Source organism: Muscardinus avellanarius (genome assembly GCF_963383645.1).
Source record: "Muscardinus avellanarius genome assembly, chromosome: X".
In the NCBI taxonomy this organism is placed as follows: domain Eukaryota; kingdom Metazoa; phylum Chordata; class Mammalia; order Rodentia; family Gliridae; genus Muscardinus; species Muscardinus avellanarius.
The window spans coordinates 99,835,936-100,124,293 of record NC_137792.1 but is presented as its reverse complement, the minus strand read 5'-3'; the positions used below and the strand labels follow the sequence as shown (position 1 = coordinate 100,124,293).

The 288,358-nt window shown below is 35.3% G+C and overlaps 2 protein-coding genes across 2 annotated transcripts in view; both read left to right on the top strand.

Annotated features, from left to right (window-relative positions):
- Positions 1–98,807, top strand: part of IL1RAPL2 (interleukin 1 receptor accessory protein like 2) — a gene marked incomplete at both ends in the record, with an annotated part of 1,085,952 nt that extends 987,145 nt beyond the window's left edge. Inside the window, 5 exons of the mRNA XM_080718785.1 lie at positions 47,728–47,857; positions 64,879–65,024; positions 77,440–77,583; positions 84,793–84,963; positions 98,110–98,807. Coding sequence (XP_080574911.1) covers positions 47,728–47,857; positions 64,879–65,024; positions 77,440–77,583; positions 84,793–84,963; positions 98,110–98,807 — 1,289 coding nt within the window. The remainder of the gene's footprint in view (positions 1–47,727; positions 47,858–64,878; positions 65,025–77,439; positions 77,584–84,792; positions 84,964–98,109) is intronic.
- A 46,014-nt stretch (positions 98,808–144,821) lies between these two features.
- Positions 144,822–274,599, top strand: NRK (Nik related kinase; the record flags this gene model as incomplete). Its single annotated transcript, XM_080718970.1, has 29 exons — positions 144,822–144,878; positions 152,330–152,395; positions 199,201–199,257; positions 200,494–200,565; positions 208,069–208,194; positions 211,396–211,506; positions 212,955–213,045; positions 216,273–216,403; positions 218,165–218,219; positions 225,667–225,745; positions 226,793–226,968; positions 228,000–228,063; positions 228,465–229,647; positions 233,667–233,774; positions 237,371–237,438; positions 240,114–240,208; positions 242,168–242,265; positions 243,265–243,614; positions 245,250–245,559; positions 248,956–249,130; positions 249,880–250,035; positions 252,741–252,884; positions 255,469–255,627; positions 260,710–260,814; positions 262,600–262,742; positions 263,034–263,183; positions 265,942–266,101; positions 270,072–270,211; positions 274,504–274,599. 29 exons carry the CDS (start codon positions 144,822–144,824, stop codon positions 274,597–274,599), a joined length of 4,725 nt encoding a protein of 1,574 aa, XP_080575096.1.
- Positions 274,600–288,358: the final 13,759 nt, after the last annotated feature.

Genomic DNA, 288,358 nt, shown 5'->3' with positions numbered 1-288,358 from the left:
AAAAGGAACTTACATGTTCTATACTTTCATTGAGAGAAACAGTATAGCCCTGATGACCACAAATATCATAATTACCTTTCAGCTAATTTCTACCACCTTATTCATAGAGCATCTAACTACTTCTAAAATAGGAAAACATAGAAAGATATTCTTCATTATTTTGTTTCTAAGTTAAAACTAAAGGTGCTATAGAGGGTTCCCTCTAAATTTAGTTAAAATAATCCATAAGCATCAATGACTCTTATTTTTTGTTCTTTTCTTGAGTGAAGATATGGATCTTCAAATTATGTTTTTTAACAAATTTTTATTGAATGTAAATAGTATACATTTAAACTATATTTGGTGCCCTCTCCCCCCGCCCCCGTTTTCCCTTCCCCCCTCCCACCAATGGTTGTCTATGTTAACCATGTCTTATTCATAATTTTACACATGTTTAGATGTAGACCCTCATTAATCAAGATCAGCCTTCCTCCTCTCCTATCTTTCCATTCAAACTTTGCTGGTATTTCCCCTCCATTATCTGGAGTCCCACTGGTATCCTTTGTGTTTCCTAGTTTGGGCATATTAGAGGAAATATATGTACCTTCTCCTTCTGTGCTTGGCTGATCTCACTTAACATAATGTTCTCCAGGGCTTTCCATCTTCTTACAAATGATATAATTTTGTTCTTCTTTTTTACTGCAGAGTGTCATTCAACAATTCTGAATTAGATTTATTCCATTATAAACTTCAGATAAATAGGCAGCAGTAAAAGTATGATTGAATCACCAGCCAATTGTCTATACTATGAAATCTAAAACATGCCTCTTTTGTTGTCACTGACAGAAACCTTCCCTATCTTAGCAAAATCCTCAATATTTTGAACAATGTGTACTTCTCATTCCTTTATTGTTTTTTTCTGTTTTTTCTTTCTTTTCTTATATTTGTTTTTTTTTATAAGTGGAACATATTGAAAATGGTGTACATTTAGATTGCGCTTCATTGCCCTTTCCCTCCCCCCAATTTCCCTTCGCCCTCCCAATAAAGAGTGTCCAGGTTAACCATGTTATATTTATACTATTACACATATTCGTATGTAGCTCCTCCATTGAACAACCTCAGCTTTCTTCCTCTCTTATCCTTCCATTCAAGCTTTGCTGAGATTTCCCCTCCATCATCTGGAATCCCTCTGGTATTACCACTGCTCCCTAGCTTGGACATATTAGAGAAAACATATGTCCCTTCTCTTCCTGTGCTTGACTAATCTCCCTTAACATAATGTTCTCCAGTTCCTTCCATCTTCTTGCAAATGCTATTGTTTTATTCTTCTTTATAGCTGAAGAGAATTCCATTGTGTGTATTTCCCATAATTTTTCAATCCATCATCTGTTGATGGGGATCTAGGTTGGTTCCATATTTTGGCTATTACAAACTATGCTGCTATGAACATGGGTATGCATATGTTAACGTAGTTGTCTGATTTCAACCCCTTTGGAAAGATACCCAGGAGTGGTATAGCCAAGTCAAATGGTGGATCTATTCCCAGTTTTCTAAGGAATCTCCATACTGATATCCATAGTGGCTGAACTACTCTGCACTCCCACCAACAGTGTAAGAGTTCCTCTTTCCCCACATCCTCACCAGCAATTGTTGTTTGATTTCTTTATGCTTGCCATTCTGATTGGGGTTAGATGGAATCTCAGCGTAGTTTTGATTTGCATCTCCCTGATGGCTACTGATGTTGAACATCTTTTCATGTATTTAGTTTCATGTATCTATTGTTTTTATGTTGTACCCTTTATCTTACACCAAAGCTAGTGACAGAAGTTTCATTGCCCCATGCATTTTTTAGCGTGTACAGAAAAAGCTCTTTCAAGGATGCTTATGAAACTTGTTGAGTGGGTGAGTGGTGATACTATGTGGGAAGCCTCTGGCAGCATAACATCTCTTTGCAGGGTAATCCCACATCTTAGAACTTTCAGAAGCTTCAATTGTAAGATTCCAGATTTTTGTCATCATGGTTTCCATTCTTTCGCCTGACACAGCTTTTTGCTACATGATTTGCATTTTATGTCACTGATAACTCTAGGAAAGTGAATTGCTGTTTTGTGAGCACATTCAGGTAGCATGTGGAGGGTTTACTATAGTGAGGAGCTAAGGCCTCCTGCTAACAGCCACGCAAGTGAATCATCTTGAAGTGAATCCTGAAGCCTCTGTTAGGATACCAGTTGACTCCAACTTCAGTCAACATCTTAACTTAAACCTCCTGAGAGATACTAAGCCAGAACAATCCAGCTAAGCCAGTTACAAATTTCTGACCAATAGAAACAAATGATAAATATCTGTTACTTTAAATTGATGTCTTAAGGTAAGTTTTACATAAAATATATAATTTATAATATAATAATAGGTATAAATGTTGTGAGTAGCTCACCTCTCAAAAACAGCTAAAGGTGTTTTTCTCTATGATACAGAGATGATAGATTTAAAAAAAACAACCCAACCATCAAGGGTAAAGGATTTTCATACTTAGACACTTTTCTTAAATAGTTATAACCTAGAACCTGAGTCCTACATAAAGGAAAGTCAATAAGTCTGTATGTATGTGTGTATGCGCGCGTGCGTGTGTGTGTGTGTGTGTGTATGTATATAAATTTAGACAACTTAGTAGATCAGCATGTTGTACTTTTTTGCCTCCTATCATTTAGGAGAATTAAGTCAAACTGAGAAAAATTGTATTTTTATGGAAGCATTCTAAAACACTTGACCTTTTAAAAAAACTATATCCACTTTAATACTATTTAACATTACTTGTTTTTTATGAAAAGGACAAATAACAAGATGTTTTCTTTCATTCTGACAGATTAGAAGAGATTAAATTTCACTGTAAATTGTTTACTGACTGGCTGAAGTAAAATATTGATTCAGTAGCTGGGTATATGTTTATTGAAATGGATTTATTTTTATCTCCTTTTTATAGTTTTCTCAAAATGAGTTTTTGCTTCTTTGTGCAAACATGGAGTATGAAATATAGAAATGGTTACTAACTTGCCCCAACTACACAGTTGAAAAAAATAAAATGATTTTATTTTATAATCTAATTCAAAGAGTGTTAAAATTATATAACACTCTTTGAATAAGATATAGCTCACAAAGAGTTAATTTCTTATGATTTTCTAATGTTTTAACATTAATGTCTAAATAAAAATGTATTTTGTTACTTCTTTTTAATTTTTATTGATGCATTGTAATCATACCTCTTAATGGAGTACAAGATGATAGAAGCATACATGCACACATCACTCATTTAGCCCTTCCCCAATTCTAACCCCATTCCCTACCCCTCCCTCCTTCTCATGTTTGGCTTGGTAATGGGTTCCAAAAATACCTTAAAATAAGAAAAGGAAGGGAGGTTCCTAAAGTTATACAAACAAGCCAAAAAAGATTTCTCATGTTGGTAAATTTTTACTCAATATTTCTGGATTCCATTGGTTCAAGTTTTCTCAGTGTTTGGAATATATACTCATTATCCTCAAAGGACAAGAAAGAGACAAACATATCAATTATATATAAAAAAGACTTTGGTAGCTTTGTCCTACCAAAAAGTTTACCATGGTCCTCTATATCCAAATGCTTGAGGAGATTTCACTTCTTGAAAGATGAAGACACGTATAATATTCTCCTAACATTGCTCATTTCTTTTCATTTTATCCATGCAAAACATTTTTCAATTTCGAGAGCATTGTATTTTCACATGGCATATAAAATAATACAGAAAGATATAATGAACTCTTTCACCTTTACCATAGTAATAACTTCTTCTAGAATTGCAGCACAATGTTTTAAACAGGATACTAACATTGATAGACTATCATGGCATGGAAGAGTTTATCCTGATAAAGATCTTACTTGTTGCCCTTTTATATAAACCACGAATTATCTTTACCCTATCCTTTCCTTAACTCCTGGCAATCATTTAACTACTCTCTATTTGTATGATTTTATAATTTTTGTACTCTTATATAAATGGGGTAGTACCATATATAGACTTTTAGCACTGGATATTTCCATTCCCTGAAGGTACACTCAGGTTGTATTTTAATCTGTTTATTTGTTTATTGTTGAGTAATAGACTATAATATGTATATATCAAAGTTTATTTCATCAGTGTTATTTGAAAGATATCTACAATTGTCTCCAGGTTTTGGTCATTAGGAATGAAGCTGACATAAACATACATGTACAAGTTTTTGTATGGGTGTGTAAGTATTTTTCAGATAAATGACCAAGAATGCAATTGCTGAGTGCTATGGTTGTTGCATGTTTAGTTTTAAAAGAAGCTGTCAGTTTTTTCCAAAGTGGCTGTACATTTTACATCTCTATCAGTGATGCATTGAATGTCCCAGTTTCTTTTCAATCTCTATTATATTTGGTATTGTCACTTTTTTAAATCTTAAAATTTCAGATAGTTCTAATAGTATGAATAGTATCTCATTATAGATTAGTTTGTGCTTCTCTGTCTGGTGATACTGAACATGTGTTCATATGCTTATTTTTCATCTTTGATAAAATGTCTCTCCATGACTTTTGCTTATATTCTTATTTGTTCTTTGATTTTCTTTCTTTTGAAATGGTATCTCTTCATACCATTTTAATTACTAAATAATAACCTATAACTCACTTCATAATTTTGATATAATTCCTTTGTCTCTTATGTGGTTTCAAATATTTTCTTCCACCTTGGTGATTTTTTTTACCCTTTATAATGGAGTATTTCACAAAGCAAAAGTTCTTAACTTTGATGAGGCCCATTTTATCCCTTTTTACTTTTATGGATTTTGCTTTTGGTATTAGGCCTCACAACTCTACCTAGTAGTAAATCCCCAAAACTTTTCTTTTTTCTTTTGTTTTTTTGCTAAAACTTCCACAGTTTTATACATTGCATTTAAATCCTTGATCTGTTGTGACTTAATTTTATTATATATTTTGTGAGACTTAATTCTAGGTTCATTATTATTATACATGGATATCTTCTTCTTCCAGCATCATTTGATAAAAAGTGCAATATTTTCTCGATTGAATTGCTTTCATATTGTTATAAAATCACAAAACAAACAACAGTAAGGCATATTTATGTGCCTCTATTTCTGGGTTTCTGTTTATGTTCTATTGGTCTATATTCACATGCAGATATATCTCTACCAGTACCATAACATTTTGATGCATATAGATATATAAAATCTAGAAATCACATAGACTGATTCTTCCCACCTTGTTTTTCTTTTATAATATTGTTGTAGCTATTCTGAGTCCTTTACCTTTTTATATAAATTTATAATAATCTGTCTATATCTGTAACATTTTTACTTTGTTGAATCTTCTAATCCATAAACACAGAATGTCTATTTATTTTGATTACCTTTGATTAATCTCTTGAGTATTCTATAGTTTTCAGTCCAGTACATGTTTCATTAGCTTTACAACTAAGCACTTCCCTTGAAATTATTGTTAAGGATATTGTATTTAATTTTTCATTTGTATATTTTTTAATTTTGGCATTTTTGCTAGTATACAAATGCAATAGATTCCTATATATGATATAATATTCTGTAAATTTGCAGAACTCATTTTTAAATAAGTTCTGAGATTATTATTATTATTATTATTTATATATTCCTTAAGATTTTCAACATAGATATCATAGTATCTGCAAATTGGGGGGTTTTATTTCTTTCTCTATCTGCATTCCTTTCCTTTTCTCATCTTTTTGCATTGGCTAGAAGTTCTAGTAATGTATTCAATAGAGTGATGTTGTGACCTATAGGTAAGCTGTCATTGTGTTCTGTCTGATTTCAATATTTTATCTTTATATTTAACTTCTAGAAGTTAAAATGTCCTGGTATAGATTTCTTTTTATTTATCCTATTTGTAGTTCCCTGAATATTTTAAATCTGTATGCTCGTTTTTGAAGTCATCTGTGGATGATTTTTAGGCAGCATTTATTGAGTATCTTTTAAATTCCACCATTTATTGAGTACATTTTAAATTCCAACATTATTTTTGTCTCCTTGGATTCTAATGACATGAATGTTGAAACTTTTGTTATAGTCCCACAGGTCCTACAGTCTCTTTTCAATTTTACTTCCTCCTATTATATTTTATTCTGTGTTTTTCAGAATGGGTAATTTCTATTAATTCATTTTCAGTCCATTGATTTTTTTTATCTTTACCCTCCATTCTCCTGTTGAGCCAGTTTACTCACTGAGCTTTGCATTTCAGTTGTTTTATGTTTCAAGTTCAATAGTTCTATTTGGTTCTTCTTTCTATTTTTTAGTTGAGAAAGTATAAGACTTTGTTATTTAATTGAGGCTTTTTTACATTTTAAATTGATTCATATTGTCCATAATTTAATTGAATCATTTTACAATGACTTTATATAATTATAACATATCTACCATTTTTAGATTGATATGTATTGGTTATTATTTCTATTTAGTTTGATATATTTTTAACATTTTTTTAACTGGTAGTTTCCAACTTTAACCTGGACATTTTTGTATTATGTTGATATTTAACTTCTTTGTTTTGGTTGGCTTTCTCTGACACTGCCCTGTCAAATGAAGGGGGCAATCAATTAATTGTGTCCAGGTTACCCACTTAGCTTCCACTGAAACTCAAATTGAGGATTTCCTAACTACTGTTGGATAGGTAGAGTTTCCAGGTTCTTCCAATATCTACTAATATCATGATGAGAGTGGTCTCATTATCAATTGGCAGTAGTAAAAGGCATCTCCTTATGGAATACAGGTAGACAATTATAGGGATATCTTAGTACAACTAGTTCAGTGTATAAGTCCAGACTCTCCATATGGTTTCTACTGACATTGTAGAGGAATGGGAGGAGTGTGGTTCTCATCAATAACTTGTAGTTCTTGTCCTCCACTTTGTCTTAATACCACTTCAGTGAGGTGTTGAGGTTGCTTGTTACAGTGCCCTAGAAATGGATTTCTAGGCTCCTTAATCAGCCTATGGCATGGTCAGGGTCGAATCACAGTTTGGTTCCATGATACTTGACAGGAATAGAATCATTATCTAAAAGTTTTTCTTCCTTTCTTTTTTCCTTCATTTCTTCCTCCTTTCATTCCACTAGAAAGAACAAGTCTTTGTTGGGATTTCTTTTGTTTATGCCTATTAGCATTTCTGGGTTTCTTGTTCAACAGGAAGTCTAGGATAAAAGACATATAAAGAAGACCCAGGCTGGGCGTGGTGGCGCATGCTTGTAATCCCCGCGCTTGGGAGGCTGAGACAGGAGGATCACGCAGGTTCAAAGCCTGCCTCAGTTACTTAGTGAGGCTCTCAGCAACTTAGTGAGACCCTGTTTCCAAATAAATTATAACATAGGGCTGGGAGTATAGCTCGGAGGTAGAAAAGCCCCTGGGTTCCACCTTCAGTACAATAAAAACTAAAGAAGATCTAGGGAATTCATTACCCTGTTATACCATGCTATTTTTTGATCCTGTGTTCCTGTGTTCCATAGTCTATCTGCTTTGTTTTCTCCACTTTTCAGTCTGCTTCTGCTTATTGTTTATTTTATGCTCATTATTCATAGACCTTAGTTGTACTTGCTGGAAGAAATATGGAAAATTACATCGATCTTCTTTGAATAATAAATCTTCAAAAAGAACTTTTAAAAAGAAAAAGTACTTCTACTTGAATACTTCCCTTACTGGCAAAAGGTAAAGAGTTCTTTTACGTTCACAGAAACCTCACAGACCAAACTAGAACTCATTTGTAATAGCTTTCATATCATGAGAGTTGGATATAGGTTGTTGATAGTGGTAAATATTCTGTTTCTCACACAATTTGTCTTTTATTACTTGTAAGGCAGATATTTTCAGACTTTCTCTAGGTGGTGAGAGTTGATTAGAAAGAGACCACAAAAATTGCCTTTTATGGATGGCATTAGACCTATTAGATCCTGCTTAAGAACTTCTCTGAGGTCAGCAAGGTGGGGTGGCAAAAAGGTAAATCCTTGTACCTTTTTGCCAAAAGGAAATTCTATTACTTGGCCATCTATATTCCTAAAGTGACCTGCCAAATATTATTACTATAAATCTTGGGAGATTTGTTTCACCATTAGTTTCTTCTTGGTGGCGTACTGCAGAGGAAACTGCCAAAATACAGGAAATGTTAGATGAATAGCCTTCTCAATAATTACATAGCAACAACTGAATGGGTAACTACTCAGTACCTTGTCAAAACTGGATAATAATTATATTTTTCTTTTTTAACTTGTGCTGTTATATAAGAGAAATAACAATATATTGAGTAATAATGCTTTAGTAAGTATATCTTTATTTACTAAATAACCAGGTGGGACACATAATTCTTTACTTAAATAATATTTAATAAGACACATGGCAATTTCATTATTTTCTGCTGTGTGCCTCATAAAGCAAACTTCCCATTTTTTTAAATTTCAGGTGTCTCAGGGTTGTTATTTTTGTTTTGGTTATCATAGATTTTATTAACACTTGTATTGCACTAAAAATATATTTTTTTCTAAAATTGAATAATTTAGCATAGTTTTTGTCCCAGTTTCTCTATTCATATGTTGAAGATTTTAAAAGTTGATCATTTAGATTATAAGAAAAAAATGTTACAGAACAGTGCCAGATGAAAGAAACTGTCACTAGTTGTTAATAAATTGTCTCTTTGTATGAAATCTAAATATTGAATCCCATAGGCTAAATAAAACTTGCTTAACTTTTGTGTTTGTCAGTTTTCCATCATTATGACAAATAACATTATGACAAATACATGAGACAATCACCTTATAAAAAGAGAAGCTGCCAGGCATGGTGGTGCATGCTTTTAATCCCAGCATTTGGGAGGCTGAGACAGGAGGATGGCGGTTTGTAGACAGCCTCAGCTACTGAGTAAAGCCCACCACAATTTAGTGAGACTCTGTTTCAAAATAAATAATAAAAAAGGGGCTGAAGATGTAGCTCAGAGATAGAATGCCCCTGGCTTCCATCCAAGTACAAGAAAGAAAGAAAGAAAGAAAGAAAGAAAGAAAGAAAGAAAGAGAAAGATTATTCTATCTTATAATTTTGAAGATTCCAGTCCATGATCTGATAGACCTATGGCTTTTAGGCCTCTGAAGTATGTATGGGAGGTGAATAGCATATCATGGTAAAGCAAATCCAGGATACAAAGGAAAGAGGAATAGACAGGTCCCACGCTACTCTTCTAAGGCATGCCCTAGTGACCTAAAATCACCCACTAGGCCCCATCTCTTAACGTTTCCACTCTCTTCCAATAGTACCAAACTGAAACCAAGTTTTTAACCCATAGACTGTTGGGGGACATCTCTAATCCAAACTATCACAACTTTATAGGATGATTGCGTTTACTGTGTATGTACAGCACATTCTAAAACTAAAACTTCTGTTTTTCAATTCCGTATTATTTATTTATTTATTTATTTTTTGCAGTACTAGGGATAGAACCCAGGGACATTCTACCTTGCAGCTACACTCCTAGCCCTATTTTTAATTCTTTATTTTGAAATAGTGTCTCACTGAGCTTCATAGGACCTCACTAAGTATTAACTGAGGCTGTTCTCAAACCTCGATCCTCCTGTTTCAGCCTCCCAAATGCTGTGATTTTAAGTGTGTGTCACCACACTTAAAATTCAGTTCTGTATTATTTAAGCAAAGAGATACAGTCTTGCCATGGGAAGAGGGAGCAGGAGCAAGAAGCTAACCTCTACCTGTCATTTGCTCTATAATTACTCAGTCAAATTGGCAGAAAATATCATTTTTAGTTCTAAAAGAAGATAGAAGAAACTTTTATGTCTCAAAACACCATCTCCAGAGGCTCAGGGTCATAGACAACTATTATGAGAAAAAGAGGCAAAATGGACAAAAGGCACAAAATATACATATGCAAATTTAGGTAGCTAGAGAACCTGTCAGTCTCAGTTTCATTGGCATCTCTCAGGCTCAGGAGGAAGGCAGCCCTTCAGCCTTTACTTTCAGTATGAGGAAATACAGCAAAAGAAGTTACCAACAGTTAAAATAATTTAGAACTTTAATTCTTAGTATAAGGAATTCATCTCTAATTTCAGAGGGAATCTACTTCAATACTTACGTTAAGTTACAGACAATGTAAACACTTTGATTCTAAGAAAGTAATTAAAAGTGTTTTTATAGACAGTTCTTATTTAAGATGAAGTTGTTTAGCTGAGTGTGGTGGTATATGTCTATAATCCCTGTACTTGGGTTCAAGATCAGCCTCAGTAACTTAAGAAGACTCTAAGTATTCAAGTAAAATTTTCTGCTGAGAGAGACCCAGGGACCCAGCAAGATTCTATTTCAAAACAAAATTAAAATAATATGCTGTATGCAAGTATGTCATCATCACCATGAACTATATTATGATAGGAGACTGCATTATACTAATAAAATATTTAAAATTTCAAAAATAAAAGTAAAAATCTGGGGTTATAGCTTAGAGGTAGAAAGCCCCTGGGTTTAATACCAGTACCAAAAGGAAAATTATGAAGTAGTTCAATATCAGGCAGATAGCATTGTTGGCAAACTATTCCAGGATTCTTAATCTCAACAATAGTGACATTTAGGACCTGATAGATTCTTTGTAGGAAGAAGGAGCTGTCTTGTACTGTTTAGCCGCACCTCCTAAACTTTAAAGCTAAATGTCAGTAGTGCTCCCTACCAGGCTCCTGACATTGCCAAATATCCCCTGACAGACAAAGTTGCCAGGCACTGAGGTCAAATATATATATATATATATATATATATATATATATATATGGAAAGTTTAAATAAAATTTAAAAATATAAAATAGGTCTGGGAGTGTAGTCTGGAGAAGGACCTTGGGTTCTACCCCTAATACCACCAAAAACACAAAAAGAAAGAAAAAGAAAAGAAAATAATCTTAATAGAAATAAGATAGAGTATATCAATTTTATATAAAGACCTAGAGTTAAGATCAAGGGTCTTTTGACACTAGAAATCAATTCCCCCCCAATCTTTGTGCAGGGCCCTATGGAGATACTAAACTCTTAATAGAGAACAACAAATTTTCAGTCTTTGACTAATTACAAGGTAACAAAAGGTAGCTTATACCATATATAACTAAAATATTGAAGAGTTTTCTCTAACAGACATTCATTTTAAAATATGTATATACAGCAAAAATGGAAATGGAAGTCACATATACCAACACTTGGAAGGCTGAGACAGAAGCATCACAGGTTTGAGACCAACCTCAACATCTTAACAATACCCTCAGCAACTTGGTGAGACCCGGTTTAAAAAAAATTAAAAGCAAGCTGGAGGTGCAGCTTGGAGATAAAATGTCCCTGAGTTAAATCCCCAGTACCACAAAAAAAGGTAAGGTAACAGAGTAAAAAAATAAATAAATAAAAGCAGAATGTAATTTGTTTATAGAATGAAATATATCCTCCAAATGTGTCAAGGGATTGTTTCCAGAAAAGGTCCTCCTCTTTTTTACAGCACATGATAGACAAAGTAATTTCATAATCATTCTTCATAGATTCTTATCCCCCAGACATTTCTGCTATGCAGAATCACAGTGAAAGAAGGATGAACAACAGACTATAATATGAATATGACAGTGAGGCTTCAATTAAGTTATCATCCAGGTCATATGTCATGGCAAGTCAAGCATTTCGTTTTGTGAATCTTTTTTGTTAAATCATAAAGTTCCAAAAGAGAGGGATTACCATCAACTCTATGACTTGAACTAAAAATATTATTAAGAATTTAGTATAATGTTAAAAGACCATTTTCCAAATGTAGAAGAATAAAAAAATGGCTTCCATTTACCCTTCTAGATTTTTTGGCTTGGCTCTAAATTAAATGCACATAATATAAGTTAACAGGAGAAAAATATTTTAATTAGATTTGTTCACATGGAGTACCACAAAATATGGAACCCAAAGAAGGGACAGATGAGTATCCTCTGCTATAGAAAAGACTATAAATTTGAGGCTTTGGGGGAAGGTGATGACAAGTTATGAGAGGGTGAAGGGAGTAAATGTATGGTGAAAAACATTGTATTGTTATGCATTCAAAATTCTCTCAGGTTATAAAAGTTATCTAGGAGCAACCTTTAGGGGAAAAAAGTTGATACTCTATTTAGGCATGGTGTCAAACTTATCTCCTTTCCCATGCTCTGAGTTAATCTTCCCTGGTTGAAACCATTCCCAGAAAGAAAATTCATAACAAATGAGTTACTTTTGGTGGATCCCTGTTTAGGCAAATGACGGAAGATCAGATAAAACATATGCATGCACACTCTTTTGCCCAAGTACCCCTCGATCCAAAGTCATCGGATATTAAAGCATCATGTTTTTGGGGTACTGTTTTATAAACTCCTAAAAGTTAAAATCATGACTTATGCAGATATAAAAATTGGTTAAAATTTTTTACTTGTCTGATATGAGGAAACCAGGCAGATATGATAAAACTGGTTCGAAAAATAAAAAATGTAAATATGCTTATGGAGTAAGGAAGTTTGAAATGAATTATAAGTAGAAACTGATTAGAGTTCTCCAGAAAGAACCTAGAGAGGATATTTATATACATATATAAGTGGGGATTTATTACAGGAATTATCTTACACAGTTATGTCAGCTAAGAAGTCCCATGATAGGTAGTGTGCAATTTGGAGACCTTGGGATGCCAATAGCATGGTCCACTCTAAGTCAGAGGGCCTCAGAATTAAGGAGCTGATAAGGCAACTTAGCTGGAAGTGGAAGGCCTGAAAACCCAGGGAATTACCAGCATGAGACCTGGAGTCCAAAGGCCAGAGAAAATGGAGTTCTGAAGTTTAAAGTAACAGAAGAGTCTATTTCAGTTTAGAGAGAAATAGACCAATTTTGCGCTGTATTTGTTCTTCCAGGGCCTTCCAGCTGTTAGAATGGTGCCTACTCACACTGAGGGCAGATCTTCACTGCTTTCTTCACTCAAGATTCGCTTTCCAATCTCTTCTGGAAATATTCCCTCTAGGTATCCCTTAAACCAATCAAACTAGCTTCTAAAACCATCACAGTCACAAAATTGGTTTTTCTAAGATGAGGTGAAGGAGTCAAATCTCTCTCAGTCAAGATACAGAATTTACATTTCAGTGACCTATAGTTTAAAAGGAGTTGCAAAGTAGTTCAGACAGTGAATATCACTAGATCATTTAGACTCGAAGGATGAAATTTATGCTATAGATGATGTGTCATTTTCCACTCAAGCCTAAAGCATTTTTAGCAAATCACCCTCCCTTTTGAAGAATATGGTACAAAAAAAAACAATCTCAAAAGGAGATTACCTTGATCACAAAATAAGATTTGTCTCCTTAGATTTGACCTAATTATTCATATAAATCTAATAAGTGTATTAATTTCTCATATAAGCATTCTTAAATTTGCTTTGATGAAACTTCCATGAAGCATTTCTAATGTACATGACATACATTCACAAACATATCAAAATAAATCCCTAGGCCAAACATGAGAAGGAGGGAGGGGGAGGGAATGGGATGGGAATTGGGAAGAGCTAAATGAGGGATGTGCACATGTATGCCTCTATCATCTTCTACCCCATTAGGATGACTATAATGTGCCAATAATAAAAAATAGAAGTTTTTTAATTTGTATATTTTAATTATACAGAATTATGACTTTCATTCTGGCATATTTATATATTCAAATAACATAATTTGATCATACCCAACTCATTTTCTCTCTTTCCCCTCCCACTGACACCCTTCCATTTATGTAAGTCTCTTGTTACTTTCACATTGTCTTTTTCAGATGACACTTTTAAAAAGTGGTCCTGATGTTAGGAAAAGGGGTTATTCCTAGAGTACCTATAAATTTGGGTAAATTCTTTTGTTCCTTTCTTCTTGAGATTGTCAGAATATTTCTAATTTTCTGGCCCAATAGGTAGTGACCTTCCTTACTCATCAGCCATGTTGAGAATACTGGGAGCCAGATATCATGTCAGTTTTCCCATTTTGTAAGCATTGGCTTCATGCAGTTAGATTTAGTACCTTAAAGTATCTTGTCTCATCTAAATGAATGAGAATAATTTTTGGGTTTAAAATACTTGTTCTTATAACCAATGTTTCTAATTGTCTCATAGTAAAAGGAGATCAAATTCTTATTTGAACCTATTCAAATAACTACATTGCTATGAAATTAAGAATATTATGAATTCCGAAGGGGTCAGACAGGAAGAACAAAATATCATTTATAAATGTTTTATTTCAGTTTGTAAAATCAACATCTATTAAGTTATTATGAGTTATAGATAGTAAAGGGGCAGAAAGATTGATACCTTTTCTAACTCGTCATAAGTGTCATACCAACACTCCAATAACAAAAGACAAGTTAACAAGAGAAAAACATAACAAATTTATTTGATCCTAGTTTTATGTGACACAGGATACTTGAAAACTGAAAATCCAAAGACCCAGGGTGAACTGTCCATTATCTTGCTTAAATTTCATGAAGCATAGACAGAGGTGTAGAAATATAATTGAACAAAAAGGATATGATCTGATGTCAGTAGACTGAGAGGGAACCCAGCAAGGCCTGTCTAATCAAATTCTTCTTTGAATAGATGTTGCTAATTTGTTATTGATATTTTCAAATATGAAAGATATAATGAGCATTCCTTACAAGAATAATAGAACTGACAAGGAAATTTGGTTGTTTCTTTTACATGGAAACTAAGATAGTAAAGTCAGTCCAAATACTGTTTTAGACAAAATAATTATAGGCATAGTTGTTTACCCTGTTTTCAAAGAAAACTATGAGTATTATACTTCATTTATATCAAATGAATAAATATAACCTTTAAGGAGGAAAAACTATCAAAATAAAACATATGAGTTTAACATAATGCCAAGCATATAGTAAGACTATACCAAGAGTATACCAAATAAAGAAGTTTAGTAAGTCTGGGATGTATTCTTAACATCTGAATATTAAATAAATTCCATAGTTAACAGCGAATCCCTGTTTGAAATCCATTGGCAGAAAATCTAGTAAATTAAAATTAATGGAACAAAATTTGACCACGTTAACATTTAAAAAATAACTAAAATTATGAACAAGAACACTATAATTCCGTTATTTAATATCCGATAAAGCACCACCAGGGCTCTGGCAATAGAAACATGAACAGTAAGGGCTTTGAGAAATCCCTTGTAACATCCTACACAATATATACAATTACAGAAAGCATGATACTAATTTGAGCTACACCCCTAGCCCTATTTTTTATTTTTTATTTTGAAACAGGGTCTCACAGAGTTGCAAAGAGCCTAAGTATCTGAGGCTGTCTGCAAACCCCAATCCTCCTGTGTCAGCCTCCCAAATATTGGGATTACAAGCATGCACCACCATGCCCGGCTGATACAATTAATATTTTACTCAGAGAAATTTAACTTAGAGAAGAGAGCATCTCTTCTGATTGAAAACCTTCCCTCAAACAACTCATCAATAGTAACATATCAAATAAACCTAATTTTAATCACTTCCCTTTTTACAAGTTGAGCAAATGTTTGTATCTTTCAATAGAACCTAAAAAGATAATTTTAGAAAACCTGAACAATAAGTTAGAAATGGGCAGAGGTGAGATTAGGAAAGACCTCAAATACCAAACCAACTTTGACTTTATCTTATAGACCAATTGGAATTCCTATATGTTTCTAAGCAAGGGAGTGATATAATCAGGATTGGATTTTAGAAAGATCACTTTAGTAACAGTATGGAAATAAAACTGAACAGGTAGTATAACTGGATCTAGGGAGGCCATTTTATCACTTTTCAATAATAATATAAATATTAAAAACTTTCAAAATATATTAGACTATTTATTTTTCAAGATTCTGTGAACTAGCCAGGCATGATGGCACATACCTGTAATCCCAGTACTTGGGTAACTGAGAGAAAAGGACCTCAGGTTTAAAGTTTTTCTCATCAATTTAGTAAGACCCTCAACATCTTAGTGAGTCCCTATTTCAAAATAGAAATTCAAAAGGACTTGGGTATGGTTAGGTGACAGAATGCCCCTGTGTTCAATCCATAGTACCAAAACAAAAAACAAACAACAAAAAAAAATAAAGGATGGACCATGGTTGTTTACATGGTACAAAAGGTAGAATAATGGATCCCTATAGGTGTCTATACTAAAATCTCCAGAATTTGGAACATATTACCTTACAGGGTAAAATTGGTATTATAGATATGATTAAGTTAAGGATCTTGAGATGGAGAGGTTATCCTGTACTATACATGTGGGTACAATCTAATATACATGACATACATTCATAAACATATCAAAATCAATCAGTAAGCCAAACATGTGAAGGAGGGAGGTAGGGAATGGGGTGGGCATTGGAGAAGGGCTAAATAAGTGATGTGTGGATGTATGCTTCTACCATCTTATACTCCATTAAGATTTATGACTATGATGTACCAATAAAATTTTTTAATTGGGTTTTGTTTTGGTTAGCATTATCACTGCTATATCCAAAAATATAACTGACCACCACAATTTAAGAGGAAGAATGGATTGTTTTCATAGTTCTGGAGATTTCAGGGGTTCAGTCTATATTTGGCCTGGTTGCATTGGAAGAGTTCAGGGCATGGCAGCAGGAGACACAGATAAGAAGAGAGCAAGTACTCTGATCTCACATAATTGGGGCTGGAAGTAAGAGAGAGAGAGAGAGAGAGAGAGAGAGAGAGAGAGAGAGAGAGAGAGAGCGAGCAGAGGGAGGAGGGACCACATATAATCTCTAATGCCACACCCCCACCAATCCCCCTCAGCAACCAAACCCCACTTCCAACATGGCTGCCTAGTTGGAAAATCTTAATCACAACCAATCCTCCCCTGGACCCCAAGACTACATGGTCATGTCATAATGCAAAATGCATTCTGTCCATTTTCTAAAGTTCCCCTAGTCCTAAGAGTTCCAGCATTGCTTAAAGCCCCAAAGTTTCCTCTGAGACTCAAGGTAAATTCTTGGCTGTGAGCCCATGTAAAATAAAATAAAAATAAAAAGCAAGTTACATGTAGCCAATGTGCAATGGCACAGAATGAAAATTTTCATTTCAAAAGGGAGAAACAGGGTCAAAGAGAAGGAATGGGACCCCAAAGGCAAGCATTTAATCCTACAGCTCTATTTCTGGCATCTGGGGTAAATTGTGGTGATATGAGATCTCCAAGGGGCCTGAACAGCCACACTTCTATGTACTAATTGATTGCAATCAGCTGGGTACTTAGTCTTCTAGCCTGGCTCCATAGCTCCCAGCATGGAACCTTCCCCTGGAGTCATTCCACATATCTGGCATTTCTCAAACTCTGGGTTTTCCTTGTAACCTTGGATTCACCCTCACAGCTTCTGAAATTTCCCCTTTTGGGCTTGTTTGTAGAGATTCTGCCCCTGCCACATGGTGCCTGGTTTCCCAGGCCTTTCTTTAAAATCTGGGGGTGGGGGCGATTCTAAGTCCCCTTTAATCCAGCATTACATGAGCGCTGAGATAGACCACCAGCAGACAAGATAGTTAGTTATACACTGTTTAGTCAAGACCTCCAGGCCTATCTCAATCATAGCTACCACTGGGCCCACCTCAGTCACGGCCATCAGAAAAGAATCGGAGTGCCTTTCTTCAAAATGGCCACCTGTGTTTCCATGGTTATGAACTGCCTTGACCATATTCTTTGTTTTTGTTTTTGTTTTTTTTTTACAAACATTGAATTGTCCTGATCAAATTTTTGTTTCTATGCAAAGCAATTGATCTTCATTCAGCCATCTTACTTGCTTTCACAATACCATCTCTCTGGGTCCCAACTGCTGCAAACCTATGAAGTTTATTTGCCTTGCATTCTGCTTGTGAAATTCACAGTACAACTTATTGTATTAAAGATATTATCATCCATAATGCAGTCTGGATTCTTTGCTGTTTTGAGATTTCTTCTGCTACCTTAATCATTCCATCATCTTTAATTCCAGCTCACACTAAGTTTGAAGACATGGACAAAATGCTGTTAAATTATTTGCCAGCAACATCAACACATTCCATGCTTAATAATATGGAAAACTGAGAGAGAAGGTACTAATGAAAATGCAGATACAAATGAATTTAATCACACCAATAGGACACTGAGCATTAGACATAAGATGCTGCCTCAGCTAAGAATCCACTTAGGGGGCTCTGGATTATAAAGGAAGAAATGGTCTTTAAGGCTTCCTTCTCTGAAAATGAGGTCTTTTTCTCTCTTTCTCCTTGGGAACCATTAGTGAGCTGAGGAAGCAAAAAACAAAAACAAAAACAAAAACAAAAAAAAAAAGAAAACACCCAATACTGAGGAAGATTAGGTTAATTTCTTAGCTGCTCTTTTATCATGTAGCTATTTTCCTTAGCAATATTTTGCTCATCTCCCATATACTATCTTAAAAAGTATAAAACCAAATATGGTATGTGTTGTGTTTTTAACATTATAAAATGCTTCTAAGTATTTCTTCTTTGAGTTTCCTTGCAAAATACAATACTCAAGCTTTTGGCCCCAAACCCAATGGATAATTATGTAGCATTGTTTTCTTAAGGGAGGTAGTCAAGCAACAAAAAATGTACCATATTTTCAATATGGTACATATTGAATTAGAAATACTCATTCTGACAAATATAGAGTATCACCTATTATGCAGCACAAACATTACTTGGATCACACAACAAAATAATTAGCCTATGGCTGTGCGTGGTGGCGCACGCTTGTAATCCAAGTACTTGAGAGGCTGAGACAGAAGGATCACACAGGTTCAAAGCCAGCCTCTGCTACTGAGTGAGGCTCTCAAAAACTTAGTGAGACCCTGTTTCCAAACAAAATATAAAATAGGTCTGGGAGTGTGGCCAAGAGGTAGAAGGCCCCTGGGTTCCATCCCCAGTACCACGCAAAAAAATTTGCGTGGACCTTTGCTTGTGATAGGAAATCCAGCAACGATAGGATAAATGTTTAGTAAAGGCTAGTTGCTCTTATATTTATCATTAAGATTTTTAAATTGACGGATAAATCTGTATGCATTTGTCATATGAAACATGTATATAGAGAGACATATATACATACATATACAAATATAAATAGAATAATCTAAGAACACTTAACATTCACCGTTATTTCTTATCAAGGATAAAATTTACAGGCATTAACTATAATTACCAGGCTATATACCTCTCATAAACTTCTTTATATCTAGATTTAATTTCCTAACTAATAATTCTATTACTAGGTAGTATAAAAATATATAAAAAAAAATTGAGTTGCCTCTTTGGTACATATTCTCCATGTATTAAAAAAACATAGTGTGTTTAGGACTCAGGTTATAAAGTAGCTCTAGTAACAATCTATATGCCCTTACTGAGTCTTACTATGTATCAGGCATTATGTTAGGCACTTTATTATACCATCTCATTTTTCATTACAAAAGCATTGTACAGTAGGAATTATTGCCTTCACAATTTTGTAATGAAGATATTAAAGTGGAGAGAATAAGGAAAGTGTTAATGTTAGAAAATGAATCCAGGATTTAATTTTTTTTTCTAATTCCAGAGCCACATTTAGGGTGTGTGTGTGTGTGTGTGTGTATGTGTGTGTGTGTGGTACTGGGAATTGAACCCAGGGGTGTTATACCTCTGACCCTATACTCCTAGCCCTATTTTTAAATTTTGAAACAGGGCCTCACTATGTTGCTGAGGGCCTCGATACGTTGCTGACACTGGCCCTGAAACTGTAATCCTCCTGTATCAGCTTCCCAAGGCCTAGGATTGCAGGCATACACCATGATGCCCCACCACACCATAAATAAGTTGCTCTTCTGCATATACTATAGTATCTACATACAATTTCTTTAGTGGTATTCCATCTAAATTCTGGAAGAAAGTTTGAGGACTAAAATATGCATAGCCATTAAATTGCTACTTCCCTCCCAATACAATTTACCTCTCCAGCTCACATATCCTGACTCTTAATTTTCAAAAACGTAAACTCAGTCATCTGTTATTATTCATCATGTATCCAGGACTATTGAGAGATATAAGCATAAGGCATGACCTCTTTTCTCAAGGAATTTATAATCTAGTCAAAGAGATAAGGCTGGTATATTAAAGAATTACAGATTCATAGATGATTGAATAAAAGCTAATGTCTGAATACATGGTGTTTATTTTGAGCCACAAGGAGCTTCAGCTATATAAATCAGTGATTAAGGAAGAATAGGCCAGCACAGATCAGGGTAGAGGGATTGACATAACTGGAGGGCACAATTCCAAGTGGCTAACTATTGTCCAAGTGCATCATATATAAGATATAAAACTATCTGAATGGAAATGGTTTGTTGGGATGATAGTAAATAGGCAGGAGGCCTCCGTTTGCTGGTTAGGGCCAGTAATTTCAAAGAAGATGAAGTGCTTACAATGTGGTTGTTGACGATGAATGAGTATGGAGCACCATACCCAACCGCAAGGAAAAATAGCTGAGGAACTGCCCAAAAGTAGGCATAATATCATGGTCATAGCCAAATGAACTGGAGTTTGAGTCCATCTCATCAGGTGAAATAAAAATTGTATGAACATGGCAGGGAGAAGACTGTGACTTGTGACACATATTAATACCTAGGCTTCCATAAGGATACCATAGATTAAACCTATTATCCACTTCCTCTCATGGGTCCAGAGAAAACCTGGCCATAGTACTCCAGGATAGGAGTTTCTAGGAATCAAGTATAGCCGAAAAAAAGGATATGTGCTTTGGATAGCCTAAGGAAACATAGCCAGAAAAGAATGAAATCTTAGTCAAAAAGTCAAGGAAGGTCTTCGCTGGCCTCGATCCTCCTGTCTCAGCCTCCCAAGCGCTAGGATTACAGGCGTGCACCACCATTGGTGGGAGGGGGGAGGGAAAACGGGGGCATAGGGGGAGAGGGCACCAAATATAGTTTAAATGTAAACTATTTATGTTCAATAAAAATTGTTTAAAAAAAGTCAAGGATGGAAAACCATGGCCTAAATAAAAACATAATGCCAAATATCAAGCCTAAAGTTTGAAGCAGTGCCACAAATTGGAGAAAAATATTGAAGTTGGTTAAGCAGTGATCTGAATAGGTAGGAAGGAGAAAGCCATTTAATGCTACAGTTGTGCACAGTGAGAGATTAAGCTTATGTTAATATGCAGCCAGCTGAATGGCTGGGAGTTACAGTGGACGTGGTAGCTTACAAAATATTATCACAGGAAGATGAATTCTAAATCCCACCCATGTATGGAAAAGACCATCCTAAAACAATCTTGTACTAGATCAGAATTAGTTTAGAAATTTCAAGGGCTTATGAAACCATGTGAACAAAAATACACCTGAGTAATTTACTGGCATTATATCTTGCTCATATATAAACCACTAATATTTTTGAGTTGTGTTCAAATGAAATTACTGAGTTAGTAGCGATTTATTGTCATATATATTTTCTAAATCATCACGTGGTAGCCAGGCATTGTGGCACATCTTGTAATCCAAGTACTTGAGAGGATGAGATAGGAGGATCCGGGTTCATGGACAGCCTCGGAGACTTAGTGAGACCCACTAAAACTTAGTGAGACCCTGTTTCAAAAATAAAGAATAAAAAACCAGGCTGAGAGTGTAGCTTGGAGGTAAAATATCCCTGGGCTCAATCCCTAGCAGTACAAAAAAATAAAAATAAAAAAGTAAATCATCACATGCTTAAAATAAGTTATAATCCAGGGAATCCTTTATATTGTTTGAATTAGCTTGTGGAGGCCATTTTTTATAGAATCACTGTGTGAGTGACCATTATACAGGTCAATAATTTCCCCTCCTGCTTCTTGAGATTCAGGTCCGATTATCAGAATTGGGTTCCTACCACAGATATTCAAAGGAGGATAGTACACAGGGCATTGAATTGACTCCTAGATGGCTTAGTTTGGCTTTTTCCATAACTTATATTCTAAAAAGATTACTGGGTTACTTTTTATGTAAAATAATAATAATCATCAATATTTGTATGAAAATTTTTATTCTAGAGTACACTTATTTCTTATGTTGATCGCTATTTTCCAGGCCTTCTCCAAACTTACAGGAGTAGCCTTAGCAATATTTTTTAAATATGTAGAAGACACTTCAAATGAATTAAGCTTGATGCATGTTTCGTCTTATCTGGTTGTATTGCAGTGAACACAGGCATTTAAGGAGAAGTTAAGCTGGCAAAATAATTTGTTTTAGTAGTATATATTCATAAAATCCATAGTCACTTCTGTATATAAATAAACTATGTTAACCACCCCAATATTGAATGACTTTAAAGAAATCATCCAAGCCGGGCGTGGTGGCACATGCTTGTAATCACTGTGCTTGGGAGGTGGAGACAGCAGGATCGCACAGGTTCAAAACCAGCCGCGCTGGCTTAAGAGACTCTATTTCCAAAAATAAAATAGGTCTGGGAGTGTAGACCAGAGGTAGAAGGGCTTCCAGGAACCCCAGTACCACCAAAAAAATAATAAAAAATAGGGCAGGGGGTATAGCTCGGAGGTCAAATGCCCCTCGGTTCCATCCCCAGATTCGCAAAAAAATAAATAAATAAATAAATAAAATAAAATTAAGAAAGAAAAAGAAAAAAAAGAAATCATCCTACCACCCCTGAGCTGAATATACCAAGGACCAGAGGTTAAATCATCAGAAGTCATATCATCATAATCTTTGGTAACTGAAGTAGATGTGAATATTAGAGAAATAAGCTTTGAAATATGGAGAGTTTGAACCAACTTTGAAAAATTATTCTATATCTAAAGGAAAATTGATATTTCCTCAAATTTGACATCAGTTATAAAATTTCACACATTAATAATAACAAATTATACAGATGAAGTAAACTCCCACACTTATCAATAGTAAAAATAAATTTAATCAACAATGCTACAGCAAAGATTGATTTTTCTTTCTTTCCTGTCTATAGAAAATATTATAAAGTCATCATATAAAGAAGAAAAATAGGTACAACAAAAATGTCATTAATTCCTGAAAATATTACATGTTTATGTCTTAGAGTCTATGATGTTTACGCCATTCCTTAGCCCTGAAAAATGTGTAATATAATATGGGGAAGGTAACAGACCAAATGATGTACATACCAAATCAAAAAAATGGGCAGGTGAACTAAATAAATACTTCACAAAAGAAAAAATTCAGATGGCCAGTAAATGTATGAAAAATGCTCAATATCATTGGCAATCAGAGAGATGCAAATCAAAACTACCCTGAAATTTCACCTACCTCCAATTATAATGGCAATCATTTAAAACACAAACAACAACAAATGCTGTTGAGGATGTGGAAAAGTGAGAACTCTAATACATTGTTGGAATTGCAAATTAGTGCAACCACTTTGGAAAACAGTATGGAGAATCCTAAGAAGAATGATAATGAATTTACCATATGATCCAGCAATACCACTTTTGGGTATCTACCCAAAAGAATGGAAACCAAACTACCAAACTAATGCATGTATACTTATGTTCATAGCTGAAAAATTTACCATTGCCGAAGTATAGAACCAGCCAAAATGCCCATCAACAGATGAATGGATTACAAAATTATGGGATATATACACAATGGAATTTTTCTCAGCCATAAAGAAGAACAAAATTACATCATTCACAGGGAAATGAATGGAACTGGAGAATATTATGCTAAATGAGCTTAGTCACAAAAAATAAGAAGTTGGATACTATCCCTAATATGCAGAAGCTAGGGAAAAAATGGGTCATAGGAGGAACTCTAAACAAAAAAAGAGAAACTATAGATGAGCAAATAAGGTGACCTTACTGAGGGGGATGGGAGGGGAAAGAGGGAATTTTCCTAATGTACATGTTGTACATTAACAAACATATCAAAGTCAATCACTAAGCCATATATAAAAAAGAGGGAAAGGGAAGGAATGGGGTGGTAATTGGGTAAGGGCTAATTGGATGATGTGTGCATGTATGCCTCTACCATTTTATATTGCATTAAGATGTACTACTACAAAATGTACTAATGAAAAATTAAAATAAACATGGGTTCAGTTTGGCTCCATAAAATAAAGTAGTTCTTATCCTTAAAACATTCATTTTCATATTTAATTTTGTATTTATAATTTTGTCACTCCCACTCAAATTGTATAATCTTTAGAGCTAGAAAACTTGCATTGGTTTCAAACCATGCATTCTTTTACATAGCCGTTATAATATTCATAAAACATATTATGCTTTATAGTTTACTATGATGCATCTCATTCATTTGGTGACAGCAAGTAATATGAGGACTTATCATGTACCAATTACATTTCTAGGCTCCCAAGATGCAGCATTAATGTCCCAGACAAAAATTCCTCCCCTTGTTGATCATACATTCTGGTAATATGATAGAAATTTATATAGATAAGTTGTTATTTATCCTGTGTGTCCTAGTCTTAAAAGTGAATAAATGATCTTGGGCTCAATTCCAGGTATTTTCTTGGAGTTAATTTTTCTTTGATTAGCTTTACTTACCATTGCTCTTGATTGATTTCACCATCCTCCTGTATGTGATGGCATTTTGAATCTGCTCTACTAGGCTTAGACAAATCTCTGCATTTTTGTGACCTTTTCAAGGGTCCTAGTATAAAGTTAGATGCAATTCTTAGGCTTACCTATTTTTAACATGGTATCATGGTCTTATTTTAACTCTTTTGGATGAAACACACTGTGAACATAAACTAACTGGTTCTTTCTGTCCTTTTCTCTAGGTCAGTGCTTGGTGGTTTTTTTTTTTTTTTTTTTTTTTTTTAGTTTTCCAAATTGCACTAAGTTCATGTTGCAGAAAATAGAGTCTTAGCTATCAATTTTTACTTTCTAGGTAAAAGAGAATGCGTTATTCCTTTAAAATGTCTTCTAGTAGCCACTAGATTTCTCTCAGCCATATCTTTTTAAGAATATGTATGTATGTACGTGTGTGTGTGTGTGTGTGTGTGTGTGTGTGTGTGTGTGTGTTTTAGGCTTTATTTGCTAAGAGATTTTTTTCTCTCTGGCAATGTGTCACACTTTTCATTCATTGCAGAAGTGGTTGATGTTAATAAGAATGGGTAAATGCTCCCAAAGTTAGAGAGTACAATAGTAGCAGCAGTATGAATTGGAATGGTCTGAGTTGTTCAGTAAAGGTCACTTTTCTATCAATGCTTCTGGCTCCATCACTACATTCAGAGAAAAGTGGGTGTTAAAGTTAATTTCCTGTAGTAATTTTGCAGACAGCTAAATCTGAAACTGAGGCAAAAGAGAGCTATTTTAGAATTGAATTATTGAAGATAATTGAGTCATATAACCACTTTATTCCCTATGTTTAGCAGAATTTTAGACAGCTGATTTTCATCAAAGGTATACATTGTAAAAAGAATTTCCCTATATGACTCACCTACTCTTCTGGACTCAAATCCTGTAATTTGATTTGTTTCATTTCAGCATAGCTGCCTATCATTCTCCCAGACAATAGCAGTTGAAGATCTTGAAAAGTGCTTAAATCTCAGTTGGGCTTTATGGTGACATTTTGCTAATGTGCTTTGGTAAACAAAACACTCAAACTTGTGAAACCCAAGCCTATTTATATGGCTTTATTTTTGTTTTAAGCATGTCATTAAAAAGGAGAACATGTCAAAAAGATGAAATTTACTGCTTCAGTCTTCCTTTGATTTATTACAGCTCTACAACTTGTTTCTTTGTGTCTGTTTAATAGTATTATTTGTCATTTTACCCCTTTGATTCATAAAGAAATGAAAAAGATCTCTGTGATTGTGTTTATTTGATTTCTAGATGAAAGGCAGACATTTTAAACCTCTGTCCTACTAAAAGATTTACAACATTTGAAAACTGTATTATCCCACTGTCCTTTTCAACACTCCTCTCCTTCCTCAAGTACTACCTAGTGGTGCTCTCATTTACAGACTGTCTCTAACCCTCCGAAGCCCATCACTGTTTCTTATTGGATCACATGTCCTGTCTGTCTCCTTTAAGGCCTTCCAGTCAAGTGTCCTAATGAGGGCATAACTTAAAAATGAATAAAAGTTTGAATGATAGGAATAACATTATCTGTTAATGCCTCTTCTCCCAGGAGATTTTAATTTAATAAGGGACATGTGATAGTAAAATACTAACTTTAGGATGGACAGTCACATTATACAGGCCAATTAGGTTTGCAAGATAAATATATGGAGAATAGAGTTTTAATCTTTGCATCATAAAACATATAGGCAGTGGTATATTTTGCATGGACATGTGGCAAGCGCTGAAGAAAACTCATAGGGTTGTTCTAAATTCATTCATTTGGACATTTGACATTTTCCTAAGAAATAAATTTTCACAATAAAAACTACTGTTCCTGAAGTACCTATTCAAAAAGGGTATTTATTTTTTCACTATATTGTTGCATTGGATTCCTACAGTTCCTCTTACAAATATTCAGCTGGTTTAAAATGTATATGTCATTTCATTCATCTACTTAGATCTATATCAAGCTGATCACTTGAATACAACTTTGGGTTGATGTCTCTGGGCTTGTAAGAATTGGCTGCTTACCTTTCTGCCAGGTAGAGCAAGTGCTGTTTATTAGCTCTTTCACGCACTTAATAACTATCTATCACATCACCAATTCATTCAATTATTCTAAGAGCATCTTCACAGATTTCAAAAGAAAAAGTACATCTTTAATTTTTATATTGATGTCATGCGTGTGTTGTGTTATTGTTGTTGATGGTTATTTTCTTTTTGTTTTGTTTTGCTCTGTTTTCTTATTTTCAGAATTTTGTTCTTAGATTGCAAGAGTGACCTCTAGTGTGAAACATCTGTATAGTTATAATCTCAAATTCCAAGGCCTCTTATCCAGCCTTAATTTCCATAGGTAGAAGTGTTTTTAAAAGTATAACTAGCAAAACCTCTACAAATATGAGAAGTTCTCGTTTAGAAATGATTTTGGGTTTCTTCTTATTAGTCCTCATCTACTTTATTCCCAAACTTTGGATATGAAAGGTCAGATGCATTCTGGGGATTCTGAGATGGCAAGGACAATATTTCCGCAAATGTCCTTGTAGGGAACTGGAAGTAAGTTATGACATTTTTTATGAGCTGAACGTATTTGACTGCAGAAAAATTGTTTTGCAAGTCTCTTATTGCCCCTGGCATTCCTGTTGTGAATAATTGGCTAGTGCACTCACCTCATTTCTTTCTTCTCCAGAGAAAGGAATTGTTTTACTCCCTATCATGCTGAGTAGATGCAAGGTATAAAGAACACACTGTATTCTTCATGAGCAAAAGTACACTTAACTATATGCCCTGCTCTCACACAAGGTCAACCAGAAAATTGTCAGTATGGTCAACGGCATTACTTATTCCCTACATGAGGTTAAACGGAAAGTTTTACCTGACTTTAAACTGCTAGCTCCCCTTGCAGTAAAAATAACAATACTTCACATTAGCATAATGTTTTAAAACCTACAAAACACATTAATTCAGATAATTTCCCTTCCTTTACTGACTACCTTTAGGAAGTAGGCATTATCCTATTTCAATGATGAAAATATAAGGCCAAGTGAGGTAGAATGTCATGTCCAAGCTGAAGCATATTTAATAAATGACAATGGTGTTAGTTGGTGGCCTCCAAACCTAGTGTATACTTTCACACAGCTGCTTTTGAGTCCAGAGTCTAACAGTTGAATTCTGCCAAAATAATATATAAAACTTTAAAGCAGCCTACATATAAATTTCTATGAGAAAGATGAGGTTATAAGGATCAAGGATCTGGTTTTAAGAATCAAGGAAGATTTTTATGATGGTAATCACATTAAGTTCAGTCTTTAACAAATAATAATATGGATAGATGAGATAAACCATTCCAAGTTAAACAAAATAATGGCAGTAAGAAAGTGTGAAGTATATATAAGAACTAGATACTGTGCTTTTTCGAAGTGTAGAAAGTTTAGGAAATAAGATACTAAAAGCCAATTGAGAGTAGGTTGTGAGCCCTGTAATTCAAAAATGGAGTTTCTCAATCTCCACCATATTTATATTTGAAGCTGGATTGATCATTCTTTGTTGTATGATCCTATGCACTATAGGATGTTTAGCAGCATCTGTAGGCTTTTCTCAGTGGACAACATCCCCTTCCTCAGTTGTGACTACCAAAACTGTTTCTACATATTGCCAAATGCTCCCTCAAGCACAAAATTTCCTCTGTTGAAAACTACAATTTTGTAGATTATGGAAGCCATCTCAGTTTTTTAAATTTTTTATTGGTGCATTATAGTCATACATCATAGTGGAGTACAAGATGCTTTAGACATACATGTACACATCACCCAATTAGCCCTTACCCAATTCCCACCCCATTCCCTCCCCTCTTCCTCCTTCTCATGTTTGGCTTAGTGATTGGCTTTGATATGTTTGTTAATGTGCATAATGTACATTAGGAAATTTTTGTCTTCCTCCTCCTAGACCCTTCAGTTAGGTCGCCTTATTTGCTCATCTATAGTATGTCCTTCTTTATTTAGAGCTCCTGCTATGACCCATTTTCTCCCCCAGCTTCACCATATTAGGTAGAGCATCCAATTTCTTATTTTTTGTGAATAATATCACTAATTCATATCATGAATATGTCTATGCTCACAGAAGTTGAACATGGCCAAATTCTATACAATAAGTTTGTATAAAGAAAAAATAGAACATTCTTCTTGAGAATATGGCAGTGGTCTCATATTTAGGAACAGAGATAGATGCTAAATTAGAAAGAGAATTAAACTTAGAAGCAGGACACTTGGGCTACATTCCAAACCCTGTCAAAAGTTACTAAGTATTGTTGGAAGAGTCATTTGAGACTCTATGTCCCCCATTTCTCATTTTTAGTGAGAGTGAGATGTGATGATATCAAAATTCCTTTTTAGCTCCATTAGAAACAGATATGCAAATGTTGTCACTAATTTAAACCACATAATTCTTTTCCATATGTCACTTAAAAGAATCTCAGTGAGTATCAAATGTATCTGACTTTTCTGTGTAAAGATAAACAACATGACCTCACTCTCTCAGATTCAGTTTTGTTCAAAGACAAGTAAGAAATAGTGAAAAATATGAATTATGAAAACATTTTATGACATGTAGTTATATTGTTTTCAAGTACATGAAGTGTTTAGACCACAGATGTTGAAGTATTGCCTAGGCGAGGACTCTTGGCAAATACTTTATTTCATTAACTTAAAGCATACTAAGTACATGACTCTGTTAAACTTTGCACAGGTTACTAAGATGAATTAGTTATGAGGTCTGACAAGGAACTTACAAGGAAGTTATAGTAGGGAGGTAAGAAATATGCACAATTATAATACAAAGCAGAATGTAGTATATTTCAAGCAAGTTGTATATGCAAGTCACATACACAACAAGCTAATTTTAAAATTCTTTAATTATGTATAATGTAGCTTAAATCCAGATTAAAAAAAAATAAATCTATTCTTAAAACCCATACAACTGTTTCACTAAGTTGCTAAAAATGTGTAAGAAAAATACGTTCAATCAATTACCCCAAACTCAATTAAAATGTATAATACATAACTTAATTGTAATTCTTTCACACATAAGCTGAACTCATTCATCAGTGGAGCCTTAATAAGTATACAAAAATGGTTAGCAGCTAGCACATTGACTATATGTAAATGGTTGCTTTAAAGAACTTAAAATCAATCTCCTTTTTAAAGTACTTAAAACATTAAATGTCATTTTTAAATTATATATTGTTTCTTGATTTTTCTAACTTTGTTATAAACTTGCAGTATTTTAAGATAAAGGTATTCCTAGATGGAATATAAATGAGTAAAAATTATCTAAGATTGTTTTCTGCTGAACAATTTACTATTTTTATTATTATTATTATTATTATTATTATTATCCTATATTCAGGTTACCAGCAAAACTATGTACATAGCACGTATACCACTTTGAGCAATGGGTAATTAATTGAGATAATTACTGAGGTCCAAGCATACACATATGAAGGGGATGTGGCAAAGGCAGATATAATTAATTCAGGGATAAAGTTCCATGCATTCCAATGAGAGAGAGAGAGAAAGAGAGAAGAAGAAAAAGAAGGAGGAGGAGGAGGAGGAGGAGGAGGAGGAGGAGGAGGAGGAGGAAAGAGATAGATGATAGAGGGGTAGGTAGAGAGGCTGGTAGGTTGGTGGCAGCTATCTAGATTATAATTATGAATTAGTTGTAGAATTCAGGAGTCTATTTTTTTTATTTTTACCTGCTAAGTTACTGTACTACTTTTCTTATTTAGTGAACAGACAGAGAATGGAATTAATATCCAAGTCAGTTTGACTCCTTTGACTGTTTTTGAAGAAAAGAAAGCTATGAAGAGAAGTGCAAACTAGTACTCAAAATATAGTTTTATATTATTTATGGGTTTCAATAAACTTTGCTTTCCCTTCAAACTTTGCACATAGCCATGGATAAGTTTGTTCAGTTAATCGCGAAATTGAAAAGATAACATGGAATGATCATGTATTTCTTAATATATATAAAGTGTGGACAAACAAGGAAATCTGAAATATAAAGTACAAAAAGAGGAAACTAGAGTGTTCCAAGGAAATACTCATGGAGGAAAAGAAGCCACTAAGGACAACAGGCTAGTGTAGTTGAAGCCAAACTGCTATCTATAAATACATTTAAGGCAACAATATAAGCCCAGGACACAAATTCACAGAACTTTAGAGGCCCAAGAATATCCATCTATAGATAAGAAAGGAAAGGGTTAGGGAAAATAGTAAGAATAGGTAAATTATAAGAAGTGCAATTGAAAATAAACTGCTAAAGCGAGGCTTAGGAATTATGGTTGCTTTAGATCTCTAAAGTGACAATAATGAAATAAAAAAAACTATGCCTCAATGTTCTATCTTCTTTAAGAGAAAAAGGAAGTAAAACAGGATTTAATTAAAGCAAACATAACTTCATTTTCTGTATGCAATCACATCCGTAGTTAAAACTGGGAGTATTCTAGCCAGCAAATCGAACCTTTTGTGTGTCTAACGGTACTAGCTACCAATTATAGAAGACCCAGATTTTTACTCTCATTGAGTTCCCCAGCTTAGTGTCTGATTTTCTTGAGAAAATCATATGCAGAAAACAGAAGTCTTAGGTTGTTTAGGTGTTCAGTACAAGGAATGGAGATAACACGAGTTCTGGGGCTTTTGCATCACCACCTGCACTCCTAGTTGCAGAAGCTATTGAGCATTGTCAACTTAAATTTTCTTTCAAAAGATGTGCTTTTTTCCCTCTGTGTAAAGCTTGTCTCCTAGCCCACATCTAGCTATAGACTAAACATTTTTCTATCATGCAGCTATGAATATATGGCAGAGGGCCAGTCTAGGCACATAAAATATAATTCATGTTGGCTGGTTTCCAGATCAAATGCACCAGGAAAGAAGACTTTCTTCAATTTATGAGTTGAATGGTTAAAGAAACTTACCTTTGAGTGTCTATTTAACTTGAGTACTATTAGGTAAAAGAGAATGTTTCAACCAGACTCTGACTACAGAGAGTAAATGACAATGAGGGAGATGGGCTAGGGTGGGTGAATGTTGGGTCCCTCTTGGATCCAGGCAAATAGAGAAGAGATTGAAGCAGAAATATTGGGCTTTACAACATTTTTCCAAAATAGGTCTCTCCTGATTGCTACTTGTAAATTAGTCACACTGTGCAAAATAGGAAACAATATAAGGGATGGTTCTTTTTTATGATTTATTTTTTATTTTTTATTTATTTTTTATTTTTTATTGAACATAAATGGTATACATTTAAACTATACTTGATGCCCTATCCCCCCCGCCCCTGTGTTCCCTTCCCCCCCTCCCACCAATGATTGTCCTGGGTAACCATGCCATATTCATAATTTTACACATATTCGAATGTGGACCCTCATTAATCAAGTTCATTCTTCCTCCTCCTCTATCTTTCCATTCAAGCTTCTGGCCCTAGAAAGTTTGTGAAGGTTCCAAAGATTAAAACCAAATAGTTAGAAACTACCAATCTTATAAATGTCATGAAACTATCTTTGATAAAGAGTTCTTAACGTCACTAAAATTATTAAAGGCAGATATGGCTATGTATTATTTGATATTATATCCACTCAACACCTAGGAAAGGAACTAACCCTAGGTAGGTACTTATTATATGTTTGTTGAAAATGAAATGTTGTATTTATGGAACAAAACAGCTTATGGAAATGAGGATAGAGGGAGATTGCTGTTTCTAGAAGCCTACTTATAAGATACTTACAAAACAATTAACAAACCGGGCATTGTAGTACATGCTTGTAATCCCAGTACTTGGGAGACTGATGCAGGAGTATCACAGTTTCACAGCCAGGCTCAGTAACTTAGTGAGGCCCTCCACAGGTTAGTGAGACCCTGATTCAAAATATAAAATAAAATTGGTCTGGGATGTAGATCAGAATGCCCATGGGGTCAATCACCAGTACTGCAATAAACAAATTAATTAATAAAGCAATTAACAGTATAATTGGGAAGTTGCACTATGTAATTAAATTTTATATGCATTAATTTTATACTAAAAAACCTCAGTTTTATAGAGCCTTTATAAGGGAAAGAGCAAACGCAACTCACAGAAGATAGAACTAGATCCAGAAGATAGGAAAAATGAGGATGACTGAGGAGACAGAAATGTTCCCTGTGGATTTAGGAGGGAATTTTGGATGAGAGTGAGAAAAGATTATTGAGCAGCTGCTTTGAAGACTTTGAGTCAATAGATTAGTAGAGAAGAGTTTTAGAAAGTCTGCTGTGTTAAGCAATCCTTATTGCTTAACAACTCTCCTGTTCTTTGAGAAACCTCACTAAAGATGCACATTAATTTTCAAATAAAAATACACAGTGCATGGGAAGGTATGGAAGTTCCCTCTTCGAATTCTATTTTACCAAATAATTGGGCATTATTTTATTAAGGTAGCCAATTGTTTTATCATAGGAGGTACAAAGAGTGAATAGGAGAAGATTACAATGTAGGGAAGGCATATAAGCTAGAAAGGCTAAGTGACTTTGGGCAGTGGACATTAGCAGAGCAGGCAAGAACAATGGTGGAGTGTAAATCCATTCCAGGTGTGATAGTCAGCTCAATGTTATAGGAGGAACATAGTGAAGATCTAGAACTGAGGATTTCCTAGCTTGAGCAACAGGGAGAAAGCACTGGATGATATAAGAGAATCTCAAAGCATACTTCAACAGTCTGAATTTGGTTTCAGCCTATTCCTGGCTGAATAGGAAGAATATTACTGACTAAGACTCACAACTTAGCTTCTGACTTCTTTAAAAAAAACAGTAAAAAAGAGTGAAATGTATCGCTCTGTTTTTATGAAGCCATTGGACTCACTTCCTTTTTCTCTTCTGGAACTTACAAATATCAGGACAAAAAGACTCTGTACCCTGGATGATTCAAGATAAAGTCCAAAACTCAAGCAAAAAAGAGATGGTGACCATGTCTGAATGTTACTGCCTGAACCTAATAGCATTCTTGCTGATTCACACAGGTGTATAAACATTGAAGTTCTTTCTTCACATTTCATGATTGACTCTTCTTTGAGGTAACTTTTGAGAAAGGAACCCAGATAATGTTTGCTACTCTTCCTTTTCCTTTCCTGCTTTTCCACTCCTTAAAAGAGTGAGTAGATGGAGGGGGAAAGTTGAACTGTGGGTTATTTATTAATTGTACCCTGGTTTATTCCAAAATAGATTTGTGTGACTTACAAAGATAAATTTATTGCCACAAAAATGCCAGTATAAAAATAAGAACAATTAGAGAAATCAAGCTAAGTTTCTAAGAATCAAGCAAACACTATTGTGCACAAATACATCCTTTATACCACTCTAGTCCCACTAAAGAAGTGGAAATGAAATATAAGATATGGTTTTTATCCTTAAAGAGCATAATATTTGGTTGGGAAGAGGAGAGAAACATCTGCAAAAGGCAGTATGGAAGAATAGTTAAAATCTTTGGCTCTGGAGTCTGTCTGGTTTTAAATCTCTGATGCTTACAATATTTGTGGCTTTGGACAAGTTGTTTAACCTCTCTCTGCTTCTGTTTGCTCATTTGTAAACTGAGAATAATAATACTTTAATCATTGGGTTTCTTTGAGGATTAACTTGGACAGAACATATTAAGCACTTCACTTATTTTTGTTACAATAATCATATGAAGCAGAACTCAACTAAAAAATTAACTCCCTATGACCATATGCAAATGGGTGTAGATAAAAATCAGTGTGTACTAGGGTACTCAAGGCTGGCTTTATGGTATGTGTGACATTTGAGTTGGACCTTAGTGGGTAAGATTTTGAGTGGGTATATATGGAAGGTAAAGGCATGCCAATTAACTAGAGTATAAGGAATAGCAGAACTAGTTGGTAGAGGGAATAGTCTAAAATAACCCTTATAGTGTTTCATAAAATCAGTAGAGTGACATGAATCTGATCAGTAATCTGTGGATAGCTTTGGATTTTATTTTCTCAACTAGGCATTAGACCTTGATATTTTCATTTTCTAAAGGATTAAAGGATCCTTGTGGGATTATTTTGAATACATTGTGTTTAGAGTCACAGACTACAGTCAGCCAAAAAGACTTATAAAAGTGAATGGTACCTACATTAAAACCACATCCACATTTTATTTTTGGTTTTAGTTTTGAAGATTTTTAAGGTGTCTCCAGGCCATGTTTTAAATCACACTATTATCTCCAGAAAACACATCTGTATTTTCTTCAGCTGCCATATAATACCTGGATCAATTTTCAGATATACAATAAGAATTGACATGGTTGTATTGATGCATTTCTCCTCTGAACTTGTAGAGCAGGATTTGACTAGCAAGTTATTCCTAGTACCAGAAGTTGTAATCTTATCAGTAATGTATTCATAAGTACTGTTCATGATGCAGAAGGTGAAAAAGTGAAAAAAGGATTGTTTTCAGTTAGATATTTTGAAATAATAAAAGTAACTCTTTTAGAGAAAATAATGGTTACCCCATATTCTACTTTTACTACACTCTTGTTTGGCTGCTAGAAAAGACCTAATTTTATAAGCCACAACACTTAATTCCATACAGTGTGAAAGCAAGTAAATAATATTTGAATAAATTAAAATATATTTAAATATGAGTCTAATATGGATTCAAATCACTTTTTAATTGACATGATTATTCAGGTTGGCTACTTTATAAACCTAAGTTTCTTAATCAATATGAAAATTTTTTTAAATAAAGTCATTTAATCTCAAAGTTTTCATAGAAATGTTCTGTGTTTTGTCTCCAATTAACACAATACAGAGAATCATGTGCATTTGATTTTGAACCATTAATTCAATCCAAATGAATTCTTTTGTAACTATATGCACATTTGAGTGCATACACACAGATAGTGTATTTGATTAATTCAACTCTCCTGACATCTCATTTTGCTGAGTATGAATTGGACTTGCTTGTAAAGTGAGTTAATATCCAAGGACTTCGTCTTTTCCCCTAGGGAGCTTTTTAAATCCCTTTCTCAAGCTGAGATATGGAGAGCACTGGGTCAAGGAAACAAGGGCCATAAGCCAAGATCAGCAGAGCCAACGTAAGCAGCCAGGGGCCAGTGGAATAGAAAGGAACTGTGGTTCAAGGCAAGGTAGGGTTCATAGGCAGGAAGCCCACTCTGAAATAAACAGTCAGAGGTTAGAGAATACAGAGGAACTGAGAGCAGGCACAGGAGGCAGGCTGACTCAGACACATAACACACAGGCAAAGGACCTTGGAGCTAAAGTGAAAACCTGCCAGACACACAGAGACTTACATCCTCTTTCTTTTGCTCAAATAACCAATGATTGGTACTTGATGAGTTGGGCTCACAGTGAAGCAATTTATCCTACCTGAAAAATCCTAACACTCACTCTTCCAGGCTAGCCATTTAATATATAAGAATATCATACTTAGAAGAGCACTTAAGAGATTTTTCTCAGTTGACCCTAGCACTTTTTAGAAGAAACTGATTCTCATTAGGAGAATGGACTTGTCAAAAAATTCCAGCGACTTAGTTTAGGGACTGGGGTTTAACTTTTGTATCTTTACAATGGTACACTTTCCATGATATATTTCTGCCTCACCTACACATAGAACAGTTGAATAAGAGATGAGTGAGAAAACTAGGATCATCTGATACTGAGGTGATCAATCATTATCCTAAAGAAAGAAAAAAAAATGCAAGCAAAGTTTATGGGCATGATGTATAGTCACATGGGTGTCCTGTTCATTTGCTCTAGATCAAATTGAGTAAAAGAAACTTTTATTCAGTTAGGGGCTAGTGACAAAACAGCCAACTAAGTTCTCTTAAATCTAAACAATTTCTCTTCCAGTAGATGTTGCACCACTTATCCCTTTGAGCCAACTGTGGACTAAAAAATATCATCATGTACAGTTTTAATTATAAAACAGTTTTCTTTCTCATATTTGAAGCCTGATTCTGGAAAATCTCCTTCTAATTAAATCAAAAAACTATGGAAATATTCCCTACAGTACTCAAAGGGATACTCTGTATGAGAGGATCAAGGTGGCAGAATAGAAGCAGGTTGCAGATCCCCATCTCTACATATTTCAGAAACAAAGTGAGAGAACAACTATTCAGTGAGGTGGACGGTGGAGGGAATGCATTGAGTCATATATTAGACTGCCAAAGGATTGGAGAGACTCAAAAATTCTGATTACTGGAACAGAAACCAATGAGGAATTCATTGGCCCTGAACATGCCCCCTCAGCATCAGGGCATGTCTAGAGGGAGGGGTGACAAATAGAGAAAGAAAGAGAGGCAAAGATGTTAAGTTTTCTTTGGAGACAATGGTAAAAGAATAAAGCAAGGCTGAATTAAGCTGGAGCTGAAACTACAAAGCAGAATGAATGAGAAGTGATCCATTTCTCTCCATTTTTTGGTAGAGATGTGTTATGGGCAGCTATTTTACGAAGACCACCCCTACCCATGAAACTCTGGAAAGCATTGAATTCCTAGAGCTTCCTTCCACTGAGAGATGGTACCAATTATTTTCCCAGGAGGTGCTTTTGAATCTGGCAATCTAAGCAACTTATTTTGGGATTTCTGGAATCCAAAAGCCCCATGAAGCCCCATCACTGAAGGCAACTGTAACCGAAATGGATTAGAGCCAGTGGGGCATTGATATAGCCCAGCACCTTTACCATACACTGAGAACTACACACAATACTACCATACACTGAGAACTAGCACAATTTAATCTCTCTGAATATCAGGATATCATTTATTGGATTTATTAAGAAACTTTAAGAGTCACCTTGGCTAAACCAGACAAGGATAGGACAAGGTTTATGCTGATAGACCCAGGTGCAATATTTCACAACAGGCACACAAAGCCATTGTGCAATCCACAGAGAGATCTATCTACTGAGAATCAGGCAATTCAAGGCCAGTACTTTTGAATGTCCAGAGAGGTCTGAGGGGCCCACACATGCCACAGAACCACTGGAGCCACTCAGGTTTAGCCTGAAGAGGGCAAAATGAGAGCTGTATGGATAGGTGCCACAGCTTGAGTTCTGCTCAGTTTTTGAAGCAGAATCCTGAGCTAGATGGGAGGAAAACTAAATATGCAGTCCCACAAACCAATGTCATAATGACTTGGTGGGGGGATGGTATGTGTGCTATATTACTATCTTGGCTGACACTCAAAGGACTCCCAGATGAAGCTTGGGCACTTTCTAACACCTCCCAATATCTAACCCAGTATTGGGAGGAACCTATAAAATTAACAGAAGGCATTATCAGTGAAATAAAAATTAAACATTAGAATAAAATTACTGCCTCCTGAGATATTTCAGATGGAGAGATTTCTTACTGGGCTTTCCAGACCCAACTGTATGTGGGGTCTGAAAAAATCACAACTCACAGGCAAAGAAATTCAAAGACACAAAGTAAAAAGAAAGAAAATTATATTCTATGCAAATGGAATCTGAAAGCAGGCAAAAGTATCTACTTTTCTATCAGACAAAATAGACTTTAAGCCAAAGTTAGTCCGAAGGGACAAGAGAACTCATTACACAATAGTGAAGAGAATCCAACAAGAAGATGTGATTGTAAATATTCATACCTCCAATGTCAGTGCACCCAATCATATAAAACAAACTTTACTCAACAGAAAATGACTGATAGGCCCCAATAAAATAATACTGGGGGAAGTAAGATGATGTGGTGCACACCTGTAATCCCAATACTTGGGATGGTGAGACAGTAGGATCCAGGTTCTTGGCCAGCCTCAACTACTTAGTGAGACCCTCTGCAATTTAGTGAGATTCTGTTTCATAAATAAAGAATAAAATAGGGCTGGGGATGTAGTGAGACCCTCTGCAATTTAATAAGATTCTGTTTCAAAAATAAAGAATAAAATAGAGCTGGGGATGTAGCTCAGAGGTAGAATGGCCATGGGTTAAATCTGTAGTGCCACAAAATAATAATAATAATAATAATAATAATAATAATAATAATAATAGACATCAATGTACTACTCTCACTAACAAATGGTCACCCAGACAGAAAGTCAACAAAGAAGCATAAGGTATAAACTATACTCTACATCAAGTGAACTTAACAGACATGTACAGACTCATTTAACAGCTAAATATGCTTTCTTTTCAGATGCTTGTGAAACTTTATGCAAAATTGCTCAGATATTAGGCCATAAAGCAAGTATTAACAAAATAACTTTTGTATTTTTTCATTTGCAAGATGAAGTTCTTTTTCTTTCGTTGTGGTGCTGGGGATGGAACCCTGGGGCATTCTACCTCTGATCGACACCCCAGTCCAATTTTTAATTATTTATTTTGAAACAAGATCTCACTAAATTGCAGAGGGCCTAAGTAGCTTAGTCTATCCTTTAACCTGCGATCCTCCTATCTCAGCCGCCCAGATGCTTGGATTACAGGCGTGTGCCACCACGCCCACCTACAAAATGGAGTTCTATCTTCAGATCACAGGGGAATGAGATTAGAAATCACCATTATGAAAAATTACATAAACTATGCAAGTACATTGAGATTAAACAATATACTTTGAATGATGAGCAGGTCATTGAAGAAATCAGGGGGAAAATAAAAATAACTTAGAATAAAATTAAAATGGAAATTCTGCATACCCAAACCTTGGGATAGAGTAATGGTAGTCCTAAAATAGAAGTTTATAGCTATGAATGTGCACATCAAAAACAGATCTCAAACATCCTAATGCTTCATTTCAAAATATTAGAAAAACAATACCAAAACTAGTAGAAAGAAAGAAATAGTGAATTTCAGGGACTAAGTTAATGAAATATAAAGGAATAATCCAAAGAATCAATATAACAGGATTCATGGCATGAACAACTTGGTGGCTGGACTCTGGTATGGTAGAGGAGGAAAAGTCAGCCTTAGCTAATGACAGCCATGAAGCAGAGAGAGCCAGAGAGGAAGGGATAGAAAGAGACACAGCCTCAAGGCCAAATACCCAGTGACTATGGTCCTCCAGACATTTCTCCACCTCTGAACCTGGGTACATTGGCAATGCATGGGATTTGAGGGAACATTTTAAATATAAACGACAATATTCAAGAATAAAACAAGGATGTCAGCTCTCACCACTGTTAGTCAATATAGTATTTGAAATTTTAGCCAGACCATTTATACAAGAGTAGGAAATAAAATAGAATTAGGGAAGGAAGAAGTGAGGTTATCCCTACATGATGTGATTTTTTATTTAGAAGATCCTAAAGGTCCCACCAGAAGATTTCTAGAGCTGATAAATTCAGTAAAGTATAAGGATAAAAAATTAATATAGAAAAATCCAAAGCTTTTTTATACACCAATAATGAATCTACTGAGAAAAAAAGCAGGAAAACAATTCCACTCACAATTATCCCCCCCCCAAAAAAATACCTTGGAGCTGGGCATGGTGGTGTGTGCTTGTCATCCCCATACTTGGGAGGCTGACACAGGTAATCACAGTTCGTGGTCAGCCTCAGCTACTTAATGAGGCCTTTTGCAACTCAGTGAAACCCTGTTTAAAAAAATAAAAAATAAAACATAGTGCTGGATGTGTTTCTCAGAGGTAAAATGCCCCTGGATTCCATCCCCAGTACCACAAAAAAATAAAATAAAAAGTACCTAGGAATAAATCAAACCAAGAAGGTGAATGAAGTCTACAAGGAAAATTATAGAATTCTGAAAAAAGAGATATAAGAAGACATTAAAAGATGGAAAGAGCTATACTAATGGATAGGCAGAATTAATCTTGTTTAAATGGCCAGATTCCCAAAGGTAATCTAGATTAAATTTCCAGCTGTCTCCAGGAGCATTCCTCATACTCAGATTATGATTCTACTTTTCGTCCTATTCAACAAAAGCATATTAGATTGTATATATTTAAGAATAATGTTAATATGATGACATAAGCACCTCAGCTTTGTAAGAAATTTTAAAACTGTAATTCATTGATAGCAAAGAATTTCTCAATATATATCTTGTAGCTGAAAGTCACACACCCCTGTGCTCCATGTGTCCTGACACTGACCTAGTGGACTGAAGTATGCAGCTCAGATCACTCTAGCAAGTACAAAAAATGAATCACCTAATTGTGGAGTCTTTTCTGAAGAAAGAAATAAACCACTTAAAAGGTGAAACTACAGATTTAAGTACTTAAAGCACAGCAGGAAGGTGACTGGCTTTCACATTGGCATCACAATTATACACTCCCCTTTTCATCTCATTTAGGAAAGGCCAAATCCACATGCAAGCCAGGGGAAAAAAAGAGAATCTCTGTTTATATTAGCTACAACAGAAAAACAATCTTTGTTCAACTTCTTGGTGAAAATGGAGAGGTGAAATTAACTGATCATACAGGATAAAGACATATTATTTATAGATTTATGTGGTGGAAATCTATAAATATACCCAATGAAGTAGACTAAAATTATAAGTTAAAGACTCATCTCTTGTTCAAACCACAAAGAAATGCTGATCAAATAGAACAAAATGGGCTTGAGATTATCTTGGTGGTGTAGTACTTGCCTAGCATGTCTGAGACCCTGGGTTCAATCCCTAGCACTGCAAACAAACAAAAAATAGAACCAAAATCTTACATACTTAGCCAGTTGGAAAAAAAATTAAGAGATATCTGTAGGCTTTGTGAATGAAAAGGGAACTCAGAGCCAGAGAAAGAAGTATAAAATGAAGCTGAATACGTCTTGGGGATACCAGAACCAGATGTGGACCTCAGGGGTCTAAGGGCTTCTGCTCAGGATATTTTATAGAACTAGAACTAAGATTCCAGAAAAAAATCTAGATGTTCAAATAAACTACACTGCCTATATATCTATGAACTACAGACTATAAAACTTGGATGATCAGTCTAGAAAAGTGGCCATGGCATTCATATTTAATCCACATCCATGGTCACAAACAGGAAGAAAAATTTAAGAGAAATTGGAATATATGTGTGTGTGTGTGTGTGTGTGTGTGTGTGTGTGTGTGTGTGTGTGTCCTGCTGGAAATTCAACCCAGGGACATTCTACCTCTGAGCTATACGCAAGCTTTATTTTTTATTCTTTATTTTGAAACAGGGTCTCACTAAGTTGCAAAGGGCTTCACTAAGTTGCTGAGGCTGGCCATGAACCCAAATCCTCCTATCTCAGCCTCCCAAGTACTGAGATTACAAGCGTGTGCCACCACACCGAGCTGGAAAATTGGAACTTTAAACCTGTACACCTGTATGAATCATAGATATGGGCTTACAATTCACACACCTCACAGGCAGCTCAAATCCCCATGCTAAGAAATTAACAGAAAAACTGGTTCCAAATCAGTGAAACTTGTAGAGCCTTGGACCAGACAAAATTGGAACTACCTTGAGGGAATTTCTCTACTGCATTAAACATCCAGAACTCCAACAATCCCAGCTTGACATGAGAAAGTGCTAAGGAAATTAGAAACTTCACAAAATATGAACCATCATAGAGGTGCTTTCTCTGATACAAATGGAAAAATTTGCAACCCATGAAATAGAGACAATAGGACAATTTAAAAGTGACCGAAGCCTGGCGTGGTGGTGCACGCTTGTAATCCCAGTATTCGGAAGGCTGAGACCGAAGGATCGCAGTTCACAGACAGACTCAGCTACTAAATGAGTCCCTCTGCAACCCAGTGAGACCTTGTTTCAAAATAAAGAATAAAATATCGGGCAGAGGGTGTAGCTTGGAGGTCAAATGCCTCTGGGTTCCATCCTCAGACCCACAAAAAATAAAAAAAACATAAAAAATAAATAAAACAATAAAAGTGACCAAAACTTGCTTAAAGAAAAAGTAAAAAATGGGAGGAAAACTGTGGCAAGAAAGGAGTATTGATGGTTACTATGGCCTTTATGAAATTCCTACCACATAGAGAACAGAGCTAGATTTAAAAAATCAAATTTCTATTATTGAGATTTTTTTGTGTGTGTGGTACTGGGGTTCCTGGAAGCCCTTCTACCTCCAGGCTACACTCACAGACCTATTTTTATATAGTTTTCTTATTTGGAAACAGGGTGTCTTAAGCCAGCGTGGCTGGCTTCGAACCAGCGTGATCCTCCTGTCTCCACCTCCCAAGCTTGGGGATTACAAGCGTGTGCCACCATGCCCGGCTGTTATTGAGATTTTACCTCATGGTGCTGGGGACTGAACCCAAGGGCATTCTACCCTAAGCCCACTGTCAGACATATTTTATTTTTTTATTTGGAAATAGGACTTCACTGTTCCTTGAAACAGCGATCCTCCTATTTCAGCCTCTCAAGTTTTGGGATTACTATTTCAGTCTCTCAAGTATTGGGATTACAGGTGTGTGTACCACCACATATGGCTTCCCTTGAGAAATTTTTAGAATGTCATAATAGAGACATAACGTATGTTCAACATCTAGTCAATTTTATCTTTTCATCTTTACCTATAATTCATTGACCTCAGATTTCTCAATTTCTCAATTTCTTTTAAAATTCTTCTAAGAGCAATTCAGTAAATTTGAAATACAAAACTAAATCTGTTATTCATCAAAAACAAAAATTGTGAAATTCATCTGTTGTATTTTGACACTTCTTACAAACGTCAATCCAATATACATATTGGACTACACTGCTTTTTCATTTATAAAACATATGATCTATAAAAGTAAATAAAATAACAGAATCAACTGAGTACATGGTACTTAAAATATTATATTTTATTTGTAAATTGTACTATATACATTTTATATCAATACATATATTATTTATATCAGTACATTTGTTATATGCAGACTTACTTCTACAAAATAGTTGTTAATTATTTACCAGAACACCACTTATATATATCTCAGTTATTTAGAAATTGTGGAAATTTTAAAATGGGGATCCCACCCCTTTTCAACTCCCACTCTAATCTTAACACCACCTACATCCACATCTACACCCACACACAGACTACACTATCATTAACACCATCATGACTTTCATTATTCTTTATCTTACCTCATGATCTGATTTTTAAAATTCCAGGCTCTAACATCCAAGAAAATTCAGTGGGACATAGGTGCTTGAGCTTTCTCCCTAGAGATTCTTCTCTTGAACATACTAATAATGAAGTTTATCTGTTTTAAGACAGATGTCCAGCAAATTAAAAGCTATAAAAATCAAGCCTATTGGGATTGTAGATTTTCTAGATAACTTTCTCACAATGAAAATAATCAGAGAGCACACTGAGAAAAGAAATTGGGGAACTCTAGGGTACTGGAGAGCTAATCCACTCCCTGTATGTCACGTTCCAGCAAGCCTCATTTATCTCATTACCTAATACCAATGCACCAATTCCAAAATTTGTTATTATTTTGAAAGTCTTCAATCTACTTAAATGCAAGTTGTAAATTGGCTGTCTCTACTAATAGGGCATACAGTTATAGACTGACTTTAAACATTTCTGGAGGCAAAAAATACAGTAGCTAACAGATGCCAGTGGTAGATAGGAGTTGGCATACAGATCCAATTTCAAAAATGCCCAGAGATTCCATTTCTGGTTATTTGCTCAATCAATGCAGAGATCCTTTTTAAGTCTTGAAGGGACTTAAAGGGGGAAGATGCCCACTCCCTGGTGCACATTGGATATTACTACCTGAAATAAGAGCTGGTTATTTTTGGATTCTCTTCAGTGTTGAATATGAGAGGTGCAGCTTTTTTTCTGCTTTTGGTCATTCACAAAAAGCTTTAGGATATTTTGTCAGCATTTGTGGAAACTAGACTGCTGAAATATCTGTCTGTTCTGTTTATTTAAGAAGAAGCTATCTGATGTGAGAGTAAAAACATTTATCTCAGGAGAAATTGCTGCAATAGTACCTTATTTCAGTGCCAAGAAAAGGCACACTGTCATTTTTGATGGACCTCAAGGAGGCCCCTTCTTGTACATTGCTATTAATGTCTTTCTCCATTAAAATCAAACCAGGCCTGAAAATCCACATGTTAGAAGTCACTAAAAGGTATTTTATTTGAAATATTCTTTCAACATAATCCAAAAAAATGACAACCAAAATTTATATGTATAAATGTATACATTGGTAGTTTTAACAACTGGGATCCCTTATAATAATGTTTATCATAATCTCTGAATTTTCTTCCATCTGGTTTGATGTTTCTCAATATCCCCAATTTCATGGGAATGAAGGGCAGAAAATCATAGAAAAAAAAACCTGTTTTCAAGCCTAGGGAACTCACGGCCTGCTAGTATGAACATGTACTCTAAAATCCAGAGAAATTTTACAGATTGTTGTTATAAGAATAATACGGTCACATAGGTGCTTCTAAGTAAAAGAACCACATGAGATTGACAGGGTTAAAGTGAACATGTACCTAGCTCAGTATCTACATCTAATTATTCCTGGAGTTGACTTCTACTTGGATAAACAAGCCTCAGAAGTAAAACCACATTATGCTACATTTCAATGAGACTTACGAGTTCAACAAGCACTTTTGCATACATTATCTTATCTGAACCTGGAAAGTATTATTACTATCCTCATTACCTCTATGAGAAATCAGATTAGGCTGGGCATGGTGGCATATGCTTGTAATCCTAGCATTTGAGAGACAGAGACCAGAGGATGGGGGTTCGCAAACAGCCTCAGCTACTTAGTGAGGCTCTTTGAAACTCAGTGAGATTCTGCTTCAAGAAATAAAAAAGACTAAAAAATAGGACCGGGAGTATAGCTCAGAGGTAAAAATGTCCCTGGGTTCCATCCCCAGTACCGAAAAAAAAAAAAAAAAAAGAAATCAGTGTACATAAAGTTAGGTAAGCTGTCCAGGGCCATTATATTTATTCATTATAGAGTCAAAGCTAAAATCCAGTTTCCTAAATCTTAGTCCTTTGTACTTTCCACTCTGAAAGACAATATCACTTTTGCACAACTGCATGTGAAAGCACTTCTTTATAATCTTATTTCAGACTTGTGTCAGAGATATAGGACAGACTCTTGACATGAAAAGATTTGACAACTATGGAATGATCAAAAGGTCCAGGACATGTTATTTTGCTGAGGGATAAATTTTAACTATCATAACATTAATATCTGGCAACAATTCACATGTTATGAGTAAGCCCTGCCTATCACCCAGCATCGATGTAACTGTGAAGTTTTCATAATCTCCACTTTATCTTAATGTAGACTAACTCCCATTAAATTTTTTTCTTATAAAAATGGTCCTCAAAATCATCTGCTAGTTCTAGTGATTAAAGAGATTTGGTTTTAGAAAACAGTCATTCCGCCGGGCCGTGGTGGCACTCGCTTGTAATCCCCGCACTTGGGAGGCAGAGACAGGAGGATCGGATCGCGCAGGTTCGAAGTTAGCCACGCGAGACCCTGTTTCCAAATAAAAAGTATAACATAGGTCTGGGAGTATAGCCCGGAGGTAGAAGGGCTTCCAGGAACCCCAGTAACACACACACACACACACACACACACACACACACACACACACACACACAAACAGAAAAAGAAAACAGTCATTCCTAGAATGTGCAAGGATTGGATGAATTTAAATGTACAGTAGATAATTTGTCCTTGATTGGGAATGGTGATGCTACCAAATCTACTATGAATTCCATAAGAAAAAAGTGGCTTTGAAATTGCTTTACATAATGTTCTAACCAAGATAAAAATGAATATTTTGGAGAATATAATACACTATAATGTGATTTATAAATTGGACTATTCCTATGTCAGAAATATCAGGATCCAGCTCTCTATTCCATTTTTCCCTTACTGTTCTACAACTGTAATTCAATTTCTTATATATTTGATGAGAAATTTACAACCAAAACAAAGCTTAATCATAATCACCAATATTGATCATAAAAAGTGTTGGAATACTACTTACAATTGATTAGCAACGTGAGTGAGACAAAGAATATAGAAGATATGTTAAGACCGAATTTTTCCTGCATGTATTTTTATAGATCTATTTGTAATTCAAAATATTTCCTTTGCTTAGTCAGGATTCTCCAGAAAGATAGAACCAATATAATGATAGACACAGAGATAGATAATTTAGTACAGGAATTAGATCATTCGATTATGGAAACAGAAACTCCACAATAGGCCATAGCAAGCTAGCAAGCTAGGGAAGTAGCATGGCTCAGCCAAAGTTCTAAGGCCTCAGAACCAGAAAGATGAAAGTCCAAAAATTCTAGGGAATTTCCAGTGAAATTCTCCAAGTCTAAAGAAAGAGAACAAAAGATTTCTTTTTAAATGCAGATGAAAACGGGTGTCCCAGATCCAGGAAAGAAGGAGTGTGATTTTTTTTCCTCTACATTTTTATTCTCCCTAGCACCCTAGTTGATTAGATGGTGCTCACTTAGTCTGCCAAATCAACATCAATCTCTTCTGGAAACACCCTCAGAGACACACGTAGAAAGAATGTTTTACCAGCTATTTAGGTATCCATGAATCCATTCAAGTTGACAAACATAGATACATATGTTCATATTATATAATTATTCTTAAAATAGATAATAAACAAATTTTCTCTATGAAATCTTAATAATAGTAGATCATCTTTTTTGGCATGTCTTCCCACTAATCTGGAATTAATATGTGATTTTAATTAGTGTTAGCTTCAACGGCAAGTTCAAGTAAGCAGTATTTAGTACTCTCAAAAATAATAAGGGATTTTTTTCACTTGATTATTTTACATTAATTTATGGGAGGGAGGCAGTAAAAAGTTCTAAAAATGAGTAACATTCTTTACCTTTTCTTTTTTAGTAGCACTGGGGATTGAACCCAGTGCTTTTTTGTTTTCATTTTTTAAATAGCTTAAATTTTTACATCTCCAAGAATTATTTAAATTTAAATTACTACTTAAATTTCTTCTCATGTACAATGATAAAGTCATTGCAAGAAGATTTAAAATATTAGTCACCTTTAAGTTTTCTTTTGGATGTTAAATGCTTTACCCTTGTCTCCTAGTGATAAACAGGGGTCATTTGAAGATTTCCTTTTCTTTCATTCTCAGGTAAGCCTCTGAACATACCTTGCAAAGCATTCTTTGGATTCAGTGGAGAGTCTGGACCAATGATCTACTGGATGAAGGGGGAGAAGTTTATTGAAGAACTGGCAGGTCACATTAGAGAAGGTGAAATAAGGTATGGAACTTGACTTGCTTATTTTTCTTTGCTGTCTTGGCAGTTAAGCAATAAAATCATCCGAGAAGGGATTCTCCCTAGGATTGTAGTTGCAACTTCACATCATTCTGTTCTCTGAAAGCTGATCTAGTAGAGAGACCAAGGTGCAGAATTGTAAGCTTTAGATATAAGGAAGTTTTTCTCAAGTTCTAAGAATATACCTTCAAAGTAGGATGATCCTCTCAAAGCTCACTGAAAAAATTTCTTTAAGTTTACAAAGCTTAGGCTACTGTCACTGCATACAGTCACAGCAAAGGTCCAAACTTTTAATGTGACTCCTCAGTCCACAGGGCAAATATTCATTTATTCCCTAGGGAAAAGACAACTTTTATATGTCACAAGTGTAAACTGCAATGACAGCAGTACATTGGTACTCTGCCAAAATAACTCTGTCTCTTGTTTAATACTGTTTCTTTTTCCCAGAATCCACTACTCATCATAAAAGTGACTTATCCTCAAGTTTAGTGCCTTTCTGGACCTTTTTCTTAGATACTTGCCTGGAATATACATACCAACTTAATTCAATTATTTTTTCATTCAAATTACTATTTTTTTATTTAAAAAGTGGTATTTCCCACTGATTTCAGAGATGGTGATGTGGATAATATGTTCTTCTTCCTATTAGGAATTTGAACATTCCCCATTCATGTAGTAAAAATCAATTTAGTATTTTAGTGCAACAAATGTTAGTCTTTCAGTTCTATCATTGAATATATAACAGTCTAAATGAAACAAGTATAATACTTGTGATTAAATATGATTTTAATTACTCCCATAACACTCTTATACCATGTGTCTACCCAATAACTCTAATCTAGGGGTTATTAACTTTAAGAGTGCATTAACCATTAGACCCTATGCAAAATATTGAATATATAAACATTTTCTTGAATAAAATAGGCATGAAAATATGCTTAATATTATTAGTCATCAGGAAAATGCAAGTCAAACCACATGCTGCCACTTTGTGTTCACTGGAATGACTATAAAAAAAAGGTTATAATAAGTATTGGTAAGGATGTAGGGAAACTGAAAACCTCATACACTGCTGGTAAAAATGGAAAATGGTGCGACAACTTTGGTTAACAATCTGACAAGTTCTCAGTTAAGCACAGAGTTATATTCTGCAACAGTGTACCTACTAGTTATATAACCAAGGAAAAGACAAACATTTGTACATGCATGTCCACAGTGGCATGATTCATAATAGATGAAAGGTGGAAACAACCTAAATGTCTATAATCTGATTAATGGATAAATAGTATATTCTTACCATGAAATATCATTTGCCATCAAAAGTTTTGAAGTATTGATATACAGTATAATATAGATGAGCCTTAAAAACTAAGAAAAGAAACCAGTGAAAAAAAAATGTTATATGATTTAATTTATGTAAAATGTCTAGAATAGGTAAACTTCTATAGTTAGAAAGAATACTTGTTGCTAGTCAGGTGTGGTGGAGCATTCTTGTAATCCCAGTACTTGGGAGGCTGAAATGGGAGGATCTGTCTCAGATTTGTGGTCAGCCTCGGCCATCTAGTGAGGCCCTCTGCAACTCAAGAATAAAAAATAGGGATGGGGGTGTAGCTTAGAGGTAGAAGCCCTCTGCAAAAAATTACTGGTTGCTAAGGGCTGGCTAGGAAGGAGGGGGATAATAGCTCATCTCATTCAATAGTCTCACTGCTATAATCCAAAACACCTGAACACTGCAACTTAAATGAAGGAAGATATTTTTGTTCATGCTTCTATAGATTTCAGAAGTTTCGGTCCATGTTAGGCTGGATTAAGTCTGTGGAGCTCAGATCCTGGGGATAGGAAGTAGAGTGAGCATGAGTGGAGGATCTCTACTCTCACAACATGGAGGTGGGAAGTAGAGAGAGGAAGAGGAAGAAGGGGCCATGAATATATGTATGTGTGTGTGTATATATATGCATATATAACACATCTATATAAGATATATACATATATGATATATTTAAAGTTAGCCTGTATGAATTGTTTTTTGGGGGCTTAGACTGTCATAAGATATGACCATAAAATATATCATTTTAAATTATACAATTCATTGGCGTTTACTATGTTAACAGTCTTCTGCAGTCACCACCACCATCTGCTTCCAGAATATTTTAATCACCACAAAAGAAAATCCTATACCCAATTAAGCATACTGGGGCTTCCTTTTGAGATGATAAAAATGTTATAAAATGGACTTTTTTGATTATTGTACATATCTGTGATCATTCTAAAAATAATGAATTATATACGTTCAATAGGTAAACTTCATGGTATATGAACTTTATCTCAATTATTGGTGCATTTTAATTATAAGCCAAAGTGTTATTCAAAGTGATAAAAGCATTGATGTGCACATCACTCATTATATTTCCCTGTGGATCCTATCCAACTCTTTCTCTCCTCTCCCTGTACATATTAGTGAGATTGGTAGTGACACATTCATATATGGGTATAAAAAATAAAGGGGCTTTTAAAAAATATTTATAATTGGCCGGGCGTGGTGGCGCACGCTTGTAAGGTGCTTGGGAGTCGGAGACAGAATCGCAAAGGTTCGAAGCCAGCCTCACTGGCTTAAGAGAGCCTGTTTCCAAATAAAAAATATAAAAAATAGGTGTCTGGGAGTGTAGCCCGGTGGTAGAAGGATTTCCAGGAACCCCAGTACCACCAATATACATATTCGATTTTCAGAAAAACTAGATATACTGAAAATATTTCTTAATGATTCCCATTTGAACTTTTAAGTTTCTGAATTAGTATCACTTTATTAGGAAATTTCAAGTTAAAACCTTTTTGGAGATTAAGCAACTAAATTCCTTTTTAATAGCTTTAGAAAATACATTTTTAGGATTATTATTCATTTATCTAACTTCATAAGACCTTAAGTGTCAATCTTCACTTTTTTGGAGAAGGAACCTGGTCACCAAAAGTCCATGTGATAAATACACTGATATACAGTTAGTTGGTAGCTACATTTCCACTACCAAAGTCTCAGAGCTATATTTTTTGATCAAGGATAGTAATTATATGAGCATAAAGTAATTGTGTTCCTTTTCTTGCACATGATTAAATAAATTTAAAACAGCTTTATTGAAGTATAACTGATATATAATACAAGAAGACAAAATTTAAAATGCACAATCTATGAACTGATATGACTATTGCTATGTATATACCTGTGAAACCACTGCTATAATGAAAATATCACTCATAAATTTCCTAGTATCTTTTGAAAGTACCCACAACACTAATATTTCTGTCACTCTAAAGTCTGAATTTTATCAGGTTCTATATAACAAAATCATAATAGAACCTTGTTTTATCTATATTATTCCACTTAACACAATTAATTTGAGGTTTATATAACTTGCTATATGCATTTCCTTTTAACTGATGAATACTGTTATGTATATATGCAGCAGTGTATCTATTCACCTATTGATGGACATTTGAATTGTGTCCAGTCTGCAACTATTTTAAATAAAGATTCCATAAACATCCATAGCTGCATGCTATTACTGGTTCATTAATTATACCAAATGCACCATGTTAATTTAAGAAGTTAATTGTAGTGGACTTGGATATGGGCACATGTAGTAACTTTGTATTATTTTCTCAATTTTTCTGTTCATCTAGAACTACTCATAAAGTCTACAATACCCCCAAATATGAAAGAACATATTTATATCTTTCTATGCATATATATTTCCTTTTTTCTTGGCTAAAAACCTAGACATGGAGTGGTTGAATTATATAGTAAGTGTTTAACTTTTATAATTTACATTTGGCCCTTTTTAAAAAAATAAATAGTTTTAATGTAAATTAAGGCCATATATTATTTTATATTTGTTATTTTGATCATAACACTTTCATACTTTGATTTTCAGTAAGGTGTTACTTTTATTTGTACTTAATATTTGTACTTATTTATGAAGTACACTATGACAATCTGATGCATGTACAAAATGTAAAATGATTAAGTCGGGGTAATAAGCATTTCCATGTCCTTAAGCATTTATTGTTTTTTTTGTGCTGGGAACCCTTAGACTCTTCTAGGAAGAAAACTTTATAGAAAACCAACTTAATTTTTTAGAATAATTTTTAACTTACAGCAAAATTGTGAAGATACTCTTGAGAGTTCCGATACATGAAGTCTTCACACTCAGCTTCTATTATCAGTCTCACTTGCTATTCTACATTTATTATAGCTAACTAGTAATTTAGTTAGTTATTACTAACTAAAGCCAGTTTTAGAAGTTAGATATCCTTAGTTTTGCCTACTTCCTTTTTCTTCTTCAGAATTATTTAACTTTTTAAGGAAATGCTCAACTATATTCCAAAATGGTTTTACTATTTTATAAAAGGCAAGTGAGGTACTGCTGCTGCTTTCTAATAGCAAATAATAAGAGTTGGGAGAAAACAAAAACACATGAAAATTAAATAAATCCAGAAGAAGTCACTATGCTAGTTGACAAATGAGCCAACCAAATAGTGAATTCTATTGAAGTCACTCTTTCAGGACATGAAAAATTATATTGTATATTTGATTTTGTTAGAGCCTCTTCCTCTACCCTTCCCTACTTCCTACCCTCAGTTAAAAAATGTAATACATAATATAACTGCAATAAAGTTACAGAGAATTTCATTTTTTAATTTCTCCAAGGTCACTAGCTAACTAGGGACACCTTCAGAGAAGTGCAAATGAAGAGGCAAGAATTTCTGGCCAACATAAACACAGTCGTCCATTTTGTAATATTAATTGTGTGATCTGTGATTTATTTAGGAGCTTGTGTGGGTTCCAGCATTCCTTTAGGATATGGCCATTTATGCTAACTTAGGAGTTAATTACTAGACTCTTCTTCGTATCCTCCAAAGCCAGTGTCCTTGAAATGAAACATACCAGATTTTTATACAATGTGGCAGATTGGAACAAATCAAGCAGTTTAATAATAGAAATTGCTAATTGCACTATTACCAGAACCAAGAGAAGATCTACATTCTTCCATTGCCCACACATTCTCTGAAGGAAACAGCTCTGAATGTAGAACACTGAAGATTTTAATTAGGAGATTCCTCTCAGAGGCATTTCTTTAAACAAAACATACCTTTGGTTTCATGGCTTTCTTTCAGAATTGCATTTGTCTGTCCAGGTTACTGGACCAAAATCTCATATAGTGGATAACTTATAAATAACATAATTTATTGTTCATAGTTTTGGAGGTTGGGAAGTCCAAGATTAAGAAGCCAGCAGACTTGGTGTCTGGGGAGGAACTGTTCTTTATAGATGAGACTTCTAGAGGTTCTGACATAGCAGAAGTATGGAGCCCCTTCTATAAAATCAGTAATCCCATTCATGAGAATGAGTGTGGTAGTGGGGATTGGATCCAGAGGCATTCATGACTTAACTACCAAAGGCTTTACCTCTTAATACTATTATATTGAGCATTTGGTTTCAACATATGAATTTGGTAAGAAAGAGAACACCCTCATTCAGTCAATAGGAAGGGTATTAGAATCCTTTAATTGTATCATAGCTTTTATATCATATATACATGTCAAAAATCCATTGCCTGCAAATAAAAGAGTGATTACTCGAGATTGAAAAAGGGTATGCAGAGGAATTTGAAAAGGATGTTGGATTTGATATGGGTGTACTGTATGCATGTATAAAAATCAAAAGGAGCCTGGTGCAGTGTTGCACACCTGTAATCCCAACACTTCAGATACTGAGACAGGAGGATCACAGTTTCTAAGCCAGTGCACAGTAATTTAGTGAAACACTGTTTCAAAATAAAGAGGGCTGATGGTATAATTTAATGATGCCATGCTCCTGGATCCAATCCCCACTACCACATACAAAACAAATCCTAATGAATACCTTTAATATATCTAATTAATACATGCTAATCGTTTGTTAAAATATATTGTCAAGTAGATCAAAAAGTAGGGATGGAAATAGAAGCTTCCCCAGAGGCACTGGATCTAGCAGAAGAACTGATCACTCTGCCTAGGTTCTCAATTTCCTGAGAAACAGCTTGATCCTACAAGTATGTGTTACAACTTTTAATCACTTAATATTGCTCCAGAGAAATAAAGGGCTTTAAAAATCACCTAGGAAAAAGGATTGGATATTTACTGAGGGCTTGATGATATAATGTCACTCCAGTTTCAGGAAGTGGAAAGTGTATTGAGCAGATTTCCTGAAGCTTTACTAGCATCTGAGATCAAATCCTGGCCAGGGTTTTAGAGTTATTTGTTTGCTCTCTCGATCACTTTAACCAGTGATGTCTCTTATATTTCCGGACATGTTCACTTTTATCTGCCTGTAAGCAAAGGTTGACATAGTCCTTCTATCTCTCTGATGTTGCTAAGAGATTGAGCCCAAGCAAATCTGAACTTAAATGTGAATATATATATATATATATATATTCACAACTGCCACCCTACTCCCCACAACTACATCAGACTCCTCTACTTACTCCAAAAGAAGGAATTTGTAAAAACAATCAGCATGCTTCATATGTGCCATTGAATAAGCTGCAATTTTGCAAGTTTGGTTATTTTTCTATAATTTTAAAGTCATTCAAACAAATTCCCCCTGAAAACTTCACAGTCTATTCAGAGAAGTCAAATAACCATGTGAGGGAGATCTGAGAGGAGGGCATCATTAGAAGACTTTGTAATGTCTATACTTCTACTAAATCATAATAGAAATTTCTTGCAAAGTAGGACCACAGAGTTTATAGCCTTTGGAGGTGAGCATCCTAGAGAGGCCACCCTGGTTACAGTCCTCTACACAATTCCCCTTTAATTAATCTTACAAGAAGATAATACTTTAAAATAAGAATTGCTAGTAGGGTTTATATTCCACAATGCTGATAAAAACTGCCAGATAAATTGAACCAATCCTATTAAACAAGAAATAATAGTCTTTATGATTGCCTTCAGGGATGTGAATTGTATCTGATTGTCGAAAATACTGCATGAATTTTGAGACAATTGTCTTGTCCCAATGGAGAGTTAATTTTAATTGTAAATCTTACTTTACAGATTACCCTATCGATAACTAATATTTTCTTCCTCAGGCAATAGTATAAGATGGTCAACCAAATTCTTTATAATTTTTTACCTAAAATATATTTAGTTTAACATTTTTTCAAAATAAGCTTCTTAAAATGAACATATTTTATTTATATTCACTTACCTACAAGCTAAAAATTGAATATAGGCTTTGTTTTTAGTTTTGATTTCTTAATTCTTGCTTTCACCACTTTCTGTTCTTCTGTCTCATCCTTTTCCCTTAGCATACTCTCAATGAGTGAGTAAAATGCTCTTAAAAAGGAAGAAATGTGATATAGATATAAAATTATTGAAATAAGATAAGTATCATAAAGACCCAGAACAAACAACTAATTGCCCACCCTTTTGCAAAAATAATATGGAGCTTTGAATATATAGTTGATCCCCAGCATTGAGTCACGTACCACTTACTGAAGGTAACACATTCTGAGAAATGTGATGTTAGGCTATTTCATCATTTTACAGACATATCCCATAGAGTATACTTACACAACTGATTTAGCCATGACATCACTGGTAAATAATCTCATGGGACCATCATTCTATGTGTAACCTACAATTGACCTAAATACCTTTTTATGACACTCGTAACTGTCATAGGAAATAACTAGAGTCCCAGGCAACTTACGACAAAATGGTAGGCCTACTTTTGCCATGTTACACACACTTTTTCATTGCCTTTAAGCATTTACATGCCCCTGTTCTTCCCAGAATTGAGCTTCAAAAATAATCTCTTTATTTCTCCCAATCTCAGGTCATCCACTGGAAAAAGTAAGACTGATCAGTCACTTTGCCTTTGATTTAAATGAATTTCTAAGCTCATCATACCTATATGTGAATGTAGGTTTAATAAGACATGAGGAGTCATCAGTTAATAAACTTCATAAGTAGCATGGCTTTACTTAGGGTGGGTTTTAATTGCCATCTATGTGAAGGATCATTTCTGGAAAAGTGTAATCTACTATTAATGGTTCCAAGTTGAATTTTAGCCTGGACCTATGCATAAAATACTTAAAACTGACCTAAGATAGAGCTGTATTTCTCTTCATTTACTGAATGGGCTCTATTTTCCCAGTTTCAATTATACTGTATTAGATTTTAAGTTTCTCCAATTAAGTGCCTGCAATTAGTAAAAATAACAATATTAATACTAATTCAGTTTCATATTTTATAATACAAAGCAGGTTTAAAAGGCCTTTTGATATCCTAAATCACATTGGATTATCATGATAAACATCTGAGATAAAAGGTATTATCTTTATTTTGCAGATAATGAAACTGACATTTATAGACTGAGAAAGGGCTACCCCTTGAACAGGTTTCAATTACTGTGGGGCTAGATTGAATTCATCAAAACACAACTAGCAAGAATCTTCAATTGTCCAGAATGTTGTGCTTCACATTTAAAGTATAAGGAGTCAAACTCTGTCTGGAACTGAAAGAGTAAAATTCAGTACAGACTGAGAAAAAGCAGTCCTGTCATTAATCAGGTGGGGAGGACAGACAGATAAAGCCAGCTGCAAAGTTAACAGAAAACACTGTTTCTCCCAGGGTCATGTAGCAGTTGTAAAATGCCATAAGGACCTCCTCATTCCTTGAGTGATTACTGCTTTCCTACCACTGATGCCCAGACCTGTTTCACTATTGACATTTATTACTGGGGATACCAATTGGCTAAGCCATCCTGGCCTCATGACAGAATCCAATCCCTAGTTATTTCCTCTTTCCTCAGATCCCACTTCACAAACTAAAACCAACCAAGAATTTGACACTGTTCCCCTAGTTCCTTTGTAGAATCTTCCAGTTTAAACCTAAATGTTGCTAGAGATAATTTATTCCTTTTTTTCAATTGAGGATCCATGGATAGACCCATAGTTCCTGGAGTGCCCCTCCCTCAATGAAATGAGTCAATAAGTCTGATGTCAGACTAAAGACTTAACTAATAAGGCTTTAGTAGGAAAAAAGCAAATATGTTACATCAAAAGAGATATTTTGTTTAAAGTATTTTTGAAAATATACTTCCTATCCTCAGTCATAATTTCTGAATGATGATTTCTCATCATTCAGGAATAATGACCCAGAGACTCTGCTTGATTCTTAGACATCAAAGAAGGACTCAAATCTGGCTTAAGGAACCATTTAAATGAATGAAAATTGGACTTAGACATTTTAGAATTATTCATCTAAATTAAGAAACCAATATAATTTTCTATTTACATCTCAGGTGAAGAGAAAATTTAACTAGCTAGAATACCCAACCCTAAACAATTCCATTAGCCAATATTTCACTAATCATTCATTATATCTATGTTTCTTATCTCAATACTGTGTTTCCATTCCATCCTACAGTGCTGCTTTTAGATTTTGACCTTTAGAAAACCAGGGAAAAGCAATAAACAAATAGTTGTATGGTGCCTAGCAGAGAATATTGTCACTTACTATTAAATACAGTTACTAACTTACTATGGTCCAACTTACTATTTTTCAATTTTATAATGGTGCACAACCAATACACATTCAGCAGAAACTAATGTGAATTTTGAGCAATGATCTTTTTCTAAACTAGTGGTAAATGATATGACACTCTCTTGCTGTGCAGGGCAGTAGCACTGAGCTACAGCTCCAAGTCAGTCACAGGATCACAAAGGGAAGCAATTGATACTACATAGTGTACCGTGTTGCTCAGCTAGGATGTTCCAGAAGTTACATATGTTCCATACATATTCAACTTATAGCCTTTTCAATTTACTATAGGGTTTCTGGAACATAGTCCCATTATAAGTCAAGGTACACATGTACTTTTGTGTGTGTGTGTGTGTGTGTGTGTGTGTGTGTGTGTGTGTGTAACTGAGAATTGAACCCAAGGTTATTCTACCTCTGAGCTACATCCCCAACCCTTTTGAATTTTTTTTGTTTGGAAACAGGGTATTTCTAGGTTTCTGAGAGTACTTCTAAGTTGCTGAGGCTGCCCTTGAACCTGTTATCTTCCTGTCTCAATCTCCCAAGTACTGGGATTACAGGATTGTGCCACTATGCCTGGCTACATCTGTACTTTTTGATGATAACTGCAATAGTGGCAGTAATGGAGGTAGTTGGTGATATGGGGAGGCACTGAAGAACATGAAGTATAAGCTCTGGTTGCAGTTCAGCACCTTTATAAATAAAAGTGTTACTACTCCTGGAAGAAATGAGAAAGTACTTTGGAATTTTCCTGCTAAAGAAGTAGAGTAGCCGGGCGTGGTGGTGCATGCTTGTAATCCCAGCATTTGGGAGGCTGAGACCAGAGGATCATGGTTGCAGACAGCCTCAGCTACTTAGTGAGGCCCTCTGCAACTCAGTGAGACCCGGTTTCAAAATAAAGACTAAAAAATAGGGCAGGGGATGTAGCTCGGAGTTCAAATGTCCCTGGGTTCCATCCCCAGACCCACAAAAAAAAAAAAAAAAAGAAGGGACTCCCTTCAAGATTTCCCTGAAGATACCAAAAGCCATAGATACTCAAGGCCATTATGTAAAATGGCATAGTTCTTTTTTACATAACCTACACCTACACACATTTCCCAGATACTTTATTTTGATTTATAAATAAAAATAAAATGTTTATTTATTTGTTTTTATGTTTAAATTTAGATACAGAAAAACATAAAAAACTACATATTAATGGGGCAACATGATGTTTCAATACATGCATACATTGTGCAGTGTTTAGATTAGGCTAAAAACATCTGTCTCCTCATAATATTTTTATGATGAAAACTTCCAAAATTTATTTCTTCTAGATTTTTGAAATATACAGTATATAATTTATTTCCATAGTCACTGTACTCTATAATAGCATACCAGTTCTTCTTTCTCCCATATAATTGTAATTTAGTACCCATTGATTACCCTTTCCCCATTCCTACCTCCCCCTACATTCCCTAGCCTCTGGCAACCACTATTCTACCCTTAACTTCTATGACATCAACTTTTTTAGATTTCACATAAGTGAGGTCAAGTAGTATTTGTCTTTCTCATACTTTTAATCATCTCAAAATTACTTATAATACCCAGTATGGTACAAATGCTATATAAATAGTAGTCATACCAGATTGTATAGGGAATAAGGACAAGAAAAAAACATCTGTACATATTTAGTACAGATACCATTTTAAAATATTTTTACTCCTCAGTTGTTTGAATTCATTGTAATGGAACCCACAGAAAGAGAACTGACTTCTTCCGTTTGCCTTTCTTTCTCTGCCATAGTTAAATCTTATGGGCAAAAGTCAGTAATAAGAGACAATGCAAAATAGAGACAGTATTGATTTTAATATATGCCAGGTTACCCAATGCTAGGCACACAAAGCTCTTAAAATGTCTGTTTAATGACACTGAATTGTACTAAATTGCACTAAAATAGTGTCTTTGTAGTGTTACACACATTGAATTTTCAGAGAGGAGTTTAGAATCACAAGTTTCAAGAAAAAATACACATATCCCTGTCCACTCACAATCAATGAACCTATATTGATACATCCTTATCACCTAAAGTGCATAGTTTACATTAAAGTTCATTCCATGGGGTTGTTTATTCTTTGAGATTTGGCAAATGTAATATGATATGTTATCTACCATTATGGTATCATATAGAATATTGTTACTGGCTTAAAATATTCTGTACCCCACCTATTCATCTCTTTTCATTGTATCAAAAATTGTGTCTTTCCAGAATTCCATGAAGGCAGAATCATACATTATATTTCATATTGGCTTCATTCTTTAATAACATGTATTTGCATGTCCTCCACATCGTTTTATAACACATTACTTTAACATTTTTTCATTCTTTTATTTATTGTGCTTTCATTGGGTCCCTGTGATGTCACCGGACCAGATTAGTTGCTGATGATGCAAAAATTAAGGCTCAATCATGTGCTGAAAAGTAGCTTTTTCTGTAATACTTTTCAAAAAGGCAAAGGGGAATGAGTTATCATTTCTTTATTGGGTATGATCATAATTTCTAGCATTTCCTTATATTTTTTTCTTGGAATTTCCATCTCTCTGGTTAAATTATTCATCTGTTGATGCACATCACTTCAAACCGTGGGGGTATTTGTTATTGTTTTATTTTATTGCTTTTTAGCATTCCTTATAATTTTGTGTTGTCATCGAAAGCCAGATGTAATGTATTGAGTAAAAGAAAAGGAAATAGGCTTTTAATGTGAGATTTTCTCTTTATCTGGCTATGGGTTAGGCTCTATCAATTGTTATAACTGTAGGTATCAGAGACTAACATTTTCCCTAGGAATTTTTTTTCTCCACAGTTTTTGTTGGGTTTAGATAGAGATTGCTTCTTAAATGGGAGCTGAGCTTTGCTTTTATTTCAGGTAAATTCTTTGTTAACATATAGGAACCTGATTGATTTGATAGAAATAATTTTATAATGAGATTTCAGACTCATAGGGAATTTATGTTCCTGGACTCTTATCTTCATAAGTGTTTCTTAGATTTACCTCCCTTTGGGAAAGACAGGAAAACTAGAGTGTTCCGGAGTTGGTATTTCCCTTATCCCAAGTAGGCTAAGCCTTGGTAGAATCTAAGTGGTTTAGGCTCTAATAAACTACTTTCCCTTGAGGGCAGGTTTTTAAAAGAAGAATAGAGTGTTCTGGGCTAATCTTAAAATGATTACTTACCCTTTTTACCTGCCAGAAGCATAAGGGGACCTTTATGTGATTTTCTCCCTGAGAACTGATAATGCTTCTGTAGGTAAAACTCATGAAAGTATAAGATCGTCCTAAGATTATATCCCATGAAGTTTACAATTCTTAAATTCATACATAACAGGCCTCCAGAAATTCAATAACTATAATTTTAAATTTTCTTTTTAACTTATGCATAAAACACGAAAATTGTACATATTAATGGAGTACCATATAATGTGTTCATACATGTACAAATTGCATTTAATTAGAGCTTAAGTGTTCCTACTGGTACTGGCTTAAGCTCTGGGATTCTGATCCCAGTCCACTGTAATTGTCAATATTTGGGGTCAGAGTTTGTCCTATGAATTTGATTATCTAATGGATCTAAAAGTTGGTAATCTATGTATTCAGCTTTATTTGTATGTATGTGGACAAGAGCAACAGTTTCTAAGCTCATTTTCATATTACTTTTCAATCATAAGTCATAACTAAATGAAAAATCAAAGCTAAAGATTTCTGTCAATTATTTTTACTTCGTTTTTTCAGTGTTGACCTCAACAGTAACTTGCCTTAGTACTTAATCTTGAACTCCTTATTATCACACCATGGGTGTATGCATATGTTCAAACTCATCAATTTTTATTAATTGCATATATGCAGTATTTGTCTCAATTATGCCCAATGAGTCTGTTAAAAATATATTAAAAATGTACGTGGTCCTTACCTGTTCCCCAGTGTTAATCCTTGGAATTAGATACTTCTAAGGACATTTGAAATACATCCTAGATTCTCTTCACCTTTGGTCTCCATTGTGACAACACTCTTCAGTGTCTCCTTTTCACACATTCTGCAAAAATCTACTTTTCTCTTCTGCAAAAAACTCTTTTTCCCTTTGTCTAGACAGTTTTGCAAACCTTTTCTAGGTGATTTAGATAGTTTCTTCTGTAAAATTCTATTGTATGCATTACTATACCATTTTGTTTTACCTTGTTCTTTCTATATTTTTCCACTGTGTAAGTTTTATCTTCTTATTTAAATGTTAAAGCTTAATGGAAGCAGGAAGCATACCTTCTAATGTTTACATTGCTCTTACATCAAATATCTAGGCACTTATTATGGAGTGACAAAGAATTATTGATGGATTGTTACATATCAATATTTGGTAGGAAATTACGACTGCCCTGCAGAGTGATTTGTAGGCATAAACACCAACCTGTTCTTTAATTCCAGAAAAGCAAGTCACCTCTAGATTTTAAGAGCTGATAATTAAGACACCTCATATATATTAATAGATGGGCCATGGATCATTTTTCAAATCCTCTCTCCAAATTCTTTTTGCAGACTGTGAAGAGCTGTTTTTGGAAACTGCATTAGAAATGTAGAGGGAAAGGCTTGGTCAGGAGGAACAGGATCAGCTTTCTGCCTCATGCCCGGCAGAAGTTGTGGCTGCCTTCCATGTGAAGCTTTAAATCAAACTGAATTTAAAATCAATCTTTGTGGTACCTAAGCAGCTTCTGGAACTACAGGGGGTTTGTTCATAGCAATTACACAGAACTAAAATAATTTAATGCAGTAAGATTTATCAATATCAGGGGGAAATGGAGAGAGCAAAAGTCAATGGAAACAATGAAGGTACTAAATTCTCAACTTTTTTGGTTAAGTGTTTGTTGGGAATAGGAGCAAGAACTATACCTTTTATTCAGAAAGAAAAACTATTAATAAAATGACTAGTAGTAAGATGTAGTATTCAAAAAATTAGTTATAAAAATCCTTATACTTGTATGGTTCAGTGATGATACATAAATGTAAAGGGCAAAAGAAGACTTACTCAAGTTATAAATGCCAGTATTGTCAACTCTCAGGTATGCATTGTCGAAAGGGAACAGAAATAGCATTGATTTTAAAAGCATGTCTATTTGGAATATAATTTGTACTTGAGATTTTAGAAGAGGAGACTCTCATGTTCTAGAGACTCTCTTTTATGAACCCAACTTTAAACACTTACTTCTCTCAAAAAATAGCCAGTGGAGAATAAGCCAAGTCAATCCTAAAAGTCAGTAAATATAAATAAAATATTTTTTCAGAAGCCAAATTCTAAATAATCTACCTTCTGAGAATGAAGGATTTATGCATAACAGCTTTATTTTATATGTACAAACGGTTATTTACTTTTCAAATCAGTTTAAACCACTTCACCGTCACAATAAAGTTAAGGTAAATATGGTACTTATTTTTTCCAACTCTTTTTTTCCTGAGATAAATCTTTTAATTTCAATACACAGAAATTTGGAGGCTGTTTCAACACTGCTATGTTCTAATAGCATGAAAGAAGACCTATTATTTTCTTTTAAAATTGTTTTATTGGTGCATTGCAATTATGCATTGTGTGTAGTGAGGTTAAGTGGAGTAAAAACACACACATACACACAGCTCTTGGTGTACTTCCCTCTACAATACACCACTCTCTCTCTTTTTCTCCCCTCAACAAATTAGTAACATTGGTGGTAATACTTTCACATAATGCACTTAAACAAAAATATAAAAGTCAATCACAAAGAACAAAATCATGTCACTTGCAGGAAAATGGATGTAACTAGATAATATTATGCTACATGAGATTAGTCAGTCCAGAAGTACAATGGGCTGAAGAAGGAAACAATCCAACTCTTTTTATATTTTTTGGTACTGTTGATCAAACCCTGAGCTATACCTCCAGCCCTGTTTTTTGTTGTTTTGTTTCGTTGTATTTTGGTTTTTGAAATAGAGCCTCACTAAGTTGCTGAGGCTAGCCTCTAACTTGTGATCCTCCTCTCTCAACCTACCAAGTACTAGGATTACAGGCTTGCACCACCAAGCCTGGCTTTTCCCCCATACTTAAAGATGATAAACTAAAACACTATGGAGTTCATGGGCCCAAGCTTGAATCTGTCAGTGAGAGGCCTATAATTAGAACCCAATTTTGTTCTTACCACCATTGTCTTTTCCAACTTTATGATCAGTGCTAGTATATATCAATGGGATTCTCTCTGTATTGATACTCACAGGTCCAAAAAGAAGGTAGGAATTGTTTATAATTCCCCAATTTTCTATATAAGATCTTTTATTCTTACAAATATATGTATTTGAAAACCTTCACTACAACTTGACTGCAGGTTTATCACCACTTTGACTCATGGTTGACTCCTTTGGCCAAAGGCAAGAAGATACAGAAAAAGTCTTTCACCTCACTCAGGAGGTAACTGATCACTGGTGAAAATATAACTTCTAAGAGATGGGGTTGTACCCTTTAAGAAAGAATCAGCAACTCAGTTTCTCTGCAAAGAACATCTGTTCCTGGCTATTCAAAGCCCTTTGCAACTTCACTTGAGAAAGCATAAAGCAGAATATCACAGAAGGTGGGGGGAAGCAGAAGGGAAAATGCATAGCATATCTTTACAAATCAGTGCCAAGGGGGGTGGAATCCATGGGAAATTAGGGAGTAGTGCACATTACTGTATTGGACAACAAGCAAGAAAAGAGAATGGGCTTCTCATGGATATTTGAGGATAGAAGGCTACTAACCACCTTTGGTTGACTTTTCATACAGCAGCTATTTTAAGGCCCCCTTTATTATCCTTTTACCTCAATGCTATGAAAATTCTAACCAGGGGCATTATATCCCCAAACTATACCCCCAGCCCTATTTTTTATTCTTTATTTTGAAACAGTCTCATTGAGTTGCAAAGTGTCTCACTAAGTAGCTGAGGCTGTCCCCACGAAACGCAATCCTCCTGTCTTAGCCTTCCACATGCTGGGATTACAAGCATGCACCACCACACCTCACTAATTCTAACCTCTTATACAAAATCTATGCTACAGATTTTTTTCCTTCAAGACATGGTGCCATAACCCACATGATATTCATAAACTCAATTTAGCGTATGGAAACCAGTGTTTCTTTTTGCCACACAAATCATGTTGGATTCATTTATCAAAGCTTAGTGATATATTTCTTGTTGCTGAATGAATTATAATTTCTTTTATTTCCTGACTGTTCATCAGGTCAGGTGCCACATTTTGCATTTTTTTTAATTCTCGCATATACATATATCTAGCCAGAACTTTCTGTGCCTACTAGAGACCTGGGTGGGGGAACCGTCTGTATAGTTCACATGATTGCTCTCTATCCAAATCAAACCAATTCAGCAAAGAATATTGTCTTTATTTCAGGCTCCTCAAAGAACACCTTGGAGAAAAAGAAGTTGAGTTGGCACTCATCTTTGATTCAGTGGTGGAGGCTGACCTGGCTAATTATACCTGCCATGTAGAAAACCGAAATGGACGGAAACATGCCAGTGTTTTGCTGCGTAAAAAGGGTATTCATCTTTATAGCTATAACTATGGTTTGTTTAACCACAAATAGCTATTAAAGTTATATATGTTTCCTGGCCTTATTTTGTCATTAACTGTAAATTTATGCTAATCTTCTCTTGCTGTGCATATTAGCAAAAAATGCCTGATGTTCAACACCACTAGAAAATGAAAAAATGAGATGAAATAGTGTTATACACTAAATCATTTTAGATAAACTATACCTTGGTTATAATTATAAGTAACACATGAAAAATATATATACAAATATAATCAGAACTTTCTCATCTTATTTCTTACATTACTTAAATGAAACACTAGAGATTATATTATGGAATAAGGAGCAAAGTTGCTTTTTTATTCCATGACTAAAAATTAATAAAACAAGAGCTGGGCGTGGTGGTGCACGTTTGTAATCCCCACGCTTGGGAGGCAGAGACAGGAGGATCGCGCAGGTTCGAAGCCAGCCGCGTGCGCTGGCTTAGGAGACCCTGTTTCCAAATAAAAATGTAAAAATAGGTCTGGGAGTGTAGCCCGGAGGTAGAAGGGCTTCCAGGAACCCCAGTACCACCAAAAAAATAAAAATAAATAAAATAATTAATAGTACCATATGATGTTACCATTATTAGCATAAGATTATTAAGTATATTTTGTGATACACTACTATTAAGAGGCTATATAAGAGAAATGTGCATGTAATTTTGAATTTATAGGGATCCTTCTCTAGAGTCTGTTCTAGATTAGGGAAATTGTACACAATCAGCAAAGAAAAAACTAAATTTATAGAGATAAAGGCAATAATGTCAGCATAGGAACAACACTATGATCTTAGAGGCTAGAGCAGCTTTTTAAAAAATCAGCAAATTTTAAATTAAAACATCTTTGATTCACACACATAATATTTTTCACTAAAAGTAAATTTCTGGAAGTGAAATCTCTCAGTTGAAACTATAGAACTTTTAAGGTATTTGATACATATTTTAAAATAAAACTCTAGTGAATTTGTGCTAGTTAACTTGCCTAACAGAAGTAAAAGATGAAAATGTGTGGAGTGACATTTACATCGTCTGTATTTTTAATGTTTATTTGTATATTTTATTATATTTATTATATCTTCCCCACACTTAAATATTGAGATTTCCCAGCTTTCAGGTCTCCTCACTCATTTGCTGGATGATTTTATTAAGTCTCCTTCACATGGTTTTTCTTAACATTTAAGACAAGATCACAGATCAAATCTTTTTACCAATCCTTATATCCTCCACCCCCCAACTCATCGTGGTGGTCCTCTAAGAGATTTTTAAACCAACAGATTATTTTAGCACTTAATATATTTTATATACTAGGGATACAATAGTAAATAAGGGAGTTAATGAATATTTGTGTGCTGACAAATCTCAAACTTATATTTTTGACCTGGACTTCTCACTTGAACTCCAGACTTATATTCCCATTTGCCTACTCAACAATGCCAGTTAAAGATCTAGTAGGCATGTCATGCTTAGCTTGTCCCAAACAAGATTTCTACTGATTTCTCCCTACAAACTCCATCCTCTGGTCTCCACTTTCATCTCTATCACCATCCTCCTAGTTGCTCATGGCAGTATCCTTGGGGTCATCCTTCACCTTTTCTTTTCTCTACTCACATTCTCTATCTTTTCCACCAGAAAATCCCATGGCTCTACTTTCAAAGCCTATTCAGACTTTGATCACTTCTCCCACCTTCACTGCTCCAAATCCCTTCCCATATTCTGAACCACCAATACTAAGTCCCCAAATCTTATTGCACCTTATAAGGCACTACACAATCTGCCCTCATTTTTTTCTTTTTTTTCTTTTTTTTTTTTTTTGCAGTACTGGGGATGGGACCCAGGAGCATTCAATCTCCGAGATACACCTCTAGCCCTATTTTTTCTTCTTTATTTTGAAACAGGGTCTCACTGAGTTACAAAAGGCCTCACTTAAGTAACTGAGGCTGTCCTTAAACTGTGATCCTCCTGCCTCAGCCTCCCAAATGCTGGGATTACATGCACACACCACCATACCCAGCTCTGCCCTTATTTCTGATCTCACTTTATACTAAACTTTACCTCAAACATCATATACAATAGCTTTGTTTCTATTTCTCATGTTCACCAAACACAGTCCTGCACCAAATCCTTCACACTTGAAATTTCCTTGGCCTGAAACACTTTTCTACCCAGCTGTTCCTATGGCTCCCTTACTTCACACAAGTGTGTGTGTGTATGTATGTATGTATGTATGTATGTATGTATGTATAATGTATATATAAAGAGAGATTGGCAATGGTATAATTTACATATGTACACATAGCCAATGATAGTAATTCCTTTAATAAACCTCACTCTCCTCTCTCCCCTTCCCCTAGAACACCTCTCTGGCTCCACTGAGGTTTCTCCTCCATTATCTGGAATTCCTCTGATATCTCCATTAGCTTCTACATATTAGAGAACACATGTGACCCTTTACTTTCTGTGACTGGCTCATTTCCCTTAACATAATGTTCTCCAGGTCCTTCCATTTTCCTGCAAATGACAATTTATTTCTCTTGAATTGATGGACAGTTCACAAAAGAAAAAATATAAATGACCAATAAATACATGAAAAATGTTCAATGTCATTAACAATCAGGGAGCTAAAAATCAAAACTACAGTGAAATTCCATCTAATCTCAATCAGGATAGCAATCATCAAGAAGTAAAAAAATAATAAATATTGACAAGGGTAGGTCACCCTCAACTATGGAACCAGCCAAGATGTCCATCAACAGATGAATGGATTACAAAACTATGGGATATGTACACAATGGAATTCTACTCCGCTATAAAAACACAATTATGTCATTTAAAGAGAAATAGATGGAACTGGAGAGCATTATGGTAAGTGAGATTAGTCAATCACAAAAACTAAGAAATCAGATGTTTTCCCTAATAAGCAGAAGCTAGGGAGAAAGTTGGTCATAGGAAGATCTTTCGACAAAGGAAGAGATACAATAGATGAGCAAATAAGGTAACCTAACTGAGGGGGCTGGGAGGGAAGAAGAGGGAAATTCCCTAATATACAGGATGTACATTCACAAACATATCAAGTCAATTACTAAGCCAAACATGAGAAAGAGGGAGGAGGAAAGGAATGGGGAGGGAATTGAGTAAAGGCTAATTGTGTGATGTGTGTATATATGCCTCTACCATCCTACCATCATGTACTCCATTAAGATGTATGCCTACAGTGCACAATAACATTTAGAAATAAATAAATATTAAGGATGTAGGGAAACTGGAACTCTTCTACACCTTTGATGGGATTACAAATTACTTTTGCTTTTATAGATATCAGTGTGGAGATTTCTCAGAAAACTGAGAATGGATCAACCATATAATTTGTCTATACCACTCCTGGGTATATTTCCAAAGGGGTTTAAGCCAGAGAACCACAGTAATATATGCATACCCATGTTCATAGCAGCATAATCCACAATAGCCAAATTATAAGACCAATATAGATGCTCATCAACAGATGAATGGATTATAAAATTATGGACTAGCCACACAATGGAATTCTGTTCATCAATCAAGATCAACAAAATAATGTCATTTATAAGAAGTATCTTCTTATATGCTGCCTGTTCAATAAGCTTTCCCTGCCCCCATATAAAATGCAATTATTCTTCATTTTCTTTTTCCTCTAAATTGAATCCATTTATTTTTATTGTTTCTATTACATTGTATATCTGTTTTAATTTTGTCATCTATCCCTCATAGAAAGTAACCTCCATGAAAACAGATACTTTAACTGCCTCATTTAGCATTGTATCCCTATCTCCAGTGCATAAGAAATATCAAGTGCTCAAAATATCTTTTGGGTTATAAATCTCATAGAGGACGAGCATAATGAGGTATGGGGAATGATAAAAGGACTGGTAAAGAGAAGATTTGATCTGTGATCCTGTCTTGGCTAATATCTGTCCTGCATTACCTAAATGCATTTTGCTTCTTCAATTAATTTTTCTTTTCAAGATTGGCATTGAGTACCCTGATGTAGATGATATACATTCTTAAATATAGCAAAGTCAGTTAGCTAGGTATGTAAAGGAGGGAGGGGGATTAAATGGGGGAGATTGAGGAAGGGCTAAATGAGTGATGTATGTGTGTATGCCTCTATCATCTTGTACCCCATTAAGACGTATGACTAAAATGCACCAATGAAAATTTTAAAAAAGTGAAAATGCAAAGGCTGTGGAATCTGGCAGATAGAGAATTTTCATAAGGGCTAGATATTAAAAAAACATAACAGAGTGGAGAAAGTATGCTTTGCTTTAATTAACAAGCCACTACTCTATTCCACAAGAGTTTTGCTATGCTTGTTAGAACGTGGGCCCATTTGTAGGAGAGCTTAAAAATTTCCAGGTGAAGTTGAAAGACTGGATATAAAACTTTGTGATTTTTTAATATTAGTATTCATTTCACTCAAAACAATGTGAAGTCCAATAAAACCATTTTGGTCCATAATATTCCAGGTTATATATTCTATTCCAGGTAGCATTGAACTGTTTTCACATGATTTTAAAAAGGATGCCATTAGTTTTTCCACATTTGGTCTCCTTAGAAGCTCTCTCTCAAGAGTATGCTATTACCCCAAAGAAGATTTCTTACTTTTTGTGACTGACTAATCGCAGTTAGTATAATGTTCTCTAGTTTCAGTCTATTTCTCTGTGAATGATGTAATTGAGTTTTCTTAATGGCTGAGTAAAATTCCATTGTGTACATATCCCACAGTTTCGTAATTCATTCATCTATTGATGGACATCTTGGCTGGTTCCATAGTTTGGCTATGGTGAAATGTGCAGCTATGAACATAGATACACATGCTTTAGTTTGGTACTTTGGTTTCCATTCTATTGAGTAAATACCCAGAAGTGGTATTGCTGGATCAAATGGTAGATTTGTTCCCATTCTTCTTGAGGATTCTCCATACTGTTTTCCAAAGTGGTTGCACTAATTTACATCCCCACCAAAGAAGAGGAAGAATCCCTATTACTTGCCCTAATTTTTTAAGTCAAACCAATTTTGTGTTGTTTTGTGAAACTTCAGACATTTCTTTTGAAGTTTGAGATTTTATACTTGATCACAGCACAGATTGACTTCATTTGCTATAATTGCCCCATCTAGAATAAAAATATGACTTGTTTTATGGACCAGTAACCTCTAACTGAGCTGTAATTCAAATATTTAAAATGTCCTATATGCTTATTATTAAAAATGTGATGAATCCTTTTATAAACTAAAAAGGGCCTCCTGTAAAATGAAAACTCATGTCCAATATATCAAATTAACAAGGTCAGGTTATATAAAAACAAGACATTTTTACCTATACATCAGCTACTGGAACTTACCACTTTTTATTCTCTGGTGAACTACTAGCCAGTAAATAAAACTAATTTTTAGGAAGTGATCCATGCTTTATTTATCCTTTGGTAAACTAAGACTCTGAATTTAGGCTAAAAATTCTAATAAGTATTTCTGTTCCTCTATATATACTCCCTTTCCTACAGCAGCATATTACTTAATCTCTATCTTCATTTCCAATGCTATTGCTACTCTCTTACTCTTCAAACCATATAGGAAGCTTTCTTTTTTTTTTTGCACTGTATTCATACATCATAGTGGGATACAAACTTTTGTAGACATACATGCACACATCGCCCAGTCAGCCCCCACCTGATCCCCATCCCATTCCCTCCCCATCTCTCCTTCTCATGCTTGGCTTAGTGGTTGACATCTAGTATTATAGCAATTTATCCAAAATTAAAAATGATAACCTCACATAACAGTTTCATTTGTCTGATACCAAGCTTTTGATGACTTAAAGATAACATTTCAATATTTCTTTTTACTTTCTTTCTTACCAGAGAATATTTTTTTCTATTTTTTTAGGTGAAACTATCATATATTTATATATTTATTTTTCAGAAAAAAATCTATCCTAATATGGAATATGGATTCTAGACACCCAGAACGATCTCGAAAAAGAACAAAGTTAGGAGATGTATATTTTCTGATTTCAAACCATATAAAGCTACAATAATTGAAACAGTGTAGTACTATTCTAAAGGCAGATATATAAAATATTAGAGCTAAATAAAAGCCTCGAGATAAATTCTTCCCTAAATTATCAAGTTATTTTTGACAAGGTTTCCACGAACATTTGGTGGTGGAAATAATAATCTTTTAACTAAATATTGTTGAAAAATAATAATTACATGGAAAAGAATAAAATTAGACCCTTACCTAATCCCATATACAAGTATTAATTCAAAATAGATAAGAGACCTAAATATAAATCTTAAGACTATAAACTTTTAGAAGAAAATCTGGGTCATAAAACCTCACAACATTGAAATTGGCAGTGATTTCTTGGATATGATTTCAATGGCACAGGCAACAGAAGAGTATACAAACTCCCTAAAAAATAAAAAATATTGTATATCCAAAGACAATGTAAACAGAGTTAACAGTTACTAATAGAATGGGATAAAATATTTCCAAATGCTATATCTGAAGGTATATTAATATTCCAACTAGAAATCCTAAAAATTAACAACAATAAAGGCAAACAATACAATTTAGAGATAGGTAAAAGACTAACATAAATAATGAATCTCCACAGATAACCAATCTTAGTTGTCTGTTGGATGGAAAATCTTGTTTCTCTCGTTCTGGTGTGTGTTACCTATTTCTTTGTAGTTAATCTCTTTGAGTATTTTCTCTAGCGCTGGTTTTGAAGACATAAATTCCTTCAGTTTCTGTTTGTCATGGAAGCTTCTTATTTCTCCATCTAATTTGATAGAAAGTTTTGCTGGGTAGGAAATTTTTGGCTGGAAGTTGTTTTCTTTCAGAGTTTGGAATATGTTACTCCAAGCCCTTCTGGCTCTCATGACTTGGTTTGGGAAGTCTGGAGTGATTCTAATTGGTTTGCCTCTGAATGTCACTTGGCCCTTTGTTTTTGTTGCCTTTAAGATTCTCTGCTTGGCTTCCACATTGGTCATTTTGACAATTATGTGGCATGGGGATCCTCTTCTCCGATCCTGTCTAAAGGGCGTTCTATAAGTTTCCTGGACCTGTGTATCAACCTCTTGCTCTATGTTTGGAAAATTTTCTGCTATTACTTCCTTGAAGAGATTGTTGATCCCTTTGGTTTCACTTTATTTTCCCTCCTCTATTCCAATTATTCTTAGGTTAGCTCTCTTAAAATGGGCCCATATTTCTTCAATATCAGATTCCTGCTGTCGGATATTTTTTTCTAGATTAGAAACTATGAGTTAATTTTTGGATTGATCATCTTCTAAGAGCGAGATTCTGTTCTCCATGTGGTCTAATCGGTTGTTTGTGCTTTGAATTGAGGCCTTTACTTCATTAATTGCATCCTTTATCTCTTTTTGGCTCTCTCTGAGTTCTTTTCGAAGCACCTCTATTATTTCTACAGTTATTTTCCTGATTTGGTCTTCTAGAAATCTCTGATTTTCTGTTTTTTCGGGTTCTGATGTTGTGGGGTTGTGAGCATTCATTGCTCCAGTATTATTCCTCTTTCCCATGATTTCAGAAGTTTGTGCCTTCTCTGGGTTCTTCCCTTGGGTCACTATGACTTCACTTAAGGTGCTCTGGATCTCGAGTCAGTAGTATCTCAGACCCCACTACTCCTTTACTGGGTTTTATCACAGAGTCTCTGACCCAGAGAGTCGATAGAGGCTGCTTTAGACTGTGGGGGGTGCCAGGTTGCATGTTCTCCTATGGTGTGATATCACTGCCACCGCCCCTCTCCCACTGGGTCAAGTCCCAGTGAGTACAGTACTGGGATTTCTCCACTGTGGCCCGCAATTTGACTCACTGTTCTTGAGTACGCAGATGTAGCTGTACTGAATTCGGTGAATTCAGTGCTGCTGCCGCCGGTGGCAATATGGTGCCGCTGCCATGCCCTCGGCCATGAGGCTGGCTTATTTCTTCTTGGTTTTGAGTTCCATTCTGAGTGCCTGCAGCGTGTGCTGAGCTCAGCCACTGGGAGCTTTAGATGTTCCCTGCGCCTGGCTGTTCTGCAGCGGCTCACCTCGGCTTGCTGGAGCTATCCGGTGAACTCACCGCTGCCGCCGGCAGTATGGCGCTGCTGCCGCGTCCTCGGGTGTGAGGCCGGTGTATCCCCTCTGTGGCTCTGAGCTCTGTTCTCAGTCCACTTTCTCTCTGGAGCCTGGTGATTTTTTTGTTTCTCTGGTGATGGTGTTTTCTGGCTATGAAAGGCGCTGATTTTGTGGTAATGGAGATTGGTTGTTAGCGGGGCTCTTAAGCCCAGCTTTTCTCGGTCACCATCTTCCCGGAAGTCGGAAGTTTTCTTATTCTGTCCAGGTTGCCCTAACAAAATGCTTTAGACTGTATAATGTATAAAAATAGAGATATACTTTTCACAGTTCTGGCCTCTGGAAAATCTAAGATCAAGGCACTGCCAGTTTTGTGTGTAGTGAGGAACTGGTCCTCATTTTCATATGAAACCTTATCAGAACAACCTATACCATCCATATTTCTACCTAAATCCTGATGATGACCACTTAGATAATCTCTAAGAATATTAAGGTTTTCCCTACATATCTCATTTTCTTCTGAGCCCTCACCAGAATCTCTCTCAAGGATCTTTTCAGGATGATGGACCTAAAAAATCTTCTAGCCTCTGCTCACTGCCCTGTCCTCCCAGATATTTACGTATATTTAAGTATTTGTTACAGCAAGATCCTGTTTCTTCTTAGTTTCTGAACATAAACCTTTGTTTTCAAAGTAAAGAAATAGCTGGAGTCAAAATAAGAAGGGTAAAAAGAACTATACTCATACTTTGGACACCTAAAAATTTTACAACACCATAAATGTGTGGTGTTCTGCCTACAGATATCCTTATGAAAGTATACAACACAACCCAAATCAAATGACTTTGAGTTCTTGGTCAGGGAATGTCCCCATATGTATAGATCCTGTTGAGATGAGAAACAGCAAATAAAAATAAAAGGCAAAAATCCAGTGTCATTTGGGTGCTGACAATTTTATGCTTGGACTACAGGATAGATGTTTCTCTTTTGATATGACTGAATGGGATTAATCAAAGAATATGGGTTGAGTCCCAGAGCCTAAGTCCACAATTTTCAGCTTAAACAGATATCCTTATGTAATATCTTTCAAAGATGTTTTCTATAAAATAGACCCCCAAAAGAGTGAAGGTACTTTTCACACCATGGTTTTCTTCCATAAATATATGGACAAAAAAACTATCCGCTGCCAGGCATGGTGGTACATGCTTGTAATCCCCGCACTTGGGAGGCGGAGACAGGAGGATTGCACAGGTTCCAAGCCAGCCACGCTGGCTTAAGAGACCCTGTTTCCAAATTTAAAAAAGTATAAAATAGGTCTGAGAGTGTAGTCTGGAGGTAGAAGGGCTTCCAGGAACCCTGGTACTACCAAGAAAAAAAAAGCTGTTTCATGGAGGGACAAATTATTTCTGCTGCTGAAGTTTTTCATCTATGTAATAGATACTCTGTAAATAACAGAAATTGCTGAAAAAGTTTCTATTAAGTGACTTTGAAAACAGTTAAAACCTATTTTGATGGAAGGGAAGAAGAGAGAGAGAGAGAGAGAGAGAGAGAGAGAGAGAGTATAAACGATTATATTTATAGCATAAAATGAACATCTTACAACAGGAAAAGTATTTCAAATCAAGTCAGTCAGTGTCCTAAGGTGAAAGAAAGAAGCTGTTTTTTAGAATAACAAAGAAATTTTTAAATATGAGGCTGGTTATTAATAATGTATAATTTATGTAAAGTTTTGAGATAACAAGCAAAGATTATGCTTGCATCTCCACAGAGTTCACTTAAGTAAGCTTGCTTTATCCCCCACATAGAAGTAGGCAGTGGTTCCTGGGTAGCCACTTTGTATATAGGGGCAGGAAGTGGAACGATTTTGTTGTGAAATTTTATTAACTTAAAATTTGCTTAATTTTCAAGATGAAATCTTGTAGCAGGCAGGACAGAAACAGACTCCAATTTCCTATCCATGCTTATTATGTGTCCCTTCATAATGTTTTTTTTATTGACATGACTTGTCCTTCACAGTATCTCTATTTTCTTCCTCTTTCCATCCTTCACCCTCTTTTCCTACTCAAAAGGGTGACATTTGTTTATATTCCCCGTTTTTCCTGATTAACAGTACTGTCTCTAGCCATCATCATCTCTTCTCTTACCTCATTTTTTACAAGACTAAATTCCATTATACATACAAAATATTATAATATTTTTATGCACTGGACTCTATGGAGCTCATTCTTCCTCCCTGGCTACAGCTATGGTATTTTGCAGTACCCCCCACAATGAGGTGTCTGAGTTCAACCCAGTTATTTCATTCCTGCTGGAAAAATTACAGTTCATCCTTTTCACTTGATACAGAAAAATCAGAATAGCTAAAATCTTGTTGAAAATGTACTATTAACAGTTCTGAAAAACAGGTAGAAGGCTTTCTATTGTCAGTTTACAAGCAATAGAACATAAAACTGTGGTATAATAAAAATAATATTGAATTTAAAGTTAGGAGACCTGGGCTTTTTTCCTATTTTGGCCCCTTCTTAGATAAATGTGCTTGGATAAGCGACTTAAATTACTGAGCCTCAAATTCTTCATCTGTAGATTTGTAGTAATAATATTTGCCACAAGGATTATTTGTGGATTAGGAAATAGACTGGCTGAAGTCTTTATCTATAATATATATATATATATATATATATATATATATATATATATATATATATCATGTTTATCTTTTTGTTAACTGAAGAATGGAAGAATAATAAATGGACCTACATATTGTATTGAGCTGGACTAATTTCTCTTAAGTTATGATCCTATATAGAGAATATGGACATTCACAGAGAAAGGTTGACTCTGTGTTTTTTCAAGAGTGGCATACTAGTCAGGCATGGTAGCACATGCCCATAATCCCAGTATTTGGAAGGCTGAGACAGAAGGAATGCATTTTCGAGGCTAGCCTCAACAACTAAGTGGGACTCTCAGCAACTAAGCAAGAACCTGTTTCAAAATAGAAAATTATTATAAAAAGAGCTGGGGTGATACTTAGAGGCAGAACACCTCTTGGTTCAATCCCCAGTACCAAAAAGAAAACAAGCATGACATACTGTCATAGCATTTTGATTTTGACAGTTGCCCCAGAATTGATTCATCCAGAGAGACTGGCTGATGCTAACGGAACCCAGAAGCCACGGATGTACCCACATTTCTAGTTTTTGTTACATGGCAAGCTGAATTCATAACGGAATCATCACTTGGTAATTATGAAATTAGATTAGAGAAAGGTCAGATAGTGGGCAATTTCATTTAAGTATGATAAGACCACAAAATGTTCTTGTCCTTGAGTGAGAAATATATCTCTGGTCTGCTGTCTCTCAAATTGCATTTTCCTCTAGATAGAGTTGAATTCATTCTAAATTCTCCTCTGACTTTCCATTTACCTAAATTCCATGATATCATCCCCTCTTTTGATGATAGCCCTTTTTGATTTGTTAATATAACCAATTAAGCTACAGGTAATGTTCCATGAGCCTGGGAGACATTATGTTTCCTTCTATTATGTGTTGATTTAATTATCTCAACTTTCAGAGTTCTAAAGATGTCCCACTGGAGCAACCTAAGTTTGGCATAACCTTGTGCTGGCCAAAGAGGCCAAGTGATTAGCCTGGATTTCTCATTCTCTTTTAGTTCCTCAGTGGATATTATATCACATATATATTAGAGTCATTTACTTAAATAAGTAAGGGAAATAAGTAAGCTAATTTCCCATGCTTACCTTGTATTAGATTATGTCCTACTGGGGTTAAGTAAAACGGTTAAATCTTGCAAGCTCATTAGATTTTACTTGATTCTGAAAGTAATTTTATGTTCTCCTATAGAAGAATAGGGCCTATAGCCTGGTAAATATGTACAAGATGGTAATCTTGCCAAGACAAAAAGACAACTTAACAAAAACAAAATATTTACCTTGAAACCAGAACAAATCAACTATAATAGTCCCCTGAAATACAGTTAAATCAAAAGTATATGGGTGAAATAAGATATCTGCAAAATAAGTTGGGAGTGACTGTCCTTTTCAGATAGACATAACGCCTTTAATAATAAATCAGTCAGATATTTAGAAGTTAATTTACAAAAGTTTTATTCATACAAACATATCAGTAGTAAATCTTGAAATAAGACTATTCTTGAAAGAAAAGCAGAAGGGGTAGTGAATTTTACATATTAGAAATCTGGGGGAAATCCCAAGTGTTGCTGACTTAATAACTTTTTCCTATTTATTGTGTTTGTTTCAGATTTAATCTACAAAATTGAGCTTGCAGGGGGCCTGGGAGCAATATTCCTCCTTTTTGTACTGCTAGTGGTCATCTACAAATGCTACAATATTGAACTGATGCTCTTCTATCGACAGCGTTTTGGAGGTGATGAAACTACTGATGGTAAGCTGTCTCTTATTTTTTCAAATTCAATTAAAATATTTATTTATGTTTATATAAGAAATAACCCTACTCTTAGGTAATAGACATTGAAATATTTGAAGGTAAATAACTATGCCACTTGCCCTTAAGTAATTTAGAAAAAAATTACCTGTCAGAATATTAACAAGAAGTGAACCTGAATAAAGAATATATACACGATTTTTTGTAGTACTGGGGATGGAACCCAGGTGCCCTTTATCTCTGGGCTATACTCCCAGACCTATTTTATATTTTATTTGTAAACAGGGTCTCACTAAGTTGCTGAGAGCCTCACTAAGTAGATGAGGCTGGCTTTGAACCTGTGATCCTCCTGTCTCAGCCTCCCAAGTACTGGGATATCGAGCCTGCGCCACCATGCCCGGCTCATGATTTTTTATTTATTTATTTATTTTGCAGTACTGGAGGTAGGGGCATTGTACCTCCAAGCTATTCACTCAGCCCTATTTTTTTTCTTTGTTTTGAAACAAGATCTCACTGAGTTGCAAAGGGCCTCACTACTTAGCTGAGGCTGTCAAGAAACGTGATCTTCCTGTCTCAGCCTCCCAAATGCTGGGATTACAAGTACCGCCACACCCAGCATACACATGATTCTGAAATAGTTTTACTCTGTAATGCTCTTATATTTGAAATTATTTCCAAATAAAAAATGTTTAGTAAAGTATTATTAGCTGATTACAAGATAAAACTGTTGCTAACAAAGTCATTTTCCCTTAGTTGGAACCAAAGTAAGAATCAGTTCCACATTTTAATACTGGCAAAATGGGAGGTTGAGGCAGGAGGGTCACAAATTTGAGATTTAAGGCCAACCTTGGCAATTTAAGAAGACCCTGTCTCAAAATAAAATAAAAATGGTTGGAGACCATCAGTGGTAAAGCACTTGCCTAGCATGTGCAAGGCTATAAATTTAATCCATAGTATGCAAAAAAATATTCCATGTTTTTTTCAGAAAATTAAAATTTAGTTAGAGATCATTTTAGCCACTGCTGCCATCAAAAAACAAGCATGCAAGAAACAGATTAGAAACTAATAAAATTCTCCATTTACAACTCAAAGTACATAAAACTACAGGTTCTGGATGCTTATAGCACTATTCTCAAGGATGACTCAAAAGATAATTCAGAATATAGATTACAATTTTCTTTTTTGTGAGGTACTAGAGATTAGACCCAGGGGCATTATAACGTCTGAACTATACCCTCAATCCTATTTTATTTTATTTCATTTATTAATTATTTTGCGGGTCTTGGGATGGAATCCAGAGGAATTTGACCTCCAAGCTACACCCCCTGCCCTATTTTTTATTCTTTATTTTGAAATAGGGTCTCACTAAGTTGCGAAGGGCTTCACTAAGTAGCTGAGGCTGTCTGCAAACCACGATATTCTGGTCTCAGCCTCCCGAATGCTGATATTACAAGCGCTCACCACCACGCCCGGCTCCTATTTTATTTTATTACAAAACAGGGTCTCACTAAATTGCAGAGAGCATCATTCAGTTGCTGAGGCTGACCTGGAACCAGAGATCCTCCTGAAAGAGCTTCCCAAGTATTGAGATTACAAGCATGTTCCACCATGTCTAGCTTATAATTTTCTTATATTTACTTTTTATGGCTTTTGGAAATCTTTTTTTTAAATAAAGTATCAATAAAGCATTGCACTGAGCCTTATTTTTTTAAACCTTCAAAAAAGTTTGAATTTTTTTGAGAGAACAAATTGCCAAGTTTCCAATCAATATAAATAAGAAATCATGACATTGATTTTTTATAAAGTCCTTACCACAAAGCTATATTGTAAGCCTAGGAAATATGCATACAAAATACCTTCCATAACATTTTTTTACAAGACACATAATTTGTAAATCATTCATGTTATTTTATTTTGTTTCTAGAGATTGAACCCAGGGGCATTCTATCTCTGAGCTATACCTCCAGCCCTTTTTAGTTTTTGTTTTGTTTTGTTTTGAAACAGTGTCACAGTAAGTTGCTAAGAGTCTCACTATAGTGGGAAAGCTAGCCTTGAATCCTTGATCCTCCTGTCTCAACCTCCCAAGTAATGGAATTACAGGAGTGTGTCATCATGCCCAAGGAAAATCATTACTTTTGAGTCACACCCCCAGGCCTATTTTATTTATTTTTTGTGGGTCTGGGGATGGAACCCAGGGGCATTCGATCTCTGAGTTACACCTCTGCCATATTTCATAATTTTATTTTGAAACAGGGTCTCACTGAGTTGCGGAGGGCCTCACTAAGTAACTGAGGCTGTCTGTGAACCGTGATCTCAGCCTCCCAAATGCTGGGATTACAAGCATGTGCCACCATGCCCGGCTCTATTTTATTTTTTATTATGAAACAGGGTCTCACTAAGTTGCAGAGAGCATCATTAAGTTGTTGAGGCATAAAAGGTAGATTTAGAACTTATTTTAATTGTGCTGAAATGAGGAAAGTTAGAGCTTTCACTTCTTTTGTTCAGTTGATCATCTTATCTCAAAGAAGAGTTCATGGTTCTTTTTTATGGTGATAGGTGCAATATCAAAATTTTTGAGGAATTTTTATTTCAGTGTCATTGCTTCTATTATGTAAATGGCTACATTATATGAGTAGGTTTTAGTTGACTTTTATGTTTTCACAGTTAAAATTAAAGAAATGCTCCATGATGAGTACATATACACAATCATTTTCAAGCTGGACCCAACAATTATAGCAGTCTGTTTAAAAATGCTACAGGCTCTAGATTCAAACATATATTTAAAATGAGATATTAGATAATTTTGTTACAACTCTGTCTATAAAAATGTGGTCATTTACCCTCTATTCCTATTTATAACAGTTACTGTGAAAAATCTGACTTCTTGCCGGGCATGGTGGCGCACGCTTGTAATCCCCGCGCTTGGGAGGCGGAGACAGGAGGATCGCGCAGGTTCGAAGCCAGCCACGCTGGCATAAGAGACCCTGTTTCAAAAATATAAAATAGGTCTGGGAGTGTAGCCCGGAGGTAGAAGGGCTTCCAGGAACCCCAGTACCACCAAAAAAAAAATCTGACTTCTTACCTTTGCACATAAAATAACTAGATGAAATATGCTATTGAGGAAAATGTCATTGGTTCCCAGATGCCAACAGGTGGTAACATATTCAATGGAAGGAAAGATATACACTGTCTATATAAAAGAACACAAAATGGATTCAATTGAGTTGTGATTATGAAAAATTTATCTCCTTGGGGATTAACAATTCAGTTAATATGCAATAATTACTTTCATCACCCATACCCAATAACTCAGTAACTGATTAGTTGCAGTATGCACATCTGAGATAAGTTCATGCTAAGAATGTTGGATTTTTCAGGAATCAAATACCATATTTTGCATCTTTATCACTAATGTGGCCCATGTGGTTCAAAAGTGTGCAGTAATTAAGAGATTTTTAATTAGAAAGCTGTATGTATTGTTTCAGAATCCATTGTCTGGGGAGGAATACAAAATGGGAAGAGGGTACTAATTAAAAGTTGTTAATTACGAAGGAGAGTTAATATAGTTTATATTCCTACAAGGAACCTTGAACCTTAAGTATACAACCTCTGTATTAGTTGAATGGAATTCTAAAACATCAGCAGGCATGTGATGAGAATGAATAAATAAATTTTAAATTTATTCTAGAAATATCCATTTGTGTGTTGCCAAATCAACCAGATAGACTATAAGTTATTATTTCTTCATTTAAATATTTTGGCATCTCATAAATACAACTTTACTCATATATTTTTTCTTCATATGTTCTCTTGAACATATAGATAGTGGCATTTCCCGCAAGTTCTTATGAAAATACTTTTTGTTGGGTATGGCAAAGTCCATCCAACAAGCTTTGGCTTCTTAGCCATTTTTATTTTAATCCATTTTATTTCAACATATAAAATAATGATTGCTTAATTTATTTAGCTTTTCAGTTGTTCAGTAATTGAATATTTATTATCTACCATGTGGCAGGCAATATTCATGATGTAGTTACTTATATTCTTCGTCTGGATTGACGCTTCACATGAACATGCGAACTGTAGTAGGCACTGGGTATATCATAAGCAACAAAGATAGTCTTTTTAATTTAGAAGCTAAGGATTCTAGTGCTGTGTTTATCATAGCTCTAGAAGAACTGGGCTGTAATAGGAATGGTTTTCTGATGATGAACAAGATTAAAATTAGATTTAAAAACAGGGAAGGACAGGTGTGACAACAGAAAAATTCTTCCACAAATAGCTTGGTTCTATTCTTCATAACTTCTCTCTTCATTAGGAAGAACATACCTATCATGGCCACTCTGCCAGCCCTCTACCTTCAAATGTTCTATCTGGATTGTGCTCTATTTCTGTTGTTGTTGTTGTTCCTCAGATGAATTTAATCAGCACAATTTAGCACAGAGGAAAGTTCACCAGTGTTGCCTAAAAAAGTGATGTCACCAAACTACCTTTTGGTTTTAAGACAATTTTCGGGCCTTGCTGTTAACCTTATTTACATCATGTTGCTTTTGCTCTATCCATCTTGCTTTTCTTTGTGAGCAACAGCTGCGGCTATTCATGAGCTTTTCTTGGCTGTCTACATAAGGCTGAAGTGCATTTTTTTTAAATCTGTGGCATCTGCGTCATTGCTGGCTCACTAGCTGGCATCCCAGAGTTTCTGGGACATCTGACATGGTGGCTTTGAGAGCTCTCTTCCTGCTCTGGCCAACCACCCTAAGCTCTTCATCTTTAGTTTAACTTAAAGGGACATGGCTAGAACCAGAAGCAAACATTTTCAGTGAGTGATGTGCTTCTGGAATGCTAGATTAAATTTGGTGTCTGGACATGTTAAGTGTTACCATGTCAAAGACCTCCATGGTCTTTGTGATAATTTATTTGGGATATGCATATAGAGAAATAATTAACTAGGAAAAATCTATGCAGCATTGAACTTTAATATCAGTATGTAGGTAAAGAAGAAATATGTGAGTGGATGCATGGTTGTAAGGAAAATAGCCATAGTCAGGACAAGGGATGGGAGACAAGTATGGAAACCTGGTCATGGGTGATGGAATCAGGTAGCCACTGCATATGGCTAGCTTAGAGTAGATTCTCAACAAATCATCATTAAATTATGTAGTTGATTTATGGGGGTTTGTGAGACATATTTCACAAAGCCATCAAAGTCAGAGCAAATTATAGTCTAGTCTGACATGGAGTTTGAGACAGTAACACTATCCACCAAGAACAATGAAATATATTCTGCTCATAGGAATTGAGCTGTTTGTCCTTTGGCCTATTTTATTCTTCCAGCTGTGTATCATCGGCAGCTCTGAGTCCCAGGTGAGTAATTATAGCTGGAGAAAATCAAGGGCCTGCAGGTGCATCCTGCACTTGATTGGAATAGGGGCAGAGGTTCTAGGATTACCAGGAGGTTCTTACATTAACATTGCTTATGAACATTCTCACTTCCAAGTAGAGTTTTACATACAACAATGGAATGTTCCCAATTCATAAGCCAAGTAATCTCCTCAGTTATCCAAGGCAGTCATTCATGTGCATCTGCTTCTAGGCAAACAAGTAACCTATGCAGAGTCTATGAAAATCTTTTTCATACAGAAGACATACAGAATAATATGCCTTCCTCCTGTCTCAGTCACAACCTTAACAGTAATAACCAGATTTCTTTTCATGTGTTGATGATAGGAATTGGAATCTTACTCTACTAAAATAAGAACAGCATAAATCCTGTTTCAGATAGCTCGATGTAGGCAGAGAACCCTATCTGCTCCTACAGTAGGGTATCTATATCTTGTAGACTATAGCTTACACTGCATTCAGTGGGTAGAGCCAAATTATTAATGGTGTAGGTAGAAAAGTGTTTGCTTCATTCTATAAATTACCTTTGGGCCAGGTTTTAATCATATCCTAAATTAGATTTGTTTTCATGGAAAATATTGATGTCTTTTATAAAAAAAATCTTGAAATGCTTGCCAGTCTTTCAAATGGATTATTTGCAAGTAACTGGGTTTCACAAGCATTCACAGTTTAACATGAGCCTATGGTCACTATATTAACTTTTAAAAATAATTTTTCTGTAACCAGGAGATTTTGAAATTATCACTACAACTATTCCAATGTAGCCCTTCTAAAACTTATGGAGACTAAACCTTCAGTAGTTGTGTTCATGAACATTTTGTAGGAAAAAAATGCATGCATGCATGCACATTTTTCTTTTAGAAAGACTGGCTCTAAGCCAATACAGCAAAGAAGGAAAAAATATGCTCGCAAAGCACAGTTAACTCCCTGACTAAATGTGCGAAGGAAAACCCTAATTTGGCAATATTGGAAGGATGTATATTTTGAAACAAAGGCTTCTTTTGGAGCTTGTGTCAAATTAGTTGGCCATGGACTGAACAAGAATAACAGACAGTGTACTTGTATGAAACCCAGCTGCTGTCTCTAATATTTGGTAATGAACTGCTTTTTGTATATGAAAATGACGATACTAACCAACTGCAAGTATGGCATGTACTGTGAGTAGTGTCTCCAGGAGTGAACCTGGATTATTTCAATCTTTCACACTTTAGGGACCAGCCCCTGTTGGATCTCTTGCACATATTTTTGCAAAACAAGGTATAGTCTGTGACCAAGTAACTGAGCCAAGCCAACTGGCACTTAGAGGGTTCAAATCCATGATTTAGTCTGTTTAGTCCTGCATTCAGATGCACTGAGCTAATCATGTACAGACATCACTGAGTATCACAAATGTGTATAATCACACAAAGTTATAAATAATTTTGTGTTTTGTTCTGTCCTTTCTATACATGCTTCATTGCAGAAGAGTTTTAGCTCATTTCACATAACTAAATTACGCTAAAATAGACTGTTTCCTATAACATGGCATTGACTTGGCTTTTACAATTATGAAAGACAACTAATGATAATTCTTATTTCAGATAATTGTAGTTAGACTTTTAAGAAAGAATAGAAGGATGCGTGGATATGATCAATACATGATATAAGCATGTATGGAAATTTTGCAGTGAAACTCATTAACTTGTACAATTAATATGGGTTAGTATAATAAGTATAAAGTACATTTGATCACTTAATGCCTTAATAAATCTTCTCTTCTAAAGCTCAATAAAATCCTGATAGTAATGACCACTATTTTTTTTCTTTAAGACAACAAGGAATATGATGCCTATCTGTCTTATACCAAAGTGGATCAAGATACTTTAGACTGTGACAATCCTGAAGAAGAACAGTTTGCTCTTGAAATATTGCCAGATGTCCTGGAAAAACACTATGGATACAAACTATTTATCCCAGAAAGGGACCTCATTCCAAGTGGAAGTAAGTATTTTCACGTTTCATATTTAAAACACTCAGTTTCTTTTAGGAAGTTATATGAAGGCTTCAAATATCAGAGCCAAGTATTTAGACATTTGTTTCTCACAGGAGATTTTTTAAATTCAAATTTCTCCCTGACGTCTGTATTCTGACTTTAGAACATTTGAACTTTTTAAAGTATTCTCACTTATATTTTAGGTGTGGTTTTTAAATTATGCCTTAATGGTATTTTTTATTATGTTGCCTTAGTGTTCTGAGAAAATTACCATCCTTAAAAAAAAAGTCTGTAAAAGTCAGTGAAATCCATTTCAATTCATTTCAGTTCCAAAGCTGGTTTTCTGTCATTGTGCTTCTACTTATACCTCCAATCATTGTTGCTAATAATTCTGAATCTTTACCTTTCAACCTTGTTATTCATTATGCCTTGTTACTCATTCCCAGATTTATGGGAGAAAATACACTTAAAAAGGTACCTGAGGCCATTGGGTACAGCATTCTCATGGTGTATTTAAATTATTTTTATGAAGTGCTGGACACTGTGGGCTTGAATGCTACTTTTAACTATTGCTACATATTGAAAGCTATATTTGAGCTTCCAAAATAAATTCAGCCTCAAGTCAAAACGTGTACTTTGTTCTTGTTAATGTTCAGAATGCATACATGGTAAAATGAAAGGAGAATACAAAGAAGCCTAAGATACAGTACCTGCCTTCAAAGAATTTTTAAAAATGTCACTGAGGAAAAATAAAAGTACTGTAACTTATTTGTATGTGTATCTGCTAATATCCTCAAGAGGAAAAGACTGAACTGTTGATTACAATTAGAACATGTTATTTTAAACATGTGATAATAACAAATTAAGTCTACATTTCAGTGCTTGAATGTACATAAAATAATTTCACATACATTATTACATTTAATAGTTAAATAAAATAATCCTTTGTTGAGAGAAATCACAGATACTCATATCCTTTTCTTACAGATAAAGAAACAAAAGCTCAAAGAAGTCCAATAACATATAATTAGCAAATGTAGAGCTGGGAGTAGATCTAGATCACTCTAGTTCCCATTCTGCTAAAACACACTGTGCCTCCATAATGTCTGTTCAGTTATCAATGCACCATGATCATTAAGCTGACCGGAGACAAATGGAAAAATGAGTTTGGATTGTTCATCTTATTTTAGGGCACATGTATATTTATATTATGTTTCCTGTACACTTTTTTAGTGTGCACACTTAAATATGCATGGAAAGGACAAAAAAATATTTACTGGTCCACTTGTTTTGGTAATGTAAGAGTTGGAAGCATAAGGATTCCCCAAGCTTTTTTCCATGTTCCTGCACTCATTTCCTTTTGTAATTTCCCCCATTTTCACAAGTTGAAATACAGTTCTATATTGATCAATTACCTGATGCCTCAGAGTCATTTTATGTTCTTCTATGCCTTTCTTCAAAATCCAGTGTCCATTTTTATCTTTTCTAGTCTCACTTCTCCTGCCTTATAGAGGATCTAATTACTCCTGCAATGATGATTATCTCTCTATCTGTCCTCTCATCCATCTGGTCCCATTAATATCATGACACTGTTTTTATAACCTTTAGCTAAGCACTTCTACAACCTGTTTCTGTCCCACATTTATCTCCTAAATTTGTCTCCTTCCATTCCTCTGCATAAAGTTTCCATTCTAGCCAAACTGTGCCTTTGGTGTACATTGTGTATTCCTGCAGTGCTTTTAGTCATATTAACCTTCTGTGTCTTTTGAATCTCATTTATCCTCCTACATATCACTGCTTCTGTGAAAAGACCATAATAATCTCTCCAGCTTTGTAGTTCATGGTGAATAATCACTTAACTATAAATTTCATATATCCTATGATATTTTATAATGGCTTATAAGTTTATGTAGCTTCTATCTCTGCCTTGCCTAGTCAATAAGATAAGTTCCATGATGACAGATGGTTATTCTCATGTATCTTTATAATCTTATTGTCACCTAAAAGTATTTTAGTTCATTAAGTGACTCAGTTGGCTATTGATTTTATTTGAGCAGTGTTGGTTTAAGACAAGAAGCAGTAGTGAGAATTTAATAAGGGCTTACATTTTTGTGTAACAGTATTTGAAAGACATTTCTTTAACAAAATGAATGTAGTAACTAAAAAGAGGCTTTTTGCTGAAAGAAAAAGTTAAGGATAATTAAGAAAAATTAACTTGATGCCTAGAATATATGTATATATTAGTGTTAGAAATTAGAAAAATATCTAGAATATTTATCAATCCCTAATGAAAAATAAAAATATTCTGTTTCTTGATCTAATTCATTATATTTTGTAGTTTTTGTTGTTGTTTTCTTTCTTTCTTTCTTTTTATTTTTTTGGTGCATTATATTCATACATCATATTGGGGTAAAAACTTGTGTGTACATACATGTACACATCACCGATTTAACCCCTACCCAATTCCCACCCCATTCCCTCCCCATCCCTCCTTTCCTTGCTCAGCTTAGTGGTTGACTTCGATATGTTTAAGTACATTGTATGTTTTAGAGATTTTCCTCTTCCCCCCTCCATTCTCCTCATTTAGGTTGTCTTGTTTGCTCCTCTATGTTTTGCCAAAAGTGTCTTGTAAAATGTAGAAATTCTCTAAAATCTGTGTTAAGAGTGATAATTGTATTATAAACTTATTATATTCTCACTATTAAAGTACATTTTATGTCTGCCGGGCGTGGTGACGCACGTTTGTAATCCCTGCGCTTGGGAGGCAAGAGACAGGAGGATCACGCTGGTTTGGAGCCAGCCTCGCTGGCTTAAGAGACGTTGTTTCCAAATAAAATAAATATAAAATAGGTCTGGGAGTGTAGCCTGGAGGTAGAAGGGCTTCCAGGAACCTCAGTACCACCACCAAAAAAATAAAAAGTAGATTTTATGTCAGGTCATTTTCAGTAGGACTCAATGTAGTGCTGACCTTTCTATGTTCTTATAGTCCATAACTGTTGGTACCATAATTGGCATTCTCTATCAAACCCAACAAGTAACTAAAAGAAAAAATCAATCTTCAGGGTAGACTATTTCAACATCAGTGATCTTTATTCTTAACTGAAGAGGAGTGTGTGTGTGGCTTGGGTTGGGGTTGAGAATAATAATAGGAAAGCTTGAGAATAAGAAAGATACAGTGCAAAGTCATATCCTTTTAGAGCACTGTTTGATAATTTGACAGATTAATAGAATCAACTCAGTGTATCAGTTTACCCAAATAGGTTGTAGACTATCTTATACTTCATTGAATAAACTCATTGTCTGGGTAAAAAAAAAATCCATGCATTATTTAGAACTATAGAAAGTTCTCCTTGAGCATAGAATATGAGGTTTGCTAAAACCATTATTTTCTAACTCAAAGCTTCAAGGTTTTTTAAAAGAATTATAACGCACTGCATAGTAGACAATAGGAGGTAGTCACCTACTTTACCAAAAATACAAAATAACATCATCAGGATGGGTATAGATGTTGTAATCTATAGATCATTCTAATATTTTTGAAGTTCTATACAGCCATGAGACTGAGCAGAAACATAGACCTGAGCTCCCCAGTGGTATACAGGAAGACTTCTTTTACAGTGAGCCATTTGGGACAAGTATGCAGTTTTTAGATGCAACCACTGGAGGGTGTTTGATTTTAATCCTTCCTTCCTGAACGAGGAAATTCATGTTCTCTGAATTCCGATTTGCGAGTGTAACCTGCAGAGGTTCTCAAAAAGGCCCTTTGACAATTTTTCTTTTCCATCAACATTTCAGAGCTAGCTGAGCAGTCACCATGTCACGATTAACAAGTTTTACCTTGGCATTTTTAGCACGCATTCAGGAAGTTGATGAAGTATATGAATAATATACTTGATTTACACATGAATGACAGAGTAGAACATTTTGGACTTGGTGTATGTGTGTTATTAAAGAAGCTTCTGTGGTCTGTATTTGCAGCCATTGGTACAGATTTAACAGGTTATGCTATATAAATATAGACGCATTCCTGTGGGGGGAAAAACCTACTTACAATATTATAAGCTGTGTTTGTCCCTCACATCTCATTTAAAACATGTTGACCTAAGACTGCTCCTTTCTCCAAAAACTAGCAATGAGGCCTTTGAGGACTACAAAAGCATATTTCATAACATCATTCTTGATCTACAACAATAACTTTCTATGACTCAAGTGGATGACACAAAACCATTTATATTTAATATCTTCACTTTTCAAGTATCTATAGTTTCTTTGGTAAAACACTCCTAGTACTCAACCTTATCAACACACAAACTTTTCCAATACACACACACACACACACACACACACACACACAATTTCCAAAGTACACGAATCTCAATCTCTCTCTCTCCCTTTCTTCCTCTCCCTCTCTCCTTCTCTCCCTCTCTCCTTCTCTCCCTTTCTCCTTCTCCCTCTTCCTTTTCCATCTCCCCTCTCCTTATTCCTTCTTCCTTCTTTCTTCTCCCCTCTCTTCCCTCTTCCCTCTCCCCTCTCTTCCCTCTCTCTCCCTCTCTTCCTCTCCTCTCCCCTTCTCTCCCTTTCTTCCTCTCCCTCTCCTTTCTCTATCTCCCCTCTCCCTCTTCCTTCTTCCTCCCCTTCTCCCCTCTCTTCCCCCTCCTTCCCTCTCTCTCTCTTCCTCTTTCCTTCCCCCACAAGATTCATCAGAAAGTATAGATAAAAAGATGTCACTTTTCAAGATAATCTAGAGGTCTCTTTACCTTTCTCACATGCCCTATCAGGGAAATACTTTTATTTTCCTATTATGAACCAGCAGAGATTTAATGCAGATATTTTTCCTGAATGCTAATTTTCAGTCCTCAGGTCTGGACATTATATTCCTGGCAGTGATTACCTTTCCTTTCTTGAGCACATGACCAGAATCGTCCTTATGTTTTCTCAGGTTGGGTGCCTAAATGTGGCAAGAATTTCTACTTTCCAGTAAAAGTTTGGTCTGTTTCTTCCCAGACTAGAAACATCTGTCCCTGAGAACAGTAAAAGCAACTTTGTTGCCAACAGGCATATGAATGTCAGAAGTGACAGGCAACCAAAAGAAATCCAGATAGAAAACACCCTACTCAAACTGCCTAGAGACACAAACTTGAGAAGTAGATATTTTCTCACCCCTGCAGCTGCTAGGTTTTGTGGTATAAAGTACTCTACACAGAGCACATTGTGTTCATGGGGCCGAATGGATCCTTGAGGAATGAACAGATGTGCTCTGAATCTGACATGTGACCAACAGAAGCCAGCTGTGCAATTGAGATCCTGAGATTGGGGACATTTTTGGATGAGTACCATTTAGGATCTTGGACCCATCTTATCTCAGTGTTTCTCAGAGTAGATATTAAAAATATAAAAATATAAAAGGCTATTGAATTGGGCTGAGGGCCACTAGTCTGATGGAGAAAATAACATTCTAAGACTAAAAGTAGAAACAGCCCAGTCCTGTCATCTTTGTTTCCTTTTAAGAGAAACAAGTAATGTGCTTGAGAATGAATATACAATATTTATTAACAATTATAATTCAAGCAAGTTCTGGCTAAAGCTTTAGATATAGCCATATGTCTTAATGGAATGGTGGAAACCCCTTCAAAGGCTTTTACCTCAACTTACCCTTCTATTCATAGAAAGACTTTGAGAATCTTCATGTGACTTATTCATGAATGATTGCACCAGAAAAAGATACTAGTGTACTAAAATATTATCATGCATAAGATTGATCAACTTTGTCTATTAAAATTATATCTACCTCAAGTATCAGATTTTCTTCTTATTTGTTTTCAGGCTCAATTTTCCTTGGGTTTTTCTCACTCAAGAATCCCTGTTCTCTTTTAGTAACTTAAGGGGAGAAATGATAATGTCTAATTACATTCTTGCATTTGCTAGACTTTCTGCACTAGTCTAATATTCAGTTCTTTATGCTTAGAACTAGCCATGTGATTGTGCTGTGATTGTGCTGACAATGAAATGACAAATGACTGGAGAATACATCTGGTGTCAGATGATCCCTAGTCACTTCTGAAGTGAGGCATGCAAAAAACATTTTTGTACATGGATCTGTAAGTATTCATTGCCAATATTTTCTCTAATGGCTGAACAGATTGGACACCATTCAAGTAAGTTATCCTTTGGGAGTAATAAAATCCTTTTCCAGACAATCTAATGTCTGTGACCTAAAAAGTGTGAGGCAACGGTGACATGCACAACCATGAAAATTTAACACATTGTGTGAAATTTACTCACATAGAATAGAATTAATATGCCCACCATCCTCCTTTATATTTGAGTGAAGAGAAAGGAAACCATATCTCAGTGTTTTCAGAAGTGTACTAAGATATACAGAGTAGTATTCTCTTCGAATTTGGGATAGAGGTTAGAATCCATTTTGTAGAATTTCAATCAGGAAAACTATATAGGAATTAAAGAACAAGCACTTTTAAAATTAAAAAAGTAGAAAAGTAGGCTAAGATTGTTTTAAGCTCTAAATGAAATAAAAAAGACTTCATACATATCATGTAGCTTTGTTCCATATTTGGCAAAATCACACTGGTGGGGAATAGGCGCATCTCCAAGTTTATAGGGCTTAAGGTTAAGGAAAAAAGAGGACAAAAAGGGCATTTCACAGACTTTTTTTGCTATTGTTCCTTTATCTTTCTTTGAATGTTTTCTGACTGTGTCTCATTGCCTATACCCCTCACTTTGAAGAGGTTTTTAAAAAAGAAAAATATGTGGACAATGTTCCAAAATGGATTTTCTCACTATCATGGTTTCCCAATAAACACAGGTGAAACACAAAAGTTAAAGACTCCTTACTAGAAATATAGCCTCCAAAATCAGAAGTGTAAGTACAGTTCACTGGAAACAATAGGTCTCAGAAAGTCCTTTTTAACCTTTGATCAAACTACTAATCAGAATTAAGTAAGATTCTTTTAGTAGTCAGTAGAAAACTAAGCTTCTGCCTAAGAAATGTAGCCCAGCTAACTATTTGTGAATCATCAAGTCACGGACTCGGGAGGGAAAGTGACAGTAAAAGGTTTTGTAGGGCAAGTTAATAACACACATAGGAAGCACTCTCCCTCATACCCACATGTGCACCTGGCTAAATAAAAACTGTGGAGCCTCAACTTCCATGGCAGATAATAAATAGAATCTTACATCTTCCAGAGGCAGAGTAATGACCACCATGTTTTAGCAATATCAACAATGATAAAACCAACCTGTATAACTCTCCTGATAGGTGCTAGCCTAATTTAGCATTATGATATATAATCCAAATAGTATTTTCAGTGATACTATATTATAAAGTATCTCACTATAAGTCTATAGGCATAGCAAAGAGCTTATAATTTTCCCTAATGTATAGTGGTAGAAAATACATTTTTATATGTAAGAAGCCAATATAAGCTTAATTTTAAGCCAATTTGTATGTGTGTGTGTGTGGTACTGAAGATTGAATCCAGGGAGAATCTACCTATGATCTACACTCCCAGCCCTATTTTATTTTTACTCTTTATTTTGAAATGAGTCTCAATAAGTTGTGGAGGGCCTCACTAAGTAGCTATGGCTGTCCGAACCTGTGATCCTCCTGTCTCAAGCGCCCAAGTATTGGGATTACAAGCGTGTGACACCACACCTGCTTAAGTCAATGGATTAATCTGTATGTTTCATAAATATCAGTGTTTATAGTCAACTAGCTAATGTTCACCAAAAATTGGTGAAGTATTAACTGTATTGATGCATTATGTCTCACCTTAATGATGTGTCATTTTAACTAATAGCTGTGGGTTTAAGTATATCAGACCATTATTTGAATCTGGCAAAGTAATAAATTATGCCTTTGTCTACAGGCATTTGTCTTTTAACTTTTTAGAAACATGATACACTATCCTGATAACCCGACCAGAAGTAGAAGTAGAATTAGCTTTCTTTTATAAAAAGCTGATTGTTAAGAGAAATCAGATGGTCAGTATGCAGTAGCTAGATCACAAAAAATATATAAACATATTTTTCTTCTTTCCTTGTCATTCTAACTACAACTGCAGCAGTCTCAGAACCTGAGAATTAGAAGAATACTATGTTGTTTGAAAAAATATATCCATCTCATTAGAAGCAATTTGATGGGACTGCCATTCCTCTCATTTCTCTTTTGTCTATATTTTCTCCCTAATTTTGCTGTTACTTGGTTAATAAATGGCTTAATTTATTTTCAGGTGACTTTTTTGAGTTCCATCCTATTTCTCCTCGGAATTCACTAGAATTTTTCTTTTATATAACTGTCTCTAAACAAGATTTTATAAACAAACTTACTTTGATTTTTAATAAGGCTTTAGGTAGTCTATCTCCTAGTTTCCCATCAATACTAATTCCACTGTTATGATTTTTCTTCATTTCCATAATAGGCACTCATTCTAAGGAGATTCTATTGATAATGCATTTTCTTTGAGAATATTTTCCTATCAATTCCCAGCATAAAAAAGGAAAAGTTTATTTGCATTTACCCTGGCAATGTGAAAATTTTTATTTATACAAAATTAAGCACCCTATCTAAGGTATATTCAAGAGGTTGCTTTATCTTATTGGAATATCACAAATAGGTTAAATAAAATCCACTTTATTTTATGTCTGATCATCTGCAGTGGTTTCACAGTTTTACCTAGAGAAACAGAAGATTGTGCTACATATCCCCTATTGACCCTTTCTGTTATCAGAAGTTACTTCAAACCAAATTTGCAAAGAAATGACTCAGTGACCCTTAATTTAAGGGATCTCTTACATTTTTATAAAGAAAAAGAAACTTCTAAGGGATTCTTGCTATTTGATTTCTCAATTTACCTGAACAAGTTACAACAAGATTTGGTGTATTAATATGTGCAGCGGATTTAGTTTTTTTAATTTTTTATGATCTCTTTATGCTAACAATCTTTTTAAAACGTTTTCTGAAGGTGTCTAAAATGTGTCCCACAAAACCACAGCCCTACCAGGGCAAACCTCACATCCTGTCAGAGACTACACTATGGACAGGCAATGTCTTAACTTGATACCTGTTTCTCCTTAGTTTGTTTGAAACTTTTCCAAACCTAACCACCCTGCTTGGTCTCTAATTCAGTGGTGGCAAACCTTCTCTGTAAATGCCCAAGCCGGGCGTGGTGGCACACGCTTGTAATCCCTGCGCTTGGGAGGCTGAGACAGGAGGATCTCGTAGGTTCAAAGCCAGCCGCGCTGGCTTAAGAGACCCTGTTTCCAAATAAAAAAATATAAAATAGGTTTGGGAGTGTAGCCCGGAGGTAGAAGGGTTTCCAGGAACCCCAGTACCACCAATATAAAATAAAATAAAATAAAGGTCCAGATAGTAACTATTTTAGGGTTTGTGGGTCACGTATGAACACTGTTGCATCATATTCTTATTCATTACCATCGTCATCGTCATCATCGTTGTCGTCATTATCATCATCATCATCATCATCATCTCTTTTTTTTTTCATTTTTGTGGCACTGATGATCAAACTCAGGGGCATTTTCTAGCACCAAACTACACTCCCAGCCCTTTTTTCATCAAGTTACTGAACTTGCTATTCTTCTGTCGTGGCCTTCCAAATGCTGGGATTATAGACATATACCATCCCTCCTGGCAGCATCTTAAACAACTCTTAAAAAATGTATAATATAATTCTTAGCCCATCTGCCACACAAAACCAAAACATAGTTTTTAGTGGATCAGGATCCAAATCAGTCATTGAATGCACACATGCAGCCTTAGTGATGGTGATGTTATTCAGGATAAGTGCTTCATACAAGCCAGAAACAAATCCCTGGCCAAAGATTCGCAAGTCAAAAATGAACTCTGCGTGTTTCATCTCTTCTTCATGTACTCATAGTTTTCATGATAGCTACGTTCTTATTTTTTCCAAAGAAGAAGAGAGAAAGACTTAAGACAGGAAGGAGGAAAGCAAAGAGGGGTATACAAGAGAAAGGAAGAGAAGTAAAAGAAAAAAAGAAAATTAAGAAAGAAAGAAAATAATGGGTAAAATAAAATAAGGGAAAAGGGACAGAAGAAAAAGAAAGGCAGAAAGAAAGTGCTAGAGGGAGGGAAAGGGGAAAGAAGAGAGAAAAACATAGAAAAACAGAAAATGAGCCAGAATCTGGCAGCAAGGGCACAGTCTCTCCTTCTTTTCCTTAGAGCCAGGCAGCTCTCAGAGGCACCTCCCCAGCTGCTTTCAAATATTGAGGTTGCTGCCCAGCCACTGATCACCATCCCAAGAAGTGAAATGTGGGCTTCACATCTGAAAACTTCCACTTGGTTTTTTACCAAGTGAAATGGAACATGGGATTCAGGGCCCAAGCAAATGCCTTGTGTTTTCTTTGGGACACTTGGGCTGTGTCTACCCAGGGAAAATTTTGATGTACTGGCTGACTGACTTCAGTGCATATGATTAATGTATATATAGGGCAAACCAGGATAATTCAGAACTTTTTTCTCCCGCAGCAGGTTTTCAGCCGGAATTATCTGGATGGTTGCCTTGACTCTCCACTAGGCTTTGCCAGGATAAGCACAGCCAGTGTAGTATGCAGGAGACCAGGACCACTCCCTCTCTCCAAGGTTCCCTTCCACACCACACCCCGTGCAGCTGAGCAGAGTGGGATCTGTCCTGAGAGGCATTCCTTCTGGGGGCAAATATAAATTCTGCATAATGGATCTCAAGGAAGCCCCCCAAGAACCCTAAATGTTGCAAATTTTGCTAAGTTGTCAAATGGCAAAATATAATCATTTTTTAAAGAAGGAGAATTGCATTAGTAGGAAAAATCTATTATGCTGTTCCATTCCCCATCTCAAAAGAGGCTAGCAAATCTAAAGTCCATGATATTTCAATCATTCATTAATATATATGTGCATAATTTCTCTTATGACTGCAGATATTTGAGTTGTAATTTTTCTTTAGAGACATGAATACATAAAGCATTTTAAAGAGTTTTAAAATGTATACTTATACTATATCTCGACATATAAAAATACCTCTGAGAAACCAAAAGTCTTTCCTAGAGGTATACTTTATGTGACTCCTGATGAGGTTTGTACAGAATATTTTTATTTAAATTAGAAGCTGAAAATAATTAGGGAAGGGTACCAGTCAACGTGACCCTTGGAAAATTATTTTGTAGAGAATATTTCTATAAAATTACCAGTTAGCTCATAGTTCATCTGGTAAAAGTATACTCATAGAATCCTACACTGATACTGTGATTTGGGATTTAAGAATTGATTTGTTTTGAAAGAAAGGCGAAAAGAATGATGGGAAAGATGCATGATAGTTTATTTTACTGTATCTTACAGATCCAACTTCTAATGATGAAGCTTCTCACATAACTTCTTTCTTTTGGGGAGCAGAAAAAAAGGAAGAAAATGAAGAGTCAGACCTGTTGATACATTGGGATAATATTTTCCCACTTTATTGACACTTTCTACCTTTCCTTCCATTCTGTTTCACCAGTTCTCTGAGCGACAACTACAGTGATAAACTTCCCCATTGCTACTTGTGTGGTGTTTTTTTGTTTTGTTTTGTTTTGTGTTGTTTTGTTTTCGCAGATTTCACTGCTGAGTTTTTCCCTGAATACGTAATATCTAAAATAAAGCATTCAAAATTCTTAAGAGGTTGCATCCTGATCTAGCAACTGCCTTATCCCCTCAGACTGAGCCACTGTAACTACTGCATGAAAAAGTCCTGAGATGCATTAAGTCAAAACTAAAACAGCCATAGCAACAAACTGTTAAATGGGCAATTCTTGTGTATCTCTTTAAAAACATTTTTTTTGGTTTATCTGTAGGGTTTGTAGAAAATTTGCTCATTTTTACTTGTGAAAGTTTTCCTGCTGCCAAGTGGTAGAAATAAAACCCTGGAAAAGAGAGATCAACTGTAAAATATGCATCTGTAAAATAATGTCTCTTTTCAAATGGCTTGTACTGGGCTGCTTGGTGTCCCCACACTGTGTGTTGAATGTGACTTCTTGAAAGCAGTCTGTAACCTTGGACAGATTTGTAGCAACAAATGTTATACTTCTGTAAGCACTGCTTCTGCTAGAGGGCACTGTACATTAGACAAGGCCTTTTGCTCTACTTAGTAAATACAGCTTTCTGGTGCAGCACCTGTGTCCAAGTCTCCATTTGTTAACACATGTGTGTGTTTCCCTTTTTGGCAGACAAGACCTTGGGAAGCATGATTGCAAAGGGATTATTCCATGGGATAAACAAATCTAGCACTAGTTGAGTATTTTTTTCACCATGAAAAAGCCATAACATATTCACCTCACTTTCAGAATTGCTCCACAATGTAGAATAAAGGCCTGTTTCGCAGTTGATAGATTCTTCCTCCCCTTTAACATTCATTCCATGCTATCCCCCACCCTTCTTTCTTCTTCAGAACAATAAGCAACTGGTTCAAATTAAAGTCATGGGCACACACCACTTCCCTATCTCTGGATTTGAAGGGAGAAATAGAGGACCTAAGTTTACAAATGACAGAAGGTATTCTGAAATCAGCTCTGATTCTAGGAAAGGTTTTCCACCATATCTATGTCACAAATCATCTGTCAAGTATTTAGTATACATACCCTCCTTACTTGTTTAGAAATTGAGAATTAGGAGCCATTTATATAATTATTCATTGTCAATTAAATTAATAAGACAAAAATAAAGTGGGAAGGAAAGCAAAAAATAAACCCAAACATACAGTGACTGTGCACTTATTAGAAGGCTCCAGTTCTCTTTTCATTGACTTCTTGATGACTTTTTCACTTAGAGTATAGCCTGGAAGCTTGCCTTGAATTAAATGATTAAGTAAATAAAATCACTGAAATACTCCTAAGCTCTGAAGAAGCCAGGGCTTGTGATTTCCAACAGAACTCTGCAAGTAATAGTAAGATGAAAAAATGAGTTAATCAGTTGATCTAATTAATTTTTAAATTTTTAACAAAAGGGGCTTTCTGAATAACCAGTGCAAGAAAAGAAAATGTGACGGACTTTAGTGAAAAACTGGATCTTTGCTATACTAACGTGCAAACCTGATGCTTTAAAGACTGGCAATGTCTTTGTTTTACTCTTTTTCTCTTTCTGTGATTTGTAGCATATATTGAAGACCTCACAAGATGTGTTGAGCAAAGCAGAAGACTTATTATCGTGCTAACTTCAGACTATATTCTCAGACGGGGATGGAGTATTTTCGAACTGGAAAGCAGACTCCATAATATGCTAGTCAGTGGAGAAATCAAAGTGATTTTGATTGAGTGTACAGAGTTAAAAGGAAAGGTGAATTGCCAGGAAATGGAATCACTAAAGCAAAGCATCAAACTTCTGTCCTTGATCAAGTGGAAGGGACCCAAAAGCAGCAAATTAAATTCTAAGTTTTGGAAGCACTTGGTGTATGAAATGCCCATCAAGAAAAAAGAAATGCTATCACGGTGTCATGTTCTGGACTCTGCAGAACAAGGACTTTTTGGGGAACTCCAGCCTATACCCTCAATTGCCATGACCAGTACCTCGGCCACTCTGGCATCATCTCAAGCTGACCTCCCTGATTTCCACCATTCAGATTCAATGCAAATGAGGCACTGTTGCAGAGGTTATAAACATGAGATACCAACCAGCACCTTGCCAGTACCTTCCCTAGGCAACCACCACACTTACTGTAACTTGCCTCTGACACTACTTAATGGACAGTTACCTCTTAATAATGCCCTGAAAGATACCGAGGAATTTCCTAGAAATAGTACGCTGCTACCTTTATCATCCAAAGAGCTTAGCTTCACCAGTGATATTTGGTAGTGAAAAACCTGAAGTACTATGGACAGCTATATGAACATACAGAATTTCTACTATACCAACCTTAAGATACACGTAAGAACACCAAGGTGCTGAAAAGTGAAGGAAATGGCACAGAAATCACTTTTGTATTTATATATTTTTGTTTATGTTTCCTGCAGAGTTGGGGGGTAGAAGGACTTGCTTTTATAGTGTGGCACCTTATTCCAATGTATAGTTTTGATTTCTTCCTGAAAAGGAAAATTGAAAAACTTCTGTTGTTTTCAAGTAGGTTTCGTGATAGCACATGAACTGCAACCTTATTAGATATGCTATATTCCCCATCTTGATGTTTTTAGCATTTCCATGGCATTTGAAAAAGGAAAACAAAGACTTTAATTGAACTTGAAAACTCTGACCTAAGTTCAAGAGGAAAAGATAAATTCATTGATTGAAAAGTCATGAATCGTAAAGAAAAAAATGTCGTCTTTCCAATTGAAAGATTGTGGAGGAAGATCAGTTGAAAAAATGTAATTGAAACATTTAGAACTTCTTCAACATAATGGACAACTTCTTTAGACTAAAGCAACAAGTCCTAATAACAGCTTCTAGTTTCATCAGGCAAGCACATCTTCTGTAGGCAAAGTGCTAGGTAGGTAAACAACGTGCATTTCTTAAGCAAATGAATAGACAGTCTGTGAGTTTTTTAAGGATGGTTTTGCACAATCCTAGTGACTTTCTGGCTCAGTTAAAATGTTTTACAACTCTGACAATGCATCTTAAAGTGCACTTTTATTGTTTCTTAAAAAAGTCACATTTGGATTTTTTTCCAAAAAAATCTCTTGACCTATTATAAACTATATATGAAGATGTGGGCATTTTCTAACTTGTTTTTCAGCATCATTGGAGCTTGAATTTAAATACATATTGACTGCAAGTGTCAGCAATTCAAATGAAGTAGTACAAAAATATTCACAGATGAAGTGCTAAATGATTCAAGTTTACTGGTGATAGAGCAGCAGTTGCAGAGATTCTCATCTGCAATGTGGTTGTGAAATAGACTATTCTGTATATACACAGTATCTGATGGACCACATGTGCAAGACTCCTGCAGAAGTATCCCTATTCCCGGTGCTTCAAAAAGTACATTTGATAGACTAAACTTGTCCACCCTCATATAAGTGACTCTTACTGTATCATTTCAGAATAACATCTGTGAATTACCTATTTCCTATTTGCTGTAAGGAATATGCCCCTATTCTAGTATTTATTGTGGATTACTACTTTATATTTTTCCAAGTAATCACATCTGGTATACTCTCCAACTAGATGCCTGTGGGGGTTCAATTTTCTATCAAGGTTGATTGGGGACATTCTGCAAGTGGTTTGTCAATCAAATTCTTGGATAAATATAAACAAGAACAAATGTACACAGTGTGTAAAAATTAAGATTTTGCCCAGGCCTTGTAATTGTAAAACTCAAATGTGTAAGAAAACATTAGATAATATGTTTCGATAATTCCTCTCAACCTGTTTTCATTATTGAGTCCCTGTGATCCATGAATTGTGTTAAATGTAGTTGTTTCTCTCTTGCTTTCCTATATCCAGCTGTTCATAAAATGCATTATGCACCAACCATGTGAAAGCTTAGCAGTGATACATGTTCATTTCACAGTGGGATATTTAGTTGCTTCGATGAAAAGTCTAGTTCAACACATGTAGGTGTTTCATAGACGTAATTTTTCCACTGAGAAAAGAGATTTTGCTTCTGTAAAAACTATAGGTATTTCAAAATGAAAAATTATCAATTCTGAACTGTTTTCCAAGTGTTCTAAAGTTGTATTTACTCGGGTTGTTCTTAAATGCTGTATGTAATTACTAAGTTAATATTCTGCATGAAATGAGTAGTATATGTTTAAGTGGCCAATTGTACTTTTTACTGTTTTATTTTTCACAGAAATCTAGATTAATTCAAATAGAATGTTCAGTGGTATTTTTAAACTAATAGTTCTGTATTGAGCATGCCAGTTCTGAAAATATAACATGGGTCTCTCTGCTTCCTTTATTTACAATGATTAAACGTGGGTAGCAATTTGAGTTGGCTGGCCACAATGTGTCCTTTCACTACTAGTAGGTACTCAAAAACAGAGCATTCACACTTGTGCTGGGGAATTTGACAAGAAACCTTTTCTACCATTTTCAGGAACTAATGTGTACACTATCTATAAAAATTTATTTCTAGATGGCAATTCAAAATTTAATTTTCGTCAGAGATTTTTGAAATATATAGCCTATAAAGATATAATGACTACTTAGTCTAGAACATAATGTATTCTTCCAGTTGCTTTCGTAGTGGGAAATTTGTTTTACATTTCAACTTTTCACTGAAATGAATTTTGGAAATGTAGAACACTGGTACAACTAGTTCTTTTACATTCATAACAAATTTATTGTTATAATATTGTATGTAAGCATACATTTTGAAACTGACTTAAGGTGAAACATTCTGAAAAAAATCAAAAATTATAACACAAGTGAGAAAAGGCCCAAAGGCAATACCTACGTAGTAAATGAAAAAAAAAATGTGTTGAGAACAATTAATGCTCAGAAAGATGGCCCATATATCCATGGGTTGACTTTTGAAAAATAAGAAATCTGGCAGATCTGATCATATATGGGCTCCAATCTGACTATGCTGACTCTGAAATGTAGCTAAATGTTTCCTGAAAAGATTTCTCTTCTTGTTGCCACTAAGCCTTAACTGAATGAGTTCCAAAATCTGTTCTGCCTTAAAATACTCATTGAAAAATAGGAGTACAGAGAAACTTTCAGCCTTCTGGTAAGGTTTGAACCCAAGGTAACATCCTGTGATAGGTAGATATTTTAGTTAAGGATGGGTGGATAACTTTGTGCTGCTTAAAGAAGAAGCAAGGGAGTCTAGCATGATGGCACACCTTTGTAATCCCAGGACTTGGAAGGCTGAGACAGGAGGATCACAGGTTCGGGCTAGCCTCAGCTACTTAAGCCCTCCACAACTTATACCCTGTTTCAAAAAATAAAAAATAGGGCTGGGGATGTATTTCAGAGCTAGAATGCTCCTGAGTTCAATCCTCAGGTTCAATTCCCAGTACTGAAAAAAAAAAAGGAGGAGGAAGGAGGCAGTGGTGGCAATAAGAGATAAAAAGAGAGTTGAAAGAGAAGTTCCAAGAGGAGTTTAAAAAAAAGAGGGACATGATTATTATCAGGCCAGAAAATGGCAAGTGTTGAAGTGTGGGAAAGAACCAAATTCTGGTAAGAAAGGGGAAAAGAGTCCTTGATCCGTGTCATGTTTGAAAGGCTTGTGAGAGTATAGAACCATTGGTTTAAACCTTTTACTATCTTTTGGCATCCTGTTCTTAGATAAATTCATTGTTTTTACTGTGTTTTCTGGAAAATTGATTACCAAAAGAAATATTATGAAAATTTGTACAAATAAACCTTTCTACTCCTTGTATTCATTCCCCAAGGTAAGGTACTATACTGATAAAATCAGATTAAAGTTAAGACAGAAAGTATTTCCTTAGTAATCACTTAAGTTTGAACACATGCAATTGTTGCTGCTCTTTTTTGGGAGATAATTCTATGTTGAAAATTGTCTGGCTCCAGTTTCTGTATTACTCATGCATTTTTATTTTAAGATGTCTGATAGGAGGTCACAGTTTTGAGCACTAAGGTTCTCTGATGAATGTATGGGGCAGTTTGATAAAGAATACTCAGTCACTTCAAACACTTTCATATCAAACTTGTTTTATTCAAACTGAAATCAATGACAAATTTAAGATTATTCATAACTTCATTTAATTACAGTTGGAATCAGAACTTGTAAAATCACCTACACCCATCGAAACATTTTCCCCAGTGCTCACTGCTGTTTTCTTAACCACATTTTCTCCAGATGATACTAAAGTCAATCACACATATTTGTTGTCAACTGTGTACTGGCCAGTGAATAAAATATAATAGAAATTAAAAAATTGAAATCCTCGTTCTCAAATAGTTTTATACATCATATGCATGAAGAAAGGGATGTAAAACACATTCCAGTTTAGGAAAATTAATATTGAATGTGCATAGCAGATAGATAAGCGAGGTGGGGCAATTCAGTGTTGACTTGGTCAAGAGATAAGTTTGGAATAGAGAAAATAGTGGTAAAGAATTGGAATTCTCTAAGTGCAAAGAATAGTCCACATGAACACTAAGGAAAGACTATGTTCTATTTAGCTGACAGCAAACACATTTGGCTGGTAAGAGCAAAAATCCATGTGAGAACATAATAAAAAATAAGGCTAGGAGAAGTGCTGAAGAATTCATCTAAGAACATATTCAGAAAAAAATTAGTTAAGGGGAGAGAACAGAGTCAGGAAGACCAGTTAGGAAGCTGTTGTCAATACTCCAGGTGTGAGATGGTGAGATATGAAGTAGGGTGGCTACCTGGACTCTTTCAGAAAAATAAAAATAAGAGAAGAACGATAAATAGATAGGATATGGTAAAGCAAATTTGGTAAATTTTTTTGAAAGTTTTAAGAGTGGCTTTAGAGGCTTTAAAGTTAATTGTACCAATAATGTTTTTTTTTGGGTGTTTAGATTATCTTCTTAAATGTGTGTCCTGACACTGTCAGAAAAAAAAAACAGAGACAAAGCAATATCATCTATATTTTCTACCAAAGCACCCCAGAAATTATTTGAAGAAGCAAATCCACCAGGAATAGGTAAAGGAAACCTTCTGCAACAATCTGGTTTAAAAACAATTAACACTTACTTTACTTATTATAATTCAAAAATCTCAAAGAAGTAAATGATGACGGTGGTTGGACCTTTGGGTGTTATATTCTGATTCTAATTAAATATCTCACCTCACTTTTCAATAAAGAATCGTGATCTTAAAGTTAAGGAACTGGAGTAAGTGAAAGTCAGAGGGAAACAGGCTTCAAGAGGTATGGATCAGAGTTATTGGTAACTGATTCTGAACTAGAGAACCGAACAAGGTTCCCAAAGCACCACAGGTGTGTGTTGAAGTGTTGGAGCTGAAAGAGAAAATGTGTGAAGAACAAGAAAAGGCACTGAGAAGTTGATGAGGCTTGAACCCAATATTTACTAGAAATGAAAGTGAAGTGATGAGCTAATTACCATATTTAAAATAATGAGGAAGCCGAGCATGGTGGCACATGCTTGTAATCCCAGCATTCGGGAGGCTGAAACCGGAGGATCGCGGTTTGCAGACAGCCTTAGCTACTTAGTGAAGCCCTCTGCAATTCAGTGAGACCCGGTTTCAAAATAAAGAATAAAAAATTGGGCAGGGAGTGTAGCTCAGAATTCAAATGCCCCTGGGTTCCATTCCCAGACCTGCAAAATAAATAAATAAATAAATAAATAAATAAAATGAGGAAATTTTGTAAGGGAGATTGTATTAGCCTGGGTAGGTAACTGTTGTTAATGACAGTCCCCAAATCTTTCCATTTGGCCACAGTAAAAAAATATTACTTACTCAAAACAGTATAATAAAGACTAGATGGGATTATGGGGAGTATCTCTGCTCTGTATTCATTTAGGAACAGGTTTTTTCAGTTATGTTGCTTCGATTTTCTTTAGATCCAAGTTGTTTTCTCTATTTAACTACTTGATGGGTAAATAAAGAGAATGGAGATTGGCATAAAAAACATTCACATTCCAAAGGGAATGAGGTGGGTAAATAGGAAATGTAGTTTGGCAATTTGGACAGAAAAAAAAATGGGGTTTAATGAACATAGGCTCCATTGCTGAGATGCTGAGAAATTGTTTTTCCATAATACTCAAAGATGTACCAGAACATAGGCAGGAAACTTAGAGAAAGGAACAGCCTTTATGTTTTGACAGAAAAAAGAACCCACCAAAATCAAGAGTTTCTGAACATCAGCGACATTGTCTTACTTCTTGCCGTCTTCCAAACACCCAGAGTGGATCAGGTAGGTGCTCACATCAAATTGGTTGATTAAATGGATGAGTGCACTTACTTGAGAGTGTCTGAGAAGTTTGTATATATTTTATTTCATTATAATTGTATAAAAAAGAAAAAAGTATTAGATTATCTCTCTACATCCTGTCTGGGGCTAGAATTTTAGGATTCTAAGTCAATTTGTGGTTAGAGATCAAAGATTCTTAAGCATTCTGCCAGTCACACAAATCATTCTTCCTCAAAGTATTCAGACAATTTAGTTCTATGAGGCCACCCAACATAGTTCATTGCTCCTAACCACATTGTCCTTTTTCCTAAATGCATACTTTTATGGTAATTTATTGCCAACAAAAGCTTGCCTTTCTTTGCAAAGGGTATCCTTATGCCTATAATTATCATATTGGGAAGAAGAATAGGTATTATATTAAACTACTTTATTAGTCACAGTGAGTACCCTCGTAGCATTTCTACCAACGAATTTATTATGCAGAAATATCCAAGTTTCTGTCTTCCTTTGATATATTTTCAAGGCAGCAAATATATTGAGAGTCTCCATCCTTTTAAATAGAAGGAGTATGGGAGAATGTCTAGAAAGATTAAGAACATCACCCATTTTTACCTAAGGAAAATTCCTTAGACTTTCTGTGTTTCCATTTACTCATTTGTAAACTAAAGATAACAAAAACATGCATAAAGTTGTTGTGAACACTGTGAGTTAGTACACTAGTGCTTACAACAGTGCTTAACACAGTATAAGAGCTGTACAAAAGCTAATGTCATTATTTCATACAAAAATGGTACAGCTGACCCACCATCCATAGGAAATGCATTTTTTATGTTACTTTCCAAGTGGTAGAGATTGACTATCCAGTTTTTTCCATGACTGCCTGTATGACCAAGGACACTCATTTTCTAGACAGCTGGCTGAGGCTAGAGGTGCATTCTGTGGTCATGGAATAGATTACAGCTAACTGGCCTGTACAAGGAACAAGCCTACAGTAACTTTGACCTCATTAGTAATGCATTCTGAGCTAGACAAAAAACAGGACTCTCAAAACATGGATTATTCAGATTTGCTGTCCATGTTAATCAAAGTCCCCAGATGATTGCTTGATATTGCTTGATATTCTGCTTCACTTTAACTAGGTTTACATAAGACCAAAACATCTGGATGAGAAGTGAAAAATACAGATGTTTAAGCCTCATGATGGGAAACATCCAGATGTCTCAAACTTGGATTTGTCATTTTGTTCTTTGTTTTAAAAGAAAGAGAAGCCAAAAAAAAACAACAACAAAAAAAAATTGACCGTAGTTTGTCTTTTTTTCTTAACCTGGATAAAATCAAGCTAGATTCTTTTTATAGAAGTTTAATATGGCCAGACCTAATTAGGAAGCTTTTTGATAATAGCACTGATGAGATGTGTTTCAGGAAATTTTTTTTCAGTTAAGCCATTCAATCCATAAGCAGCATTTGTGAGGAAATTGCTTTTGGAGTGAGAGACAATATCTTGGAAAAGTCAAACATAACAATCTGGGAAAGTATGGCTTGGATGATACCAATAGTAAAGTTTGCTAAAGAATCTTCTCAGAAATACTGTTTATTTCCTGAGAAAGTCTTACCTCAACTAAATATGTAAGGAATCAAACTCAAAATTATACATGTAAATATATTGTGTTTATGAAAATGACCATGTTTACAAAATATTTGCTTCCTGGTAACCAACAGAGGGAGTTGACCATAGGCATAAGCAAAATAGGTGGCCATTTGTGGAGTGTGCAAAATTCATGAGGAAGTTTTCAAAAGACTTATCATAAGTGTCCTAAAATAAATTTAGCTAAGTTAAATCATGATGTTCCCAGTGAGTTACCACAATCTAGCCAGTCTGGTAATTCTACCAGTCTTCTCTATCAGGAAAGGAAATACAATAAATAACATTAATTTATATTAATCCCTTTATTTTACTTATGGATAAACTGAGACCCAGAAGTTCCTTACTCAAGTACCTAATGGACTACATAAGTCTACATTTCTGAGGCAGCTAATGTATAAGTTTTTATAAAGATGGAAGGAGATAAAAAGTAGAGGGAATTCAGGAATTCATGGAGGCACTGGCCACATGGAAAATGGTGTGAATATGTTCAAAATAAATATGAGAATTAGGTAGACAATAAGAGAGCCAAGATAAATAAACTATATTTCTGAATTTTTTTGTTAAAATCTACAATCTTACTTAATACAGATAGCAGCCTTCTGTGATTTCCCCATCTTCCACAGTGGTTAAAAATCATTGTGTGCCCGACATGGTGGTGCATGCTTATAATCCAGTACTTAGGAGACTGAGACAGGAGGGTCACGGGTTCAAAGCCAGCTTCAGCTACTTAGGCCCTTTGAAACTTAGTGAGACCCTGTTTTAAAATAAATAATGAAAAATAGAGCTGGGGGTGTAGTTTGGTGGTAGAATGCTCCTGGGTTCAATCCCCAGTATCGCAAAAAATGAAAGAAAGAAAGAAAGAAGAAAGAAAGAAAAAGAAAGAAAAGAAAAGAAAGAAGGAAAGAAAGGGAGGAAGGAAGGAAGAAGAAAGGAAGAAAGAAAATCATTGTGTATCATGTTTGGAAACTGGACCAGCTCATTTGGCAGATGAAGATAAAGGTTTAAGTCTTCCTGCAAGGAATTAAGTAACGCATTCAAGGACTAAGCTCAGGTTTGGGGAATTGGTTTTGATTATCAGCTCATGCTCAATTGCACAAGCACATGGCAAGCAAAACTACCTTCAGATCAAAGTGAGTCTTTCCAGGTCTCTAGCACTTTCTAGGTCTCTAGCACTGTCTTTGGAAATGTGTATAAAGAAAATACAAATCAACTCTACTCAAATGTTTCAAAAGGCAATAATAAAAACAAATTCAGAAAATATTCTGCACACCTGAGTTTCCTCCATTAGAAAAAGTTTTCCTTTCAGACTTGTCTGGAGTTCTCAAAGCAATCTCATATAATTAAGCCTAAAATAGAGCATGTCCTTTTTTGAGAATTTGGACCCCAAACCATATAATTGTTCATTGATTATAATCATTACATAATGTCATTTTTCTAAAACACTGGAAATCTACCTGGAAGTAAAATTGTGTGCATTAAAGAGAAATATAGAATATCACTAGAGTGTTGAGAATTTAACCATTGCACCATACCCAATCATTTATCATTTCAATTTAAAAACAGTAATGCTGCCAGTGGAAACAGAAAACAAGTTGTCAGCATTTTTTCTTGAGCATGATGGAACCACAAAGCCATAGACCAGGCAGTAAAATTTGTTTAAAAAGCTCAATGTTTCAAGGCAAGCCAGATTATTATGAGAGATATACTGTAAACTACTCATCTAATTTATTTTGCACTGATGCCAATTCACATGAAATTAGCTTTATTGGTTTGAAAGATTTCTTTTTCCTTTCCTGTCCTTTAATGTGAGCAAACCCAATTCTGAGCCACATTGTGGAGGATGAGGGTCATTGGGCTTCCTCTTTGCTTTTCAATTCCAGCCACAACCCAATAATGATTAAAAATGGTGAAGCCACGGCTTGACATTATTCTTTCATTCATGGAAGTTCTTTAAACTTTTTCTCTGCTTCTCCACCACTGTTTTTTTAAATCTCTTATAACGTGGAATGTTAGAGTTGGAAGAGGCCCGAGAGATCATCTAATACTCCTTTATTTTAAAAGTGGAGAAACTGCGATTCAGAAATGCTATGGCTTATCCAACAAAGAACTAATTAGTAACAGAGCTAAAACCAGAATCCAAGGTTTCTGGTTGGCTACATGCTTTCCACTATCCTAATCATGCAATATATGAAATTTTAAATCTGTTCTCACAGCTTTATGTGACATTGATCCATCTGTGAGATCCTACATGTTATACTAAATACACTAAATACACAAAGGGACTAGAATCAATTTAGAAACTTCCCTCTGCATAACCATCATCCCAATTTGTAAGAGATAAGACAGTTCATACTGTACAATGATAGCTCATTTCACACTTAATCTTCCTAGATGAAACAATCTTGGGAAATTTTCTAGGAACTAGTAGTACATTATTTGAATTCTACTATTCTTCTTAGGATGAGTATTTGATTATGAGAGGCAATATTAATACCAACTTCAGAGGCAGACTGCCTACATTCAAATTTCATATTAGAATTTACTATTTCAATTTGAACAAATTATTTGTTTTTGGTACCATAGATTGAACCCAGGGGTGTTCTACCTCTGAGTGACCCTGCAGACCTATTTTATGTTTTATTTTGAAGAAGGGTCTTGATAAGTTGCTGGGGCTGGCTTTAAACATGTGAATCTCTTGTCTCAGCCTCTGGAAATTTTATTTAAACTTTCATTGTCTCAGTTACCTTAGTGGGAAAATAGGGATGATGATGATGACAATGATGATAATTTTTATAAGATTTTTGAGAAGATTGAATGAATATATAGTAGGTGCTATAAAAGTATTGGCCCTTTCTGCCGCACAGAGAAAAAGTTAACTCAGCAAATTAATGTCCAACACTGAGCACTACAGTGACTGTGTGAAAGGATTTTAACCATGAAATGTATGCAAGGAAGGGTGCTGCTAATGACTAGTCATGTCCATTCATTAAAGCTAGTCATGCATGTCTTTTCCTTGAAAACATTATCATAATATTTATTCAATTACTACTTTTATATCAAATAGCATTCTTTTCCAAAGTAGAAGGTGATTTTTATTTTTCACTAATTCATCAAATAAATCCTTCAGCCATTTTGAATCAGCAAGTTTTAGCTGTCCCTAAGCATGCACTCACCTCTTCCCCTTCCCACCCTTGGAAAAAAGCAAGCCTAGACATTTTTAAGAAAGCAGTTTTCAACTTGCCAAACACTGAATTTTCCACTCACCAAGATCGCAGCAGGTTTGGAGGGCCAAAATAATAAAGAGGAAGTTCATCAGGTCAATAAGCCATTGCAGAGTTGTGGCTTTTAGGCAATCACAAGTCAAAATGAGTCAATAGTGTGATGTAGCTGCTTAGAAAGCAAATGCAGTGTTAGATTAGAGGAATACAAGTAGAATGCCCAGTCCAAGAGAGGAACTCTGCACTAGTAAGACCACATCTGGTAGGCTTTGTTCACTTTTGGGCACCCACATTTAATAAGAACTTTGTCAGTCTAGAGGATTTCCAAAGAAAGATGATCCAGATGGTCAAGTTTCTGAAATCATGCCATGGAAGGGATGATTGAAGGACATAGAAATGTTTTTTCCTGAAAAAGACGAAATTTAGCCAGTGTAGTCCCAATGGGAGAACCAGGATAATAAGTAAAACTTGAGAGGAGGCAAATTTAGGCTCAGGATCAGAAAGCTCTGTCTAAGGATATAAACTAACCATAAACAGAATGTCCTGTCTTGCAAAACAGTAAACTTTGTCACTGCAAACCCTTAGAGACTGGGAGAGTTCAAGAAGGATTTCTAGTTTAAGTGTGAGAGTGTGAGGTTGAAATAGTTGATATCTAAGAATATTTTCAACTAGGACCTATTATCGAAGCCCCATCACACACACACACACACACACACACACACACACACACACACACACTCAGATTGTTGAAACCCTTGTCTTCTAATTTACCCTCAGCAATACTTTCAAAATAATCTTTCTACTCAACTAAGTGTTTTTTCTTTCTCTTTCTTCTCTTCTTTCTTTCTCTTTCTTCTCTTTTTCTTTCTCTCTTTCTTTCTTTCCTTCTTTCTGTTCTGCCATTGAGCTATGCCCTCAGCCCTATTCTATTTTATTTTGAAACAGGATCTCACTAGGTTGCTGAGAGTCTTGCTGAAACTGCCCTTGAACCTGCAATCCTCCTATCTCAGTTTCCCAAGTACAGGGATTACAGGCATGTGCCACCACACTCAGCTTTCTACTCAACTTTTATTTATCTCTTACTCCCCCTCTCTATAGCCTTTCTTCCCCTCCCTCTTCCTCCATCTGGATCTTCTCTTCTGCCCTCTCTTTCCACCCATCCCATACACACATAAATAGTTAAGACATATGTTGAGTTCATTGCATTCCAGACAACGTTCTAAGCATTAGATGGATATACACACACACTTTTTATATAACTGCCTGTCTTCAAATACCGTTCCTGAATTTTCACCTCTTACTACTTGAATACCTCCTCCTTGTCAATGTTATTTCTCACTTTTCTCCAAAACATATTATATACTGCTAAAGTCATCTTAACCATGTCAAACTCATACTGATCCCATGCCTTTTGTATATTCTGTTCTTCTTTCTATAATTCCTCTCAGTCCTTACATCACAAAGTTAAGTGGTACTCATCCTTCAAGGCTCAGTTTTTTTTTTTACTTTAATTTTTTTTTTATTGGTGCATCGTGGTAGAGGCATACATGCACACATCACTCATTTAGCCTTTTTCCACTTCCCACCCCATTTCCTCCCCCTTTTCTCCTTTTCATGTTGGCTTAGTGATTGACTTTGATATCTTTGTGAATATTCACCACAGGTTTTTGTTTTGTTTTGTTTTGTTTTGATTTTGTGTGTGATACTGGGATTGAACCCAAGGGTATTCTACCTCTGAGGTACATAGTTTTGTCTAACTTTTCCCTGACACTGACTATTATAGCCCACTGTCTCCTGTTTTTCTGCATTTACAACACAGAACTAACATATGTTCAATCTCTAAGTTTATCTGACTCACAGATTCCAAAAGAGGAAATGATAATGTTTCCAAATAAAATGACTAGTCCAAGCAAACACAATGAATTAAGTGTGCTCTCAGTTTGGGTGCTTTTGAATTCAATTGTTTTGAATCTGTTAATTTCATCTTCTTGGTTGTATCCTAAACACATGGATAATAGGAACTGATCCATTTTCAAAATTTGTATCTTCATAAAGTATATTATTTCATAAGGCACACAGCTGCTGTTAAGTAAGCTCTTGATTGTTTCAGTCTACTTGGAAAGTTTTTTTGAGCTCCCTCTCTGGAAATACTGTTTTAGTCACTGGGATACAAAAGTGAACAAAACAAATACAGATAAATGCCCCCATAGAGATCACATTCTAACATATGGTCAATAAACTGGAAAAGAAGGACTTTTTGAAAAAAAATAATTTATATGACTAGCCTTTCTATAAAATGTTCTTGCATACTGCCAAACTGACTTGAACTAAAACAACACTGACCATGTGGGACAATTTTGAAAACTGGATTCTTATCACTGTGTTTTCATGTACCAATCAAAGAATGATATGCCATTCTGGCATGAATGAATGTAGGTCCTGGAAGCTTTGAGCTGTGTCATTCTAACTAGACTTATATTCAAGTTAACTAGATCCAAACGGAATTGAACACCACTAAAAACAGAAGCCACACCTGACCAATGAGCTCTGTTTTTGGCCTTTATACCTCAAAATAAATATCTAACCACCTTCTTTCTTGAAGTTAGAGATATTATTTTAAATCATTAGTGGCCATAAATCACTGGTTTGCATGAATATTGAGATAATTCATGGATATTGAAGACTGTATGCTGGGTGTTGTGTTTGACTCACAGGGAATCCAAAGTGTAAGCTGTGGCCCATGATTCCAAAAATACTACACATGGAATAAAATGTAAGAAAACAGAAATCTGTCATTTCTAGGTGAATGGTGAACAGAAATACAAGGATACCAAGTGTGAAACATAAGCCCTTCATATGCAACCCACCCCCATTAAGCCAAGCCCTGCATATGTATCAGGAGCAATGTCAAGAAAAGGGATGCCTTAAGTATAGAAATGAGAGCTCTGAGTCCATAAAGCCTGAAAACATTCTGATTCTAATGCTGTGCCTCAATGGATAAAACTTAGTTTCTCTGAGAGTAGCCTGAGAAGTTGAAGGAGCTCTTTTTCTCCCCATTCTTCACTTCCCCCACAGACCGATGCAGACTATGGAATGTAAGTCCACAAACCACCACATCTCCACTCTTTACCTTGTGAGGAGGCCAAAAATGTTTAGCTATGTCAGTGGGTCCAATGGCCAAACCTCATATTTTTATGCATAAATAATTGGGAGTATGTGTAACACTCTGTCCTCAGGGTGTTCAGGGACTGGGATGGTGTAAATCATCTTAGAGTGCTGAATAAATGCAGATTGATAAAGAAATGTACACAGGTTTACACATATAAATTCACAGATATTAATATGCTGGAACATTTTCTGCAGCAACCTACAAATAACAACTGGACCTCAAATATTTGAAAAAGATTTATAAGTCCAGCAACAGTTTCTTTGCTGTTTCTCCTTTAGGAGTTACAACTGGTGATTTTTATATGACTTCCAACAGCTCAGCTAGTGGTCTGTAAGTTACAGCAGCCTGACTAAGGAGACTCAATCTCAAGGTGTGAGGGTTCAATTACAAAACAATCCAGAAAATTCTAGTCTCATTTCATGAAAAGTCCCGAAAGAAAACAAGATCTCTTGAGAAGTAATGTCTTTTGGGGTCAGATACCCTTATTTTATTCTCGGAAGATTCCCTCATACTGGATTTGTTTTGGGTACATATAATAATGTTTCTGAACATACTTTAGGATCACTTTGGGAATCTGGTGAAATTTGCAGATCATATAACCCAGAAAAAATATACACACATATAAAACTGCACATAATTTTGCCCCGGTCACAACCTGAAGAGGTTCATGTATTTCCAGAAGCCCAACTATGGATGCAATTAAGGATCAGTGGTCTCCATATTAAGAGTACCTCCTTTAGAAATTGAAAATATAACATAGGTAGAGAGGTGCATAGTAAAAGGGAAGGAAGGCATATTTAATGTTAAAATTTAACATTTTAGGATGCAACAAAATCGAGAATAATGTCAGCGGTCTAAAATTATACCTGTGATAGCCCCTATCCCAGGAACTAAACAAAACCAAAAAAAAAAAAACTAAAAAAGATAATGTGAAGAGTTGTCAAAAGGTTATGAGCATTTTACTCTGCAAAAATAAAAGCAGAATCTGCCTAAAGATATTCTTGCAGAATGTAGAAACTGTGACCCTTGGCTGCTATCATTTTTTTCTATTTTTCTTGCCAAACAAATGTTATGAAAGAATATCTCCAGGCATTCAGTCTACCCTGAGGGTTAAAAACATGTACAGGATGGAAACTGGCAGAGTGCTGAAGTTGGCGTACTCATCTGCCTTGCTAAAGCTTCTAGAGACTTTCAAGGACTCTAGGGATAAGGGTGTTGTCTTTTTTGGAGAAAATCAGGTCACAAAAAAGTGGCCAAGTCGTCAGAACAATTGAGCCATGGCAGCAAATACAAGTAGAAAAAAAGTTTTTCAGTGTAGATCCCATGATCTCAGAATGCTGCATTTTACATTAAGAGCATCTACAGGAAATACTTTTGCCAGCACAAATAATCGGGAACCTTTCTCAAATGGAGAAGCCGGGATCAAAACAGCAGAGACATTACATCTTGGGAGGAGATAAACGATTGAGGCTTTGAGACAGGATTCATTGTGGCTAAAATTCTCAAAAAGAATTCTATGGCAGCTGAAATCACCCTCAGATATCACAGGGCTTCCAGTGGTATTTTCATTATTCTCCTATCTCCAAGAAAACCAGTGTTATACTCTCTTTTACATAATTAAGTGTCTCAATAAACGTTTCTGAGCTGCTCTTTATAGGCTCTGCACTTTTGTAGCCACGAAGAAAACAGTTGAGAGCAAAATGGATATGGATAGTATTCTTGTGGAACTCACAATCTAGGAAAAAAATGAGACACACACGCATATAATTATAAGTGTTCTAAGTACACTGAAAAATGTATGTGCAAATAATCAAGTACAGCAGAGGAAGGAGAAACTAAGTCGGTTTAAGGAGGTGACACTATGACTTAGTTCACGAAATAGAGGCATTTGCTAGGCAGCCAAGTGTAAGAAGGGCATTCTAAGCTTGGAAGAACAGAAAACACAAAGGAGTCAAGAAATAAAACAGCTTGCATATCTGAGGAACTAAAAACAGGATATTGTTAATGGAGCAGAACATGTGACCGGTTAAACAGAAAAAGTTAGTGTTTCAGTTAGAGCCATTGATTTTCAATGGCCATGATCTATGACACCCAAGCGAGTTTTAATAAGGAATTAGGTTGACCTAGATGACCTTTAAGGAAATTTTTAACTTGATATTGGCACTGTTAAATGCCTAAGACTTCTTTCTTTATGTATACTTTTACCTCAGGAAGGTCTTTTTCTATATTTTCTATGCCCTTAACCAAATTCATCTCAGAAACGCAAAATGTAAACTTCACCTATTGAAACGCACATTTCCATGAAAGCAATATGAATGGTGGGTGACTATCTTTTAAACTAGTCAGTACATTTCCCAGCTGAACCAATAAAATAAAATTTATTTGATATTTTGGGTAAAATTCACAAAACAAAAATCATTTTTAAGTATACAACTTAGGGGCATTTAGTACATTTGCAACATTGTCCAGCCAACACTTCCATCTAATTTCAAAATATTTTCTATCACATCAAAAGAAACCTCATATGCATTAAGCACTCATGACTTCTACCTTCTCTCACTACTATCAACCTCCAATCTGCTCTTTGTTTGTATACATTTACCTATTCTGCATAGTTCATGTAAATTACATCATACAATATATGACTTTTTCTATCTGGCTGATTTCATTCAAAATCACATTTTTTTGGTGGTACTCGGGTTCCTGGAAGCCCTTCTACCTCCAGGCTACACTCCCAGACCTTTTTTATACTTTTTATTTGGAAACAGGGTCTCTTAAGCCAGCAAAGCTGGCTTCGAACCTGCGTGATCCTCCTGTTTCCATCTCCCAAGTGCGGGATTACAAGCATGTGCCACCATGCCAGGCTGAGAATCACATTTTTTGCTTTTTTTGTGTGTGGTCCTGTGGTTCCTGGAAGCCCTTCTAACTCTGGGCTACACTCCCAGACCTATTTTTATACTTTTTTTATTTGGAAACAGGGTCCTGTTTCCTCCTGTCTCTGCCTCCCAAGCACGGGGATTATAAGCGTGCGCCACCATTCCCGGCCTGAGAATCACATTTTTGAGGCTCTGAAACATCATAGTATGTATCAATGCTTTGCTTGTTTTGTAACTAAGTGGTATTTAATTGTGTTCATATCCACTTGTTTATCCATTCATCAGATAATAGACATTTACATTGTTTTCAACTTTGGCTATCATAAATAGTACTACTGTGTACATTCATGTACAGGCTTCTGTTTAAATACTTATTTTCATTTCTTGTGAGTATATACCTAGAAGGCAAATTGCTGGGTCATATGGTATTTGAATGTTTAACTTTTTGAGGAACTACCAAATTGTTTTCCACCATATCTGAACCATTATATATTCCTACCAGCAATGTATCAGGGTTAGAAAATCCCAACATCCTCACCAACACTTGTTATTTAATTTTTAAAATATTACGGCCATACTAGTGGATGTAAATAAGATAGAATTACTATAATACTATGAACTACTTTAAGATGTGAGACTATAAGACTATAATGCACCAATAAACGTACATAAAATATTTTAGAAAGGAAAGGATATAGTGATTAAAACGACATGTAGTAATGATGTTAAGAGTTTGGGAAGAAGAAGGAGAAACTATAGATGAGGAAATAAGGCGACCTAACTGAGGGGGATGGGAGGGGGAAGAGGGAAATTCCCTAATGTACATGATGTACATTCATAAGCATAACAAAGTCAATCACTAAGCCAAACATGAGAAGGAAGGAGGGTGAGGGAATTGGAGAAGGGCTAAACGAGTGATGTGTGCATGTATGCCTCTAACATCTTTTACTCCATTAAGATGTATGACTACAATGCATCAATTAAGTTTTTTTAAGCTGGGCGTGGTGGTGCACACTTGTAATGCCAGCATTCAGGAGGCTGAGACCTGAGAATCAAGGTTCAGGTACACCCTCAGGTGCCTAGTAAGGCCCTTCGCAACTTAGCAAGACCCTGTTTCAAAATGAAGAATAAAAAATAGGGCAGGGGGTATAACTCAGGGGTTGAATGCCCCTGGGTTCCATCCTCAGACCCTCAAAAAAAAAAGTTTGGGAATTTAAGTTTTCTCAGGCAAAAAATGAATTAATGCTAAAAAATAGAAATACCACAATCCAAAATATATAGAGAAAATATACTTTGAGGCCACGTCTGTAAACTATCATATCCACTGAGGGAACAATAGCTGAACTCTGTCTAGAGCTTTAAAAATTATGCAAGCAACACTGATTAAAGCCTTGTGGGTGTGGTGTTCACACCTGTAATACCGGTCCTTGGGAGGCTTAGACAGGAGGATCGCAGGTTCAAAGTCTACCTCAGTAACTTATCAAGACCTTGTTTCAAAAGAAAAATAAAATAATGCTGAAGGTATAGCTCAGAGGTGGAATGCCCCAGGTTCAATCCCCAGTAACACCATCCAAAACAAAACAAAACAATGATCATAAATTTTATTTTAAAATATCTATTAAGTTCCTTCTGAACAGATAATGAATTTACTATTCTTATGCCCATGGCAGAATACAATATGTGTGCTTGTGTGCTTATGTGTGTGTGTGTGTGTGTGTGTGTGTGTGTGTGTGTGTGTGTGTGTACATACAAACACATATATTCCCAAATGTTCTAAAGGAAATTACTTGGTGAAAGTGTGCCTCCAGTTCTATCTACACAGCTAGAAAAAGAAAGAAAATCACACTAAAATTTTATGATGACCAGTTAGAACATCTTTCTCCTCTATGAGAAATATATTTTATCATTAACATTAAAGTCTACAGAGATACTGTTTGCTCTGTTGAAAGATCATTTGTACAGAATATCTGAGCCTGCTAAACCCGGAGGCCAGCTCAGGATTTCTTTATCATCAATTGGAGCTACAATGATTTTCCAGTGATTTCAGTTCAGATCACACCCCAGAGGGAACTAAGCTTCTTGGGTGGGGTGACAAGAAAAGAACTTTGTATGAAAATTCTAGCATTGAGCAGTGTCTGGCAAGCCAAAGGAATTGGATGAACATCCTAGGGAAATTCAAACAAACCTGGGAGTAGATTACATGACTAGCCTTGACTTTCAGGAAACCAGGTCAGCAAATATTTACTCCAAATAATTATCACACAAATGAGCTGTGCAGCAATAAGAAACATAAAACCCACGGACTACATGAAATTTTTAATACAGTTTTTTCGTTATACACATCATGTAGCTGGAAACACTACTAGTGTTGTGAAGATGTTTCTATGTATCTAAGTTTCTTCACTAATTTAAATCCAGAAATGAAGAAAGAGCTTTTTGAACAACTGAGAGACGAGACTCCCTGGTAGAAGAATAAAGAAGAATGAGATAGGGTGGAAAGAATTTCACTTGAGACTTCTTGAAGAAAAAGTAACTTTCTGTTGCCATTAGTGGGTCTGCTATATGTATAAGAATAGAAAGTGACTTCCTGTGTGGAAAGGAATGTGAAGGAAGCCTGGGAAGATCTGCTCCTTAACACAAAATATCTGCCCTCTTACTCTGCCTTAGTCCCCCAGAATTTAAACATTAGCCTTGTTCTTTTAAGTTGAGGTTTTGTCCCCAGGGTCTAATTAAGTTGCCAAGGCTATCCTGGAGCCTGTGATCCTCCTGTTTTAGCCTTCCATGAATGGGATTGTAGGCATGCATATGACATAGTAGTCAGCTAGGACTTAATATTGATTTGCACAAAGTGGAGTTCTAGTTCTCCAGTAAGATCAAATTCCTAGATACTTCCCTAAAATAAATAATCCTGAGCCATCTAGACCCTTCAGATCTCCCTGCTCTCTTAAGATTCCTGGTTCCAACCTTTATTTACTCTTGTTACCCAAATTCCACTGTGATACCCTGCACAGGATGCTGATCTTCATGAAGTGTGTACTCTCTTCCTCTTAATTTCATCGACCTTTCCCTTGCTTTAGCTTCCTCTAACTCCTTTTCTCTGCATGGCCATCCTATAACAGAGGGGAACAGATCATTTCTGGCAACAGAAGAAAATAAAAATGGAAAAAAAGAAAAATGTACTCATGTTACTTTTACCTCCACAGAGTCAAGTTCTAGAAGAAATATGTTCATTTTTGTACCCACTGAGCATGGGCTGGGCCTAAATGATTCCTCAGTTCTGGTTAAACTTGGCAAGATTCATTTTAGAGAATAAAAGTCTCTATAAATTCCTTGGGATATTTTAAAGGGGAAAATTTTTAAAGCCCCATGATCAATGTACATGCTCCTGCATGTTAAGTTTATCACCTCCACTTAGTTGCTTTGAAGAAACCATCAAATTTATGTTTAAAATCTGGGTGGACATATGAGTTCCTAATGTTTATAAAGCAATGCAGAAAAATGTTCATAACTGGACTACAACGTAAGAAGGCTTAGATTTGGCTATAACTTCTATGATATGTTCTTTACCCTTTGCCCCACATCAGTAATAAAACTATGTTTGTACTAGAACTTTGACAGCCCCTTAATTCTGGCAGAGCTTCCATGAGTGTCCTAAAAGATGAAAGAAATCTAGAGCATATGGGATACTTGGAAGATGATGTCTGGTTAGAAAGGCAAGGATATCATAACTGAGACACGAATACCTCATTTGTGAATTATAATGACAGATGAGGTTGATAGGAGTTTATGTGCCTGTCAAGCATTCTAAAAGCAAACCTTGGAAACAGGCTCTGTTGTAGATAATACTGCATTGACTGAAAATGACATATTAACTCTGACTACATGTATTAAAATATCAAGGTCTTTTTAAAGCCAACAGACATGTCAGGCCGGGTGTAGTGGTGCACGCTTGTAATCCCAGTACTTGGGAGGCTAAGAGAGGAGGATCATACAGGTCCGAAGCCAGCCTCAGCTACTTAGTGAGGTCTCTCAGCAACTTAGTGAGACCCTGTTTCCAAATAAAGTATAAAATAGGTCTGGGAGTGTAGCCCAGAGGTAGAAAAGCCCCTGGGTTCCACCCCCAGTACCACCAAAAAAAAAAAAAAAAACAGCAAATAGACATGTCAACATACTGAGGAAAGGTTAGGAAAAGTACCAACAAATTTCTTTTTTCACAGGGGTGCACAGCTGTTCTACGAAACTTAACCAGAGAAAATGGGTCTCTCTCTGTGAAGGTAAGCTTCTTCTGATAAGTATTGAATTCTGAAGTAACCCATGAAAGGACTTAGCAATGCTGCTGAGTCTAGTTTGTCCAGGTTCTGTAATAAATTTATCTACCTTTTAGCCACCATCATAACCAAAATTCAAATTTCATAAGAAGGTAATTAGGAGCTTGTGTGTGTGTGTGTGTGTGTGTGTGTGTGTGTGTGTGTGTGTGTGTTAATGGAGAGGAAACCCAGGGCTATTCTTCCTCTGAGCTACAACCTCAGCCCTATTTTTATTTTGAAACAGAGTCTTTCTGAATTGCTAAAGTCTTACTAAGTTGCTGAGGCTGTTCTTAAAACTGGGATCCTTCTATTTCAGCCTCCTAAGTAAGGGCTTACAGATGTGCACCACCACACATGGCTGAGATCTTGCAAATTTGAAAAGATGGGATTCAATAAGTAGAACAAATAGAGGTTGTATCTGGACAAAGTTTTCTTTGTGTGTTTAATGACTACCTGCAGTAGAAGTAGTATTTAAAAAACCTACTATGTTAGAAGAACTATGCATGTGCCTTTCATATGCCAATTTATTTAACCCTCTTACTACTTCTATAGATAGCTTAACCTTGTCTATAGGAGCAGAAATAAAGGCTCATAGAAGTGACTAGTCCAATGATAATTCATTCATAATATTATGTTCAAATATTAAGATATCATTGCCAACCTTACTATCTTACACGGGGATGGAGGACGGGTGTAGTTGGATGGGGTTAGAAGGCAGCCACAGCTAGAAATGTTGAATGCCTAAGTGAATATATCACTTTGAATCTCACTATGATGTAGTACATACATCATACTGAGTATATGTATTATATTACATCTAAAAATTCTAAAAAAGTAAAATTACAAAAGAAAATGATGCAATCAAATCCAAAGTAACTCCAGAATCAATGCTCAAAGAAATCTCAGTCAAAAAAGGAAAACAAAACCAATAAATTTTGCTTGGGACTTTTATGAGAGCTAGAGGGAGAGAGAGAGTAAGGGAGCAAGAGGGAGAGGGAGGGAGAGAGAGAAGAGAGAGAGAAAAGAGGAGGAGGAGCAGCAGCAGAAGGAGGAGGAGGAGGAGAAAGAGGAGAAGGAGAGAGAAGGAAGTCAGGAAAGAGGAGGAAGAAAGTAACAGAAAAACAAACAAAAAAGAGGAAACTGACAAATTGACTTTTAATTTTTATTTTTTGGTACTGGGGATGGAACCAAGGGGCATTCTACTTCTGAGCTACAGCCCAGCCCTATTTTTTAAGTAGCTGAGTCTGTCTGCAAACAGAGATCCTCCTGTCTCAGCCTCCCAAATGCTGGGATTACAAGCAAACACCACAACACCAGGCAGATTGACTTTTAGAATAACATTCTTGTGATACATTTTTCATGTGAGTGTGTGTGTGTGTGTGTGTGTGTGTGTGTGTATGTGTGTGTGTAAAATTGGGGACTGAATCCAGATGTGTTCTATTTCTGAACAACACCTACAGCCCCCCCCCCCTTATTTTTGCAGGTCTGGGGATGGAACCCAGGGACATTCAACCTCTGAGCTCTACTTCCTGCCCTATTTTTTTATTCTTTATTTTGAAACAGGGTCTCACTAAGTTGCAGAGGACCTCACTAAGTAGCTGAGACTGTCCATGAACAGTGATCCTCTGGTCTCAGCCTCCCAAATGCTGGGATTACAAGCGTGCGCCACCACACCCAACTCATAGCCTTTTTACTTATTATTTTGAAACAGGGCCTCTCTAAGTTTCTGAGGCTGCCCTCAAATCTGCTATCTTCCTGTCTCTGTCTTCCAAGTACTGAGATTACAGGCATGGACCTCCATACCCAGCTTATGTGATTTTTTTTTTTATTATAAAATGGTTTCACATATATCTCAGTTAATTTTTGTGTATGTGGTACTAAAAATGGAACCTGGAGGCTTTCCACCTCTGGGCTGCACTCCAAGACCTATGTATTTGGAAACAGGATCTCACTAAGTTGCTGAGAGCCTCACTGAATAGCTGAGGCTGGCTTCGAACCTGCATGATCCTCCTGTTTCAGCCTCCCAAGAGCTGGGATTACAAGCATGCGCCACCACGCCCAGCTCTCAGTTAATTTTCATATTAAGCCATGAGGGAGGTGTTATTATTCCAAATGATAAACTCATATCTAACCAAGAAATCCTTTAAAATATTTTTTTCTGGAAAGTCTAAGTGCTTACCTCTATCTGTTCCATCACTTTCTATTCCTTCTGAAAAGTAATCCTCACAGTTAGCAACCTGAATTTCAGCCTGCTTCTTCCTCTCTCTTTTAGAACACATGCTTTAATTTCTTAACCATCATTAAAAATGCCACCCAAGAAGCATAGGAAGGAAAACACCATGACCTGAAAGTCAAGAAATTGGAAATTACCATGCAAGCCTGATTATTTTAGGTTCTATTGATTGGGAGAAAGATGTTAACCTTTGAGAAGAGATAGTTGAAGTCTCTTATAGCTTTTTACTTCAGTGAGTTAAAAACGTAGCAGGTAGAATTTTCCTTTTGTGAAAGGGAAAGAGAAAATTAAGAAAATTCACTATTGGTATGTGAATGCTTTAAAAAATAGCCAAAAGCTATTATCTGAATGTCCTAACCTATCAGTAAACAAGTTAAGCCTCATCTCCCTGTACAGAGTTAGAAACCTTTTGGGGATAAGAACTTAATGGACTTAAATGGACTTTAATATAGTATCCTTTTGAATTGTACCATAAAGGACAATTATAATGCACCCATAAAATATTAAAATGAAATAGCAGCATGTAAAAAAAGCAAAAAGAATGAATTCATACTAAAAGTTCAGATGTAATCGATATAAGAAATGAGTGAACTAAACAATATTCATTTATATAGACAAGCACCAATGCCTAATTGCTACTGTCCTATTATATTAAGAATACTCATTATGACAATAAACCTTTGCAAAATGACATTATATCTGTAACTCTTGATACACTGCCAAATTAAAATTATTGGCTTCTACCTAGCAGTTGGGAGGCTGAAACAGGAAGATTGTGGTTTGTAGACAGCCTCAGCTACTTAGGCCCTTTGCAACTTAGTGATACCCTGTTTCAAAATAACAAAAGAATTAAAAAGTAGGGCTGGGGGTCTAGCTCAGAGGTAGAATGCCCCTGGGTTCCATCCTCAGTACTACAAAAAATAATAAAATAAAATAAAATAATCATTGGATTCTAAAAAAAAAGAGGGTACCCCAAATAGTCTTTTAGAAAGAGAGAGAAAAATAATCAATTAAATGCCCTCTGACATGGTTTATAAAATGGGAAAGGGAGAAAATCAATATCTAGTAAAAAACAAAAATGACAACAATAACAAATGTTAGAAACTTCAAATGGCAATTTTCGATGCAATAAGCTGCCACACAAGTTGGGCTAGGATATTTGGGTGCGCTTTCAATTAGGATTAATTGGCAAAATTTCTGGATTTCTCCCACCTGGTTTTCTACTTTGTTCTCCAAACTCCAGAACTAGTTCACAATATTTCACTCTTCCATTTATTTCTATTAAAACTTTTTATCCCATACCTCATTATTTAAGTAGCCCATTTTCTACTAGATATAATCTAATCGATTTCTTTTAGCTAGAGAATTAAAGACTCAGGAAGATTTACTTATTTATACCCAGGTACATGCACATTTTAGAAAGAGTCCAACAATTATTTTACCCAAGGGAAGAAAGGATATGATGGGGATTTCAGACACTAGTATAAGCTGACTAGAAAGCCATTGAGGGGCAGAGAGGGATTTTAGCACCTGTAAGCTTAAGCCATGGATGTTTGCATATACTGTGTTCCAGGTATGACTATGAATTGCTGAGAAACAGGGCATTTTAAAGTTGATAAATTATATAAGAAGCAAAGTAAATGCAATAACAAAATATGGATTCAAGGACTATACTAGACAAAAGCTTACAGGTTCTATACTGTGTTGGTCATCATTCTTATTTCTGTGACCAAATAAGCCTGACCATACAATTAAGAAGGAAGATTCATTTGCTCACAGTTTTTGGAGATTTCAAAGTTTTAATCTATGCCAGGCTGGGTCTGTGGAGTTCCGAATATGGAGGCAGGAAGCAGAGAGTGAAAGAGGAAGAGAATTAGGCTCTGCTCTCACATCCTGGAAGCTGGAAGCAAGAAAGAGGACAAATGGGAGATCTTATATAATACCCAAGGTCACATTCCCAGGGACTCCTCCTTGACATCCACGCTCCACTTCCAATTTGATGGCCTATTCTTAATGAGGTCTCAAGAGACACTAGAGATCCAAAACTTTACACACACTAATCAGGATTTGAGACCAGAGAGAGAGAGAGAGGGAAAGAGAGAGAGAAACAGAGAGTTTGAAACAGATTATTTTCAGATTTCTGAGAGTATTGCTAAGTTGCTGAGGCTACTCTCAAACTTGGAAGACTGAATCAGGAGGATCTCCTAATAATTGGGATTATAAGTGTGTACCACTATATCTGGCAACATCATTTTTTTAAAAAACATTCACAAAGATGAACAATAAGTGTCTGGGAACAGTAAATAAGTGAGGGTAATTTTTCTTCATAATGATGAATTCATGAGTGAACCATGAGGACTAAGACAACTCGTTTGCCCAAGAGAAGCAGGCTGTTAAATAGAATGTAGCAGACATATAATATTCATTTACATAAAGCTACTCATCTTTAAAAGGGGGGGTCCCTTGATGAAAGAGCTAAGCCTTTTTTTTTTTTTTTTGCAGCACTGGGAATGGAATCCAGGGACATTCTACCTCTGAGCCACATCCCCAGCCCTATTTTTAGTCTTTTTATTTTCTTGAAACAGAGTCTTACTGAGTTGCAAAGGACCTTGCTAAGTAGCTAAGGCTGTCCACGAACCTCGATCCCTGATCTCAGCCTCCCAAATGCTGGGATTACAAGCATGCGCCACCACACCCAGCTGCTAAGCCTCTTATTTCACTTAGCTGGCCAAGTATAGGTACACAGATAGAATGGGGATTAGCAAGACCCGTTTTTCCTCATAAAATTGCTGCCATCACACTGCCAACAGCCAAGTAAATCAACAGTTCAAACAAAGTGACATTGGCAACAAAACACATGTATCCAAATAAAAATGGAAAAAAAATGTTAGAAAGTTCTAAATTAAAATGGAAAATCAAGCTGGGCGTAGTGATGCATGCTTGTAATCCCAAGTACTTGGAAGACTGAGACAGAAGGATCACAGGTTCAAAGCCAGCCTTGGCAATATAGCAAGACTCTCAGAAACATAGTGAGATCCAGTTTCCAAATAAAGAAATGAAATCGGAGTGGGAGTGTAGCTTGGAAGTAGAATGCCTCTAGGTTCAATACCCAGTACCAAAAAATAAAATAAAATAAAAAAATGGAAAATCAAAGCAAAATAGAGTGACCTTTTTCTATTAGAATATCTTCAGAAAATATTTAGACACTAGGATGATATAGTCCAAGTACATGCTTATAGAAAAACAAAGATATAAGTAGGGAGCATTTTTCTTACACTCCAGATTGATTTATCCTCATCCTATAACAATACATACATTATATGATGATACACTTGGCCATTTGATGCCAATGAATATTTGTAAAATAGACACAGAAAAATAGCACAATGTCAAAGTAAACTACACTAAGTAAACCTAAATATATCTTTTTGTCCTTTAGAAATCAACAAAATATGATGAGCTTGGGGGTTTCTTATGGCAAAATCATTTTTGAAAGCACTTTAAAAGTATTTATATACTACTTAAATTTTTAATTTTAAATCATAACTAAAAAATGTTAAATAATATTTAAACATTATTATGGCAATCTAGAAAAGCTCTCATTAGTTGAGGTCCTCATTTACATAGTTTATACTGAATTCCAAGCCAAGGGCATAGGTACAAGGAAGCCAAACCTTAGCCAAATAAGCCAAAAATTTAAAGAAATTATTTGGTAGTCAGACAAGCCTGTGCAAATGTTGTTGAGAATTTCCCTAAAGTAAAATTTTCTGTGTAACTATACTTGTAAAGTTAAACAGAGAGCATCCAATGACCATGTTACTTGAGAACTAGTAGCATGATAGTGGAATATGTGTGTATGTCCATCTTGAGAAATTCAAAAACATTGCAAGAAAGATCACTTTTGCATAAATGAAAGCAGTGACATTTTCTTTTGGTTTTCTTTCTTTGGGTTTGGGTTTGGGGTGTGTGTGTGTGTGTGTGTGTGTGTGTGTGTGTGTGTGTTATTGGGGATTGAACTCAGGGGCATTCTATCTCTGAGCTATACCCACACATCTACTTTTAATTCTTTATTTTGAAACAAGGTCTCACTAAGTTTGGAAGGCCTCCCTAAACAGCTGAGACTTACTATGAACCCATGATCCTTCTGTCTTAGCCTCCGAAGTACCAGAATTACAAGTGTTACCCCACCATGCCCGGAAAAAGTAGTGACATTTCAAAACAAAACACCAAGAATTCCCATTCCAAATGACTAACAAATAACATGAATGAGACCTAGAGCTCAGTGTTTGCTATGAGGATGAAGGATACAAAGAGTACAATGTGATAATGTATTAAATCCATCCTATTTCAGTATGCCTGCTCTAAATAGGAATAGTAGGTAAATGGAACAATAAAACTCCTTGTGAATTTCATTTTGGGACAACCCTTTAAAATAAACTCGGAAGTTTAAGAAAAATTCATTGTTTTCACAACATGGCACCAACCCAGGTCTCCATCAACAGATGAATGAATAAAGAAACTGTAGTATGCACATACAATGGAATTCTACTCGGCATAAAGAAAAACAAAAGTATGGCATTTGCAGGAAAATAAATGAGACTAGAGAATATTATACTGAGATCAACTAGTTTCAGAAAATAATGGGTTATATATTTTCTCTCATATTTGGAAGCAAAGGAGAAAATGGGAAACAAAAAGGACTTCATAACAATAAAGAGAGAGGCCAGTAGAATAGTAAAAGAGGATTAGGAGAGGGCAGGAGGGGAGTTCAAATAATGTTCTGTCCATGTACAGGGAGAGAGCAAAAAAGGAAAATACACCAGGTGCTGTGTTCATGCATGTTTGTATCACTTTGAATCTCACTATGAGGTACAATTATATTACTCCAATAAAAGTATAAAAAATACCATATCCCGAATTATATTAGCAACATTCTTTGTACAACATTCTTTGTACAAAGATCCATGAAGAAGAAAAAGCCAATATTTTCCCCTTTATTGATGAAATATTATTACAATTTAATATCCCCAAATTCTTACCTACACCATGAGATTCAGAACTTGATATCTTCTGGGAATTGGAGTATCTCATTAGCTCAGCAACTGATCACAGCACAATGGCTAAATTGGGTAGAATCCACAAAGCAGGAAAAATAGAACACTACAGTTTTGAATTATCTTGCACCGTTAAGGTTTATTTGTTTTCAAAGGGTGCCAAGAAATAAAAAGTTAGTACCAAGTGGTATACAGATTTAAACATCTTGAAATATATTTTATTAATTATCAGGGGGGAATTCCCCTTGCCCCAAAAAGGTATCATTTAGTGATAGAACCAGCCAGGTACATCTATGAATATGATTAAAATCATAGTTTCACCCATTCAATAATGGCATAAACTTAGAGACATTGGGGTTGGAAGAACTGTTATCATTATGAAGAGTAGGTGGATAGGCCTCCTAATTCATGGTATGACTATGGGGAAAATCATGAAGACACCATTTGTCTCCTTCCCAACTGCCCATCATCCCATGAATATGTCCTCGCTCTAGTTTGCTGATATATAAATTCTCCAGTTATTGTTTTATCCTTTTTCTTTAGGACCCTGCAGCCATTTATTAAGAACTCAGGCTTGAGTAAACCAGACTTATATTCCAGTCACATCTGTATTATCTATTAACTGGGAGGCCTTGGAGAAATTAATGACTTCTTCTGAGCCCATTGTCTCCATACATAAAATGTGAGTGATACTACTACTGCTATTCCTAGCTTAAATGGAAATCGTATATTTGGCACAGTGCCAAAAATAAAGTATTTTTTTCCGCAGTATGTGTTAACTTTAATTACTATTAAAATGTATTCACCCACAGGGGGAATAAGCACATCATATTTAAGTTTATCAGTCATTTTCTAGTAAGTTTAGCATACCCTTTTTCAGGTCTTGGTGATGTAAAAATGCAGAGAAGATACCCAATTAAATGGGAAAAGTATGTACAATTGAGGGGCACCTCCACTGTAGGTCAAGGGAGGTGGCACATGAAGAGCATTGAATGCAGAACCTAGTGCACCCTTAGTCTCCCAGGTCTTAAAGGACCCACTCTCCTTTCTGTTTCAGTTATTCTCTAGGTCTTATGCAAAGCAGAGTTGTGAGAATTGTTTATTTGTTGAAATTGCAAAACTGCTGACTGCGTAAGGAAAGTATTCATTCAAACCTAAAAGGAGAAGGAATGTATTTAAAGCTATTTTCAAAAGGAATCTCAAAAGCAAACATTTTATATCTCATCATAAATGTCATTCACTTACTTGTTGAGAATATCAAAGGATCCAGTGTCTTATTTATGTTTTGTTTTGTTTTTGTTGTTAGGATTGGACCCAGGAGCATTCTACCTCTAAGCTATACCCTCAGCCCTATTTTATTTTTTCATTTTGGAACAGGGTCTCTCTAAATTTCTGAGACTGGCCTCAAATCTGTGGTCTTCCTGTCTCAGCCTTTCAAGTACCAGGTTTACAGATGTGCACCACCATACCGAGCTGCAGTTGTTATCCCTGATAAATTAATTTACAAGGCCAGATAACATCTTGGTACAATGACAAGACAATGGATTTTAGAGGCAAGTTTTTAATTTTGAATCGCAACCATTAATATTATTTTGGACAAGTCAGTTAACTTTTTTTTAATCTGAGTTTATTCATCCACAAGAAATAAATAGTAACGTAAACCTCATAGGGCTCTTATATGAATCAAATTAAATGAGATATATTAAGGGTCTGATTCAGGGTAAATCTTGAGTAAATCTCAGTTCCTTTCCATTCTACACTGCTTTTAATGCCTACGGAAGATTATTCTTTTACTGTAAAAAAAAATCTCATTTAGAACAGTTTCTTCACACCCCCACAAAAGATTTGGGATTAAAATAGGACAAATTAAATATAAGACACAATTAGCAGATAACATTCTTATATAAATTTCACCTTTTATGAGACTTCATCTGACTACCTTTAATCCCATTTATTGTCATTCTTTCTTATATCCTTTTATTATTTTCCTAGAAAATATTACTTCTCTAGAATTTGTTAAAATACATTATTGTTGTATTCATCTATTTGGCATATAATAGGTGTTCTATAAATTGTCCTTAAGTGAATGAATCCCACTTTCTTCCAAGAAAATCAAATACCATTCCATGACCTTTTCCTATTTGAATTGGCCCATCAGTCTCTGGAGGTATTGTAGATAAATTCTTTATTCTGCTCACTGAAATAACAACCTTTTCTCACCCCATACTTACTTTTGTTTTACTTTTTCCATTTTGTCCAAGGTAACAAATCCTTCTGACCCACCAATGACAAGGGGATGTAAACTTTGAACTTATTTTAAGTTAATAGTGAAAGAGTGTATTGATCTCTCTTTTCTCTCTCCCTCTCTCCCTCTCTCCTTCTTTCCCTCTTCTCCTCTCTCCCCATCTTGTGACAAGAAGATATTTACACTCTAGAGTTAAAAGTTAGTACTGAAGCCTGAAGTTCTGAAAATATAGCAAAGGCTAAAATGCCCATATGGAAACTATATTTATAATTTCAGTCTTATTAACCCACTTACCCACATATATTCAAATAACAGCATACAGGACACAAAACCAATCCTACTGGTACTGAGAAATAGCTGTATTATTCCTCCTTCCAGAGGAGGAATAATAATAACTTTGGCTCAACTCCTGATCTTCAAAGTGTTAACTAGATTGAAGGATACCACCACGTCAGCCATCAGAACTTATAGAAGATGAGATAGTACCTTTTTCAAGTAGTTTTCTGGACAATTAAGACATCCCATTCCACTGACAACAGAAAAGCCTAGAAACCATCTTATGTTTTGCTCTCAAAAAAAGCTTCAGAAAAGCCGAGCTATTTTATAGTATGTTGGGAACCTTCAAGGGAAGCCTTTTGAAAATACTATTTTATAATTAAACAAAAATATAAGCATCATGAATTCTGATCATGTGTGGATTTACCAGCTAACCTCGGAGATTTAATACTTCAGGTATTCAATAAGTGGTACCTTAAGCCGGGCATGGTGATGCACACTTGTAATCCCAGCATTCAGGAAGCTGAAACCAGAGGATCATGGTTCGCAGACAGCCTCGGCTACTTAGAGAGGCCCTCCACAACTTAGTGAGACCCTGTTTCAAAACAAAGAATAACAAATAGGGCAGGGGGTGTAGCTCGGATGTAGAATGCCCCTAGGTTCCATCCCCAGATCCATAAATAAGTAAGTAAATAAATAAATAAATAAATAAATAAGTGGTACCTTTTGTGCATCTGGTACTATGATAGGAAATGGAGAATGAAGCTTTTGCTGTCATGTATCTCATTGTTTTTATATTGAGAGATGGAGGTAGATAATATTTAAAGAGGTAAGACAGAAAAAGGAGGATCTCTTGGAATGTCCTAGAGCTTTGTAGTGAAGCTTTCCATTGTTGAAGTTATTGACAATAGTATAATCCTTCAATCACTCTAATATTTAAGAAGTTACATATTTATTGCTTTATGAGAGTCAGTAATTGTTGTGCTGAAGATACCCCCAAGCTGTTGGAGGATATTTATGTTATAGAACAAATGTTGGCAAAGTGGACAAATCTTTGGCACGGTATGCACAATACAGAACCAGGTTTAAAAAGTGAAAGAAGCCAATAAATACAGGCGTTTGCTGGGTGCTAGAATATTTGAATGAATTCTTACAGAGGGATTACTTTGTGCCAGTTAAAATTAGTACATGTATGGTAGTAAACAAAAAATAGCTCCAAAAAAGGTTCAGATATGTTTCTGAATGAATGACCTATCTTGAGTTATTAAGAGAAAGCGATGAGGTTGATGAAGTCTTCCAATTATGTAGTTGATAGGCTCTGAAACCTTTGAGTTTATCATAAATTAAGGGTTGTCAATCTATGGCTTCCAAGCCAAATCTGTCCCATTATTATTTTTTGTATGTTATACAAGCTAAGAATGTCTGTTATATTTTAAATGGTTGACAAATAATGAATAGCATTATATGACATGGGAAAACTATATGACATTCAAATTTCAGTGTCTACAAATAAAGTTTCACTGAAACATAGATATGCTCACTTTTTTATTTTACGATACTGGGAATGGAACCCCAGGGGCATTTTACCTCCGAGCTACACCCCCTATTTTTTTAGTTCTTTTATTTTTGAAACAGAGTCTCACTGAGTTGCAAAGTGCCTTGCTAAGTAGCTGAGGCTATAGGGCTCTTCTCCAGTCTCCGCCTCCCAAATGCTAGGATTACAAAGTTGTACCACCAGGCCCAGCTAGATATGCTCACTTTTTATATATTATCTCTGGTGTCTTTTGTAGTACAATGGCAGAGAGGAGCAGTTGCAATGGCCTACAATGCCTGAAATATCTACTCTCTGGCTGTTAAAAGAACAAATTTACTGACCCTGGCCATTGACTATCCTAGCTTTGAAATTTCACAGAATAGGGTTCAAGTCTCCACTTTAAGTAGAGCAAAATACTTAATTAACCTCAAGGAGCCTCAGTTTTTTATGTGAAAAAATACAGATGTCAGAGTGCCCCAATAGAATGTACATGTGATGAAAAAAACAGTGCAGTGGCCAGGCTTTACGGTGCAGGCCTGTTATCCCAGTGACTCTTGAGGCTGAGGTAGGAGGATTATAAGTTTCAGGATGGGCTCAGCAACTTTTCAAAATCAAAATTTAAAGGGATTATGAATGTTTGTTTCTTCTGTGAATTGCTTGTTTGTAAATTTTGCCCATTTTTCCATTAGATAGTTTATTATTAGCATGTAGGTACTCTTGTCTATGAAGGAGAGTAAACACTTATTGCTCATATTGGTCACGAATAATTTTTTGTTTGTTACTAGGGATGGACAGAGGGGCATTTGACCTCCGAGCTACACCCAAAGCCCTATTTTTTTATTCTTTATTTTGAAACAGGGTCTCACTGAGTTGTGAAGGGCCTCACTAAGTAGCTGAGGCTGTCCACGAACAGCGATCCTCCTATCTCAGCCTCCTGAATGCAGGGATTACAAATGTGCACCACTTGCAATGCCTGGCTGTTGCAAATATTTTTTCATGTTCATGATTTATTTAACTTTTATGTGACCTAATCTTCCAATCTCTTCTAGCAACTCTTTAAACAATAAATTAGACATATATGTATTGATGTCTATAACTTATCAAGTAAAATAAGGCAAGTTGCTGAATAATACATATAGTATGATCCTGACCCATTTTTGAAATACATGTTTCCGAGTGTTGGCATATATTCGTATGAGCAAACATAAAATCCCAAACTGTTTATGTAGATTTTTTCAAAGGGATGAGATGAGGAGCAGAGGAAACTTGTTTTTTCTTTTCACATACCTGATTGTAAAAGATGATTTGAATTGTTAAAATTATGTATGAATATTGTATTTTTAAAATACATAAATGAAAAAAAATATAAAGAATACCACCACTGTGCCTTCAACATCCTTTTTAGAGGAGAATGTGTACCATGTACAGCAGGCACTATCCCTCGAAAGAACTCTAAAATACATAATTGATTGGATATGTCTCATAACTTATGGTTGGTTGAGTAACACAATCACTCAAACACATTCCCAGAGGTGACACACTAGCCATCTCCCTCACACATGCACTACCTGATCTTGGAGACCCTCCCAAATGATCCAATGGAGAGATGGAAGTAGATATTTGCAGATTGTGATGAGCATGCATTTACCCTGGTAGTGCCTTGGAGTGGGAGGAGGCTAAGGAGTGGTGGCGATGTTTGCATTGCTTGGTGCTTGCTCCACATATAAAAATAGCTTGTTATGCCTTTGCATTCTAACCAAGTGTAGCATTTGTTCTGTGACCTTATATAAAATGTGGCTTTTGGGGTGTGACTTAAGGATAGTACATGCTCTTATGCTACAAACTGAATAGCAATGTCTTCTGGCTAAGTACCTAGAGACCACAATACATAGAGAAAAAGGATGGTAGTTTCATAATTTCTCTGAATTAAAAAGGAAAAGATAGAGTTGCTCTAGTGCAATCTATCTTCTTTTTTATTTTTTACATTCTCAGTTTATGCTGCTATAAATATATATGTATATATATTCCCAAATACACACATACGTACACACCCATACAGAGCTTCCAACTCATAACAGTTCCTTTTTACGTCAAAGAATACAATTTCTTCTTCAAAACTTCCAAAGATGCATAGATTAAAAAGCAAGCTGCCTTTTATAATATTTAGAACAAAATAAGATTCCTAACATTAGCTCATATACACCAATATCTCTTCTAACCCATGATATTTTAATACAAATCTGGGGCAGTTATCATCTGACTTCTGATAGAAATATTTCCAGTTAGAAATATCTCTTCTAGAAAGTACTATTTTACTGTGATAATTGTTCAAATGTTCTTCCTTTAATTGCTCTTAATTTTGCCTCTTTAGAACTTATATCCATTAATTCTTCTTCCCCAGAAAGTCCCATTAAAATTACCTGAAAACAGTTTCTCTACCTCCCTAAGCCTTCTCTGAAAAAATGCTATATGCCAGCAGAACTCTCAACCTTTCCAAACATCATAATTTTCAAATTATTCACCATCCTTCCTCCCCCAGTTTGGAGACTGCTACGTTTGTTTAAAATGCAATCCTCTGAAATTGTCACACCTCCTCAGATGTCCTTTCTTGGTATAGGGTGCAATTCAGACAATTGCCCTCGATTTGGGTATTTATTGGTCTCTCTGGTATCACTGCAACACTGGATTAACACCACCTGTTTACATTAGGTTTCTCACATCCCATGTTTATGGACTTGATTGTTTGTTTTCTAAACTCCTCTGCAGAGTTTCACATTTATCTCTGTAAAATGTCATCTGGTTAGTTTAGGCCAATAATTCCAGGCTCTTGCATAGTGTAATTCTCTTCGGAATGGAACTGCTGCTTTAATGCTCCAGCTCAAGCCTAGAGGAAATGAGAAAAGCCCTAAGCAAAAACAACAGAAGAAACAAGGCAGCCAAAAGCCATCATGAACTGGCCTTCATCTGTGCTGATTCCTTACTCCATTTCAGTTTGCCCCTGCCTCCCTTTCTTAACCCCCTGCTCATTCATCATCCTAGTTTCCTGTCAGCTCCAGTCTCATCTCTAGTTTTATCTTCTCAGCTTTTCTGCTTCGCTGCCTCCCAAACCTAGGCCCAATTTATTGCTTGTCTCCTCTACCCTGTTCTGGCCTTGGGACCCTTTCCTTTGAACTAACCCTAAAGACTACCTCATGCATCAGCCCAATCACTTCCCTACCTCTACTCCCTTCTTTCTCTGACCCTGGTTAGAAAAATACCATCAACCTATAAATTAGTAATTCTTCCTAGTTTGTGTTCATCAAGAAAAGCTATATTCATGTCTTTTTATGTTGTCACCTAAAACATTGATAAATAAGTCAAATACTGGGCCAAGGTTAGAAAATCTGAACTATATTCCTTTTAGAGTGTATGTCCTTAGGTTTCTGTTTATTTTTCTCTAAAGTTTAAAAAACCTGATTTCTTGTATTGTGGACAGATGCACTGACCAATACAGTAACCACAGGCCATATTTCTCTATGTAAATTTAAATCTATCTTAATACTAAATAAAATTAAATTTCATTTCTTAAGTTATCACATTTCAAGCACTTGAGCACATCGTTCTAGTGGCTATTATGGGTGTACAATATAAACATAGAACATTTTCAACACCACAGAAAGTTCTGTTGGGCAACGCTTCTCTATAATGTATATTTTATTACTCCTAGCATAATATCGTATCAATATCATAATTTCTCTCCATTTTGCCATTGATTCCTTAGTCAACTGTTTTAGCCAGTTATAAATATGTCTGTTTTATTTAGCCCACACTTTTCTCCTTCTTTCTTTTTTTCTTTCTTTCTTTTTATACTTTTTCTCTTCTTTCATTTTTTGGACTAAGGATTGAATGCAGAACCATTTTACCTCTGAGGTAGACTCCAAGCACTATTTGATTTTTTTCAATTTGAAATGGGGTCTCACTAAGCTGCTGAGATTCTTGCTAAGTTCCTGGGACTGGCCTCAAACCTGCAATTTTCCGGTTTCAGCATCCCAAGTACTGGGACTGCAGTCATATACCACCATTCCTGGCTACATGTTTCTATTTTATCCAACAGGATATTATAAAATCACTTGTTGAAATAAAAATACATTGAATATAATAATCTCCTCATTTTGTGGTGAGAAACCATTTAATCGGTTATTTCTTCATAACATATCATCCACAGGTTTCACAGTCCCAAACAATAACATCCTGTGAATCTTTCCTGTTTTCTGTGGATTATAAATTTAGGAATGGCTTGACACAGTTATTCAGGATTTGTCTTAAAGTTAGATGTTATCTGTTACTCCTATCACCTTAATGCTATAGTGAGGGTTGGAAATTGACTTCCAAAGTTGCTCACTAATATCGCTGACAAATTTAGTGGTGGTTCTCCAGGACTGGAAAATGCCTCCCCCATATCAAGAAGTCTAAGATACCTAATTAAAACTTCCAGAGCTTTTTGTGGCCCCAACATATAATTTATACATTATCATTTCTTTTATCTTCTATTAGCCACATAGGGCCAGGCTTGATTCAGTGTAGGAGAAGCCCATATAAGGTGAATAATAGGATGTCTAGTTAATTGGGAGTTACATTGAAGGCCTGTTATCACACTTTTCAAAACAGGAAATGAACTAGTTTGTTGTGGCTTATTATTAGTAAGTCTCTGCTTGTTTCTGGAAAGTATGTCTTAAGAGCCATCTTTATAATATTATGTGAGAATCTTTTCTAGAATCAACGTCTATATCATCTGGAATTTATCACTTTATCCTGTTTTAAAAAGTTCAGTTTTGCCCATTTCCAAGCTTCTATAATGCTTCAGAGACGGCTGCAAATGCATCTACATATTTTTTTTTATCACTGTTGTTGTTTTAATTTCAAATCTGTCATTTTTCTGAGCCTAGAGATTTGTCCCTAAGCACAACAGCTGTTCACTTCCTATCAATTTTCTTTCCTCTCCAAACTTTGGATGGTGCCTCATGATAATTTTTTGCTGAATAAATATTCACTAAGATCTTGAGCTTTGATTCTTTCTAGTGATGTCTAGTTGACACTTTAAAATCAGAATATTATCCTCAGTGATGTGAAGTGTTAGGTATTCAACCATATTGTCAAATCCATGTGGTCAGTTCTCAAAATATCACATGTCTATCCTAAGGAGTATGGTTTTGTTCGTAATTCTGTTTTGTACAGAGCATACATACACACACAGAGAACCGAAACAATTTTAATTAATTTTCCAGCATTTAAGTATCTTTAAGAAATCTAACCTTTATTGTGATAGTAGCCAAGGGAATCATATTTCTCTGTGGTACATGTAAGGATATATATGGGATGAGATTCTACATGAACATATGGATTTTTTTTATTTTTTAAATTTTTATTGGTGCACTGTAGCCATACATCTTAATGGGTACAAGATGGTGGAGACATACATGCACATCACCCAATTAGCCCTTACCCAATTCCCATCCCATTCCCACCCCTCCCACCTTCTCATGTTTGGCTTAGTGATGGATATTGATGTGTTTGTTAAAGTACATCATGTGCATTAGGGAACTGAATTTTTTAAAATAACACTTTATTTTCTAAAGTCTACCGTATATGGTTGATTATAGCCACAATTCACTTATTTCTTTTTTCTTGATAAAAATTATTTTCCCATAAAAAACATTGGGGAAATACAATTTAATTTTATTTTATTTTTATAAGTTCATTGTAATTATATATCAGGGTGAAGTTCAAAGTCATACAAATATGCACACAGGTCTTGGTGAATTTCCCCTCAGGTCCCACTCTTCTACTCACCCATCCCTGTGCCTAATAGGGATATTCGTAGTGAGACTTTTATACATGGATATAACATAATTTGAGCTGTTTTTTAACAAGTCTTCATTTTCCCCTCCCCATCTTCCTCCCTCATTCTCTTTCACTATTCTATTGGCAACTCTCTTTATATATCTAAAGGCCCTTTTGTTTTCTATTCTCTCTATAGTTTCCACATATGAGAGGAGACATTCATTGAATTCACTCATTTCTTTATTAAAATATTCAAAATAATGTGGTAGGTTTATCCCTCATATTCCATAGTTTCTAGGTTCCCATTTTTCCTCTGCTCAGAATTTAATCCACAGTGGAAGATTTTCTCATTTTCAATTTATCTTTTAATACATTGAAATTGTCACCATGGAAATTTATGAATTTATGTGAATAATGAGCTAAAATTATATTTTCACCTGGTATTTCCAAACAAATTTATTGTTGGTATATATTTTTAAGTTGAAAGGTAATGACCTATTTTTAAATGGAATGGTATGACGCAATTTTTGTTTAAAAATAATGAGAATGAAGTAGAGAAAAAGAATTCTTTGCACATGTACTTTTATATATACATAAATACAACCTTTATGCAAAGGTTTTGATTATGGAGAATTATGTAGAAAAATATAAAACAAATTGTTAATACTGATTATTTTGAGAGGGAGTGGTGATAGTGGTTATGTACAACTCAACTGAGAATTAAACACTATTACCGTGTGTGTGTGTGTGTGTGTGTGTGTGTGTGTGTGTGTTGAACCCAGGAGTATTCTACCTCCGAGTATAATCCCAGCCTAATTTTATTCATTTTGAAACAGGGTCTCACTAAGTTGAGGAGAGCCTCACTAAGTAGCTGAGGCTGGCCGAGAACCTTCAATCCTCCTGTTTCAGCCTCCCAAGTACTGGAATTACAAGCATGTATCACCAAGCCTGGATTGTGACACTTTTACTGCATTCACTTTGGCATTTTAAATATTTTAACAATGAGCATATATTAATTGTGTAAGACTTTCTAGGCTAATAATGTAAAGCAGTAAAAGTATGCCTTCTATCATTATCACTTTCTCCCCATGGTGTTATAATCTGGATTCAGGAAAGTTTTGCCCATATAGAGCCTATGGTCAGTCTGTAGCATACACCCATAAACAATACTGTATTTGTTTCTTTCTCTTTTTTTTTTTTTTTTTTTTTTTTTTTTTTTGCAGGTCTGGGGGTGGAACCCAGGGGCATTCAACCTCTCTGAGCTACACCCTCTACCCTAGTTTTTATTCTTTACTTTGAAACAGGGTCTCATTGAGGTGTGAAGGGCCTCACTAAGTAGCTGAGACTGTCCACAAACTGTGATCCTCCAGTCTCAGCCTCCCGAATGCTGGGATTATAAGCATGCGTCACCATGCCCAGCTTCTGTTTCTCTTTTTGATCCTCAATCAAAGAATGTCTATCCTGCTCATGTGATACATTCCTTTTCTACACAGATAATTTTTTAAAGTTTAGAACTAATCCTACTTCCCTTCTCTGGGATTTTTCTCTTTTAAGAGTTCATACTCTCTAGTTTTATATCATGAGCTGTAACTGGTTTCTCAATTGTCAGTGATATTATGGAGATTAAACACACACACACACACACACACACATTTAAAGTTGTTTTCTGTATGTTATATATTCATGGTAAAATCCAAATTTTGTTGGATCGTGAAGCTTTTATAATTTAGCAATCCCATTACTTTAAAAAATGTAAATTGATTAATATAGAGCTGGTAGGACCATTCCAAGGGCCTTGGAAATTCAAGTGAGGGAAACTGAAGCTCAAGATCCATTAGTGTCTTATTAAATATGTTCCTGTGTATAGCTGTATCAGGCAAGGCAAGGGGAGATGAATATCCTGAAGTTGCTGGGCTAGAAATTCAAAGACAAGGAAGTTATGACCTCCAAAGAGAGAAAAGCCTGAAGAAAGAAAGAAGCCTCATAAACAATTTCAGAAATCTATCTGCCTTTTGGCTTTACTGTCTCTTTTTTAGTTCTCTTTATAAAACAATTGTCTTTTTTTAGAGTGGCATTCCAGTTTTCAAGAGCAAGACGACCCGTGTTCTTCCAGGATCAGGTTTCCAGGGCCCCATTTTAGAAACAAGCATAGCTCAAATCATACCGAGCTTAAGAGCATTCCATGACAAGCAACAGAGGCTTTACAAACTATGGTCAGAAGGCACACTTCACGACCTTTAGCTCTGAGAAACATTAGGTGGATTGTTACTTTGTCCCAGGAGGAGTGACACACGGGAAATATCAAAATGGCGGCATGGTGGCAAGAGTGTAAGGAACTGTGATGGAAATCCTACAGTTGGAAGGTATCTCCATATTGAAAGAAAACCTGAGGAAAAGTTTTTAGTCAAGTGATTCCCAAAGATGGTTCCTCCTTCTACTAGGACTTCTTATGGCCCTTTCAGATAGGGTTCTCCAACCACTTACAGGTATATTAGAAGGTATCAGACTCCGCGTGTTTGGAATCACAGATATTTAAAAGTTTTTTTCAAAAGGAAGATTGTTTTATAACCTTATTTTACCATTCCCACCCAGGACCAAACTACAGAAGTTTTCAAGACATTGATTCATTTTCATATGTGAGGTGTCAGAGAAGACTAAACTTAATAAATGATAGAAGTTTTTTGTACAGTACTCCTTGACATATGGCTTTGATTTCCAGGATTTCAGTTATCCATGGTGAACTATAGTCTGAAAAAAATTAATGTAAAATTACAGGAATAGACAAGTCAAAATTTTTAAATAACTTCATTTGCAGAATATTGTTATAATTGCTTGATTTTAATTTTTGTTATTGGTAATCTTTTATGGCACCTAATTAATTTATCAAATTCTATCACAAATACGTATGTATAGGGAAACCATATATATATATATATATTTCAGTACTATTCTTGGCTTCAGACATCAAATGGGGATCTTGAAATATTTCCCCTGAAAATAAAATAAAATGGGAATTATCGTACTCAAAAAATTTAATGAAACATTTTTTGAGATTAAATTTTAAATAAGTATCTATTAAGTTTTATATTGCCAATCTTAAATATTTGCCTGAAAAAAAATCAGCCAATAAATTTCTTTTTTTGGTGGTACTGGAGTCCTGGAAACTCTTCTACCTACATGTTACACTCCCAGACACCTATATTTTTATTTTTTTATTTGGAAACCCGTTCTCTTAAGCCAGCAAGGCTGGCTTCAAACCTGCGAGATCCTCCTGTCTCTGCCTCTCAAGCGCGGGGATTACAAGCATGCGCCACCACACCCGGCAGCCAAGAAACTTTTTGAATCTCTATATATATATCACGACATACACATGCCTTTGCAGTCCAAACTATGGTGATTAGCCACTTATATGAAGAAATGAACATGTAGTTGTTGTTATATAAAGATGGAAGTATTGACTTTGAAATTATTTTTCCATTAAAAGTCCCAGCCTGCTATGAGGGGAGGTTTTATCAAGAGGCAAACAGTAGACAGATGCATACTGGGCCCCTGGGAATCAAACCTATGCCCTTGACACCATGTTTAAAGTACTCATACCAACTGAGCTAACTGGCTGTAATCTTGCCATTTAATATCTCAGATTGTTAAGCACGATTTCTCACAAACACAGCCTCCTTCAAGTCCTCACTGAATAAGATATTTTCCCGGCAAAAATCTCTTTGAAAGAAATGGGAACAGATTTTAACTTTTTTAAGCATTGAAAAGTTTGTGGGGCATTTTTTCTGGAAGTTTCTTCAGCTTGAAATCATATTTTTTTCCCTAAGAGGTGATCTATTTGGTGATAACTGTTAAGGCAGTCACTGGCTACTCTTAGGCAATGACTGGGTTCCATTTCTTTTTATAAAGTCCACGTTATTTCTGTTAGGAGGTCTTGAGGGCTGAGAGGGAAGGGGGAACTGGATAGCTCAGGGGCCTAACTAGTGTCATATGATCTCTCTTACCCTGAGGCTTTTTCAAATTTGGCTCCTCTTCACACAGTCTCAAAATATGCTCCGGCCCTTCAACAGTCATTGACAAGTGGGCTCTGGAATCAGACTGCCTGAGTTGGAAGCCAGAATCCTCCAATTACTAGCTGTGAGGCTTTAAAAAAAGTTGCTTCACCTCTCTGAGTCTCAATTTCCTTGCCTATGTACTGAGGATAATAATTAACCTGGATTTTTTTTGTGTGTGTGTGTGGTACCAGGGATGGAACCCAGGGGCATTCTACTTCTGAGCTACACCCCCACCCCTACTTTTTATTCTTTATTTTGAAACAGGGTCTCACTGAGTTGCAAAGGGCCTAAGTAGCTGCGGCTGTCCACAAACTGAGATCCTCCAATCTCTGCCTCCCAAATGCTGGGATTACAGGTTTGCACCACCAAGCCCAGCGCCCAGCTAACCTGAAAATTTCGATGAAATTAAATGAGATAGTATAGGCAAAACACTTACTTGTTCTGGAGCATAGCAAACATCCAATAAATTTTAGCAATTTAAAAAAAATACTGTGCGTGGTGCACACTTGTAATTCCTGTGCTTGGGAGGCTGAGACAGGAGGATTGCACAAGTTCAAAGCCAGAGTCAGCTAATTAGTGAGGCTCTCAGCAACTTAGTGAGACCCTGTTTCCAAATAAAATAGAAAATTAGGTATTGGAGTATGGCCAGGGAGTAGAACCCCCCTGGGTTCCACCTCCAGTACCACCAAAAAAAAAAAAAAAAGAAAGAAAGAAAGAAAGAAAGAAAGAAAGAAAGAAAGAAACCAACAAGTTACAAAGAGCCCAGGGCCTTAAGGAAACAGAATAGACTGGATGAAAAAGGGATAGAAGAAATATGGGATGCATAAGGTTGGCAGAGAGATGATTCCTGGATAAAACACAATCTGATGAATTCCTGGACAGACTAGGATTATTTTTTTTTTTGGAACTTGAGGTCAGGAAGGAAAGGGAAAAAGAACATGTCAGAAAGTAGGGGTGCTGGTTGTAAAGTTAGGGGAAGAGAAGTCCTCCAAAGTTGTAAAACAAGTGCCCTGTTTAAAGGTTGTGCTTAAAGCTGAGCCTCATGCATGAGGGCCATCTATTTGCCTTCTGGTCTCCTAGCCCTGCTGACCTTCCCCAAGACAGCCACAAAAATCCCTACAATGCCAGTTTACAAGGCAAAGTTTCCATGCTCTTCCATGCCTCCACTTTCCTTGAAAATAATAATAACCTTAAAATGTATAGGTTCTCTGTCAAATTCTGGTCGAACACCTAGCTTCTCCTTTCCCCACTCTGGGGGGTCCCACCCAGTTATGTGACTAATCCCTATGGAGTCTTGAAGCCCCTAGCCTCCTGTGGAGCCTTGCAACTAGAGAGCCCAATGATCTAGCCTGAATTCTTTTGCGTGGTCTGGACTTGCCCCCTCAGACAGGCTACAACAGTCTGATATCAGGGGGCTACTGAGATTTCTCCACATCCTACATTCAGCAAACTGCATAGTTAAATAAATGTCAACTTAGCATTGATACTCTTTTCCCTTTATCAAAGAGTATCTTTAGAGTACCTTTAAATGTAGTCTTAATTCTATGACTTGATATCTAAAATCTGATGTGTATACAAAAGTATAACTTTCTATTATCTAGCTCATCTGCCCTTTTCTGTTTATGAATTAGTAATTTTTATCTTGACATTAAGGAAGTTCCAGAAATTTTAATGATCATTCAGGAATTCATAAAGTGTTATAAAGGGGCAATAGTTTGTGTAGTGGAGTTGTAAAAATTTGAATTCCTGGAAAATGTAATTTCTGTAATGGTAAGTGTCACATTTGAATTAAGGAGAGAATTCGATCCAGAACACCCAAGATTGTTTTGAGGGGGAGGTGGTGGTTGCTTTTCTTTGTACCCGTTAACAGAGAAATTACCTTTAGGGAGACCCGTTTCTCAGGCAGGCTGTGGCCATTACAGAGGTCTTCCAGACCGGGAAGTTAAGGAATGTAAAGAGGTCAAACTCGGGAATTGAAAAAGACACGAAACAAACAAGATCCACTAATATTTAAGGTGAATAATTTCAAGTTCGAAGAATGGGTCAGTAATGGTAAGCTCGAAGTCAACGGCAAGAATTATTCGTAGAAATCTTCTTAGAAGATGTCAAAAATTCTTATTTAAAACAAGAAAGAAACAGGAAATAAACCGCTCACTTTGCGTTCCGACCAGGCATTTGAGTATGCGGAACACGGTCTGGGAGCTCCAGGGAAAGTAAGCCGCTTCGGGACATTTACTAAAGTGCTCTTTTCAGTGCAAGAGTTTAGAATCAGATTAGTTTTACACACTGACTCCTTTTCCCATAAATGCTTCAAGGGGCATCTTACTTAGGGCTAAGTCGTGTTTGTGAGATTCTTTTAAACCATGTAACTATCCGAGCTTCCAGCGCTTTGGGGCGGGGGTGGGAGGGAAGCTTACAGCTTGGACGCTGTGAAACTTTTTGCAATGAATGAGCGAATGAATGAAATCCGGCCGGAACGCCGGAGAGTGGGAAGCCGGCAGCAACTTTCTCCGAGCTTTGTGCAGGCGCATCTGCAAATGTAGGACCCACAGCAGCCAGAGCTACTGGAGACAGTGTCTTTTAACCCCAAGCACCTGTTCACAGGTGCAGTTCCAAGCATCGGCTCTGGCCAAGTACCAACTAGTTCCCGGAGTCAGAGGAGATGCGGCCCGCCTCGAGGGGAGTTCTAAAGGGCTCTCTGTAGGTTCCGCGCCGCCCTGGGCTAGTGGCTTCCAAGGCCGAGCTGCAGCAGCCCTAGGGCTCCACGTCTCTGCTCTTGCAAGGGCTTGCTTAGGTCTGATCCTGAATTCAGTGTCAAATCATCCTCTTCCTGAACTTGATGTTTGTTTTTTTTTTTCAATAAATGGAGTAATAAAACTAAAGGAGTAGAAAGAGAAAATAGCTAGAGAAGTCACAGTGTTTCTTGGGGAGACGAGGGCGAGGGCTGTTTGGACTGTGGCAGAGCAGTGGGGCCCAGACTGGGAGCGGCACAGAGCGGGGCCGGTTCTCCGGGGCTGGCAGCTGCCTAGAAAAAGTTTCCTGTGGAACACTAGCCAGCCGGGGCGGGGGCGGCAGGCACCGCAGAGGACCTGGGACGGGGCGAGAGGGCGGGGGCGGGGTGAAGGCCGAGAAAGGCCAGCTCGCAAACCGTTAGAGTCCTTCAGCACCTCCCTTGGCCAGTGCCCCCCCCCCCAGCCTGCCTTCCCGCTGCGCCGCTGCCCACCTGGCGACGTGACGCTGCACCAATCCCCTTCGAGCTGCTCCCCGGGCCCCTTCTCCTTGCACCGCCCCCCTCCTCACCCTGAAAGAGACGCACCCTGCCGGGACAGACACTTCGCTCTGGCTGCGGAGCACCCCTCTAGCTTCGTCTCCTGGAGCGAAGCTCAAGCTCTTCTCTCCTCTTAGCCAAACTTGCTTTCCCGCCTCTCAAACTCCTGCTTCCCACCACTCCCAGCTCCTTTCCCTGCCACTTTCCCCTCCTCTGCCTTCCACTGCCACAAACCCCGATCCCCACTCCTTTATCCCGCCCTCTCCCTTCCCTTCTCCTCCCTTCCACTCCCCATCCGTCTCCACCTCAAACTCCCCGACTGCGCCCAACTTCAGTCGCCCGCCTCCTGTTCGTCTTCAAGCCATGGCGGGACCTGGGGGTTGGAGGGACAAGGAGGTTACAGATCTGGGCCACTTGCCGGTAAGTAGAAGACGCCTGCCAACCCTCAAGTGCTCTCTTCTAGCGGGTTCTGAGCACCGGAGAGGGAGCGGACTCTCTCTAGCTGGGCTAGGCCAGGACTTCGACGGGACCACAGGAATAGGAGGGGACCCAGAAAGTGGGCGCGAGAAATGGGCGCCTCCAGGGCACCCGGGCACAGTACCAAACTCTACCTAAAGGCGGGGGAGGTACCAGTGGTCGCTAAACAGTTGAACCTTTTCTAAATGCAGCCCGTTTTGTCTAGGGGTACTTGGGTACCTGTTCTAGCGGGACATCAGGAAAGGCCAAACAGCGCGACGTCGCTTGGCTTCGTAAGAGCACCCCTCCCTCTTAACCAGCGGCCCCTTCATTTACTTCTTTTGCCAACAGAGTTGCCTATTCTTGGGGTGACCTTTACTTTTAGGTGATGATCATGGCTAAAAAATCAAAGCATTGATGTCTCACTTCTCTCACTTTCTAATAGCAGTTTCTAAACTTTATTCTCGCCAGGACAATGTTCCCGATTTAGTGTTGCAGGAGCGAACAGAACTCGACGCCACTTGAGAAAGAAGTGAATTCTATGGGCCTGCACACACACCCCTAAAAAACTATTGCACTCCCTAACTAACCTGATCTAGTTTTCCCTCATGGTTTTCCCTGTGCAGGTTCTCCTTTTGCCCAGGGCCCAGCTTTTCTCCACAGTTGTAATTGATTGGTGAGTTATTATCGCCATCGTTATTAACAAAGTTATTATTTTAGTCGTGCTGTTTATTTCAGTGGCATCTGGTTTCTGGCTGATATTGGATCCCACCCAAATCCGTTTTTCAAGTTCCCTTTTTAGATTGGCATTTCACTTGCACCCTCTCTTGAATGCAAAGGGCCCCTGGACTCTGAAAGGGAAATAAGCAGGCACCGTGCTGGAATGATCACCAGGCATCTGTAGTTCAGGGCAGTTGCCTGCTTGCTTTGGGAAAAGCTAAATATTAACTTTGAGGTTATAGGACTATTCCAAGTCGCCTTGCCTTAATTTCATACATAAGTTACATTTAAAGATTGTGCTCTTGATGATGACAAACACCTGCCTCCCTAAAAAATGTGGCATTCCCAAACCTCCTTCTATAATTTTATGCTAGAAGGGTGTGCATACTGAGGAGATGTAATGTACATGAGTAACATTTTAGCAAATGATTCTCAGCCGTTGAAAAAACAAACCTCAACACAAACATGTTGAATTATAAATATTAGAATTGCAATTATTGATGCAGCTTCATAAAATAAGCTCCCAGAACTTTTTAATATTAAATCCTTTTCAGCCCCACATGAACCCGCAATTCTTTCTTTCAGTGTTTATATATGAGATTTCTGGAATATGAAGGCCTCAATTGATGATTTCTTTCTAAACAGAATTTTTATTTTCCAACTAAGATTTGCTCCCAAGTAAGAGTGCAAAATTAACAAATACAGGCAGGAAAAGAGAGAAAAGCAAACAGGCAGATATGTGAAACCACACATGGGCAAACTGAAATAAACTTCTTTCTAAAAATGACTAAAGATAGGGATGGGAAAGATCTCATAGAAACGATATGGGAGGGAATTCCATATCCAATGAGAAAAAGAAATAAAAGTTTTATTGCCACACACAAAAAGGGAGGGAAATGGCCTAGACTAACTGACCTGGTCATGGCCCTGGGACATAAGAATTTGGTGAGAGCCCAAGAGATAAGCAGAAAGGCTGCAATCTTTATATTGCAGTTTTGTGGAGTATTACATTTCTGGAGGTTGGGTGGGAATGGGAATGTGTGTGTGTGGGGGGGTATGGGGTTGTTTGTAACACAGTGGGAGTAGGGAGAAGACATGTGTACCTTAAGGTATACATGCTTGGCCTTATTTTAAAAACTTCATGAAAATCCCATAAAGTCCTCAGCTTCTGCAAATTCTTAAATTTCTAAATTTTATGAGAAGCCATTTTGTCTTCACTGAGTAAACTATAATTCTGCCCTTCCCTCAAATACCCCAATCTAAATGTTAAGAAGTATAGTAAGAAATATAGTAGAATAACAGCCTGCCCATCAGAATTTGCTTTATGTCAAATTTTCAGAGATGTAAAAGTCATTGTTGCTTTGATCACTGGTGTATAATTCAGTGATTGGGAATTTCTTTATATTTCACTTATTTCCTGAGCTTTTGAAGAAGTAAAAGTAAATGAAGAGATAAAAATATTTCTACTTCACTTGTGTGGAAATTTTTATTTTAATGCAAAGGACAGATGATAAAGCAAGCAAGGAAACCTGGATATGAAGATATCCCTTGCAATAATTATCCTCAGTAGAATAAATGTGAAGGTCACAATATTGGCATCTGTCAATACCAAAAATAACAATTTGTTAACAGCTATATAATGGGTGGAGATTCAAACCTTGGAGTGGCAAATTGATCAAAAACAATATTACAGAGTATAGAAATACTATTAAATATTGATCTAGTTTAAGATTGATACATTATGTACTCTGTACGGCTGGCCAGCTAAATGTTTGTAAGACAAAAATCCTTGTAGGTGACAAGCTTGCTGTACAAATTCATATTTAAACAAAGCGGTGGAAAGTTATCTGGTAGTTTTTATTAGATAATATTTTTAAACTTAAAATTTAAGCAAGAGTGTAAGCTGGAGAAGTAGGGAATGGGGAGAAAATTGCCTTTTATAATTAAGAATTTTAAGCTTTAGATCAATATAAAGCTTTTTTGGCAAAATGCCCTAAAGTTAGAGACATACTGACCAATATAATTATCAGTGAACATTAGGTCAACTCCATCATGCCTCTTAATTAAGTTTGCTGATTCTTCTTCTGATTTTCTATTGAATAAATATTTCCTATAGGTGGGAAAAAAAGAAATTGTAGAAATTTGTGGTTTGTGCTTCCTTTTTGAAAAAAGAATTCCAAATCCTATGTCTTTATACATGTCTTTGTGTATATGTGTGTGTGTATTTTTTACCTTGCCCACCCACAATACCTGTGGTGTGTATGTGTGTGTGTGTGTGTGTGTGTGTGTGTGTGTGTGTTTGTGGTGTGTATAAACATATTTTCTTCAGAATGCCTATGTCACTCAATCCTTAGGACTGGAAACTATTTCTTCTTCTCCAAATCTGGCATGTCTTTCACTATGATTGTCCCCTTGCCTTCTGCACCCAGTATGGTAATGACATTCTTCAGGGCTGTGGCCTTGGTATTTGACACTGCCATGTGTAGTTCTAATCTATATTGGGGTCAGGATTAGACAGGCCTTGAGGACAGTAGTGGCAGAGGTGATCTGAAATAGTACATGATCCAAAAACTATATTTGAATTACATTAGGTTTATATATAAATATAACTGCCGGTTCTCCCATTCTTCTACCACACAGATCAAACCTGTTTTCCACTTTTAATCATGAGAAGTTTCCCACTTTCCTTTAGCTCTTGTTTAGAAGCTGCTTTTACTTTCAAGTACACAAAGATTGAAATATTCATTATATCTTCCATTAGATATAGAGTATCACCTCAGCTTGCCATTGTACTTCAGTCTATTTTCTCAGTATTTTATCCAGTTTCTAGAGCACTATTTTTCATTTTCCTATGTTCATGTACAAAAACAGTACATGTGAATCAACAATCATCTAGGGATCCTGCAGATTCATGCTAGGAAATTCTGATTTTATGATTTCATGTAAGACCCAAAGAATCTGTATTTTTATGTAGTACTTCAGATTTAATCCAAGGGTGTTCTACCCCTGAGCTATACCCACAGCCCTTTTTATTTTTTATGTTGAAACAGGGTCTCCCTAAAGTTACCATGCACTGCCCTCTGACTTGTGATCCTCCAATCTCAGCCTCCCAAATACTGAGATTACAGAAGTGTGGCACCAACCTGGCAAGAATCTGTATTTTTAACAGAATTCCCACAGAATTCCCATATGATTCTTCTATTGGGAGGGTTTATGATAACCATAGGTGCCCAAAGTGGATGATACCTCCCTCCAGGGGTGATGGAACGAAATATGAATACATAAAAGAAAACAAGTTAGTCACACCATCTTTCTATTTATTCGCTTAAAGTACATTGGGGGGGACTGAGTATTTTTTTCTTTTGAAAAAGAAAAGCTGAGTTAGTTTGGGGACCTTGGTATGCCATCCACAGTTTGAGAAGCACTGATCTATAGGAATCAATTTCCTTTTAAACTCCCCACCATTCAAATTGTAAAATTCATTCCTTCATCTATGCCTGAATGTCATTTGAGTACTTATTCTTTTATATCCACCATTTTTAGGTCTTCCCTTCATAAACTCTGTTCATAAAATAACTGTTTCTAATACTAAATATCAAAGAAAAAAAAACATTTGCTCTTTACTTCTAGTACTGTGAAATCTCTTTCCTTCCTTTTGCTTCCTGACTAATGAAGCATGTTCCCTCACACTTTTTTTTATTATCCTAAATTTGAAATTTCTTGGATCATTTATTAATTCCTTCCTTGGTCTTAATCTCTGTTTAATTTGCTTTGAATATCAGATGCTGCTTTGAAGTTCTCACTTGACCAGTAAACACTGCCTTCTAGTGGTTCTTTTTTTCCCGTTACCCCCACCCTTATCAAAATTAGTCATCAAGGTGCTCATTCTTTTCCTCTCTTGAATTCAGAAGACAGAAAGCAGCCCTCCAAAATTCTGGATTTCAGGGAGCAGCCAGACTAGGACTTTTAAATTGCAAAAACTAAGTTAGGCACATAGAAAGATCTGACAGAAACGAAAATATCTGTGTAACTGCTTATGATTCAGAAATAATTTAAGATGTAGATACTTAGTTAATTCTTTCTCCTTTTGGAACAAGCTTTAGAAATTAGAGTTTCTTCTTTACTATTTGTTTACACAATGAGACACCAAAGCATACTGAGTCCTCAAATAATGTACAAAGTGATATAACAATCATAGATATCTTTATTTTTCTGGTTTTATTATCTAAGGGTAGGCAGAACAGAGGAGAGGTCCAAGTAATATGGAAATGCCTCTGATGTGAACTTTTGAATTTCACAGTGACCAAAAAGAGAATTATTTTTCAATTCTTCCTTCCTCGGGAGCCCAGAATAAACTTGCTCTGACTAAAAGTGGAAAATGTGATTTAAGAAATTGGGTATTATTAACTTAGTAATTGGCACAGTTCCTCCCCTATTTTTTTAAAAAATGTGACAATCAGTCTCAAAAGATAATTACTGTGGACATGGAGAATTAAAAATCACATAAAACAAATGAAAATAACATAGTCATGATAGATGTGTACTAACTTAAGATGTCTTTAAAAAGAGAAATATATTTTTAAAAACATTATATGTGATCATAAGAATAATTAAGATGGTTTTGTCATTGGAATAGGAACTTGTTATTTGACAACATGAATATAGATAAAATAAAGCTTCCATAAATTCCACAGGCATTTTAGTATTATAGTACATTTCTTTGGATTTTCTTTACAGTAATTAGATGCCTGACTTCAAATTTGAGTGTAAAGTGTGTATGTTATTGAAGGTGAGAAACAGGATTAAAGAAAGTTAAAACTGTGCCCAAAGACTCAGAAATAAATGTTGCATAGATAATATAGTAATTCTCCTTTTCAGCCAAAGCACACCTTTAAATATAATAAATAATTATTTACCAATAGGAATCAGCTAACATGCTTGAATCTTTTGAAAGTGACCAGAGGCTGTTTCTATAGGATTACTAATGTCTAAAATAAATTCTTTAAATGATTTCCTTAAACAAAATATGCTAAAGTGATAAAGTCTATAAGCTGGTTCTTAGTAACTCCTTAATTTCCCAACTTTCCTCATAAATGTTGTAATGAATTATAACAAATGAGATATGTTTGCCATCAAGGACACAATCACATCTATTTTTACTTCTTGAATCCTACATGTCATTTAAAATAACTTCTACAATTTCATTGGTAGTTCATTCCTTGAACTATTTTCTTATTATATAACTCTTCTGTGACATTAATTTTGGTGATCATTTTGAGAATGTAGGTTTCTGCTTTAACAATATTTTTTATCAATATATTGAAATATTCCAAAGAAGATCAACATCCAGAAACATCTGGATTTTCAAATAGTAGAATCTGATTTTTTCTATAGAATTTGAACTGATAAATTAATTAACACAACACCCTCATTTTATGTATGTAAAAACTGAATCCCAAAGAAAATAAATGACTCAGTCATATAGTTAATTAATGGCAGAGCTGGTGCTAACACTCAAGTCTCCTGACTCTCTACCATTTGAATACTTGTTGATTGAAGTAATTTCAGAGCTGTGTCATTTTCCTATGACTCTTTTGCTAGATTACACAAATGTCATGTCATTTTTAAAGAGTGTATAATTTAATTTATATATGTTGCATATGCTTGATAATTCTTGTTTGGCTCACATTTGTCATAGTGATAAAATGCTTTCTAATAGGATTAAACATTTTGTCTTTTATAAGCAATGCGAATTTCTAAGTATTTGCCAGTGTTTTATACCATTCTGAGAATAAATTGACATCTACTCATTCCTCACGTAAGTTGTTCTAAAATAGACTAATAGTCTAAAAGTTCAGTGTTAAAATTCAAGAAACTACATTTTATGATGAACAAGAAAGGGAAACCTGTATTTAAAGGTAAGGAAATAATTTTGCGGGAATAATTGTGAAAACATTAACATTCTTTTAATAAATATGTAATTTTCTATAATGCTATATTTAAGATGAAGTCTCAGAAAATTGTGCCATGAAAAGGCATTCAGGTGATGCAAACATTAATGTTTACAAGACAAAACCAATACTTTCTATTTTTACTTCAAAGATGGTATTTTAATGCTATGATCTTGCTATGTTATTCATATACAGAGGTTATATTTCTTTCTTAAGAGTTGTTATAATATAAATGGGTCATCTAGACTTTGATTCCAATATCTAGTTCTTATTTCTGGTGTTAAAATTTCTCCCTATCTGGTTAGCACTCAAAAATAAGACTAAATGAGTGATGTGTGCATATATGCCTCTACCACCCTGTACCTGATCAAGATGTGTGATTACAATGCACTAATAAAAAATAAATAAAATAAATTAGTGAAATAAAATAGATCTTAAAAGATTACTTCAATAGCAAATAAGTAGACATATTTCTATTATAATTATATTTCTAATTATATGATGAATATTATTCATCTTTACATAATTGTATACATCTTAAAGTTTCATGATAATTATACAACAACTTGAGGCTGGCTCATACCACTGTTTCTCCTTTATAAATGACTACACTCAAGTCAAGAAGATTGTGGCATTTATATTCATTTGGTAAATGACACTTAGGTTTTTCCAATGTAAATTCTAAAGGAAGAAGGTATATTGAAATTTTTCAAAGATCAACATTTCTGTTCTACTTATTTGCAGGATCCAACTGGAATATTTTCACTTGATAAAACCATTGGCCTTGGTACTTATGGAAGAATCTATTTGGTAAGTAGAATCAGATCATTTATTCATTCTTCATTTTCTACCAGCAAAAACTCTTTGACTCTCCCACTGCAAATCAAGTAATACCAAAACCTGGCATTTAAATTTTAGAGATTAATCAAATTAAGATAACTAACTCTACATCTATAAAAATTGCTTATTATTGCAAAAAAATGGATTGGTGAATCTACAGTGAACTAACCAGGTCTAATATAATATCTAAAATGTACTAGCATAAAACTAATAGAGTCACCAATGGAAAGGGGAATTAATTAAAATATGTACCCAAATAAAGATATCACTTGTGCTTAGCAAAGCCTGGTAGCACATGCTTATAGTCCCAGTACTTGGGAGGCTGAAACAAGAGTATCAAAGGTTGAGATCATAGCACAGTAATTTATCAAGATCCTGTTTCAAAATAAAAAGGGCTTGGGGTGTAGCTCAGAGTTTAGAATACCCCTGGGTTCAATACCCAATACCACACAAACCAAAAAACAAAAACCCTCTCATTTTATATTATACATTCATGCCATTCTAATTACCCACATTCAACTTTAAACTGAATGTTATAAAAAGAAAATTTTGCATAACATTCTGTGTCATGCTATATACATGAGTGTGCTGTGTATAAGGTTTGCTGAAGAATCCGAACAAGAAAAACCCTGCATTTGTTTAATGATTATGTATTAGTCACTAAGAATGTGCCAGGGACTGTGATAATCTGTAGGTACAAAATGATGAATAAAATTGACAAAATGAGAAATGTTTAAGTGATTAAGTGTGTGTATGGGTGAGGGGTATTGGGGGAGCCACATATATAAGTAAGTACACAAACCTGCATAATTTAAATTGTAATATATTAGTTACAATAACTTTTATAATATAAAAGAACAGGAATGGTCTCTTTAGATTGTAGGGTCAATATTGACCTCCCCCTATCCAGACAGTAAGAGTTAAATTGATACCAGGAGGATGAATATGAGGTGGGTAACCAAGCAAAGATGTGGTTGTAGAGGATGAGGTTAATCCATTATAGGCAGAGGCAGGGGAAGTCTTAAGGGCTGGCCTGGGATTGAGCATCCTTTGGAAGCCCTATTATTTTATAGGGAATAAAGAAAGTGCCAGTTTTCATGACAATAGGTTTTTTTTTTTTTTACTACCCTTACCACTCTCTAATTATGGGAAATTAGTAAGTTCTCAACCTTGTACACTGTATAAAGTTCAATACAAATACAGTGTTTCTCTTTCACATGTCTGCACTTCAAAACTATGATTTTTTGTTGTTTAGATTGATACTTAATATAGACTGATCACAGGTCATTTATATATGTATTATATGAGGTATCATTCTGCAGACCAAGAGGAAGTAGCTTCTTTTCAGTTCAGACAAGGATGCCATCTGAATGCCATAACTTGCACCATGGGATTACATTTTTTGAAAGGGGCTTCTTTCTAATTAATCTAACTCAGGGTGGAGTGAGGGGATGCTTCTTAAACATTGAGCAGAAGTACCAACAGCATAGAAGGTGAGTACTACAGATAGCATATATGCACCTGTCCTACTTACAAAAAGAAACTTGGTGAGCATAGGGAAGTGACAGTAGTGATGAAAATAGTTTTGTCCCAACCAGTTACAGAACTAATAAGTGATATGATACAGACCCAAATATATATTTTATGCCATTTCAATTGCATCTCATACTGAATGATTACTTAACATTGTGTGATCTTGGCCAACTTTGCTACCTTATACTTAGATACCTACACTTTATGCATACACAACAGAAGTTCCTCTTATTTTTGAAACATTTACAATTTCCATGACTTCATTCATATTTCAATTCACGAGGGGATATGAGTGTGTTTGTATGTGTATGTATATTTCTTCTGAATTGAAGAAATGAGCCTTCTCCACCAGCAAATGTGAGAAATAACCTCAGAAATAAGGTAGGAAACAAAGGTAAGATTAGACAACACAGGAAGATGGCTTCCCATCATCATTCATCAGAACCATGGTGCCATGACAAGAAGAAAAGACAAGAGGGTAAACAGGTAAGTTGTGCATGAGAATTTATTGTTTTGAAAGTTGAGGTTTATTGAGGTATAATTATATTGGGTAAAATTTACTGTCTTATCCAGGTGTAGTGATGCACACCTATAATCCCAGTACTTGGGAGGCTGAGACAGGAGGACCACAGATTCAAGGCCTGTGTGCAGTAACTTAGCAAGACCTTGTTTCAAAATAAAAAATAAAAAAGAGCTGGTAGTACGGATAAACGGTAAAACACACCTGGATCCAGCCCCCAGTACCTCAAAAATTCTACTCTCTTAGGTATTATGAATTTTAAAAAAGCCATATAGTCATGTAACTACTAACATAATAAAGATTGTCAATATATACCTAAATTAATAACAGTCCTCCAGGGAATATTCAACTACTTCACTGTATAGTGTTACAGCTAATGTGCTACGGTTATAGTTGTCACATATTTGCTTTTACATGTGATATGAACTTAAAATGCCACTATACTTTCCCTATATTTACTACACTTGTTCTCTTTTCTATATTAACTATTTTACTTAGTTCATTATCTTTTAGAGCAATTAAAATAAATAAGTCTTTTATGTTTATCATTAGGATCTGTTTTTGAAATTTGCGTTTCTTTTTGTGGATCCAAGTTTTATCTTATATGAAGAACATATATCTGAAGAACTTCCTCTACCATTGTGTATAGCCCATGGCTCCTAATAATACATTTCCTATTTTGTATGAAAAAAGTATTTCTTCTTTACTCATGAAAACTATTTATACTGGGTATAGAATTCTGGTTTGACAGTTTTTTTTTTGGGGGGGGGTACCAGGGATGGAACCCAGTAGTATTGTGCCTCCAAGCTACACCCCCAGCCCGATTTTTTATTCTTTATTTTTGGAAACAGGGTCTCGCTGAGTTGTGAAGGGCCTTGATAAGTAGCTGAGGCTGTCCTCGAACCGTGATCCTTCTCCTGAATGCCTCGCCTGACAATTGTTTTTATCATTACTATAAAATGCCACTCCACTCTTTTTTGACTTCTGATTCTGATGTCTGCTATAATTCTTAACTTTACTTCTTTAATTTTTCCTCCAGCTGCTTTAAAATATTTCACTTTTCTTTTTTTCAGAATTTTGGCTATTAAATACATAGATTAAATGCATACTCTTTCTGTGTGTGCATGCATTGATGGAATATTTATCAGAGATAAGGATTAGATATACTTAGTGTTCTCTAGCTTCTTGGATATGGTGTGAAATAATATTATTATTTTGTGGAACTTCTTGAACGTTTTTTTACCTCTTCAGAGATTTCTTGTGCCATATTATCTTTTTTCATTTTTGTAAATCCAATTTCATATATGTTAGACCATTGACATTATCCCACAGCTGTTAGATGCTGTGTGTGTATGTTTGTGTTTATTTTTATTTATTTATTTTTTGGTGGTACTGGGGGTGGAACCCAGGGGCTTTCTACCTTTGGGCTATATTCCCAGACCTATTTTATACTTGATTTGGAAACAGGGTCTCACTAAGTTGCTGAGAGCCTCACTCAGTAGCTGAGGCTGGCTTTGAACCTGTGCGATCCTCCTGTCTCAGCCTCCCAAGCGCTGGGATTACAAGAGTGCGCCACCACGCCCGGCTATGTGTGTCTTTATATGTGGGCATGTTTCATTCTTTTTTTTCCTTAGTGTTTCACTTTGAATCACTTTTTTTTTCTATTTTCACTTTCAAGGACTCCTTTCTCAGCTGTTTCAAGTCTACCAACCAGACAAAAGGCATTCTTCAGCTCTATCACTTCATTTTTAGCATTTCCAATTGACATTTTTATAGTTAAAAGCTTTGCTGAACTCTCCCATTTGTTCATGCACATTTTCCATATCTTTCACTGAAGCCTTCCATCTATCAATCATAGTTTTGTTAAATTCTGGTTTCAAAATCTAACTCATCTCTGTGGTTATTTATGTTGATTGCCTCTTGAGAAAGAGCTTTTTTCTTGCTTTTTTATACAACTCAAAATTTCTGTCTGTGTGCCAGACATAGTATATAGAACAGTACACATTTAAGGGAATAGTACCTGTGCCTTGAAATTGTGAACACTTGTTCATGTAAGTTATTAATATGAGAGGTTGAGTCAGTCTCAAAGGAGATCAACTGTGTGTGAGTTATGTGGTTGCTATATTGATATTAGGTTTACTACTAGCTTCAGATTCCTCTGTTACCTTGTACTTAGTGTGGAAATTAGTTTTCTGGAGGGTTTTCTCAATATTCATTCTCTACCCTCAACTTTGACTATCCGTGCCCATGTGTGCCTTGGGAGGTCCTCTGCCCTTGCTCTTGCCCTCTCTCAGTGTTGTACTGCTATTGCTCCTTTCTGTTTGTTAGCCTGGAGGTGCCAAGCAGGGAGGAGTTCTCTGCTTTCCTGAATCAACCTCAGCAGATCCTCTATCTCTGGGTCTTGGGAGTGGAGCTTTCTTAGGTAATCTGCCCCTCTCCTAGTCATCATCTTCTTTACACTAATAATTATGCTTTTGGAAATATATAATAAACATCTCAGATATAGAAAATGCATACTTATATGCATTGCAGCAAAACTATCATATTGTGGTGAAAAGGGGGCCTGCTTTAAACCAGCCATATAATAATAATAATAATAATAATAATAATAATAATAATAATAGTAGCCAGTCGTGGTGGTGCATGCTTGTAATCCCAGCATTTGGGAGGCTGAGACAGGAGGATCACAGTTCTTGGCCAGCCTCAGTTACTTAGTGAGGCCCTTTGCATATCAGTGAGACCCTGTTTCAAAATTAAAAAAAAATAAAAAAATCGGGCTAGGGGTGTAGCTCAGAAGTAGAATGCCCCTGGGTTCCATCCCCAGTACTGCAAAATAATAATTAATAATAATAATAATAATAATAATAATTTGAGTCCAGAACTAATTATTGTCACTTACCAAGAAGTAGAGGACTTTATATGTTTCACATTTCCTTAGCTGACATTTCTCTTCATCTGTACCCTGAAGGAAGGGTTTGCTGCCTTTCTCTTAGGGTTTGACTTTTATTCCTTTGAGAGTCAAGGGACTTGGTTGTAGTATCATGATTTTCCCACTGTAATGGCTTTTCTCCACTAGGTCTGTACCATAAATACATTCAGAAAAGCCTGTGTGTGTGTGTGTGTGTGTGTGTGTGTGTGTGTGTGTGTGTGTGTATGTGTGTGTGTAAATTTCTTCTGTGTTTGCAGCCCAGAAGGATTCTGTGCTCTCATGTGACCACACACTTGGTCTTTACCAATAAAGAATAGTCAAATTCTTTATGCCTGCTTCTGTGTTGACCCAGTCTTCCCTTTGCAGCCACAGGTGAACCAGTGTTCATATTCTGTCTCTCCTTGTCATGCTTGTCTTTCTTCAGACTTAAGAACAAAGGTTGCTTTGAGTCTTGAACTGGATTTAAGAAAAGTTATGATGTTTGTAAATTATTTTAATTTTTCTTGCTGTTAGGATGGGAGTCAGACTTTATCTAGAGTATACATCCTCACCAGAAGTGAAAAGTCCATGTGAATTCCTTTTAGCTGAATCTTCACAAAGTATTTACTATATTCTAGGTCTCTTGTATGTTTGCACTTTCTAAGAATTTTTATGCGAAACTATTTGATATAGAGATAGGGAATAAAGGAGATATCTGTGTCACAAGGATAGATTCTGACAGCTTTAAATGAATTACCAGCTTGAAATAATATACCAGAATAATCTACCTTTATAACTCATTCGATTGACCCCCTTTTTTCTACCTCAAATAAAGTTTCTTCTATAAAAAGATTGGGTTAGATAAGCCAGCCATGGTGGCATATGCCTATAATTCCAGTACTTGGGGGACTGAGACAGGAGGATCACAGATTTGAGGCCAGCCCCATCAGCTGAGCAAGACATTCAGCAACTTATCAAAACCCTGATTTAAAATAAAAATTAAAATTAAAAAAGGAGGTAGAATGCCCCTGGATTCAATACCTAGTAACACACACACACACACACACACACACACACACACACACACACACACGTTGGGGAAGGTGGCACTGTGGATTCATACCACTCTCATGGAAAACAATCTGGAGTATTTAATAAACACTAAAATGTTATTCATCTTTACACTAATAATTCTACTTTTGGAAATATATGATACACATCCCAGATATAGAAAACCATACTTATATGCATTGCAGCAGACTGCTATCATGTTGTGGTGAAAAGGGGTTCTGCTTTGAACCAGGCATAACAAATCTTGTGCTTACATGATCATTAATGAACTATGACCTCGAGTAAGTCACTTAACCTCCAAGTATAAGTTTTCTTATTTTTAAGATGGAATAATACCTTGCAAGTTTTGATAAAACTTAGAAACAATATCTACAACATGTTTGACATATGGTAGATGCCTGGCAAAAGGCAATTATTATTTTCATTGTTATTATTTTAAAAAAGAAAAATTCTGTAGCCATCTAGTAAAAAGAAAAGATGAAAATGAGTTACCAGTCAATACATCACTGTTAAGTAAAATAGTATTTATGTAGCTATATAGCAACATATTACTATGCTTAAAGTGTTAAGTAAACTATTCCCTAATATACACACTGATGTATTTAGACATCCTTTTAAACATGCATATGATAGCTGAGTAGTGTAGCACTCAACTGTAATCCCAGTACTTGGGAAGCTGAGACAAGAAGATCACAGGTTTGAGGCCAGCCTCAACAGCTTAGCAAGACCCTCAGCAACTTTGTAAGACTCTGTTTCAAAATAAAAAAATAAAAAAGGGCTGGGCTGTAGCTTCAAGAGAGAATACCCCAGGAGTTAATCTACAGTACAAAAAAATGCAGATGAAAACTGGTGAATTAAGTGGTTAAAATATTGAGATATTAGGTGTTTTTATATTCTTTATTTTTGCTGACCTATATTTTATAATATTTGTAAGCATTATCTAAATAATATGTATTTTGAATATAATATATATGTGTATATAGTTTATATGTATATATTAGTATCAAGTTCTATATAACCTACACAATAAAATGGAAGCATCAGACCATTAAAAATTAATGTCAGAGTGACTCATACTGTCCTTTGCTTTTTCAGTGCTGCCAACCACATCCCCTATTGGTATTTGTTTTGGTTAGAATCTCTCCAATGTCTTCCAGTTTGTTTCCAAGGCCCTTTCCCTGGCAGATTTCCAGCTGTCTGCTGAGGTCTGTGTACATTGAAAGGAAGATTTTGAGTCTCGCACTCCACATTGTAACTGTTTTCCTTCATTCTTTTTCTTCGAATTAGACACCTATCCTCCCATCCTTTCCCAATTCTTGCCAATAGAAACTTCACTTGAAATTATGAATTTTATTTTCCTCTTTCTTTGTAGGAGAAGTACTAGTCTTGCTTTTTTCTCAGTAGGGTTATAAAATGTAGTTTTCACTTCACCTTTAACTACTAGGCTCCTAGTTTATGAGTTATAATTTGAACTGGATGAATATTTGGTATTTGGCCAGGTGAAATCATATTTGCAAAAAGAAAATAGGTTTGAACTATTTTTTTTCTTTTTTTCAGTACTGGGGATTGAACCCAGGGGCATTCTACCTCCAAGCTACACCCCCAGCCCTATTTTGTATTCTTTATTTTGAAACAGGGTCTCATCTCACTCAGTTGCAAAGGGCCTCACTAAGTAGCTGAGGCTGTCCTTGAACCGTGATCCTCCTGTCTAAGCCTCCCAAATGCTGGGATTACAAGCATGTGCCACCATGCCGGGCTAGGATTTAATTTTTCAATGATATGATGAGAAAAAAGCATTTCCCAAGGAGCAGTGTATGCAGAGAGACCAATTATTTTATGGAACATTAAGAAAGTGATTAGGATTCTGTAGGATGACACAGTGGGAAAGAGCAATCTGATTCTACAACTAGCTAACAATGGATATGTTACTTAACTTTTCTAGGTTCATTTCAACTATAGTATAAATAGACTAGACTAGATAATCTCCAGAGTTTCTTCTGGATTTGAGTTAAAGCACCTTCTGCACTGCTTGATGTTCAATAAAATGGAAGCCATTAGTTTTATAGTCCCTCCACCACGTTACCCAATAGAAATTGATTATTGGCTATTAGTTGATGTAGTTCCACATTTCACCAAATAAAATCTTTTGACTATGTTTTTCTTTTCTTCCCTCAGTAACTCAACAGAACCATTTCAAAATAAAAAATAACTACCCAATAGACTTGGTATTTTACTCAATAACTACTATGACATCTAATGCAAGGATAAAAGTACATAGCAGGCACATTGGGATGGCAGGGATGCTTCATTATATGTTATTGCTACCTAACACTGTTTTGTTAAGTATAATGCTAGGGAGGTAAAGCAAAGCACTGTTCTTCCACAATGAACAAGTTTACCTTGACCTTCATGAAGTCATGAATGCAGAGCTACCATCAATCACCTTTTTCCACATTGCCATCTGCAGGTAGTAAGGACAGAAAAAGGAAGAAGAAAAGATTCAAGGCAAGCATTTAAAACAAAGGAAAATTCACCTTAAATAAAATGAACATCTTTGGCTGTCTCTGGAGCCTAATTACCACATATGCTTCATGCCTAGTTGGAATGAAATGAAATGCTGGTAGAAGGAAGAGAGCACTCCAAATTTTTTACTGTTCTAAAACGTAAAAACAGTTTGGACATGTAGTCTTCAGGAGTCATCTGTCCTTTGGTAGTCAGCAGATTAAATCAGGTATATGAAGGTGTGGCATTAGAGTCACAAGCAAATTCTTGAACTGTTTGCACTCTTGAAGTGCACCATTGAATATGAAAACTTCTTTTCAAAATACTGTCCAATGCATCATTCTTATATTTGATGTTTTAAAGTCACTGCTTGACATGTTGCTTTTACTTGCAACTCTCACCAGACAAGTGAGATTTAGATTTATTAGTTCCATTTTCTGAATTTTTAAGTTAGGGCAGGAATGGCAACAGAAAGAAAGGAAAGGAAAGTTGTCCTCAAAGTTGATGACATACAATTTATGATATTTTATATTAAGTTTCAGAAAGATGGTGCTGACATTTGGGTTGCCTAGCCATTAGGCCTATTGGAAGGGGGTTTGAGTATTTTTCCTTTTAGGCTGAAATTATACTGTTTATTTGCCTACCAAATGTCTAGCACTGTGAATGCTTTCTTTTTAGGTAGGAAACTTTCCTCATATCCTTGCCATTTTGCAAATATAGCTCAATTAAGTCAGCCAACAAATATTACTTGAGTGCCCATAAAGCACTAACACTGTGTATTTCATTATACGTTGCAAGCCTCTGAAGCAGGAGCTGAAGCAGAAGCTCAGTTGAGGCCATAGGAATACTAAGCTGTTGTGGCTTCATAGTGCAATACCACAAGTCCAGGGACTTTTCTTGGTTCCCCTTCTTCATAAGACATTGCTCCCTTGTCATACTGTGTCTCAAAAATAAAGACTCAAAAATAAAGATGCTCTAGCACAGGGGATATTTAATTTATCCATTAAATAAAAACATTGTTTTGAATGTTTAAAACTTTGCATAATAAGGTAAAAGTATTTATTGAATGCATACTATGTCCTAAGCACTGTGTTAGGTACAGGTGCTAGTTAGCAGGATCAGAAACATTTGGGATGGGGGCATAATCCTTATCGATTTAGTTTTAGTAGAGAGAAGAAAGGAGCTATTTTCCCTATGATTGTGATGCTGGGTAATGGAAAGAAACAGGTGAGACTGGGGGGGATAAATAGGAAATAGGAATATTATTTTTTTCCTCTTGGTTGTAGAAAGTTGAATGACGCTCCTAAAAAGTGAGCACAAGTTTTTCCTCAATAAGGGAATAGAGGTTGAATATTGTAGCGGGAGTGAAAAGAACCAGCATAGGCTAAATAAATTGAGACACAGGGGACTAAATTAGTGGAAAATGCTGAGCCTTAATGGCCTTGGAGAAAATGGAACATTTCTATCATGGCTGTGACATCTCTCCAACTGTGGAATATAACCCAAGCTTCTGATTTTTTTTTCTGTGTTATAGCAAAATTTACTGCTGCATCTCAATAAATCTTAAGGGAGAAAGAAGCAGTTAGTAGTAAGATAAGAATGAAAGATTCAATAAAAGTCATATGTGGGATTTCTGCTCCCAAGAGACTATAATTAAATATTTAACATCTGATATAATATGTTTAATAAGTTTACAGGTAGAGATGGGGGAAATTTTAAAATTTGGTATTTGGTGTGCTGGGATTACACAAAAATAATTATCTCATTTCTGTAGATATTTAATCCAATTGATTCTTATAAAGTTGTCCCAGAGGCAGAAAAAACATATTTTTTATGTTTGGACAAATATGCATTTCTAAACAAAAGCAAGACGAAGAGGTTCTCTATAGCATGGTGGCTTTGGACAATCAGATAATAGCATCCCAGTGGTAAAATTCTTTATTAAATATAAATATAAAATGCTGCATAAGAAGGAATAATAACATTACTTAAACATACAGAATTGCTTGTTTAATGTTTAGCTTATATACTTAAAGCTGTTTTTAATTATCAGTCTCAGGAAAATTTATGTGTATAAGCTTTTATAAACCATTTTAAAGTGTGGTGAGGGTGGGTGACGTAGTGCTAGTGCTCTTAGTGATAATATATGGGAAAGCCAGTTTTGTTTGTGCATATATATATATATTTTTTTTTTTGGTCATAGTCTTAGTTGTTCAAGTATCAAGAGTTCTTGCTTTCCTTTATCCTCTAGTAGTTGACCACTAAGACCTAGTTAGCTGGGTTTTCACCACATTTCATGAATTAGATACTTTGGAAAATAGCGTTTAAGCACTTCTTACTCTTGAATTAAAAATGACTCTTAACTTGATTTTAGGACTTTCCAACATTCTATTATATTTGTGTATCTGTGTCTATGGTAGTTTTGTGGATGATGTCAAAACTATTTAGAAATTAATGTGCCACTGTCACTTTCTCAGGGTGTCAAAGGAAAAGTGGAAACTTAGAATTTTACATTGCTGGAGTTGCTCTGGATGTGGATTTTACAAAGAAGTCTATGAGCAAAATAAAATTAAAATATCAAAGAATATCAAAAGATATAAACAGTTCTCTTTCTTGTAGTCTTGTTTTTTCTTGTTCACCTACACCAAGTTTATAATAAATTCATCCTCTATTAGAGCATAGAAAAGGAAGGAGAAAATGAGATATGAATTGTGTCCTTTAAGTTGGAGAAATAATGATATGGTGGTGGTTTATGTGTAATTTGTACTAGAAAAATAAGAAAGCTTCTTTTAGGTTTGTCCTTTTTAGGCTGAGTTCCTTTATGACTAGGAAAAGAAGGTTGGATTGTTCAGAGTCCCCTGAGGGAAAAGAAGATTGATTATATTCTAAGCACTGCCAGTAACATTTTGTATAAATCATTAACTCTGAAGAGCAAAAAACAAAACAAAACAAAAATACCACCATGATTAAAAAGGACAAGTCTAAGAGTCCTCGGAGAAGGACAGATTTTCTTGACTTGGAGAAAAAAATTAAAGTTATTTGGTACACAAACTGGTTGAAAAATGTTAGACACTTAAATATCAGTCACCTTTAGCGATAGTGACATCAAGATCTTAAGAGTGGGTAACATTTACTGAGTATTTATATTGTACCTAGTGCTTAATATACATTACTATATTCACATCTTATAAGAGCATTTTGAGGTGGGTATCTGTGTTAACATCTTCCTCCCAATAACAAATAAGGACACTGAGGATTCAAGAGCTCGAGTTACTGAACAAATTCTCAATACTGACGAGCCATGAACTCAGGAGTCAAAATAAAATTTGTCTGGCCCCTGGGTGTGTACTTTTAACCCTAACACATTATGTTTATTTTATCATGTGCAACCCAAAGTCAAAAGGCATTCAACTAGATCATCCAATTGAAAAGAATATCTGCCCAAGTGCAATAGTGCCTACGTTTATAGAAAAATGGTAAGCTGCGGTTAGCGATAAGGTTCGTCAGTGACATATCCATCCAGCATTTTTGCTTCATTCATGATGGGCAATAAGATAGCCTATTCTTAAAGTATTTTCTTGGAGCTTAATAGAATTTCAAAATCATATGGAGACAAGCATGTAAGGCTTGTCAGGGTACTACAAGCTTATCAGTATTTTTCTATTTAAACTCTTACAAGCCATGGGAAGTGAGATAATTGCTCTCTGTTGCCCCTTCACTGTCTTTTAGTGGAAGGCGTCCTATTTCCAGGGCCAGGGGTGTTTTTCTTTAGTTTCTGCTCCTATAGGAAGCACCAAGGAAGAGGGAGGCACAGAAGGATCATTGAAAATTTATGTTGCAGTTGGGCACAAGGGCACACACCCGTAATCCTTGTAATCCTCATACTTAGGAGGTTGAAACAGGAAGATTGCAACGTTTAAGGCCAGCCTCAGCAAAGTAGCTAGACTCTCAGCAAACTAATGTTACCTTGTTTCAAAATAAAAACAAATTGAAATGCTAGTCTCTGATTGGTTGATTTTTAAAATTATGCATTTTCTAATAGATGCATTTTTAGGAACATGGTGGATATTAAAATACATAAAACTTAGGGGACCTGTGTTTGTTCCCTGCCTTAAGAACAGAACTCTCAGAAGCTGGACTGGAGCTAATTACATGTAGGTACTTTGTGGCTATAGCTCAGGTTAGAGGGTGGCAGATGATGAGAGTTGAGCAGGTGGATATAGACAGTAAAGTTTAGGCACTGAGATGAGAACATGAATACCAGGTGTGCTATTAAGTAAAATTCTCCTTATATTATTCACATCAGATGGGGGTGCAGGTTTCAACAGAACTTGCAGCTTGAGGCTTCCCTGGTGGTTAACCTCTACAAGAGTTTTGCAAGCAGCTGAGTTCTACCTTGTCACAAAATAAAGTGTTGCAATGGTAGCAAAAAATCACCTAGAAGACTTGGAGTGGATTTGTAAAGATTCCTTACTATGTAAAAGTACTTTGTAAATTTATTCAGAGGCAGGGACCTGGATTTTTTTCACCTATATCCCCAAAGTACCTAGTAGTGAAATTCATTCTACATATTCTGCACCAGAAACATTAGGAATAAATAACAAGCAAAAATTTCAGTCCAGAATTCTTGGTATGTTTTCTGTTGCCCATAATTATGTTCTTCTTTTATTATCCATATTGTTACCCTATAAGTAGATATTATGAAAATTAGGTATATGTAGAAAGTCTATAATTATTCACTTTTTCAATCTCTTTAAGACTAGCAGAATACCATATACATACTAGTGTCTGGCACAATTTCCACTGGAACTAAAAAATGTGTACAAAAGTGACCCCTTCCCAAATGACATATTTTAACAAGGGCAATGTACCTTGAGGGAAAGAATTGACTAATGACACCCTGCTAAGTCAATGCTGGAGACAGGTTCCTATTTCAAAATTATACCACCTAAGTAACTTTTTATTCTATTTTAAAAAGTGGCACTGTGCAGAGATAAATATTTCCAAAGGATGGAAATATTATCCTTAGTTTTTTATTACTTTCTGCTGAATGAGTCATTTAGGAAGCTTGAAAGAGTATATTTTTTCTCATGGTTCTGTAGTTTGCTGTAGTGTTGTTGGCATGGCCAAGTATAAGGATGGTTTCAAGAGAGCCTCATACCTTCAGGAAGATGTCTAGAACATGTACAAATATTTCCTGACTTGGAAAATTGGCAGCCATTAGAAAGAAAAACACATACAAATAAGAGCCTACAAATGCCCTTGCTTCTCTTAGCCTTCTACCCATGCTTGTCAGTCTCTGTAATGGGTTTTTTAACTACCTGAATTTTTATTAAGTTTTAGAAGATATTAAATGGCATAAAATGTTAAAATATAAAAGTTTGAATAATGTTGATTTTGTGGTTTCCATACTATATTTTTCATACTTGAACAATATATTGTACTGGGTAATAAGTAGAGATGTCCTCTTCTCAACTACACTCAACATAGAAGCAATAGACATGAACAGAAAAATGCAAAATAGTTAAAGAGAAGTGCAAAACAGAATGGTGATGTTTGTAGGAGACATATAGTCTGTTCCCCCCGGCCACTGCAATGTGAAAATTGGCTTGATTGATTTCTTTGACACTACCACTACCACCGCCTAAAAATATACAGACAGAATTAAATGACTGAGTATTTGATGGAAATTACCAAAAATGTTTGTTGGCGACTGGTACACATAACCTTACTAAAATGGAAAATGGTTGTTTTACATTGCATCCAAAATTCTATTAGGGACTTCTCAGGCAGATTTGAATGCCTGGACTCAAGGGAGGAAGATTAGAGAAGCATAACTCACTGCCTACCTCCCTCTCCAAGGCCATTCAGATGGGGTGCTCTGGTATGAGGCCAGAAATCTCCCCCAATTCCCTCCACCTTTTTGGATCTGGCAGCAGTGTGAGTGATATGTGAGTTGGGCTCGAAGAGAGTTTACAAAAATCCATTAGAATATGGTTGGTTAATTTATACAAGATAATTTGTTTACAGAAAAAATAGCAAAGCAACTATTTCCATGATTCCATTGAAGCTGAGTTATAAAGTCCTCACTCTCTACAAAACAGGAGAATTTTATATTTTCTTAAACATGCAAATAATTTTCCTCTCTTCAGTAACTTTAAAAATATAGTTGTGTACTCTCAACTCTTTTTGTAAATGCTGATATTTTTGGTTCTGTTGGTGTTGTGAATTAACTTGTCAATTGCTCACAATTGTATATATCATTACACACTTGGCAGAAAACTAGAATTTCCCTTTGTATGAATTGCAGTAATAGAGGTTTAGTGCCTGGGGATGTGTCGCTAGGTTTATGCAACTTGCCCCCAATTTGCATTAAAGTATGCAGAATGAAATAAGGACCTGAGCAACTTCACTTTAGCTCTGAAATTTTCCTTCTAAAAAGGCTGTAAAGCAATGAGTAGATAACATATACGTTACAATTTTAATGTCCTTCACAGAATCACTGTGTTGAATAAAATCTTTTTGGATAGTTCTATTTTTGTGGTTTTCTTTATTTGAATATTACATTTCAAGGTCTTAATGATTAGGTAGGGGGTGAGGGAAATCTCAACTGGGTAGGGATAAGGAGGGAAACTAAAGTATATAAGAGACCTCAGACTGAGGATTGCCAGATTTGGTAAATAAAAACACAGGGTGTCCAGTTAAATTTGAATTTCAATAAAGATCAAATATTTTTAGTGTAACTATATTCCCAAAGTGTGTACTTATAATGTATTTGTTTATCTGAAGTTCAAATTTAACTGTCCTTTATCTGCCAACTTGATATAAAAGCAACTTTACCTAGGTCTCAGATTTATCACTCCCTAACTCTGCATTTAAGAAATAGAAAGCCTGCCTCTCCCACATGCTGTGGTATGGCAGAGAATGCCTGATCATCCTGAGCTGCCAAAGGGTGGGGAGAGGGTGGTCTTTTAGTTCTAGAACAGCTGCTACTCCCCCTGCTTCTTCTAGCAAGTGTTGTTTTGTGCTTCTTTCAGAGCTCCATAGCAAAGCTGCTTTGCTGGCAGCTGCAGGGGACACTAAGTCCAGGTAAATAATTCTCTCCTCCCTGAGTGCTTGAATCAAGAAAAGAAGGAGAATTTTCTCCTAGATGTTCCAAAGAGAGCATTTGCCTGCTCAGTACCCCGGCCAAAGAAGATAATCAAAGTCACTCTGTATTATTTTTTTTTTTTACTGTGCAAGTAGAAAGGCTCTATACTAGCAACTCTTCAGTTAAATTTTACCTAATATGAGTCCAAGTACCCTGTACAATTGCAATAATATCAATCAGTGAAGTTATTTTTGGTGAAATATCTTATGTTCTACTTCATAGGCCAGGCCATCAATGACTTCAATCAAAAATCATTTGTGTTAAAAAAATAATTTGTGTTATTTAGCACTCCATTGAATGTGGTCTATTTCTGTGAGTTATGATTTATATTACTCATTTTCCTATGCTATTGGGAAGTTTAACCTATGGAAGGATATGTAGGACATGACTGATATTTGCGTAGTGTGGGATTGAGGCAAACTACTAGCAGAACTGTTAATCTGTCATATCACCCTCCTATTGATTCCATCAGCATGGCCAGAGATTTCTTTGGCCTACAAGCCCTTACTTTTAATCATGCCATATAAAACTATAGAAGAATTGTTAAACACAAAAAGACTACCTTTATACCTGACATCGGTGAGTGAGGACTTAGATGTCGGGTTCCACCAAGCCCACAAGCCATTTTATGATGAGGGTCCAGTGTATACAAATTTTCAAGTTTCAAAAGCATTACTATTTTACTCCAATAAGTCTCAAACAGCCCTTCTGAGAACGAACTCAGAAATTGTCTTTTAAGTCATGTGACAAAACCAAATTATATGTTAGATTTTATGAGGAACATTAGAAGCTATGTGAAAAATTAGCCATTCTTCAAGTACCTATTCTGAGTGGCAAATATTTAAGAAGGATTCAATTAAACTTTTTCATTGAGAGGTAGCTCTTTTTAAAGAACATTTTAGGTAAAATCTTTCAACAGTAAAGTGTCCAATGCACACTATAGGGTTTGGAATCGACCAGAACAGAAATAAATGAGAAATGCTATCCATATTATGCTATAAAATTTCAAGAAGGAAATATCTTCTCTCCAAAAGCTAGACAGTAGACACCCACTATTCAAAAGACTAATCCCTTTAGTGAGATTCTTGGCCAGGAAGGTACCAGTTTAGGTTCATGGAATATATTCTATGAAGTTAGGTTAAAAAAAAAATCATGTAGATACCTATTTGGACCCAAGTTTGGAATATGCACCTTCCAACCTTATATAACCAAGTTATCTTAGTCCCCTGCCCTGCCACAGTGAGGCCAAGTACTTTAATGTCACACAGATTTGAATTTAACTCATGTCTCTATGAGGTGAGTGACCAGAGGGTGTATCACCTAACCTCTCTAAGTCTTAGTTACACAAAAATAATGGGAATAGTATAATATATTAAGTAATATATATGCCATATCCCATGAAATAATACACAAAAGGCCTTCATCAATCCTGAAAATAATATAAAAATGTTATCACCTTTGAAGCTGGAGATATTGATGGAAGAGTACACTTAAAGTTTATTTTTTTAATTAACTGTTTAGAAAGAGGAAAAATCAAACTCTACTATAGGAGACAACTGAAAGGACTTTCCAGAAGCAGTACATCAACATTTAATTTGAGAAGCAAAACTCAAGCCTTGTGCGAGGGCAAGTTGACTTGCTTAAGGTCAAATGACCAAAGATGCAAAACTTCACATTGCTATTAAAATAACATGAACCTGTCCTTTGCTAGCTCATTTCTACTCATTCAAGGCTTCCAGGTATCCATCCCTTAGGTGTCCTACTTCTTAGGGAAATAAAGGTGAAATATCTCATTAATTTTCCCTTCCATGTCAGATTGTGAATTATTAAAATACTGATAATTCAGATTGGTAGTAATAGGTATTCTTACCATACCATTGAAGCTACAATATTTTCAAAATCAGAGATGACAATTCAATATATCTTCAGAATCTTTTTAGTGATGGCTATGATAAAAAAATATCATTCCATTTGTGTTAAGGAGGCTTGCTGATGTTCACCAAAATGCAAAGAGAAATAAAATGAATCCTCTATTTTCATCTCACATTATAACCATTTTACATCTATTTCCCTTGACAAGTTCTTTTATTTTTATTTTACGCCACCCCTTCTTGTTCTTTTCTTTAGACACTAACAACTCTTAGTGTAGTTAAAACCTTAACTGCTATGAGTCTCTTCAGATATTTTAGACGTATGAAGATATACAAAGGGAATTTGTTAGTTGACTTCTACTAATACTTTCTACCCTGTTTAGTACTATGTACTTTGTATTATTTTGTGTATTTTTGAGTAATTTGTCCCATTTATATCGGAGAGTAATGACCATTTATTTTTATATTTTTCATTTGTGCATTGTAGTCATACATCTTAATGAGGTAAAAGATAGCAGAGACATACAGGTACACACCACTCATTTAGCCCTTCCCCAATTCCCACCCCATTCCCTCTACTCTCCCTTCTTCTCATCTTTGGCTTAGTGATTGACTTTGATATGTTTATAATATGGTAATGACCATTTAAAAGCAATGAATCTAGTGAAGACCCAACCTGCCTTATCTTAAAAATTCTCTCTATATTGTTCTTTATATGGCTTTGTAGCAATTCAAATAACTGCTGATACTAGATATGCAGAAGGAGGTCAAGAGGCAGTGAGGGAGGGAGAAAATTGAAAGAATATAAAATAGATCACGAATCTCAATATTGCATTCTTTCAAGGGTAATCCACAATTTGGCACAAGTTGAGAAACTGTTTCGGCAACATTGTGAGCAGAGGCAGTAGCAGGCCGAGACTTGCTACTTTCCGATGGAACAGAATGCCCTAATTTCTACATTTCAGAGGTTCTTTTTCTGCACTACAATATTTTATTAAATTTAGTTTACAGAAAGTACCTATAAGTACAGGTAGCAAAAAGAAAATGTTTAGTGCTATTTGCATTCGTTTTAAAACTCTGCTCTATACAAATTTAATTCTGATCAGTATAAACAATATTTTTGTAGATCTACTGCATTTCAAGCCTTTTCAAAATATTAACAAGAGTTTCTTAAGTAAGAATGCACACCAAAATCCTCTGGAGGCATCATTTGAACATGTCAGTGATCAAGACCCACCTGAAAATATCCTGACTGGGAGCCATTGAAGAATTGAACTTTAGATTTCCGGTATAAACTAGAAATCTCAAAGAGGATTTACTACTTTTTTCCCCAAAAGTTGGAAAAATTATTCATATGTATTAAGAAGGCAAAGATTTGATTAAATATGCTATGATTTACAGAAAAGATATACCAGACCAAAAATATTTCCCTCACACTAGCTTGCTACATTCCTCTGAATTCCCATAATTAGAGAGTCATTCTTTTGGACTTCTTGCCAGAAATCACCTGTTCACGTGCATAATATAAATTAAGCAATGCATTAAGCCACTGATTAACACTTTAGCACAGATGAGATTAGTTCTCACCCTAAGCCCAAGGGAAATGAGGCACATGGCAGGTAAATTATTTTTGATGTCTGTGTGAGAGTTGAGAGGGAGAGTTTTGTAACAAGGGGAGTTGTTCCCAAGGAAAGCAAAGCCAGATGTAACACCTCTGTAAGAGGAAAGCGCCTTAAGGGCTACATGGCAGGGGCGGAGATGAAGGCAAAGTACACTTTTGCCAGAGGTTATCCAATTGCCCTTGATGGAGGGAGCCTGCTTCCCTCACTCTTATAGGCTCAAGTCTCTCTTGCTTAGAATGACCCTTCACTGACCCTGGTTCATTTAAATGCAAAACAACAAAAGGAGAAAGGCTGGAAGGACTTTATCCTACCATTTAGGTTCCACAGTATTAAACAGCTGATTGATTTGGCCCTTTCAGAGAAGAGAAAACACACGTGCTGTATATTCTAAGCAACTATTTGACAATTAAAGGAAAACAGTAAAGCCATGTTAAACCAATGAAGAAACCACTTTCTCCATCTCCTTGCAAATGCTATCTTGTTTACTCACCTAAAATTCATCCAGAGTTTTGCGGCCTTTTACTTCTCTGGTGGATAGGGGAACTGATTTTGGGGTCAAATATTATCAGAACCCTTCAAGGGGCTGAAAATGTAGAAGTAGTGGCAAGCACAGGGATCTAAGCTGAAGGCAGGATGAAAGGGATAGCATGCAGATTTGATTGTTTTAAATTAATGAGAAATATAGAAATGAAAAGTTATTGTCATGGATATAAAAGAACTTTTGGGATGTGATACATTGATGACTATGAATGTTGCTAGCTTTCTTAAATTTTTCTTTCTAGGTATTAATAAAGTCAGACATCTTCAGAGCAACATATAGTTTACAGACTGTGTTTTCTTTATAAAATGTGGTTTTGGTTCATCTGTTCTTAGATCATTCAAATACACTTTAGTCAAATAACTTGAGACTTGTGCTTCGATATTTTCTTTTTGTATTTTGCTATGTAAAAGAGGGATTAAAACATATCAAACCCGGTGTGGCGATGCATGCTTGTAATCTCAGTACTTGGGAGGCTGAGACAGGAGGGTCATGCAGGTTCAAAGCTAGCCTCACCTACTTAGTGAGGTTATCAGCAACTTAGTGAGGCTGTTTCCAAATAAAATATAAAATAGGTCTGGGAGTATATCCCAAAGGTAGAAAGGCCATGGGTTCCATCCACAATACCACACAAAAAACACATATCAAAGCTAAGCAGCAAGATTTAAAACAAGCCAAATGCATGAACTATCTCACTCCTTCATGTCAAAGTTAGCATCTATTCCCTAAAGTGTCACCAATGTTTTCAATTAAGGAAGCCAATTGAAGTGGCACAAGTATAGACCACTTTCTTTTTTAAATTGTTTTTATTGGTGTATTATATTCATACATCATTTTGGGGTAAAGAACTTGTGTGTACAAACATGTACACATCACTGATTTAACCCCCACCCAATTCCCACCCCATTCCCTCCCTGTCCCTCCTTCCCTTGCTTGGCTCAGTGGTTGACTTCGATATGTTTAAGTACATCGTGTGCTTTAGAGAGTTTCCTTCTTTTCCCCTCCCATCCCCTCAGGTTGTCTTATTTGCTCCTCTATAGAATTTCCTTTAAGGGAAATCCAGAAGTCAGAACTAAAATCTTGGTGGATAACAAAGTGGAATTAAAATATAGTCACTATAGATTTACTGGAAATCTGCTCAAACTTCCCCAGTCCCCCAAAACCTAAACACTCATGGTGGCAAAGGAAGAAGGGAGACAATGGTTTTTTTGAAAATGTTGCCAATACCTCTATTACACCCTCATGACTTCAGATCTATAAGTCAAGTAATGGACTTTAGTTGTTTTTGCTTTGTTTTTCTCCTCTTTACAGTTGCTTCCTGTAAAGTTCAATACCATCTACAGGTCAGGTCATCCTTGGAATGATTGTATAGTCTATTATGACCTTTTAGAGTGTTTCATTGTTGATTCTTCTTTCATATGTTAATCCTCTTTGTAGAGTGATTCTCAAAGTTAAAATTCTGGACCAGCAGCATCAGTATTGCCCAGAAACCTTTTATAAGTGCAGAATTCTTGGGGGCCACTTCAGAAGTACTGAATCAAAAACTCAAACTCTGAGTTAGGAATGCCATACTGGGGAAGTGGGCAATATGTTTTAACAGATTAGGTCATTCTGGATGTGCACCAAGTTGGAAATCCACTGCTCTAGTACATGTCTTAGTTATATCTCATCCCTGAAAGTGTTCCTTTGTCCTCCCATGGCAATACTACCCTCATGTAGAATCAGATACTATCAGGGGAAAATCACATCTTTATTGGACTTTCAAGGTGATTCAGCAACAGTGATTCCTCCACTTCTCAATCTCATGAACATGTGTGAACATGAAGACACACACACACACACATACACACACATACACACATACGAGATTCATTATTTGAATATTGCATGAAAGGGAAAGTGAACTGAATATTTTTCTCCTACTGGGAAAATTTTAGGAAAGGGGTAAAAAAGGAAATTTTCTGCATTTCGAACACATACATATATGTCAGTTATATTCCATATTAAGTTCTTATAATGTATGGATTTGAGGAAGGTATTTAAGACTCCTCTTCACAATAAAAAATAAACCCTATGAAAGCATGTATTTGTGCATTGATAAGAGTAAATATCCTAACTCTCCTACTATCACACCACAAATCCCTAGAAGTTTAGAAATTCATGTAGTCCTGGTTTTGATTATAGAATTAGTTACTTTTCCTTGCTTTGCATATGTATCCTGTTAGTGAATTGGAAACTTAAGCAATTTGTTCCTTACATCTTAATACATATTTGAGTAGCATTTTGGGGCCGTCTTCACAAAGTTCTTTCTTGGCAAATTTGTGATGGCAGCTTAGTACAGTGGTTTGGAGTAGTATAACAGGATTCTGCAATAAATCTCCTGATGATGATGGCTTAGAATTCACTAAATGTTTCTGCAGAACTTTCAGATCTGGAAACCTGGGCAAGATTTTTGAGAAAGGGAAGAAGCTGAGAATAGTGATGTAGAAATCTCTAAGTTGTGCTCTTCTGGTAGGATTTACAAATTGTAATACTTTGCAGATGATTTGAAGACTTGTTGCTTTCCTGCCAAACAGATCTATTATTATAGTTGACTTGGTTAATCAATTTAATAATAAAAATGTTGTCAAACCAGTTGTTTGGCTAAATTCATTATTGGTAAACTTATAGCAGCTGATTATATCATTCAAGGCAACCTCAAGACTCTGTGAGATTTGATATATTCATAGAAAGAAATTGAAGCAACATTAATATCTGTAAGACACCTGAACATAATTTTTATCTTTATTTAATGCTTCAGATGAAACAATCATTTGAGTCACAGGAAGCGCCAAACCTTTTTTGGTCTAATACGTTTCACCTACGTTACTTTTCACCTGCATCCAAGTTGACTGAACCCAGATTCACTATGGTCTGATACATAGTATTTTAAGTCAGCTTGTCAGGTGATAAGTGGTCTGCTCTTTCCAATGTTGGGTGTCAGTACTTACAGGTGAATGCTTAGTTGCATTAGCTCTTTTTATTCTTATTTTAAGTAAATAAGGTCTTAATTTCCTTAAAGGCAATTTTACATTACAGAAAGTATTGGGATCTCTCTGCGTTTTTTAGTCACTCATAATAGATTTTAACCTTAATTCTACAAATTTCTGTTGCCCTTAGGCAAATTACTCAATCTATCTGAACCTCAGGCTTCTTTATCTGTAAAAACTAAGAATTATAATATTTACTTCACAGGATAGTGAATTGGGTACCTAAGGAGTGCTCAGTAAATGCCAGGTACTTCCTTCGAGGGCAAAGGACTGACATTGCACTTGAGAATCTATTTTGTGTGTGTGTGTGTGTGTGTGTGTGTGTGTGTGTGTGTGTGGTACTGGGGATTGAACCCAGGGGCATTCTACCTCTAAGCTACACCCCCAGCCCTATTTATTTATTCTTCATTTTGAAACAGGGTCCCACTGAGTTGCAAAGGGCCTCAGTAAGTAGATGAGGCTGTCCTCAAACAGTGATCCTCCTGTCTCAGCCTCCCAAATGCTGGGATTACAAGTGTGCACCATCATACCTGGCTCAAGAATCTAATCTTAAACATAAACACTGAATTATTCCAGTAGCCTGGAGGACATATACTGTTTGTCTTCCTTCAAAGTCAATCAAAAGCTGTGGGTATGAGTAATATATATGCTATTAAACTAAGGATTAAGAGAAAGGAAAAAGCTGGAGGTTGTCCTCTCTGTGTTTTCATTTATCTTATTATTTATATTTTATTTGTTTCCCATTTTATTCTTTATTTCTTTTTTTATTGGTGCATTATATTCATACAACTTATTGGGGTAAAAAACTTGTGTGTATAAACATGTACTCATCGCTGATTTAACCCCTACCCAAATACCACCACATTCCCTCCCCGTCCCTCCCTACCTTGCTTGGCTTAGTGATTGACTTCGATATGTTTAAGTACATTGTGTGCTTTAGAGATTTTTCTCTTCCCCCTCCTTTCTCTTCCTTTAGGTTATCTTGTTTGCTCCTCTTTTCTCCCTAACTCTCACATATTAGGGAAAGCATCTGATTTCTTATTTTTTGTGACTGACTAATCTCACTTAGCATAATGTCCTCCAGTTCCATCCATTTCCCTGGAAATGACGTAATTGAGTTTTTTTTTTGATGGCTGAGTAAAATTCCATTGTGTACATATCCCACAGTTTTGTAATCCATTCATCTGTTGATGGACATCTTGGCTGGTTCCATAGTTTGGCTATGGTGAATTGTGCAGCTATGAACATAGATACACATGCATTAGTTTGGTATTTTGGTTTCCTATCTTTTGGGTAGATACCCAGAAGTGGTATTGCTGGATCAAATGGTAGGTGTGTTCCCATTCTTCTGAGGATTCTCCATACTGTTTTCCAAAGTGGTTGCACTAATTTGCAATCCCACCAACAATGTCTTAGAGTTCCCACTTCTCCACATCCTCGCCAGCATCTGTTGTTGTTTGTGTTTTGAATGATTGCCATTCTAGTTGGAGTTAGGTGAAATCTCAGGGTAGTTTTGATTTGCATCTCTCTGATTGCCAGTGATGTTGAGCATTTTTTCATGCATTTATTGGCCGTTTGAATTTCTTCTTTTGTGAAGTGTCTATTTAGTTCATTTGCCCATTTTGTTATTGGATGCTTTGTTTTCTTAGTGTTGAGTTTCTTGAGTTCTCTGTATATTCTAGATATTAGTCCTCTATCGGAGGGGTAGGTGGCAAAAATCTTCTCCCATTCTGTTGGCTCTCGATTGAGGTTCTTGATAGTTTCCTTTGCTGAACAGAAGCTCTTCAGTTTCATGCAATCCCATGTACTGATTCTCCAAAACCTTTACAGAAGAGCTAATCCCAATACTACTCAAACTATTTCGGGAAATAGAAAAAACCGGGACTCTCCCAAATACATTCTATGAAGCCAACATCACACTAATACCCAAACTGAATAAAGACAGTTCAAGGAAGGAAAACTACAGACCTATATCTCTGATGAACTTGGATGCAAAACTATTAAACAAAATACTAGCAACACGTATTCAAAACCACATCAAGAAAATCATTCATCACGACCAGGTAGGATTTATATTTTATTATAAGGGTTTAAACTGATACAAAAAACATAAAATTTATAATATTAATGCAGTACTATGAAATGTCTGATACTTATAAACATTGCATAATGTTTAAATCAGGTTAAATTTATTTATCTCCTTAAACTATTATTATTTCTATATGGTGAAAACTTTCAAAATTCTTTCCTGCTTTTTGAAATGTACAATATAATTAGCTATAGTGACACTATTGTGCATTAGCATATCAGAATTTTTTTGTCCTATCTAACTGTAACTTAGCACACATCGGCTGTCCTTTTCCCACCCCCTTCCTCTCCTAGGCCTCTGGTAACCAACATTGTACTCTCAACTTATATGCATTGTGATTTATTATTAAGCCTAAACATGGTTTAAATCTCAGTGGAGTAAACACTGTCAAATAGTAAAACGTAAGTACAGAATTTTGAGGGATAAGTAAAAACTGGTATTAGGAGGAGGAAACTTCGAGACTGAGCTATGGGAGCATGCAGAAATAATTATAATACAATGGCATACTGTAATAATAGATCTACAGATGGCAGAGAGGGCTTGGAGGATTGCCAGAGGGAAAGGCAAATGAATTTTATTCTGATGGAGAAGAGTTGGGATAGGGAATCTCTGGAAGCTTTTTCCTTGGGCCCTCTCACCTCCTCTTGCTGGGAGACAAGTCTGCATTTGCAGCATACATAATTTATTATCTCCTCAGGTGACTAGCTCCTGAATGGTGATCTTTATCTAACTTATAAAACAAAAGACTGAAGGGAAATTATTGACAGGAAGGACCTATAGATATTCATGATCCACTTTTTTTGGAGACAGTATTTTTAAGTTTCACACTGACTGCTAGAAAGAAGATAACATGATATCCACTAAAGCATTGTGCATACCACATATTTTGTGAAAAATACAAATTTGAAATTAAGATATCAACTCATACTTCACTTTTTTACCCCACTGTAACGTAACTAACCTGAGGGGAACAACACATTAAATATATACACTAAGGTGCATAAGGATTAACACATTGTCATTCTAGTTATTAGATAATAAAGAGTAGTTATAGTTTTTCTCTGAGCCATCTGATCATAAAAAATAAAATTTTTTGCATAACCCATTTCAAGTTTTATGTTTACTAACCATAGTCAGAAAGTTTGGGGATAGTAGTATTTTATTGGCTCTACTGATTTATTTCCTGTAATTAGTCCTTGGATTAAAACAAGAATCTTTGTGTATAGTTTTGGCAAAGCTTTGAATGAATGCTTTATTAAAATATATCTAAATATATTATTTATTAGGTGCATTTCTAACTATTTACAACACATTAGGAAATTAAGAAATATAAACTTCACTAACAGATGTACAGGTACCTAACAAAGCACTCTCACTACAATCCTTATCTTTAAGGAATTCCAAATTGTGGGGCTGTGTTTATTCTTCACTTTTGCCATTTGATCTTCAATGGTATGTAAACAGGCTGTAATAATGTAGCACTAATGCTCCTGGAATGCCATGAAAAATCTCATTTTAGTACATTAAATCATAGGATTAGTACTCATGTACATAAGATGCTAAACATCTGGATATTTGACATTTAAATATAGCATTGTGTTGATATTGTCAACATACATGTAAAAGTAGCAGAAAATGACCTCTTAGCTACACTCTCAGCCCTTTTTAATTTTTATTTTGAAACAGGGTCTTGATAAGTTTCTGAAGGTCTCACTAAGTTGCTGAGCCTGTCCTCACCCCTGTGATCCTCCTGTCTCAGCCTCCCAAGCACAGGAGTACAGGTGTACATCAATGTATCTAGCAATCAGTACTCTTAATTGACATGGTTTTGATTTATATGAGTAGCAACATAACAAAACAAGTTTTAAAGGCTTTTTACAGATATTTGTGAGCAGGTGGGCACACATTCAGGAGGTTTTCCCAAGCCTTCTATGATTATAATCAATAGTTGGGGGATTGGTTGACTCTTGGTTAGGCTATATAATTAGTTGAGCAAAACTTCTCACTATCTGGTATACTAAGAATAAAGTGCCAACCTATGGGATTTACTGAGACTATTGTAGATCTTAATTGTGGCAGTGGTCAAATAGCTGCATGTGTTTATCAAAACTCATAAACATGTACACTAAACTGAGCAAATTTTACTAATGTAAATTATACATCAATAAACCTAACCAAAATGCACACCATCTCTAATTTTGGTTTTGTTTTTGGTAATAGAGAAAAATTTGAAAGATATGCAGATGAATGAATGGATCGACAACCAAAAATGCTATACAAATAAAATTCTGAAGCCAGGTGCTGTGACATGTGACTGTAGTCCACTCCAGAGGCTGAGGCAGGAGGATTGCTTGACCCCAGGTGTTTGAGGCCAGTCTGGGAAGCATAGCCAGACCCCATTTTATAAAAGTAAATAAATAAATTTCTGAAGTTGCAGAATTGAAACTAAGATCCCACACTCAAAATTCAGGGTCAGCTATATCAATGGCAACATTTTCTCTTCCAAAAGATACCAGTGTTTGTTTCTGTCTCTATAAAAAGAAGACCAGAAACTAGAATTGTATTGAGCTCAGGCAGTTCTCTATTGAGGTGGCCTGATTTGGGGGAAGGATGGGAGAAGCGGGAAGAGAGATTTGTTTAAGTGTCAGAAAGTAAATCATCTGTCACAAAAACAGATGGAATGGATAATGCCATGTGAAATTTGAGAAACATCTGTTAGCCTATAGCAGTGTCTGGGTCAACATGGAGCCACCTGGGTTGAAGTTATGTATCAGGTTGCCGAAATCAGAATCTAGTTGACCCAAGACATTTTAGCTAGAGAGAAAAAAAGACTATTATCACTATCAGTTTTATATATTTAAAGATTGTTTTCACTTTAATTTCTGGGGAAATGTTATGAGCTGGTAGGAAAAGTGAATTAAAAAGTTTTTTCTCAATGTGCGAAGATTACACTCAACAAAATAAAGATTACCCTAAGATGAGCAAGTATTTTTTCCTGAATCTTAATATTTTGCTCTTTCTTTTAAACAATTTCTTGCTCAAATAGATACATTGTAATTAGAGAAAAGAAAAACAACTGTATCATTGATTGCATCCGTATACAATGTAAAAGAGTAATTCATTTAGGAATATTGATATGTTCTATATAGTATAACCTGATTATGTTTGGGAGAACTGGATTTCCATTTCCAAGCACAAACAGACCTATATAAAACAGTAAAATTGATAAAATTATGATTTTTAAAAACAAACAATACTAAGAGCTAAAACCCCTGTTTTCTAGTTTATCTTGGTTTTAACATAAAAGTGGCATTTATCAATGAAAGCTTTCAGTTAAGATTCTCCAATAATAAAGTAATCCTAATTGTCATTGACTTTTTGAACCATCGTATAAATGGACTACTGGCATTATTTTAGTGACTCACACTTTAACAAGGTTATGGTTAAGATAGTATGTGTCATGAACCTAGAGAAGAGCAGCATCTGAGAAATCTGCATACATCTTAGAAACACATTGGACTGTGTTCCTCAACAGCATGTGTAGAAGCCTGTCTTCTATTATGTGGCATTGCAAGAAATATATTGCATATATTTCCTGCTTTATAATGTTCACTTATCCATGCATAAATAGAATTCTTTGAACTAGTGTATATGATGTTTCCCTGGTCATGTGTAGTGTGTGTCTGTAGGGGAGGGTACAAAAATCTTTTGAAGGCCTGAGGGGGCAAATGAGTAGCCGGAGATCCCTTTCCATACAGAAGTGTTTGGAAGAAATAATAACACAGGCCTATGGTAAGTTTGAAATAGCATATTTGATTTTTTTTTTTGCTGCTAAAATTGTTTTATTTATTTTTTTAACTTTCTCTCTTTTTTTCTTTTTTTAAACAAATTTTTATTGAACATAAATGGTATACATTTAAACTATATTTGGTGCCCTCTCCCCCCCCTGTTTTCCCTTCCCCCCTCCCACCTAGCATATTTGATTTTAAGCCTCTTGAACTCCTTGACAATTTGTTTCTTGAAGCTCATGCCTAGCACCTTTAATTGAATTAATTAGTTTTTGTTTTGTTTTGAAAATTGTTTTTGGTAATGGGAATTGAATCCAGGGGTATTCTACCTCTGAGCTCGAACCCTAACCCTTTTAATTTTTTTTTTTATTTTGAAAGGTCTTACTAAGTTGCTGAGGGTCTCCCTAAGTTTCTGAGCTTAGCTTTGGACTTGTGATCATCCAGACTCAGGCTGCCAAGTATAGAGATTACAAAGTTGAGGCCAACTTGGTTTTGTATGTTTTGTTTTAGTGCTTAACTCTGTTTCAGACACTTTTTAGTGCTTAACTCTGTGTCAGACACTTTTCTATATGTTAACTTTTCAATTTCCAAAACAAACCAGTGAGAAAGGGTTCATTGTTACTATTTCAAAGATGAGAAAAGTGAGACTTGGTGAAGTCAAGTAACTTTCCTAATAGTCACTTAGGTAATGGTAAACATCTGGGATTCAAAGACTAAAGCCATTTTTTCTGCCATATCACAGCTTGCTTCAGTGCCCAAGGAGACTGATTGCATATTGTTTCTCGTTAGAAAATTTGGTTATTAAAATGTTTCTTTTGATAAACTGTCCTTTTAAAACTGGAGAAAATTCAATCTTGATATCCCCAATTCATTTATTTTGAAGTAACAGCTTTTTTGAGGTATAATTTTCATGGCAGTCACCTTTTCAAAGTATAGAATTTAATAGCTTTTAGCACATTTACAAACTGTGTGCAAATATGGCCACTATAATTCCAGAGTATTTTCATCACCCACAAAAGAAACCCTGTATCAATTAGCAGTCATTCTTCAACCTTCCTTCCCCCAGCCACTGGCAACTACTATCTCTGTAAATGTTCCTATTCCGGGCATTTCATATAAATGGAAACCATATAAAATGTAACTTTTTGTGAATGAATACTTTCACTTAGCATACTTTTTTCAAGGTTAATCCATGTTACAGTGTTGAATCAGGACATTGATCTTTTTATGGCTGAATAATATTTTATCAGAATGGGTATGCCACATTTTATTTAGTCATTAGCTTTGATGGGCATTTTGGTTGTTCCACCTTTTGGGTTATTATTAAATATGATCATTTCTGTTAAAAATTTGAGGGGATATATGTTTTCAAACCTATGCATATCAGCTATATACCTCTGAACAGAATTACTGGGTCATATAGTAATTCTATGCATAACTTTTTGAGGAACTACAAAACTGTTTTTTTTACAGCAACTGTACCATTTTATATTCTCACCAACAGTGTATGAAAAGTTCCAATTTCTCCCCATCTTCACCAACATTCTTTTCCATTTTTAAAAAGTATTATAGTCATTATTATAGTCATCTTAGTGAATCTGGCATGGTACCTCACTGTGGTTTTTATTTTCATTTAACTAATGACTATTGATGAATATCGTTTTACCTGTGTATTGTAAATAAATGTTTTCAGCTGGGCATGGTGGGGCATGCTTGTGATCCCAGTACTTGGGAGGCTGATACAGGAGGATTACAGGTTTGAGGTCAGACTTTGCAACTTGGTGACGCCTTCAGCAACTTAATATGTTTCAAAGATGTATTCCTATATTTTCTTCTACAACTTTTATGTTCTTATTCCTTATATTTAGATAACTGATCCATTGTGGGTTAATTTCTATACATGGTATAAAGACAGGGGCACAACTTCAGTTGTCTCACAATTTGTTAAAATTACTTAGTCCTTTTTCATTGAATTGTCTTGATGTTCTTATCAAAAATCAATCTACTAAAATATGAGTTTATCTAATTTATTTTTATGAAATTATGAAAACTTATTATTATTAATTATGTTTGCCATTAATTTGATTTAGATATTTGAGCTTCATACAAAATGAGATGATGGAAAGATACAACTTGTACTTACTTGCTATAAAATAGTTATTGAAAGAATTTTGTCATCAAGGAAAAAAGAGTAAGTGGTTTATAACTTTGAAATTATACTTGGATCTTTGTTATATTGAATTATTATTCTCTACAATAGTTTAACCTTAACTATGAAAAGTGTTAGTCAAGGGCTAGTTTGGAATAATGTAATACATAAATGTCAGCATTGGCAGCTTTCTAGAAAAATCCAAGAAATTCCTACTTATTAACCACTAAAACTTCAAACAGGAAAAGAAATGGCAAGCCAGATGGTTATCCGGCACAAATTAAGTCTACTCATAAAACATTTAGAATAACAAGAAAGTCATCACCCATCTCCAAATTGCAAAATAAATAAATTTTCCAATCTCTGAAGTACTGTTTCTCCTGATTTTCCTTTGGCCTAGATTATCCAGAGATTTGTTTCAAAGAATAGCAATGGGTGACAGAATATTTTTGTATCAAAATAATATGGATCATTTGATGTACAAACAAACTACATGGAGAAAAGTTGGTAGAGAGGCCTGATGTAATACTTAGCAAATTCATACTTTGTTCTCAAATATTCCCCAATGTGAGATGGCTGAGTGGTGGTTTTCAGAATTAAAAGTTTAGTCAATAAAAAGCTAGAAAGTAGCAAGAGAAGCTATATTCAATTCTCCAAGAGAAACTTAGAAAAAATAAAAACCAATATTGTAGAAATGGTAGGCAAGAAATAATAGTTATTCTATGGGGCTGGGTGGTATATGATTTTTATGAAACCTCAGCCAATGCTTTTGTACCACATTGATTGCATTTATTAAAAAAGCAAGAAAATGACTATGAAGACAAGAGGGGTGTTTTTAAGGATTCCAGTTTTACACAAGGTTAGGGGATAGTTTCACTATCGAATATTACTATTAGGGAATAGATTTCTCTTGCAACATCCTCTATGTAGACTGGCTAAACTTTAAACTCTTAAGTTAGTCATAAAAACACTCAAATACACAGGATTAGGTATGGTATCTGTGAAAATTAAGATTCCTATTTTCATGCTTTATCATCCTAATTGTCAATAAATCCTTGCTGATGTTTAGTCCAAATCTTTCATGTTTTAATTAAAACACATTTCACTTTTATCCATTTCCTGTACTCACAGCAGCAACCATGACCTTCTATATATTTAAAGATAGACTTCCAAGATAACACTGAACCTTCTTTCAGTGTAACAACTTAATACCTCTAAACTTTCTTGGATTCATTTTTCATCACTTCAATCATTTCTGTTATTCTGTGTGTAAAAGAGTATTCTTCCCTTTCAAAAGTAATAATGCCCAAATTGGTTTCAGTAGAGTCTGTCTGGAAGAGCCTGCACTTTTTCTACAAGATGAAAGAAAGAACCTGACAATTTCAGAATTCTATCTAAGAGACTTTCATTTCTTACCCTGAAATTTTTCAGATTGTCAATTCTCACTATCTTATGCGGTGATTTATAAAAACTATATAAGCAAGGCCTATGCCAAATCATTTCTTAAAGGATGTTGCCATTGAAGTCAATTTGGTCATTAACCCAGGAGAATGATTTTTTGCATCACTTTTTGCAAGAGGATCATCTACGCTTTCAAGGTCATTCAGTGGCATGAATAACAATTTAAACTTGTCATTTGAATAGAAACTTAAAAATTGAAGTCTTCTTCCTGGTATCTTCTTTTCTCTTTCCCCCCTTTAACTGTGCTTTTTTCTGTATTGTAACTTTATTTATGTATTTATATATATATATGTATATATGTATGTATATATGTATGTATGTTTGTATTTATTTATTTATTTAGTGTGTGTGTATGTGTGTGTGTGTTACTGGGGATGAAACCCAGGGACTTCTACCTCCAGGCTATACCCACAGACCTGATCTATTTTATTTTTTACTTGGAAACAGTATCTCACTAATTTGAGGAAGCCCTCACTAAGTTGTGGAGACTGGCCACAAACCTGTGTTCCTCCTGTATCAGCCTCCCAAGTACTGGGGTTACAACCATGTGCCACTATGCCTGACTGTAACTGCATAGATAGGTTGAATTTAATATATTCATATGAAGGGCAGAATGTAGTTTTGAATCTTCATAGCGAAGATCAAACATTTTTTTATTCTGATTAAGATTAAGAATCTAAAGTAGACACAAAACGGTCATTTGACCTGTAATACTGTGTACACATCTATTTACCTGAAAACATAAAGAAGATCTTGAGACATCTGTGGTATGCTATCCAGATAATACTCACTGATTTTGCAAATTGACTAGCTCTACTTATTAGGAAAATCTTCCCTTATTGTTTGAGATTGAAGTTTTTAAATCCTTTGAATTAAAAGAAATTAAATATTAAAGGAAAGTCTCTAAAAATTAAATACACCAACTATATGAAGAAATCAAATGTTTATAGAAATCATTATTGGTTTAACTGGCAGCGAAGACAGATCAAATTGAGTTAAATCGATATGTACATATTCAGGTAAACACATGTTTCTAAATACTTTAATAATCTTATTTATTTTATTTGATTGTTAAACTTGTCAGGGTAGAAAAGCTAGTTTCTATTTGACTTTCCAGAAGGTAAAACTTGGTCAGGGCAAAATTAATTTGGGAGAATAAATCTAAGTCACTTAGAATATCTAAATTTTTCTAAGACAATAGGTAAATCTCACAGATTTTAGTCAAAAAAGGATCATCCACATGAATTTTCTGGGTTCATACTTTGCCCATTTTCCTAATACAAATTAAATCCTGCCTTAATGAAATTCAATTAAATTAATTAAACCCCACAGCCCTGCTCTATTTTGTCACACAAAGAGAATGAGTCTTTCTCTTCTTCCTGGTATCTCCTCTCTTTTCCCCCTTTCACTGTGCACCCCCTTCTCTCCCAGTAGTTGGTACAGGAAGACAGTTTACAGCTCATCAGTCCATCGGCACTCCTGCCTCACCCAGTCAAAGGGTAGAGGTCTACTCCTTTGCCCCTCTACACAGCTCTTTATGTTTCCCTTCAGGCTACTCTTTGGAGATGTTTTTTCCTTTCAAGATTCCCTTTGATGTTTGTTTCAAAATGTGAATCTCCCCTATATTTAAATGCTTGTTGCACTGCTTGGGGGCTGTTGAAATGTATTACAGGGGATCTACCTCAGCAAGACAATTAGAAGACAATCTAACTGTCTCTTTAAGTCCACACCTGGTGACGGGTGGGATAGTGGGAGAGGCAATAGTGAAAGGTAGAAGTGCATTTCCTGGAAACAGGGCTTAATTTTGCCAGACAGAATTCTTCTTCAGGAGCCCCCTGAGCTCACACTCTTTCAGGCACTGTCCAATAAAGGGTATAGACATTTTCTGACTTCTCATGGTTTATAAGGGAATAAAGTTATAGTGTATGATAAAGAAGAGTTTTCTTTAAATTGCTACACTGACAGTGACTCATGACTGTAACACCAGCAAAGACCCTTGGAACCAAAGTAATTGTCTTGTTGAAGTGGAAACACTGCAACATGTTTCAGTACCTGTTAAAGGGTGCAATGAACATTTAAATTCACATAAGAGGTAAATATGGCTGAGGTGTTACTTTTGTAAATATTGCAATTTGAGCCTGAAAGAAATTGGATTGTGTGTACTTATAAAGTTGTGGCAGAGAAAAAAATAAGTTATCTGTCTTTGCCACCTTTCTTTGCAGGCCTCTAACTGTAGATTTTCTATATCTGCTGAGGATTTTGGAAGAAAAGATATTGGTCTTGCATCCCTATGAGCATTACTATGGCAGATAATCTTTTACTCATTTAGATTCTTCCAACAGCCATTCCTTGGTCAATTCAGGGAAAAACCAGTTCAGCCAGTTATTTTGTTTTCAAAGTTTGGTAGAGGGAATACTGCTTAGCCTTAAAAGTGCTGTAGGTGGCATTGCTCTCCAACAATGTAAGCCAGGTGCATTTAACAAAGCAAAAAGTAAACATTTAAATCCACTAGATATTTAATGGTAGGTTTTAATCTTTTATGATGTCTTAAGTAAAATTTCCTTCTTTCAAATTATTTCTATTATCAAATAGATCTTTATTGCATAGATAAAATTAAAATATATTTGCTAACTATTAAATTACTAAAACTTCAGTAAATATGCACTTAAAATACACCCTACAATAAGTAAAGCTACTTGCAAGAATTATAAGGAGATATTGATAGAGTATATCCCAGTCACAGTGGAATATTTTGACATATGTCTCAGAATTGTATAGATCAAGTTGTCAACGAGAAAAATAAGAATACAATGAGAAAACTTAATCTCTTTGAAATATGTAGAATTCTGCAATTAACAATAATAGAATAAACATTCTTTTCCGCACATAAGGGACATTTAAAAAATCTGATTATATGCTTGTATGTAAAAATAATCTTAAGTACCAAAGAATACATATTCTACAGAACATACTTTCTGACCAACATTCAATACAATTGAGAAAGTGACAACTAAATGCAACAGAAATCCTTATGTATTCAGAAGTTGAGCATGTACATATCTAAATAATTTACAGGCAAATTAATATTTTAATGTAACATCAAAAGTATTTATTCTGTCAGATAATTATATAAATCAATACTACCTTCAATTAAAGAGAAAAGGGTAGTTTGGAACTTCCATGCAAACCAAATAATAGAAAACTCATAGCATAATTTAGAATTATTTGTTGATTGCTTGAGAAAAAGTACTATTGGCAATTTAATAAAAATTGTGAGAAGTCTATTAAAGAAAGCAATTTTTCAAGTTATTTGGCTACATTATGTTTCCTGCCACACAGACTTTCTAGCCGAATGCTTAGCAAAGAGGCATTCAGTTAATTTTTGTTCAGTTGATTACAGTGAGGGAAAAACTGCATATAGGTATCTAGATGTAGTTTAATAACATACTTTTTCCCTAAGCCAGGTGGGGTTTCATGGTTTTTGAAAGACTGCTGATTAGCCAGGGTGAATTTACTAAGATCTTAGAAGGCTACCTATATTTATGCCTAATTTCAAATCATGAATTAGCCCTTAATCGCTGATTTATGCAAGCCCAACCTGAAAATAAATCCCTTCAAGTATATTTCTATCATTCAAAATATCCCAGAATTGCTAGAAACACTTAAATTGCTAATATTTAGGCAGCATATTTGTTCCTGTTTTTGTATTTATAGATACCTTTATAGATAAAACACTTTTTTCATTATGTATGGAAATTAAAACATAAAAAGTTCAGTCATCTCATTCCAGCCATTTTCATTAGATCCTCCAATTATTTGGAGATTGCTCCATGGAATTTAATCATGGATTCATTCTGAAGCATTTAATTGTAGTAGTAATACATGATATTGGAATAAATATACCATACAGCCACCCTGACCTAATAAAATGTTACTGTTATATATGAATTAAAAATATACTAAGGACTAAATGATGTTCAAATGTAAAAGAATTTCACTATTTTGGAGAGTGCTGGCCTGGGTTTGTGAAATGTTTTCCATAAAAAAATCCTAATATAATTCTAATACTTTCAAGGACCTTATAACTTTTAATTTATATCCTTATTATGAAAACTGCCATGTTGTATCTTATATATGGTGGTTTTATATCCTTATTACTATGTTAAACATTTCTTAAAATAGAATATAATTAATTTGTATAATGTCTTGCTGTCTAGCCTACAGGTGATAACTACTTCTTAAGTAAGGAAGTGGTGTGTGAATGAGTGAAAAGACCAACAAAATAGGAAGTAAGTCTTGGGCTTAGTGTTGGCTTTGCTACAACATGCTGTGAAGATCAATAAATTTAGAGGATTACTATTGGAGAATACTACAGAAAGAACAGCAAAATTATTTGAAGGAGAAAAAAAAGTTAAAACTGTGAGCAAGACAAAGTTGATCTTTAGATCTCTTTCCTTCCTTTCCTCCAAATGTGGGAATATTTACCTCTCTCTCTTTCTCTCTCCTCCTCCTCCTCCTCCTTCTTTTTCTTTTCTCTCTCTCTCCCTCCTCCTCTCTCGTTCTCTCTCCCCTCCTCTCCCCACATACTCCTTCTGCATGCATTAATTCACACAATACTTTATTGAAATCACCAGATATTTTATAAAAATGTGTGTTTTAATCTAGATTATTGCTTTAGTCTCACATACTGCCTTGCTACATTTGAACAGCCTACCTCAGTGACTTTTCTTTTGTTGGTAGCCATAGCTAAGATCTTCCTGTACTTGGATTCTATTTTTCTATGTTCCAGACCATTCTTCTTTTATCATGTGACAGTTTTCATCTTAGCTTTCTCTGTGTGAATATATCCCACCATCCCTTCCCCCACCAACCTCTGTCTGCCCACACAACTGTGAGGAATAAATTGAGGGGTTTAACTTGGAGCCTTTCAGTTGATTTCACTCTTCAGATTTCATTTCTGTAGGCTCAAGGTAAACAGCCTGTCATGGGCAAATCCAGCATTATAGTAACCAAAACTTGCTGAAATTCCCAGTGCATTGGTAATTCCTTAAAAATACTCTTGAAGGAAAACAGAGGACTCCAGTTAAAACGCACATTTAGTACCTTGGTGAAGAAACAGGCTACTAGTTAATACCTCTGCAATTCACCAATAAGGGTAATTAGTGCTTTGATTTGCAAAATCCAGAGCAGGATGCTGAAGGAATTCAGCAGCAAGGTAGAATGTTAAGAGAGAGGACATGTGGAACATGGAGCAGTATCCACTGAAGGTCAATTCAAAGCAGCAGACTACATAGAAAAGTATCTTTCAGTCAATTGAGAGGTTAATGATGACTCAAGATTTTGAGGCTGACAGGGCTTGGATGTTAAGTGGAAAATTACTGTTGTTGATGGATGTTGCCACTTTCTATTGACCTATGCTTAAGAGCATTAAGTAGACCTTGAAGACTGTCGTTGGCATTTCTTAGCCTATCTTTAATGAACACCATCATTTTCATCCTCCTCATCTACTTTCTCAAGCATTTTATGCTCCCTGCTTCTTTTCTCACTTTCCCTACCAATTCCATTTTTCCCTCTTTGGCATTACCTTTAGTCTTAGCATCTATCCCAGTCAAGCTTAGGTGACTTAAAATGCCTTTTAGAACTGCTAATCACTTCTGTGAACTGTGGAGACAATTCTGTTCATAAAGATTTTTCTTTCAGGCATACATACCCTCTCCACCTTAACATCACACTAATGGCTATTGTGTTTGTACCTCTATAAGCAGACCTATGAGAGTTAAGAATCTTGTATTGATTGGTTTTGAGACAAAACTGCTTCTTTTGGTTGAACCTCTCTCCTCACCCATCACCCAGCTGTATCAGTGCTTTTCTTTCCAGTTTTTTAGAACTGGAAACACTGCAGCTTACATCTGTCTGAGCAGATGGAATGCATTTTGCATGAGTGTTAACTGATTCATGCATTGCATAAAGAAAGCAATCTATGTTAAAACATTGTGACACTGGAATGAAGTATTATCCATTCTGTGCTAAAACCTGTTTGCTTATGGAGGATTTGTTTCTTTGCCCTTGCCCATGCCTTCACACACTGTCCCATGGTGAAGCCCAAATAAATCTTAAAGAAAAAAGTCTAAAATCTGTGACAGTGGGAAAAAATTAGTGACTGAGCGGGAAAAATTTATGGACACCAAAGTGGCTTCTGGTGGCTGAGTTCCCGTTTAGTTTTGTATTGTATGATCAGTCTGAGAAAAAATTAAATAAATAATGTTATTGTTGAAAAAGGTCACATATGGAGAACTACATAGGCATCTCTCACTTGATCATGATTTTCCTATACTCTGATAAATAAAGCTGCTTTGAAGTGTTTTCAGAGGGTTCGAGATAGAATGTGCCCTAGTCACATGGATATCCTATGTAGTTTCCTCAGCATGTGCAGTCACAGGCTGTGACTTTAAATTTGAATTAATGATCAATATTGAAGGTTTTACGATGTCACCCATTATAATAATGAACCTCAATGGCTTTGTATTTTTGTCCCCTGTAGACCTTGCTTATTACATAACAGTATATTGAGGTCTTACCGTAGTTGCCTACTAGCAGCTATTCATTCATTTATAGTAAATGCTGTATGTATCCTGCAGCCAAAAACATTGAACTTTATTGTCCATTTTGTGCAATTTGCCATTTGAGTGTTGCAGTGCAAAAGAGAGTAGCTCCATTTGCAAATGATGTGACTCCATATTTTGACCTATTTTTCCCTGCAGGAGTAATAACAAGGGTAATAAAAATCAGTTGAAGCTGCTGTATAAGCACACGTAACTGCCTCAAATTACAGGGCAGTTTCTAAGCTACAAAGCCACTGAAACCACGAAGGCCCTCTTCTGACTCTTTTCACAGTTCTAATAAGCATGACTATGACTGTCCCAGATTTCAGGAAGAGGAAAACCATTATTCTGTTGTATTATTCTGGTGGTTCTATAGTGTTCTGGCTACAAAATTTGGCTCTGTAGGAATTCTTTGACTACAATCAGACAAGATTTGGGTAATTTGGGGAGTTGCTAAGCAACAACAACAAAAAGGTGAAGAGTTTTCACCATGTATGCCCCTGTCTTTGATATAATCATGAGGTTATATGGGATATTATGTAAAGAAGTTTCAAAGTAATAGTTGGAGGAAGCATAGATGAGAATTAGGTAATGTCACCTGACAACCCCAATCTGTTCTGATTTTGCAAGAGTCTCGGTACTTCTCTTACATATATGGTTCATGCCTTCTGGCCTTGACTAGCCTCACATTTTCCCTCTTGAGGATTTCAGACTGAACATAGCTGTGGGGAAATTTGTGTGGCCTCATAGTGCAAAGATGATTGCATGGTTGAATAAAAATGGGAATGCACCTATGGATAAATAAGGGTCTTTAAGTTCCTGGAGTACTTTGCTGTTTTACAGCCTTTGTCTGAAAACTCTAGTGAATCACGGGACACAGTAAGCTTTGAGTTCCCTCTTCTCCCATTGTTTGGCATACAAGTTATCTTTGTGTCTCCCATCACTCCATGTATCTCTTCCACTTTTAGATCTCCACATTGAGATTCACCTGATTTAGTTCAATACATACCTGCTGAGTGCCTTATGATGTGCCAGGTGCTGTGCTGGACCAAAGAGTTATACAAAGAAGAAATTTGCACTTAGAGAGCTTCTAATATAATAGCAGATATGAATAGGTAAATAAATTAATTAGGCAGAAATAACTGTAAGTGCTTAGAAATATAAAGTATTGCCGGGTCATATAAGTTTCATTTATACTGCTTAAAAGTCTTAAGTGCAAAATTAACCTAATTATATAAACATATATTTCTAGTAGCCTATAAGTGACAATTGTGTCACAAGTGATATTTATAAAGTGTAGTAACATCTCAAATTTTAATATTAGTGAAAGATGAGGAACTCCTTTTCTTCCTCACCCCTTAACTTTCCATGCTTCCTCTGAAAGTTTTGGCAGCTTGGTTAGAGAAGCTTTTAATTCTAAAGTGTAAAGGTCAAAGTAGTGTTTATTTGACTCCAGTCTCTATCTTCTCAAAGCCAAAATTGTGTGCTTCTGCCAGTTTTGAATGTTCTCTTAAAGGAGAAGATCACACCCAAGGGGAATCTTTTAATTTTAATATACTTGGATGTATCAAAACATTTGTGGTGATGGGATGCTCATGAAATACTGAATCAGACTTTCTTTTGTGACCTTCAGCAGCCAAATTATTGCCATTCAATCTAATGTAATGATGAGTCGGTGCCCTAGCAGTATACTAAGCTTTGTAGGAGTTAAAGAGCATTAATCTTAACACTTGTCAATTATCAAATAACACCTATTAAATATCTGCACACCTATGCATCCCTTAAAGCTTCTTAAAACTAATGTAAAGTTGAAGCCTTTAAAATTCCTTTGAGTTTCTACACAAACAGGGTAAATCTCTTCTTTTGACAATTGTTAGACATAAATCTTCCTGATGGATAGGTATGAGGTGGAGGGTGATTGGTGCGTTCATTTATATTTCCCCAGCTCTCCTCCCACCTATGCTACTTCTCCAGTCTCAGTCACATCTCCAATCCCTGTTCATGCAGAACACATCTGTCCCTTTGGACTTTTGAGCTTGTTAATGATGTGACTTGCGAACATTTGAAAGTCCTCCCCAGCTCTATGTCTTTGTCTGTATAGACACAATGCTGACAGAAGCTATCCTGCTAACAATATTGTCTCATCCCACTGCAGCACTGCATCAAGTACTCCAAGATGCTGTTCATGGCTGCACTCTTGGTGGCCTTAAAGGATCACTTGGTTTGCTTGCTAGGCACCCAAACAAATGACTAGAAGGAAAACACTGTATGAATGAAAAACAAGGTTACAGAATAGACATGAATGTAGTAAGTGGCCTGATGGCCTTTTGCCACAACAAAACCAATTGAAAATAGAGAATGCCCTGGGGGTTGTGTGATTTAGATTTGCCAACAGAAGACAAAAGAAATAACTGGAGGGACTGTGTAGGAACTGCTGAAGATTCGGCAGTCATTCCACAACAATTTCTTTAATGGCATGATATAAAAAATAGCCTAATCAAAATTACAAGGCCATCAAGGACTGTCCTGTATTCTTTCCAGGGGGAAAATGTGGTAATTAACTGCTGCAGAATGATGGATTTTCCCAACACAGCTGTCACAACTGCTATTTTAAATCATTTGTTATGGTTTAAAATGCGTAATCCCCAAGAAATTGATCATTACTGCAATTCAGTGCTGGTTTTTAGTGCCTTAACAATCATGGGCTTTGCATCAGACTATTAACTAACACAAACCAGTCATACAGTGCTAAACTACTAATAGCTAATAATTTATTTTTAAAATGATTAATTCTATCTTCTTTAAACAAAATTTTACTTAAAACAGTTTTACACTGAATTTGTTGGCAGGACAAAACATGTGTGCCCTTGTATTCTCTTTTTTTAATTTCAACCACCTATATCACCACGTCTCCTTTCCCCTGATCTTTCTGTTTTTAATGGATTGGCCTTTCCACTCAGTTTATAATGTTCTACCCACTGAGCCCACTGATTATTTCCAAATTCTATGCCATATTCAGCCATCTTCATGGTTCAGTTGACATTCTACCACTCTGTGAAGCCTTCCCAGTTATTTTTCTCATTAGTCATTCTACTAGTATTATTAAGAGGGTCTTATGTACTGGTCACTGTGCTGGACATTAGAGATACCAAAATGAAAGAAATATATTCTCAGAATTCAAGAACTTTGATGTATTATCTGATTTTTTTTGATGGAGTGACTACATTTTTGATATAGTAATGTGTTTGATATCTAGGCTTTTTTGCCTCAATATGTTTTACTATTGTAATATATTTACTTCAAAAGTTTGCTCACATACCTTCCTCCACATTGTCAATGTGCTTAAGATTTGAGAGGCCTGGGTATTAGCATCAGTCGCTTCCTGTTCTACCACTATTCTTCTTCCTCATACCACCCCTCCATCTATGTCTATGTCTTAGATTTGCTAAAGAAATCATGGTGAATACCTGAAAGAAATATTTATCTCCATCTTAACAAGCCCAATGGAAAAGGGAAGACCCATAAAACAAAAGTGGAAATCTTAAGATTCTGAATGCCAAAGGAACTATGGGCTTAGGAAGATGGTGGACTGGTTGGTCAGTTAGAAGTCAGAAAGTAAACTGGGCATGGTTTGTAATCCATTATAAGCATAGGCACATGTTTGTAATCCCAGTATTTGGAAGGTCGAGGCATGAGGATTGTAGGTTTGAGGCCAGCCTCAGCAATTTAGTGAGGCCCTTTGCAACCTAGTGAGACTGTTTCAAAATAAAAAATAAATAAGGCTGGGGGTGTAGTTCAGAGATAGAACATGATAAATGTTTAATCATTCAATCTTCAGCACCACCCCCTCCAAAAAAGAGTCAGCAAGTCTAAGGCTCAAATGACCAGGATACTGACAATTCATAACTTAACTTTGCAACTATTGGATAACTAACTTATTTTTAATTCTGGATTTCCATTTTATAAGTTGACTTGCTTTTTTTGCTTTTGAGATATTCTCCTAAATTGGAAATAATTCAAACTGTGGAAATGTGACTTTCCAAAAGTAACTTTGAGAAATTTGTTATTGATAGGATACTAGTGCAAGTCTTTTTGAAAGCTAGAAATTTTTATGAGCATCTTATCATTTTTTGTTACATGAATTATGATTTTATTGCATTGTATTTTGGTTTAAAGTGTGTGTGTGTGTGTGTGTGTGTGTGTGTGTAACTTAAGATACTGGTAACAAATTAGAAGTACAATATAAATGTACACCACTCTCAATATGTTCCACTTATAAAAAATAAAAATTAAAAAAAAGACATTTCAAATTTTATAACAATGTTTTATATATCACTAGCTTCTTGAATTCTGGGATAGGTAATATTTTCTGTTAGTAGAATATACTCAAAATGTTAATATTTATCTTTGAGCTATTGAAGAACAATAATATAGTCATAAACTATTTTTCCTGGGGGAAGTAACTAAATAATGCTGCTTATTTGATTATCTAAGTTAATTAAGAACACAAATTCTTGACAAATTGAAATCAACACATTGAGGGATTTATGCTCTCTCCTGGGTAATTTTAAATAGTACTATGAAAAGAATGCATGTTCATTCTGATCACTCTATTTTAGAGTACAAGCCCAGAAAATAGACTAAGTCGTGACAACATAAATTTGTCAGGAGAGATTTTTAGGCCCTTTTTATGTCCTACTCAGGTTATCATATATTCATTTTTTAAACCCTTTAAACAGACTGTATATAGGACTTAATTTTTTTGCGGGTCTGGGGATGGAACCCAGGGGCTTTTGACCTCCGAGCTGCACCCCGTGCCTTGTTTTATTTTGGAATAGGGTCTCACTAAGTTGCGGAGAGCCTAAGTAGCTGAGGCAGTCTGCAAACCACGATCCTCTGGTCTCAGCCTCCCAAATGTTGGGATTACAAGCGTGCACCACCACGCCCAGCTAGTACTTAAAAATTAATGTTAAAAACATAACATAGTCTTTGAATTTCCTTCTGTTCTCTAATTGTGTGAGATGTACACATCTTAAAACCTGTAAGTTTCTTAAAGTTGATCAAAGTAATATTTAAATTTTCATATTGATATACAATAACTATGTACATATACAGTGTGATTAAGTCTATACAATGTGTGATGATCAAATAAGTCTAAGTAGTGTTTCCATCTCCTTAAACATTTATCGTTTAATTGTGCTGGGAACCTTCAAACTCAAGAGAGTAGATTTTAAGAGTTCTGGTACCCTGCCACTACCAATGATAAATATGTGAGGTAATGAATATGTTAAGTAGCTTGATTTAGCTGTGCCACAGTCTGTTCACATATTAAATCATCTTGTTAATATACATGACAAATATATACACATTTTTGCAAATTAAAAATTTATTTAAGGTTATTCTTTTTACCCAATCTCATTTGAATGGAGCTTTATTAATCCAGTGGAGCTAGAAGCTCCTTTATATTACTGATATTTTTGGTAGAAGAAAACAGACAATAAAAATTCATATTATAACTTAAAGCTTTTCCTGCTATTTTTCTGTATAATATTCACTAGGGCCAATGGGAATTGTGATTATTTAACACTCAATCTAGATTCCAAAACCAAACTTCTTAATATTCGGTTTGTTTACAACAAATAGTGTTTTAACTTAAATTGTAATGAACCATACATTGTAACTAAAAAAGTGCAAATACTATAAACCAGATTTATAAGACCTAGTTCAACATGTCATTTAGAGAGACAATCTCTTTAGGACAGTTTTCAGTTAAGGTCTCCAAACAGCTTCCATATAATCAGCAAACCACAAGATGGCACCAGTGAACAATTAGTTTATCTCAAGATGATTTCTAGGTTTTGTATGTCTGTTCAAGAATACTGATATCCCTCTTCAAAACCAATGTAAACCACTTCCAATGAATAGAGTGTAAAATGGAAAATAGAAAGTACATACATTTATATAACTTTATATACTTTTATTGGTGCACTGTGGTGTCACATTATTATCTATATATGCTTGACTTTTGTGGAAACCTGTATAAAGGCTCAATCTTTACCCACTACATGGTTCCAAGATTTATGGCTTTCTTTGTAGCCACAGTGAGCATATCTCTGAAACCCCATTTTAGGATACATTATTTGACAAAATAATTTTGCATAATTTTCAAATGAGAATTGATCACAACTAGGGTAAAACCAAGCTGAATGTTTTCTCTTCTATGGACATGACTTACACCTTTAATAATACCTAATTATCCCACTAATGTGTGTCACAAGCTATAGATATCTGACATTAGAATTTTTATTTTACTATTAGTCAAATAAGATAACATACAGCTAATATCTTTCTTAATATGCCCAATAATTTGTATTGCAGAGAATACTTGTTTTCCTCATAAATAACATATTAGAATCAAGGAGAAGAACATTGTAATTCCATTGGGGAGTCTGTGAGATCCAGTGTTCAGCATGTTGGATTTGTGCACACAAATATATGGAAGTTTTCACTATAAAATATTTGTATTAATAATTAGAAAAATGATACTTTCTATATCATAGTAAAATGTAAGTGAAAATAATATTTCTCCCAGAGATATAACTAAACTTCAAGAGTATCCAAAATATTCAGTAATTTTTATAAACTCAGCTAAAGTTCAAGTATTGTCATAACCCTACAAAATAATCCCACTCTAGACAAACAAGTTTCCCAAATTAGGACAAGCAGTAGCAGTCATCCATTGCCTTAATCCAGTATGACCTCACTTTAATTTGATAACATTTTGCAAAGAAATTATTCCCCAAAATGGTCAAAATATGGGATTTGGAGTGAACCTGAAGTTTAGGAGGGCACTGTTCAACCCAGTACAGCCCAAAACCAAATCTTCTGCTAGAGAAATAACACATAAGACATTCTGTTTAAGTTACTCCTAGTGATGCAGAACTGAAATGTTTCCTATTAGTACAAATTGAAATGTGTTTCAAAGTTAGAAGTGTCAAGATAAGAGTTCTAATTTCAAACCTATATATTCATTTTTAAAAGTATAGATTTGTAACTTGAACTTCCATTTAGGATGAGACTAAATTCTTAAAACTTTTCATGTTTATAATAAGAAAAATTTCTCCGGAATTATTTCTTTCATAAACCTTTTTGCTCATATGATTCAGGACCTATTAAACAGTTAAGAAGCTCTTAAATTAACTATGAATCACTCATACCAGTGATCATTGTGGAGAAATTTATATGTGAAGAAATGTCCAGTAGAAATATATGTTTGTATAGTGCTACATAATAAGTTGGTAATGTTAAGTAGAGAATCTTCTCTTTTGCCATTTCCACTTTTCATCTAGATATTTTGGTGCCATACAAACCTAAACTAAAGATACTAAGCAAACAGTATATTTATTTATTATTTTCTTTGTTTATTTATTTGTTTATTTATGTATTTATGTATTTATTTATTTAATTTTTTGGTGGTACTAGGGTTCCTGGAAGCCCTTCTACCTCCGGGCTACACTTCCAGACCTATTTTTTTTTTTTTTGAAACAGGGTCTCTTACGCCAGCATGGCTGGCTTCGAACCTGCGTGATCCTCCTGTCTCCGCCTCCCAAGCACAGGGATTACAAGTGTGCACCACCACGCCCGGCTGCAAACAGTATATTTAAATGGTTATGTCCACTACTTAACACAAACATAAAAAGCAAACCTTCTCCATGAACTTGCTTGGTGTCTTTTCATTTAAAGGTTGGGATTGCTTTAAAAAGTTAATAATTTAATGCGTCTCTTTTCTATACACCTTATATTTTACCTGTATATAATACTTCATATTTCATAATATGATTTGTACTTGACTTCACTTAGTTTTATCTTTTCACCTTGTTTGCTTCTTGATAGCTAGATTCAACGCTTAGCATTTGATATTTATCAATATCCTGTGTTTCAGGGACTCCATGAAAAGACTGGTGCATTTACAGCTGTTAAAGTGATGAATGCTCGTAAGGTAATACTATACCCTGTATGTGTTCTATTCCTTTAATGGAGAATGTTCTCTGGATAAACATCTAAGAAAACATTGTATTTGTTTGAAAATCATTATTTATGTAAGTTTTAATAGGATCTATTATACTTACCATCTAATATCATATATACCTATTAGTATGTTATATTATTGGTCTATTAAAGTTCCACATCTAAAATATTTCACCTAAAAGTGTCACATATTTTGGTATTCTATAACTGTGGGATAAAATGCCTATATTCCTCTCTATTTCTATTTGATTATCTGTTGCCATCAATACCAAAGAATATATTTGCTCCACTATTGTGTTAATCCTGCTGCGTTCTAGCATGTCGATACTTTTCCCTCTCCAATGAGTCCTTCTGCTTATTGAGGCCATTAGATTCTCAATGACAGGAAGAAAGAATTGGTCAGAGATGCACAATTTTTATGTATTTTCTGACAGCTGATCAAGAGAGATAGTTTACTTGGCACTGTTCCTAAAAATATTTATAAAATTGTGTCATGGTAAGTACTAATTTCTTTCCTTTCTTTAGCATGTGTACCTCACTTTCTCAAGATAATATTAAAATAAACATAGCAAAGGTCAAAAAAGTTCCACTTCATTTTATCCCAAAGCACATTTTACATCTGAAAATCTATATTCACAGAATTATTGTCAATACCATAAATGTTAATTTTCCTATTTGTGTAGGAAGCAAATTGCTGATACTAAAGACTTACGCACTTTTTGTTTTCTAGTAAATGTCAAATGTTGTAAACCAATGTTAGTTTCCAGGGGTTTATTTGGCTTTGTGGATTTATTTTGCTCTATTTATCATGGCCTTCAAGTAATCAACCTTGTAATGTTTTGAGTGAAACTCTAGAAAGTATTTATTTACTTTTTTAGCTTGAGAGACCTAGACCCACTTTTAATTCACATTTCAGATACTATGATTTTTGTAATATTTAAAAATCATGTTCAGCCTGTAGATGGTTAATGTCAATTACCTACTTTTGTAAGAGGAAAAATAGCACTTTACTATCATCACATTGTAATTTTCCCATCAATATGGTCATTTTATTCACAGGAATTTTGTGTCAGGTTTCTATATATAATGAAAATCTAACTTTTTAGATGTAAGGCATTTAGTGTGAAAGGAGCACAAAATACCCAAACATAAATCATTCTCAGAGAGTAATTGTGGGTCTCATAACATTTTCTTCTTGATTTTCCAGACTCCTTTACCTGAAATAGGAAGGCGAGTGAGAGTGAATAAATATCAAAAGTCTGTTGGATGGAGATACAGCGTGAGTACTGAAAATCCTTAAGATTCAGCTTTAAACTCATCCCTTTTCGTTGCATCATTATCTCTATAAGGCTGCCCTTTAAAATAACATATTTTATCTTCTAACACATTCACATAGACTCAGTCATCATATTTAAACACTGACATCCATTAAAGAGCAAGGCCTGGAGGAAATGGTCATTTGAACACCAAATGAACTACCCATATTCAGTAGTTTTCCCCAGTCCTTTCCCTTACGTCCTGTATGTTCTGCACGTGTACTCAATTCTTTTCCTTGCAGTAAAAGAAGAATTATGTACATCTACAGAACATAGAGGCCTCTCAGGGAGTGGCAACAAAAGAGGAATTGGTGGGACCAAGAGCAAATTTTGCCTAAAATTGGCCTTCTCAGTGTTTACACAGATTGTGTGTTGAACTCAAATGGCTTTTCTCTCATTAGCATTGTAACACATATTGGCATTATATATGAGCCAAATGATGACTGTTCTTTTTTATTACAAAGCCAATCACAGACAGAAAATCAACAAGCTATCCATCCTGAAAGTCTTCAGACATCTGGAAACTGTACATAAAGGATGTGAAATTGCCTTTTACTTGCAATTTTTAAAACTATCTCTGATCACAGTACTTCAGTGGCTCTAGAATAAGATTAAGCAAAGAGAATTCTCCATTTTTAACAGATGCTGATAATCTATCAGTGTATTATGTAGGCCTCAAAGCAGAACTCCTGCTGTTAACAGTATAATTCACTGATACATTTGCATACTTTATTCCCCTGCAGTCAACTGTATGGGATTCAGATATTTCCGACTATGTGAGACACATTAAAATAAACCTTTTCAAGAATTTTATTGGTACAATATAATTATACTTCATGGTGAGATTCCAAGTGATACATTCATATAGATACACAACATCTCTTAGTGTGGTTCCCTCCTAATCCTATCTCCCACATCCTCACTCCCATACATACAAGTAAGGATGTTAGTGATACTTTTATATACGGACACAATATTGTTTAGTCTGTTTCCTTCCCAGAATCTCCTCTCTCTCCTCCTTTCCTCTCTCCCCCAATCCTCTTCCACGATTCTACTGGTCTCCTTATTATCAGAAAGTCCCTTTTCTTTCCTATTTTCTCTCTAGCTTCCACATATAAGAGCAAAAACAGAACCCTTGACTTTCTGAAAATGGTTACTCTCACTTAGCATAACATTCTCTAGTTTTACCCATTTTCCTGCAAATGACATTTGGTTTGTCTATATGGCTAAGTAAAACTCCATTGTGTATATATGCCACATTTTCTTTATCCATTTGTCTGTTGACGGACACCTAGCTTGGTTTCATAATTTGTCTATTGTGAACTTAGAGTACTATAGCGATACACGTATACTCATGTTCATAGCATCACAATTCACAAAAATTACCCTTTCTATTAGCACAATCCTATTCAGAACTTCCTAGATATATTTTAAATGTACTGCAAAACAGTTCCTTGATTTATCTATTAAGTTCTAGTCCCCTTCTTTGTTTATAATATAGCAAGTGACAAAGCATATTCAAAGAAAGCAGTTATTACAGGCTTTGGTAGATTATGAAGCCACAAAGTATAAGATATGAAAAAATAATTATTTGAATTTAGTCAATCCCTTATGTTACTAAAACATTTATTTATTTATTTATTTTTTTTTATTTTTTATTTTTTGGTGGTTCAGTGGGTGGAACCCAGGGGCTTTCTACCTCCGGACTATACTCCCAGACCTATTATATTTTATTTTTTCCTGTCTTTTACTTTTTATTTAAAACAGATTGGAGAAACAGTTTAGGAGACAGTATATATTTCTTATAGCCAGCAATTGGGAAATTAAAACCCTAAATGCTTAATGGGGTTGACAGTGTCAAACTGTTCCCCACAAAATTAGCCATTTGTCAACTTTATGATAATTCTTTTTCTTTATTTTTTATTCTTTATTTTTTATTGAAAATAAATGGTATACATTTAAACTGTGTTTGGTGCCCTCTATCTCCCATCCCCATTTTCCCTTCCTCCCTCCCAACAGTTAGTGTCCAAGGTAACCATGCTGTATTCATATTTTTACACATATTAGCCTTCTATCAGAGTAGAGGCTGGTAAAGATATTCTCCCATTCTGTAGGCTATCTCTCTAGGTTCTTGATGGTTTCGTTTTTTTTTTTTTTTTTTTTTTTTTTGTGGGTCTGGGGATGGAACCCAACCCAGGGGCATTCAACCTCCAGCTACACTCCCTGCCCTATTTTTTTTTATTCCTTATTTTGAAACCAGGTCTCACCGAGTTGCAGAGGGCCTCACTAAGCAGCTGAGGCTGTCCTCAAACCGCGATCCTCCCGTCTCAGCCTCCCAAATGCTGGGATTTACAAGCGTGCACCACCACGCCCAACTTGTTGGTTTCCTTTGATGAGAAGAAACTTTTTAGTTTGATGCCATCCCACTTGTTAATTCTTGCTTTGATTTCCTGAGCTTTGGAGGTCTTGTTGAGAAAGTTACTGCCTGTGCCTATATGTTGGAGTGTTGAGCCTATGCCATCCTCTAATAACTTCACAGTCTCTGGTCTAATTTCTAACTCCCAGACATATTTTCTATTTTATTTGGAAACAGGGTCTCACTAAGTTGCTGAGAGCCTCACTAAGGAGCTGAGGCTGGCTTTGAACCTGTGCGATCCTCCTGTCTCAGCCTCCCAAGCGCGGGGATTACAAGCGTGCACCAACACGCCCGGCTACTAAAACTTTTTAAAGGTCTTTCCCCCAAAATTTCTGGTCTTCTTTCCATATTAAAAAGAATTTTGATTTTTTAGTTGGGTGTCATTAAAAAGGGAGTTCTGGCATCCTTGAGCTGCCTCCTCCTGACGAAAACCAGGGTGGATATTCAGTTCAAGCTGGGATCATCTAGCCTTGTGCCAGTAAATGATGCAGCATCATGTTACTGGGAGATGTTGTGAGAGTTTTAAATTACCCACTTGGCCTGATGGATATAATGTATTTATATGTTTCTCACTGCTTAACTTCCTGTTAATTGAAAGTGGCGAACACACTGTTTTCCAAATATATCTAATCTTCATTTATTTGTTTTGGGGGAGTTTACATTTATATAGAACCCCACTCTTAGGAATTTTTTTTGTTGGGGCTTTGAATTCTCTGATTATATATTTTAATTTAAAAAATCAATGCTAACTAATCAGCCAGTTCACTTTTATAAACTATCTTGGTTCCTTTGGAATTACAAAAAAAAGTATGTGACTTGCTCACACATCTCTTAGATTCCAGGGCTTTACAGACATACAAATAATGTGGAACTTCAGAAACATGAGTTCAAATCTAATAGCCAAAAAGCACTTGAAAAGATGGTCTTCTTACCTTGCTAGACCTCTGGTCTACAAGGCTAAGTTACACCAAAAACGTACTCTTTAGCTGCTTAGAGTCCAGCCAATTCTCTATTCTTGCTTGGCAACATGCATTTTGTAACCCAGGGAAAAAAAAGAATCTCCTTGACATCAAACAACCAAACAGGTTAAAGGACTCAGTCTTACCCCTTGCTTCACTATAACTTGTTTATTGTTTTCTTAGTTTCACACCAATATGTCATTACTATGTATTGCAGTATCAGAGTTCATATACATCTCAGTAGAAACTTGTTATATCAATACAAACTGAGAGTGCATACAGAATTGCCAGCCCTTGTGATTTATTTCTATATGGTACCAAATATTGTTACCATTTCAGAAGAGGGCTGCGTAATAGGGATTGAAGGAAGTGTAAAGGTCTTCTATCACAAGAAATGAAAGCCACAAGATTAACTTTTAAGTTTTACTTTTCTAGAAGACAGAATACATGAAGTTTAAGGGAAATTATTGAGCTTCTTTGAAAGGCTGGGTTGAGTTTGTAACCTAAAATTTCATGCAATTCTTATGCTACAAGTTGATTATTTTATTCAGTTGTACATTTATTGTAAAGTAAATAGAGAGGAAGAAATTTCATTCAGGTTCCCAACTAATCAAATCATGCTCTAGCCTCCTCTACCATAGAAAAATAGGTATTTAGATTTATTTTCTAGTAGTTGAATTTACTTGGGTAAATCCACCAGAAAATCCTAGGAAAGTTCCAAAGAGCATTCTGCAGCTATCAGTTATTTCTTACAGATTTTAAACAAGATATGGTATATATATATATATATATATATATATATATATATATATATATGGCATTTGAGGGGAGAAAAGGCAACTTACAGGCAAAAATCAAACCAACTTGTAGACACTACAGAGTATAGGGCTTTGCCTTATATTTACATTATGACTATTTTTAAATCTAGCCACAATATAGTTAAATATAAAAAGTAATTGCCCATTTTTTCCTGCAAGGTTTTAGAGACCATGCTAAATAGGCAGGTAATAACTGAGTGTATATACTTAGTTACCTATTCATTTCAGCCAAGAGACTTACTTCCACACACCATTAAGTCAGGTGGCTGATGAAAATGCAGGGGAGAAATAAAGACAATTGGAAGTTAACCCTTAATTGCTTTTCATGTCAATTGGCCCTTTTTTTAGTTCATTTTCCCCCAAAGACAAACGTATCCTCTTTCAATGGATTTTTGAACAGGAAATCTTTGTATCATTACATAAGAAATCTTGTTAATTTTTTTTTCTTCTGTACAAAAATCTATCACTTTGGACAATACGTATTTTTAAAGTTTAAATTGAACTTTTATGGATTCGATGGGAAAGCTGTTTTATTTATAGTTATATATAGTTTAGAGCTATAGTTATATATAGTTTAGAGCTAATAGGCATTCAATGGAACCCTGTGATGAATCCATTCTTCAAGTTCAGAATTCCATCCTGAGTCATGTCACATCACCTTCAACTTCATTATTCACTGTACTGTATTCAGCACTGATTATTTCATTCTTGCATGTGAATCTTATTTCCCTGTGAGTTCCCTTAATTTAGGACCATAACTTACCTAAGAAATAAAAGTTACAGAAGGACTATGAAGTCTCTTGGTACAAGCAGACATAGGTGAAGCTTAGGAAGAGAGTTACTTCCCATTTGACTCTGCTACAACAAATATAATGGGAAGGATTGGGGCTCATGTTTGTAGCTTAAAGGAAAAAGTAGAGAGGTATATAGATTTTATAGTCCTCTAATTCAAACAAGAGGTCAGGTTACAAAGACACTGTGTAATAACAGTTTGCATTTATTCGATTTTTCTTTCAAGTATTTCAAGAAAATTTATGTCCATTGAATCCCACTAAATTAATGCTCCATTGAAATAGGTAATGGTTGCCATATTCCTTTTTTCTTTTCTTTTTTTTTTTTTTTGAGATTGAACCCAGGAGCATTTTACCTCCGAACTACATCCCTAGCCCTATTTTTTCTTTATTTTTATGTTTATTTTTTATTATTTATTTATTTATTTATTTATTTATTTTTGGTGGTACTGGGGTTCCTGGAAGCCCTTCTACCTCCGGGCTACACTCCCAGGCCTATTTTTATATTTTTATTTGGAAACAGTGTCTCCTACTCCAGCGCGGCTGGCTTCGAACCTGCGCGATCCTCCTGTCTCCACCTCCCAAGCACGGGGATTACAAGCGTGCGCCACCATGGCAGGCACTTTTTCTTTATTTTTAAATAAGTTCTCACTAAGTTGCAGAAGGCCTCACTAAGTAGCTGAGACTGGCTGCGAACCTGTCATCCTGGCTCAGCTTCCCAAGTATTGGGATTACAAATGTGTGACACCATGCCCAGCAAAAGCATATTTTTTAAAATACAAAAAATCAGTTTAATTAAGACAGTGTGATACTAGCTATCCACATGCAAAATAATTAAGTTGAACTCCTACTTTATACAAAATTTAACTCAAAATTGATCAGTGACCTAAATGTAACAGCTAATACTATAAGATGCTTAGAAAAAAAAACACAAGAGTAATTCTTCATGACCTTTGATTTGGCAATGGATTCTCAGATGTGACACCAAAAGTACAAACAATGGTACAATAAATCATTAAGATGAACTTAGTCAAACTTAAAAACTTCTGTGCTTCAAAGGACAGTATCAAGAAAGCTCAAAGCAGCCAGGCGTGGTGGCGCATGCTTATTGTAAGCCCAACATTCAGGAGGCTGAGACAGAAGAATCGCAGAGGTTTGAAGCTATCCTCAGCTACTTACTTTGCAACTCAGTGAGGCCCTTTTTCAAAATAAACAATAAAAAGTAGGGCTGGGGTGTAGCTTAAAGTTAGAATGTCCCTGGGTTCCATCCCTAGTACCACAAAAAAAAAAATTCTCAAACAAACATATCTGATGACCAATAAGCACATGTAAAGATGCTCAATAACTTTAGTAGTAAGGGAACTATAAATCAAAACTACAATGATATACCACTGCAAGCACACTAGAATGGTTATTGTAATAGAAAAGGAAAATAACAAATGATGGTGCCACTATAGAATAACTGTAAACTACTTCCTACACAGATGTTGGGAATGTAAAAAAGGATTTCATCATAACTTTAAACATAAATTTGCCATTTGACTGAGAAATTTCACTCCCTAAGTATATACGATCTATGAAAACATATCCACAAAAACTTGACATGAGTGCTCATAGAAGCATTGTTCACAATCGCCAAAAAGGTGTAAATAACCCAAATTTTTATCAATTAATTAATGGTAACCAAAAAAGAATAAAATTCTAATACTTGGTATAACATGTCACAAAATACCTAGTCACAAAAGACTACATACAATATGGTTTCATTCAAATACAATATCCAGAATGAGTAAAAGTCAATAGATAGGTGGTTGCTTAGAGATAGGATGTGTGTGTGGTAAAACTCGGGTGATAGACAAAGTACATGAAATTTCATTTTAGAGTGTTAAATGTTCTAAAATTAAATTGGATGTTTGTACAACTCTGTAAATATAATACTCTGAATTTTACACTCTGGGGGAATTATATGGCATGTGAACTACATGTCAATAAAATTATTATACAAAGAAAAATGTATGGCTCCATTTAATAGAATCTATACAGGAGCCAATGATGCTGGACCATGGATCACATTTTTTTGTGGTACTGGGGATGGATCTCAGGGGTATTCTATCTTTAAGCTATACCTCCAGTTCTATCTTTTATTCTTTATTTTGAAACAAGGTCTCACTAAGCTGTAGAGGGCCTCACAAGTTGCTGTGATCCTCTTGTCTCAGCTTCCCAAGTACTGAGATTACAAGCATGCACGAACAGGCCTGGTTTGTACCACATTTGAAGAACTGCTAAATTAAGAGATTTTCAACTTATCCCTTTTTCTCCAAATTCCAAGTGAGCCAGAAATCCCCATTCACTGAAAACTTTAGTTGAGCTTTTATTATAAATCACTGTAGGATATAATGGTTTTATCTTGGTGAATCTTCTAGTTTAGAGACAGTCATTGACTTGCATAGCATAGAAGCTTCTGTCTGTTCTTATTCCATAGGATGAGGAAGAGGATCTCAGGACGGAACTCAACCTTCTGAGGAAGTACTCTTTCCATAAAAACATTGTGTCCTTCTATGGTGCATTTTTCAAGCTGAGTCCCCCTGGCCACAGACACCAACTTTGGGTATGTTTCTAATTACCCAGATCTTATTTCATATGAAAAGTCTAACTCAAGGATGTATATTTTCATAAGCTGAAATGTCACATTTCTGTAACTATTGGGTAATGTAAGCACTCAACTGCCCAAGGTAGTATGGTAAAATATACTCTTGTTTATGGAAATGTGAGTGATAAAATATGGAAAAATTATTTATAAGACCGGCAAGTGATTAGGTGTGATATGAGAGAACTCAAATAAACACTGGCAACGTCTGACATAAATATTTTTAAATACAACTTAGCTGCTTTTATCTTTAAGGTATTACTATTTTTCTGGCATGAAGGCTACCTGATGGCTTACTGAACGATTGTTTAAGAAACAATTTTATTAGCACTTAACATGAACATATGGGTGAATTTTAAATGTTTGCAAAGTACATGCAGTTGCATACAAACATATCTCCTAGAAATTATTTTCTTAATAGTTAGATGACGTATCCTGTTCTTAGTCATTGTTGGAGTAACATGAATTCCAGATCAATGAAATAAAATTTTAGAGGCTAACTAGACTAGGCTGACTAAACCACAGTTACCAGAAATTTTGCTCCCCTCCATTGTTTTAGCAAGCAAATGAATTTTGGTCAAGGATGACCCCATTAAAAATTGAATATTTAAAACATAAGCTGGAGCTGGGCTTGGTGGCACACGCTTGTAATCCCCAGGCTTGGGAGGTGGAGACAGGAAGATCACACAGGTTTGTAGTCAGCCTCGCTGGCTTAAGAAACCCTGTTTCCAAAAATAAAAAGTATAAAATAGGTCTGGGAGTATAGCCCAGAGATAGAAGTGCTTCCAGGAACCCTAGTACCACAACCAAAAAAAAAAAAAAAAAAAAAAAAACATAAGCTGGAGTCATTTTACACATAACGTGCTACATTTTCATTTCAGGTCAAAATCAGTAATAAGATTTATTTTTTTCAAAATAATGACTGAAACTTTTCAGCATCCTCAAGTATCATTGAAAGATTCTGTTACATTCTGTATAATGGACTTATGTATGACAGTGAACACAATAGGAAGGCTTTCAACAGAGGCTGAATTGAAACAGTGGTTCTCCAACCTTAACATGCATCATAATCTTCTATAGAGCCCTAAAAACACAAAATGCTAGTCTCCTGTTCACAGTTTCTGATTTAGTAGATCTGGGATATGTGTGAGATGGGTACTTTCTAATATGTTCACAAATTATGCTGATGGTGCTAGTCTGGGCACCAGTCTCTTAGAACCACCAAATTTAGGGATCATCAAATTACTTATTTTCTCTTACATATACAGTTAACTTAAAATCTCTATTCTCTGATGATTCCAGTTGAGATTTTATTAAACACTACCACACACCTTTAGTGGTTTAGTAGTTTTTATTTTAAATATTGCATATATTATTTGTTTTTTCATACATCTTTACTTACAAATATTTCCCTTTTGACATTATGGCAAACTATAAGAAATATTGCAGTACCCTTATTGAACATATAATAATAGTACTCCATTCATTCAGTCATTCAACATACATTTACTGAAAACCATATATTTGCCAGGAATTCTACTAGATGCTGGGGATACTATGGTAAGCTGAATAGACATACTACTGGAGTTAAATGTCATTGAAATATCTACACAAATTAATATATACTCAGAAGGTAAATAATATTGTTCTTTGTGGGTAAATAACAAAGGAATCTAAATTAACCTGGGGATTGAGGAACTTTTTCTTGAGGAAATGAAAGCTTGAGATTTAAAGGATGAGTAGGCATTTAATGAATAAATTATTTGTGGAAGTAAGAGTTTTCATGGGACCATTAACATTTTATTGCCCATATAAACAAAACATAGGAAATGAGTAAATAAATAATTGCTATTTATATGTGCCAGACACTGTGCTTACAGAGATAGAAAAATGATTCTTACGATATTATTTTCCTTTTATATCTCGATCTTCCAACGTACATAATATTAGCAAGATATTTAAGGCCCATCTTTAGGGAATAGCTTTAATTCATATCTGGCATGGTTCAAAATAAGACCTTTTCCTTCCATTACTACAGTGTACATGTTGTGCACATTCAGTATAGTCAACACTTAATTCCCCACATGAAAGTCAACTTCTTTCATTTTATCTGTATTGTTGTTTTCATTTGGTTATTACTTCTCTTTTTTTGTGAGTGTCCTCAGGTCAATGATGGGCAATAATATCAGTGATGAACAACCATAAATTAGGGAAATATATTTCTGAAAATAATTAATATTCCAAAAGACAACTAGGTGGACTTTTTGAATAATCAGAGTCTTGGTTTATCCATTTGCTTCCACTCATCTATAGTGACAAATAATTTACATACAGATAGAAAGACAAGAGCATTAATGCATAAACCTGCACTTAAAGAACATTTGCAAGGTTCATTATAATCATTTTATTCTCCCTCACATTGGTTCGCCTGGAGGTTAGCTAATATGATCTGTAAGAAAATTTCCTAGCTGAGTATTCAAGTCATTGGTGGCAAAATAAATTTTCTGAGAAATTGAGTTTATTAAAGCAAAAATTATAAATTATGTGCCAACAATGTTAGCCTTAAAATAAGATTTATTTGACAATAATCTCATTAGGAAGAAATTATCATACAGGAAATAAATTGATAATTTCCCTCCAGAATTGTAGTTTCTTAAGGAAAATAAGCTGGGATTTGTAAGTATAAAAAACAACTAAAACCGAGCCTAATATTAACATCGAAATGTAAATTCTTTTGATACCCTCTATATCCTACTTTGTCTCAAATCACACTGTTTCCTCAACTATCCCTTCCTTTCTAGTCACCAGGATTGTCCCATTCACAATCTTATTTCCAAGGGCATTTGTTTATTCTGTCTTTCATAAACTGAATGGTCTTTTTTTTTAAGCATGTCCACGGAATAGCAATGATTCAGGGCTTAGCTTTAAACCCTCCTCCTAGTTAAATATACTTGGTGTTGTACCTGAATTTCCTCTATCCACAAATTATTTCTAATTTCCTAGTCTTTGGAGGCTTCCACCAGATGATTGAGCCAGTCTTTGTGGTGCCTTAATCTCAAAACTTTACCTACAAGCACAAGCCATATGATATTAACTGGAACTCTCCAGATATGTTCATATGATTACTTGCTAATTCTTTATCCTTTGCTGACTTCCCCACAGATGGTGATGGAGTTATGTGCAGCAGGCTCAGTCACTGATGTAGTGAGGATGACACGAAATCAGAGTTTAAAAGAAGATTGGATTGCTTATATCTGCCGAGAAATCCTTCAGGTGAATCTTCATATAATCATTATCCCCTGGCCTTAAATTATACCTGAATATGATGTACTTTTTTCTCAATATCTGATTATTTAAGAATTTTAAACAAACTATGGATCAGAGCACCGAAAATGGACAAAACTTTGAATAAAGAAAATGATCAGGTGATGTCCTTCCTTCAGCTTTAAGGTAGATCACCAGATGGATAACCAATTTCTTCCAAATTATGGCTTTTAATTGTTCTGTTGGATCCACACCACTGTGTTCATTGGATAGTAGAAATGATCGGTTGATTATTTATTATGACATTTTGATTTTTTAGAGTTCATTTTAAAAAAAGCAAAGCACTATCATAATAGATTTAGATGAAAGTGTGTCAGAAGTCAGTGTTCTATAGAAAGGCCCCAGAACATCTGCAGATTTTTTAGATAAATATTTTCTTTGAATACTGCCCTACTTTTTATTGCTAGCACCCAACTGGATGAGAGTAACATTGTTGTGATCGACCAAACACAATTATTTTCTTTGTGTATTAAGTGTTTATGTCATCCAAGAAAGATGTGAACAGACCTGCACAGCATCACTCAACAATTGTTAGACTGTCCTCCCTTTCATTTTAGTTGAATTCACTCATGATGATGTTATAAATTATTAAGAGTCTTGACCAGGTATAACCATTTCGTCTTGTAGTAGCAGTGTGATTTTGAGTCAGTTACTTAATTTCTCCAAGCATCACTTGCACTGTGTGTAATATAGGGTGATTAGTACCTTGCTCAAAGGGTTTCTGTGAGGATTTAATGATTTATCCATGTAAAGTACTTATCACAGTGTCTTGCAAAAATAAGGGCTCAATAAATGTTGGCTGTTTTTATTTTTACTTCTACTATTAACTTCCAGTTAATGTCCGGAGCATACTTAATGCAGCCTAATACTGCATAGCATTTCATGGTTTATCCAGGTCACGGGTTAGTTTTAGTGGTGAATGGGCTGCAGCCAGTGTGGTAAGCCAACACAAATTGCAAATGCTTTAAAATGAATTTCCATATACCCTCAAATTCTCAGCCTACTAGGCTAACTAAAAAATATTTTGGACTAAATAAATGGTTGGATGAGGAATAGAGCAAAACTCTGTCTGAGCTATGATATATTTAAGATGTCCAGGTCTTTATTCTTATGGTTAGTTGGAAATATGAAGGGTAGAAAGGAAGGTAAAGTGGCCCAATGTATACAAACATTACTTTTTGGTGTTTTCTTTCATGGGTGTTCTGATTTATTTTCCTTTTCTTATAGCCAAAAGTAGTATTTCTGGGAACTGATGGTAATAATTCCAGCCTAAAGAATGAATTTTGTCTGAAAAATCAAATCTGTGCCGTTTCACCAAAAGTTTTTCCAAAAATACTAAGAATAGTACCAGGAAAAAGAAAACTCTATATTGATGTGGCTTTCTTTTTAACATACAGGGCCTAGCTCACCTTCACGCACACCGAGTAATTCACCGGGACATCAAAGGTCAGAACGTACTACTGACTCACAATGCTGAAGTAAAACTAGGTACGTTTATTCTTGCAATATTTTAGGTGAATTTCAAAACTTCTAAATGGAGAAAATGATATTAGAATAATTGTGCTTTATATCATGGCCTTGCCAATATCCTGTATTTATTTGACCTGGGTCTTCACTGACTATAAAAGCAAGCAAAATTTCACACACACACACACACACACACACACACACACACACGAAGAACAAGTGTGGCAAAAAGAAAATGATGTATCTAACCACATCTTTGAAATTTTGTAGATAAAAGATTCAGAATTGTAATGGGGGGTACTTCTTTAGTCACTGCTTTACCTTATATTATAGATGCCTATTAGATCTATTTCAACAATTCATTAGGATATTTACCAAAAGCAATTTTCTAGCTGGGCATAGTGGAGCATGCCTTAGTCCCTAAACTTGGGAAGCTAAAACAGGAGGACTGCAGGATTGAGGCCCCCCAGTCTCAACAATTTAGAGAGACCCTGTGTTAAAATAAAAAAAAAAATAGGGCTGGGGGTGTAGCTTAGAGGTAGAATGCCTCTGGGCTCAATCCCTAGTACCAAAAATATCTCTATTTCATAGACAGGGATTAAAAAATAGAATTTTTTTGCACATCATAAACTCTGTGTTCCCAAAAATATAGAAGAGTTTTTAAATTACTTAAGCACAAATTGATTTTTGCAGTTTTTCTTAAGTATTGAAAAATAATGTTGATCAGAAGTGATGCTCCAATAATATACAAATCAAATTCAAAATTAGAAATTTAAAAAGGAAGTTCGTAGATTTATATTTCAGGGTTTAGAGTGGCATAATTTATTTGAAAATAATATATGGTTATTTTATATGTTATATGTTATATATTATACAGAATATATTATATTTATATAATATTTATGCCGTATAATATAATTCATTATATTTATATAATATAAATATGATATTTATATGTAATACAAATATGCTATGTATAAATATTATAATATTTATATAATACAAATATAATATTAATATATATAGCCTCACAGATACAAAGAAGACAATATATTACACCCACCCTTTAACATTTAAAATAAATATCTATGGTTAGTTTTTTAAATAATACCATATAAATTATGTCAGTACTGTATAAGAGCAGGTAACCCTATTGATATAGAATATAAATCATCTATATTATCTTAATCATATCAACTCCTTTTATTGTTAATTATTAACATTACCTTAAGATATTTTCAATTTTCTTGCTAAGCAAATAGATCCAAAGTAGAGATTTTGATATTCATTGAGAACATTTTTCACTGGACACTTATGGAAGAATAATGGGGTAATAATTGTCCTTGAAATAAGCAAAAGTAGTTTCCAAAATGTATTATTTTTCTCTACCTAAATGCTACAAATCTAGAAACACAATTTTAAGAAATATCATTAAAATACATAAGAGGAATATGGATTTTGAGTTCAAATGTACACAATAGATAGTCCAACCTAAGGCTAACCATTATGTTCCAGTGTAGAGCAATATTCCCTTGCACTTGGCTCATGTTGCTGGCCAATATGACCATTTACAACACAGAACAGGAATTGCAAATAAGTGAAAAACTACTGAAATATCTGTTTTCAAAGTTCATGAACTAAAGTTCATCTACTTTTCCCTGGAGGAGAGACCTTTTAGTGCTGGGTTAGATTTTAATCTGGCTTATTTTACACCTAACCCTTACAAAATTTGTTTGAGATTTTCAGACAATAGCATTGCAAACAACATACTATAAGGAGAAGTTTGCAGAAGAAAAACCTAAGGATAGCCAAAGGAAGACATAGCAGAGAGTCAGGAAAATTATTGTATTGCTGTTATAATTGATTAATATCTTCATATTCTAATTTCTAAGATTATTAAAGAACAGATTAAATTATGTCATTGCTGAGGTTTCAGCAGTACTGGGTATAGGTTCCAGGGACATTCTACCTCAAAGCTATACCCCCAGTCCTATTTATTTTTTATTTTGTATTTTGTAACAAGGTCTCACTAATATTGCAGAGGCCTTCACTAAGTAGCTGAGGCTGGCTGTGAACCCGAGATCCTCCTGTCTCAGCCTTTACCTTTTAATTTTAGTTTTTTTTTTTTCCTTTTCATCTGTCAATCACTCTTCCTTCTATTTCCCCTATCATTTTCGCTCCTGTATTTATGCCGTGTGTGTGTGTGTGTGTGTGTGTGTGTGTGTGTGTGTATGTGTGTGATATCTGTATGTATATGTATGTATATATCAACTTGTGGCCTCCATAACTATTTCTTGGCTCTTAAAGCTGGCCATTAAGGAACACTGAATTCTTATGTAACCTATTTCTAAAAATGTCTAGATAATGCAATTGTACATCACTCAGTGATGATCTTCACAATACTTTTGATTTTTTTGTTGTTGTTATTGTTAGTGCCTTTCTTAAAGACTGCCTTTAACTTTTAGGGGTTTTTTCTTTTTCTTTTCTTCCACTAAATTCTTCAAGCTAATTTTCAGTCAATTTTGTTTGCCATCCTCTAGATTCCTGGAGACCATTTTAAATTAGGAAGTCTATTTCATTTTTCATTCCTGTCTTATTTTTTCTGGAATTAATAAACCAGTTATACTTCATCCTTATTTCTGTCTGTTTCTGAGGATACCATACTAAATATTTTCTTCTAAGGTATCCCACAGATGAATAGGAGATTGAACTTTTATAGTCTAAGTTAAGATATGGCTACCACAATAAATATTTGCATCTGATTTTGAAGATTTGTGTAAGCATTTAAACTAAATTTGAAAAGAAAACTCATTTCTTATCATTGTAATAGAACTTCCTAAGTCATGGCTAGGGCTTTCTAATCAACTGTTCTTAGGTTTTATATTTCTTAGATGTTTCTTGTAGTACTATTCTTTCTTTAATTTGGTGGCTGATCCAAACACTACATATGTTATCACTTCAGAGTTTCAGAGTGTACCGATGGAACTTTATTTTTAATATTAATGGTAAACATTCAGCCAAACCTACTGTAGATTTATAATAGCACTGCTGAATCTCATTCCAACATAAATAGCAGCAAAAGCTTATTTCCCAGTATTCCTGGAGTAGACTTCATGGTAAAGTTTGCTGAGCTAGAATGAAAATCTGTTATCCATTGTGGCTTTTGTATTGGCTCTCCAAGTAAAAGCAGTAACTTATTGAGCTTTTTGTTCCTGATTAATTATTTTGACATATGCTGAATTTTGTAGTGGATTTTGGAGTGAGTGCTCAGGTGAGCAGAACTAATGGAAGGAGAAATAGTTTCATTGGGACACCATACTGGATGGCACCTGAGGTGATTAACTGTGATGAGGACCCACGGCGCTCCTATGATTACAGGGTGAGTGTGAGGTTTCAGACTGTGGGAATGAAAATTTGGAAAGATTTTTTTTTAGTAACATTTATTTTTAGTGATAAAAGGAAAGAATAAAAGGCAAGGAACTCTTCCTTTCACATCAAATCTAATAGGAAATACTAGCCTCTATTCCTATGTGTGGTTTGATAGTATGTGCAAAAATAATATTTTCTAAGAATGTAGACAAAGTAGACCATTGGGAGTTATTAAAATTTGAGGTAGAATGTCTAGTTCATGTTTCTTGCAACTTCTTGGTAAAAATATATTATGTGGCTTTATATGGAAATTTACTATCTAGGGGCAGCAGTCTTTGTAAACTTAAAAATGAATAAATGTAAAGCCAATTATTAATCTCCACAATAACTTAGCTCCACAAAGAAAAAATAATAATTTGATTATTCAGAGTAGTGGAGAAAATCTTTGGCTCATGGTTTACTTCTAAAACCACAGAAAATCAGTGGAATAGACAAATTAAGTAACAATCCATGGTATTTATTAAAATTTCCACTGAAGCTGCAACTTGGACAGTATATATTTATGTACACATCTCAAAAAGATGTGGAAAGAAAGGAATCTCTCCATTTACTATAGACTGGAAAAACCTCTCTCACTGTCCACATCATAAGTCATCGAAACAATTCATTGTGGTTTCCCTGTGTGGAATCTAGGACTCAAAACTTGAAGTTGATTAATTTTAGTTTCATCTCTTTTCCATTTCCTTAAATGCCCTCTGCTTAATCTGCAAAGTAATTATTTCCTGAGGAACTATTAAACATTCAGTGCTCATTTAGGAGCTATGGAGACTCTGGAAGCATCCACTGGCTTATTGTAAAAATAGTGCTTTATACTTAAATCATTTTTTAACTCTTCCAAGGACTTTTAACTGTATCAGTTATTTATTTTTATTTTTGATCTTGTGCAACTGAAATTAAGTTTAGAATATCACAAGTGAAGCTAAGAGATATGTACACTGAGATACCAAAGATCCATTTAATTGATTTAGGAGTCATTCGGCCCATGTTTCTCTAGCCGTGTGCCCTTTCCATGCACTGAAAAACAAAGTATGTCAAGGATAATTTCCAAGAGCTCCATGATGATTCTAAACTCACTTTACTACTTTCCAGGAATTGCTTAAATGTATATTTACATATATAACATATTCAATAATGTAGACAATGTATAATACAAATTAGTACATGTATGTGTATATGTGTAACATACAACATAATAATTTATATTAATATTTAATAGCAGAGTAATTGACTATATTTGTGTTTTAAGACATATTTATATATTAAATGTTTGCACATATGCATCTATACCCCACAAACATGTACAACAGTCCTATAAAGTGGATGCTCTATAATCATTTTTTATGTAGAACAAAATTGAAGTTCAGAGAGTTAAAATTTTTGCCCAAAATTACACAGCTTGTTGGTCTGTGTATTAGCATTTCTTTATGGAAAGTTCCTCTTGATATGTCAGGCAAGGCAACAAAACAATAGCAATACATTTAAGATGAACTTTCCTTACACTGAACCTCATCCCATATCAATCTGTTCTATACTGAGATCAAAAGCTCAGAAAATGCCTTCCCGTGACCTCAATCTATAATCAAACTTCATTATGGAAAATCCATAAAATGGCTATGGCATTGCTACCCCCAGCCAAAGATTATGTTAAGATTCTTACCACTACCAATTTCCTGTTTCTAAGTGACAATTTTTGTTATCGTTCCTTTTGCAGAGTGATGTGTGGTCTGTGGGAATCACTGCTATTGAAATGGCTGAGGGGGCTCCACGTGAGTAAAAATATTTGATATTTGCTAAAGCTTAGGAAAATGTACTATACAAATTTGTCTCTCTGAAAGAAGATGAGATTGCCACTTCTACTAATCAGCTTTTACTGTTCACACAGGTATCATACCATGTACCAAATTGTAAGTGGTAGTATTTTTAGTGATTACCAAATGTGTTTTGTAAGAAATATAAGATTGGACACATTAAATAAGCTTTGTTTATTTTTTAATTTCTAATTGATCCCTTATTTTAGACTGATACTATTTCAATTAAGCCTTAGCAGTATTTAGTCTGAACAGTCGTCAGGAACCTGAACCCAAAGGCATGCCAATCTATCTATATAAATGGGTGAAATGTATGGGTTCTAGAACATTTATGATTACATATGGCTATTGCTAATGACTAGAATAGTTGGGTAAATCATGTAGTGGCTCACTGAAATTGAGCCAATCCTCAGCAACTTGGGGAATTAAGGATATGTTTTCCTTTGGAGTCAATCAAGTTCCATCTTGGTGTCTTATTTGCTCCTTCAGCCATCCAATACCCTTGAATATTTCCTTTTGTAGTCCCCACTGGTCATGCAAATGACCAGCAGCATCCCATTCTCTCAGGGCACTTCTTTTTGACAGGTAGGTACAAATGGAATATAAACTTAGGTATATATGATTGATAGCCATTTAATATATGACTTCACATCATACTTGTCCTCCATATTTAAATCCAAAAGAATAAGTGATAATGCATTCCTGGTATTGTTGTGAAGGCGTGAGGAAATAACTTCAGGGACATGTGTGGTGGATCGCTTTGTTTCTGATCTCCAAGGAGATCCTGTATACTCCCATGTTACTATATATCCCCATCAAGCTTTATAAATGTGAACTATCTTAGCATTATATTGCAAAGTTAATGGAAGTTTCCAAGACTAGGAATAGTAGTAAGATATTTTTTAGGAATTTCTGGTGTCATTTGGAATACCAAAGAGCCACTAGATAAAGGGTGGATGGAGATGGAGATCAATTTGCTATTGCCTCTATTTTAGTACCACCCAAACTGCAAAATACTTAAGTTGGGTGAATAAAAAGTTAATGATATAAAAGACATCACATATGCCACATATATAAAACCAAAATAAAATTGGAGAATTGTGAACTATTCCTCATCATCTTCTGATACTTTCTCTTTGGAAAACATGCTTATGTTAGATGAGAAGCAGAAGTTTCTGCTCCTCCTCCCACTATTCTTATTCCTCTTCCTCAAGCTCCTTATTGTCCTCTCTTTCTATTTCTATATAGAATATAGAATAACATATTAGTACTGTGTGACATGGATTTGGTTAGGATGCATTACGTAGTCATGCAGGATAAATGGCTGCATCTTTTTATCAATTGTTCCTGAATGCTCCTCACAAAGTCTTTCTCAAAAACAAGCTTTTTTTATTCCAAAATAGAAACAGGTGAAGAAAAGGTGATAAGCAAATTGACAGGAGTACACAGAAGTTTTGCCCAGAATATGCAAGTAGCAAGCCTTTTGCAAAAAGCAAGTGAAGACCAGAACATTCTGATCTCACAAGGAGAGAAAATAAGCAGCCTTCCTGGATAACTAATTGGAATAGTGCAGCTTTGATCATGAGCAACTCCAGAGAGCCACGCTGTTAAAACATTTCTTTTTCACCACCTTACTGTATTGCCTGGAATATTAACTTTGCAAGAAAATTATTGTCATCAGTTTTACAGCAGCAGTCCTTCAGGTTATGATAATTATCATCTCAGAATGGATGACTTTTAAAAGGAAAAATCACTGATAATAACCTCTAGATCCAGGTAACAAAATTATCTCCCTTTGGTCTTTGACTAGTGAGTCTCTCCCAAAGAAATAACAAAAAGGGGAAAATACCTCCTCAGTGAAAGGTTGCTGTAAGAGCATTAAGAAGAGAGAAGAATAGAACTCTTGCAAACTAGCATTTCCTTCATTCTGTGTAGGAATTAAAAAAAATTGGTATTACATAAAAATATTGGTATTCTCTTTCTTGTACTTTCTGTTCTCATGCCCCATATAGATCTTCACTTGAGTGTGTCATTATTCTGATGTGCCCCTGTTCGGTTAAGTGGCTCATTGCTTCCATATTCAGAAGAGTCCTTAATGTCCCAACATGGGTTGATAATAAATCACATTATTTAACCTAATTCAAACTAAGACCAGTTTAATATGTGTCCAATTCTTTCAGAGATGTGTTTTAAGGAGCTTTGCTATCTCAAAGGAATGGACCTCTAAATGGTGAACTTTTAGGCAGTGTTATGAGATATGGGTTGGAGGGTGCACTTACTGACATTCCTAAAATTAGATCACATAGAAAACCATCCACAGCTGATGTTGACATAGCTTTTTACCCACCTTATGCCTCATTCTTTTGTGACCTTTTCCTTTCTATCAATAAAAATTAACCTAGTTTATATGCTAACTTTTGACCCCTGAAGATGTTGTCAGTTGAGTGAATGATGCTCAGATTATAATAAATGACAACCGTTTAATATTGTATGAACTTAAAATATGATTAAAGGACAGGATCTGGTGACTGGACACAGTAAAGAAATGAAAAGAGCTAAATATGATCATAATCTTTTGAGCTTGGACCTAATTCTGTCCTCAATTATAAGCCTGCATCTTCTATTCATTTATACCCATGTAAGTGAGAACAAAGCTTGACCTTTGAACAATTGCCTTTGTATCACCCTAATAAGCTAACTCTTGGGAGTTTTTCTACTACTATGACAGAATAGTTTGACACTAAGTTTTATGGGAATACATTTTGAGAGAAGATAGATGTTTTTATCAAGAATGATTCATATCAAACTGTACTCACATAAATGACTGCTTATAGTGTTAGATGAAATTTACAAAAAAGACTCTATTGGGGAATTTTTTCATTGCCAGTTTTCTGTAATCAAAACATGATAGGAAATAAGTGAATTGAGACACATATTTAAACACTTATGGAAAAATTCAGAATTCCCAAACCAATGAGGTAATTAATTTATATAGCATATATTAGATTAGACTTTTATTTATACGCCTGTGTGTATGAAAAAAGAATTAAAATCCAATAATTTGGCACAGATTTGAAGTGCCAAAGAGCTAAGAATTTTATTATAAATATTAATAGCTGATGTTTATTAAATACCTACTACATTTCAGATACTTTTAATGACTCCTAGACTGCTATTTAATTCTAAAAGAACCACTTCAAAGAAAGTCTCACGACATTTTATGGTTTTTAAGATTTAAAAAACAGAGGCACAAATAAGTCATTTACCCTATGTTACAAAGGCAGAGCTGACTTGAATCCAGAATATTTTATTCAATAGTGTGTGTTCGTTTTTTACCTTTTATTGGTGGATTGCAGTCATATATCTTAATGGAGTACAAGATGGTGGAGGCATACATGCACACATCACTCAATTAGCCCTTACCCAATTCCCATCCCATTTCCTCCCCCTCCCTCAATCTCATATTTGGCTTAGTGATTGACTTTGATATATTTGTTAATATACATTATACACATTAGAGAATTTCCCTCTTCCCCCTCTCATCCCCCAGGTTGCCTTACTTGCTAATCTAGTATCTCCTTCACTGTATAGAGTTCCTCCTATGACCCAATTTCTCCCTAGCTTTCACATATTAGAAAGAGCATCTGATTTCTTACTTTTAGTGACTGACTAATCTCACTTAGCATAATGTTCTCCATTTCCATCCATTTCCTTGTAAAATATGTAATTGTTTTTTTCTTTATGGCTGAGTAAAATTCTATTGTGTACATATCCCATAGTTTTGTAATCCATTCATCTGTTGATGGACATCTTGCCTGGTTCCATAGTTTAGCAATTGTGAATTGTGCAGCTATGAACATAGAGACACAAGCATTAGGTTTGGTAGTTTGGTTTCCATTCTTTTGGGTAGATACCCAGAAGTGGTATTGCTGGATTATATGATAAGTTCATTCCCATTCTTCTGGGGATCCTCCATACAGGTTTCCAAAGTGTTTTCACTAATTTGCAATCTCAGCAACATTGTAGTAGAGTTCCATCTTCTCCACAACCTCGCCAGCATTTATTTTTGTTTGTATTTTGAATGATTGCCATTCTAGTCGGAGTTAGGTGAAATCTCAAGGTAGTTTTGATTTGTATCTCTCTGATTGCTAATGATGTTGAACATTTTTATGCATTTATTGGCCATTTGAATTTCTTCTTTCATGAAGTGTCTATTTAGTTCTCTTGCCCATTTTTCGTTTGGGTTATTTGTTTTTGTAGTACTGAATTTCTTGAGTTCTCTGTATAGTCTAGATATTAGTTATCTATTGGAGGAGTAGTTGGCAAAAATCTCCTCCCATTCTGTTGGCTCTCTGTTGAGGTTCTTGATAGTTTCATTTTCTGTAAAGAAGCTCTTCAGTTTAATGCAATCCCATGTATTGATCTGCCTTTTAGTTTCTTGTGCCTTTGGGTCTTGTTGAGAACGTTTTTACCTGTGCCTATGTTTTGCAGTTTTGGACCTATGCCCACTTCAAGGAGCCTCAAGGTCTCTGGCTTAATTTCCAAGTCTTTGATCCATCTTGAATTGACTCTTTTGCAGGGTGAGAAAATGGAGTTTATTTCCATTTTTCTGCATATGGTTAACCAGTTTTGCCAACAACATTTGTTGAAGAGGCTATCTTTATTTCATTGTATGTTTTGGGCCCCTTTGTCAAATATCAATCGGCTATAAGTGTGTGGATTCATTTCTGAGACGTTTATTCTGCTCCATTGATCTATGTATCTGTTTTTGTGCCAGTACTATGCTGTTTTTATTACTATGGCTTTGCAGTATAGTTTAAACTTAGGTATTGTGATTCCTCATGCATGGTTTTTGTTGCTGAGAACTACATTGTCTATTCTGGGTATTTTGGTGTTCCAAATGAATTTAAGGACTGATTCTTCTATGTCTGTAAGGAATGACCTTGGTATTTTAATGGGTATTGTGTTGAATCTATAGATCACTTTTGGAGGTATGGCCATTTGATGATATTTGTTCTGCCTATCCATGAACATGGAAGATCTTTCCATCTTCTAAGGTCTTCTTCAATTTCTTTTTTCAATATTTTATAATTTTCTTTGTAGAAGTCTTTTACATCCTTGGTTAAGTTTATTCCTAAGTATTTATTTTTTGTGGGATATCCTGAGTGGAAGCATTTTTTTATTTTTTTTTCTCAGTGGATTTATGGTTGGTATATAGAAAAGCTTCTGATTTTTTAAGATTTTTATCTAGACACCATGCTAAATTTGGTAATCAGTTTTATAAGCCTTTTGGTTGAGTTTGTTGGATCTTCTAAGTATAGTATCATGGCATTTGCAAATAATGAAAGTTTGAGCTCTTCTTTTTCTATTTGCACTCTTTTGATTTCCTTTGTTTGCCTTATTACTCTGGCTAGAGTCTCAAGTACTATTGAATGAGAGTGTGAGTTTGGTAAGGTAGTATATAGTAGAAATTAGAAACTGAATATTTAGTAGTATTCCAGTAACCAATGTAGAGTTTTTAGTATAGTGGTATGAAGTGGATTTAATACAAGACAAAGAAGAGAAAAGAGATTTTAAAAAGGGATGGATAAAAGAGAGTAGGTATGTACAAGGGAAGAAGCTTGGTAGAGGAGTTAAGAATAAAGCAAAGATGGACACACACAAAAAAAAAACCCAAAATAATGCAACCATACAAATATATGAATATTTAGCAGTCTGGGCTTCTGCAGTCTCTCTCTGTGCAGACACCAAATGCCACCGGCACCTTTCCTGCTATAAGCCTCGTTCTCTGAGTCTTTCTCTGTCTATGAAGATAACTGGTATCAGTGGGGATGGATATAGTGTTAAGCATGGGTTGCCCTCTATGCTTTCCACAGATGTAGAGTCTTGGTCTCCTTCTGCCTCCGTAGGTGGAAGATGCCTCTGAGACCAAACTCAATCTAAGAGTCTCTTTTCTGCACAGCTAAAGCTGGCCTGGTCTTCCTATTCACCACGATTAGGTGGTCTGTGGTGATCCCGGAGATACTACTAGTTAAATCTAGTCTTAAGTGTCAGTCTCCCCCCACACCTTCTTCTGATGCAGAGCCTAAGTCTGTCTGAGCCTCTGCTATGTCCAACAGCAGACTTTAACCCCATCTTCGCCAGGTTGAACTGCAAAGTGTCAGACCCCTGGAGTTTATTGTGGCAGCATGAGTCCCTGGGGGTGCCACAGTGGGCATTCTCCTGCGGGAATGGCAGCTTCAGTTATTGTATTGTTGAGTGCTGCTTTGGATCTCTGGAGGGCATGGTAAGTTGGGCCGCCACTGCTGCAAGTTGTAGCAGGTGTTTGTACAGGAGGAAATGTTGGCTTACAATGCAGATGATCTGCAGGTGCTTACTTCAGGTCCTTGGTTGTTTTCCTGTTTGCTCCTGGAGTCAGGTGCAGTGAGGCAAGATGGCGCTGCTGCAGTGCTCACAGCCACAAGGTGGGCGGGTTTCTTTTCTGGTGTGGTTGAGCACCGCTCTGGATCTCTGGATGGTGTGGTGACCTCAACAGACACTGCTGGAAGATGTAGCTGGTGTTTGCACAGGAAGAACTGATAACTTACAATATCAATGATCTGTAGCTGCTTACTTACTTGGTTGTTTTCCTGTTCATCTCTAGAGTCAGGTGTACTGAGGCAAGATGGTGCTGTTGAGGTGCCTGTGACTGCAAGGCACACAGATTTCTTTTCTGCTCTCTGATCTGTCTTCTGGCCTTTTTTCTGGCTGCCTTTGTTCTTTTAAAAGTTGTGATGTTTTCTGGATTTTTTACGAAAGTTGTTTTTAAGGTAGTGGAAATCAAGTGTCAGCAGGACTGGTATGTGTTGCTTCCCTCAGTCGCCATCTTTCTGGAAGTCCCAGAGGGTTTGTTCTTAACAATTGCACTATAACTAACCTCATATCCTAGGACTTTCAGGTTCCAAAACATATTTTTCTCAGGTTTCTAAAATACTAAATAATCTTTACATATTAATTTGCTCAGCCACTAGTCTGGTTGACTTTTAAAGTCTATAATTACACATTCCACTTTTACTACTGTTAATACCTACATTGTAGCAAAACAGAGGAGTGCTTGTTTCCACTTTAGATTATTTTTTCTAATACAATCAACTAAATATTTGAAAATTTTATCTAATTTATTATTGATCTGTCATGCTCAGTGACATTTTAGAATAAAATTTTAGGTGAAACTTTAGAATCTTATATAATGCCATGCTTGTGTTAAAATGAAGTCTGCCTTTACAAATATTTTTGTGTCTATTCATCTTTTAGTGTCCATTCAACAGGACATGTGAAAGAACACTGGTAATTCCCACTGGAATGAGGAGTGTATTCTGTAGTTACCCTTTTCATTCTTTCTAAACTTATCTATTTCCATTTGCAGCTCTGTGTAACCTTCAGCCCTTGGAAGCCCTCTTCGTTATTTTACGGGAATCTGCTCCCACTGTCAAATCCAGTGGATGGTAAAGATAAATGTCTTAATCTCCTACATATGTTGACTCATCATTTTTGTGTAGCAGAGTTTTCATCCATTTGGTCAGTCGGTCCTGCATCACCATCTTTGTTGAACAATATTTGCTAAAAACCCAATAGCTTAACTGGGATGTCTAAATGACCAGCTTTCATTAAGTGCTAACTAGCTAACTAGAAACAAGTAGTATCTTCCATAATATATGATGGTGATATGACTGTCAAGTCATTAATGGGCATTTTCTTTTTCTTCATCAGTAATGAAATGGACCAATGGCAAACATTTGTAAAGTTCCTCACTGTGCCTAATAGGCAATCAGTATTGTAATATACAGCCCTGTTCATTCACCCCTTAAACTGAACATCCACAGACTTAGAATAGGGCACTCATTCTTAGAGTACTACAGAGGAGCTAAACTTGGAAATTCTTCTCTTGTTGTTCTAATACCCAAACTCTTGCTTTATTTTTAGTAATTTACTGCTTGCCCTGGTACAAGTGGTAACTGATTTGGTTGGTGACATTCTTCTTTGTATTCAATTTAATCCTTTCCCCAGATTCAGGATTTCTTGGTATATCTATTTCTATGGGGCATTTTATAAGATAAGTTAGTTTTGGTTATTGAATTACATACATGCCTCTGGAGCTAAATCTATCGCTAGTCACGTGAAACATTTCAGGCTTCAGATAATGACTGCTATGGGATGACCATCTAATCACAGAGACTATATATGTATATTAACCATTTAATCCCCATACCACCACATGAAATGTATCATATTCGTATTTCTGAACTCATTAATATATCCTTACTATTTGAGTAGAAAATCATATTGATTCTGACATCTTTTTCTGAGGTTTAAGTGACCTCACTGAATAGTTTGGATTATCAACCTGCATGATATTTGCTAATTGAAAAAAATTATAACTACAGGCAACTCTTTTAAAAAATATGACCTTCAGAGTGCCAAATGGGTAGGGGTAGGTAGCAGTGTGCCAAGTCAGAGACTAATCTTCCATTCCTTTGTTTTATTTCTTTTAGGTCCCGCAAGTTCCACAATTTCATGGAAAAGTGCATGATAAAAAACTTCCTGTTTCGTCCTACTTCTGCAAACATGCTTCATCACCCATTTGTTCGGGATATAAAAAATGAAAAACATGTTGTTGAGTCCTTAACAAAGCACCTTACTGGAATCATTAAAAAAAGGCAGAAAAAAGGTAAAATCTGTGAAGTTTCATGTCACTGAATGAATCAGAATTAATATTCTGATGAGTATTCATTGTTGCCAGTTAGAGCTGACAATATTCATATTTACAAACACCTTGAAAGCATCAAATAGAATTTTTTGATGTGTTAGTGTCATTTTAAGAAAACTCCTAAAGATATTTTAATTGACTCTATGGGCATAAATGGGCTTGTAATTAACTATTAACTGCTAAATTTGAAGTAGCATTTGTAGCTCATATAAAGCTCAATTTATATAACTATAAATTCATAAAACTCAATCCCTAACTATAAACTGTAATAAAAAATAACTAATATATACAAATAAAAGTAAACATCTATTAATGCTCAAAATGACAGGATGGATTCCCACCAAATCTAGGGAAACCTACTTAGGAAGTTCTAATTTTATGTTTTATGGCATATTCTACATTTAATTTCAGGAACTATAGACTAGGTCCAGAGAAACAATGGAGTGGAGAGCAGGGAACCTAAAGATAAAGAAAACATCTTCAGATCAGCTGCAGAATTGATTGCAGTGGTGCTTGTTTTATCTACATTAAGTATATGTATCCTGTCTTCAAATGAGGTGCATCAAGATTAATTCATATGCTTCTGTGATGAAAAAATTGGACCAAAATCACAGAAGACAGCCAGTCTCAAATGCATGCAGGGAAAACAAACATCTACTTGATAAGTTGCATATATATATATATATATATATATATATATATATATATATTTGCAAGATGTCCAGAATATTGCCCACATAATAGATTTTATTTCCCATGCCCAGAGAAGATAATCTGCCTGTAATAGCTGTACTGTATTGCAAAAGTGGGCCTAGAATATTATCTATGTTACCAACCAAGCATGCCTGAAGGGCTACCTTCTTCACTACTTTCATCGTGCCCTTGTGAATTCATTCTGCATCTTGCATTTAGAGGGTGCAAAGTGACTAACATGTATTATATACATCGTTCTGCCTGTTTATACATTATTTCTCTTTATATTTCATACAAAGGGATACCTCTGGTCTTTGAAAGAGAAGAAGCTATTAAGGAACAGTACACCATGAGAAGATTCAGGTGTGTTAAATGAATTGTATATTATCTGATGATAGAAATTTACTTAGGGAAGTTGATTTCATACTATTGCCTTTGGCTCAGAACAATTTCATCCTTTATGATACACCAAATAACAGATTTCTGTTTCTATAAGATATTGAGTGGAAATATTGAGAATTTTTATTACTAATGAAATACTTCTTATATATGACAAGTGGATTATCAGACCCTATTAAGAATTGAATGCATTAATGTTACAAATGTCCTCTATAAGATATTTCAGGTACTACTGAAATGATTCCCGAAAGATTTACTGAAATTTTAAAAAAAATACCCATGTTTTAAATCAAAAGCAACCCCCCAAATGCCCCATTCCACTGAAAATTCTAATTGTTTGGCATTTATTTGTACATTTATTTCAGAGGTCCTTCTTGCACTCATGAGCTTCTGAAATTACCAACCAGCAGCAGATGCAGACCACTTAGAGTCCTTCATGGAGAACCCTCTCAGCCAAGATGGTTACCTGATCGAGAAGAGCCACAGGTCCAGGCACTCCAGCAATTACAGGGAGCAGCCAGGGTGTTCATGCCACTACAGGCTCAAGACAATGCACATAGGCCTGTACAGGGGCAGGCTCGGCCACCTCAACGGCTTCGTGGGGCAGCTCAGGTGTTTATGCCACTGCAGACCCAGGTTAGGGCTAAGTCATCCAGGCCTCTATATGTGCAGATTAAGGCATCTCCACGACTTCGGAGGGCAGCCCGAATGCTCACGCCACTACAGGTTCAGGGTAAGATACCTAGACCTCTACAGGTACAGACCCTAGTGCCCAAAAAGCAGCAGGCCCAAGCCCAGGTCCAGACACTGGCCCAAACCCAAGCAGCAAAACAGCCTCAAGATCTGGACCAGGTGCCAGAGGAACTTCAAGGGCAAGATCAGGTACCTGAACAACAACAAAGGCAGGGCCAGGCTGCTGAACAACAGCAGATGCAGAATCAGGTCCCTGAGCAGCATCTGGAGCAGAACCAGGTACCTGAACAGCCAGAGGTAGAGGAAGAGGCTGCTGAGCCAGCCCAGGAGGAGACCGAGGAGGAGGAGCCTGAGTCATTACAAGTACATGCACAGGTATTCCTGCCCCTACTGTCGCAGAATCACCATGTGCTCTTGCCGCTACATTTGGATACTCAGGTGCTCATTCCAGTAGGGGTGCAAAATGAAGGGTCACCTCAGGCACATGCCTGGGCACTAGAGTCCCCACAGGCAGTTGGCTCAGTTCAAGCTCTGATAGAGGGTCTCTCAAAAGACTTGCTTCGAGCACCAAACTCACAGAGCTCAAAGCCACTCGGTCTACTACAAAATCTAATGGAAAACCTGTCATCCAACGTGTTTTACTCTCAACCAGAAAAGGCACAGAAGAAAAAATCAAAAGTTTCTAGTTTAAGGCAACTGGCTAAAAGATTGTCACCAAAGAGGTTCAGAGCAAAATCATCACGGAGAACTGAAGAACTTGAACTATCAGATTTAGAAGCCCACAGGCGACGGCGTCAACGCAGATGGGAGGACATCTTTAATCAGCATGAGGAGGAATTGAGACAAGTGGAAAATGTAAGTAAGAGTTTTGGGTATTTTTACTAAATGAAAATGTACTAGTAGCTCATGCTAGGTATTTTCTCTATAAAGCTAAATGAAATATTCCCTGTGTTCTACAGAAGGTTTATTAAATAAGTTGTGCCTCAAAGCAATGATTGTGAAATTTTCAGATAATTAAATATGATTAAAATGAGAAAATATTGCTCAAATGATGCAGGTAATTACTTAATATATCTCTATTGCTGGGCAGCCGTTTCTCATTTCTTTTCTTCTCAAAAGCAAATTTTAGTCTAGAAACACAGATAGGAGAAACATGAAGAATTGATTTAGAGAAGTAAGTGGGCCATCCCAAAAATGGAGATTGTGCATTAGACAGGTGAAAGTATACCCAGAGAGGTATACTTTCTAAGAAAGGAAATGACAAAGGTCTTCCATGAGGTTGGTTTGTTATATTTGGTCTGCAAACCTCTTTCCCCCATGTATTATGTACTGGGGACAGTGACTGCTATTTTCTGCCACAGCTTAGTGCATGTGCATTAATTCTGCCATGTTGGAAAATTTCTCATCAGTACCTAAGTGAAACCCATGTGAGAGGGGAAAAATGAAATATAAATGACATTACAATCAATTCAGATCACCAGTGCTCCAAAGTTGACAAGCTTTTTAAGCAGATTACACCTAGGACCATTTAGATTTAAGAATGTAGTATCAGGGTTCTCCATCACAGGAGGTGAAGAGAGCTTTATGACCTATTGTGCTCATGTCTATCTATATATCTAACATCCTTATAGAAATATAGCATTGGTCATTAGTTTTCTTTCTATTAATCTCTTAACCAAAAGTGGAATATCATATGTGCACTTTAAATTACCATGTTGGGTCTTTAAATATGAGTTTTACAATTTAAAATTTTCAGAGATAGGCCAGGCGTGGTGGCGCACGCTTGTAATCCCCTCGCTTGGGAGGTGGAGACAGGAGGATCGCGCAAGTTCGAAGTCCAAAAATAAAAAAATAAGTCTGGGAGTGTAGCCCAGACGTAGAAGGGCTTCCAGGTGTCGGGAATCCAGCCCGACAGCTGGCAGGGCTTGGCGAGATGATGAGTACCGACGACTCGAACACAAACCCACGAGCCGGGAGTCAAGTCAAGCAAGATCTCATTTATTTCTCTCCAAGCAGTCCTTTATATGGCACCAAGCCACGAGGGGAATTTCCATGAGAAATAGCCTAGCCTATCCGGGATAAAGATCACTAGCATGTAGTTTACAGCCAATCCCAGGCCAGTACATGAGCCATTCATGTGTGCGGGAAGCTCCTTTAAAGGTAGAAAGGGAAAAACCGCTCAGTCTCCCCACCTATAATGAATGGGGAAACCACACCTTCCTAGCTTCCTCCAGGCGCCATCTTTGCCCCTTTTTTACTGAATCACTTTACTTAAAGTTTTGCCTTAGGCCTTACGCCGCTCAGGTCGAATCTCCTTAGGCGCTGTATAGACACACCCCATCATCCAGGAACCCCAGTACCACCAAAAAATTTTTTCAGAGATAACTCATTTTTTAGTCATCTAATTTCCAAGTTAATTTGTTCTTTCTTGCCATAGAATACTGGACTGCTTTACTTCACTGAATTATACTAACTTTTGCAGCTTAGGATGTGTAAGTCATGGTTAAAATGAGAAGGAAAAGCAATTTCTGAAAATTGATGTATATAGGAGTTACCATGCTTATGACGTCACACTAATTTCTCATTTATTTTGTGTTATTAATGACATGGTTGCACAGACTATGAAACAAGTTACAACTTGCTCTCTGAGAACATTTTTTTTTTGGTGCTGGTGATTGAGCCAAGTTACCCCTGCCAGATTTTATTTATTTGGAAACAGAGACTCACTAGGTTTCTGAGAGTCTCACTAAGTTGCTAAGGCTGGCTTTAAGCCTGGGATCCTCCTGTCTCAGCCTCCCAAGTACTGCAATTACAAGTGTGTGCCACCCTACCAAACTCTCTGAGAACTTTTGAAATGTGGAATGCAATGTGTTATCCTCTATCTTATTTACAATCAATAAAATTTTATTCTTTTAAACCCTTTTAATATAAGTGCATATAATTTGTTTGGAGTTGTTGAGTTTAATTTGGCAAATTTAATCCAACAACAAAGAGTTCCTGGGCTTGATAAGGAAAAAATGAGGTTTACAAGATTAGGAAATCAGTTGCTTTCTAATACTTCCTTTTTATGTGAAAGAAATTATGATGATCCTAAAATAAATCCTGTCATTCATATCCACTTAGCTGGTAATCATTGCCTTAGTAATTACAAATGAGCCTTTTCTGAATGTCTAGATAAGGAGGTCTTGAGGCTTATGCACATTAGACACATTGAACAAATGCTAATTCCCTGGCATATTTAGCATCAGAAAAGGTAAAATTAGCAGAAAAAAAGAAAGGCCCCAAAGGGAAATAGATGCCAGGGTTCCAGGATACAGAGAGAGGAACCCCATGAAGAAGAAAAGGTATGAATCTTGAATGGTGATATTTCACCGAAATTAGAACATCTAACATGATAATTACTATTATCAATGAATCCTATTAATGAGTTAGATCTAATCAGTTTTTCATTAGTGAAAAAGACTTATTTATCCCAAGAAAAACTTACAGTATTACCAGCATAGAACATATTATAGACATTCATTGTTTTTAATGTATATGTGGGTAACAATTTTATTTTTTAAAATTTTTACTAGTGCGTTGTATTCATATATTCTTTTTGGTGGTACTGGGTTCCTGGAAGCCCTTATACCTCTGGGCTACACTCCCAGACCTATTTTTTATTTTTGGAAACAGAGTCTCTTAAGCCAGCGCGGCTGGCTTCAAACCTGCCCGATCCTCCTGTCTCCGCCTCCCAAGCGCGGGGATTACAAGCACACCCAGTGTATTCATACAGCTTGATGGGGTACACACCCGATGTATTCATACACACCCGGTGTATTCATACACACCTGGTGATGAATACACACCCGGTGTATTCATACAGCTTGATGGGGTACAAGATGCTAGAGGCATATATGCACACGTCACTGATTTAGCCTTCACCAATTCTCATCTCCTTCCCTCCCTCTTTCTCATGTTTTGCTTAGTGAATGACTTTGATATGTTTGTGAATGTTCATCATAAACATTAGGGAATTTCCTTCTCCCACCTCCCATCACCCCCAGTTAGGCTGCCTTATTTGATCATCTATGGTTTCTCCTTCTTCATCTGGAGGAAACCATTTTAAAATAGAAGAAAATTTTAATAAATAATACTTACCTATTTACCAATCCCATAATCCTAGGTTCTTATATGCTCCTTTATATCTTTATGTATGGTCCTTAAAGAAAATGTATAAAGGAAGATTACTGATACTATGTTCAAACCTAGAGGTCTTTTGAAATATCTGAAATTTTATTAGAGTTTAGAGACTAACCATCAAGAAAAAAAAAACATTTTCATTGCATTCTTGGAGTTGAAGAGATAATGGTGATTGGCTTAAAAGGAAGAAATATCCTAAACTCTTGGAACTTAATTAGGGTGAAATATATCTCTATATTACAGATATTATATTGCTCAGGAAGACAAAACTTTGGAGTTGAAACAGTTGATTAAATATGAAGATTATTTCAGGGCTATAAATTAAGCCTTAAACCAGATACTCTTATCTGGATCTTACTCATGAGCTTCAAAAGCTCAGCAATCATTCTGAAAATATATGCAAATATGTGTGTCTCTATGCAGGTTTTTTTGGAAAATCTGTAGCATTCCTCAGATTCTAAATGGATTCTATCCCTAACTAAAAACTCTTAAGAGCTGCTGGCTTTATTTATTTATTTATTAGGGTTTTTTTTTAGTTTTTTTATTGGTGCATTATATTCATACATCATGTTGGGGTCAAAAACTTGTTAAATATAGGAAATTATTCATATCAGTGGCATATTTAGGATGAGACTGTTCCTATCATTGACATTCTAATGAAAATTAAGATGTTTAAACTCCTTATTTCAAAGGACAAAGAAGATGAATCATCAGACAACGATGAAGTATTTCATTCAATTCAAGCTGAAGTTCAAGTAGAACCATTGCAAGCATATGATCCAAGTCCTAAGGAAAATGAGGTAAATTTCTCAATATAAGTTGCTATTACGTTGGTAAGTACCTAGAACAATAGTTCTTAAACTTTGTGGTGTTAGGAACCTTAAACATTGAAGACTCTAAAAAGCTTTTATTTATTTTATGGATTATATCATTCAATATTTACCTTAATAGAAATTAAAACCAAAAATTTGTAAAAGCCTATTAATTCATTTAAAAAGCAATAAACTATTACATGTTAACATAATAAACAAAAATTTAATGAAAAATACCGATACTTTTTAAAACAAAATTTGAGAAACAATGTCATTGTTTAAAATTTTTGCAGACCTCTTTATATCTTGCTTAATGGAAAACAGCTGGATTCTTGTATCTGTTTCTGCATTCAATTTTTGCCATATGTTATTTTGGTTAATACATATGAGTAAAGTCTGCTTTCTCATATATTTAGTAGTTAGATTTTTCAGATAATTGAGCATACTCTTTGATAATATACCAAAATATAGAACCCAAAATATATCAAAAAATCTCATATAATTATTAATATTAAAATCCATATATAAAATATACTATGAATCTATCATGTATGGGAGGGATAAGGGGGGAGAGGAGGTATGGGGAGGGAAACAGACCAAGTGATATTGTGTGCACATATGAATATTATTATTAATCTTACTATGATCTACAATTATAGTGTACCAATAAAAGATTAATTTTAAAATTTTATTGGTTTATCTTGTGCTATGAATAGATGTTTTGCTTATGCATGATTTTTAACTTCCATGCTTTTGTCATTTGGAAATTATGGCACATTGTATATATAGATCTTATTAAATATTAATATATTTAATTCTACAATATCAAAAACATTTGTTAGTATCACTCATCAGTTTAGTCATATATATTACTGTGCATTTGTAACTTGTCGAGTCCTCAGTGGCAGATATATTTAAAATTTTCATTTTCCTTTGAAGTCTTAAATTTTATCATTGCAAATACACAGTATCAGTTTTTTTCTTGATAGACTTCATTTAAAGTAAAATGGCTATTCATTTACCATCATAGTGTTCAGTCATTCCTGAAATAAAACTATTGCTCATGAAAAACGAGAGTAACTCACTTTGAACACAATAATACATATCTTTTTCCTCAATTTCTCTGTTCTGAAGTACCATTTGTTCCAGGGTTTGGGTCACTTAATCTGTGGTTTATTTCATTACACTTAATTAAGTTAATCCTAGTGGCCAAGTTGATCTGTTTTCATCGCTATATTAATAGTATTCTATTTAGCACATCATTTGGTGAAGCCAGAGTGATAGGTTCAGTTCATATGTAAACAAGTTAGCATAATAGCCAGCCTACCATCTAAAACATTCTTGTTCACCAAAAGAGATTGGGTAAATGTGTGAAGAACATTAACTCTTGCCCTATTTATGGTGAGTCAGGGGCCTCATTGTCATTCCTGATCAGTCCAAGAAGTTAATTAGCACAGGATGCTTTACAGGAATCTATTATGAAGTATTTTATGAACAATTGTCCTTTTAAATATACAGTCCCCCTGATACTGAAGTGAATAATTAAGAATATTGCTTTACAAATTTTAAACATTCACAAAAGGAACATAAGGAGAAGAGCAATATGGCTTCATCTCTGCTTTTCTAAATGACTTCAGTTGTACACTCAGGTAATCATTGCAACCTTAAGTATGACACTGTGAACACATAATGTAATGAGCAGTGTTGCAGTGTTTGGTTTGAAGACAGATAATATATTACAAACCATATATATATTACAAATAATATACATTATATATATGAAGACAGATAATATATATGCATATATCTGCTATTCTTGAAAAATCTCCTCTTGCCATTTTTAAGCCAAATGCAGCCAACACATATTTATCCTTTCCTTTCTTATTTTTGTCCATTGTCTATTTTGAGAAATTTTAGTCTCTGATTTTCTAGTGTCAATAAGCTTCCTGAGTCTGGTGTGGTGCCATGCACCTATAGTTTCAGCTACTTTGAAAGCTGAGGTGGGAGGACCCCTTGAGTCCAAGAGTTCAAAACCAGCCTAGGCAACATAGTGAGACTCTTTCTCAAAATAAATAAATAATGCAATTTAATACACTTCCAGATATCACTTTCACAAAACAAGAGACTTAGACTAGGTCAATATGATGCTAGTTATCTGAACTGAAGGTAGAAAAAGCCAGGTAGATGCTTATCCTGCACATTGACAAACATCTGGTTATATTTGGAAACACTCATTAGCAAAACATGTGAAAGATTGACAGCATTATTCATTTCTCATCAATCTGTCTGTTGGAGTGTAAAGACAGCCTTGATAAGTCACTTCATCAAGAAGAATAGTGTACTAACTGCTAGTACAGTTCCTAGAAACTGTAACAATTTTATCAGCATCAGCATGAAAACACTAGATTTTTTTAAAAAGTATAACGTGATGAAATTTCCTTTCTAAAAATTCACTGTGATTGTCTCATTGCATGTCGGAGTGACTTATTACTGAGTGGCTAAAAACTTTTGTGAATAGAAACCTAGGTATATAAACTAAATCACTAAATGAGGTAAGGCAACATTCCATAGCCATATGTACCAATAATAGCAGAAAATAAATTTGCTCCAATGATGAAATAGCTCATTATATGTGTCCTTCTTGAGTGTTTTGCTATAGTAAATGACTGTATAATTAGTGAAAACTCCAATTAACTTATTTAGAGGAAAAAGTATTTGTAACACTGATTATGCCAGTACAGTCAAATCAGTAAAGTAAAGCAATACTTAAAGATGAGAGAGTGTTGATTCTTGAGAGATTTTAATACTGTATATATGTGACAAACTTTGAAAATCTAGGTTTAGCTTAAAAGGTTGAGTAAGAACATTGAGCATATATATAAATATCATTATGAACTACATTATGATGTGAGATTATAATGTACCAATAAATGTATAAAAATTTGAACTTGAATATTGAGTGAGAAGTGTGGACTAGTTAAAAAAAGAATAAGATAAGATGAAAAGAACATTCAATTAGAAGTTGGAGTCTGGTGTGGTGGCACATGCTTGTAATCCCAGTATTTGGCAGGCTGAATCAGGAGAATCAAGGTTTGCAAACAGCCTCAACTACATAGTAAGGTCCTTTGCAACTCAATGAGACCCTGTTTCAAAATAAAGAATAGAAAATAGGACCTGGGGTATAGCTCAGAGGTAAAATGTCCCTGGGTTCCATCCCCAACCTCAAAGGGAAAAAAAAGTTGAGAAGCTTACATTCTGATTTTAGATGTTCTTTGCACTAGGTGTAAGATCCTTAGAAAAATCATTTTTCTTCTCTGTACTACAGATTCCTTAACAATAAAATGAGGGGTTTTGATTATATATTCTCCAGACTATCTCCCTTTACTAGAATTCAAAGAAAGCCATCAGAAATTATGGTTAAGGATTTTCAGTGTTATAAGTAATTATGAAAATAGGACTTATCTATGAAAATTATGTTAGATATATTAAAATGTATATGAAGAAAGGCATTTTCCCATAAATCAATAACACAAAAGAATTTATGACTGAGAAATCTACACAAAGCATTGCCCTGTGTCTTTAAGGTTCAAGAGATATCTCCTTCTGTGACTTACAACCAAAATCGAACACACCGTGTCAAGTTCTCTTCAAGGTATGTGTCTCTTATTTTTATATTCAAATTACTCATTATACTACATAGAAAAATAAACATATTTTTCTTTGACAATAAGGCCCATGTGAAGATATGACTAACATATGAATGACAACATCATCACCTTTGGCACAACTGGCCCACATTTAAACGTTAACTGCAATGATCATATTCCAGTCCATGTATCATTTGGTTGGATAATTAATAGCTAGTACTATGCACAATACAAGACATAGAAGAAATGCCAGTCATGGTGGCGCACGATTTTAATCCCAGCATTTGAGACTGGAGAATCATGGTTCGCGGACAGCCTCAGCTACTTAGTGAGGCCCTCCACAACTTAGTGAGACCCTGTTTAAAAATAAAGAATAATAATAAAAAAAAACAGGACAGGAGGTATATCTCAGAAGTCAAATGCCCCCAGACCTGCAAAAAAAAAGGAAAAGAAAAAGAGGAAATAATGATAAATTACACGACAGCATTTAATGCATAATTTATGATAAAAAAACTTAAAATTTAAAGTGGCTTTCTTGCATGTACCACACAGTAAAACACAGACAAAAATTATACCTAATTGTAGAAACTAATCCCAGAGAATGGAAAAGCCAGAAAATGACCCATAGTCAAAATAAGGCCTAACACTCAATGTTACATTAATAAGTACATTTATTATTGACACCAGTCATGGTATTATTGATCTTTATAGTATTGTTAATCTCTAGTAACCTTCAAAGTTCATATTCTTTATTTTAAATACTGTATACAATATGTTATATTTGAATACCAAATTTTTCTTTGTGTGTGTGGTACTAGGAATAGAAACCCAGTAATATTCTCCCCCTGAGTAGTATTCTCCCCACCTCTTTTCTTTTCTCTTTCTTCCTTCCTTTTTCTTTCTTTTTTTTTCTTTCTTTCTTTTTTCTTTACTTTTTTTTGCTGAACTGGGCATGGAACTTAGAGGCATTCTACCTCTGAGCTACACCCCCAGACATAATTTTTTATTATTTATTTTGAAACAGAGTCTTGCTAAGTTGCAGAGGGCCTCACTAAGTAGCTGAGGCTGGCCACGAACCTGCAATCTTCCTGTCACAGCCTCCCAAGTATTGGGATTATAAATGTGCTCCACCATGCCCAGCTCACCCCGGCCCTTTTTGAATATTTATTTTTAAATGGTCTTTCTAGGTTTCTGAGAGTCCTATTAAATTGTTGAGGCTTGTTTTGAATCTGCGATCCTCCTCTTTCAACCTTCCAAGTATTGGGATTACAACCTTTCACCACAGCACCAACCTGAACACCAAATTTTAAACTAAATTTTCTTTGAAAATTATACCCCAGCCCACACTGACTCACAACAGAGAAAACCTAGCCTCACAATGGAGAGAACCTAGCCTGTATTTATTCTTTTATACTGGACAGTATGTTCAAACGGTGCAGAGTTGATATTATGTAGTGTGTATATTAACTACCTTATTATTAGTTAAACCTCAATATACATATGTATTTAGATTAAACTGGTGTGAATAAGTCCTAAAAAATTAGAGAACATCCAGGTATGGTGGCACATGCTTGTAATCCCATCATTCGGGAGGTAGAAACAGAATTGTGGTTCACTGCCAGCAGCCAACCTCAGCCTCTTAGTGTGAGACCCTTTGTAACTCAGTGAGACCTTGCTTCAAAAAGAAAAATTAGGGCTGGGCATGTAGCTTGAGGTTCAAATGCCCCTAGTTTCCATCCCCATTACCACAAACACACACACACACACACACACACACACACACACACACACACATTGGAAAGCAAGACTGAGAACATTCTTTCCTCTGCACTTTAAATGAAAGGAATCCCATGATACTTCTGACCTCAAAAGAAGAAACAAGTTTTAAATAGCTGCTTTTAAATCATGGAACAAAAATTTAATATAATTTGATATATAAAAATTAAAGTCTATTAAACTGGGAGTAGTTGGTCAATTTAAAATCAGATTTTAATTTGTGAATAGAAAATATATTACCTTTAAATAGAATTAAATTCTAAAATTAAAGTGAAACTTGAGTTTGTCCTGAAATTTTGAGTTATAAGAAAGTATTTTATTTGTTCCAAGCCTAAATCACTAAAATCCTTCCCATTTAAAAACCCTCAAATGTGTATTAATTTTAGCAGCACTGGTCTTTGAATTTGAATAGCAAAAACTAAAGTACATTGTCTGTCTATCCATCTATATAAAAATAGTACATTAAAAAGCATTAGCTCTATGTATATAAAATTAGGACAATAGTAGAATATTTGACACAACACTATCTTAGTAGATTCACCATGTTAAATATTCACATATACTACAAAGTTATATTTATTGCTGTATTGCCCAGGTAATAATATTTTTAAATATTACCTTAAGTATAGGTTATAGAAAATTTAAAAAATAAATATATGAGAAGGAAACATGCTATGTGGAAGAATGCTAATATATTTTTATATTTTGAAATGTTATTCTGTTCTAAGTAAAATAGCAGGTTTGACAAAAAATGGAAACTGGAAAATATTACATAAGCTCTATTGCTTTTCAGTGTGATATATACCCATATATTTAATAAAAGCAGTTTTGTTCTTTGTGATAAGTTGTGTATTCCCCTTGTGAATGTTAGTACATGGCACGTGCTTTTCTATCTTTTCATTAGTGTTCCTCAGCCATCTCTTTTGGAACAAGCTCAGAAGCCCATTGACATCAGACAAAGGAGTTTGCAAATTCCTCAAAATTGCCCAGAAGAATCAGGTGATTCAAAGCACAAAGTTTCAACAGTCAGAACACTGAGATAATGTTTAACACTTTATATTTCAGAATCAAGAAAGAATTTCGAGAAATAATTGAATCAAAAATTTCAGGAAGGCCAAGTAGAATTAGACTAGTGGGTTTGCCAATTAGGTGGTCAGTGGTGATGAGTAATAGAATTTTTTCTGAAGTTTCCCTTTGAAGTCTAGTAGTAGGAATGTGTCTAGAGTAGTAGAGGATTCAACTTTATTTTTGTTTTTCTAATAGGTGAGGAAAATATGGGAAAGGAACTCTAGAGAGGATTCTCTAACAGGCTAAAGTTTATAGGCAACCTTTAGAATATTTGATAGAGTCATTGTAAGAGAACATTTTTATCAGTTTTTCACCTCCCCCAAACATGATACACAGGAGCTCAAATATTTCTAAATGTTACAAACTGATAGTTTTCTTCAGAATACATGAAAATTATAAAAATAATTTCACAACTGTAACATGATTTTCAAACAAGAATTTTAAGGTATGCTTTTAAGAGAGTTTAAATGAATTATAGAATTGTGAAATATGATAAACAAAACCAAAAGTTGTTCCTTGTTTACTGCAACTCCAAAAACCATGCATTTGTAAACATTGTTTTCCTTTGAGACACTGTTTTCTTTTGAGAACATTAAACCAAACACATCCTACAATGTGTGTCCTTATCTCCTTGCACTGTTGCTTTTTTGGAATATCTAATTTTTATGAGTCCAACAAGACTTGGGTACAAAATTATACAAATATGAATGGATAATTCAAAGGTCAACCTCACTCATAAGCATAGATTTTAAAATTGTGAGCAAATCATTAATAAATGCAGTGTTAATATCATGCACATAGATATGTGATACATATGTTCATATATGTTATATACAAATACAAAATAATAGATGTATGCATAAAGAAATGAATCTCTAGCAGGTTGTGTTTAATCCCAAGATTTTCAAAGTTAATTGTGTATAATTTCAAGTTGAAATACCAAAATAGTTACAATAAAATGTTAATATCACTAGCACAATAATAGGATAAAGTAAAAAGGGTTATGAGTATTTCAGTAAATGCAGAAGGAAAAATGAATTAGCATTCAATAACAAGTCATAAAGTTATTTTTATGTGACCATTGGTTACTGTATTGGAAAGTGATGATAAAGAACATTTTGTCACTGCAGAATACTCTTTTGCACAGTGCTTCCTCAGGAAGTCCAGGCTTCCAAAAAGGGTTAGATTTTGTCCTTTTCTAGTACCTCACTTCTAAATTTTATTGAAACACTTGAGGATATATCACTGGATTAAAATTATAGAGGTTAAGGTTATAGAGTTAACTCTTGAGATTTTTGGCTAATCTGTCATCTTCTAATACAATGTTGGCCTCTTTTTTCTAGTTCTAGGTTCTTATATGAGGCCAGTGATATCCCCAGATTATCCTATTCTTGATACAGTCTTTTATTAAATGGATCAATACAGCTATCAATTTTTCTGTATGTCTTCTTATATTGATAGAGATAAGTTATTAGCAAGTACACATTAAATATCAAAAATGGAAAAGCTGGCCGGGCGTGGTGGCGCATGCTTGTAATCCTCGCTCTTGGGAGGCGGAGACAGGAGGATCGTGCTGGTTCGGAGCCAGCCTCGCTGGCTTGAGAGGCCCTGTTTCCAAATAAAAAATATAAAAAATAGGTCTGGGAGTGTAGCCCGGAGGTAGAAGGGCTTCCAGGAACCCCAGTACCAAAAAAAAAGCGGAAAAGTTGTATAGGTCTATACATAGAATGAAACTTGAGCCTGCTACTATCTCTAAAAACAGAACTTAGGAACTTTTCTTCATGACTATTTTTCTGAGTGGAATTGCAGAGGCTATAAGAAAAATAATAAGGGATTGAATGCAGTCAGTGTAATCATCACTGTTACTAATGTGTTTTTGACATTCTATAGAATCTTCTTCTGAGGAAGAGAGTCCAGTGACTAGGAGGAGGTCCCAGTCATCCCCACCTTATTCTACTATTGATCAGAAGTTGCTGGTTGACGTCCATGTAGGTTTCCATCTTAACATGTCTGTTCTTTTCAATTTTCACATTGTTTCAAACTATAATTTTTCATTTGACTTAGGGAGGAAAATGTTAAAGAGTATAATTTTTATTAATCTTTTTATGATAGATTATCATTTCCATATGAGCATTCCGAATATAAAATTTGGAAGTTAAACTTGAAATAGAATATCCTTAATTGATGAGACAATATTTTGTTTTAATTTTCTTGTGTCACTCAGACCATATTGGAGAGAGCGATAATAAAGAGATGTTTGTAGAAGCTGATCTCAAATGAAGGTGTAGATATTAGATGTCCAATTTTGTTTAATATCATTCCTTGGGTGATGAGACAATATATGGAAATAAAACATTTAGTGAAAAATAACTGGTTCTCTGATAGCATACATTTAAAAATCTTCCAACTCTTTCTGCAGCATGCTTTCAGGTAACTTTGTTATCTAATTTTCTAATTACCCCTGCTGTATCATATCCATATCCATGCCCAAAAGTTTCTGACACATATACTTAAGAGATATATTTATATTAATTTGCTTTTCAGAAGTGCTTGAAATACTTTAAGATAGCCAATGGCATGTAAAACCACAGCTGGGAAATTAAAATATTGATTTCAAGATGCATTAATACCCATGTGAGGGGATAAAACAAAAGGAAAACTGACTGTATAAACAGAGCATCAAATCACCTGTTTTACTCTCCAGCATCAAAAGCTAATGTCTACTCCTCAGTAGACAATTATGGGGAACAAAATCCAAAGTGAGCAAATTTTTCCCAGTGTAATCTGGAAAAGTCCACTAATAATCATAGCCTGATATTTGAGTTTTGCCATCTCATCCTCACTAAAATCTTGGCTCTATTTAATGGGTGAAGCAAGTTTGTTTCAATTGAGAATATACTTAAAAATGTTGTCAGCCTGGAAAACTTACAAACTAGAAGAAAATGAAAAGCTACTGGTGACTATATTAACCTTTCTTTTATACACAGGTTCCAGATGGATTTAAAGTAGGAAAAATATCACCCCCCCTTTACTTGACAAATGAATGGGTAGGCTATAATGCCCTCTCTGAAATCTTCCGGAATGATTGGTTGATTCCTGCACCTGTCATTCAACCACCTGAAGAGGATGGTGATTATGTTGAACTCTATGATGCTGATGCTCATACTGATGGCAATGATAATGATTCTAATGATGCTTATGAAGACACCTATGACCATGTGAATGGCAGTGATGACTTGGATAACCAGGCTGGTCAGGCAAATATCTATGAAGACCACAATGATGAATTTGGTGACAACACTGATGGTAATTGTGATGGTGCTTCTAACTGGTCAAGGTTTGTTTTTTTCTTGATTACTCAAATTATCATTGTTTTATAACTTCTGAAATTTTTGCAACTTTGGTTTATTTTCAAGATGTTTTATGAAGAGGGTGAATAAATTGCACCTTAATATTGGCAAATGGTTTCATCTTCAACAGTGTATAACAAATTGTTCTGATGCAGAATGCTTAATTTTGCCTCATTTGTATACTATTTTGTTAACATTCAAGTATTTGTTAGTTTCTTTATAACTAGAATTATGTGTTTGTTAAAATTAATGCCACTAAATTTTCCTATATTATAAAATCACAATGAGCAATAGCGGTGCAAAATATGAAGTCTTATACAAGTATTTCAAACACAGATATGCATTTCTCAAACTGTTGAGATAGTGTTATTTATATAATAAAGTCAACATGATCTTTATCTAACAAATTAGTGGGAAATTATCCAAGAGATTGTTGAAATTTTTCCAATTAAAAGAATCTAACTAGAAACACATTATCACATAAATTTACTTTTATAATCATCACAGGCGCATATGTTTAACACTGTTTCTTAAGTAAAAAAGAGGACATTGAAATATTTTTTAAATTTGGTGGTTTTTCTTGTTGTTTTGTTTAGTTTGTTTGTACTGTGGTTAACCTAAGGACTTTCTGTTTCCAAGATATACCTCTGGCTTTATTTATTTATTTATTTATTTGGAAACTGGATATTGCTAAATTGCTGAGGATCTCATCTCACTATATTGCTGAAGCTGACATCAAACCTGCCGTAATACTGTTGCACACTTCCAAGTACCAGGATTATTGACCTGCCCAACTGTGCTGGCTAAACTTGATGTTTTAAAATAAATAATTAAATAGCAATCTTTGTTCTATTAGATGTGAAGTTTCTTTTACTTGCATTTCCTGGTAAGAGTAGTTGACTAGTAATACTCTTTCGTATATGCATATTGGAGGGGTTGCTGGGAACAGAAACCAGAGGCATTCTAACTTCAAACTATACCCTCAGCCTTATTTTATTTTTATTTTGAAACAGGGTCTCACTAGGTTGATGAGAGTCTCACTACTTGCTGAGGCTGTCCTCAAACCTGTGATCCTTCTGTCTCAGCCTCCCAAGTACTGGGATCACAAGCATGTGCCACCACTCCCAGCTGACTATATTCTAAAGCAAAGAAGTTAATTCTATAGCAAAGAATTCAATATATGTGTTAGAAAATCAAGCAGGGAAGCTGTTGAAATTAGCATAAACTAGATAAATTTCAAGAAAAATTATTCACATACATTGTGGTAGGAACAACATTCATGTAGCCATGGTATTTTAATGCATAAAACAGTCTATTATTTTACAATATATTTATATACATTTTTGTGTAACTAACTTAACACCTAAAAAATATGACTTCTTTCCCCTTAATCATATAAATATACTCAAAGAATCAACAGAGACTCTGGTGTTAGTTCAGTGTTTAAGATTGACATGACATTGGAGTGATTTCATATATATATATATATATATATATATATATAGTGTTTTCATAGAGCAAAAATATACATATAAGACAAATCATAATTCTGTTTAATTTACTTACTGTCAACTGTGTTTTTTTTTGGTTGTCTGCATTCATTAATGTGAATTTGTTATTAGGGGAAACCATGGCAGAAATGTAAGCTTCAAGCAAGATGGTGATGATGGAAGTGATGGAAAAGAAGGATCCAGCAGAGGCTATGAGAGCCATAGAGGTAGTAGAAGCCATGGAAGAAGTGCAGCCATTGGAAACCAGGAAGGGCATGGAGCCAGTATGGGCAGAGGAAGAGGTGGCAGGGGTGATGGAAGTAAAGAGGTCAGTGGAGCCAATGAAGCAAATGGAATGCTTGAACTCAGTGGAAGAGACTGTTCAGGGACAAATGGTGTGAGATTGAAGAGACCAGTTTTCCAGGATTTTGAACAACAGGAGGTAATATACCATATGAAACGGAAAATAGAGTCCTCTTCTTGTGATTGTGTTTCTGCAATGCTATGATAGCATTTCCAGTTATTCTGAATATATTTTAAACTTGTCCTCCAAGGTTTTAAATATTTTAATTATAGATGTGTGGGTAGGTTTTATTTTTTTCTAATCTGGTGGATGTCTATTTACTTCCAGGGACAACATCTCTTACTTGTTTTCCATTCAGATTCAGATCACATGTTTAAAGTAGTGCCTCTTAATATATGTAATTTTTTCGGGTAAAACATGCAATTGTTTTCTGGGAAAACTATTTTACTTTAAAATATATATAATAAATTTTTAACATTTTAAGAATACAAATTGGTGGCCTTTAGAACATCCACAATGTTGTACAACTGTAACTACTATCCATATTGTTACTTTATCTTCCTGAAAAGTTAAATAATGAACTCCCTGTCCCACCCCAAGCCTCTCATAACTTATATTCTATTTCCTCTCTGTCTACCTTTCATAAGTAGTTTCACCCAATATTTTTCCATTTTTGTTTGGCTTATGTCACTTAGCATAGCCTTTTAAAGGTTTCTTGTGTTGTAGTATGTATCAGAATTTCATTTCTTTTCAAAGATAAATAATATTTCATCATATGTACATACCATATTTTGTTGGGGTTTCTATTTTATGATTTGATGAATATGCTTCTGTGAACATTGTTTATTTAGTCCTTGCTTCTAATTCTGTATCTATACCTAGGAGCTAATTTACTACATCATATGGTTAAGTACGTGTTTAACTTTTTGAAGGGTTAACACACATTTTTAATTGATGTAATATACTGTGATTAGATAATCATTGAATACCTCACAAAATATTTATTGACTTTTTAAATAGGTTTAAAACACTAATTCCTAATGATTTAGATTTAGATATCAAATTTAGAATCTAAATCAATAGAAATTATGCCAGAGAAGATTTTCTGGAATCCCTGGTATTTTTAAATGATCATTGCCAAGTCTAGATATCTAAAAAGTCAAATAGTACTCTAGAAAGAGAAAATACTGTGGAAATCTATTTTTCTGGCCTATTGTTCTAAAGCATGAATTGGATTTGGTAATCCATACACTTTTTCATCAATTGATGTTCGTTGTACAAGCTGTTCCCTCTGTCTAGAATTATACCCCTTCACCTATCCTGTTATTCAGTCATTCTTTATGATCCAACTCAAATATCATCTTTGACTCCCCAAAGCAGTATTATAATTCCCTTCATTTTGTGCTTGCAAGCATCCTGCACATAGTTTCATTTTAGTTTATATGGCACTGTACCTTAGTTACTTGTTTTGTATGTTCTATAACATAAGATTATCAACTCTTAAAAGAAAGGAATTATGTCTAATCCATCCTTGAAATTTTTAACCAACTCCTCCAATATCAGGGTCCAACTTAGGGCCTAGCCTATCACAGACCCATTATAACTGTGGAAAAGATTGATAAGGGAAATAAATGAAGAAAGGAAACTCCCTAAGTGGTTTCTAATGGGAAAGCGGTCTCTGAAAGTGCCCAGGTGTAGCTATCAAGCTATCTTAATTAAAGACATTAAAACAGATGTCTCACGGTAACTTTTATATCCCTATGAGTATCCCTATTTATCTTAAGGAATGTTTTGGAAATTTACAGAGTAAATGGATCTTCCTTTAATTTTTATTTTAAAACAGTGTACTGTCATAAAAATCTGTCTTTGCCGGGCATGGTGGCACATGTTTGTAATCCCAGCATTCAGGAGGCTGAGACCAGAGGATCACTGTTCGCAGACAGCCTCAGCTATTTAGTGAGGCCCTTTGCAACTCAGTGAGACCCTATTTCAAAATAAAAAATAGGGCAGAGGGTGTAGCTCGAAGGTCAAATACCCCTGGGTTCCATCCCGCAAAAAAAAAAAAAAAAAAAAAAAAATCAGTGTTTCACAGAGTGTCGCAACTCTCTCCATGCCAAGAAGTACTCTTTAGAAACAAGGAACAACTCATCAACAGACAGGTTTACTAAAAACTGTTGGTATGTTTTCTCATATATTTTAGTCTGCATTTTCACTGCTGTGACGCAAACACCTCACAAGCAAAACTTAGAGGAAGAAAGATTTTATTTGTTCACAATTCTAGAGATTTTAGTCCATGTTAGGCCAAATCATAGCTACAGAGTTCAAGGCAACGTGCAGGAGAGACAGCCTTATTCAGCTCACGGTGGCAGGAGCCAGAAAGCAGGGAGAAGAGAAACACACTGCAATGGTCTGGCTCAGGAAAGACACTGTCCCTGGCCATGCCCCCAGGGACCCACCTTCAGCTAGGTCCCACCTCCAAACATGGCAAAACTGGCTAGCACATGAAGGTTGGGGGGACACCTTAAAGCCATACTATGACACCATAGGATATAGAATACCACCTAATTATCACATTTTGTGTTTCTTATCTTTTAATATCTTCTCTGTTATTGGAATCAGGCTATAGTTTCACTGAAATATGTTTACACACTCAAATATTTGTGAGTTGATTTTTCCATTTTTTATTTTGTTATTTGAAAATTCTCCATGTAGAAAAAGAAATCCTCTGTGTAGGTATTCCATGATATAATTCTCTGAAGGTACCTTAAAGCAATGAAACAGATACACCTACATTTTGCTTTTCTAATTTTTTCAAGTGGCTACTTGGCATAAAATAGCTGAATGCTTACTTTGGAATCAAATACACTTTAACTTCAAGCTCTAGTTCCTCTAATTACAAGGTATATGACCTAGAAAATATTAAATTTTCTTAATTTTAGTTTCCTTATTAGTAAATAGGAGATAATAATTATATGTTCTTGTTGGATTGTTATAAAGACTTATGACAATTAATTAATTAAATAAAATTTCTAACAGAGCTGGGCATGGTGGTGCATGCCTTTCATCCCAGTACTTGGGAGATTGAAAAGGAGGATTGCATGTTTGAGGCCAGCTTCAGCAACATGGAGAGACTCAGTCTACAAAAACATAATATAAAGGGTTGTGGTGAAGCCTCAAGGTAGAATGCCTCTTGGATTAAATTAACCCCTGGGACAAAAAGATGAGAAAAGAAAAGAAAGGGAGTCAAGATTTTAACAGCACCTGATATATTTTCCCAAAAGTTAGCTCCAAAATTGTACAGGCAGGGACTTAAAGCTTCTTTGATATTCCCCTATATAAATCAGTTGTTTCAATAATAGGTTACTTCTCTTTCTTTTGATGACATTTTTGAGTGTTTTTGTTTTAGTAAATGTGTACTTTGTAAGGATGTAGATATAACAAGTTTTGCATTTACTTTTTCAAATGATTCCTAGGCATATTTCTCCCACTGTTAACCTCCTAACAAAATAAAAATCGGTTTTGGTCTCCTTTTAGGAGCCAGACGGTGGAAGTGAAACTTCAAATTCCATTGCCTTAGATGCTGTACCCCAAGCATTTGATGATGAAAACATATCAGAATCATCAACACAGTTGGATTTTTCTGCCAGCAACTCATCTCCTTCCACAGGTTCTGGGGATGCTGCTGATGCTGACGTTTCCAGTGCCATTCGTAAGTGTATCAAGTATGATCTTTCAATTCTGTTACATGATGATCAATACAGCTACATGATGAATATCATATATTAAATAGTGCTTAAACACTTGTTTATGGTCTGTATCAAAGCAAATCATTCTGATATTCAGCTGATATGAATTCAGATTTAAATATTATTTTTAAAAATCAGTTCTTTCCTAGATTTTATTGTGCCTAAACATGAGCTTCAAGTGAAAAAATTGAGTTACTGGTTGGGGTTTTGCCTTTTCTTTTCTTTTTTTTTTCTTGCATTCTAATCACAATAACTTAAAATATAGTCATATCTATCAATATATTTTAACTATAATTATTTGCATGTTCTGATGGTTTGAGAATTAATAAAAGTATACATCCAGTAAAAAATAGAATATAGTGAGGCATGGTGGCTCATGCCTAATCCCAGTACTTGGAAGTGTGAGACAGGAAGGTTGCAGGTTTGAGGACAGTCTCAGAAACTTAGTGAGGCCCGTATCAACTCAGTGATACTCTGCTTCCAAATAAAAAATAAAATAAGGCTGCAGATATATCTTGGAGGTAGATTGCCCTTGGGTTCAATACCCAGCATGCACACACACAAAAAAAAACCCACAAACACACCATTAAAAATAGGGCTGTATATATAGTTCAGAGGTAAAGCATTCCTGCATATTTCATTGAAGCACTCCAGCGTATATGGTATATAAACTAATAATTTCTATCAACATTTCCCCCCTAATTCTTAACAGTATATGCTGGATTTGTGGAGGTGCCTGAGAAATCACCTAACCAGTCTTCTGAAGTCAATGTTAACCCACTCTACGTCTCTCCTGCATGCAAAAAACCATTAATACATATGTATGAAAAGGAATTCACTTCTGAAATCTGCTGTGGTTCTTTGTGGGGTGAGTTTGTTTTCCTGAAATTCAATCATATTTTGTAAAAATCTATTTTATCTGTGTGGAAAATTTATGAAAATTATGGGTGTAAAGTACTTGTTTACCATTACCAATCAAATAAAAATATAGTTGTAGTAATTTGCTCAGAATTGATTTTGCTGATTAAATTGATGCTCCTACTTTAACCTGAATTCACTTGGGTAAGATTTAAAGTTGAACTATGTTACAATTATTTGAAAGTTTGAGATTAGTATTTCTTTCTTTCTTTCTTTCTTTCTTTCTTTCTTTTTTTTTTTTTTTTTTTTTTTTTTTTTTTTTTTTTTGGTGGTACTGGGGGCGGAACCCAGAGGCTTTCTACCTCCAGGCTATACTCCCAGACCTATATTTTATATTTTATTTGGAAACAGGGTCTCACTAAGTTGCTGAAAGCCTCACTGGGTAGCTGAGGCTGGCCTTGAACCTGTCCAATCCTCCTGTCTCAGCTTCCCAAGAGTGGGGCTTACAAGCGTGCGCCACCACATCCGGCTGAGATTAGTATTTATAATTTAGAGTAGCAGTCAGCATTATGATATTTTGATAGTCAGCCTTTCATAACTGTAACTAAAATACCTGATAAGAACAACTCAAAGGAGAAAATATTTGTCTCACAATTTCAGAGGTTTTGATCCATGGTCAGCTGCTTTCAAGGTAGAAACATCATGGCAGAAGGATGTAGTAGACAGAAACTGCTAAGCTCATGGCAACCAGGAAAGCAGAGGGGAAAATGAAGGGGCCAGGGATAAGATATAGTCTCCAAATGCATACCCTTAGTAACTTGCCTCACCTACCTATAGTTTCTACCACTTCCCAGTAGTCCATCAAAGCAATTAATCCACTGTTAAGGTTAGAGCTCTCATGATTCAATCACTTCCAAAAGCCCCACCTTTGAATATTGCTGCTTTGGGGACTAAGCCTTCAACATATGATATTTTGAGGGACATGCCAGACCCAAACCATTATAAATACCTAACAAAGTATTACAAGGAAGATTTCTGCAAGATATTATGTTTAAACAGTCTTGAGGATTTATACAGAAAGATTTTCCAATAAGGTCTTAACTTAGACTTTTTAAATTCTTTTTATAGTCATATCAGTATATCTGACATAAGCCTTATGCTTTTCTTACACCATAAGAAAAGCAGAATAAATGCATGCATGGAAGGAAGAAATCCAAAGTAAATGCTACCCTCCAACTTGTGACTTGATAGATTTTACTCAATGTGTGATTGAATAGGAGTTAGAGCTTTCAATTAGTAATATAATATAGATTGAACAACTTATAAAAAAGTCATTCTAAAAATTTTGCTAATTGAGTGTATAAAAAAACAGGGAGGCATAAACATTTCAGTCTGGCAACTACAACAATATGTACTTCATGTTCAGTAATTCACTTTTATAACTAGCAAATTTATCACTTGATAATGAAAAGAATATAGCAAAATTAACCCTGCTTCCCCCTCTCTCCCTCTATGACTCCCCTGTGGGAGAAATATGCAGTTTAGAAACCTGCTATTGGTGTGACAATTTGTAAAGAGAGAGTGGGAAAATGAAGGTAAAAACATTTGTCTTTGTCTTTACACTCCAGAGGACAACTTTTCTCCAAAATGAAAGAAGACATGAAAGTTTTCTGTTATTTTACTTGGCTTATTTTCTCCTGTATTTCTTTTCATGAAAACAACCCTAAGTTACTTTGAAATGTATTTTAAATTCATTTATATTTTGTATTGCAGTCCTCTCATTTGGCCTTTAAACAATGATAAATATAGCCACCCAACTAATATAAGTGAGATAAAGTGTTTACAAGAATTTAGATATATGAAGAAAAGCACTAATTCCACAATCAATTAGCAATGTAAAAGCTGCATATCTGCACGAACACAGAATTGTTCAATTTACAATATTATTTACATATGATTATTTAAAAGCATTAAAGAGGTCACAGGAATTCAAAATGAACTGAACTGTTTGTATATACTTGTTTCAGTCAGCATTCTCACCACTGTGACTGAAACACCTGATATACAAATTGTAGAGGAAAAAGGCTTTATTTACTCACAGATCTGGAGATATCAGAGGTCCATTTGGGGGCCATCTTCCAAGCTGGAACCTGTCTACAATCCTCAGGAGATCTTGGCTTGAAGCAGAAAAATCAAAAGGATCACAGAGACACATTTCCATGGAGAAATTCCCAGGATATACCCACTGTACTCAGCTCTTTCCCCAGAGCCCCACTCCCCCAGAACCGAGTCCTAACTCCAACAGGCTATCTATAATGTATGAGGTCTGGGAGACATTTTAAATAAACTATAATGATATTAGACTAAGGATGTTTAATGGTAATTTTCAAGAGGGTTGATTGATTTTGATAAAGTTTGAGATGCAACTAAGAAGGGATGCTAAGATGTACATAAAATCTAATTGTGAGATGGCACCCCAGATGCCAGCCAGTAGAATACTGCCAGAGAGCATTGTCTTTCATCTTTTCATGTATGTTAATGAAAATTGTTCTGTTAGTAGATTATGTAGTTACGTGTAAAAGGCTAATATTAACCTGAAATAACAAAAATCACTTTTACCTAGATCAGCATACTGGAGGAGCAAAAGTTGTAATATAGATGCAATTATAAAAATAATCTGAGCTAATATAGTACATTTCTTTTATATCTGAATAGGAGTCAATTTGCTGCTGGGAACAAGATCTAATCTGTATCTGATGGACAGAAGTGGAAAGGCAGACATTACTAAACTTATAAAGAGAAGACCATTCCGCCAGATTCAAGTCGTAGAGCCACTCAATTTGCTGATTACCATCTCTGGTTTGTTTAAGAACTAAAATTAGCTGAGTGATTATGCAGATTAATTAGTCTTCAAACTGGGTTAAAGACTTTCTTAGGTGAAAGTGTTCAGGAGAACACTTTAAATAACCTTTAATTGGGACACTGGGCTCTCCTACTTGTATTTTCTTATCTTTTACAATGTAAAATAACACCCTTTGAGTGGAGTACACTTAACCCAGGTTAATGACACTATTTGCATCCTTACTAGTTCTTTTAAGAGTAGCCTCCTACAGTTTTACAACTCTAATACTTCTGGCCACAGTAGCATCCACCATCTACCTTTCTTGTGATATATTAGAAGCAACAAGAGCAAAATAGACAAATAATTGGGTGTAAAAGAGAATTGTCTCAGACACAAACTTAACACAAGGCCCTAAGCTTAGTAATAAAAATGGATCTCCTCTGCATTTTCCTTGCATAGTAGTTGAATTCTTAGTTTTGGTCAGAGTCTGAATCTTTGACTAAGAGAAAGCAAGATAAGTGGGTGGCATAGTGATTATGATTACTAAACAGGACTTGGTATCAGAAAAGCAATAGTATTAAAACTGACAATAGGCAAAAGATGACTGACAAAAGGAAAGTTAAAATAAATTTGATAGCAAGACTCTCAGCAACCTAGCAAGAACCTGTTTCAGAACAAAAAAATAAAAAGGGCTAGGAGTATAACTTAGAGGTATGTAAATTCAATCCCCAGTAATATAATAATAATAATAATAATAATAATAATAATAATAATACAAATAAGAAGAAGGAGGAGGAGGAGGAAGAGGAGGAGGAGGAGGAGGAGGAGAAAAAGTTTGGCTATAGAAGAATATTATGCTAAATATAGTTGCTCATATGCTTTATATATATATATAATATTTATGTATATTAGTGTGCCAATTGCCATGTTGTGCACTGATATATATATATAAACTTAAATATGATTTAACTTCAAGTTTTCATTAGAGGAGAAATTCTTTAGAGGTATGATCAGACTTCATGATTTTCTGTGGTACTGGGAATGGAACCCAGGGGCCTTCTCCCTCCAGGCCCAACCCCTAGATCCATTTTATATTTTATTTAGAGACAGGGTCTCACTAAGTTACTGAAGCTGGCTTCAAACCTGCTATTTTCCTGTCTCAGCCTCCAAAGTACTGGGATTAAAAGGATGGGCCACCACCCCTGATGCTTCATGATTTTTAAGTCGTATTTTGTTGCCATTCATTTATAATTATTTGATGAAAATATTTGGGTATCTTAGAGACTACACATCCGAATACCAGATTTTTAAACTTTTTATCCATATTTATTTACCTTAAATCTGCCCTTCTTTAATGGTTGAGCTTCTCTTAATTGTGAATTATTTTTGCATCAAATAGTACTGAGAAGCTGGAAGTGGTGGTGCATGCCTATAATCCCAGTACTTGGGAGGCCAGAAGCGGAAGATTCTATTTTCAAGGCCTGCCTCAGCAACTCAGTGAGGTCCTCAGCCACTTAGCAAGACCCTGTTCCAAAATAAAAATAAAATAGAGCAGGGGTGTAACTCAGAGTTAGAACACACCTAGGTTCAATCCCCAGCATCACACACACACACACACACACACACACACACACACACACACATACACACACACATAGTACTGAGAATATAAATATAGGAAGATAGTCAATAGTTTAGAATTTTAGAATAGAATGGCCATTAACATGAGTATCTGAACCCTACTACTGCTTTAAAAATATTATGTAAAACATATTGAAAATCAGTCACATAAGAAAAATTTGGAGACTAGGAATCATGAAATAATGAACCCTAAAATGAATAGAAAATGAATAAAAATCACTCTGTAGGGAGAGAAGTGTGTGAATTTAATTGTCTATATTTCTTGAGTGAATTATGAGAATTTTTAGAGGTTTACAGTTTGAAAATTAACATTCAAAATATGGTCTTGCTCATAATTAGAACCTAAAAATTCAATCTCATAGAAGTTGAGAATAAAACAGCAGTTACCAGAGACTGGATTGAATAGGGAAATGGGAAGGATTGACTAAAAATAATAAAAAATGCAAATAAATTTGGGTGAAAAAACAATAAAACCTTTCAATTATTTTATGAGTATACCAGAATGATAGAACACAAAGATATGTATCCTAATGCCCATAAATACCGGAACAGTATTCAAATATCCCTCTTCTACGAATTACTAGGGATAATTTATAGGTCTCTGAACTTCAGAGGGGTAATGACTTAGCAAAAAGCCATGGTAGATAGGAATGTATAGTAATTCTTTCACCTACTTAGTGGCAGCTGTAATCTCTCCAAACAAGTGTTTTAGATCACATTCCAGACATGTAGAGATAACTAGTAGTCACTTTGACTATCTCATAGAATTGAGAGACTGAGATAGATTTTGCTATCACATTTCTAAATTACACATGGAAAGTCTGATGGGAATGCAGCTTTTAAAAAAGGCTCTTCAGTGAAAACATTTCTTTTAAGAAGTAAAATACCTTTACTTTTTGTTCTTCTAAGATATGAAAAGAAAGATGGAATCAAGATACTTTATCTTTTCTCATCTACCAGGCCATAAGAACAGACTTCGGGTGTATCATCTGACTTGGCTAAGGAACAAGATTTTGAATAATGATCCAGCAAGTAAAAGAAGACAAGAAGAAATGCTGAAGACAGAGGAAGCTTGCAAATCTATTGATAAGTTGACTGGCTGTGAACACTTCAGTGTCCGTATGTCCCATTCATGTCTAATATAGCTATAAACATTTCACTTCCTTTTATTTGATAAGTACCTAAGTATGAAGTAGGGAAGGGAAAGAATTTACAACTTTGAAAAGTGAAGTTCATTGAGACAACTTTCAGGTCTTTTCTGCGACAATCTTGGCTATTAAGAAAGCACTGATTGACTAAAATAGCTCTTGAAGTTATAGTTAATGTACTTCTTCATCTTTTTTTTTTTTTTTTGCAAAACTAGGGATCGAACCCAGGGGCATAATGCCTCTGAACTACACCCCCAACCCTATTTTTTATTTTTTATTTTGAAACAAGGTCTCACTAAGTTGTGGAAAGCCTCACTAAGTAGCTGAGGTTGCCCTCGAACCTGCAAACATCCTGTCTTAGCCTCCCAAGTACTGGGATTACAAGCACGCACCACCAAGCCCATCTTACTTCATCATCTTTCCTTCCTTCCCGTTCACTCTAAATATTCCAGTTAAACTGATAATTTTTCATCCATCTACATATCTTCAACTCTATAAATATCCTTGATGTATGTTCAACAGCATGCTATTTTCTCATGATATTTTCTTTCCTTTGAAGTGCAATAAAATAGAATTCCTCTTAATACTTTCCTGGAAATTTTATGATAAGTCAGGAAACTCTTTTAAGATCATCTGACTATTGTTCTCACTGTCAGTATTTACGTATATAATCACTATTTCCTTTTTGACTACAGAATATTTTCATACCCTCTGTCTCTTCACAACAATCCACTGGAAAATGAAATAACAACTGTAGAGTCCCAGAATCCCATTCTGTTATATTCCTGAAGCAAATTTCCTCTACTCTCAGCCTCTTTTTCCTTCTTTACCCCTGAACTAATTTCCCCTTCAGGCAGAAATGGTAGCACAAATCACATTATATGAATTGCAATATGAAATTTCTGTCATGACTATTTTTTCTACACATAAAGTGGCTTTCCTAGGATATGTTTTCACATATGTGTGCATATATACACATATACGATGAAAAGTAGAATGAGTAACTAGATAACTTAAGCATTAAATTATACACTACCTTCTTCTGGTTTTAGATATCATTACTTCCTTCCACTTATATTATGTACATTTGATAGCACAGAGGTGAAAGACATCCCCAATGTTAGCTCAGGAGTTTATATTGCAGATCTACTTTCTATTAATTGGTAAATTTTAGTTCATTAAGAGATAGTCACTAGTGAATAGAAGGACTGGTTAAGTCCAGTTTCCTGGGCTGACCCCGTTCCAATTTATCCTACCACTCAGAGCAACCAAAAGAAAGAAAAAAGAAGAAAAAAACTGTTTTGTCTCATTGAGAAGTAGAATGGCAGCCTCTACATGCAAGAGTATAGCAGTGGTTCATACTATCCTGGTAGTTCCATAGCCTTCCAAGATCCACAAAACAATGGACCAGCACCAAATATTGTACTGTATTCAGTTTATGGGAACTGTTTGCTTAACAAAAGAATCCTTTTCATGTTTAGGATTTATTAATCATGCTCCTTTGACCTGTTTGGGAACAAGACAAAAGAAAATGAAGGGGGGGGGTAAAAAATATCCCAACCAAGGAAGAGGAGTTTTAATGCAAAATATAAATCTATCAGATACAAAAACATATTCCATAAGAGCAAGAGGCTGAGAGCAAACATATACATTGGTATACTTTTCATTTTCTCTTAAAAACAATTTTATTGAAGTCACTTACATACTATAAAATGCACAATTTAAAATACACAATTCAGTGGATTTGGGTTTGCTTATAGATTTGTGCAACTAACACTATGCTTCAACTAACAATAATTTTCATAAAAAATTCTAATTTTCTTCTCCAAAAGAAACCTATATATCCATTAGCTGGCATTCCCCATTCCTTTCCTTTTCCCTTTTTCTCCCATCACAGTCATAGTTAACTACTGATGAACTTTCTTTTTTAAATTTTTTATTGGTGCATTATATTCATACATCATATTGGGGTAAAAAACTTGTGTGTACATACATGTACACATCACTGATTTAACCCCTACGCAATTCCCACCCCATTCCCTCCCCGTCCCCCCTTCCCTTGCTTGGCTCAGTGGTTGACTTTGATATGTTTAAGTACATGGTGCTCTTTAGAGAGGTTCCCTCTTTCCCCCTCCCATCTCCTCAGTTAGATCGCCTTATTTGCTCCTCTATAGGATTTCCTTTTTCATCTAGAGTTCCTCCTATGATCCATTTCTCCCTAGCTCTCACATATTAGGGAAAGCATCTGATTTCTTATTTTTTGTGACTGACTAATCTCACTTAGCATAATGTCCTCCAGTTCCATCCATTTCCCTGAAAATGATGTAATTGAGTTTTTTTTAAATGAACTTTCTTTACAGATTTGTTTCATCTGGGCAGTTAATATGTCATTTTTTACAGACTTCTTTCACTTAGCATAATTTTTCTTTTTTCCTTTTCTTTTTGTGGCACCAGGAATTGAACCCAGAGGCATCCTACCTGCAAGCTACGCTTCCAGTCCCCCTATTTTTATTCTTTTTTTTTTTTTTTTTTGTGGTACTGAGAATGGGCCTTCTACCTCCAGGCTGCACTCCCAGACCTATTTATATATTATTTGGAAGCAGGGTCTTACTAAGTTCCTTAGAGCCTCACTAAGTAGCTGAGGCTGGCTTCAAACCTGTGTGGTCCTCCTGTCTTCAGCCTCCCAAGGACTGGGATTACAAGTGTACACCACCATGCCTGACTTTATTCTTTATTTTGAAACAAGGTCTCACTAAGTTGCTGAGAGCCTCACTAAGGAGCTGAGGCTGGCTGCAAACCTGCAATCCTCCTGTTTCAGCCTCCCAAGTACTGGAATTACAAGAATGCTGTACCACGTCTGGCTAGCATAATTTTTCAAGTTTCATCCATGTTATATATGATACATGTGCTTAATTCTGCTTTACTGATGAATAGGATTTATTTATATAGCTATATGATATTTTATTTATTCATTTGTCAGGTGATGGACATTTTTATTCTTGCCATTTTTTGACTATTAGAAATAGTGCTGCCAGGCATGGTGGCGCACTCTTGTAATCACCAGGCTTGGGAGGTGGAGACAAGAGGATTACACAGGTTTGAAGCCAGCCTCAGCTGGTTTAAGAGACCCTGTTTCCAAATAAAATATAAAATAGGTCTGCGAGTATAGCCCAGAGGTATAAGGTCCCTGAGTTCCATCCCGAGTACCACAGAAAGAAAGAAAGAAAGAAAGAAAGAAAGAAAGAAAGAAAGAAAGAAAGAAAGAAAGAAAGAAAGAAAGAAAGAAAGAATGTGCTGTGAATATTTTTATACATCTTTGTATCTGGGTACATGTGTTTTATTTTCTCTTGTGTAGTACTGCTAGGCTGCTTTCAAAGTAGATGCATCACTTTACATTGCCATCAGTAGTATATGAGAGCTCCATTTTCTCTACATCATTTTAAACACTTGTAGATGCCTATCTCTTGATTCTAGCAAGGAGTGTTTCACTATAGTTTTGATTTACATTTTTCTGATTATTAATGTTGAGCATTTTTCCATATGTTTTGTAGTCGTTTATATATCACCATTGGAGAAATTACTATCAAAGTGTTTGCCTATTTTATTTGGTTTGTTTTTCCTTTAATTTTTGAGTTGAAAGCCTTCTTTAAATAACTGTATTCTAGACCCTTATCCAGGTGGTTTGTAGATCTTTTCTTCTAGTCCATAGGTTGTGTTTTCACTTTCTCAATTCTGTCCTTTGATGTACAAGATATTTTAATTTTGATGAATCCTTAATATATCTTATTTTGGTGTCAAAATAAGAATCCAATGTCATTTGGGGGATCATTTAGATTTATTCCTATGTCATTTTCTGGGTATTTTAAACTTTCAGTTATTATACGTAAGTCTTCAGTCTATTTTGAGCTAACTTTTTATATGATGTTAGGTAGAGAATCCAACTTTATTCTTTTACATGAGAATATCCAGTTGTTCCAGTATCATTTGTTGAAAAAGATTTCAACATTTTATTTCAGTGTTTTTGGCACCATTGACCATGAATGTATGCTTGTATTTGTTAACTCTTAATTTTATTTCATCGATTTATATGCCTATCTTTATATTAGTCTTCTGTGTATATGTGGTACTGGGTATTGAACCCAAGGACACTCTAGTTCTGAGCTACATCCTCAGGCCACTTTATCTTATATTTTGAAATAGGATATTTGTAAATTTCTGTGTGCTGTCCCCAAACCTGTCATCCTCCTATCTCAGCTTTCCAAGTACAAGGGTTATAGGCCTGTGATACTGCACCTGGCCCATACTGCTTTCTTACTATATCTTTTAATTAAGTTCTTATATCAGAAAGTATAGTCCTTTAACTATAATTCTGAGATTGTTTTCAATATACAGAGTGGCTTGCAATTCCATTTGAAATTTAGGAATAGCTTTTTAAACTTTTACCAAAAAAAAGCCATTGGGATTTTAATAGGAGTTTTATTGAGTCTGTAGAAATTGGTTTGGATAATATTGCTATCTTACCAATGTCTAGTCTACTCATTCATGAACATGGAAAGATTTTTCATTTATTTAGGTCTTTCTTAATTTTTCACCAATGTTCTATAATTTTCAATGTATAATTTCATATACTTTTATTGGTGCACTATAATCTCACATCATAATGTAAATCATAGTGATAGTGGCATGCATGCACACAGCACCTAGCAGGCTTTCCACTAGCTCCCATTCTATTTCCCCCTTCCACATACAGGTTATTAAGATTGACACTGGTATTCTCACATATGTATATAAGGTCGATAGAAGTAATACCTTCATTGATTCTCCCTCCAGTGTACAATTTAGAAGTTCTTGAAATCTAATTCAAATACTCCCTAAAACTATATAGTTATCAAATTACATTTTTGGGGCATCATATTGTAGCCAAGTAGCCTTTCTAAGAATACAAGTTTGTGCTCTTACATTGTGGTTATGACATTTTCAAAATAAATAGAAACACTTGAGTGTTCTTGTTAATTCTGTTCTATTGTTGCTTCTTTGTATTTTGTCATTGTAGTCCAGCATGAAGAAACAACATATATAGCAATTGCTTTGAAATCATCAATTCATCTTTATGCATGGGCACCAAAGTCCTTTGATGAAAGCACTGCCATTAAAGTAAGTGATCTCCTTTTCCTTTGGATCATACCATTTTTCTTTTGTAAAGAAACTAAAGAGAGCAGTATTTTTAGAATACAGATGTGAAAATTCATGCCATTGTTTTATAGTTAATGTAATTTGAATGTACACTGTCAGTAATTATCATTTAAACCTTTTTTAGATAACCCATGGGCACTATATCAAGGGAGAATTTGAGGGAAATTCCTGGCCCCTTCTTTTACAGGACCGCCCCACCAACTCCTCACTCACAATTCCTGTAGCCAACATGAAGAACTTCTCTTCTAGAAGCCCAAACATAGGCTTTGGGTACCACCCAATGACCTGCAGCTGAGAAAGTCCCTGTTCTCTCTTAGTGGGGGGTGGAGAGCAGAGGGAAGGTAAGGAAAGGTATGGAAATGATAGAGGGAGGAACCCCACTGGAAAATAAAGAAGTGAAGAGAAATCCCTCCCTCCAGTCACCATGCCTAAAATAGGTGGGGTTAGGTAGGAAAGGGATGGGTCAACATTAATTCCAAGCTGAAATTCAAAATAACTCTCTTGCTGGGCGTGGTGGTGCACGCTTGTAATCCCCACACTTGGGAGGCAGAGACAAGAGGATCGCGCAGGTTCAAAGCCAGCCACACGCGCTTGCTTAGGAGACTCTGTTTCCAAATAAAAATGTAAAAATAGGTCTGAGAGTGTAACCCAGAGGTAGAAGGGCTTCCAGGAACCCCAGTACCACCAAAAAAAAATAATAACTTTCTCTCTAGAACTATTGTGAGACATAGAGGTTAGGACTACCAGTACTCTTTCCTTTTTAATTATTGTTTAACAGAGCTTATGTGGGTTAATCACAGAAAATAACTATTTTGTGTCCTAAACAAGCTGCTGTTAATTTTTAAATCACATCAGAGAAACTGAGGACAGTAATTTTATAATGATATAAAATTCCACTTAAATAGGATTATTTTGTATTTATTCTATTACAATGAGGGCTGAGTAATGAAATGGCAGCATCCTATCAATTTAGAAACCTTTTAACCTGAGTGTACATCAGAATCAGCTGGAGCATTTCTTAAATTTTTAGATCTCAGACCCAACCCCAGGCTAATTGTGGATCTGGAGTGGGGCCTGGGAAATCTATACTTTCAGCAAATGTTCTAGTCAGTACTGAATTAGTTGATACATGGAAAGATTTTTTTACAAAGCACAAATAGGAACACATCCTCATAGATCCCAGCAATGTATTTATTAAATTCTTTTGTATCTTAGGTCAAGATATATTTATATGGTGTACTTTGTAGGTCAAAACATCACATGTATATTACAGAGATTGGCTAATCCTTATAACCGCTCCTCAAGGACTATTTGCACAATAACTATGATTTTATAAATAGCACAGACTATTATATAGACAGTCTGGGTCTGTCCTAACACAAATTATATCCCTGCTCTGATCTCCTTAAATTGGTCCTTGGATCAGCTGTCAGTATTTGGATATGGGTTTGTTCTTGGGTGTCTGCTGATTGGTCAGAACTACCTGGTATGGAGCTGGAAAATAGAGATAAGTACCAACAATCTTTCTAGCCTGATACACAGTTCCTCTCCAAGTGGTCACTCCAGTTCTTAAATCCCACCTAATGACTACTATATGGTGAATCCTGTGGTGCTCAGTCCTACACCATGACATGTTTTTGACAATGAATCCTGTTTGGCCTTTTATTTCTTTGGACTAAAAGCCATAGGTGCCTACTACACCCAGTCTATGGTAGGTTAATATGTCTGGCCTTTTTCATTCCTTACCAAGTATGCATTGATCAATCGGCAGACTCTGAAGGAGACTACATGTCCTATGAAGCCTATATACGCATACTGGCAAAAATACGGGCAGCTGATCCAGCGAACCGGTTTAAGAGACCAGATGAGCTCCTTCATTTGCTGAAGCTCAAGGCAAGGAATTCAAATACAGCAAATAGAATACAGAGCCATATGAGGCTCTGATGAAAATCATGAGCAATCTGGTTTTTTAAAGGAAATAATATGTAGAACTTCAATATATTTATGCCTTTATTGCAGTAACATAACAAAAACTCCAATGCATAGATCTCCAAACACAATATACCATTTTAAAAACCCACCTACATTTTATAAACATGCAAACTAAGAAAGAATTAGGGAAGTTTTGCCTTCGTTGGAATGTCATTTTTGGCCTTGTGGCCGTATTTGGTTTTATATTTGCAGGTATTTCCAACTCTTGGTCATAAGCCAGTGACAGTTGACCTGGCTGTTGGTTCGGAGAAAAGACTAAAGATTTTCTTCAGCTCAGCAAATGGATATCACATCATTGATGCAGAATCTGAAGTTATATCTGATGTGACCCTGCCAAAAAACGTAAGATAATACCTTCAGGTCCCTATAAATTATTTTATAACCCTGTTTGAATTTTTCCAACTATCAAAACATCAAAATGTTTAAAAATATTACTAGAAATAACTATTATACTGGAATGGAGGACTAAATGATTAAGTACAGAGTACCAGAACGTGGTCATGCATAAACAAAAGTCACTGATGCTTTCTTTGTTCAGACAGCTGAGTCAATACTAAAGACATATTTTGTTCATCTAATATAGTAGGTTTTTTGTTTTTATGACTAAACTTTACATATACATATAAAATTTGGACTTATGTTGATAATTCAGAAGAAATGACATCCTCATCCCACATTACTGCCTGGAGGTTATCAACTGGAATTGACTCATGCCTTCCCCCTTTTAGGTGGGCTATATGCCATACATTCTCTATCCATCTATCTTTATGCACTTATTATAATTGGCCCTAGGAGGCGCTTGAGCAGTCCTTCCTTTAGTCCTTCTGTACCCCACAATATATTGACAGATTTTTTTAAATGCAATAGTAGTATTGTAGCATTATTATATGTATACTTTTTATTGTATTGTCACTGATTCCCTTACCATATCAAATATTACTGGAATTTATGATCAAAAGAGCCAACATTAAAAAAGCAAATGCACCTTAACTCTCAACTCTGAAATTATAAATAGTGAAAAGATGATAAAATATCTAAAATATAGTTGTAAAAATACATTGTATTTCATTGCATGTCATTTAAATAAAAAACTTGAACTTAACACAATATTCCTAAATATACATCGCATGAAATATAACTCTGCATCTCAAATTTGATGATGACAATGATAATCATATTATTGAAAATTGTAGTCAAAATAAAGGCCTGAGCCAAAAGTTCTCTGCTTCATCCTTTCTTGATTCTTGGTTTAGACAATTAAAATTTTAACTAGCAGCTTAGTATCATATAAACATTTCTGGAGAAAATTTTATATATTTTAAATAACTATAGTCATATGATCGTTTGAGCAGGTTTCAGAATTATACTTCTCAAACAAATTATATAGAGCAACTGTCAGAATATTAGTGGAAATATGTTTAAAGTGTTTTGATTATATTAGTCATTAGCTGATCATCCAGTGGTTCCCTATGGATATATACAACTCACCCTGTTTACAATGTAGCAAATAATGAACCAATCTCAGACAAAGTCACTTTGATATGAGGCCAGATAATTTGATATAAACATTATATTAGGCTTCAGTTGAGTTATCTTCAATAGCTTCCTGTATCTTATTTTTAAATCATGTCAACATTTACGTAGAGGCCAGTGAAATATTAAACATGGCAGCTTTAGCCCAAGTTTACACTTTTTTTGAAAAGACATTGGAGAGGCTTGAATCCAGTGTTCTATCTGACTAATAAACAAGGGAAATTATAGTTTTTGAAACAATCTGTTAATTACTGTGGGAGTGGCAATGAGAGAAGATGAATTTTTAAAAATCATCTTCTGACCTAATTAGGATACCTTATGTATATTCAAAAATATTTTTAGCTAAATGCTCTAGTGTCCTGACCCATTAAAAGAGAAAGAACTCTAGTATAAAGGAGGAGGAAGGGTGTCTTCTGAAACAGAATGTATTGAAAATAATGTTTTTCCAAGAGTCCTAGATTACAAAAGCTGTAATGCTACAAGGGAGCCCTGTGTACTCAAGAATATCTGGTTACTTCAGGAATCACCTGAGAAGAAACCATTACCTCAGAAGCTGTCTGGATGTGCAGCAGTCCAGTTTTATTGTAAACAGATTTTGTTGAGACAACCTGCTTTCTTGCAATTTATTTTATTGTCTTCCTTCACCTCTGTTCTGATTCAATTGCTCATGCAAGTACCCAGGGAACGCATTAAAATTGCTTTTCGCCTCTGGATCCCCATTTTAGTTTTAAGGATTGTTGATGCTGAGACATGGCCTCAAGCACTTTGCCTGAGTACGCTGGGTTTGGCAAGTATAGTTTCTGAACTTTTATTCTGTAACTTTCTAATTTGGAGGAACAGGATTGCTTAATTATCAGGGAAGTACTGTTAATGTGACAATAACTGTAAGTGAATTTTGAAACATTTTATGCATCATAAAATTTGAAGTGTTAGGTATTTCTTAGTATTTTTTGTTATGTCACCTAATACCTCTCTGAATTTCTATACTGAATATATACTAAGATTATATAAATTGGATAAGAATTTCTATATTTTTTCAAAGGGGAGACGACTGTTACATTTCAAGATGCTGAGAATATTATAAAGCTACCCTTTGTAAACATTTTAAGCTCAAGCTTTTTTCAGGTTAACATTTTATTATTTAATTTAGTGAATTTGTTTGATGACCAAGGAAGGATTTGTTATTTGGCTCACATATTCATTACTAAAGTATTTATTAATTTTTAAAATCAATCTTAAATCCAAGTTTATAAAAAGTAATGTTTCCTCTATGATTTTACATAGTGGTTTGTGAAATTTAAAAAAAATTATCTGTAGAGGAAATATATCTCTACTTTTCTCAAACCAGTCTTTCTCCTAAATGTACAGGAGACTATTAAACAGTGATAACTTTTAAGCATAAATAAGGCAGCTCTTTTCAATTGTTTGGTAGCATGCTATTTATTTTGGAAATAGAAGTTACCTTTCTCCCAACGCTTTTGGTCTTTATTGCTCAACAATGCTGGTTCAAATGAAATAGTAGTGATAGAATGTTGGACACGTAAATGTTTATGAAACATAATTCCAGCCCTTGGAAATCATTATACCACAGAATATCATCATTTTACCTGACTGCTTGGGAATCGGCATGATGCTTACCTTCAATGCTGAAGCTCTCTCTGTGGAAGCTAATGAACAACTCTTCAAGAAGATCCTGGAGGTGTGGAAGGACATACCATCTTCTGTTGGTATGTATAACATTTCTTATTCTTTCAGATGATCTCAGAGAAGTTTTTCAAGAAATAAATATGTCCCAAGCAAAGGTTTCCTGAATTATTACATTTTTTCAAGGCACAGAGAATTGAATTGGGGTCCTGCACATTCATTTCCTTAGTAATAGGAAGCAAATATTTGTCATAAGCTTAACACATTCACAAAAGTACCACAAAGAGACTGATTTGGGTTATCCGCATAGCAAATTTTAAATAATTACACAGTTGAAATAGGAACTAATTTCTCTCCACAATTATCTATACATTTTCTTTAAATCCCTTTGCTTGCAGATTTTACACAGATGCTGAAAATGCTTCTTTTCCATCACATTGATTGTATGTAGAGGGAAGTAGTATCTTTATCTTAGGAGACTGACAAGCAGTCAAAGAAGAAAAGCAAAATATTTCTCTTTGGTATAGTCAATAGGATTGTGTTTAGTGAGTGATATTATTGTGAATAATCAAATAATTTAGTAATAAAAAGTAGATATTACTGATTCTGATGCCTAATAAGTGTGATCAAGATGGCAATAAAAAGGAAACCACCTTTTCATCTTCTTCATACTAGAACATTATTTTCTTCTTAACCAGTACAGAATTTCTGATCTGGGAAATCCAAATAATTTAAGATTTTCATGTATGTTTCTGAGGCTTGTAGCATATAAGCAGGATTCTAGATAGGAAAGAGAATGCATATGAAAAGTAAAAATATTAAAGAGGGTAGAATGATTAGAGAAGGACCATTACCAAATAAGAGGAATTTAATGAAGCAAAATTAAGGGAAAAGTCAGTTGTGTGATTGCATATATATGTACAGAGAGAGAGAGAGAGAGAGAGAGATAGGAAAGAAGGAGGGAAGAAAAAAGGAGGAAGGGGGGAAAAGAGAGAGAAAAGTAGATTATCAGGAGAGAAGCCCCAAACCCCTGAAATCTTTATAAAATGGCTGAAAGTGACCTTTTCCCCCTATGGGATGATGGCACTTTACATTACATCTGCAAAATACTTTATTTTTGCATACATAATCAGTGTTAAGGATTGTCCTGAAAACTTGTTCCATTTTCCTCAAACATGTAAAAACTCACAGAAGATTTAAAACCATTTTAAGTGGCAGAAGGTAAATGCTTACAGTATAATTGACATATCTGGGGCAAAAGAAAGTAAAACTAATGAGTCATGTTACAACCTTTACAGTGTTACTTGGGGATCAGTACATTAATTGGAAATGGGAATAAAGAAATTTAGTTCAAATGGGGAACTCGGGATGTATCTATATTTATGCTACCAGACAATCATAGGGTTCAAATGGAACTTAAAAATAATATTGTATAGCTTTTTGTAGGCAGGGAAACTTTTTATTTAAAACAAAAAGCTATTTCAAGTTGCTAGCACTTGAAAGACATCTATATGTAATATGATATAATTTTAAATATTGAGAATAGGATATATTGAGATTATAGTATATCATATGAGTGATACTGAGAAACTCACTCTATTTTTACCTAAAATGAACTGCTTTGTTATTTAAAACTGGCTCAGGTTCGGATTTCCAAGTCTGAATTTTATATTTTCTTGAACTATAATAAATGCGTTTGATAATAAGATCATTGCTCTGCCTTTCCAAAAAATAATACACTAGGGCTTAGAAATCATCAAAAGTTGTACTAGGTATTCTCACTTCTAAATCACTGAATCCCATTACAAAAAGCAACCTAGGTCAGTATGAAGGTTAAGTGGCAGATTAATATGTTCCAAGACTTGGCATCACATAAAACTATGTGTCCAGACTCAGAAAGTAGCCTGAGCATTTAGTTTAGAAAGTTTTATTCTGTGTCATTGTTAAGAAAATATGCCATTTTTAAAAATAATCACTTGGTTAAAATATAATAGACTAAATCTATTACTTATTTCCATCACTCAGGCCATTGATCCTCTTTTATGTATTTTATACTCTGGTGTGATTTTCATCAAATATGTATATACATATGAATATACCAATGTCAATCTGAGTACTCTGTATTGAGAGGGAGTGAAATGGTGAGGTGGGGGGCACCAAGTGATGTGTGATGCATGTCATTGTCAACATGATTTGCATTATGATGTTAGAATATAATGCACCAATAAAAACATAGCACATGAATAAATAATCAGGGTTGATTTTAACTCTAGTCCAGAACTGGACTTAGAAAATTATTTCAGGATAGACATTTTTCTAAGTTGAAATACAACTATAACTATGATGTAAATTCAATACATATAAGTAGTTTGAATTATAATAAAAATTAATCAAGAGATAATAAAATCTTTGAGGCTGATTTATTATTTTTATCATTTTTATTAGTGCATTGTAGTCATACATCTTCTTGGAGTACAAGACGGTAGAGGCATACATGAACACATCACTCACTTAGCCCTTTTATTTAAAACATGTGTTTCCCACATCATTTCTATAAAAGCTTAATTATTCTTTCATGAATTCTTTTATGTATATTTAATGTATACATATGAAGGCTAGTCATATTGTTTCAAACAAAACCATTCTAGAATTTTTGAGAAAAAATAAGGAAAATTGTTAAAAGACCTGTTTGTAGTATATCAGTGCAGTGTTTATGCCCGTCAGAACTTAATAAAATAGCCGAGTGTGGTGGCATACACTTGTAATCCCAGTACTTGGGAGGCTGAGACAGTAGGATCACAGGTTTGCAGCCAGCCTCAGCTACTTGGTGAGGCCTTCTGCAACTGAGTGAGACCCTGTTTAAAATAAAGAATAAAAATAGGGCTGGGGGCATAGCTCAGAGGTAAAATACACCTGGGTTCAACCCCCAGTACTGCAAAGAAAAATTAATAAAATGGAAAGTCAAATTATTTAATTAATTCTGATTTAAATCATGCTAATATGGAAGTATAAGTGCCTTATTTGTGTTTTATAGACTATTTTAGCTTGAGTTACAATTTTGATATTATATTAAATGTCTTGATTTAATTTACTTGTGAACATTTTCTTCGCGATAAAGTATATAGAATAGCAACATAAAAGTTAAAAATTTAATGGTTATGCTAACTCCCAGTGTCAAAAATACCTTATAACACCAGCTGGCATTATGGTTATCTACACAATTAGGTTTTCTGTTTTAAGGCAATTTTCTTCATAAACTATATTGTCACAAAGTCATAAAACACGGATTTTAAAAAAGTTTAAATCTTAACAAAATTTTCTTGACCAGGAAAGGACCATAACAGGATCAAATTAGACTTAGGTCTGCTTATAACATGGTAATTTCTTCAATTAGTCTATGGTTGCTAGCGTTGGTATTTGAATGTCACTTTTTAACCATTTTAATCTTTAAATATCAAGTTTTCATATATGTCACATGAACAGAAATAGGCATCTTTATTAGGAAACCTTACTGAGAACATGGTACGTCACCTGGACTATATGGGTAGATTTCAATTTCTATGAACTTGGTAGAATTAACACTTGGCTTTTTCTGTGGTCTTAGAAAATATGGCTGGGCATGGTGGTGCATGCTTGTAATCCCAGCATTTGGGAGGCTGAGACAGGAGGATTGAGGTTTGCAGACAGCCTCAGCTCCTACTTAGTGAGGACCTTTGCAACCCAGTGAGACCTTGTTCCAATGTTAAGAATAAAAAATAGAGCTAGGGGTGTAGCTCAGAGTTAGAATGCCCCTGGGTTCCAGCCCCAGTACCAAAAAAAAATAGGAATACAAGGATTAATATATATCTAGTAATTCAGTGTTAGTCACAATGGTTCCTTTAAATACCTAATTTGACCAGAACTCCTAAGCAGCAAAATGGCCAAATGCCTGGCTACAAAAGGAAAGGAAGCAAGGGTTAACCTAGACTATAATAATCAAACAATGATTGTGGTTATAATTTTTTACCACTGATGAAAAAAATTGTTTTTTTCTGATTTTTATTTGTATTGTAGCTTTTGAATGTACACAGAGAACCACTGGATGTGGCCAAAGGGCCATTGAAGCACGCTCTTTGCAATCAAGAGTCCTAGAAAATGAGCTGAAACGCAGATCAATCAAGAAACTGAGACTCCTGTGTACTCGAGGTGACAAGGTATAGTTTATTTCTTTTAGTTAGATTAAAAAAATAAAGCAACCATTGAAGTTAATAAAGAAATTTATGTTATTTTTATTCTGGCCATAAATTTGTGCTATATTTGTCACATAGGTTATTGACAAAAACAACTTTTCATTTTTCAGTAGAAATATTAATTTGGTAGATGATAAAATTTTAATCCAAAAATATTTTTAACATTTTTATTGGTGTATTGTAATGATACATCAGATTGAGGTTCGGTGTCATACAAACAGATCTGCACACAGGTAATGGTGAGTTTTCCTTCAGTCCCCACCTTGCTACACACCCCTTCCCATACATAATAGATTGGCAGTGATACTTTCATACATGAACATAGCATGATTCTGATTGTTTCTTCCATCAGTGTTTCTCTCTCCCTTCCCCACCTTCTTCCCCATACCTCTTTCCACTGTTCGACTGGTCACTCTTCTCAACTAGCTAAAGTCTCTTTTGTTTCCTATTTCCTCTCTAGCTTCCACATATGAGAGAAAACATATAACACTTGACTTTCTGAGACTGATTGATCTCACTTAGCATAATGTTCTCTAATTTCATCTATTTTCCTGCAAATGCCATAATTATTTTGTTCTTTATGGCTGAGTAAAATTCTATTATGTATATATGCTAGATTTTCTTTATTCATCTGTTGATGGATTCAAGGCTGGTTCCATCATTTAGCTACTGTGAATGTTCTGCTATAAACAGGGATATGCATGTATCACTGTAACATTCTGATTTTATTTCTTTGGGGAAAATACCAAGGAGTGGTATAGCTGGGTCATATGGTGGCTCTAATCTTAGCCTTCTTGAGAACCCCATACTGATCTCCATGGTGGTTATACCAATGTTCAGTCCTATCAGTAGTGTATAAGAGTTCCTATTTTCCACATCCTCACCAGCATTTGTTGTTTGTATTCTTTTTTTTTTTTTCTTTTGTGGTACTGGGGATGGAACCCAGGGGCATTGTACAGCCGAGTTACACCCCCTGCCCTATTTTTTATTCTTTATTTTGAAACTGGGTCTCACTGAGTTGCAGAGGGCCTAAGTAGCTGAGGCTGTCCATGAACCGCAATCCACTGGTCTCAGCCTCCTGAATGCTATGATTACAAGCCTGTGCCACCTCGCCCAGCTATTGTTTGTATTCGTAATGATTGCTGCCCTGACTGGAGTTAGATGGAATCTCAGTGTAGTTCTGATTTGCATTACCTTGAGTGCTAATGATACTGGCATTTTATTCGTTTATTTGTCATTTGTATTTCTTTCTTTGAGAAGTGTCTTTTCATCTCAATTGCCCATTTTTAATTGGGTTATTTTTTAGTACAAAGTTTTAAAAGTTTTTTACATAGTCCGGATATTAGTCTTCCATCAGAGGAGTAGCAAGTAAAGATCTTTTCCCACCCTGTAGGCTCTCTCTTCAAGGTCTTGATGGCTTCCTTAGCTGCACAGATACTTTTTAATTTGATACTAAACAATTTGTTGATTCTCAGTTTTATTTCAAAGCTTTGAGAGGATTATTGAGAAAGGGTCTACCAGTGCCTATGTGTTCCAGAGTTGATCCTATGGGGTCTTCTAGTAATTTCATAGTTTCTGCTCTTTGATACATCTTGAATTGACCTTTGTGCATGGTAAGAGTTAAAGATCTGGGATCTAATTTAGTCTTCTACATATGGATATTCAATTTTTCCAGCACCATTTGTTTAAAATTATATCTTTTCTCTAGCATATGTTTTGGGCTTCTTTGTAAAAAATCAACTGTCTATGCATGTGAAAATGTGTTTTCGTTACCTTTATTCCATTCCATTGATCTATTTGTCTTTTTTGTGCTAGCACCATAATGTTTTTGCTAGTATAGTTCTCTAATATTATTTAAAATCAGGTGTTGTGATGCCTATAGCATGATTCCTTTGCTCAGAATTGCTTTGGCTATTCTATATCTCTTGTTCTACCATATGAATTTTAGGAACATTTTTCTCTAGTTCTTTGAAGACTGACTTTGTTATTTTGATTGGAATTGCATTGAACCTGTAAATCGCTTTTCTTAGTATGGTCATTTTGATGATATTTATTCTGCTTATCCAAGAACATTGAAGGTCTTTCCATCTTCTAAGGTCTTCAATTTCTTCTTCATTTTCCTATAATTTTCATCATGGGATCTTTTACCTCCTTGGTTAGATTTATTCCTAAGTATTTTTCAAGGCTATTGAAAGTAGAATTGTTTTCTGATTTTTTTCTTCAGTGGATTCATGGTTGGTGTATAGAAAAACTATTGATTTTTTTTAAAATTTATTTTGTATCCAGATACTTTGTTAAATGTGTTTATCATTTCTAGAAGTCTTCTGACTGAGCTTTGTGGGTCTTTTAAGTATAAGATCATGGCATCTCCAAACAGACATAATCTCATTTCTTTTTTCTGAATTCGTATCCCCTTAATTTCCTTCATACCTTGTTGCTCTTGTATATGTGTGCGTGATACTGGAGATTGAACTCTGAGCTATACCCCAAGTCCTATTTTATTTTTTGTTTTTGCAACAAGGTCTTGCTATATTGCTGAGGTTGCCTTTAACCTATGATCCTCCTGTCTCAGCCTCCCAAGTACTGGTATTACAGGTGTGCACCACCATGCTCAGATTTCATTTTCTTTAAAGTAGAAATTTCCAGTTTTCCTTAAAGTAAAACTTAGCCATAATTTTGTTTTCTCCAAGCTCTTTTATTGCCTTTGATCCATAGCTTTTTATCCATATTAAATTATATTTTAAATAAAATTTTTGACTAGTTCTGTTCTTTTAAAAATAATTTTTATTTTATTATTGACAAACATGTGTTAACCATACATATCAATGGTGTTCAGTGTGATACTGCAACACATGAATACAGCGTGCATCGAGCAAGTCCAACCTTTCTTTATCTATCACCCCCATGCCATTATCAACCTATAATGATCATTATACATTCAGGTTGACTTTTTTAGTTCCCATGTATGAGAGGAAACATTCAGTATTTGTCTTTCTGTGCTTGGCTTATTTCACTTTACATAATATTATCCAGTTTCAACCATTCTGCTGCAAATAAAAGGGCTTCATTCTTCTTTATGAGTTAATAATTTTCCATTGAATACATATACCAAATATTCTCTCTCCTTCCTACCCAGAATGATTCCAAAGATTTTATGAATATTTATTTTATAAACATTGGAGTGCAAGTATCTCTTTGTTATGCCGACTTCATTTACTTTGGATATATATTCAGAATGTGATAAATAGCTGTATTATGTGATAGTTCTAGTTTTAGTTTGTTTGAGGAACCTCCATACTGTCCTCAAAAAAAGATATACTAATTTACATGCCCACCAACAGTCTATGAGAGTACCATTTTCCTTCACAGTCTTGACAGCACTGGAGGAGAGAGGGGTACAAATATAGCCCAACATAACCCAGTTATGAAGAAACATAACCCAGTTATGAAGAAACATAACCCAGTTATGAAAAAAACATAACCTAGAAGAAAAAAAGTACTCATGTTTTAGAGCACCTAATTTGTTATAGACTTTCTGCTAGGTACTGTAAAAACTATCCCATAGAACTAGAGAATATCATACTCACTCAGATCAGCCAGTTGAGAAAGTTGTATGTTCTTTGAAATGTGGAAGCTAGAAATAAAATAGGAAACATAGGGACCTCAGATAAATGAGAGAGACCAGTAAGACAGAATGGGTAGAGGGAGGGAAGTGAGGAGAGGAAAAAGGATGATTGAAGAAGGGAACAGTTCAAATAGTGCTGTGGCAATATGTGAGGGTATTGCTACCAGTCTCGCTAACACGGAGGACTAGGGAGTAGTATGGTAGGATGGGGAAGGAAATACATCAAGTGTTGTGTACATGCATGTGTATATCACTTTGAAACTCACTATGGCACATAGTTATAATGCATTAATACAAGTTTAAAAAACTCCCAATTTATCTTCACAGTTGTGTGTTACAGTGTCAGCAGATGAATGCCACCTACGAAAAAATGTTATTTAAACTGTGAATTACAATTATAGAGAATATGGTAAAATAGTAACTTAAGTATATAATTTAAATCCCAAACTAATTTAATTTTTGTTCTTTAATTGAAGAAAAGTCTGTTACAAACAATAATATGGTTTAATATTTTAATTAGTAGATATAGTTAAATTGAAATTATATATTGGTACTTACAATTATGCTTGTTAAATATCTGGTTACAATGTATTAAATATCTACTTATGGTATCTTTTTCTTTCTTTTAAAGCTGTTCTTCACCTCTACCCTGCGCAATCGCCACAGCCGAGTTTATTTTATGACCCTTGGAAAACTTGAGGAGCTCCAAAGTAATTATGGTGTTTAAAAGGTTCCAATGATTTATTACAACCTTTACTAATATGCGATTGCATCTTCAGATTTCAAAGATTAAGTGAGCATTCAGTTTTATTGTTAGAGAAGCATTAAATCAGAAACTTTAAATGTAGCACAGAATAGTTTAATGAGAAATGCAGCTTTATATATAAAATTAACTATAGCAAGCTCTATGTACTCCAATGGTGTACAATTATCTTTGCACAAACTTTGTAACTTTTGTTACTGTGAATTCAAACATTATGCTTAGGACAGTTTGGACAGTATCTGTATTCAGATTTACAACACAGAGTGAAGAACCCTGTTATAAATTAGATTACCAGCACCGTTCAGAAGAATGGGCCTTTGAATAAGGCTTTTTTTAAGAAAACACTAACAAAATATATGTGATTTTCTAGTCATATAAAGAAACAAAGGTTAGATGATCATGAAAGAAAAATTGTAATAACTATCTTCTAACCCTGACTAAGGTTGAACAACCTGCATGCCCAGAGAAAATTACAGTGATGAAAGTGAAAAGCCCACCCATTTTTTCATAATTAAGCCCACAGTTAGATAGCAGTTGTGTTCTTTTTACTCATGTTAAACTGGTTTTCTCCCTATAAGAAAAAGGAAGAAAGCCTCACATACTTGGTTTTCCTCAGAACCCCAAAGATGTGCAATAGTTGTTTTATAAACCACCAAATAATACTCTTGCAACCCTGAATACAGGACTGAACTCCAATACTCATGTACTGTAGAAAGAGTATTTTTAATACTTCAAAGTAGGCGTCAAATCCTATCCCCAGGATTGCTTGATTTTTCAAAATTATTATGTGGCCAATGGTAGGACCATCAGATAGCACCAAATATTTTCCCAATCCCAGATTAAACTACATAAACATTTCCCTTAAGTTACTAAACAAAATAAAACAAAAGGTTAAATTAAATTGTAACTGCTAATATTTATATTTTTGCATTTCTATGGCTGTAAATTAGAAATTAATTTAAAGCTATTTTGGTGATAATACCATATGTAGAGACTCAATGTTGTACGTAAAGAAAAGATTTTTAAGAATTGCAGCCTTCACTTTATATCTAAGTCTGAAAAATTAGAGTAGTGAATGTCATGCTAGCCCATAACACAAATATAAGACCCCATAGATAGGTGATGTTTGGTCACCTATGGAAACTGCTACCTGGTGAAAACCATAATTTCTGCATATCCATCCTCAATACCATGGTTAGTTCTGGGACAGCAGAGAAGCAACAGAACTGCCAAAAAGTATACCTCATTAATAATTCCTCTAGTTCTGCTTCTAAAATCTGAAGACAGTGCTAGTGGGATAATATTTTTCAAACTACCTTGTTAACCAAAATAAAAAGCAGCTGACTATGTGTGATTTCATCACAGCACATCATTTCTTGGCACCTTGCTGTAGGAAATGAAGATTTGGATTTTCCTAACAACTTATATCAAGAGTGTAGTAGCTCAATGTTGAGAATTTAGGAGAACCTGAATCCATGAATTAAAGGAATAAATGTGATTCACATTTCTGTTACTGTGACACAATAATGTGATCCCAAACCTGGCTTGTCCTTGAGTGTTTACAACTCAAATGATTTTTTTTAATGCAGTAGTTAAAAAAACAAACTTTTATGTCAAATTATTTCCTTAGAAGTAGTCTTCATTATTATAAATTTGTACACCAATAGGCCATGGGGGACTTTGTGCAAGTACCTCATCGCTGAGCAAATGGAGCTTGCTATGTTTGAATTTCAGAAATTATTTCATTTAGGTAGTGTGTAGAAATATTCTTTTAAGAATTCATTTTTCTTCATAATATTTACTCAGTGTTAATCTTATGTTTTATCTTAAAATCATATTTTAAATCAGTAATACAATAAGAAATATTTTAGGAAGCCAACTCCCATTGTGCTCTGTGGCAGTTATTCTAGTAAACAGACAATCATGAAAAGGACCAATAAAAATGTCCCAAAGTAACTACACAAGGAAAACTGCAATGTGTGACTGAGCTTTAAAGGATAAGGCATTAATGAAGGAAGCTGAGCACATATCAAGAAGAGAAATTAAAATGCTAGATAGCCAAATAGAAAGGGCTAAAATATTTGAAGGGGGTCATAGGTAATTAATATTTCCACTTTAGATGTAAATCAATCCAGAATATTTACATCCTTTGACATCTGAAACAAGAAAGTGAAGGGACAATGAAATTCCATAGTCAGTATATTTTGTAAGAGGCAAAAGAAACTATATTCACACTTTGCCTTGTAGCAGAAGCACTTGGAAACCCCAGCCTCTCACAAAAGTGTGGAGGGAACCTTCTGAAAGCCAATTTTCCTATCCCTGTGATTTGAAGCATGAAAGTTTTGGCATGTCATGAGTAACACTGGTGAAAAATTAGTTTTATTTTAGTATTATTTAGTTGTTTTCTCTAAAACCCTTGTCAAAAATAAAAGGCATCATTGGAAGTAGTTGAATACTTAAAAATATTATATGAATATAAGTAAGGTTAGGAAGAAGACCTCTGAGTGGTTGAGTCAGTTGAAGGAAAGTAAGATGCTCAGAGGAAACAGTAAGAAAAGATAAGCATTAAGATAATAAAACAGGCTAAATAGAAGCACACGTGCCCTCTGCACACACATGCACAAACACACACATATGTGCATAAGAATACATAAGTTTTTAATATTTTCAGTACTACCAGTTTTGAGTCAAATTAATCACTACTTTCTGCCAAGATTCATTTAATTGATGCAGTATCCATGAAGCTAGTAATAATGCCACATACATTCAATGGGATCTTTTAAGTACTCCTTAATTTGTTTTAAGAAATGTGCCTACTTAGGTCAGTTTGTATTCAGTCTGTACTCTAAAAAATATTGAAACGATCTTTGAAACTGGTAGCTGTTTTATCAGAATCTGTAATTAAACATTGTTCAATCTCTAAAAATAAAAATTTCCAAAATTTTTTATTGTTGTCATTATTGAAATATATACTTCTTTAGTGTCTCAGAATTAGGACTCCTTGGATGAATATTCATTTTTAAAATTATGTATTAATATACTGACTAGAAGTTGTTAAGAGTTCTTCCTAATACTGCATTAGGAATTCTTGCCAAGGAGCGATATATTGATCTGATAAGAAAAAATCCTCTGGCTTATAGTGGTGAAATTAGAAACTGATAAAATTCCCTCTAAATATACAAGACTTTATACATAGGCACAGATTGACATGGGGTATGTGGGGGAGTAACGGGGTAATCAACCCAGAGGCATTCTATCTCCAAGCTATAGCTCTTAGCCCTTTTAATTTTTTGTTTTGAAACAGAATCTTGGTAGATTTTGTTACTGCTGAGGTTAACCTGGAATTTGCTAGCCTCGTAAGTACTGGAATTACAGGATGTGCCACCATACTCGGCTATAAGCAAGTTTTAATGCACACATGGTATCTTCAAGCCCAGTGGAAATAAAATAAATCTTAGTCAAAGAGAGGAATAACCATTTAAACTTCCTTAGTATTTATGAAAGGGTTTTTGCACAGGCTAATAGAGGTAAACAGAAGATAACATAATCATGGCAGGTTGTCAGTGAAGCTGATTCTTTCTTTTGGTCTTAGAAGAAGAACAACACTTCCCTCAGCAGATCTCTTAGCAGTGAAACTTTAGAAGCATAGTCCTTGGCACTTCCTGTCATCATAGGACATGCTGGAGAGTTGTTTCTCAGACTTTCCTATTAGGGCCTGTTGAACGTAGTTCTAACTTGTCAAGTGTAGCCAGCCATTCTTAAAAACTTAAGTACCTGGACAAAGCAAGCTTGTTTACACTTTTAGACTAAATCCAAAATATTTTATTATGATCAAATTGATTCATTGAACTTTATACAGAGCCCACTAGCTTCCACTACACAAAAGAACAGTGTTATGAGCCAAAGGATAAAAATATCATCACAAATTACAATTAGATTGACCAGTGTAAAACTCCCAGACAGAGAAAACACTATCCTTGTAAACCTTTATCAAAGCATGGGAGCAGGGTAGGTAGGTTATTAATGGAAGTCATTAGCTATTAGTAAGTTTATCCCTCACAAAGGAAGCAGTGGGTTTACAGAAACCAATAGTGCAAATTTATTAACTGAATCTTTTTCAACATGGATTTTAAATCTAATGGTGCTTTTTTAAATTTAGAGGCCCTTTCTCCCTCACTTAAGGATTCTCGGGTACCTTCAGATAATAATGCAATTGAGTGTTGGCTCCTTTTTAATTACAGCAACTGAATAGTGGCAATTAATGAATTAAGGTCAAGCATGCTTCAGTATACATTGACACATGTCATGTTTTATTTAATTCACAGGCATGTCAACTGATTCAAAAATAATTGTTCCAGGAGTAAAGTAAATTCTATATAATTTATATTTTCAGAAGCTGGTCTACATCCAGAACTATTGATAAATACAAAATAATACTGATGATTAATTCTTTCTTAGAGCTTTCTAGTCTATAAGTCTAAGTGTCTCATTTAGTGCTTAATGTAAAGAAAATGTTCAATAAAAATTAGATAAAAGGGGAAAACTAGCCTCTTTTTTGCCTGGGTTGTCCTTGGTGGTTCTTCATTTACAAACACTTAAAGCTTACAGATCCATTTGTTGTTCCATGAAACTATCATCTGTGTTCTGGTGACTAAAGGATACTGACCTACTTTGGGTAATTTGAAACAATTTTACCCCATAGACCTGAAATAAACCAGAAAATAGATCAACATAATGACTGTCCCTTAAAATTTTGTTTACCTTCAAAAGAAATACAAAAGAAACCACTGTGGCCTTGAGTAATCACAAAGATTATTTAGTAGCATGAAAATAAAGAAGATATTCAACTGGTTGTTTTATACAAACATTTGGTTTGAATGTGATTTTTTTCACAAGATTAACTCTTTATATTATAGTATCCTCAGATACATTTAAGGCTCTTCAAAGCTTTTCAGTATACTTTTTATCCAAAATGTTTAAAATTATGTGCCCATAAACAAATATATCCCATGCATTCCTTGAAGACATTTTTAGTAGATAAAATATGACTTTCAGGTGGGTCTGGTAGCCACCAAAATGCATGTCATCCATCCAAACATCAGAAAAAATGATACAAAACCATTAAATTGATACTCACAAGTTGGGATAGTCTGAAAGGAATATAATGAAGTTCAAAGCAACCTTAACTACACAGAAATGAAAAGCTTCTTTTCACAATTAAAATGGAAACTGTATGACAAGCTAGGAAAACATAGGTTCATTTGATGTTGTGAAAAATATTTAGAGTATTATTCTCCAAACTTGAGTGTTCAAATTTCACACAAACAAAAACAGTTGTTTGGACTCTAACTCCCATCTTGCCAGTCTGGGAGTGGGGAGAGTTAATCTCAATAATTATTTGGGGATTTCCTCATTCATCCATTAGTGTTATAAAAGGACCCAGATTTTTTTAAGATTAGAAAATTCAGATGTGCCTATAGTCTACAGTCTGTGCATAGATAGGGTCCCAAACATATTTGGTCCATACTAATCCACAGTGATGCAATTATTGCTCACTTAGTTTCATGCACTGGCTCTAGTTTTCTGTGGCACATGTAGCCATGAGAATCTTTGTCAAGGCAGGCAGCTCAAATACCTCAGGTCATATCCACCATGATTGTACTACCTCACTGGGTCCTAGGTGTGCATAGATCCCTGGTGCTTTACAAACTCTAGTTCCTCTTAAGCCTTCCCATTTCTGGTGAATTTACCTTTGTCCTCTAAGCTTTTATAGAAGACCCCACTTCATTCCATATAAAATATATTACCTATTCACATTGCCTTTTTGTAAATGACCTAATATAATTGTGCCCAAGAGATTTTTAAAAATCCAGGAAGATATTTTCAGACATGTATCCTTAGGTTCCACTATATAAACTATCTACACATGAACAAGGAGTCTTCCATGAGTTGGAGGATTGAGAAATCAATGAGAACAAAGACCACAATTAATTATCCTGTCACCTATACATGCAAAAAATATTAGTGCAATTGAAAATATTATTTTAATGTGAATACTATTGCTGCTATTGGTCATAATTCCTAATAATCTCCCATCACCCTCTATAATACCCGATTTTATCTTTGCTCTCCATAGCAGGTTCCCAGCAATTGTACCTTCCAGATCATTGCCTCCCTTTATCTTTGATAATCTGCACCTTTGAATTTATTGCTTCCAGAATATATTACATTTTACTCTTCTTTGTTACAGTTTTGTACAGATACACCACACCATTTATTCTTACTTTATTTCATTTGTGCTGCTACAACAAAACACTTGAGACTGGAAAATCTATCAAGAACAAAAATTTATTTCTAATAGATTTGAATGTTATGAAATCTAAGGTACCAGCAGATTTTATGTCTGATGAGGACTGCTCTCTGTTTCCCATATAGTAACTAATTGTTATGTCATCTTAGTGTGCTCACATGGCAGAAGGAGTGGAAGGAAAAATCTTGCCCCCTCAATATCTATAAAAGGCACCAATCCCATCAATGTAGCCTGAGCCATCATGGTATAATCACCCCACCTCTTAATAGTGTCACATTGGGGATCAAGTTTTAATGTGCATTTGGGACATGTCACAGATTCATAGTATTCTTCATCCCTTCCTTTAAAATATTAGCACTGGATACCTGTTATTTTATCCAATGCTATTCCTATATAATTTCTGATGGGATTAAAAATCTACCCAAGTATACAGGCTTGGTGGTACATGCGTGTAATCTGAGTAATTGGGTGGATGAGACAGGAGGATCATGGGTTCAAGGCCAGCCTCAGTAACTTATTGAGACCACTTCAAAATAAAACAAAAGGGCTTGGGATGTATCTTCAAGATAAAATGGCCTTGAGTTATATCTACAATGCCAAAAAAAATTACCTAGGAGATTCTGTTAATAACTGTTCTTTGTAATCCATAACTTCCTATTTAACAAACTTCATCGCATCTCAACTAATCATTCTCCAGGAACACTCTATAGAACATATCAGAACCAGTAGCTACATTTATTTCATAAGCTCAGTATCAAATTTCCCACTCAGACCACCACCTTCATTTTTCTAGCTGACTCTATTATTGGACCCTAATCTTTTTAATAGGAATCCACAATTTGTTGCTTCTTAGACTTCTTTATTTTCCTTCACTCTCATCCAAAGTGTTCTATCCTGTATTATGATGTATCAACACAATGAACCCTTTACATACACCTTTAACTGCAGTACTCTTCTATAGCTTGGCAAAGCTACAAATTTCCTTGCATCACATGATTCATCTCCTTCACACTCAGCTGGCTTTGGTTATGAAAAGCACATAAATGCTCTAAACTGTGTCATTTTTAGTTCAAGACTAAAAGTGACAAGTGAGCAGGCAATGCCCACTTGGTAACCTACACTACTTTTATCCAGTTCACTCACCATCCCCATTTCCTACATTAAAATATTTTTATCCTTTATCCTTAATATCCAAAATCCCATCTGTTATGGTTAAAGAATGGTCCCTTGAAGAGCTCATGAATTGGTGTGTAGAGATGATATAATTGAGTCCATTGTAATGGATTTACGTGGGTGGTACCTGGTAAGTCAGTAGGGTGTAGCTGAAGAAGTGCAGTGTTAGGATTTATAAAGAGTTCCTCATTCCCCTGTTCCCTCTCTCATTTATGACTTCCATGATGTGAACACAGCCCCTGTGCTCTCCCTCTGCCATGCCCTGAGATCCATAGTCCCCAGCTTCACATGGACTGAGTCTGAAACTGTAAGAAAATAAAAATATTTTCTCTATATTATGTGGTCTGGTATTTATATAATGGCTGTGAGAATGCTGAAAGATACACTATCATTCTCATTCTCACATAGTAATCTATTTTCCTGCTTCATTAGAAAATTTCAAAATTACCAGCATTGAATTTCCATATACTCCCTTTGTCTTATCTATTTATGTTCATTGATGGTCTTCCCCAAATTAGTCTTATATTAATTTCAGTCATACCTTTGTCTTCACTTTTCCATGGAAAGAGCTTCTGTTAAAGCTCTTAATGACCTTTCCAATGCCAATTCCTCCCAGTCCTCTTTCTTTTAAATCATCAGCAATAATTCCAACCTGTGGAGGTGGGAATGGGAACTACAATGAGACACAGAAGAAATCTGAATTAGCAGACAACCTCTAGGGACAATCAGTTGGGAGGGAACTAGAGCAGGCAGTTAATTGTGCCCTCGCAGGGTCTCCAGTGATCACCACAGGACCATCAGTTGTGGTGTCTGTAGGATGAAATAACTCACCAAAACAAGTTGCAGCCTCAGAAAGCTATAAATCCACACCCATTGTGTTTGGGGGCTACAAGCACCAAGGCCAGAGGCCAAGAAGGTCTCTCATGATCACAGCCACCCAGAATAGCAGCAGTGTCCCTTGGGCTAAATAACTGAGTCACCCAAGCCCCAGGCTCAGAAATATACAATCCCTCCCTGCAAGAGTTTGGGCCCTGAAAGCAGGGAGGCCTGGGGTGAGCAGAGGTTCTTGATTTCACAGCTACAGCCTGGGAACTCAACACTTTCCAACAGCAGAGTTTGTGCCTGGCATGCAGACATACCAATTACTGACAGTGCTCCACATGATCACAATCATCAGTGATGGTGTCCCTGAGCCATCAAAACTCAGAAAACCAGGCCACAATCTTGGAACTTAGCAATTGCTAGCCCTGCTGATTTCAGGCCCACTGGCCACAGAGACTAGAGATCAGCACCCTGCAGGTTTATGGACTCACAATCAGCAGAACAGTGGTGGTATCAATGGGGCATTAAATCCCAACCCACAGGCTGCAGGCTTTAAATCATAGTCTCTGGCCCTACAAAGTTTTGGCCTGGAAAGCATAGTAGTCTGTAGCTAAACAGAGACTCCTGTTTGCCTGCACTAAAGACTATATCTTGTTAAAGAGGTTTTGGGGGACAAACTCAAAAGTTTATTTACATGAGACAGAATTGTAGAGGTAAATATATACCCTCACCATAGACCTTATTATAGAAAGATAAAAAAATGAACATGGGATTCACACAAAGAGAAGAAGATGCCAAGACAACATTAATACAAACCTGAAAACTCTGAAAATAAGTAAATGAAGAACAACGAGGAAGCGATTAACTCCCACAATTCAACAACAAGGGAAATCATCAATACTACATTGCAGTAAATGCCAAAAGGAAAATTCCAAATTTTGATCTTCAATATGATCAAAGACCTCAGAAATAAAATGAATTCTACATGAAATTAAAGAGTATATAAAAAGTAGTGGAATAAAAAAACTAACCTAAAAAAGTCAGTAATTTTCTATATGACAACCATGAATTTACTGAAAAAGAAATTCAGAAAACAATACCATTCACGATAACTTCAAGACCAATAAACTCCCGAGGAATAAACCTAAGCAAGAAGATGAAAGACCTATACAATGAAAATTATGAAACACTAAGAAAAAAATTTATGAAGATATCTGAAGATGGAAAGATCTCTCTTGCTCTTGGATAGGTAGAATAAATACTGGCAAAATGGCCATTCTACCAAAAGTGATCTACAGAGTCAATGCAATCTTTATCAAAATTCAAATGTCTTTTTTCACAGACCTAGAAAAATCAGTCCTAAATGTCATATTGAGTAAAAAAAAGACCCAGAATAACTAAAGCAATTCTCAGGCAGGAGGTATCACAATTCCTGCTTTCAAATTATACTACAGTTAGTAATAAAAACAGTATGGTACTGGCACAAAAACATACAGAGACCAATAAAACAGAATAGAAGATACAAAAACAAATCCAAACACTAATGCACAATTGATTTTTTTAAAAGGTGCCAAATATATGCATTGAAGAAAGCACAGTCTTTTCAACAAATGATGTTGGGAAAACTGGTTATCCAGTTGGAGGAAAGTAGAACTAAATCCTTCCTTTTTACTTTGAACAGAGGTCAACTCAAGATGGATCAAAGACCTGGAAATTATACCAGAGACTTTGAAGCTACTACAGGAGGGAATAGGTCTAATATTTCAAAATATAGGCACAGGTAGAAACTTCCTCATGACCTCCATAAAGGAAATTAAAATAAAATTAATAAATGGATGGAATCAAACTAAAAAGTTTCTTCTCATCAAAAGTTATATTTATCAATAATATAAAGTTAAATCCTACAGAATGGGAGATTTTTGCCAGCTTTCCCTCTGATAGAGAATATCTATTATATACAAAGAATTTTAAAGACTTCACACTAGAAAAACAAATAACCCAATCAAGAAATGGGCAACTAAACTGGATAGACACTTCACAAATAAGAGATACAAATGACTAATAAATACATTCAAAAATGTTCAGCATCATTAACAGTCAAGGAGATGCAAATCAAAACTACACTAAAATTTCATCTAATCCCGAAAAGAACTTCAATTATCAAGATGTCAAAAAACAACACATGTTGGCAAGAATATGGGGAAATATGTTGGTAGGATTGCAAATTGTTCAGCAACTGTAAAGATCAGTGTGAAGATTCCTCAGAAAAAATGGGAATGGATCCATCATATGATCCAGCTCTACTACTCCTGGGTATCTTTCCAAATGGACTGAAATCAGAGATCTACAGTCATATATGCAAACTCATGTTCATAACAGCAAAATTCACAATAGCCAAATTATGGAACCAAGCCAGGTATCCATACACTAAAGTTTAAAATACTATGGTATATTTACATGATTGAATTCTATTCACCATTAAAAACAAAATTATGCAATTTTCAGGAAAATGGAAGAACCTGAAAAACTCTGTTAGGAGCTTATCCAGTCACAGAAATTGAAGAGTCATATGTTTTCTCTCATATGCAGAACTAGGGAGTAATGTGGATATCAAAGGGACTCCAGATAATAAAGAAGAATCTTCAGTAGAGCCAGGGAGGTGGACAAGAGGAAATGGACAGAGGAAAATGAAGATCAATGAAGTAATTCCTACCAATGGTTTTATATACATCAGTGAAAATACCAATGTCAATCTCAATATCCTGTATGAGGAAGGGGATGAGAGGAGAGGGAGCTGTGGGAGGCTGACTAAGTGCTGTGTGTATGTATGTCACTATCAGTATGAACTACATTATAATGCACCAATAAAAGTATATTAGAATAATTATGATTGAGTATATATGATTTATTTATAAAGAATGTAAATTCATTTCTTACAGTTCTGGAGGCCAGAGCTCAAGATCAAAGAGCTGACAGGTTTTGTGTATGTTGAGTGTCTCACCTCTACTTCCACTATGCTCCTGTTGTTGCATTCCACTCCTATTTTATATTTTTGGAAACAGGGTCTCACTAAGTTGCTGAGAAACTCACTAAGTAGCTGAGGCTGGCCAAAAACCTGCAATCCTCCTGTCTCAGCCTTCCAAATACTGGGATTACAAGCATGTGCGACCATGCCTGGCTATCAAACTCTTTTATAAAGACACCTATATCAATTTAAAGGGCTGCCGTAATTACTTAACAACCTTCTAAAGTCACTCCTCTTAAAACTATCACACTGGTCATTAATATTCAACATGTGACCTGACTGGTGTGGTGGCTCATGCCTCTAATCACAGTATTTGGTAAAATAAAACAGGAGGACCACAAGTTTGAGACTAGCCTCAGCAACTTAGCCAGATTCTGATTCCAATAAAATATAATAAGGCTGGGAGTGTAGATTGGAGTTAGAATGACTCTGGGTTCAATCCCCAGTACAAAAAAAAAGATTCAATATATAAATTTTGGGAGACATATTAAGACTAAAAAATTCTTCTCAGGACCCCCTAATATATGTTCTTATCTTATACAAAACACAATCATTCCATCTCATATAACCCTCAAAGTCTTAACTTGTTCCATCACCATCTCAAAAGTCTAAAGTCCAGAGTTTTATCTGAATCAGGTATGAGTGAGAATCAAAGTATTATTTTATCCTGAAGCTAATTCCCCTCCAACTCAGAACCTGGGGAAGCAAATAAATCTATGCCTCCAAAATGCAGTGGCAAGACTTCCATAGCATAGATGTTCCTGTTTTGAATAGGAAAATTCAGCAAGAACAGAGGGGCAAGATGATCTCAAGAGGGCAAGCAACATTAAAGTTTATGGATCCAGAATAAACTTTAACTCTATGTTCCATCTTTCAGACACACTGGGGCAGGAGTTGGGTCCTGCCTTCATGGCTTTGCTAGTTACAGTCTACATTTACCTCTCCGATTGTAGTCAGGTGACTGAGGCTCTCCCAGGCTGATGTTGCATGCTCATTATGTCTTTATAGATCCAGGACCATGGGGGCAAACCTACCCTCATGGCTCACCTAAGCAATGCCCTGGTGGGAGCTCTAACAGGCATTACCATAGCGAGTGCCCTCAGTGGTGTCCCTTTAAGGCATCATTATAGATGTAGGTGAAAGTAACTCTACCTCCATAGCCCATACACTCTGCTCCCTGCCCTTAGTTGCAACAATTTCCAGCCATCACCCCTATGGCTAATGCTGGCCAAGGTGTGGTTGGATTGCCAGTATGAATTCCACAAGGGGTGAGTCTTGTAGGAATCTATGCAATGCTAACTCTGCAAGCACACAGAGTGCATGCGTTGAGGGTAGAAAATCAAATGTGGTCTAGCTTTCCTTTGATATAAAGATTAGTATGGATTTTAGGAAGAGTGGAATCCATACTGGCAGTCCAACCACACCTTGGCCAGCTGGAAAGTGTTGCAACTAAGTGCAGGGAGCAGAGACCAGAGATGGCCCTGGGAAGTAAGAACCAAGGTCTTCAAGGAGCTGGGCCCCTCCTCCAATATTATTCTGCCTTCAAAACTCTGACAATTTGAGCCTGTAATGAGCATATAGATCTCTAAAAACACTTTGTGGTAATTTTTCATTGTCTCAAGGAATAGAATCTGGCTTCTTATAATCCATACTAATCTTTATAACAAAGGAAACTCGACCACATTTGATTTTCTATTTTCAACATATTTAATTGATTTTTACATGGCCAGGCTGAGAAAGTTCCAAATTGTTGCTTTTTTCTTTCCCTTGGTTATAAATTCTAACTTTTAATCATCTCTCACCCAACTCTATCTCACTTCACCTCCTCCTCTTTCTCCTCCTGGAAACTGATTGGATTAATGTTGGCTCTGCATTCTTTTCCCACAGATTTCCAGAATTTAGTTAACTTTTTCCAGTTTATTTTCTACTGTTCAAATTGAGTAAATTCTACTGATATCCTCCAGTTTACTGATTCTATCCCTGTTACTACCATTCTATATTTGAGACAATCTAGCATGTTTTTATTTCTATTATTCTATTTTATAATTTTTATGTCATTTTTGTTATTTTATATTTTATCTTTTATCTGAGTTTTTATTTCAAGGGATTTTTGTAATTAATTGTTAAAATACTTTAATGCTGCTTTAAAAACCTTACTAGATGACTGCAACATTTAATTTGTCTTGCTGTTGGTATCTGTGAATTGTCTTTTATTATTCAAGTTGTGATTTCTCTAGTTCTTGCTATAACAGACATCTCTTAGTCTTTCCTAAATATTTTGTGGATTATATTAGGAGATTCCTATGTATCTCTCTATCATCTTCCATCTATTTAAGTATTTATTACAGTACTGAGTATTTAAGCCAGGGAAATTCTTCCTCTGAGCTGCACCC